General features: G+C 33.7%; 21 protein-coding genes across 23 annotated transcripts; 9 read left to right on the top strand and 12 right to left on the bottom strand.

Moving 5' to 3' along the window:
* The first annotated feature begins 8,970 nt into the window (after positions 1-8,970).
* On the top strand, positions 8,971-24,503 carry LOC130621926 (cleavage and polyadenylation specificity factor subunit 2-like). 2 transcript variants are annotated; one of them, XM_057437294.1, is made up of 22 exons: positions 8,971-9,050; positions 11,018-11,197; positions 11,349-11,508; positions 11,594-11,699; positions 12,022-12,151; positions 12,552-12,667; positions 12,876-12,964; positions 13,047-13,145; positions 13,772-13,839; positions 13,969-14,023; positions 14,265-14,432; positions 14,736-14,848; positions 15,674-15,779; positions 16,053-16,153; positions 16,657-16,751; positions 17,390-17,444; positions 17,539-17,626; positions 18,099-18,239; positions 18,536-18,718; positions 18,808-18,888; positions 19,612-19,665; positions 24,028-24,503. In XM_057437294.1, exons 2-22 carry the CDS (start codon positions 11,049-11,051, stop codon positions 24,118-24,120), a joined length of 2,250 nt encoding a protein of 749 aa, XP_057293277.1. In that variant the 5' UTR covers positions 8,971-9,050; positions 11,018-11,048; the 3' UTR covers positions 24,121-24,503. The 2 variants fall into 2 exon arrangements, with proteins under 2 accessions (XP_057293277.1, XP_057293278.1); XM_057437295.1 differs by having other exon boundaries at positions 9,000-9,140.
* A 1,605-nt stretch (positions 24,504-26,108) lies between these two features.
* LOC130621117 (zinc finger protein 91-like) lies at positions 26,109-33,950 on the top strand. Its single transcript, XM_057436422.1, has 5 exons — positions 26,109-26,316; positions 28,000-28,149; positions 28,299-28,434; positions 29,123-29,953; positions 30,087-33,950. The coding sequence occupies exons 1-5, from the start codon at positions 26,269-26,271 to the stop codon at positions 33,575-33,577; spliced, it is 4,656 nt and encodes a 1,551-aa protein (XP_057292405.1). The 5' UTR covers positions 26,109-26,268; the 3' UTR covers positions 33,578-33,950.
* Positions 33,951-34,819: 869 nt separating this feature from the next.
* On the bottom strand, positions 34,820-40,432 carry LOC130621118 (methylcrotonoyl-CoA carboxylase beta chain, mitochondrial-like). The gene is made up of 4 exons (XM_057436423.1): positions 40,115-40,432; positions 37,983-38,210; positions 36,658-36,857; positions 34,820-36,545 (listed from the first exon to the last, which is right to left on the bottom strand). The coding sequence occupies exons 1-4, from the start codon at positions 40,356-40,358 to the stop codon at positions 35,541-35,543; spliced, it is 1,677 nt and encodes a 558-aa protein (XP_057292406.1). The 5' UTR covers positions 40,359-40,432; the 3' UTR covers positions 34,820-35,540.
* A 680-nt stretch (positions 40,433-41,112) lies between these two features.
* LOC130621119 (ATP-dependent DNA helicase RecQ-like) lies at positions 41,113-46,752 on the bottom strand. The gene is made up of 2 exons (XM_057436424.1): positions 45,958-46,752; positions 41,113-45,606 (listed from the first exon to the last, which is right to left on the bottom strand). The coding sequence occupies exons 1-2, from the start codon at positions 46,497-46,499 to the stop codon at positions 44,538-44,540; spliced, it is 1,611 nt and encodes a 536-aa protein (XP_057292407.1). The 5' UTR covers positions 46,500-46,752; the 3' UTR covers positions 41,113-44,537.
* A 4,843-nt stretch (positions 46,753-51,595) lies between these two features.
* On the bottom strand, positions 51,596-54,138 carry LOC130621986 (uncharacterized). Its single transcript, XM_057437379.1, has 2 exons — positions 52,735-54,138; positions 51,596-52,242 (listed from the first exon to the last, which is right to left on the bottom strand). Exons 1-2 carry the CDS (start codon positions 52,783-52,785, stop codon positions 51,865-51,867), a joined length of 429 nt encoding a protein of 142 aa, XP_057293362.1. The 5' UTR covers positions 52,786-54,138; the 3' UTR covers positions 51,596-51,864.
* Positions 54,139-64,012: 9,874 nt separating this feature from the next.
* On the bottom strand, positions 64,013-90,209 carry LOC130622207 (uncharacterized). Its single transcript, XM_057437642.1, has 41 exons — positions 90,101-90,209; positions 86,295-86,871; positions 83,753-83,824; positions 83,338-83,409; positions 82,761-82,912; positions 81,723-81,941; positions 81,124-81,341; positions 77,885-77,993; positions 77,610-77,788; positions 77,310-77,438; positions 77,038-77,197; positions 76,791-76,952; positions 76,204-76,434; positions 75,043-75,333; positions 74,548-74,841; positions 74,120-74,413; positions 73,694-73,987; positions 73,259-73,549; positions 72,589-72,861; positions 72,329-72,499; positions 71,716-71,975; positions 71,275-71,463; positions 70,692-70,760; positions 70,488-70,608; positions 70,220-70,333; positions 70,059-70,134; positions 69,872-69,968; positions 69,740-69,786; positions 69,556-69,670; positions 69,176-69,288; positions 68,734-68,860; positions 68,233-68,386; positions 67,923-67,992; positions 67,717-67,786; positions 67,427-67,512; positions 67,124-67,253; positions 66,796-66,837; positions 66,464-66,532; positions 65,643-65,836; positions 65,216-65,483; positions 64,013-64,700 (listed from the first exon to the last, which is right to left on the bottom strand). The coding sequence occupies exons 2-41, from the start codon at positions 86,498-86,500 to the stop codon at positions 64,197-64,199; spliced, it is 6,732 nt and encodes a 2,243-aa protein (XP_057293625.1). The 5' UTR covers positions 86,501-86,871; positions 90,101-90,209; the 3' UTR covers positions 64,013-64,196.
* A 1,530-nt stretch (positions 90,210-91,739) lies between these two features.
* Positions 91,740-100,324, bottom strand: LOC130622211 (ORM1-like protein 1). The gene is made up of 3 exons (XM_057437645.1): positions 99,957-100,324; positions 93,847-93,998; positions 91,740-92,973 (listed from the first exon to the last, which is right to left on the bottom strand). Exons 1-3 carry the CDS (start codon positions 100,143-100,145, stop codon positions 92,838-92,840), a joined length of 477 nt encoding a protein of 158 aa, XP_057293628.1. The 5' UTR covers positions 100,146-100,324; the 3' UTR covers positions 91,740-92,837.
* A 4,840-nt stretch (positions 100,325-105,164) lies between these two features.
* LOC130621404 (uncharacterized) lies at positions 105,165-107,231 on the bottom strand. The gene is made up of 4 exons (XM_057436688.1): positions 107,088-107,231; positions 106,187-106,557; positions 105,588-106,086; positions 105,165-105,446 (listed from the first exon to the last, which is right to left on the bottom strand). The coding sequence occupies exons 1-4, from the start codon at positions 107,229-107,231 to the stop codon at positions 105,165-105,167; spliced, it is 1,296 nt and encodes a 431-aa protein (XP_057292671.1).
* LOC130622208 (protein argonaute-2-like) lies at positions 106,923-114,598 on the bottom strand. The gene is made up of 3 exons (XM_057437643.1): positions 114,468-114,598; positions 108,094-110,841; positions 106,923-107,783 (listed from the first exon to the last, which is right to left on the bottom strand). Exons 2-3 carry the CDS (start codon positions 110,833-110,835, stop codon positions 107,511-107,513), a joined length of 3,015 nt encoding a protein of 1,004 aa, XP_057293626.1. The 5' UTR covers positions 110,836-110,841; positions 114,468-114,598; the 3' UTR covers positions 106,923-107,510.
* A 1,271-nt stretch (positions 114,599-115,869) lies between these two features.
* On the bottom strand, positions 115,870-122,817 carry LOC130622209 (26S proteasome regulatory subunit 8). Its single transcript, XM_057437644.1, has 14 exons — positions 122,570-122,817; positions 122,182-122,253; positions 120,892-120,961; positions 120,698-120,795; positions 120,323-120,379; positions 120,178-120,246; positions 119,796-119,894; positions 118,869-118,931; positions 118,633-118,796; positions 118,477-118,559; positions 117,869-118,044; positions 117,181-117,291; positions 116,761-116,847; positions 115,870-116,295 (listed from the first exon to the last, which is right to left on the bottom strand). The coding sequence occupies exons 1-14, from the start codon at positions 122,666-122,668 to the stop codon at positions 116,242-116,244; spliced, it is 1,302 nt and encodes a 433-aa protein (XP_057293627.1). The 5' UTR covers positions 122,669-122,817; the 3' UTR covers positions 115,870-116,241.
* A 12,216-nt stretch (positions 122,818-135,033) lies between these two features.
* On the top strand, positions 135,034-154,247 carry LOC130621431 (uncharacterized). The gene is made up of 16 exons (XM_057436715.1): positions 135,034-135,194; positions 147,334-147,489; positions 147,724-147,856; positions 148,559-148,609; positions 148,911-149,023; positions 149,144-149,831; positions 150,129-150,261; positions 150,778-150,840; positions 151,133-151,245; positions 151,322-151,366; positions 151,598-151,708; positions 151,833-151,928; positions 152,009-152,191; positions 153,000-153,073; positions 153,311-153,400; positions 153,669-154,247. Exons 1-16 carry the CDS (start codon positions 135,165-135,167, stop codon positions 153,810-153,812), a joined length of 2,223 nt encoding a protein of 740 aa, XP_057292698.1. The 5' UTR covers positions 135,034-135,164; the 3' UTR covers positions 153,813-154,247.
* Positions 154,248-155,955: 1,708 nt separating this feature from the next.
* On the top strand, positions 155,956-161,758 carry LOC130621429 (solute carrier family 12 member 2-like). Its single transcript, XM_057436714.1, has 8 exons — positions 155,956-157,036; positions 157,917-158,181; positions 158,358-159,061; positions 159,237-159,541; positions 159,619-159,805; positions 160,029-160,323; positions 160,602-160,910; positions 161,003-161,758. Exons 1-8 carry the CDS (start codon positions 156,539-156,541, stop codon positions 161,596-161,598), a joined length of 3,159 nt encoding a protein of 1,052 aa, XP_057292697.1. The 5' UTR covers positions 155,956-156,538; the 3' UTR covers positions 161,599-161,758.
* A 1,663-nt stretch (positions 161,759-163,421) lies between these two features.
* LOC130621833 (coiled-coil domain-containing protein 93-like) lies at positions 163,422-177,589 on the bottom strand. The gene is made up of 18 exons (XM_057437185.1): positions 177,347-177,589; positions 176,793-176,906; positions 175,489-175,583; positions 175,157-175,268; positions 174,212-174,367; positions 173,335-173,598; positions 173,013-173,222; positions 172,667-172,729; positions 172,081-172,154; positions 171,817-171,898; positions 171,643-171,717; positions 171,476-171,547; positions 169,810-169,918; positions 168,843-168,925; positions 168,509-168,546; positions 168,098-168,185; positions 167,488-167,601; positions 163,422-164,368 (listed from the first exon to the last, which is right to left on the bottom strand). The coding sequence occupies exons 1-18, from the start codon at positions 177,374-177,376 to the stop codon at positions 164,309-164,311; spliced, it is 1,839 nt and encodes a 612-aa protein (XP_057293168.1). The 5' UTR covers positions 177,377-177,589; the 3' UTR covers positions 163,422-164,308.
* Positions 177,590-182,411: 4,822 nt separating this feature from the next.
* LOC130621832 (ADP-ribosyl cyclase/cyclic ADP-ribose hydrolase-like) lies at positions 182,412-187,030 on the top strand. The gene is made up of 9 exons (XM_057437184.1): positions 182,412-182,444; positions 182,999-183,087; positions 183,427-183,878; positions 184,494-184,588; positions 184,740-184,857; positions 185,336-185,433; positions 185,557-185,652; positions 186,283-186,369; positions 186,440-187,030. The coding sequence occupies exons 2-9, from the start codon at positions 183,036-183,038 to the stop codon at positions 186,501-186,503; spliced, it is 1,062 nt and encodes a 353-aa protein (XP_057293167.1). The 5' UTR covers positions 182,412-182,444; positions 182,999-183,035; the 3' UTR covers positions 186,504-187,030.
* Positions 187,031-201,485: 14,455 nt separating this feature from the next.
* Positions 201,486-206,286, top strand: LOC130621701 (uncharacterized). Its single transcript, XM_057437033.1, has 2 exons — positions 201,486-202,040; positions 202,262-206,286. The coding sequence occupies exon 2, from the start codon at positions 202,282-202,284 to the stop codon at positions 206,146-206,148; it is 3,867 nt and encodes a 1,288-aa protein (XP_057293016.1). The 5' UTR covers positions 201,486-202,040; positions 202,262-202,281; the 3' UTR covers positions 206,149-206,286.
* A 3,804-nt stretch (positions 206,287-210,090) lies between these two features.
* Positions 210,091-223,167, top strand: LOC130621800 (pyruvate dehydrogenase (acetyl-transferring) kinase, mitochondrial-like). The gene is made up of 12 exons (XM_057437151.1): positions 210,091-210,551; positions 214,059-214,197; positions 215,162-215,233; positions 216,230-216,293; positions 216,669-216,735; positions 216,912-216,962; positions 217,105-217,197; positions 219,927-220,004; positions 220,082-220,158; positions 220,508-220,714; positions 220,806-220,919; positions 222,253-223,167. The coding sequence occupies exons 1-12, from the start codon at positions 210,446-210,448 to the stop codon at positions 222,433-222,435; spliced, it is 1,251 nt and encodes a 416-aa protein (XP_057293134.1). The 5' UTR covers positions 210,091-210,445; the 3' UTR covers positions 222,436-223,167.
* A 587-nt stretch (positions 223,168-223,754) lies between these two features.
* On the bottom strand, positions 223,755-234,299 carry LOC130621799 (sperm-associated antigen 6). Its single transcript, XM_057437150.1, has 13 exons — positions 234,168-234,299; positions 232,578-232,673; positions 230,707-230,873; positions 229,700-229,768; positions 228,892-229,006; positions 228,491-228,618; positions 228,003-228,080; positions 227,372-227,545; positions 226,744-226,896; positions 226,083-226,136; positions 225,632-225,769; positions 224,877-225,139; positions 223,755-224,047 (listed from the first exon to the last, which is right to left on the bottom strand). The coding sequence occupies exons 1-13, from the start codon at positions 234,190-234,192 to the stop codon at positions 223,975-223,977; spliced, it is 1,533 nt and encodes a 510-aa protein (XP_057293133.1). The 5' UTR covers positions 234,193-234,299; the 3' UTR covers positions 223,755-223,974.
* Positions 234,300-234,464: 165 nt separating this feature from the next.
* Positions 234,465-242,084, top strand: LOC130621801 (peroxisomal trans-2-enoyl-CoA reductase-like). The gene is made up of 7 exons (XM_057437152.1): positions 234,465-234,772; positions 238,366-238,531; positions 239,433-239,514; positions 239,906-240,002; positions 240,333-240,440; positions 240,744-240,858; positions 241,263-242,084. The coding sequence occupies exons 1-7, from the start codon at positions 234,518-234,520 to the stop codon at positions 241,316-241,318; spliced, it is 879 nt and encodes a 292-aa protein (XP_057293135.1). The 5' UTR covers positions 234,465-234,517; the 3' UTR covers positions 241,319-242,084.
* A 1,715-nt stretch (positions 242,085-243,799) lies between these two features.
* On the bottom strand, positions 243,800-249,765 carry LOC130621803 (enkurin-like). The gene is made up of 5 exons (XM_057437153.1): positions 249,595-249,765; positions 246,123-246,192; positions 245,802-245,877; positions 244,465-244,825; positions 243,800-244,220 (listed from the first exon to the last, which is right to left on the bottom strand). Exons 1-5 carry the CDS (start codon positions 249,675-249,677, stop codon positions 244,028-244,030), a joined length of 783 nt encoding a protein of 260 aa, XP_057293136.1. The 5' UTR covers positions 249,678-249,765; the 3' UTR covers positions 243,800-244,027.
* A 140-nt stretch (positions 249,766-249,905) lies between these two features.
* LOC130621797 (unconventional myosin-Id-like) lies at positions 249,906-268,772 on the top strand. Of its 2 annotated transcripts, none has more exons than XM_057437147.1 (24): positions 249,906-250,401; positions 253,011-253,104; positions 258,316-258,481; positions 259,061-259,114; positions 259,209-259,304; positions 259,374-259,493; positions 260,038-260,241; positions 260,964-261,221; positions 261,736-261,846; positions 262,243-262,302; positions 262,527-262,597; positions 262,995-263,069; positions 263,164-263,218; positions 263,300-263,377; positions 263,470-263,550; positions 264,004-264,089; positions 264,425-264,629; positions 265,064-265,185; positions 265,352-265,462; positions 265,532-265,676; positions 265,865-265,963; positions 266,889-266,996; positions 267,067-267,212; positions 267,759-268,772. In XM_057437147.1, exons 1-24 carry the CDS (start codon positions 250,098-250,100, stop codon positions 267,925-267,927), a joined length of 3,018 nt encoding a protein of 1,005 aa, XP_057293130.1. In that variant the 5' UTR covers positions 249,906-250,097; the 3' UTR covers positions 267,928-268,772. The 2 variants fall into 2 exon arrangements, with proteins under 2 accessions (XP_057293130.1, XP_057293131.1); XM_057437148.1 differs by having other exon boundaries at positions 249,973-249,991.
* Positions 268,773-269,541: 769 nt separating this feature from the next.
* On the bottom strand, positions 269,542-276,491 carry LOC130621798 (ankyrin repeat and LEM domain-containing protein 2-like). The gene is made up of 8 exons (XM_057437149.1): positions 274,628-276,491; positions 274,369-274,491; positions 273,340-273,415; positions 273,127-273,266; positions 272,454-272,554; positions 271,255-272,070; positions 270,862-270,987; positions 269,542-270,325 (listed from the first exon to the last, which is right to left on the bottom strand). The coding sequence occupies exons 1-8, from the start codon at positions 275,513-275,515 to the stop codon at positions 270,265-270,267; spliced, it is 2,331 nt and encodes a 776-aa protein (XP_057293132.1). The 5' UTR covers positions 275,516-276,491; the 3' UTR covers positions 269,542-270,264.
* Between the last annotated feature and the right edge of the window lie 6,532 nt (positions 276,492-283,023).

The following is a 283,023-nucleotide window of genomic DNA, read 5'->3' as shown; positions in this document are numbered from 1 at the left end:
GACAGAAGTTAAAAAACTAGAGAAAACACGCTTTCGTCTCTAAAAAACTCTCATAAAAACACGATTTTTACCTGCTTTTTTCCGATATAGTAAAACAATGGAGAGCCGTAGCAACGCATGTACAATTAAGTTATCGTAAAGGTGTATTGAGCTAGCTAGCTACACATTGTGTAACCTTATAAAGAGAGGGTTGCATGAGTAGGTGTTGATACACTGTCTCCAATTATGGTTTTTATGGCTTGACCTATGACTTTGTCACTTCATGGCCTTATTTGAAAGTCTAGCTCATTCCCCAAGTTTTCTGGATAGCGGGGTTTAAATGCGTTTATCTAACAATGTGCCAAAGCTAGGCAACATATAGCTAGCTAGCTAGCTAGCTATTTTAGAAACAACTTTCTGGAAACAGGATGGGAAGTTTGATAATTTAAAATCAAACCAGCGTTCAAGCTAGTCAATTAGTGAGCTAAGAACATCGGTTGAAAGGTTTAGAGAGCTAGTGTGAAAGTCTTAGGATCGCTAGAATACAAATGTTAAAGAAGTACCGCAAAATATGACTCAGACTTTGAGAATTTAATGTCAGTCTGACTCTGAGACACAACTTGATGTAAGCCCTCATGGCAAAATATCGAGACGTACCGTAGCGACTAATCTTACGACGCCGGTAAGCTTTTACCCCGAGAGAGAATGTTTTGCAGACTCCGATTTTCTCAGACCCCGTTTATTTCAGTTTCTGTTTGCAATGGTTTTACACAGGACTCGAGTGAACTCAAATGCAGTTTGGGCAACTTCCGTCCACATAATAAATGAGTAGAATGAGTTAGGGTGACACCCGATGATTGTAATGCAAATCCAGTTTGGGCAACTTCCGTCCACATAATAAATGAGTAGAATGAGTTAGGGTGACACCCGATGAATGTAATGCAATTTTAAAGTCGCGAAGACAAAACATTTGACCCCTTGCGGGACAAATTTAATTTAATTCATGTGAACATAAAAATTTTACTGTAGTGTGGAACTTTGCTTCGGTTTCAATTAAACGCTGCCTTGAAAAGAGCGAAAAAAAGCTTGGAAACGCTAAAAAAGAACACAAGAAGCCGATGCAGTTTGGAAAAAATTCCGCCCGATGACGACCTTCATATCATTCTCGTCCCCAGTGCTCTTTATGATATCTTTATGATATCTTCAAATATTTATACTAGCGATAGATCAGGCCCGGCAGAGCAATTTTGAAAATGGAGGGGCTTAATTAGTTGAGCCGACGGGCTAAATTTTTTTTAACTTTCGAGCCTCTAGATTTCTTTCTGTTGTCGTCTGATTGAACAAATGCGTTGGCAATTTTGATCAGGTATTTAGAAACAACACTTTTGCCGTATAATTGCAGAATAGGTACAGAGTATAGCCTGTGTCGCACCTATGGAGCAGATGCAGATGCTGATGCAGAAGCAGATGCAGAAGCAAGTTAATGTGAGCATGACTGAAGCAAGTGAAGCAAGCATGAAGCATAAAGCAAACGTTGAAGCAAGAATATCAAAAAAATTTGATATTCTTGCTTCATTGTCGCATCTCCTTCACGCTTGCTTCATGATTTTTGTAGTGTGAGCAGGTAATGCAAGGTGTGCAAGTGAAGCAAATAGTAAAAAACAAAAAAGCAGAACTTTCATAACAACAAATATGGCAGATGAAAAACTTGCCGAAGTTGTCAGGAAATGTACAATTTTGTATGATAAATCTGATAAAGACCCCAAAGATAAAAACAAAAGATTCCGAGCTTGATAATGAATTGTTAAAGATAATTGTTCAGCAGGAGAAATAGCTTTTCTAAATCCAGTATCATTCTTTGCTATCGATGGACCAATAACATTTAAGAGGTACTGGAAAGACTCAGGCTTCAGTTATTACTCAGTTATTATATAAAACAAATTCTTTCCACAAACTTAAGCTAAAAAATTATATAAAATTCTAACTTGAAATAAGATTCTCTGTCCCCAAGGAGCACTTCTTGAACCAGCGTATGGTAAACACCACGTTGTTCACGATGCTTAAAAATTTTGCGAACCCATACTTTTCTTGAAATATTTAGAGTTTTTTCTCGTCGCTTGTGCCGTCGTTTTTTCAACAACAAATATCCCAAAATCATATCTAAATACTCCTCTTCATCCATGTTTAACAAAAGAATGCAAGTGTTCTTCTTGCGCTAGTGTGAGCTACTTGCTTCGCATCTTGCTTCACTTCTTGCTTCGCACTAACTGCACATGCTTACTTCACTTGCTTCTGCATCTGCTTCATAAGTGTGACACAGGCTTATATGTATATATTGATCAATAAATAAATGATTAATAATAAACACGATACTCTTAAAAACATTCTCCTTCTTGGCCAAAAAGTGGGGGGGGGGGCTATAGCCCCCTCCCCCCGGCTCAGCTGGACCTATAGATTTTAAAGCTTATATCCAGCAAGAACAAACATTACCTGAATGATATGATATTAGTGTTTCTTATTAATACTTTTAACCATTTTTAAATCGCTAGCTAAGAATGTTCTATTGCCCTAGTTACAAGTTTTTCTATTGTCATATAGCATCATCCCTGTTTGTTCCATTTCATTTTCAAATCGTTTTTTCGCAGAAAATACACCAAGCATTCGCGAGAAATATTTGACGTGGTAGGTAAACATTGAGAAAATGTGCTATATATGTTGGAGCGCATAGCAATAAAAATACATAATTTTTTCGCAGAAGCTGCCCTTGTTTACTGCAAGTAGCTACCATATGTGCGAAAGTTCAACAGAATAAAACCAAGTCTAATCTCTTCTCTAGTTAGCTAAATGTAGAGATAGATTACACAGACAGGTATTATAAATTAGAGATACGCAGTATCACACCAAACGCTCACATTTGTAGACAGGTATTATAAATTAGAGATACGCAGTATCACACCAAACGCTCACATTTGTAGGTCTTAAAACCTAAGCAGTTTTGCAAAATATTTAGTAAACCAGATAAGTCGCAATTTAGTGCTGAAATAGTAGTTAGTACCATCCGAGTCCATTAAAAGTTGATTACTTTAGTTGTTGTAATCTGATTGGTTGATTTCGATTCTCTGATTATCTTCTCAGCTAATAAATAGCTGAAAATGATTACAACATTGCCCTGTCGATGACAGCTGTAGCTGTCGAAACGTAGCCTTGAATAATCTACCTTGTTCATGACATCATAATATCTACATTATTTAATGACTGAACAGATAATTAGTAATATTTTTGAATAATATTGTAGATTAATATTTTATGTTCGTTTGTCTTGAATTATCACTGTTTTTTTAATTTGTTTGTTCATTTGATCCTTCTTGATGATAAAATTTAAGGAGCGTACGATAATAACGACATAACTCTGCACAATTTCGTTCCCAAGGCTAGAGCCTTTTTTAGTTGCGCACTTGGTTGGAGGTTGAACTTTCCCCAAACAGAATGTTAGGGATAACTTGAAACAATTTTTTTTTCTTTTAAGACTAGTAGATAAAAAAGTTGCGAAATCATTGCCATCTACCAAGTGTTGTAAGCACAAAATAGGTGTAGGTTTGAAGTTGAAGTCATCAAATAAATTTCTCTCTAAAGCAACTTGAAAACGTTGCAACACCACAAGTTGACTCATGACAGCTGTTTAGAAAAGCCTCAAATCACGAACTCATCTTCACAAACAATCAAATTAAAAATGGCGGTTACTTTGCAAGCAATGTACCTCGTAACCAATAGGCTTGCTATGACTTCTGTTTTAAGCGAAGCAGAATTTTCACTTTGAGTTATTCTGCCAAGAAAACCTATTTTCGCCTATTTTTTACCACAAAAGTAACTGTCACTTGCCAGGAAGAGGATTCCACCTCAAAAACACAGACGTGATCATTGAGAAACAAAAACACACGACAGCCGCTCTCGTTCTACAGCTTTTCTTACCAGTACAAACGTCCCAGGATCATGGTAAAGAACCATTTTAAATTTACGTAATTTTGCGTATCGTATATTTGGTGAAAATGTTAAAAAAAGACAACTGTTATCGATCTTATTGCTTGTTTTTTGGAAAAGACGGGGGAAAGTTAGACCTTGGGGAGGTTTACAATCTTAATTAAACAGATTCATCGATTTCATTGACCCAGATATTTTGCTGCTCTATCTTTTTCCTGCCTTAATTCATTGTTAGTCCTGGTTTCTCATAACCTCTGTAGAATTCCATCACTTTGCGTGCAACAAAGTTTTGTCTGATTTATACAATGTGGTGCGCAAACAACTCATTGGATTTTGTTTAGGAAGAAATTGTTTTAATTTTCTTCAGGGGAATTGACTTTAAAGAGAACTACGTAGAGTTTAGATGCTTTTAAATTTTTTTTGGCACCATCTAAAAAGTCTTTGAAACACGTTAAAACGTTTTTTTAAGGGCAGTTCAACTTCACTGTTCAACATAGAGGTTTTGATTTCATTTTCAATCGCAGAGGTGTTAGCAATACCCCTATCACACTCGAATATGTGTACGTCAACTAATGGTTCACGGAATCTAATCTTCTTAAATAAGGGTACTGGTTCGAAATCAAGGTAGATTGATTCAAGAGAGTCGTGTAACTGCTGAAGTGAATCGTAGATATCTAAATAATAAATGAAAAAAATGTAAAAAAAAAATAACATTAAAATATAACTCAACTTCGTGCGCCTTCACACCCTGTTTTAATTTGGCGTCTTTGTCTCTTTATTTAAAAAAATGGCACAAAGACGAGGTGAAAATGATGTTGGTAGTGACTAAAATCACAACCTGACAATAAAAAGAAAATTAAATTTTACACGCTAGTTTATTTAGACGTACCTTGGCTATCATGAATCAATTCCGCTTTTTCTTCATTGTACATGTTTACCACAGCGTCAATAATCTTTTCTTCATTAACTAAACTTTCTACACTTCCAAATTGGCTGCTTCCAATGCTTACAGAATCGATGTTATCATTATTTCGTCCTGGAAACAGCTCACCAACCAAATTGTTCGTACTGTTATCACACAAAGGTACATCAATGCTGCCGAAGCTGATCACAAAGGCAGTATCATCATCAGCATCGTTTACTTTGTCGCTTTTGCTGTCAAAAGACATCTGCACGCTGTGTACTATCAGCAACCGGTATTTATGTTCATAAGAACGTTTTCTAAACATCGCTTTAGCAATATCTAATTGCATTTTCGCTTCTTCTTTCAAACACCACAGATTAAAAAAATCCCAGTAGTTTTTAGCTACTTAGATATGTCTTCTCAGTGGCAAGGCTTACTTAAAACCAAAGAATTGTCAATCCGTCAACTCAATTTAACGTCATTTTAAATTAATTTAACGTCATATATCATGGCCAAATTGACGTTATGCTTTCCTTTCTACTGCGTTAATAGCCAAGAGCAGATGCGGTAAATTTATATGTAGACATGAGCAAAAAAAAGTTTTTTATACTGAGAAAAATAGTGGTAAGGAAAAAATAGCCCAGGGTGCGCTTACTGCTATTACTACTACTATTTTTTTTGTAAAGAAGGTTAAAATACAAAAGCGGCTAAAAACTGATGTGGACCTACAACAAAATATTAAAAATAAACTAAAAAGCGTAGATAATAAAAACGACTCATGAAGTATAGAAGGTTGTAGAGCCTAGTGTAGGAGACTAGCTAGAAATTGCAAAACGAGAGGACTAATTTAGAATTGTTGCATGCTAGAAAAATAATAATAAACAAATGTGATGAAATATATGAATATAAAAATATAGCTATGAAGGCAAAATATATGATACAATAAAAATTTTATATATATAAGTAAAAAAGTTAGAAGTATAAACAATCAAATAATGAAAAATTTTCCTCAAAATTATAAGTATTATATTCAAAAGAGTAGGTGTTTACTTTATTACTGTGCAATGCAAGATTTGATTTAAATTCAGGATACCTGTTAATGTCTTTTAGTTCATTGCATTCCAAATTTTTCGTCCTCCATAAGTAAATTTATGTTTATCCAACATGGTTTTTACAGGAGATATTTCGAAATGTTTCTGTCTCGATGTTTCACGTTGTGCTTTCTTCACATGGAATCTTGAGCGGATACTTTTATCAATGTTATTGTAATAGATACTGTGCATCAAACACAATAACCGACGTTTGTACAGGTATGAAATGGAGTGCCATCCAGCTGAATGAAGACAATCACTAGTCGGAAGATTATTTGGCAAGCGATAGATAACACGAGCAGCTTGAGCATGCACTTCATCAAGTATTTCTAGCATGTCTCTGATAAGGTCATGCCAATGTTCGGTTATATTTAACAGATGCAGTGCTGCAGAGCGACCTTTTCTAAAACCCAATTGATGTCTGCTTAGCAGTTTGTTACTATAAACATGCTCGTCAAGAATTGAGGTAATGATACCTTCCAAAATTTTTTTAGGTAAACAAAGAAGAGATATGGGTCAGTAGTTCACACACTTAGATTTACTTCCCTTTTTGTGGATACAACTGACTTTAGCAATTTTGTATCTAGAAGGATATTTATATGTATCAAATACCATTTTAAATACTTTTGCCAATTATGTGGAGATCCTTGGAGATGGTTGCATCATGGCCACCTGCTTTTCCTGGTTTGATAATTTACCAATACTATCAAAATAGCTGTTTAGAAGGTCAGCTTGCTCTTTACTGTTGGTAATAACATTTCCGTTTTGATCTGTCAATGGGTACATTTTGTTTGTTATGGAATTTCCACAAAATTCATGTTGTTACAGAATTCTTTACTTAAGGGCTTAAGACCATGCAATTTCTTTTACCTGTAATGTTATAGGTTTTTTTTCCGAAGCACACTAGTTCCAAATGCAAAGTACATGCATCGAAAGTGTTCGTCTTGCAATAGATTTAATTTTAGATGCCAGAATATAGCGTTCTAAAACAACAAAACCAGGGTAAATCAAATACGAAAAAGTCGTAGACTAAACGTGATTGGACCTGTTTAGTTAGTCAAAAAAATTAAATCTCGCCACCTCAACTGAAAGTCTCTGGATACACCTCTTCTCAATCTTTTCTTCCTCAGCAATAAGCTTTGAAACAAATTGACAACTTTGCTTCACTAACAAAGCCCACGTGATAGTTGACGTCAATCATGTTGAAAACACTGGTAAAAAATTGAGTATAATCTACAGGCAATGCCATTAAATTTCTCACCAGCCACAGCTTTGTTAGAAAAACGTAAATTTTGAGAATTTACGTTTTGTCAGAAAACATTTCTCTTAAGTCAAATTTCAACTTATGTCTTCTTTCGATACAACGTCAGCCGCGGTGGCGAAAACATGCTAGCATGCGAGTAAGATCTCCCTTCGATTTGTATACTTTGCGCCACTTGTCAACAAATTTAGGTCAACGAATTAACATTAAATGAAGTTAAATATATTATCAGACAAAGAATTTATCTGGCTTTTAGATAATATATACTAAAATCTCTGGATGATGGCCAATCTCTATCCCAGGGCCTGTAGCGTTTTTTAATATGAGGATGAAACGCGTACGCGTTTTATTCTTACAGCAAAAAACGATGATGGCTAAAAAAAGGATGATGGCTAAACAAATGCAACCTACGGAACATGTGCCTTAAGTGTGTATAATATCTTTTAATTCAATCATTTAGTACAGAAGATTACCGAACATCAATTTCCAGAATACCATTGTTTAATCAAATTTATATATTTTTTTAAGATCTGCTTTCCAGATCTTGAAATAATTACTTTCCATACATTTAAACTGCCTTAGTGAATAAAAATAAAACAAACCCTTTCTTCATATCCCTGCATGAATGACTTCTGCAGTACTTGTGCACCTAAAATTCCGATTTTTGGGATGTCTACAAATCTGACGACAAAAGCTGGCTTATTTTTAGAGAACGACATCGGGTCCGCTTTGTTTTCTTTGTTTTAAGAGGGTTGTTAGTGGGCGTTGCTTTACAGTCCTTTAGCAAAAACAACCTTGCCGTCCTGTTCTCCAAACTTTTGTGTTTGTTCTGGGAAGATCGTCCTAGGTCTAATAAAGAATAGATACCGCTCTTAAGGGATTCCTCTAATTAAAAAGGTATGAAAAGAAACTTGCCTTTTTGCTTCACTGATTATGGCCTTACGTAAGTTGATTAAGTTTTGCGAAGGTGAAAAAAATTCATTTTGTGAAAAACAATTTCGTGAATCAGCTATGTCAAGATGTTTTGCGACCATTTTTTTTTACGGATAAACGATTTTAAGGTCTTTTGCGAAGATTTATTTACACGGAATCTAGTGATTTGTATGTATGTATTTCGTCAAAATATCTTTTTTTTGTACATGTTTGTTCGCGTTTACAATCAAATAATGACTGGAGCAAGTAGAAGACAGCATTTTTTTTAATTTTAATTTATATTATGTCCTATTTATTGAGATAGATAGAGCCTTAATTGCATTTGGTCAAAGAGCAGAGACTGGTCATTATTTTTATAAAATACTACGGATAAAGAAAATTTAGAGAAACAGTAGAGAAGAAAAAACTAAAAATCATTTTTTTTAAAAAAAAAGTTAATTTTAGCGATAAAGTCATTTCTAGTATTTTTGCGAAAATTTATTGTCGGTTGGTCTTTGTTAAAAATTCTGTGCTTTTCATCAACGGCAAAATTCCGATGTTGAAATGAAGCACCCTCGTCCCAGGGGTTTTTGCTCTTTCGATATAAGAAATGACAGCGAAAAATATTTTTTGCTGTCAATTTCTTTTATTGAAAAGGCAAAAATCCCTGAGGACAAGGGCATCGATATGCGTGACTACGAGAAATGAGAAACTGTTACTAATATGAAGAGAATATTTTTCTTCCAAAGTAAAAAATCAGAGCAAACAAAGCTGTGCATGGCCGTCAACAAACTATCCAGCGGGAAAAATTGCCGAAATATTTTTGCCGTGATGATCCTCTCATTTGAGCTCAAAACTGTTCTGCCTCGTTGCCGGCTGTTAAAATACAACATGGCAGCTGAGAAACGTGATAACAACTAATGTGGTATGGTACAAATTTTAAACATTAACTTTATTTTTTTGGGACAATAAAATATAGCAATATGGTAAACTAGTGCTATATTATTATGATGAGGTAAGTGTATCAGTCACTGTTTTTCATAAGGGTAGTCAATACACATTATTTTTTTAAGTATTTCAAGATTTCAAGACTTCTTTGTGTAGTTGTTACAACTCTTGCACTTTGTGACCAGTTAGATTTCCTGGTAGCACTACTGGCATTGAATATTATCAAAGCCTTGGGTTACCTCCCCAGCCATGTAAGGAGAAATATAACAGATAACAGAGGACAGTGTGGGTGCCTATTGGATGTGCAGGGGACAGTTCGGGAGATGACACTAAAAGGGAAACAGTTTCCCATGTTTTATAGGGAAATTCCCATGTCATAACTATTTTTTTTGATTTTAATTTGGGTTTTCCTTTTGGGAAACCGTTACCCATTCTCAGAACCATTTTACGGAATTGCGGAAAGAGGCTATGATAATTTTTTTTCCTTCGGTGAAAATTTGTCTGTTTCTTTGCACAAAGGTATTATTACCACTTTATATAATATATGCATTTAAAATTCTTGCTGGTTCATGGTTGGGTACTTTCTTAATAGCCACATATATACAACTTTTTTGCAAAATTAATAAGATAATTAGATAATTTTATTATATACCATAATACCATAAGTATTATTTTCTTCATATTGGTGATAGAGCCATGCCAGAGTCATTGCAAGCAAACACATATGTACAGTAACACATTACACAAAGAAATTTGGTAACCAGCTATAAATTCATGAAACATGCCACGCATATTTAAAGACTTTATAATGTCTGAAAAGTTATCTTTTATTGTATCTTGTATTAATTAAATAGTCAGGAAAAAAAAACAAATTGATTTTTGCTAAGATTTTTTCAAAGGGAACTTGATCTACTTTTATTATTCATTAATTGTTTCGATTTTTTGAAGTGGTTCTTTCAAAAAAAAAGGGATAAGAAGGGATTTATTTTTCTCGTTGTTATACAAATTATTTCTAGAACTGTTTCTCAATCTTTAAAAGATAAAAAAAGACACCTTTTCAACTTCAGAGTTATATTTTTATCATTTTACTATTCTTTAACCCCAGAACACCCTGAAGCACCCGGTATACAAACAAGATTTACCCCTAAATATTTCAAGTTGAAAAGTTCAACCGTGTCAATTTTGTCAATGTTTTTATCATTCACAACATTTATAGTATGTTAATTTTTTATCATTTTTCTTTCCTGAACTAATTGTTACTAAGTTGCCTTAAACTAACAATATAAAAACTTTAAACATGTTTCAGTTTTATCTATCTACTTAACCATAATGCAAATTTGGTGCACGCAGTTAATATTCCAATCAAATTATTGTTAAACTATAAAAGTTTTGCAATATTTCCCTAAAAATGCACCAGTTTTCCATGAACATGTCTAAAAGCCCTGTATGTTTACTCACAAAATTTAAATGCAAAGGGACATTCAGGTCCCAAGTTATAGGAACGTCAGCAAAAAATTGGCAAAAAAATTATTGTTAATCAATTCGGCTATATAATATCTATGCATCGATAAGGTTTAAATGCACTCCTTAAACAGGTTCAAAATTACCAATGATAGAAAATGTCAAAATTTGCTCTGCTTAAATATGAAATTACAATTATGCAACATAATTAAATCTGAAATTCTTTGAATGTGAACATCTTGACGAACAGAGTTTTTTAAAGATTTAAAAAAACTTGTGAGTCAAATTTTTTAGCTCTATAATATAAGTCCAATATCATTTTATACCTCAGGCTCATTTTAAACTCAAGTTTGCCAAAGTCAGGGAAATTAGTATGTTTTGATACAGGGTGAATTAAATCAATTTGATGCTACTTTGTCAGGGCTAGATAGAGAACATTTTAATACCGTGAACCCTTAAACTACAACAACATTCTATTTTTAGCATGTAGCTGGTGTATATATATAGAACAAACATGACATCTATCATCCATTTTACAGCTCTTTCTGGAGCACAAAATGAAGGGCCTCTGTGTTATTTGTTACAAGTAGATGAATTCAAATTTCTTTTGGATTGTGGATGGGATGAGAATCTTGATCCTAACGTAGTGGACAATATTTGCAGGTTTGTTTTTAGATTTACAGAATTCCTATTAGGATTTAACTTTCCCAATATCCAGATATTTATGCCTTTTATGCAACAGTGTTTTGAGTGTAATAAATGCTAGCACACATTTTTAGTTTTTTTGGTTAATGTAAAAATGTATCTAATATAGGCATGCACATTCTATTGATGCAATTTTACTGACGCACCCTGACATCTACCATATTGGTGCACTACCATATCTAGTTGGAAAATGCAACCTTCACTGTCCGGTGTATGCAACTATTCCTGTATACAAGATGGGACAGATGTTTTTGTACGACTTTTATCAGGTGAGTATAGCCTGCCATTTTGTCATTTTGACACTAATTTTAATGTTCCAGTACTGTGGCTTTTTATGATTTTTTTGTTTTTTAGTCCCACCAAAATTATCAAGAGTTTCCACATTATACCCTAGATGATGTTGATTCTGCTTTTGACAAAATTATTCAGCTGAAATATTCTCAACATGTTAGTCTCAAAGGTAAATATGTAAGATCAGTATAGAGGCACACAATGGTTTACAGCCACACAAACATTTGTCCAGTCTTTCAATTTTTACTAAAAGCTGATTAATCGTTAACTTGTTCAAATCCACTGAAAGATGCTCTTGTAGATATCTTTTCCAGTATTGTACAAAGTGTAATACTAATGAAATTTTTTTATTGAATTAATTTTCTTGTAGGCTGTAGCATTTATATGTATTAACTATACCATTCATTCTATTTGTTTTCAATGTCACCGAATTATCCTAGTAAGAAAATTATGTTTCTCAACTAACTGGGATTTCACTTTTTAACTTGAAGGGCGTGGCCATGGTCTGAGCATTACACCATATGCTGCTGGTCACATGATAGGTGGTACAATGTGGAAGATAATGAAGGAAGGTGAAGAAGATATCATATATGCTGTTGACTATAACCATAAGAAAGAAATGTAAGATGTGATTCTTTATACCCAGAGCAGGGTGGGGGTTTGTTTGAATTTCTTTGTTCTTAATTGGACCTGAGAGATCGTACTATAAAGCACATTGTTATCTCATGTTATGTGCATTACTGTAATTTCACACGCACAATATTTTTAAAACATTATTTAAAATGTAATTTGTGGAAATAAATATACTCAAATTTGTCTCAAATTGTCTTAGAAAATATATTCTTACAACGCTCATAACATTATTAGTATGGAATAAAAAACTTTTCCCTTTTCATATAGTTTTTTGGTTTTTTGTTTTTTCTTTTCATTAGGAAATTGTGGTTTAGGGATAATGCATTCTTTCATACTTTCTTCAGTTTGACTTCTATTGTTACTAAATTTATTTGTATTAAATATATAGTCATTTAAATGGTGCAGTCTTGGAGACTCTAAGCAGACCATCACTTCTCATAACAGATGCATTAACGGTACTTAATGTACAAGCACGAAGACGAGAAAGGGATATACAGCTGATGAGTATGTTATAAATATGTGGACGTTTTACTACTAACATGGATTTATTTGGCAGAGGAAATTATTAAAATAGCAAGAGCTTCTCAAAACTCAAATGCCATTTACCTCCCTAGATTTTTCTAACATTTTTATCCGTTTATCTCAAGTTGGGAAGAAAGTTTTGGTTTTAAAATATTATGAATAATAATACACCCAATTTTCTTTCTTTTAGATACCATTTTATCAGCAGTACGTAAAGATGGGAATGTCTTGCTGGCTGTTGATACTGCTGGTCGCATCTTAGAATTGACACAGTTGCTTGTAAGTAAATCTATTTCAAAGTTTGTTAGCTACTTCTTTATTGGTAGCATTAAAATTCAAGTGATATTCTTCTTCATAATAGGACCAGTTGTGGCGATCAAAGGATTCTGGGTTATGTGCATACTCATTAGCTATTCTAAATAATGTCAGTTATAATGTAGTGGAATTTGCAAAAAGTCAAGTAAGTCATTTTTTTAATAGATTTAAATATATACCCACACAAGCTTATTGTTTGTTACGTAGAAAGGATTACATTGTTACAAGCATTTTGTAAAACCTTGACAAAGGAGCCATGAACGTGTTAATGCCAAACAAATTTAATTTTTCTTTATGTTTTCTATTTATGTGTATGATTTTCTATGATTAAGTGAGGCTAAAATAATGTATTAGGCCTACAAGGGATTGTGTGAAAATATTGCAGAATTAAGGAAAGGGATGTAAAAAGTCTATGTTGCAAATGGGTAGTAAACAAGTAATTCTATCAAAGGAGGTAATAAGGGCACAAACTATTTAACACAAATCTCCATAATAAACATTCTTTTTACAGACATAAAGATTGCAGGTACTGTTAGCTGCTAACATGTAAAATATCAGTAAAAATAATAAACGGACATAGCTCTCACTGAGAAACATTTTTTAAGTTATAAGAGGAATGTTCTATGGATTCAAAAAACACAACTATGTCTCTTATAAACAAAGGAAAGAGTAAAACTTGATCAGTCAAGACAACAAAAATGCCACTACTAATGCTGCACAAAAGATTTCGTTTGTTGCAGATAAAAGTATGTAAACTAATCAAATTTTTAGGTTGAATGGATGAGCGATCGTATGATGAAAACATTTGAAACTGCACGATCAAACCCATTTGCTTTTAAGTAAGCTTTTGTAATTTCTTATGTCTTTGTATTTGAAATAAACTAAGAAACACCAAATAATTGTAAATTTATTGTGCTAAGTGGAAAACCAACAAACACATTATAACGATATATGCTTTGTTTATTTAGAAATATTACCCAATGCCACACAATGAAAGATCTTGAACAGATTTCATCACCAAAGGTATCTAAATGTTCTTGACATTGAGTTTGAGAACTGCTAAATTCCCATACAATTTCAGTTTACAATGTTGTTACAATGATAAAACGACTTTTATGGATGTCAATCATCCTAAATGTTTTTTTCTCAAGTTACAAAATAGAAAAAAGTTTAGCTCTTCTTTGGTGTATTACCTAATATACTATACTTATATTGTATATATTCATAATGCAGATTTTTTAGCGTCTCAGTTACCTCCATGTAGGTTGTGCTAGCCAGTACCGCAGATTTAAACAGTGGTTTCTCACGAGAGTTGTTCATCGAATGGGCGTCCAATCCAAAAAATAGTGTCATCTTTACATATAAAACTGCTCCTGGATCCTTAGCCAGAACATTAATTGACAATCCTAACATAGGAGTTGTTGAATTAGACGTACGTATGTTGTTGGTATCTACTTAGCATAATTTACTAAATCTGATAGGCAAACAAGGTTTATTGGAACCTTTTTATTTAATAGGTAGGATTACAAGGGCAATTATTCCCCCTTAAAAGTTTTCAAAAATCTTAGTAACTCAAAATCTTCATCAAAATAATAAAAATTTAGCTTTTTAACCTTAAAAAAATGTTAAATTTCTTATTTTGTTTAACATATTTACTTTTGTGCTCTGTTTAAAGCATGGTCACCCTAGATAATTTCTCTTTGTATATATTTTCAACTGATCCATGTTACACTAGGTTGCACATAAAGTGAAATTGGAAGGAGCTGAATTAGCACAATATTTAGAAGTTGAAAAGGAAAAGGCAAGACAATTAAAATTGACTCGCAAATCCATAGAATCAGAAAGCAGGTTAGTCTAGTCGATGTTCGTTTTTTCATGGTATTTATTTTCTCCTTCTAAATTTTATACTTGTTATTTGTTAATTTTAAAAGATCCTTGTCATGTCGAAAATTGAATTTAGTGTTTAGCGAAGGTTCTCTGTAATTAAACTGATTTAGCAGGTTTTGAATTTTACTGTTGTTGTTGTTGTTGTTGTTGTTGTTGTTGTTGTTGTTGTTACTATCTCGCTTGCGAGGATAGTATTGCTTTTAAACTCCTAACTACGTCCGAAATGGGTGATTTCTACGTCATCAATGAGTTTTTTTGCGAAAATTTTCTTTTAAGAAAAACTGCCTTCCACGCTACGACGCCTTAGCCAACTATAACCTATTACGCCTTGAGCAAAAATGTTTAATTCAACGACTTTTATATTAATCATTTGTAAAATCGGTTCGACGGCTGGCGAATTATGCCGCTGAACGCACAATGATTTATAGACGCGAAATACAAAAGTTTTTTAGAATTTTTTTGCAAAATGATTTCTTTTAACAAAATAAAGTTGTGTTTTGGTGTTGAAGTTCTAAGAATAATCCTATTGAATTTTCCCATTATAAGGATTTCATAAGAATTTTTTAGTGCTGTTTCGGGAAATGGCCAATGGCTCTCAGAGATATGTGACCTAAAAACCTGTTATCTCAGTTTTGTCAACACATTTATGTGTAGCACCATAATCTTGCCTGCGTTTTAAGATTTCAGAAGTTATTGGTTGTTGTGCTTAAGCAATCACTCATATAACTTCCCTCAGTATTTTACAAATGTTCTTCTACTTTAACATGTCATTTACCTTTTTTATAGACACGAAAATGTTTTTAAAGAAGAAAGCGAGAGTGAAGATGAAAATGAAGATGCAACAATGAATGCAACTAAATCGAAATATGATCTCATGTTGACTGATGAAAAGGTAGGATAGTCTCTTTGGATATCAAATCTAGTGTAGTTATTCATCCAGGCTATGCACTAAATTTATGGATATAAAAGTGGGCTTTTAAAATGTAGTACACTATACAACATTTTTAGTGGTTGGTTGGTTAATGGTTGAAAACTCCAGACGATAATAGTGTCGTTTTAAAATATAGCGTGCTTGTGTTATGTTGTTAGAGAACTTTTGGAAATTGTTATTATAATTACTGTTTTTCCTATTACTTTTTTATTTTATGTTATACCTTTTTATTAGCTTCGTCACAAAAGCAGTTTTTTTAAGCAAGCGAAAATTTATCCAATGTTTCCCTACAAAGAAGAACGTTTGAAGTGGGATGATTATGGAGAAATTATCAAGTACGTCCACACAAATTTTTCAACTGCTACTAAAGAGTCAAAAACCAGTACAAACCTTACCTTCAGGGAACTAAGTTTCGCTGGAAAGTTTTTTTAAAATAAAACCTAATTTTCGAGAAGTTAGAAAGCCCTAATATTTCGCGAGTGTTAAATTCGCGAATTTCGCGAAAAAGAAGTTTAATTACATTTTTTTTTTAATTTATATCGTTATTCAAAAGGCTTTTGTGCAGGTTGTGTAGTTGTGGTTAGATCAGAGATATAATTAAGGTAAATGATTTTTCAAAAAGAAAAAAAAAATTTTTCGTGAATTTTGCGAATAACGAATTTCCTAGTAATTTTAGTGAGAACTAATTATCGCAAAATTGACAAAATCGCGCGAAATTCGTGAAATTTAATTCTGGTAAAAATTAATTTCCTTAAGATATTTGTTCTCGATGTTATAATATTTTTGTCTTTTTTGACTTTTAAAGGCAACTGAAATTGTTGTTGATTTTGTTTTGTAGACCAGAAGACTACATGATCACTGAACCTACAACATTAGAAGAAGAAGTACCAGAGAGTAAGTTTCAAGACATTAAAGAAGACATGGAAGTGTTAGGTAGGTACAGCAAACTGTCTGAAATGATGAAATTATGTTTTTCTGTAAGAAGTTGTTTAGAAAAAAGTTTACTGAATCGTGCCAAGTATAAATTCTAAAAAATTAAAAAGAATCATTATTTGGTTAAATCTAAATATTCGAAATATAGCGAGAAAATCGTATTTCGAATTAGTTAGTTTTCATGTGTGGCATTTATGTCCGGGCTTATTCTAAACATACTTAGTAAATTTTAGAAGTAGTTGGAAATATTTTAAATACAACCAGTTGCTACGTTTCCGAACACGTAGGTAACAAAGTTGTTGCTTTTTTTTTTGGAGAGGAAGGGGGGGGGGGGGGGGAGGTAGAGGGTGAGGATGATATAGTTTCTACCCATGAGGCTAACATAGTTGACTTTGAAAGTTGGAAAATTTCGCAAACTGAACTGTTTAGATCATCTAAAAACGATGTAGTTTGTGTTCTGTAATAAAATCCCATTGTTGGTTGTGGTAATTAAAGAAAAGAGATGATGTTTTCCCCCATTTTCATTTGTTTGGGGTGGGAGGACCATCCCTCCCTCTAACCCTAGTAGATACTGGCATGGTTTCTTTTACATTTTATTATCTATTTATTTACGTATTTATTAATTTCTCTTTTAACAGAAATGAAGGAGATTCCAACGAAAAGTGTAATGAAGAAAGTCACAGTTGATGTCAGGTAAGATTATGTTTACTTGACTGTAATATGCTTCACTAGCACTCCTTCGCAGAGCCTGCTTTGTTTGATTATATAATTGGTGACCAACTTTTAGATGTCAAATAACATATATTGATTTCGAAGGACGTTCTGATGGAGAGTCTGTTAAAAGAATTCTCACGTTGGTGAAACCAAGGCAACTTGTAAGTTATGACCCTGCTCACTTTCATCTCCTTGATGTCTTTGTTGTATGCGCAATGATATTTCCGCATTTCTCATATTCCTTTTTTAATTTATATCTCGTATGAGTATCCACTTTTTAATAGCATAATTTTTTATATATATTAAGAAAGACGCTGCTTCGGTATGCAGTTTTAATTACGCATGATATTAATTGGTTCGAGCACAATTTCCCGTTGGGTGCGCAAAAGAAGTTATGAATTTTTTGCCTCTAAGCAGACATTACAAAAGCGACCAAACACTGTTTAAATATGTTTTGAGAACAAAAAATATTATTATTATTATTGAAATTTTTTACCCAGGATAGCCTCTTCAGTTTCTATTGGTTCTGCTATCAACGAGGGTCCTGTCAAAGGGCTTTCCCTGAAAAGTCACTGGCATGCCAGATTAATCCTCGATTCTCAATACAAAATTTACAGGTGTCATTTTCTTTAGATAGTTGTGCATGGTACACGAAAAGCTACCAAAGCACTATCCGAATACTGTCGCTCCAGTAATACAATGAATGTTTCACGAATATTCACCCCGAAAGAAAATGAAATGGTGGACGCTACTAGGGAAAGTCATATATATCAAGTAAAAAAGTTTTCTGCCGTTCCTTATCTAAAATGACTGAATTAATACTGCTGTGTAAGGGACTAAATATTGTATATGAGTTTAGTAGGTTCATAATTGGGATTGGTCCTGAGTATTGTTTCTGACCATTGAACATTGGCAGGTCATAAATTAGACCTCGTTTATCAGAGCTTTCACTCCTCTTGATCTCACATTTGCTTTTTCTCTGGTAGCAATCTTCGTAGTTGTCGTATAAAAGTTGTTACACGTATGAAACAGCGAGAAATTCCTTGCTAATATCTATACTGTGTTTTCAGGTGAAATTAAAAGATTCGTTGGTCAGCTCTCTAAAATTTGCCACTGCTCAAGACACGGAGTTAGCATGGGTAGATGGCCAACTGGTGATGGAGGAGAGGGGAGAAAAGTTTGATAAAATGGAGACTGATGAATATAAAAGCAAAGATGTCGTACCAGTGTTGGAACAACTGCCCCCAGAACTGGTAGGACATATCATCATCTTTGTTCGTACATTTTTCGCTCTTCCTTCTGTCTGTTCGCTGGTTTGCTGATTCAATTTTTATTTATTTAGATACCCAGTCACACCACGGTTTTTATCGATGAACCAAGATTAAGTGATTTTAAACAAGTACTCACTAAATCTGGGATACAGGTATGTAGCCTTTCTTAATCATTTGCTGGAAAGAGAAAGGAAGCGTAACTTCACAACCAATGAAAAAAATTGACATAACAGATACGGCATATTGAAAAATGCTTCGTTAATGTAATGTAGTATTATGTAGTGACGATGTAGTGTTTTATGTGTCACTTAACATTGCTTCTTCAACGTCCCTTGAAACACAGGGTATGTTCACAATTTTCAGGTTGTTGTTATTCCGAATTAATTTTTGTTTCGGGTTGTTTCGTGTGCACGCTGCGTTTGGTACGACCCGGGAAATAAAACAGAATCAATCCGCTCCGGTGTCTTAAGTAGCATGTTTTTCGATCCGGAATGAGCATTTTAGGCAAAGTGTAAATAATTCATTACAGAAAAATTTAAAATGGCGGAAAAGCAATGTTAGCATAAACTGATTTTGTTATTTTCCTAACTGGCTATTTAACGCATTTTTTTTGTTCCTAGTGTGGAAACCCTGATTCGAAATACATTTGGCTCGGAACAAAAACCAATTCGAAAAATAAGACTTAAAATTTTTTATGATGGACGTTTGCAAGGGCAGCTCATTAACATCCTTATTAAAGAAACGGTCGTTTGTTAAAGAGGCGTTCGTTTATGTTGGCGTCCTTTATTTTCGTGGTCTGTTTATTAGTCATGCATGAAAACTTTTGTCTATCACAAAATTTATCTTGATTTTTAAATACTTTGTTCTTGATACAGGCTGAATTCGCTGGTGGTGTTCTTGTCTGTAATAATATCGTCGCCGTAAAAAGAGTAAGTGAATATTCAAATAGTTTTATCCCTTTCTTTCTGAATTCGTTTGTTTTCCTGTAAGTCCGATTCCCTCCCTAGCATATCTTGTAATTCTCCCCTGTGAGTTCTGTTTTCTTCCGTGTAAGTCCTGTATCTTTCCCCTGTAAGTTTCTGCTTGGATCTTTTGAGATAATCACGGTATTTTTCTTGCTGCAGTCACATATTAAGTTTTCAACTTTTAACCTTTTCAACTACAACTTGGCGGGAGATATTTTCCTTCAACACTTTGTGAGTCGTTAATTATTTAACATGCGTGCGGGACATGTAAGAAATAATATGAACTCTGCAAATTGCTTGAAAATGTGAGTGTTTAAATTATTGTTACGCGTTAATCCTGTTAACAAAGAGGGTAATGAAATAAGTATTTGAGAATCTGGTTACACGAAAATATCCTAATAAAAATTGCAGCACACAACATGAAATGATACAGCAGTGGTATCAACCTCGACTTCGCATGCATGCATTCATGCATGACATTTTATAAGCAACTTGTTTATAAGCAAGTGGTCTGAACAACTTTAGTACTGGGTTATTTTTTTTATTCTGTATTTATAAGCGCCTATTTAGTTTCGAAGTATATGGTACAGGTGTAGCTATATATATCTATATTATAATACCCGTATACGTCTGTCTGTCTGTCTGTCACGCAAAATGGTAGCTTAGCTGCGCGAGTAGCAAGACGCACGCAATGCGGTACAAAAACGACGGGCGAACCCGTGGATTTTCCACGGGCTAACGACTAGTCCTGTGTAAATATTTGGAATAATAATAATAGCTTTCCGATATATAAAAGATGACGGCGAAATATTCTGGAGATGAGTGTGAAAAAATGACATACCGGTTCCAGGCCATGAAAAAGATCAAGTGTTCTTAGTAATTAATAACTCTGCAAAAATCTTATGGGGAGTGGACCATATTCTTTAGGTAAAAATACATTGTGGTGTTTCGTGATCTTTTTCAACACACACTTTACCGAAATTTATACCGGACTGGTCATTATTGGTAAAATGAACACGTGTTCGCCATGTATACTTCTATACTAGACAAAAGCTGTAAAATTGCGGACCAGATTTTTAAATTTAGTTGTGAAAAAAGGTTTCGGACCACGTGCGGAGAAGTGTTAAGTGCAAAAAAAGTGTCAAAATGCAGAAGGGAAGTGTGAGAGTACAGAAGAGAACCATTACTTCATGTTCACTTCTTATTGATTTCTCGTGTATCCTTTATCTTCACTTTCGTTAGCTACTTACGCATAAGAGTTTGTGTACACCTTAGCGTAAAGCTTATTTCTCATTTCGAAACAAGTTAATTTTATATGAAGAGCTCTAAAAGTTACGTAGGAATTTGTATTTTTTTGAAAGATCTTGATCGATTCTTAAGACTTCAAAGTGCCACTAATTTTGCATGACATTATCAAGTAGCTCCGGATAAGGTCTTGTGTTTGACAGTTTTACTACGGCATATAGGGTTATAAATGTTATCAGTCATTCAGTTGGGCGTTTTAAATTATAATTATAATTATGGTTAATAACAGAAATTAGTAGATTTCGATGTCATAAATTTACATAAATAGCAAAACTTTAAAGCCCTATATCTCAAAAACCAATAAGGATTTTACAAAAAGGACATCTTTTCAAGCTTTTTCGTATGAATTCAACTTGTTTTTGAGTAGTAGGTAAACTTCAAATTAGGAAGGAGCTTGGGAAGCCTACGCAACAAATGTATTTGAAAAACAAAATCTGTCACGTCAAGAAACAACGGTAAAGTTGACGTTGTGTTTACGACACATGTCGGCGGCGTCAACAAAATTTTTTTTAGCCTTAAGTGACGTAGGTGTTATTCTTTACAAACCAAACAAGAAGAATTTTCTTTCATTCGCGCTAATGTTGACTTAATGGTTTCTCACTTCATCTTTCATGTGAAAAGTTATTCGAGAAGGTTTCCTTTCCGTATTTGTAAAGCATACTTTTATCGTCTGTCCCCCCTGATTGATTGAAAAGTTTACATGAAGAGTGTTTAGTTTTGTTCTTCTGTGGATGGAGAACGCAAACATATGAGAGACACGTGATTTCTTTGTTGTGTTTGTTTTTCACTGCTTTTCAAATTAAATCTTAAAAAAAACAAGACTTGTTTCGTCACTTTAGTACTCAGGCCCTTATTGTCATGATTTATTGTTTCTTCATAACAAAAGGTATTTTAAAAATTAATAAAATGATTTAAAAGAAAGAATGTTTGACAGCTATCTGCTGACATGTTTCGGCTTGACTTGTGACTTCGATCAGGATAACGTACTCAGTTTTTTTTTTCCAAAGTCACCCTAGCAAAAGGAATTATATTTTTACTGCAGAATTTATTTTTCAGAAGATTTCTTTTACTTCGTTGTCAGAGCGAATTAAACCAGAGAACAGTCCACAATACCACAGTTGGCCTATGAAAACTTCTTAACAATGCTATGTTGATTAACAAGAAGAATGTCATTTGTGAGGCTTCCAGCTATGTAGTTACAAAGAGGATTAGGGCGAAGTTCGTCAAGCATTTTCTTTGCTACAATACCTTTCCTTTGTTATTGTTTTGACACCAATTATTGCAAATTTCGAGAGCAGAACTGTGAATTCATGTTGGCTGGAATTATAGTAGCTTCTCTGCGTTAATGAAGACGAAATTTTGATGTAGTCGAGATCTTTCCTTCCGAGGAGAATTTCTTTTCGTAGCCACGTGATCTAATATATTTCATATTTGTTATTTTCATGCAAAGGTTGAATTTCTTATTTATCCACATCACTTGATGGTCCAGAATTGCTGTGTGATGTTTAGCATTGAGCAATACGCCAGAGACCTATCAAATTCTTTCTATAAAAGAAAAATACTTATTTTCATTAAATCTACCCCCGGTATCGCTGCTGGGTTTTGTTGTTTTTGAAAATGTCAATAAAGACCACACGAGTAAAGAATTTTTAAAAAAATAGGAAATCATCGAAATAATTAATATACCTACTATCGCTATGCTACCATTTTGGTGAACCGGTTTTCACTTATAAATTTGCTGCAATACTCACGTAAAACTGAATAAGCTTTGCTTCAACATATAGCATGTGGAAACCAGCCATGCGTTATTAATTAGTTTGTGGTATTAGGTCTTGTACATATTTCTGCAAACCTAATAACGTCCAGTTTATACGATCTTTTTTAAATTAAATTTAGTCAGTTTTATAAAATAGTTTAAATTTTAAAGTATAAAAGGTTCACGAGAGATGTCGTATGCTTTCAGTTTATTTAATAATAATGTTTTACCATGATTAGACATGCTGTTTTGTTCTGAAATCTTGTTATCTTGTTTTTTTCCTCCTCTATTGCTTTCATTGTTTTTCAGCTTAGCCGATTCTGACATGCTTTTATATGCAATATTTGTCAATAAGATATTTTAATTAGGCTTTCGCGTCTTGGCATGTTTCTCTGTTGCATGTGCTGGCCACCATTTAATTATAACTTCGTCACAACAGGAGTAACATTTGTTCACTGCGCCTCGCTGCTAACATGGTTAATAAAATTGTTTGGTTTGCTAAGAACTGCTTCGCGCGTATTTAATTTCCATTGCATCACGTGTGGGAACAAGTTCCTCTTGCAAATTCCGCGTAGTTAATTTGTTCCCAGGGAAAAAAAAAGAATTAGGTAATCCAATCTCTTCATTTTAAGACTGCAAGGCTTAAAAGTCATTGTTTTAAACTACCTATATTTTTTGTTATGCTAGCTAACGAGGTCTAATATGCGTCTTATGTGAAGTGATTAGCACCATTGCATATTTTCTTAATCTGGTTTTGTTTTTTAATTTTTCCTGTTGTATATATAAATATAAATAAAAATATACATGATTCTTCATATATAAATCCTCCCCTCCTGCGTTTAATAAGGCGCATGCGCATAATCAAGATCCAAAAACACTTTAACAATAACAATTTCCTAACTGCTTTGTTTTCTTTGATTAAAAAATTACGAAATGGCGGCATTTATCATTTAGTTAAAAAGCGACAAATTAAGTCTAAAGTACCTATTCTTAATAAGCGATTCTAATGACAGCTTTCCTTACCGCTGTTCACAAAGAACTTTAAAACTGTTCTTTATGTGTGCATCCATCTTTTTACCTTTTTGTTGTTTGTTCTCACTGTTATTACCACTATTTCCAGGGAAATTGTTATTGTAATAACAAGGTGACAGAAAATTAGAACATTCTGCTTGCCTTTAATCGTATTTAGCTTTCGTTCTTCACGTCATTTCAATTTTTGTGGTTTATCGAAATGAGATGACAAAAACTAAATCTTTCTTTTGCAGAATGAACAAGGTAAAATCACTGTGGAAGGAGGTTTATGTGAAGAATATTATCAAATCCGTGACTTGTTATACGAACAGTATGCCATAGTTTAAGTTGCTGTTCGCTGTTGACTGCTGTCAGAAAAATCACAGTTTGGTTAAAGTACTCGTCCCTACTTGAAAAAGTACGTTACCATGGAAACGTTAAATCGAATTGAGCGTACTGAGGGCAACGTGAAAGCATGCATACATGGCGCCTAAATACAAGCTGTATATACTTTTCGAAAGAATTTCTAAAACTATGAAAAAGTTATTCTAAAAAGACATTTTGTCATGATTTTCGTGTGACTGATATATGAACCGTCTTGTTTCGCACTGATCTGTTATTTCTTTTGAACATTCAAACATTTGTTAACTTATTCTTTAAATAGACGAGTGTAATCGGAAAACACAGTATAAAGGAGTGTTTTGTTTTAATATATTGAAAAAAATTTTCACTGTGTTTACCTCTTGCGATTTCTCCTCGGAGAGAAATCCGTGTCGGAAATGAAAAAAAAAAGATGTTTTGTGTTTTTCTTTCTGAAATAGTTTTTCCAGTTCATCTTTAAAAATTTCTGAAATTTTTTAGACATTGAAACGAATTCTGGAGTCTAATCGTTCGACTAACAAGATTATTATTTTCATGTCAATCTGGCGATTAAAAACGATCTGGCTTAGTCCTGAAGAAATTTAAATTTAAGGTTTTTTTTCAGGTTTTACGCTTGAGTAATTATGAAAATAAGTGTAGTCCTCCGAATTCAAAGCGGTTTTTATTAAGATTTGTCATCCACTATAATTAGTATCTTTTCCCAAAAGCAATTCACAAGTTTGTTGTTGCTTTTGGTCGATTTTAAGAGGAAACCGCTGCCTCTTTGTTTTCCCAATTTTCTAGTTTTCGTATGAGGAAAAGAATTTTCGTCAGAAATGCGGAAAAAATTTTAAGACCTACTTTTTAATTCGATAGGATTGTGCAACTAAAAGATATACGGTTTCATTTTGAAAATTTCATTTTTTTGTATTTTTTTCCTTACGCAACAAGTTTTTTATTTACATAAAACTTCATTAAAAGTGGAGAAAAGATCTCGCATCAACAACAAAAAAATTTTTTTTTCTTTTCCATCCCAATCTACATACCTCGAAGATTAAAAGAGTTTTTTGTCTTAAAATATATTTCAACAATTTCTCATAATTACATCTCGCATTCAAATTACTTTCAATAGAGTATAAAGATGACTTTGTCAGCGATTGCAATAGAAAAATAATGCTTTTTACTGTCACCAAAGGAATTCAATTCCTTTATCGTCTTTTTTTTTCAATTTAATCTTTAATCGGTAATGACTTTTAATAGACATGAGACGAAAAGTTATCACTTTTTCTTCTTTGTTTCCTATTAAATAGTCATCAGTTTTTATTTGTTATTGAAAACCACCCAACATAATAAAATCAAAAAAACAGACCGGAGTTGAATTCATTTTTGATGTCAAGTGCTTTTCTTTATATTTCATGCACTTTAGTCAGAACTAAAGTTTTTAAATTTTTTATTGTTAGTTAATTCTTTGGTTTACTTCGTGATTCATTATCTTTCAAACCCTGTAAAATATACCACCCAAAAGTTGACTAAATCGTTCTTCTTGTAGTCACGTGACTAATATAATTTTTTCGGTATACTATTTTTGTTAGTCCCAATGGTAGTCTAGTATATTAATTAACTGCTTGGAAAATGTTTTAGCAGAAGGCGCGAAATGCGGCATAAATATAGGTATTTTTTTTCCTAAAAGAAAGAAATTTTGTATAAATTTATTTTATCAGATTATTGTATTTGATCTATTTAATATCAACAACTTTTCAAAAATTATCTAAGCCCACGAAGTGTTTGAGTTTCAAAAAAGTTCTCACCGTGAAAAAACCACGTGATTAGAAAAATTACTTCACAAGATCATATTTTCATCCCGTTTATTCAAACGAAATGACATTAAAATAACAATATTGATGTTTTCATTTCAGAAGTCTAGATAAACTTTCTTTTTTGTTTTTTTAATCTGGTCTGTGAATTGATTGCGGATATCTGTGTTAAGTGAAGCGAGGAAAAGCCATTATTCTTCCTATTATATGAGTATCATAATAGTTTTCAGAAGAGACTTAAAAAAACAGATGAGAAAATGATTGTCAATGATAGAGGACGTTAAAGGATTTTAAGAAGACATTTTTTTCGTTTTACGGAAAATGTTTGGAAAAGAAATTGAAAAGATAATAAACATCAAACAGATTGAGGTATGGATTTTTTAAGATTAATTTTATTAATAATTCATGTTTTAATTTTTTCAGCGACATTATTTTTCATTTGCGTTTTGGAGAAATTAAGGCCTTGCAGCCTTTTTCTTGGGCATATTTTTTTCTGCAAAAAAAACTTTGATTTTTTTTTTTCCCGGATTTGTGTTGGATAAAGATTTTCTCGTCCACAGTTCATTTTTATCTTCATTAAAAAATTTCTGAACTGAAACGAAGGGTGTTCCGCTAAATATAGTTCTATTTTACATGATACTTAACTTTTGTTCTCCGCACAATAAAAGCCTTTTTATAATAGACTCTTTTTCTCAGTTCAATGACTGTAATAACATTATAAAGACTGTTGATCTCCTTCGCGGATACATAATTATGTTTGGTTATTTTAAAGCCTATTTCTTCTAATTATAAAACATCGGCGATGGAGTGTTTGTGATTCAAATTCATGCTTTGGAATGAATAACTAAGTGCAGTGAGGCGAGGAAATTAGATCAGGGAAGAGAAAACGGGGGTATTCGTTTGAAGTCTTTTTTCCATTTGTAAAAGATAAATTTTATAATGTTTTATACGTTGCATTGTCTTATAAAACAATACATTTTCTTCTTGCACTTTCATTCATTAAGGCGAGACCTTGAAAAAGAGAGAGAGAAAAAGAGAAAAAAAAGGAAACTTTATAAAAACATCAAAAACAGATCGGAATGTTTAGTGAAAACAACCACGGACCTTGTAGTTGTCTTACTTGCTTTTTGTTTGAGTATTTGTATTGTTTACTTTTGCGTGGTAAAAAAATGAGTTTTCTCTTAAAAAAAAATATTTTCTCAGCAAGTAATGTGAAAGTGATTTTTTTTCATCCCTTTACTGACACTTCATTTTGACTTTTTGTTTGTTCTTTGTTGAAAGAAAGTTTATCCGACTTTAGTGAATGTTTGCAAAATATTTTCTGTTTATACTAAAGAGTCATTTTTCACTCGCCACAAGTTCGGACTTGCAGTAGTTTTAGATTTCGGGGTTTGAATTTTTCCAGCTATACCATTTTTTTATCCTTATATTTAAATATTGATTTTATTTTTAATAACTTCTAAAATAATTTGTCAAAAATGATTTCTCCTTTAGGCGAAAAAAATGAACCTTGTGTATAAAAATTGACACTCAATCATAAGGCGTTCGTTGGAAAACAATGAAAATTCTTTCTTTTCTTGTGTTTTTATATAATAAGTGATTTGTCGTACCAAAGCCATTACGGAAAAACGATATTTTGTTTGAAGTGAAGCGACAATATATAATTTTTTAAAATATGAACACAATACAATCATCGCATACATTAACGTTCATGTCAACCAAACAGAGAAAATATCCACACTAATATTTTAGGATTTTTTGAAGTGGGTTTAATGAATATATGTTCCCCGGCGAATAAGTTTTATGGTTTTACAAGAAAATCTTTTAGTTATAACAGTGGTTTAAGTCTAAAATCTAGATATTTCTGTTTCTTTTTTTTGTCTCCCAGCATTCATTCCTACTTTCAAAATCAAGCAATGATAAAGTCACTTCGAGTATTACGTATAAGGCGACAATTTACGTCAAAGCATGAAATGACCTATATTTTGCTGAATACTGGTCAGTACATCTCGTTGCTGGTCAGCTAATTTTTCCCTCTATGTTTTATGTTAGAGTGGTGAAAGATTATTTGAAGTGCAATGGAAGAACACATGGGAGAGCGAAGAACATCTTCGAAGTATTGATGCACTCCTTATTGAAGATTTTTTGAAATCGCATGCAGAAAACATTAAAGTAGAGGCAAAGAAGATAGCAAAAGACGATGTATGTTCTTACAGATACTTCTTCATTATTATCTTCAACCTCGATCCCAGTTTCTTTATTAAAAAAGTGCTGAAAGGAGTTGGGAATGAGTTTGCTTTTTGTTTAATCATTGTCATTTTGTGAATTAGGTTTTGCTTTCTAATTTTCAGAATGAAGAAAAAGACGAAGTTGACGAACCTGAGTTTGAAGATTTATTTTCTTCGACAAATTCCTCCAAACAACGAAAATGTTTTAAAGGTGGTATCAACGCTGTTATCTCCAGACTGCAAAAGAACAGAAAAGATGGTAACTTATAATTTCTTCATTTTTTTATACACATTTTCTATAAGAATTTATTCATTTCAAATGTCTTTTAAAGCCTAAGTTCTAAGATGCTCTTTTCAAAACAAATTGTAATATTCTATCAAGTTGTGATACAGTTTTAAAGATGCTCTAAGTTAATCTGCTTTTTTTAAAGTGAGATTTGAAAAACTGATAACCGAAAAAAAAGCATTCACTCTATAGAAAACAACCCAGGGTTTACGTTTTTACGTGACTATTTTCTGTGGTTGTAGCGAATCCAACGTTCTTGCGTACACAATCCAAATATATGCATAGTTAAAATTTTTCAACGAGTACAGTCGCATGGTTTTTGTCAACAAGAATTTGTTTATGGATGTCTTATTGATCATACCAATATAATGTGTCAAATCTCAATGTGGAAAGAATGTTGTATGTGTCTAGAGGCTAAGAGAACTTGCTGTAAATTTTTGTAAACATGAATTACACTGGGCCTCTTTTTAATTTTAAGTAATTTTCGTAAAGCTCCAACATAATATTTTCAGCTTTAATATTTTTTTTCACTTTTAAAAATTTGTTATTAGCTATTTGTTTTTTCCTCACCAATAACGGAGAAGAACACGTCATGGGTTCATGAGATCTGTCCAATTAAAAAAAAATATCTTCATCCAACAATAGACTCTTTCTTTTACAGATTTCACCACCTTATCAACTGGCAAAACTGAACAAATAGTTCACCAGGAGAAAAACAGTCAAATTGAAACAGGAAGTGAAAAAGTTTCTGAGAAAGACGACGCTTTAACAAAACGAACGTCAAATGGTGAAAATATAACAGACACCAATCAGAACTTGTCAACATACATAGCGAAATATCCTTTGAGTCCACGAGAAGCTGTCGAAGCGAAAGATGGAATGCTACCATCTCAAGTCTCGGTGGTACCCCACCACGCCAGCATGCCCCACGTGTCGCCTAGATACGTTGCGACGGATTCTATGCAACGCCGCGCATCGTCTTCCTCACTGCAATCCCTAAAATCAAACGTGGATAACATAACGAAGTTATTCGTTGAAAATGCTGACCGGCGACCCTCCGACGGCTTCTTTATGGACACCAGTGAGCAAGAGTTGGAAAAGTTACAACCGTCAGTTGTACTGCGTTGCACGATTTGTTCTGAAGTGTTTTATGATGACACAAAATTCAAGCAGCACATGTTTATGCACGATCAAGTTAATCTACTTAAACAAGACCCGCCCAAATTATTGAAACCCGGCACCTTTAATTGCAAGTTTTGTCACCTTCTGTTTGATCATAAGGATAAGTTAAAACTACATTACAGCGAAGAACACGAGAAGGAGTTTGTTTATACGCAACCGTTCGATCAGCTGTACCAGTGCACGTTATGCGAGAAATCTTTTGTTGATTATAGTAAACTCGTTCACCACCATCAAACGCACCAACATTCGCGTAGAGAAGTGTTTATATTACCTAAAAGAACTACCAATGATGGTCCTGGTGGTGAGAAAGGTAGGAGAATAGATACAGAATAATAGAGTATAAACAAAATTAAGTTTTTTTCAAACTGTTTATTAAGTAGTCGTTAAACTTTTTCACGTCTTGTTAATCCTTTTGATTTTACAGATTTTTCTTTTTGGTTTAGCAACAACAAGCTCTTCAACTTCTTCGCACACTTCAAATGTGTCAGTGGAGAAAACACCGGGAGAGCTAATGTCTTTATCACTATTAACAATCAAACGAGAAGATGATAACGTTTTCGAGGATAAACAAGATAATCAAAATGAACCTTCGATGACGACGTTAGATTTCCAACCAGTCAACGACGCGTTATTAAAGACGGCGGCCGCAAATGAAACTAAACGCAGATATCGATGTAATTTATGTGATGAGCTCTTTGAAAGTGAGAATGACCGAGCAAAACACTCGCTCATTCATGTGAATCGGTCATCATCGCTGGATTGTCATATCTGCGGAAAGCAATTTCGTCACCGTACAAATTTGTCCACACATTTAATCGTTCACAGTGGCGTTAAACCACACCAATGTCATATTTGCTCACGTCGCTTCACACAGAAAGTAAATCTGCAACGTCATATGCATATTCATGACGGCAGTCGTCCGTTTACCTGTCGGATGTGCTGCAAATCCTTCACACAGAAAGCAAATTTACAACGCCATATTTTATCGCACACCGAGCATACGAAGGAAGAGTTATTGGCTGCATTAAATGAAATTCCGAATGAGTCCGAAGTAAACAATGCGATCAACGAGAGCTTATTGGAAGCGATGAATACCATGAGTGAACGCAAAGCTAGTGGTAGCACGTCGGAATTTCGCTGCGATATATGCGATAAAACCTTTGCACAAAAAGTGAACTTGCAGAAGCATCTAATGATACATACTGGCTCGAGGCCATTTCAGTGTTACGTCTGCGGAAAAGCGTTTCGACAAAAAGCTTCGTTACAAAAGCATTATTCAGTGCATACGAACGGTTCAACTAATTTCATTTGTCAAACGTGTAACCGGTTATTCGTCTCGAGGACCAATCTTCAAAGACACATGCTCGTTCATGCTGCACCGTCTTCTAACCAATGCTACTTGTGCGAACAAAAGTTCTCCACCACAGATAATCTTGAAAGACATTTCAGCGAACACATCGAAGAAGCCACACCCAATATTTCCCTACCGCAAAAGTATTTCGAGCAATCAACACCAGGCCAAACATTCCGCTGTGCGACATGTGACATTGTGTTCGACTCGCCCATCATATTTAGCCAACATTTGCAATGCCATCAAAGAGGTTTCTCGACAGATACAACACCAAGTGATCTTACCGACATCACTAAAGCTTACGAAGAAAATCAAGCATGTCCACTACAATGCAATGCTTGCGGAGTAATCTTCATGTCAGTGGCTAAACTTGAAAGTCACATGGCCACACATGCTGAGACTTCAACTGGCAGTCTTGCAAAGCATACGATTGGTGTAATGATTAATACTTCTCCTACTACACCACTTGTAACGTCTCGTTACTCAACCAATGCATCACCCAAAGCTACGACGCAAAGTGCATCTTCATTAGGTACTGCTGACCTTCCAGAAGCTAACGTTGAGAAGAAATCAGATTGTCCAGACACGAAAAGTCCTGTTACGCGCACATCACGTTGTCCAGTATGTAAGGGACTGTTTCCTTCGAAAGCCGCCATGAGAGAACACTACTCAGTTGCGCATTTGGAGCCTTTAAGACTTAGCTCAGAATCTTCTTCAACCAGAGAAAGCTACGACGGATTGAACAATGAAAGGATGCCGAAGCCTTCATTATCAAACGAGGATGTGCAAGAAGATGATGCGATGGGTGAGGACACACTATCTGAGAGTGAAGAGTTACTAATCAAAGAAAACGAAGAGTTCATTAAGGACAACATTTTAGGAGGTGCTGAAGAGTATGAGAGTAAAGGACGATACGAACGCGGTAATTATAGTTGTAAAATATGCAACCGTGTGCTGACTTACAAGTACAGCTTAGAAAAACATATGCTCTTACATACTGGAAGCTTCCCTTACAAATGCACTCTCTGCTCAAAACGATTTAACCACAAGGCTAACCTTGATAAGCATTTGGTCGTGCACAGTGGAGAGAAGCCGTATTCGTGCCACATCTGTCAACGCCCTTTTAGTCAAAAGTCTAATTTGCAAAGACATCAGCTCACCCATACACAAAATCGAGATTTTATATGTGACGTTTGTGGAAAGCGTTTTAACCACATGGCTTCCCTGAAGACGCATTCTTTGATACATACAGGTGCTAAGCCATTTTCTTGTTCCATCTGCTCAAAGCGTTTCAATCAAAAGGGAAATTTGAAGCGACATATACAGACACATCGAACTGGGAAACGTAATAAGGTGAATGGCTTAGAAGTGAAAGAAGAGGATATAGAAGACGCTGAACGGTTGATTAAAGAGGAAGAATATTACGAGGAGATGTGTGTCAATGAAGAGATAAAACAAGAACCTGAGCAAGTTGATGAAAGAACTTCTGTGGGGGAGAGTAGCCCTCCGGCAAGAAAGTCGCAACGAATGAGAATCAAGAAGAATATGGATGATTACGAGTTTTCAGAAGAAGATGAACCTCTCCCAACGATGATTGGTAGTGCAGAAGAATTTTCGCACAACACGTCAAATCACACCAGTTCATCCTTATATGAAGAAGATGACACTGGTGAGTCCATTTTAACTGTGGTGCCTTCCGACGCCTTGGTGAGCACTATAAATACCTTTGACGATGAAGGGAACAATGAAACAAAAGACAATGAGAAAGAAACTTTTCACTGCGAGTCTTGTTCGAAGCTCTTCATCTCTATGGCAAGCTTGGAAGCACACAAGCGCACAGCTCATAGTTTGATCGTGTGCGATATATGTGGAAAACAATTTTCACAGAAAGCTAACCTGCTTAAACACAAACTGATTCATTTAAACAAAAAACCTTTCCAATGTAGGGTGTGTCACAAAGCCTTTCGACAGAAAGCCAACCTGCAACGTCACGAGTTGATACATAACAAAGATCGGAAAACAGTCAACTGTGCACATTGCAACAAAACTTTTCGCTGCACATGGAGCCTAAAGCAACATATGAAAAGCCACACAACTTCGGCTGAGAATCCATTCGGCTGCTCCATCTGTGGAGAAACGTTTAAAGAAAAGGAAGAACTCTTGAAACATTTTGACGTTCATCGTAATCAAATCTTCGCTTGTACTATGTGTGACGAGAAATTTTATCAAAAAGAAGATTTACTGTTGCATAATATGGAAGTTCACGACGAGTTGCCGGCAGACGTAATAAAAGAAATACGAGAGAACTCGACAGGGGTTGAAAAAACTAAAACTAAAGCTTCAACAAATTTGAAAAGTTTGAAACCTGATGTAAATGAAGTTGTATTTCCGTGCAGGCTGTGTGACCAGACCTTTTCAGAGAAAGTCGAACTTTTGATGCATATGGATACGCATGGTAATATACCGAAGGGAATGATGCAAGCGATACATGACAGCCCTGGAGAAAAAATATCTTCGGATAAAAACAACAATAATAATAACAGTAATAATAATAACGAACTAATCGATGAAGTGAATAAATAAATTAGTTTATCTTAATTTTATAGCTACATTTTATAAAATTTATTCGTTTTGCACCAGTTTTATTTGAAAATTTTTTTAAATTTTTTTCTACGATTTATAAAATTGGAGTTGGCACAAGTTCACCCGATTTTCTACTACAAATTTTTAACTTTGCTCTCCATTTTAAGGTGAAGCGTTTTTTACATTTTTTTGCTAAGTGTGTTCTACAAATCTTTATAAGCGTTTAGGAAAAATTATGATTTTTTTTTTAAATTTGTGTTAATGTCTCGCATCATTAAATTATTTTACTAATTCACTAAAGTTATACAAACGTGACCAAGTTTTTTTAGTGTCCAGCCATTTTCGGAACGCATCCGGAACTTCTGTAAGCCAAACCTGTGTTATTAATTACAAACTAAGGACCGTAATCCCCGTCGCAGTAATTTTAGTCGTTAGCTCGTAAAAAATTCCACTGGTTACATATTCAGTCGTTACGTTTGACAGTTGTAGATAATTCGGCCGGCATCTTTGACATAAAGAATCAGTTCAGCTAAGCGGTTAAACGAGGTCCGGGTATTTATAAAAGAGACTAGTCGTTGCCCGCATAAAAATCCACGGGTTTACTGGTCCCCACATTTTTGTCTGTTTTGTCCATATATCCTGGGTATCGATTCTAAAGGGTTGCGCCGCAACACGCCGCCATCAACAAGGCAAAATGCCCTGGGAACGAGGTTGGCTGCAGCATTATTTCGGATCCCGGCAGAACCCATTTTTACCGGCTTTATTTTCTATCTAAAGGAGATTGAAATCTATCTAATATTTTTATAAGTGTCCACGTGTTTTCTTTTAAAAAGTTTGACAGCGGGTCAATGAGTCTAATGAAAAATTTTGTTTGAATGAATTACTTTTTTGAAAAAGTATGCATCCAATTTTTGTACTGCTTAATAATCTCTGACGTTAAAATATGTTGTGAGTTGCACTCTCAAAAGTTTTGCAATAACCCTTAGAATACGCACTAGTTTTTAAGAAGAGACTTTTTGGGCGAAGAATAATTAATTTTTAAAAATTTCAGTTGCAATTGGTAAAAACGTAAATGGTTCATGTTCAGTAACCTTGGCTAGCCCAATTCATAAAACATGGGAAGCACTTTTCATACTAATATAGTTCACGAGCGTTATGAGGGGCTGCTTTTGCCTGATTTTCGACCTAGATCTACGTGTTCTGCCGTCTAAGTGTTAATTTCGAAAAAAAAATCCAAATTGATCAGTTTAAAACAACTACCACTGATTAAATCTTAATATTCTCAAGATTCGTTAAAACAAACATATGACAATCTTTTCACTCTTTTGAAACGAAATTTATAAAAAAAAGTTACTTGTATTGGCGGTTTTACGGAGACTTGTTCCAGAATACTATATTTTACATAAAAAAATATGTATTTATATATCTTCAGTACCTTTTCTCTTGATGCTCTTTTCGAATATTTGAACAAAATTGGAGTCAAGAATGACCACCAACCAGATCCGCCTCCATGACATAACATATTTGACATTGATCGTGCACAAACTGTTCCCTGAATTTCCAGAAATTTCCAGACGTTTCTGAATTAGTTAACGGTATGTGAATGTCATAACTTTTTCCTGATACATCTGACCTGGTAGACACCATGCAGTACAATATATTACAAAAAATACACATGCCTATTATTACATTTCACGGATACTTAATTTCGCGAAAATGGCGAGAAGTCGCAATAATAAAATTGCAATATAGCAAAAAAATAATATTATATTTACACATCAGTTTAGTAAAAAAGGATAATAATAATGCAGAGTTATTTTTTAAAATCTCGAATAAAAAGTCTCCTATGTTTTTAGAACTGTTGTTAAAGCCATCATTTAACCAAAATAAAACAGACAGCCCATTTTTCCAGATTTAGATACGTTACGAACCCCGGCCCGAACGAACCCCGTTAACTCTAGCGTTACATGCGTAACACATTTCGTTGTGAAGATTTATCAACATTTTTGTACATTAGGCACGCGTTTAACGACAACGATAAGTATTCTCGAGTTTTTTCAGGAAGAATAACACCATCATCCCATATTCTACCTGATCCGTAATAACATGAAACGCTATTATCTATTTGATCCCGCTCGCCGTAAAATGTATTATTTTCTTTCATATTTTCTGTATGGTCTAAAGATATTTTGGCGGTTGGCCACAAATACAAAAACCTCGGGCCCATACTCCTTCCACACATGATGTAATTTCCCACGCCAAAACTGTCGCCCAATACGATAGTGATTTTTGGTACTTTTGACGTGGCGACAGCCGACATAAATTCGGACTGATATTTTATAAGGTCTGGATTTTTACCTTCATCATTATCTTTGGAAATGTCTTGTAAAAATACTATTGGAATTCCACGTTCGTTGCAAATTGATACAAAATTGGATCCTTTCAAACAAGCTTGTGGTGTAAACACACCATTATTTGCCACAACGCCAACTAAGATACCATTTACATGAGCAAAACCTGTTAAAAGTTCTACACCATACGTGGGTTTGTACTCATGAAATCTACTACCGTCAACAACACGTGATAATATCGATCGAATATACAACCGTTCATTCGAATCACGTGCGATGGAAAGTACATCAAGATCATGTTGGTCATAAAAAGGTTCCTCCACCGCAAACGTCTTTTCATTTAGATGCGTTTCGACATTCAACGTCGACATAACATCTTTTAACATTTCAAGAGCTTCAACTTCATCGCTAGCTTTATAGTCGGCGCATCCGCTGACGTCACAATGCACTGTAGCCCCACCAAGATCTTGATCTGATATTTGCTGACCTATAGCTGCGTACACCAACGGAGGGCCAGCTAGAAAGATGGTTCCAATTTTATCTACCATAACAACTTCGTTTGCCATTGTAGGAATATATGCCGCACCAGCAGTACATGATCCAGCGACGAGGCAAATCTGAAAAGGTGTGTAAAATTGCAAAAATATATAAAAATAAGGAAATTTGCTCTGAAGGTTTGGCTTTGACAATAAATAAAATAAAAAACAACTGAGAAGAAGTACAAATCACCTGTGGTATTCCTTCCGAGTTCATGATGGCTTCATTATAGAACACTCGTCCGCCGTGTTCTTTGCCAGGAAAAACTTCAGATTGTAAAGGAAGAAAGCCACCCCCTGAATCGATTAAATAAACGCATGGCAAGTTATTCTGCATGGCTATCTCTTGCATGCGAAGTTGTTTTTTTACACCAATAGGATAGATTGTACCCCCTGAAAAATAGAATGGAATTGTTGAAAAAGCTTACGCGAGATTAACAGTTAATTTTAAGAACTAAATGTGTTATTTTCGTAATGTGGTTTCAGGGTATGGTGAAAACCCATGCTTTCGTCACGAAACATTTTCACAAGAGGAAAGGGTAAAGAGTTCGCAAACAAAACAAAAATTTTATTTCTTGAAAATAAGAAGTCGCAAATGCTCAAGTGTTTTCAGTGTGAAATATATATTCTAGTATAAATCACACTACCGAACTGGCATTAATTACACCGTGTTGACCTATCACACTACCATACTACCAGAGTTGTTTTATCTATCTATTTCGCAGTCTGTAAAGAATAACCTAAATAATTCTTTATGTTAAATTCTATTTTGTATGAGTCAATCATTTTCTTCTACTCATGTCTTCACCGTGAAAAATATATCTAAATTTTAGATTCATGTCCTTGGAGATTAACAAAGTTATATCCACATAATACGTAAACAATTCCTATGGTCTCATTTAAATTTTATAGCAATTTTAGCCAATAAGTAAAAAAGCTATATGGTTAACCTTATCCTACAAAATATTAATGAAAGTACTTCCGTCTTATAAAGGCTGAAAAATGCACTCGGAACAGGAAAGATGTGTAGGAACTAGTAAAGCATTTTATGGCATGAAGAAAAAAATTCAAGAATTAAAGGGCTGTTCATATGGAGGCGGGCTGGCTCGGTTGACGCTGCTATTAAGAAACACATGAAAAAATAAAAATGTGTTCATATGATAACCGAGCCAGCCCGCCAAGGCGAGATGAAATTAACAATAGATTTTAAAAATTCTCATCAATTATTTAAAGTTCGAAATATATTCTTATGTCTTCATTGTTTATGAATCTTTTGTGAAATGTAAACAACTTTTCCATCCCGGCTGGCCGAGATGTAAAAAACTTTATATGAACACGAGATGAAAATCACCCCGGCTAGCCGAGCCAGCCCGCCTCCATATGAACAGCCCCTAAGTTTTAATATTCTATAAGCTGATTCAATACTTGCTCGTGATTGCGTCTTTTTGGAGCTATTTTGGTATATAAAAATTCCACAAAAAAAATTCTTTAAAAACTAAGTAATTAAAAACGTCAAACCTTTAACAGTTGCATCGTTGGCTCCTATAATACAAAGTTGTCCACTGATCTTTGCAATTGCGCAGATATTTCCTGCGGCACAGATATCACCATAATCCAAACCAATTCCAGCAAACGGACAAAGCTCAAGCATAGGATAGTCAGGATCTATCAGTCTCTGAATTCTATCTCGTGGGAGGAGTTTCTTGTTTCTCTTTGTGTGTCTTATGATTGCTGATTCTCCACCACCTATATTAAACAAAAGGTATCTTAAGAATTTTAAAAAAAAATGTGAGGTTTTACAACGTAAAATAAAAAAAAGCTGATGTAGTGTTTAAGCTGCAAACTTGCAAATTTTATAATTAGATACTCAAAAATCTCTGTGTTTAACATTACTTTGAGATAATACAAATACAATTGCATGGAATTCATTACAATACAATGGTGTAAGTCAAACCATTAGAATACAATGGTGTAAGCCTTTGATATATCCACACACACACATCAAGTTATTTCTTAAAAGTATTTTATTATGATTGGCATATGTGAGTGGCTTGTAAAGCGCTGACTGTGGCGTGACCATAGAATTGTTGAAAATGCATTTTCTGGTAGAAAAAAAAACATTAAACAATGTTATTCTCTGTCAGTGTCAGAATAAAAATGCTCTAATGTATTTATGAATACACATCCGTCAAAACTGCACAAAATTTCTAATAATAAGGAAGAACGGATCAGCAAACCACATTGTCGAAAGACCTTAAACCATACAGTTGTGTTGTGCTGTAAGTGGAGACAGAAATTAGAGATATCACTCAAAAGTTTATTTTTGTTTTGGCATTCGTTTCTCCTAATAAGGAAATTTTCAGGAGAAAATTTCCAGAGAGTGACATGAAACATAGGACATTCCCGGCAGCTCTTAAGCTGTACGTCTCATTTGTACACAAAGTACAGAATTCACATTTTTTTAAAAAAACAGAAGCATTTGGCTGATCTATTGTTCCTTAAAATTTTGATTTGATTCAAATTCAAATGTTTTTTAATTTTACTTATTTCAGCTTTGACACCGTTTATTAAACAATGTGGAAAATAATTTCACATTTTAGGAACTTCATTTTAAACCAATCAGGTTTTCCTTAAACTTTCTTCATTTATTATTTTTGACTTTTTCAACTTGAAATGTTTTGTTGGCAAAGAGCTGGGGTCAATAAAAATGAGTGAAACAAAAAATAAATAAAAACACTGACTATAAAAATGTTATCCTAATTTTTGTGGTTATATCAGTTGCAGATTGATAATTTTAAAAAAACGTAAAGCATTAATGTGTTTCTTATCACTGGAGTGGCCCCACCCCACTCCTACTACCTACTTTTACAAGAGATTGTAATAGTCTGATGGCGTTATAAAATGCAAAGTAGGTAGATATAATAACTCATTATCTAAGGGTGCTAATGATCTTAATACATGAAAAAATATTGCAACATTAAACATATAATTTATTTATTCTTTAAAACTTGAGTGACCCTGCCTATGTTCCTACTGCAAGCGGTTACACTGGAATTGTGTGATGGCGATACAGAACATGTATCTCCACTTGGCCAAGGTAGTATATATATAACTATTAGTCATTTTGTAACTCATTGTTTATTTAATCTCACATTTGAAAAAATACATCTGCTCAACCCTTGGCAAACGCCCGTTGTTCACTGGTATTTTTACAAAGTTGTTTTCAGGGATGGCCTATAGTCAAACCATGCAGAGTTGCCAGATTGTTCCTAGAGCTGTTTGATTATAGAATCACATTATTAGGACGGTATATATGTGCTACATGTGAGACAAGGGGGAAGTGTTGCAGCTGTGAATGATAAATTAGGCTTTGGAAATAATTCCAGTTGAGACGTAAATAACACAATTAGGACGTTTTAGCTTATTCATTTTTTGTGTGACATTGTGCAAACACCTGTCCTGTCCACCAGCATTTTTCAAAGTCTATATACATGGGCTATAAAGCCATAAAGTTATGTATATAGTGAGCAGAGTTGCCAGATCGTCACTATAGAGACGTTTGTTTAGATAATGATAGACTACAAAATTTTGGCTATTTGGGGGGCTGGCCATTTAAACAAAGGTCTTAATTATCAAATACATTGAATTACCTGCCAAAACAAAATCCAGCTTCTTCAAGTATTCTACTTGATTCTGTTGTGCTTTTTCTTTACAGGAGTTTCTTTCTTCATTGGAAAATCTTAAATTGCCATCAAGTACTTTAAATCTACGCACTGAATTTCTGGAGGCCAACGTACTTGCATGTGTAATTTTAATATTCAACACTCGTACATGCTGGTAACACCTAGATTTATCTTTCAATGATAATTCTAAAACTTTCCTCAGATACATCATTTTAGCAGATTTGGTTTATTGATGTTTTGAATTTGCATTGGCGACTTTGCTGAACTTTGGACTTACTCTCGCTTACTTTTTACGGCGCAATATAAATACGCCTTCCTCTTCTCAAATTAGCGCCGTTCTAGGGCGCTTGGCGTTGCATCCCGGAGAGAAAGGTCTCGTAAAGGAATTCAAAAATAACAGTGGATAAAAGGAATTGAATCTCGTGATATATATACATAAAAGCCGTTTTAAATTTGGTCGTTTTTTCGCGACTACTAGAAAGGCTCAAAATTTCCTTATAATTTGCAAGTTGTCTTACGGAGAAGCAACCTCGTTCCCAGGGCTTTTTGTCTCTCATCGGCGCTGCGCTTATTGATAGGTCTGACGAAAAAGGCCCTGGAGGAGGCTGGTTTTATTCCGAGCCGTGATTGGTCGAGAATTTCACCTAATTATGCGAAAGATAAAACGTCACTCGGTCCGTGAAATATTCACGCTGAAACTAACTGTAAACAATAAAGATGGCCGACACTGTGCATACATGTTTTGTATCAGAAAAAAATATTTGAAAAATACATTTTGGCAAGAAACTTTTATGGCTTCAATTAGTTTTAACTAGTTAACTCTCAGTCCAGATGTGCTTGTATGTAACTACATGCTACTTATGCTCAAATTAATATTAGCAACTGACCAAGAGATTGTCTAGAGCTAGCTAGTTATAAAACAAGAAGTGTAGACATATATATAGTTACAGATAGATAGCTACTAGTTATTTATTATTATTATTACTACTGAACATCAGAATACAAAGTAAGCGCAGTTAGCTACATCAACGCAAAAACAGATAAAGGATTGGATGTATTTTCCATGCTAATTACACAGATTTTACATATTGCAAGAATTCTGTTAACTCTTAAAATGGTAAGGGATTATATATAAGATAAAAACACAAAGCACATTTATATATATACATCTATATTGCTAAATATAAAAATTTTCTTTTTTTATTCAAGGTATAGAAGAATGGCTAAGCCAGCTACTCCTAAGAAGATTTACTTTCGTAACACTTCCAATGATGGAAATTTCTGCAGGTTATGTGCCAAATTAAAACAAAAATCTTTGTTTATAAAAATATTCAGCAATATTGGAAAAAACAAAAACATTGAGAACAAAATAAGTCTAACATGTGGGTTAAGAACAACAGAACTGGATGCTCTTCCAACTGTTATATGTCAGTCTTGTGTCACCTTTGTCGAGAAAATGTCAGACTTTCGGAAAAATGTTCAACTGAATCAAATTCAGTTACGACAAAACGTGTCTGTCAAACGTGGCATATTGTCTCCGCATAACGAGAAAAATCAAACTATTGAAAGTGAGAAAAAGAACGAAAAAGGAAAATCTAGAAAGCAACTTAACTTTGCTGAAAACAAGGAGTTAACTGAAGTTCCTACCACACAACTGCAACCACGCAATATTGTTTCTCCCGAAGACAATATACCAGCAATGCAAAAATTAAAACTGGAAACAGCGCTTAAATCCAATAATAATATGGTAGTAGCAAATACAATCATTAACCACTGTCCAACTATATCTACATATTTGAAAAATAATTATATTAATAATTTGAAAAGTTCCTGTAAAAAACTTGCCACAAGAAAAAAACCATCAATTTTACACAAAAAAGGGTATGAAGAGATGCAAAATTTTAATATTGAAAAACTGTGGGCTGAGATCAAAGAAAATCATCCATTACTTGTTGATGTTCTTAGTGCTGTGTGTGGGCAAAAGGATATTGTACTTGAAACTAAAAACAAATTTTGTTTCATATATTCCATACTGATGCAAATGCGGTGGCATGAACTTAGTTTATATCAGAGAGTCAACACTGTTTTGATCATTGAGGGTGGATGCAGCAAAAAGGTAATATATAAGTCAGTAGATGTAAGATGTAAATAATGGGAAATGCTCTTGAGATTTTAACTCCGACTAATAGAAAAAGTTTCTGTTCTTATTTTGCTTTTTATAGAAAGGTGAAAATTTATCCAAAAAATTCTAAATGTATATATATATATTAAAACTTTTCATTAAAACATGTTTTTGGATATAAGTAAACATAACGAACAACTAAATTAAGCTATGTTGGGTACTTATATTCTAGTTACAAGAAAGATTCAACAAACTAGGAGTATGCCTGTCACACAAGATGAAAGGAAATCTGTTAAACTTGATTGGAAGCCACTATATGGAAAAGGCGATTGATTTAGTGAAAAACAACACAACACTCAGAGGAAGCGGCGATAACTGGGATCTGAAAGTACTAGTGGAGACAAGAAAGGGTGTTGACAACAAAGATTACCATCTTTTTGCAACAAATCTAATCGCAAACAGAATTCGTTTTGACCATCTTCCAAACAACCAGCCAATTGGAGATATTCGATATATGGACAGGAAGAAATTTGCTGTCAATATGGCAGAATGGGAATGTTACAGACAGACAACAAAGGTTCTGATTGGAAGAATTCTGGTTGAGTTTTTCCCAAAATTTAAATTTTTAAAAAAAGTAATCCCAGATCATATTGACAACAGATTTAGTGACAAAATGTCCCAAAAGTCAACAATAATTTCAATGCCGATCATTGATGCAAATGAAGCAAGGTATGCAGATTGTGTCGAGATCCTGCGAACATATGAGAAATGGATTGCAGAGATATACCAAAAGGCTGGTAAACTGACTGACATGCCAATTATCGACAATACACCATTACCTGAAAACACAGCTGAGCCAGGTCAATCATATTCTCATACTGTGTTTACCAACGAAGATCCAATGAAGGACATGAAAATAATGTTTAGTGGTGATCAGCTGACACGAGTCCGTTTCGCTGGTGCGAAATCCCTATTAGCTGGGAATCACACACCAACAGACCGGTTGGAGCATTGTTCCCCTTTCAAAGCTGCAATGTGGCACTGTAAGGCATCTTTACTTCAATATTCATTTGCTCTGCTTTACTCAGCAAACTCTGTCAACCAGATAGGAACACTGAAGTATTTCAGGGAGAAAATGAATAGAAGGAATTCAACCCCAGGTAAAGTGTTAGACTCATACGAAGGTAGTGAAGATCTGTTTTTAAGTGTTGGTAGAGCATATGTTGTTGTAGCAGCAATGTCTTTTTTGGAGATGGATACATTGGAAGATGAACCAAAAAGACATCCCTTTCCTAAAAATTTGGTGCATGCTAGCAAAGAGGTAAAAAAAGAATATTTTAACACTTTACTGGATAATTTTGTCGATCAATTTGTTCTCCAAAAATCAATTGAAGATGGTGATCAAGTGAAAAATTACGGTCTGTGTATCATTTTCTTAACAGTCCTCATCCTTCAGATGAAAGATACAGCTAAAGAAGGAGATGGTGACAGAAACCTCATCAATCAAAAGCTTTTGTTGTCAATATTTCGATCACTTGGTGCATACAGTAAATATGCGATAGAGATGTTTGTAAGCATTGCACAAGTAGAATGCTTGTTGACACCTAGATTGTCTGAGGAGTTCAAATGGGGATACTTTTCAAATTGGAGAGGTGGAGCAGGGCAAAACATTGAAGATGATCTATCACAAGAAATCAGTAATCGTTTAGGAAAACACATCGTGCAAAGAATGGGAGCAAATAAAACAATAAAATCCATTAGCAAAGTGTGCAAGGCTGTGAGCGGTGTAAAAGAAATCAAAGAAAATTATGATCAAAACCTAAATATTCATGATACATCGGTCCAACACTCTAAACGAGAGTCCATATCTGATGAAAAGGAGATGACAAACGACCTGCTTAATCTTCGCCCATTTAGCCACATTGTTGGAAGAGCTCATCAAAGTTTTCCTGATATTAAACGTTCCCCACTACGTTACTTGAATATTGTAGAACATCAAAAATGGTTAGAAAAACATAAATTACAGCTATATGTTCCCTAGGATTTTATAAAGTAAGAATCTGTTATATCAAGGTGAGTTCCATAAACGTATATATATTATTTATGCTAACATTGACTGCTGATAATTCAAACCTCCAGAAAAAGTAGAACTTTTTTAAATTCTGTCTACTGAGTGCTTTTAATCTTACAAGTTTGTTTTATCAGAAGTGAATATTATATACTATATATTTTAAAGTTTGTTTATATATATTTATATATATACCTAAATTATTTATGCTTTGGGGCATACTTATTTATTTTATCGTATATGGTGGTAGCATATTGATCATCCCAAACATCATATTCAAATAACAGATCATTTTTAGATCTTATAAATGGAAGTTTACTCAATAGTGTTTGAACCAAATTTTTATTGATAGATGGAAGTTCATAAGTTTGATCAAGGGTAGTCAATAGCGAAAGTCTCCAAGTTTCAATAATTTCTTTCAGCTCAGTTTGTAAGCATTTAAAAGCATCTTCTGATACTAAATCACGGCAAGGTAATGTTGTTTCTTTTATCAGCAAATTAGACTTTGTACAATTTGAGCAACAATTATCTTGTTCATATTTTTTAAAACCAAAGAAATTTAGAATAAATTTCCTTAAGCACAGATCTGTTTTGCAGAAGCACTTCATGCTATCGTCAACATTATTTTTATTAACAGCAATATCTGCATTATTGTAATACAATGTTGCAGTTGAGTTTTGCCCACACCTTCCAGCTCTACCAATTTCTTGCATGTAAGATTCAATATTGGCTGGAGGCGTTATGTGGATAACTTCAGTAACCTTTGGTGCATTAACACCCATCCCGAGTGCTGTGGTTGCAAACACAACTCTAATAGACGAATCTTGTTTTGTAATTTCATCTAAGATTTCTTTCTTCATTCTAGATGTTTGAGGAGCATGAAATTGACAAAATAGTTTTGTGTTATTTGGAGTTACTGTTTGCTGAAATAACGAATAAGCATAGCCACAATATTTTAGCTTCATGTAAATGATTGTCATGGGATAATCATCCCGTAATTTATTTAACTCTTTAGCAATGGGAACTAAAATATCGTCATAGCTTCTTAAGCCAAAGTTGTTTCCGCGTCTTGGCAATTTCTTTAAAAATATATTTTTTCTATTTGGATTTGCAACAACAACCTTACAATAAGGACTGAAACATAGTTTCTCTTTTAAAATGTTTATTTTGCTTGGGGGTGCAGTTGCTGTCAAAGCAATCATGGGTGTGCTTGGAAAAAGAGCTTTCAGTGTGCATAATTTTCCAAAATCTTCACGAAATTCAGCACCCCTAAAACATATAAATGGAGTGTTTTTTTTTAAATTTTGTATAGCTAATATATTAGCAATTTATTATATTATGTACCAACAGATATATATTATCAACTTGTCAAAAGATATGTTAGTTTATATTAGTTTCATTATATATTTTCATATATATATTACATATAGCTATATATATATAACAGATTTTTATACTGTATATATTCAGTTTTGTTAAATATTTCATATGATATGTGCTATATACATACCTACAGTACTTCATTATTATTTTATAAAATGAATTTTAAAAACCACCAAAGTTTTTTTATAATTTTATAATCTATATTCTTGAATAGCCAGCTAGAGCTAGTTTACTTACCACATTTCAACACAATGCGCTTCATCAACCACGCAAGCTACCACATTTTGTTGATAAATTTTGCTCTTTAAAATTGAACGCCCTTGATCAGATAAAAAGGATTCTGGATGGGCAAATAAAATCTTAATATCTCCGTTTTTAATACCACAATCAATTGTAATATTTGTACCATCATGGTCGTCCTCCACTGCATCATTACTTCCAAACAAGCTCTCATCTGCCTCAAACTTCCTCTGTTCCAAGTTCAATACAGCAGCAGAAAAACCAATCCCATTCAAGTATTTCACCTGATCATTTATAATGGAAGTTAAAGGGCTGATGACCAAAACAATATTCTTTTCATTTTTAACTGGGAAGAGATCAGCAAGTAAATGAAAAATAATTGATTTTCCAAATCCAGTAGGCAGAACTGCCACCACATCATTCCCCTTTAACAAAGCTTCCAAACATATGACTTGCTTTGGTTTCAGGCAAAACTGAAAAATGTAATTATTTAATGCGAAAGATATTCGCTTTAAAATATCAATATACGTTAGAGCCATCACGACCTAAAGCCTTCAAGGTCCAGTCTTCACTAAAAAGTTCTATTTCCATTGATCACGATAAAATCCAGACCCTAATAATTAAATTGAAACTCGCTTACCAAAGACTAGGAAGTATAAAATTCCTGATAAACGAGACACGAGTGCATTAATTAAAAATCTGCGAAAATCAAAGATTTTTGACCAGCCTCCACCAGGGCCATGTTCGTCTCGCCGTCCGATATTCAAAAAGAGACAACTTGTCCTGGGATCGAGGTTGACGGAGAAGGAGAAATGTTAAATTAAAATATTTAGTCCAATTTTTAAATGCCCTTTTTTACTTGTGTCTTACTATGGAGCAAGTTGGGTGTTCTCTTTTACTATGTTTAATATATCATATTGGGGATTAAGTTGATCCTAAGTTTTTATTTTGTCAGTCTTGTTTTTTCCTGTAGCTACTCAACAGAGACATCCCCATGTTGGTTTATTAATTTGCAACCTACAAAAACAACTTTTAAAAAGAATAATATAAGAATGAATGAAAGAAAAATGGTGTTAGAATGTTTGGCTAATTTTGGATACTTTGGAAAATTAAGAAAATATAATAAAAAAATTGGTCAGTCTGTAAGTCCAAATGTTTCTTTTCGCAAAAAGTGGGTAAAAATATGTATGAGGTTCGATACAGGGTCTGTTTTTTGTCTTCTTGTGGCTTTTACTGTCGTTCTATGACTTGCATGGTGTTCAGTTAAGTAAAGCACCACAAGTTAATGGCACGAAAACATTGGAATACAAAATTAAATATGGCGTATTTATTTACACATCTGTTTACAACAACAAAATTTAGTACTTCTACTATTTTCTAACTTTGTTATTAATCGTGGATCGTTTTAAAAAGCCTTGGTAGTTTAACCACATAGCCAACGGACAGCTAGGGAAAGACTGTTCCGTAAATTCTCAACCTCGTCCCCAGGGTCTTGTGGCCCCTGAGCCGTTATTACGGAGTGGCCAACAATTTTCGCCGCTATCAACTTATCAACAAGGCAAAATGCCCTGGGAACGAGGTTGGTAAATTCTATGCACCTTCATCTTTAAATATATAACTTTAAAATTCGTGCAACTCTAACAAATGAGTTAAATATATAAGTTTACGAAACATCAGCCAATTTCTGCGTCAAAACGAAATTAGTTGTACGTGTGGAAGATAAATATTCAAATTCATTTTCAGCATCTTCTGTTAATGTATCATCACTACAGGAACTATTTCGCGATACAGCCTTCTTCATAAGTTTCATACACCTTCTTAACGCTGCAGGACTCGACTTTGCTGAGTGACTTCCTTCTAACGCTGGATGATCTTTCCTTTGTGGACAATCATGTGACAGTGTACGTCTTAACTTTGTAAAACCCATCACGCAGTTCTTCTCCTGCTCATTTATGATGTTACTGATTCTACTTATGCGCTACCATCCTTTTTTATAACTGTGTCATACGCTACGTAATAAAAAGCTTCCTTCCTTCACAATGCAAACATTCTTGATATTCCGTTGGCAAGTCCATCTGTGCGTGATGTCATTGATGAAATTAATCAATATTATGAAGATTTTGCAAAACATATCCTGTCGATTGTTGTTATGGATATTTCTTTTTATCTTTTCTATACAATATTTTGCTTTTACACAATAATCGTAGCTGTGGTTACGGATGACATTTGTTGTTCTTATCAAACCGTTAAATTTCAGACCATTTAACAGTGGTCTTCAATCTTAACTTTAAAATGGTCAAACCATAGTCACGAAAACGCAGTTCGTCTATTTAAAATATATATCAAGCATATACCATCATATTGTATTATATTATTAGGAGTGAATCTAGTAATACGCATGTCTGGTAATATGCATGTGTGGTAATGTGTATGGCTAACTAGCCTGAGTTGTATGTTATAGATTAAACTTGCATAGATACATGATGTTTTGTGTGTGAAGACTTGATAACGTACCCAGACAAACCTATGCTACATAGAGAAGACTCAAATGTTAAGGACGTCTTCTGATTATCCACTACTTATGAAGTTCACAGCTCCTCCCATGCCAGCCTACCTGGCCTGTATATTTTTATATATATATATATAGAGAGAGAGAAAATTTTGCGGTAATACCTATGAATTCTAACTTCCATCGGACATTAAATCTTTATTCATTAAATTTTAGTTAATGTCAACCAAATATAACCAAAATACTGTAAACTTATGCTTTTTAGCGTTGCGTATTCATTTTTTGCACGTATTGGTCTGGGCTCTAATAAGCGCTCTGTACTCAGGGCCTGCTCCAACGCTACCTTTGGTTCTTGTGACTATTGTCAAACATAGACATTCGTCTAAAGCTGACTTTTAGAGCGAAAAAGATATGTTGAATTTCATTTGTTTACACTAAGTACACATTCTTTTATTTACAAGCAACACAAAATTTTAGCTGAGTCTTAATGTTTCTTAATTTGTTTTTATTTTATAGACTCAACTATTGTTTTCTCGTTGCTTAGTGATTAGCTACTTGGGAATTCCAATTTTACGTGTTTGCTTGTTTGCTTGTTGTTGGTGCACCATTCAAAATTAAATTTCTCTTTTAATGGCGTTTTCCGTCGTATGAGTCGTTGTATGACTTTTAGAATACGGAAAGTCTTGTTTCAAGTTGAATGTTATTTAGAAGTGGTTTCGTTTTTTAAAGGATTTGAGATTTGTACTGCTTAAGATGTTGCTTATAAAAAAACGTATAATGTATTTAAACTTAATCACGATCCTATGGCTCCTTGTCTCTTTTTTGATTTTTTGATTCGATATAGAAAAAAGGTTTTCTTTTCCACTGTTTCCATATCAAAAAGGGAAGAAAAAACCCTGGAATCTAGGTTGATTTTATATTGGATACCGTAAATGACCAGGCTCACTTTCAATAGTACATGTTCGTATAAACGCCCATAATAGACGTTAGTTACACCCATACTTAAGTAATCGCTTCTGCTCAAACAAACACACAGGGTATACTGTCAAAAACAAGTAAACGCTGATGGGCGTATTCAAAAAGGGTTGAATTTAAAATTAGTTTCGTACAATAAAACTTGAGTTAGTAATTTTTTTTATTAAATCTTAAGGTATGAGTGTTTCACTATGTCGGTACATCATTATTTTCGTCTGTGGCTTAGTTGAAATGTTTTTTTAGTAATGTATTGATTTTTTAGGACTAAAGAAAATACTTAAAAGAAATATTAAAGCGAGCCACTAACATATACTTTTCAAATAAACGCCCCTTTCAAAAATATTATTTCAGAAACATGCATACAGTAACAGCTTGTGACGTATTTAGCTAAAAAATTGTGACGTAAAACCATCCTTTTAATGCAATGCAACATTTTCCCAAAAAAGTTGGCACCAGTTTCTACTCAACGATGCATGTAAAGATTTTAACAACGGATGCTCAGGAATGCATTTATACTCTTATCGGAAAGTAGTTGGACATTTTTTACAAGTTATAATTTTTGGCATGCCTATTGAAGAAGAAATATGATGCAAAGATTTTAGCTTTCGGGGACTAATGGCAAAATAATTTTTTTTTAAGAATGTTTCCTAGTCTAACGTCTTGTTATGTATGGAACTCAACCTCGTCCCCATGTGTTCTAGCCTATCAGGTGTTAGCTTACACGCACACTATTATAAGGAATCCTCTCAAAATTTTAACCTTAAAAATACATAGTATACCAAGACAACGCCTTACAAAGAACTGCCACGCCTCAACAGGTGTTTTGCTTAGAACTGCTTTAACGACACTGTCCTGGGGACGAGGTTGTGCATTCACGACAAATTATGGAGCACGTGTCCTTTTCCAATCAAGTAGTTTAAGTAGGAGGAGCTAGTGTACTTGTCCAATATTCGACAAATTTCATTTGCAAAGGAAAAGCTTATCATAATTACGTTGTTATTAGCCAATCTTCTAAAATTTTCGTTTTATTGCAAAATACATCTTGTTAGTTGTGAAATTGTGAAACTATTATTTAATCACAGGCTTTTCACTTTTGGATGTCAGCTTATGCCCATTGTTTTTAACAGTTAAACTCTGTTCTCTCACCACTTTTATTTCGTCCTTCTAATTCAAGTTTGTCGGGCCGTAGAATTCATATTAATATGGCGCGAAAATTATTAGAAACAAATTGGATTAATGGTAACACGCAAACATGTAATTCAAATATTATCAACAATTCTCTGAAGGTCTCATTGCGACATAAAAGTTTCGTTTATCAATTCACTCTATTTACCAATGTAGCCATCTAACGTTTCAATGAATTTCTCAGAGTAAAAACATTTTCAGCATTTAAAGTTAGGACCATAGAACCACAAATACAAAGGAATTAATTTAGGATCTGCTATAATGCGTTTGTGCGTTTTTTAATGATTCAGGAAATAAAATAGGAAATTTAGAATCATTTTGAATTCCGTCAATTTCATTACAATTCGGAACGTAAAAGTAGTACAAATGTAATTGTCGTCTGCAAGAAAAAGCCCACTACTGAAAAATTGCGTAAATGACTGAAAAAGCATTCTCCTAAAACACTTCCTAGAAGTGATGTTAACAAGAATCTAAGCTGAATAAACCTCCTTCAACCCAGGCCTATTTTATTCTAAACGTTGACGCGCTTTCGGATAATGCATCACCGCAGGGGTCGAGCTTTAGGGTCCCCTGTTCTCATAACAAACAAAAAGAGTAAACAAATAAAATCTTTCTTTCTCACATGCTGTATATCGTAAAAGGGTTTTTGGTGTCCCCAGTGTCCGACTAAATTATTAAGTTCCCTGCTGATTTAATGACTTTCTAAAATTCAAAAGTTCTAATAGATACAATTTGGACAAAACTTTGGAGAGCAACGCAGCTTATCCGTTATTTTTCAAACATAGAAAAAAGCGTGAAATGGCCAATAAATCGCTTCTTTTGCACACATGTAGATAAAGCATTTGAAATTCGCTTGTCCGTTTTCCAGAGCGCTCATAAAACAAAATAATTCTTGTTGCAGTCACGAAGAATGGCCATGCTGACATCGTCAACAATTAGGAAAATATACAAACCAATTGCTGTTAGCAGGTTTTTCTGATATAGGCGAACAGGTATCTTTTAAGTTAATATTTCTAAAAATTTACATATTTACAAAATTTCTTTACAAGCTGTAAGATAATAAGAATTTACATCCTCGCGAAAATCTCAGGTATAATCTGTACACTTCCTTTTAAATACAACTTTCAGCCTCGTCTTCATGGTTTTGATTTTCTTACGGGTGCTGCACTAATCGACAGGTAAGCACAGATCCTGTGAGAGAGAAAAGTCCTGGGGATGAAGTTGTTCTACTGTGTTCACACTTTCCAGCCTACAAAGTATTGCGTCAACACAAAATTCATTGTCCTGTTACATTCATGCGCATTGTCGAAGTTTTCACACGTATCCTGTTCCTTGCAGTCATTAGGTGGAAGAGAAATGATTCTAACAGCAGGACTCTTCTTTTTTGTTGACCACTGAGAAGGAAGTAACATCGGCATGCTAGCAGCTTTTCGTATTTTGTTACTTTTCAGCACATCTCTGCACTTTCTTTCGATTTTTTTCCAAACACTGTATTGATCTTTTGTTTCAGAAATAGTATTCAATGCGTGGGTGCTATAGAATTCTTCTTTAAGACTGCTGTCAAATCTTCGAGTTGGTATGACACAAGCAAGAGCTGCTGTTTCTATATGACTCTGAAAAATAATTTTTTTAGCATTTATACGTCACGTATTTATGTTATATTGTGAGGATTTTCATGAGACATAAAAATGGTGAACACCTTCCTAAAATCGACCATTATAATTCAACACGCATGGGTCTTATTTTAAAATTTAATTTTTGTAAATAATTATGAACTCACAGGCAAAATACCTTGCAGCATCAGGGTTCTGCATTTGAATGAGTGACCTGGCGCCATTTCGGATAAATTGGCGCCATTTCGGGTAAATCGGTATTCAACCGATAAACACGCAAAAAATTCTATGTCTGGTGGATCTTTCCTACTAGGGGATTTTTAAGGCTATCTTAATTGTATGATAGAAATTTTAGTCTCGTTAGACTCAAACATGAAGAAAAGAAAGAAAGAACAACATGGCAGGGTGTATAACATAATATTAATTTTTTACTATCATAATAAATAATGTGTTCTGACAACACAAATTTTGTTTATTATAAAAATGATGTACCTTCAAGATTGATAACTGCACACCATGCTTCTGCTGTTGCATCAAGCCCATATTTTGATAACGATAACAAACTGCTTACAATATGCAAATACCGAGATGAATTAAATCTTTCTCTTCTTTATATACAGGATGTTGAACGTATTAACCCTGACTGTTAGTTAAATACCAATTTAAAACGAATAAAAGAACTATTTACTTGTTATTAAAATTAAGACAGAATTACAAAAATGTATGTTTTTGTTCTCAAGTACAATTAAGAATGAGCCGCCATGATGTTTTCACGAAAGTCAGCGACCTCGACCTCAAATACACAGAAGTATATTTCACGCGCAAGACTTGTTTCATAATGGCGTCATTTAGAAACGTTTCCAACCACATGTTACGCGTCAAATGTGATATAATTGCCTTTTTCAATTAAGCCTGGTCAGTTTAATAAAAAGTCCGACAATAAGTTTCTCCATTAGCGTTTAAAACCTATTTTATTCCTCTGTATAACAAAGTATCTTTATGCATGAGATAAGAGCTAAAAAAAGCCATTGAAAATGTTCACTATTCTAATGCTTGAAATTTGATGCTAACGTAGTCGAGAGTGTTGATTTATCGTGTGAAAACATTGATTGATAGTAAACTGGCAAGCCAAATAAGTTGGATCAATATCCCGGCGAGTAAACACTCTAAAGTGCGGAATTTTACCCCATCCCCGCTTCCCCGATTGTTAATTTTTGGATATTTTTCCAAACCCCTTCCCTCATTTCATATTGCCTTACTGGGAGTAGCCAAGCATTTAACTCATTTGTCAGTTAAATTTGGTTTGATGTAAGTGGTCTGAAAACCATGCCTTTAATTAAATAAATAACCATAAATGCTTTTTACTGAAGTACCATGCTTTTTCCACCCCCTCCTCTCCTACCACCCTTCCCCCTCCAACCGCCCTCTCCCAATTGTCCAAATTTGTTCTTGTCACTGGATAGTACACATACATTCTATTGAGAGCCTGCTTTTAAGACAAAACAAGACGTATGATATACGCAAACAACCTCGCCAAAAAAGTTTATAAAAAGCTGAAGTTAGACACGACATATTTTGCTATTCGGATAGGCAATAATATTGATAGAAAATTTCTCGAAATTTCAATTTTCGTTAGGTCAGTCTGTAAACACGTCCTCGCGGGCGAGATAGTAAAAAGAAAAAAAAAGTAAAAATAGTTACCAAGATGAGATTCGAACACACGACTACTCCCGTGTCGGTGCTCAGAGAGGCAAAAATTTCCATTCTTGTAGGACACATTTGCGTTTTAATACAAGCTCACGAGCTTGTAATGAAATGCCACGTATTTAATTTATTACACTCTCTTAATAAGCGCATCCCACGTACAAAGCCACCCTTCCAGAATTCTCAGTATTGTGCGTCTGTCACTCAAAGGCACCCTTATGGTTTTCACACAAAAATATAATGGACAATTAATTATTCTCTTTGAATTTTGTTTCATAAGCGCATTAATTAAGCCCACCTTTTATCTAAGTTCAGCCATCAAAGCTTGAAAATTATTCGCGCGTGCGCTATTTCAGGGCATTTAGCAAAATTTAATGCAGTGCAATATATCTTCAACAAGTATATGCATCATTAAAATCTATGTTTTATTATTTACAAAACTATTGATAGTCGTAACAACACCCATAACGAATATAATCACCACACTAATAATCCATCAATACGTAATTCGTCCCAATATAGCTATCTTTTTCCGGTGCTAATAAGCTGACATTTTCGGAGGACTATTCAAAGGTTGTCAGGCCACAAGATCCAGTAGATTTCCAGAAATTTTAGTTAGGTAAAATGTTAAAAAAATTCACAGATTATATATGATATGGGGCTTAACCCTAAAATTTTCTGTCTTATGATGTTTTTTCAAAATAAATAAAAAAGTAAACTTTCTACAAGAAATCGTTCCATATAGTAAACACAGGCATACATTTTCTACTTTTTTCGTTATATTATAATAATGACGGTGTAACCCTGAGTATAATCTCGTTTCCAGGGTCTTTTTTCTCTCCTCGGCGCTTCGCTTCTTGATACCTTCCGATATGCAAAAAGAGACAACAGGTCCTGGGATCGGGCTTGCTCTGGGTAGTTAGTAAACATCACATGCTTGACACATTTCCAAACTTAAACAGGTTTTCACAATTCTGTAAATCCTCCAATAAAGTGGTCCTTAAGATACTAATACAAAAGAATGAGTTTTGTAATCCATAACATTTAAGACCAATATTATTAAACTCAAAACAATTACGGTTTTAAAAGGCGATTATCGTTCTCCATGGATAGTGGGAAAATTACTTTCGCTACTAATCCTTGTGGTCACGTGGTTGTTAATATTTTGTTGATTTTATACGGTAATTAGGTCCATTGTTTGAAGATGTTTATTTGTCCTATACATCTTAAAACAATAAAATTCTAACTACTGAAAAAGTAGAATAGAAGTGTGTTTTTTTTACTGGTTAGTTAATATTTGTGTATGTTGTACCACGACCACACCAATTTGCGTTACTAATTTAAAATCTATATACATTCGTGCTACGGCCACACAAAAACGCAAACGCGCTAAGCTAGGCGGAATAGAAATGATGGTGAACCCGTGGATTTTTTCACGGACTACCTAATTAAAATGGTTATCTTTGTTAGCGATATTAACTTATGCACGAAATGTTTTCATATAAAATGATGAAATTTAGATGATACTGTCATGGTAATTGATGGCCCATTGTCACAAATATAGACATTTTGGTTTGAATCGGGGTTTAAATGTCTATTTTTACTTTGAAAGCTATTCACAGCTTCTGCTAATAACCCAAACCCGCCGGTAAATAAATAAAAAAGAAGAAAGAGTCTACTTTGCTTACTTTGATAAATAGTCGTCCTAACGATATAGCTGTTGACGAAATAAAAACAAACAAAAAACAGATTTTTTTTAGGTTTAAAATTTTTTTCTTAGTAACCTATGAAAAAGGCGCATCTTTGTCTATATGGGAAGCAGGTAGCTTCCAGCAAGATTTAAATTAATTATGACTAATTTCCGCCATGTTATTTTGTTAATTTCATATTTTGTCACAGGGCATTTATAATCTTTTCTGACACAAATATGCTTTCGAAAAAAAGGGCTTAGGAACGAAGTTAAAATTTTTTAATTCATTCATGACCGTCAAAAATTGGACTTGTTGTGGCAGATCTAAAACATACGGTAACCGATTAACATTTCAACTGACGTTATTTGTCGTTAAGGTGACATTGAAAGTTCAGCTATCATTTCACCCTCTACGAAATGGTGCTTTTCTTACGAAAGCGTGTTTGCGGTTAAGACTGTGTTAATGAACACAGTGCCTCCGTCATTTGATGTTATGTAAGAAAATTCGCAAGTTTTGTCAATTAAAAATAATTGATAGAAAATAATAATAACCAGTTCCTTTCTTGTACGATACTAAGAACTTTATAGGCTGGTATGATCATGATTTTTTTAAATGCAACTTTATTTGCGTACAAACGTAACAAACAAATACAAACGTATTGTATCGCCGTCCCGGGGTCAGAAAAGAGACAAGATGCCCTGGGGACGAGGTTGGCGTGTGCACATAAGAAAAATAAGAAAAATAATATCAGTGTATTAAAGAAGTAATTTATATATACAAATAAATATACAATATTAACATAAAATTAACACTACATAATCTTTTTACAAAAACACTCCCTTTCGTTGGTGGAGCGATAATTAGCAAAGCTTGGATGAAAGTAAAGAAGGTACTGGTACGCGTGCCAAAATTGATGAAATCGAGAGAATATTTTTCTTTGCGATAAACTTCTTTTTTCAACACGCTCCACAACCATAGGTAGAAATAATTTTTTCATTTAACTATTTACCTATAAATACTCCATCATTTTAAAATTAAACTTTCCATCCTATAAATCGCTGAGTCAGCACAAAATTAGTTGTCCTGCTGTAATCGCAAACATATTCATCTTCACTTTCTGAATTGTAATCAGTTTCTTGTATCACTTCTTCTCTTGAAGATTGACGTGAGTTAGAACTTCTCATAGATTTTACATATTTCATAAAAGTATTGGGATACTTTAACAGTTTTCCAGAATATGTTCTAGTTAATGACACATGCTCATTGTTGCTTCTCTGATACTCGGCTGACAACGTCTTTCGTAGCTTGTTAAACCCCATACTGTTGCATACACACAAAAACGAACTCTGTTACAAAGTTTGTTGCAACCTCTTATATAGAAAGTTGTTTAATTAATGAAGCGTTATATTATTTTCTTTTTTATAAGCTTTTATGAAAGCCCATCCAGTTTTCTAGTTTCCCTTGGTTAACAGTTTCCTAACGGTAGTCGATAACATTCATCTTGCGCCATTAGTTAATTGAGTACTTCCTGAATTGATTATTTACACAAGGAAATCAGCTAGAACTAACGACATGGAATTTTATCATCTCTCATTACGATTATACACAATACTCTGTGTTCCGTTAGGCCTACTTACGCTTTAGAGTGGAGACTGACTTGTGGGAATAGCAATACATATATCAGAAAATGACAAAAACCCTGCGGATGAGACTGAATAATGCTTGTCTCGCTTCTCTCACTTATCCAGTCAGAGATGAACCGAGAAAGAATGGTTTTGGCTGCATGCCACATTCTATTCAAAAACAGTGTGCCGAAATCTTTCCACCGGTTCAATCGAATTTCGTGTAAGTCACTGACATTAAAAATTTACACAATCGTTTTGTAGCACCTTTAAATTTTGGGGGAGCCAAAAGGTCGTAAAACATTTGACGAAAAACAGTTGCTAGGCAACATCTTCTTGCACATGCAGAAAGCTAAACACATTAAAGCTGGACGTCACTGTAAAATGTCAAGAAATTTTTGACTCCAGACATATTTAATTAGGGAAGTCACAGCCTTCTTGACAAACAAAAAAGATGGAAGTCGCAGATTCCCACTGAAATCTGTCTTTTCACAGGTAATTAAAAAATGTTGCAAATCTGAAACGTGTGACGTGTCACTAACGTTTTTCCTGTCATTAGTTTAAAAGTGTCGGCAATTCTTACTAAACCTTACACTATTGCGAAAAAAAATTTACGGGTATATTTCCCTAATAACATCCCTTATTATGTAGACGCCGCACGATTTTGGTTTGTAACTGTTTGCATCAGCCACCATTAACTTTTTTTTTCTTCCTTATTGTTTTCTTATTCACTGAGGCTGGGTATATTAAAATATGCTTATTTTTTAATCAAATCTGGAAATGGGTTTCATAAACTTAAAACCCATCTAGGCAACAACATGTAGTGTCAGGTAAGTAAATGTTTGCCTTAATTGGGCACACAGTGAAACTTTTTTGTAACTGACACCCTTTATTGTGAATATCTCTCTACAGCAGACACTTTTTTTCAAAAAAAGGTAGTCAAATTCTCATAACAAAGCTTCTACGTAGCGGACAGTTTATTGCGGACATCGTTTTAGGGTTCCAATTTCCATTAACTTCTAAAATCGATCTCAATAATCAATAAGACCCCAAATTGGTCAAATAAAACAAATCTTGCAAGATGTTTGTCTGTATTCCACTTAGGCCAACATGTTATAGGTTTAAGATAATAAATTGTCCACGTCTCAATATTATTTTTTTTTTTTTTAAATTTTATTTCTGTTTTATCTTTTTGAATGAAAGGAAAAGTTTTATCTTTGGACTCCTTCCTTTTCCAAAATCAGCCTCTTGACGCACTATACAATCGATTTCAGCATATCCAAACACTCCAGGTCAGTTAAGTCAATTTATGGGATAATCTTTGTGTGCGAACAACTCGCTATACTGGAGACTTTTTTCGTCCAGGTGGTGTCCGCTTGAGAGGTTTAAAAATATTTCTATATTTTAGAAAAGAAAAGACTAAATGTAAAATAAGTCACTCAAAATTTAAACTTTTATTGTTCAATATAGTATTGAAAGCAGTTGTAGTTCGCGGTAAATTAAAGGATAATTGATAATTACAAATACTTCGCGTCAATGTTCAAAGCTGCTAAATTATCTCGAAATTGACAATTTGCAAACGCGCTATATTACAATAGTTACGGTAACAACGCAATCCACTTTTAACAATAGATAATCCACCGAAGCAAGAAGAAAATACGACCGATAATCTATTGAAATATCCACCGTATATCTTAAAAAAAGCAGCAACCAGGAATCGCAACACGAAATTTGTTGCGAGAAGGTCTGAGATAGTTTTAAAACGCAACAAAAAAAACTGAAAAAAGCTCAAATTACATAACAATGATTAAGCCATATAAAAAACGTTACCTGGCAAGTTGGTGAGAGGACAATAAATTTTTGAACCTAGACTCTTTGCAACTACTGTTTTTTTTAAAAGAACCACGTTAATACAACGTTATCCCAAGCAAAGGCTTTTTTACATTTAGCTGATGGTACGTTAAAAAAGTCTAGATTTTTTAGGAAATACTTTTTGCTAATAGTTAGCACCTGACTGAGAGTCATTTTAAGGAACTGTTCTAAACACTCTCGACCCATTTCTTTAATCATATCGGTTCACAATAAAAGTGTTTCTTATATAAAACAGCATTAGCGGAATCCGTCTAAGAAACAACAAAACATCTGAAGCTGTAACATGAGTTGTGCTAATGTCAACAAAGTTTCTACTCCAGACATATTTGACTAGGAAGTCACAACATTTCTGACAAACAAAAGATATGGAAGTCGGAGGTTTTCACTGAAATCTGTCTTTTCACAGGTAATTAAAAATGTTGCAAACCTGAAAAAGTGACGTGCCCCTAATGTTTTTCCTGCCATTAGTTCAAAATTTCTCCACTTTTTAAATCATATCGGTTCAAAATATAAGTTTTGTTTATAAATAAATAAATAAATAAATAAATAAATAAACACAGCACTAGCGGAATCCATCTAATAAACAAAATTTCTGAAGCTGTAACATGAATTGTGCTATTAGATGGATACAATCTCGTCCCCAGGGCTCTTTGGACAAGTATATGGGTAGTGAGTTTAAATGTGGAAAAATAGTGGAATCAATCAACGTGGATTGACAAAACGTTTGAAAATATTTGACGTTGACACCGATCAACTAAACTTGACATTATTAGAAACATTATTAGAAACTTGACATTATTAGAAACCTTTCTGTGCTATTTTTATTAAAAAACTTATTTTCTATTTTGTTCAGAAACTTATGAGGTCAATAGTTAATAGACCACTTTAGAGCGACGTATTGTTTTTATTTTGCGTTATGTTGGCGCTAGAAGCTGGCTCTCTATTTCTACCCTCCTAGTTTGGCGTTAATAATTTATAATAGCTACAATCTTGGACATAAATTAGTGGAAAAGTATTAAATTTTAACACCCCTCTTCTCCCCTCTCAGTGTTGCAGCCAAAACAGTGATTGGCCTTCAAAATTCAACTTTGAAGTTGGGGAGAAGGGGAAAATTAAAAAGTCCATACATATTTTGTCCAAGATTGTAGCTATTAAAAAATATTTTTAGTACCTATTGGATCTTGTCCTTCGAAAGAGTCAGTATGAATTTCCATAATAGTCATTTAGCCACACATTTTCCTGCTTTTATACCAACAAAAGTAGCTAGGTGCTCACATGTACAAGAATCCGCAAACTTTCCTAAACAATGGCAATTGATCTATACCCCTCCTATAAAAATGTTTGTTTTTTTGCTAAAGAATTTTTTTTCAACAAAAATTTTTAAAATGGGGTTTTAAACAAGTCAAGCGCGGGTCCATCTTTTTCCCCATATTTTATATTTCAAAAATAATAAACAAAACAATTGTTTATTATTTTTGTCTTTCCCACGAACTTAAACTGTGAAAGTTAACCTTTAAAACTCCCCCGTTCTCTATACAGCTTCACATTACAATTTTTTCAAGACAAATTAAAAATTCTTTTTACAAAAAGTTTTAATTATTTAACTCTTGATTTTTAACTTATTATTTTCGTGATTTTTTTCGAGATAGCTCGGCATTTTTAACCGTTATTGTTAATAGACGGTTATAATGAGAATTTAATGAATGATGAAGTTATCACTTAGTTATGGCATACATCTTCTATTAAACAGTTAAGGACGGATGTGGCTTCCAATATGGGAAGCCTAAGTGGGAAGAAATTGAAAAGTATAACTTTCCTTGAAGCCAACACCTTTAAATTTGCTGCAGGAATTTACTTTGATTTTAAATTTCACATTATATCATTTCCCTGTAAGCTTGTTTCCAAGGCCTAAAGCATTGTCTGATGTCTGATGTTAGATAAAATACTAGTTTCCTCACTCCGGAGAAAAATGAAAAAAAAATAGATTTTTTACGTTTGTCATTATGACAAGGGGCATAGGAAGAGCGGGCGTTGGGTGTGTGGTGTAGAAACAGCCCGCATTAGGTGTTTCACCGTCAAAAAGTAACGTCAAAAGGGCAGATGGAGTAGCTAACTAAATTTCTGTTTTGTGATAAAGGATATGTGCGTAACATATGTACACAAAATTATATATTATACAAGTAAAAAAAGTAGGACCAAAAATTATTAGTCATATGTTCTACAAAACAATTTAAAATTGCACTAAGAAATCAGCAGTACGAAGTAATAACGAACAAGTCTTCTTCTGAAACAACACTGCGTGTGATAATTAAACGCTTTCTTTTATTTAACATAACATTTAATATTTATTAAGTTCTTAATTATCAATTTTTATTTGACGCTCTTTTTAATTACGGCTATGTAAGGTGTGAGATGTTAAGACTGCATAGTTTTCTACTTACTCCTGCCATTTTATTCTACGTACGTGATACAGTTATGTATATATATATATCCCAATGTAGAAATTTATGCTTGTACTTATGTGTATGTAGAACTTGTATCTGTAATTTTGAAATAGTTGTATGTAAATTTCTTTTGGCAAAAAAAAAAAATAAAATAAAAAAAAAAAATAATTTTCTTGTTGGGTGTAGATCTTCTCCTGTAGTAAAGAAACTCAAAACGAGCGTGCTGTATTTTGTTTTAAAAACGACACAAAAATTTACACAAAATCGTCCTTTATTCTTGAAGAAAAGAGAAATTTTGCTATGTCGAGAGTTAAGCCACGCAGCCATAACTATGAAAGATTAATTTCGAAGTCGTAAATCATTTCCAACTGCTTTTGCGGGGAGGAAAACCAATACAAAAAAACTCATTAACAATTAAAAATCTCAAATTTCAATTCCCTCGTGATTTTTTCAACGTGAGTCTGTGACAGGAAATATGTGATCGGAGTATTGCGAAATTCCCAACGTTTTACAATGAAGAGGGAATGCTATCAATCTAATTAAAAGGGAAACATGCAATATTAATTGACGGATATAAAAGGAAAACTTACTGTTCATGACAGCAGTTAACATACAAACGTCCACTAACAAACTGTAAAAGAGAACGGAATATTCGCGTTTGAGCTATTGAAAATGGGATTCAATAAAATACGAAGAAACGAGGCAGGCAATCGAGATAATAATTCCATTAAAAGGGAAGGCTCTGGTAAGAAGTTGACGTATCCAGCCAGTTTAGCAAAATGTATGAAACTGATCAAGAGGACATACAGTAGGCAAAACTCTGACGACGATATGCCGTCCGACGTGACGTCTGATGTCACGGCCACAATAAAAAACGACAGTGATGACGAAAATGTCTGTGATTATACAAGACTGACAACTTTTGTGCTGACTCAGCGATTTATTGGATGGAAAGTTTAAAATTTTGGCTTAGTTTAATTTGGTTAAGCAGAGATATGAATACACGCTACATGTATGACTAGAATATTTACGATTTGATATTTTGTCAACACATATTTCAAGTTAAATTTACCAAATTTACGACAGCATCGGTTATTACGACTAAAGCTACGACACTTATGGAGATTAACGAGTCAAAGCTTTGACAGTTACGATGGTTTAACAGCAAATGTTGCGACAATAACGATGATTGCAAGGCGAAAGAACGACAATTAAAGACAAGAATTACGACAAATGCGAGGACAACGCCACGACAATTACTTTGATTACGAGGCAAAAAAATCGACAAAATTACGATGATTTAATGATTACGAGTTAATAGTTACAGAGAATTTTATAATTTACTTCTACTAGAACTTTTATGAAAGCTAGAACTAACAAAAAAATTAATAGAACCATAGACATTTTAGTTAAACGAACAAGAAATTGACATGATCTGATGTGAACCAACTCTTTCGTAATGTGGATGACGTCACAACAAGTCGTTTCGGAAACACGAGTTTAATTACAAGCCATGGTTTAATTTATCGAATTTGCAATTTCTCTCCAATCAAACTTTTTTATTAATTGTAAGAAGAAAAAAGATATATTGTACATTTTCTTATTTTTATTTAAGAAGCTTTGATTGACTCCAGGATTAAAACATTTTTAATTTTAGCATCCAGGCTTGATTTTGAACACTTTTTTCCCGTAAGATTTCTTATGAAGCATTGGTGTAAAAAACCAGAACTTCTTTATAAAAGCTGTATACACGAAAACACAAAGAATACCGCTGCGTGACCATGACAAGTGTTTAACCAAACATTTAACAGTTTGGAACATGACTTATTAAATCAACCGCGACTAATTATATCGGCTTTCACAAATTTTTCATCATTAACTGATTTACAACATGTTGCGTAGGCTAAGGGTGTGTTATGCATGTCAAGGGCGTATTATGTAAAGGTACGTTGCGTAGGTTAGCGGCGTTTGGCGTAGGTTGCGGTTGCTGCATCATTTAAACTGAACCCTGTGTTGTTAATAAAAGTTATTTTCGTCCCTAGAGCTCTTTGAGGTTTATCTTAAAAAAGTTTTGAGGTTAAGAATGAACAAGTAAAATTTATTTTACTGTCATTATCGTTCTAACACCGTCCTTTTTAGTGGAGTGCAGCATTTCTCACATAATTTGTGATCAACTTCTCACAAACGTTCGCTGTTATGTGTCGCACTCGAAATTAAGAGAAAGAGCGTTTCAAAAATCAGTTTCTTTTTCTTTACTTCTCATAATCTACTAAAAGTATATATAAAAATAAATATTTTTGCGAATATACAAATTCAAAAAAAAAACTATTTATTAAAAGAAACGCGATGTCTAAAAAAGAGAAGTAAAAAAATGCATACGTAAGCAAGAAATGATATCTACAATTATTTAATGTATTTGTAAGTCGAGTGATAGCGGTGAATGAAGAAATCTTTTTATAGATAAAATATTTAATACAATCATTCTTACAGCCTTGGGTCTAACATTCAAAGAATAAAAAAAACGCATAAAAGTCAAGTTTTATGTCAACTTGTAAACTTAGATGTAAAATATCCACCAGAATGTCCTATAAACGGCAATATGTAGTATTAACCATGTTTTCTTATAAACTAGAATATATAGAATCTGAGTTACTGTGTAAACCGTCAGAAGGGTCTGCTTCAGCGCGAGACCTCCCTCGAAGAATCCTGACACGATTGTGATCAATATGTGGTGGTTTTTCTAAATCGAAATGCACTTCAGTTTTGGCGTACCCACGTTGAGGCTTGAACGTGGATGACCGACTGAGATCAGTTGCACCAAGTTGGCGACGGTGCGGTAATGTTTTCGAGTCTGACTCGCTGTAAATTGCTCCGTGTAATTCTCGAGGGTGTTTTTCCGTATCAAAAGCTTGTAGCTCGAATAGAATATTTGATAGTTCGGACGATAAATTCGACACGCGATCAGGATCGATACCAAAGCTCGTACGAGCTGAGTTGGTTCCGCTTCCAAGGTAGGAATCAATGTTTTTCATTTCTGATTGATTTTGTTGCAACGACATCTCGTAGTGAGGAGGTGCAGCGGGGAAATACACAGGGAGTCCTTTCTGGTCTGTTGAACTGATATGCTAAAAAAATTAAGAAAGGTAATGACAATGAAAGAATCTGAACGTCCTGAAATAAAGTAATAAATGTATTCACAAGAAACTTAAGTTGCACAACAAAAATAAAAAGTAAAAAAAAGAACTGAAAAGTTAACAAACTTTCTAACCAAAATTAAAAACCGAAACAGAAGCTATTCTCGTATTTTTTAGGGTAGCCATTATGATTTGAGGAAAAACACACCGTTCGCGCAGTAAGCTCTTCAATAAATAGGGACTGACTTTTTTGTAGAATCTTTGTTTTTTTAACTTTAAACCTGACATATTGTGTAGTTTTAGGTGAATTTTTTACAGTTTAGCTATAGTTGAATTAAGACACATGTAGTTTTTGTTAATTGAAGTTTCTTCTGTGAGAGTTTAACCGTAAAACGTCTATGTTTTCCCTCAACTGACAGTTGTACCACGTGACATTCCGACCGTGAGAATTATTATTAAAGTGTTTGCTACATAACCCCTTAAAAAATAAGAACAACTCGACTCACCGTTTCAATGCTTACAATGCTACTAGCTTTACTGTTCGATCGTTTCAAAGCTTTATGACTTCCATCAATGGAAGCTTCGTCCCAAATTTGGTGCTTCTTTCTCGGTAAGGAATTGTGTCGGCTGCTGGGTACAGAGTTTGTTCGACTTGTTGTAACATGGCCGAATGTAGGCAGGGAAGCTCCATCGACTTGGTCATCTTCTTCGTAAATTATCTCCGGTGGATCGCCATTTGCTTGTTTTGAAAGCAACGGTTTTGTTTCTGGTGAGCTATAACACGTAGAAAATTGTTTCAAATTTTAATACTTTATATGGTATATGAAACACAAGGCAAGCTGCTATTTACATTCACCTTATGGACAAACAATAAACTATCCCTTGTTGTAATTCTGGTGTAGGAAAATAAATTCTAGCGTTTAAAATATTTACCTTCCACCACCAGGACTGCCATACATCCCAGGATAAGGAGCATCCAAATCTCCTGCGTCTGAGGAAGTCTGCGTTCTGAGTTGAGGAGGAGAAGGTTTGGATGGATCACCAGAATATCGCTTTGAAGATCTTTTCACCAAATATTTTTGATCGTTTGTATCTGTACCCATCTCGTTTGTGTTGCTTGGGGAATACTATGTGAAACAAAGATATTTTTTCAAGATAAGCAGAAGGACTCTCCACCACAAACACTCCACCACGGACATCTTTTTGGTATGGTTAGAAAAAGGACGAACAAAGTCGTACCAATCGTTGGCATGAACTGTTTATAATAAATCGTAGGAAATTAACTTAAAAATCTCAAATTTCGCTGGATCTAACTTTGCAATTTGCAACTTTCTAAATTTTTCGCAGGTTTTTAATTACGCGAATTACCTGAAGTTAAAATACGCAAAAAATTGAATTATTTTATCAGCATGTTGTTTTATAAATAAAAATTATTAACCAGGACATCCTCTTAAGTTCCCGATATTATTACACCCTCTTCTAACCTAGTGTGTGTATTTAAAGCTTCTAATTAAACTACAGAAAACACAGCAACTTAGATATCAATGATATTCTTATGCTTAACACAAAACATAAGGATACCATTTGTAACGAAGTGAGATGGTCTTGATTTGAATTCATACTAAAAGCGGACACTCTACCACTGTCTTCTTTACAACTTCAAAAGGGAAACAATGGTCCAAACAAAACAGCAATTGATAAACCTTTTAGAGTTTTTTCTGACAGGTCAATATAGAAGTACACACTGTACTCACTGTAACAATTTCTTGAGTACTGTATGAAATTCTCTTCTTAGAATTTTGTCGTGAGTTGAAGTTTCCATCCTGTACAAAAATATAATTATAATTGTGATTCGTGTTCTACCTAGAATTTAAATGTCAAATGGCAACATGTCGTCAAACTTCTGTTCTAATGACAAAAATGAACTCCATTGTTTTTCTTGTACGACAAACTACTTTATAAATCTCGTGTATTTCGATTTTCAGGAAATATACAAACAGTTGTCCATCATTATTTTACTTTGCCGACGATGAAAGGAGGACCTCCATGACCTACGAAACTGCATGTTTAAGAATGATAGTCTTACCGTTCGATCTAAGAAGCAATGATAGAGTACCAAATATATTCCCTGTAACAAAGAAAATAAGATGAAATCAGAATCTTTTTCCTTTTTCTGGTAACTTATTTTCTTAAGGACAACAATGCTGAAAACGTAAATTCTCAACTAATTGTAAAAGTGAATTTCCCTAGATAAGCTGATCTAAGGATGATTTTCCTTAGAAAATTTTATCGCCCAAGTACGAAATGCTTTAACAATCAGTATAAAACAGTGTGGGTACAACAAGAAGATACGATAAGTTCTGGCACAAAATTTATCCATGTGCATTTATTCCTACACTAAACGAAAAAATCACCTCAAACGCGATGACGCCGCCAAGAATATGATGAAATAATGGATCGGTGTTGAAATGTAAAAATGCTGATGCAGCTGCCAACACTAACACGTGGATAATGATCAAGCCACCAGAACATACCAAGGCTCGTCTATAAAAAAAGACGCGTTATCGGCAAAGCAAAAAAAGCCCGGTATGTTACCGACAATACAAAACAAACTTGACATGCTACCGACAACACAAAACAAACTCAACACGCTACCGACAACTCAAAACACACTCGATGTTACCGACTGTGCATTAGGAGGTGTTGTTCGTACTAACCTTGTATGACTGATAACATTACTACTCAACAAGTCTTTATTTCGATGCATCGTGCAAGAGATAACATAATAGAGGATTACCGTGACCTTGAAATAAATAAATAAAAAGTTTTAACTGAAGCAAGAAGTTCTTATTAATTTGTTCTGATACAGGTGTTTTAAACTATGGTCTTTAGAGAAAGAGGCATCAAGAGATAATCAGAATTTTTAATACAAACAAAGAGATCTATTATCATCAGGGGTGTCTGACAAACGGAAAAATCTTCTTTTTACAGAGAACAAAAAACTTACAATGATATATAATAGACATGGTGCACCGATCAGAACGCCAACCAAATAAAACGACACGTGTAACAAACATCTAAACAAAAAATCAACAAAATTAACAAAACTAAGAAAATCAACAAAACCAGCAGTCCCATGAAAAAAGCATGGTTATATGGCTTGTCATTTTGAATTCTTAGATTCGTTTCGTAAACCGTAAAATTAAAAGCTACCTCGATTGTAGTCGAAACTTGTCTAAGTATACAAGTACGCCTGTTGCAGCTAGAATTCCGATGGGTATGCCTAAAACGATTATTGAAAGATTATGCAAGTTCTACAGTCATCTTAAAAGACGACATTAAATATCAGTTGATGTACATTGTATGTTGTTTGTATATATTTATAAACAAGACTAATAAAAAAACATGTCGTTGGGACTGTTTTACCAAAATACTTCTCCTTGTTTCCTGACGTAGCTGACACAAGAAAATTTAACGATGCATACAAAGTGGATACGAATATAATTTGCAAATAACAACTCACCCCATCCAATGAAGTAGAATAAAGTGAGATGGCCCTGCTTCTTGTCAATCACCGTTCTTGTTATCAAATACAAATGTATCGCTTCTGCAAATAGCCATCCAAAAAACGCTACACCGAACAGTTGTAGAACTCCAATCAGTGAGAAACAAAAATACTAAACAAAAAATTAACATCTAATGAAGAACAAAAATCACATAAATGAGTGAGTAGTTTAACGCCCAATTCCAATTAAGCGCCCACCTTACGCTCACCAAATTAAATAAGCGACAGGTTGCGATATTTTGAACATTTATTACGCAGTTCTTCACTTAATAATCATAACAAACAAATTCTTAAAGCAATGTGGAGAAGAGCGAACAATGAAAAGCATAGGTGTAAATTTTTTGTCGATCATAGTTCGTGTGAGACCTTGGTCAAAATCTCAACCTTTGTGCTCGCCTCCTTCTCCCTTTTCAAAAAAATTCAATGTCTTCTACGAGATAGTACACATGAGATACTTACGGAACTTAACGATAATGGAACCCACTTCATCGCAGAGATGAAGACTCCACCAGCGAAGATAACCACTCCGATCACGATAATTAACGTAAGGTTACATAAGATGCATCGCCGATCAGATCGAGAATAACTGAACAAAAAAATTGTGCCAGATAACTTTAAGTTGTAAAAGACTCATTGATAGAAGTTTTAAAGAAGAAACGAACTTCCAGAGAACATTTTTTATAATAATAGCGGATATGTGTAAAATTATGAAATTCTTGCGGACGGGTCACATTTAAATGTACTTTCCAACATTTTGTAATATGGTATTCAACAAAAAAGCTATTTTTACACAATGGAGCTTGTATAAGCAGTCCTAACAAGTAAAATACACAAAAAAGATCATAGCGATATTATCCTACGCCACCAGATTAAAAAACAAGAAAAAATGCTGCATTCTCACCTTGGACAGCAAATATGCGACATGCACACAATAAACGCTAGAAATACACACACAGCTGCACCGATTGCCGCTGACAACGAGAACGTCAGATACACAACTTTGACGACTGTTTTCTATATATGGAGAAAATAAAACATGTTAATACGTTGTACGTTCTTGCTCAGTTGTCATACATGTCCTGGCTGAGAAAGTGGCTGGAATTCTGGTTAATTTTGATTTGAGGTAAGACTTTATTTGTAGGATTTTTTGTCGTCGATCAAAAATGACGAAATTTGGACGGTTAACTTTACGTGGATAAAAAGTTTGTTTGACATAAATTTGTTCTAGAAAAGTTCTTTTCTAAAAAGTATTTCCTTTGATACGACTCAAAAAAAATTTACCTGTGGAACAATCACAGCAAAGTTGGTTAGATGGTTACATTCGCATGTTATTTGAGACGACGTCGTGGAGTTCAATGCCTGACATCCCTTGGTTGACCACTCTCCACCGTTTGGTCTGTAAATAATTATATTTGTGAGCAAATGAAGTCAGATGTAGCTGAAGAAAAAGGTAAAAACAGCTTACTTTGTGAAATCCCAATAAGAGCACAATCTCTGTTCCGGCAAAATCATCTACGAAAGAGATATGGAAAGAAAAGTTTATAAATAGTGAAACTGAAGTACAAAAATAGTAAAAAAAAACAAATACAATAACTACCTCAGGTAAAGTGAATTTTAGTTGGACAGGTTTGACCAAGGAAGTTGAGTCGCCAGATGAAAAAGAGAGTGAAGTCACTTTTGTGAGAATCTTTGGACTAAAAAAAAGTATAAATATTTAGATATTCACATCGTGGAGATTTCCGACATTTATTTCGTACAAAAACAAACAAACAAGCACTACTCACTCGTCGACGTCTTTCATTTGTGGCTGAGGAAGCAGTTTATGTAAAGTTTTGTATACAATCACCACACCAACCGAACCTGCAACACAAGGGTAGTAGAGTAGAAACAGAAGCATTTGCATGCGACGTATTTATGATACATCATTGCGAGTATATCGTCCTACCTTTAAATAGTGGATAATTTTCACTGGGTACATGAATAGAGTAGCCATTTTTGCTGTCAGAAATTTCCATTGGCTCATTTTTCATCATACTTCTAACTGGCTCAATTCTGATGTCTACGTAGGGAATGACACAAGGATACACAAAACAGTAACCAAACATTCAAAATGCAAAAGTTCATCTCTGTTTAGTCTTGATATCATAACTTTAGGCAGAGTTGCGTATCAACTTAGTTTTTATATATAAAAACAAGATCATATATCAACTCACCGACGTTGTTGTAGGAGATAACAAGTTTTTCTTGTCTATAATTTACTTCAGTTAAAACTTTTGCATTTTTTACGATGTATTCCTCCAAATATTTCATTACTAAGATAGTACCGTTCATATCCTGAGATAAAACAAGAACAAATAAGAAAAAACAAATGATAATATGATCTAGTACTGATAGATTTAAAATAAAGGTCTTAATACCTCATCAACTAAATTCCATACGTCCATCATATCTTCATTCAATATATCATCAACTATTGATACAAAAATCTGTAAAAGAAGGAAGTAATTTTAACACTATCCCTTTTAAAGTTGTACAACATATTATTGACAAATTATAAGTCAAGACTTCAGAAATGTAGAACTAAAAATGATGAGAAGCTAACGCTAAACTCGCATTCAACTGTGGAAGAAGAGATTTTCACTTTTTTCCTCTCCACGTTAGCTTGTACATTTATTGCTTAAAAGGCAATGTCAAAATTCCTAGGCTTGTTTGTATCCGACTTTTTCATTAAACCGTTCGCTCGCAAAGGCTTACAGGATTTCCGAAGACAAAACCACTATACTAAGTTACCATATGTAGATAAAGGTTTACTATATCACATAAGTGTGTACTTGCATCATTTCTGATGCAGATTTCCGCCTGATTTCAAAAACACTTTCTCAGAATATAAATACAATCCAAAATTTAGGTATTCTATGAATCTTAAAAATTAAAAGACCACAAAAGCATACAGATATAGTATGTAAGATAAAAAAAAACAGAAAAAAAATTCTGCATCACCTTTGTGCTGTTAATTTTAACTTGTCCTAATCCTGTCACATCTATAGCCACATTTAACGCCAGTATCACGTTTTTAATAGCATTCACCTTCCAACTTTGAAATGTTAACGAGGAAATATTTTTGGAAAAGTCTTTTATACGTAGCAAGTATGTTTCTTCATCCACAAGAGATTGGTTATATTCTTGCATCTAAAATAAATTAAAAAAATGAGGCTTAAATATGTATTTCACCAAAGAAAAATGAAAACTTACTACGTAAAGGGGTAACATCATAATCACTGAATTTCTCTCTAGTATATTTTCAGCTCCCTACTACACAAGCCTATTCTTAATCAGTTGGACGCCAATGTATGGGCTAATGACACTAAGTATGTCGGAGTTGGGAGTTGAAACTGTAGGCTTATGATTATAAAACCAATAATCACCACTGTGCATACTTACCAATATTTTCAGCCATATGTAGTTCAATGGAGGTGGTGTGGTTGAAACTGTTGTTTTTAGTGTTGGTGCTTCAGTTCTACCTCCAGGAGGACTAAACTCACATTTTGACTTTATCATCACATAACCTTCATCACATACACATTTGTATGAACCAATCGTATTAACACATTGCGCATTATAATCGCAAACATCAGGTTCATTATCAGTTGGTTCACCACTGCTTGCTTCGCTATCGTTACTTGTATTGCACTCATCAATATCTATTATATTGAAAGATTCATACATAGTATAATAAGGGAAGTCGAAGAAATCAACACAATTACTATTCAATGGTTTATTATCACCATGTTAAACACTCTGGTATCTGATAATCCACACAACTTTGTTTAATCTTTCTTAATGGAAAAAAATATTTCCTGACTTTTCTGTCTTAACAATTTTCCCTAGCTTATTTTGGTTTTAAGCAATTTAATGAATACAAAATTTGCAAGGAAACGGAATGATAAAGAATTGAAAATGTGGGATTCATAGATATCATTCGAACGGAACAGAAATGTGCTACGTTTTTTTTTATGCAAACTTTTTAACTATAATAAATTTAAAACCTAGTCACCTCTGCAATGTGGTACTACTCCAATCCAACTACCATTGCTAGAACATTGGAGCATACTTGATCCATTTATAAGAAAACCAGGAAGACATTGTATCTTCGCAAACTCGTCCTCAATATAAATATACTTTTCTTGGGCAACACTGTGTCCAACAACATTCAATTCACAAGTTGCTAAAAAAGAAACACAGCTTATAATTACTTTATTGCTCGTCTTTGGCATTCGCCACTAAAGTAAAAGTCTAAACTTTCTATTTAAATACCTTTCACAGATAAGGTGTACACTTCTCTCGCTTTTCCAGCTGCATTTGTAGCTTCACATGCATATCTGCCTTGATCTTGCTTTCGAATCTTACTAAAAGCTAGTCGACCAGACACACTAACAGAAATTTCATGGTCTAACTCAAAAGTATCTTTTTTTAACTTGTACCATTTAGTATCTGGTGTAGGGTCACCAGCTGTAGTGCAAATAACTTCACAAGATTGACCAACTAACATGTCGTTTTTTGATTGTGATAATGTGAGCTGTGGCATAACTAAAATTTCAAAATAATTACAGATATTATGGAATCGTGTTTGTTTCAGTAATGCTTATATGAACTTGCTGATAAAATTCAAAATAAAGAATGGCTTAATGTTTAAACAGATTAATTAAAATGTTTTCCGAAAGTGTTTTTTTACATTTCCTTTTGACTTTCTTTTTGGGAATCTTCATTAGTTCATCAAAACATCAGACCTTTAGATTTGTCATGGTTATATCAAGTAAAACTTCCCTGTAAAAATTTTGTTTTAGGCATACTAGGATTGAAACATAAGTTACCTTTCTTAAAATTATAAATGTTAAAAGACAAAAAATTCCCAACTTTTCAAAAGGTTTTTATCCTTCGATATGTATGAGCTTATCAAATTCGTTTTAGGTTGTCTAACACTTACTATGCACAATTAGATTAGCAGATGCATCTACAATCTTTCCAGGACTTTCCGATATACACGCATACTTTCCCTCGTCTTTGTTCTGAACGTTCTCAATTATCAATGAGTTTGATTCAAATTTGTAACGAGCATCTGCCAACATCTCCTTGTAACTTTTTGCAGCGGATTGTAGACCTTTAAACATCCAATACACCCTGGGTTTTGGCACACCGTCAGATATGCATTGAAATGTCGCAGTTTCACCTCGTAAAAGCGTCTGTGATTTAGGCTTCTTTGAAAATGATTGTGTTACTAGATTAAATCAAACAGAATTAAATTACCTTCATGTATAGATCGTGGTTAACAACTTAAAAACAAGTACTGATAAGAATAAAATTACAGATGCAAATGTTTAACAAAAATACATTTTTACTTCAAAAACTTATACTAACTAACCATATACATCAATATTGGCAGATCTGTTACGTTTTAGCCCTGGACTGTTCGACACACATGTATAAACACCAGATTCAGTCAGTGTAACACCAGTTATTTGAAGGCTTCCATCTTGCAAAATAGAGTATTTCTTGCTATTCATTGCATCAACTGGCTGAAATATACTTCTTGATGCACTCTTAAACTCCCAAGATATCATTGGTTCGGGTACGCCAACAGAAACACATTTTAAGGTATGATTTAAACCATATATTAACCTTTGATCTTTTGGCATCAAAACAAATTCTTGTGTAACTAAAAATGTGTTTAATAGAAGTTAAGTATAGTGAGCAAAATTAAAATGTTTGCATTACCATTGTATGTACTGCGAAATTAAAACAAGAAAAAATGCCTATTTGTGCATTTAACAGCTTGAAATGTCCATACCATAAACAGTTAATGGCGCTTTCACATTTCTGATGAGTCCTGGACTGTATGAATAACAAAGCACATCTCCCTTATCATCAATTGTGACATTTTTAACCAACAAACTTCCGTTATTCATGATCTCATATTTATATTGCATTGATTCATCAATGGAGAGTATATCATTGTATTTATTGAGCCTTACTGACCATCCAACCCGTGGTTTCGGATCACCTTCTAATATGCAACTGAAGATAGCATTGTTTCCATACAAAACATGAGCAGCTGTTGGGACAGTTGTAAAGTTTTGTGTCACTGAAATAAACATTGTATTATGGTAAAGAATTTGTTCCTTCGTTAAACAAATTAAAGCAAAAGAAAAAGAAAATCACATATTTTACATGTTTTTTTAACAGGGTCAGACTAACAAAAACTTGACAGGAACTTACCATAAACAGTTAACATAGCAGAGACATTCCTCTTCAAGCCAGGACTTGTTGAATAACATACATAAGTAGTTTGGTCGTTATAGTCAACATTGTAAATAACTAAGGTACCGTTAGGAAAAATCTTATACTTCTTTTCATCAGAATATGATATAGGCTTGTATTCCAATGTTAAGTTATCATGCAGATGCCATGTTATCTTTGGTTTAGGTATTCCTTTTGAAACGCAAGAGAATGTTGCCTTTTTTCCATAAACAACACTTTGGTCAGACGGTTTTGTGTGAAACCATTGGATTGCTAAAATGAAATTAAAAAAGTTTTTTTAGAGTTACATAATTATATATAAATACTAGAAAACACAATTTGAGCCTTGGCATAAACAGTGCAATAAAGTAAAAGTTTAGTTAAAGCTTAACGTTTCAAATGCTAGTCATAGATTGGAAAACTCAGTATTTCATTAAAAATGTTCTTACAAAAATGAGAGTCAAAGACACTTACGGTTAACAACAACTTCATATTCTTTTGCAGCTGATCCTTCTGAGTTCCATGCATTGCAAGTATAAATACCACGATCACTCCAAGTAATATTTGGAAATGATAAAATGCTATGGTCATTCTTGGTAGCCAATCCAAAAGTGATTGTTTGTTCTGAATTTCCTATTTTTTTTGTCCATCTGTATACAGCATATGGGTCTGCGTGAGCTTTACAGGCTGCACTCACCGGTTTAAATAAGTCTGTTTGAATAAATGACTTCTTTTTTTCAAAGTACGGGGGAAAGGCGGAAACTCCTATAAGATTCAAGATACAGCCAAAAATCAAAAACGTATCCATAATTGTGCTTATATACACATAACTTTTTCCTTTGTTTGTGTTATGTACTTCTAAACATCTCCCTTGTTTTGAGTTAACTTGTTAATATAAGGAATAAAAGTTTACATGTTTTTAAAGACACATGTTATTTGTTTTGTAAACATGTGGAAGCCATCTATTATGTGAAATTGCTTTTATATACAGAAAAACAGGACTAAGCTCTTAAGATTTATTTTGATAAGTAAAAGAACTAAAAATTGTTATTATTGTTTTAAATCATGTACAAAACCTGGTTATAACTTCATTAAAACATAATCAAGAAAGTTGTTGTTGTTGTAAATAAAATTCTAATATTTGATTGTCAAAAAAGGGGGTAGAGATAATCCCATTAGCAGGAGTTTATTTACAGTGTAGGGGTAAGATCAAGTTTTGCTTATCCTAATTCCCTTAAAAGAAAAGTTTCATAAAAAAAAGAAAAAAAAACCTTTCCTACCACAACACAAAACGAACATTGTTGTTAGGCACCACATTTTTATTCAAACAATAAGAAAAACAGCAGGAAGAAACATTATATTTCAACATAATGAGGCTAATTGAAGAGGTAGTAATGTAAATACATTGAAAATTAGTTCGCTTTAATTAGAACAACAACAAAAGAGGATAAAGCTGCTATCCATTTATGTATTAAATATTCATTACATAAGAAAAAAACCCAGCACGATAAAACTTAAAATCAGATTTAAATTAAAATGTATTAAATGTCAAAATCATTGATTAAAAAAACAAATATTAACACCAAAGTTCAAAAAAAGACATGTAAATGAAAAAATTAATCAACACTGACTAACCATCTCTAGACATCTGCAATATTGTAAAGCCTCCTTTTAAGCAGAACTTCCATTTTGTATATAATTGTCCTGTACTTTCATCCTCGGTTAGGCTTGCACAATATCCGTTCAAATCTTTGATTAAAAATGATTCACCTGCTGGATGTCGGACTTTTTGAAACATTAAATTTGGCGATGTACAAGTCTTATTTAAAACAAAAGCGGATTGGCTATTCACATTTAAGCACAACCCTAAAACAAAAACAATAAAATATATGTAAAGTCTGGATTCATGTAGGAATAGTACAAATGTGGTTTCCACTTATGACTATTTCATTATTTTTTCAAGCTCTGACATACAAGGTCTTTATTCTTCTTGGTTTATGAATAGTGTTTATCAGTCAGAGCAGTTCAATTTTTAAGCTTGCAAACTAACAGTTGACTAACCGATATTTTATTAAAAGAAAAAAAAGATGCAATTAAAAAACAGTTTATGCTTATGGGGCTTAATTGTTATTTCTAATTTTATTTTTCAATTCCAGGACTTTATAGCAAAGTCCTAGCTTTGAAGCTTTTATACAGTATATAATACACATACAAAACTGTACCTGTTTTGGTGTGTATCAATCTTCTGTGATAGTATATAAACATAAAATCAGATCCAGTACAAGTTGATTTTTTCATGAGATGGTATTCTTCCTTTTTAGTTGCGAAATCAGCTGTTAAACATTTGTTTTCAGGGGATTTCTTGATTATATGTGATGTAATGTCTAAAGGAAAAAACAGTAAAACAGATTATTCATTCAGGAGTTCAAAAATTTTTTAAATATGAAATTTGTTACAACGTATATATACCATTATCACAGCCATATAATTCTATCCTCATGCAGATCTTGTGTTCCAAAATACTATCGTCGTTCCATGAAAGAGGATGTACTTTAACATAGCGAGCTCGGAAACGTGGTTGAAACCAATGTGTTACTACTGTGTTTGAATCCTGGTTACCAGCTAGTGTCTAAAATATCAAAAAATAATTGAGTTAACAAATAATCAAGACAGCAAATTTGCAATTTTTAAATTAACATACATGTTTTTAATTTTGCTTTCTCAAAAAAAAAAATATTTACCTTTTTCTTTCCTAATTCATGATATCCATGGTAAGATACACCAGTAATTGAGTATTTTATTTTGTAGGAAACTACCCAATCCTTGTTCTCCTTGTGACCTTGTGTTGAAATTCCACTTAGAGTCATTGTCTAAAAAACAATGTACTCCATACATTAGCCCTATATAGCCTGAGGGTTGTTAAACCTGTTGCCAATATGACTTTGAATTTGCTATTTTCCAGTATATTTTATATATATAAAACAAATATACAAAAAACAACTGTTTTAATACAAACACTATAATAAAAAAAGACCACATACCTTTCCTAAATCTACCCGCAAGTATTGTGATAAGTCTTGTGTAGATGCACACCATCCTGAATACGAAAGACTGTTCAATCGTGCATGGCTTGGAATGAAATATTTACCAGCATGAGAGGAAGCTGAAATGCTTGAATTTGGTACATGGTTGCTTTGCATACCAAGAGGTAATGTGCAGGCTAAACAAAAAAGAAATTTAAAATTAGGAATAAATCAATATTTTTATATATACAAAATATACCTTAGTTAATGGAATTTACAAAGTTTATACACACCTGGAAATGGTTGCTTCGACTTATCAATCAAATCTAATTCAAGAGTCTGGTGGGTCTTACACAAGCTGCAGGTTAAGCACATATCTTCTTTAATTATTTGCTTACTTGCCTAAAAAAATATTTCATAAAGTCAGTAAGAAAAGTTTTAAAAACACATGTTAAAATTTTATTTTTAATTTATAAAGTAGCACGAAGCTTTTTGTAACTGAGTTACATTTTCAAGTGATAAAAATATCCTAAGCTAAAAACCTTTATACAAAATATCTACAATAAAATAATGTTCTACCCAAGGAAATACAAGTAAAAATCATGGACAAGCGAAACAAAAGAAAGAAAATGTGTAAAAATAAAATAAAAGAAACAAAAACTAATTGCCCACGGAAATAGAGAATAAAAACAGGCGATTGTGTAGATAAAAAGCTATGTAAATCCATTCCTAAATTACAAAAGTGATTTGGTCTCTTTTTGATCATTCAAGAGGGCCTTATGGGAACAAATGAAAAATGCCTCCAAATTCTTTCTTTTTCTAGTGTCTCTTGGCGCCTTAGACAAAATGGACCAATTAAAGGCGTGATCGGGATTTCTGACTAAGTGCTTAGAAGGTTCGGATTTCTCACTGTTGGAGTTATGTTCTTTCCATCTCACAATAGCATTTCTCATTGTTTCTCCTATGTAGATAGTGTTACACGTCACGCATTCTCCGTTGTAAATGACTTTGCTATGGTGGTTAACTTTATCCTTTAATGGGAAAAGAGACCTGACTTTAGTAGTTTTCCACGTATAAAGTTCCCATTATTAATCTGTCATCAACCAAAAACTTGAATGTTGATTGTTTGAAGTATGGTCTCCACCACAGTTACATTAATAAGAACAAGTAAGTGAAGAAAGATATAGCAGTCGAATTTAAGTCCCTCGCAGAAAAAGTAGATGTTTATGTCGAACAAGAAAGGAATTATTCCATGAATACTTGAGAAAGACGACTAATGAATTTGCCAGAAAAGTCCAATTTGCAAAAGATGACACATTCAATTCTTGTAAGAATTTACGGAGCAATTCAAACATTACCATACTATCTGGAGACAAAGATACAAGTGTCATTATTATGGACAAGACAGCATACCAACAGAAGGTTCAAACTATGATCGATGAAGGCATACAACAAGAAAAATATGTACAATCAGAAGATACTATCATCAAAGACCTTGAAAGTTTTCAAAGTTTTTTGTATCACAACTTCAAAGATCACCCTGACTACAAAACCATGAGACTTTCCAGTAATCAACCAGCACGCTTCTTCACCACTGCAAAGACACATATATTCGATAATTTCAATGACATTAACTTGACTGATTTAAAATTGCGTCCCATTATCGACCAAACAGGATATTGTTACTACGCAGCAAGTAAAGGTATTGCATCATATCTATCGCCACTTGCAGATAACGAGTTTTTCATCAAGGACACACAAAAGTTTCCTCAATAGTTAGATAGCCTTCCTCCTTTACAACCAGACGAGGAAGACGTGAGTTATGATGTTGAGTCATTATTTACAAGTGTACCTGTGGGAGAAACCATTGATTACATTTGCCAGAAGATATACGACGACAAACAACTACAACCTATTGCGTCTCGATCAATTTTCAAGAAACTGTTGTATAAACTCACTACAGCGTGCATATTTACAGCAAACGGCAATTTGTACAAACAAATCGATGGTGTCACCATGGGTGGCCCATTATCGGTTGTATTCACAGGTTGTTTCATGAACAAAATTGAAAGAGAAATAGTAGTTCGAAGAAATCCTAAATATTATAAAACGATATGTTGATGACACCTATCACCGCCGTAAGAAAGGAGTACCAGACGAACTCTTTGAAGCTCTTAACACTTACCATCCCAATATCAAGCTGACCATAGAAGAGAATCCGTCTAAGTTCCTCGATACCCAGATTTCAAGAAATGAGAACGGCACTTATACATATAGTGTGTATAACAAAGAGTCAAAGTTACCCTTCCATTGGTCATCTAAAGTTCCCACACAATACAAACGTAGTATAATCAAAGGTGAACTCCACAGAGCCGAAAGAATCGGAAGTTCTTTCAATCTTGAGCTCCAAAGAATCCGCAAAAAGTTCAAAGCTGTAGGTTATCCGGTTCGTTTTATTGAAGCTCAAATAAACGCTTTCAAGCCTAATCTGTCTGACGAAATGATAATCCCAGACTGGTTGTTCAAAGAAGATAAAAAGAAAGTTTTTATCCAAATACCATTCTGTCCCAAGAATAAGGCGTCAATTAGAAAAGTTGCCAAAAACATAGAATCGTTTACGAATGGGGAAGTCAGAGTTGTTTATACGTGGAAAACTACTAAAGTCAGGTCTCTTTTCCCATTAAAGGATAAATTAACCACCATAGCAAAGTCATTTACAAGGGAGAATGCGCGACGTGTAACACTATCTACATAGGAGAAACAATGAGAAATGCTATTGTGAGATGGAAAGAACATAACTCCAACAGTGAGAAATCCGAACCTTCTAAGCACTTAGTCGGAAATCCCGATCACGCCTTTAATTGGTCCATTTTGTCTAAGGCGCCAAGAGACACTAGAAAAAGAAAGATTTTGGAGGCATTTTTCATTTGTTCCAATAAGGCCCTTTTGAATGAATAAAAAGAGACCAAATCACTTTTGTAATTTAGGAATGGAGTTACATAGCTTTTTATCTACACAATCGCCTGTTTTTATTCTCTGTTCCCTTGGGCAATTAGTTTTTGTTTCTTTTATTTTATTTTTACACATGGTGATTTTGCACATTTTCTTTCTTTTGTTTCGATTGTCCATGATTTTTACTTGTATTCCCTTGGGTAGAACATTTTAATTAAATCAATTAATTATTTTATTGTATATATTTTGTATAAAGGTTTTTAGCTTAGGATATTTTTATCACTTGAAAATGTAACTCAGTTACGAAAAGCTTCGTGCTACTTTATAAATTAAAAATAAAATTTTAACATGTGTTTTTAAAACTTTTCTTATTTATTTGTTGGCTGATTTATCATAATAAAGTCAGTACTTTCGTCAAACTAGAGGATTAATGAAGGTTGTGTTTAATTCATTTAATATAATAATATGATTACAAAAAAATTCTTGTTACAAGAAGTTCACTCCACCCCTTTAGTGCAGGCTAGTTTACATAGGAGTGCACAAGTATTACCTATCACGAAACTTAATATGTATTGCTAACCTTTAACTGAAAATGTGTTCCACGTAGGTCAACTCTGGACATACCACCAATGCAATTACTAGTCCCGCATATTGAAGGTTGACCATAACTTACGTACTTATGTGATGCAAATGTAGTATCTGTAGCAATAACTTTTAATGAATTTAGTTCAACACGCACTCTATGAAAGTATGATGTTGTGTTTTCCTTGGGAAAATTTGCAAGTGTCTTCTTCAAAGCTAAAGGAAAAAAACATTCATAAAAAGTAATAATAAAGCACAAAAAAAACTAGAACAGGCAGAATTTTTCGCGTTTTTTAAAGCATGCTATCAATAACGAAAATAAGCATTGCAGAATACTATTGGATGCAATATTTTGTAAATGAATGTGTATTTATGCAAATTCAAAATTAGTGTTCACATTCTAGTACTGTGCACCAAACACCTTCATCTACTCCACAATATGATTATTGCTCATATGGAAGAAATACCTAATAGGATGCTGAAAACACCTAAAGTGCTTTTTGTACCCAGTTGACCTTATTTAATAAGGTTATTGTTATAAAAAAAATTAGAAATTAGTATTATATATATATTATATATAATCATGTTACGACATACCTGCATCAGAGTGGTAGTTACATTTGTCATCCATTATGATTGTCACAAAATTATTATGCATACCAGATGGTAAAGTTAAATACTCTTTTGGTTTTTCTGATTCCATTTCATAGCAAAATATTGAAGTATCAGTTTCTGAATTATCGCGTCCATAAACACGAACAGTGTATTCTCCATCTGTGACTGTATTGGTAAGCTTTTTTATACTGAGACAATCAACTACAAAGTAGATTGAGTTTATATTGAAGTTGTGTATAGATAAATTTCCAATGCTTACAAAAGTGATTTTTTAGACACAAAATATGTACTAAGTAGCTACTGGAATTATATAATTATTATATTTTTTTACACAAACTATAGTATTCTTGCTGTCTGACCGAGAAAGACTTGGCAGGAGGTTATAAGGACAGACTTGATACAGAGGAAGTTGAGTTTAGATCTAACATAGTCTAGATCAGATTGGAAGAGGGTCATTAATATACCCCGTCCAACCCATGCTAGCATGGAAAACGGACGTTAAGCCGAGAATGATGATGATGATGATTTATCTTGCACTACTATAGTCTGTTGTCTTTATATCAAGCTACCAACAGAAATGTATGCACAAGTTCATTGTTCTTAATGACAAATTAATACATTATGATGCACAAAAAGTTATCTATATATATAGCTAGCTAGATACATAGCTAACTATTTGTTTGTTTGGAGCTGTTTCCATACTCTACTTGCCACAGAATTGTCCAACTTCATATGGATGTCAAATTTTCCACAGAAGGTTTGTAAAGCTACCGTGACATCAGCATAGCTTAGCTATCTACCTAGCTAGTAGTTACAGGTATAAAGGATTGGAATGCAAGTGCAAGTACATTGAATAACATTTGATCCAGCTAGCTACTATAAAGCTAGATAGCTAGCTTTATGATTTGAAGTTTCCAGGCTAGCTGGCTGGGTTAAAAATATACATTTCTATTAGGTTCTTTTTACGACAAATTAAGTACGTATGTTACTTTGTTGTGTATTAATATTCAGTTATTTTACCTGATAAATCTTCCAAAGTAAGATCAGATATCAGCTTTCCACGCAAAGGTCTTGGAGAAAAACATTTTCCATCGAAACTACTAAGTCTTTTAGTATATTTAACCAACCACCACAGTGTCCAATCACAAAACAGCTTATTACGACTTAGATCTCTGCAAAATCAAGAAAAAAGATAGGATTTTTTTTCAGAAAAAAAAAAACATTTCCTTTTAGAAAAATTAGATTTCACTTTCGATTTCCAACAACAACACGACAAGGATTTTAACAAAATGCGGACTTCGGACACCGCACCCTACGGGGGTCCTCTCTTTCAAGAACCCTAGGACCACTTGTAAAAAACTTTACATTTTACCACAATAGAATTCTGATTCAACTTTTCCTTTTATTAAAATTTTAATAATATCAAGATGGTAACAAGATGATAACATTTTAACACTTTCTGGAAACTTTAAACGGGTCTTATCTGAAAAATGTGTTTGCTAAAAAAGAAGGTTTATTTTGAACACTCGAGCCGTTAATTTTAGGGGTGTTACATGAAAAAGAAAAATACAAAAAATGTTACTACACATTTACTTACAGCTTTTTCAAAGTTTTTATCTTTTCAAATACTGATTCTGAAATTCCTGCTATATCATTACCACTTAAATCTCTGTAATATAAAAAAGGTAAAATTTATTAAAACTTTTTATAAAAACTTCGTTTTTTATTTATTTTGGATCAAAACTAACACCAGACACACATGCCTTGATCATTTTATTTAAAGCTGGATTTACATATACTTCAAGTATCTCGCGATATGCTTGATCGCAGATTACATCGCAGATTTAGAACTCTCCTCTTCTCTTTAGCATTTAAAAAGCTGTGCACCAACTTTGTCCAAAGGCTCTTCTACGCCTTGATTGTCAGAAAAGCCGTGGAGACAAGGTTGTTCTTACACGCGTGTCACACAGGAAAGAAATTAAAAAAATTGAAATAAAATACACACTCCTTACAAAGTTTGCAGCGAGTCCAATCCAGTGAAAGCTTCGTCGTTAATTGAAGAAATGCTGTTACCATTAAGCAGTCTAAAAATAAGCGGGCACCTCATGCAGCGGACACATTTAATGATGTGGCGATTTAAATTATTAAAGACGTACGTGATCAGGCAGTTAAAATAAATCTATGCATTAATTATGCTTGAATGTTCTGAAATTGTGAGAAAGTTTGTAGCCACTCCCGTGGATAAGAACTGTTGGAAAAGGTTATAAGGTTAGAATGTTCAAAATAATGTTCAAAAGAAAGATTTCAAAAAATTACAAAAACATCGAGAAATAACACTTGGAAAAAATCTGTTCAAATTAATTAGGCGGACGTTTTCAAGACTTTTCATTGAATTGAATTGGCCACTAAAGGTCGAATCCTTTGTGTTCGCGACTTTCAGTATACGCTCTGATCAAAAACCTTAGTTCACTCTGACGTGAAGTGTTTACATGAATATCTAGCACCGATTATAAAGTTGATAGACGTGAAATGCATTCCGAAGTGAGTTTCACTTCGCCCGAAACAGTAGCAACCTATGTGAAATGTTCCGTGATGTACATCGCGGACCAAAGTAATCTCTGAATTTGTTTTACTTTTGTAAACTGTTGTATATTTAAGCCGCCTTTATTCAAGACTAGTCGTTAGCTTGTGAAAAACCAACGAAGATCCGCCCGTTGCATAGTTTTAAGATTTCGTATCGTACGTCGTTTAGCGTGACCCAATTTTAGCAGACAGATTTCATGTTTTCCTTGCGCTGCTCTTAAACCTGTCTGTGTCGAGGGCCACCGTAAAAAAGGCCGATGAATTATGTTGATATTTAAAACCAGTGTTCTATGTTTAGCTTTGGCTATGTCATCAAACACTTGACAAAAATGTCATTACATCAAGTTACGAGACAAATCGGATACAATCTTCATGTGACATGTCACAGATATGCACACCTGATCTCTTTGACGTCACATCATTATAAAAAAATATCAGAAATACTATATAGAGTCCTAGCACGCATCATAATGAAGCGGCTTTTATTTCAGAAAATTTATTATTTCTGTATTTTGACTTTGTTTCAATTTCCCTTCTTTTACTTGAGACATTCATGTGAGTGAAATTCAAGCCTTATATTTCCACTGGAAGCAATAATCAATGATACTGTATCGCTAAAAGTTGCCAATCGAAATTCTCAAAATCAGTCCCACTCGAAATATTCTGCCTAGTGGAAACAAGCCATTAGTTTGTAGTTAAAAGTACTATTTTAAGTAGTTATTTCTACTTCTCAAGGTTTTAATTTGACATACGTTGCCAGTGTCCTTCATAAACGAATTTGCACATTTAATTGTGTAGTGTTACTTTAGTAAAAAAAAAATTTCTGAGTCTGCCTAACATCTCTACTTGTTAAATATTTGTTTCTAGCAGTAGTGACGTTTTTTGTAACGAAAGCTATCCCTAGAAATCTCGTATGTCGTCACAGAAAAATTTTTTAAAGCAAATAACATAAAAACCGCAATCTTTCGTGTATTATTTTCGGAACAACATCGTCTGAATCATAGATTAAAAACTCTTAGCTTTTAACCCGCATAAATAAATACAATCAAATTGAAAAAAAAATGTGTTTACGTCCGCACAAATTAATTCTGAAAAAATTTGTTACTTATGTTGATAGTTTAGCTGCCGCCATTATAAAAAGCCTGTCATGCGCATTGTACCGTAATTATTCGATTTTAGCGCACGATTATCCTTAGTTAGTAAGTCCGTGAAAAATTCACGTCACAACAAATTAGATTAAAAGATTGCTATTTCGTGTATCCGTAGAATAACATATTTCCCGCGCGCACAAAACACAGAATACGGTTGTCAATATAAGAGACGACTATACTTATTTCGGGAGTGTGTTTAGGACAGAGCTCACAAGCAATGAATGGAGCTTGTGATAATAACTAGGAGGGTGACGTTCCATGATCAATATTTTTGTTTACTGCTGCATTTTTAATGTGACGAATATCACTCGCTATCTTTCGTTCATTTTCATAGCCAGTATGTTCTCGGGAATTTTTTTTTCTTTTTTGAAAGCCGAGACGACGCAAAGAACAGGACAGAAATTGTCCTGGGAACGATGTTGTCGTTATTGGTAAAATGCCTTTATTATATGTTTTAAAATCAAAACGGTGCACTGTTTTTGTATACCTAATGACAGGAGAAGGGGGGGGGGGGGGGGGGGGGGAGAGAGAGGTTTGTAAATCGAAGGGTTACAGTAGTTAAAATCCAAATGCCATGCCTATATGTACAATTTAAAAAAAGTTTTTTCTACTAAATCTAACAAAGGAAGGAAGCGCTTACGTGAATTGTCAAAAAAAAAATGTATTTATAAAAACATTATGTTCAATCTGACCACAATTATGCTTATTAAGATATAATAGCGAGGATGATTAAAGTAATTCTTTTGTTTATATGTGGTTTGGAGAACAATAAGCTTGCTAGCTCTCTGTGCTTGAACATAATAACTAATTTTGTACTTACAATTCTGATGTTAAAATCGGTAAATTCTTCGGTATCGTAGTAAATCCCAAATTTGAACAATCAACTCGGTACACGTATCCGCCGCCGTTCTTCAGTTGTAACCATTCGCTCTGACAGTCGCTTATATCCAGACCAGCAGAGTATGGTTGAAAAAATAGCAGCGCAGTGGCAAATAGTAACATATGTCTGTTTCTTGCTCCACCCATAATGAATAAACAATAACTATAAGCTAACTCAATATATATGCTCTTGATATAACTTTATATACGCATTTCTTCTTGGCTTTGTTGAATTGTGTTTTTATTAACAAATTTTATTTCCTTCTTTCGATACTTTTTTTCCTTGTAAGACTTAACTGTCATGTCTCCCCTTGCGTTGAAACTTTTCGGCTGTCTCGGCGATCTTCTACAACTTTTATGTATAATTTTCTGAAACAACTTCTCTACCTTTAGCCACAGTTTAACGACGTGATAAAAACGAGTGAATATTTAACAGATGATACAAAGTAACTCGACACTGTTTGGTTGTTTATATATGTATTGATAACCAATCTTTCCTGTAGTAATATTTAGTACATCTAAATGAAAATATTGTATAAAAATTATGCACAATACCTTTTTTCTAAGATGTCCGTTGAAAAGTATACTTTCAAAAAAAAAAGATAAATTTTAAATTAAATCTCAACTTTTTAATCTATGGCTTAAAATAACATTGTGGAAATGCTTTGAAGTAATTGAAGTTTATCGGCTCTTCCCCGTAGAGAGGATTTCCTTGGTTTGTTATTGTGTGGTTAAGACGAAAGCAAACACACGATTGTTATATTTACACAGCGAGTCTTCTTGCTAAAAACACTTTCTTATTTTTGTATCTGGAATAAATAGTGTTAGTTGAGAAACCAAGTTCCAGGCCTTAAAGTGATCTTTCTCTTGTAAGGTAACCTTTCCATGCACAAATTTCCATCGTAATAAAACCTGTGAACGGATGTTCTCATTGTTATACCCATTCACCGATTTCTGGAATAACATAAAAATTTCAACAGCTGGTATAATCAATTTTCTTTTTCTTCTTCCTTTCATACCATGTTCCCTAAAGAAATTTTAGTATATATATTATCTGCGGTGGAGTTTTTGTGTACTATCGCTTATAATACATCTTTTATTTGCTGCCCTAGTGATGTTACCGGAATTTAACGATTTTACTCTCCACCGCAGAGATTACTTTAACATAATTTGCTCTACCGTGGAATTCCTTATCCTGTTATCACATTTCAAATATAAATAAATAAATTTCATTGCAACTCACTAGTTTCCAAACCATTCTCGTTCCCAGAGCTCTAGGTGTATATCAAAGAGGTCTGGCATCGAGAGGGTATTCAGACCTAATCAGTTTAGTTTTAAGTTCCTATAAACTTCGTCTCCAAGTCAGATTTCCCGTTAATTGCAAGAAATGCGAGGTCAGATTAGAGGTGTCTGTGAAATATTAAAGAAAGTCAAAAGGTAAATTTGGTCGAATTGACTAAGAAAACATTTTTAGGGTATAAAACAGAGGCAAAACTTTTTAGTGTAATATGCGTAAAGTAATTACTTCCGAACTATTTATCCTTAGGTCTATGTTTGTTTTTGTACGTGCGTCCACCGTCATAGGAGTGGAGTTGGATCTACCTTAAAAATGTAAACAAAAAGCATCTGCAACACTTAATAGGTTTCATATTGGTTTTGGATAGTGTTTCTACAATTTCTTGAGTATTGTTTTACGTCATTCTAAGAGTTCAAAGGGGGTAAAAGCGGATACTTAGAACGAAAGCGTTTTTACTTTTTTTTTCTAGGAATATGTCAACATTTTTTCTTCTAAAAAAAGTGCAATGTATAAAAAAATGTACAAAAAGTATAACATGCGAAGTTGAGATGTATTTTGTTAAAAAATAAAGTTGTGTTTGTCCATGGATTATCATTGTATCTACTTTATTTTCCCCTCGTCAGCATATAAGTATAAAAACAACAAAAAGCTATCCAAAAACAGTAGTATATCAACAACCAACTTTGTACAACATAACTGAAATTAATATATCAAAGATCCGAGAAGTGTTTATACCTGTTAAAAAGGGTAAACTTTCAGTATGACGAAACGTCCTTGTAGCTAACAGATAGGATAAAAATCTTTTACCCCTTAAAGAGTTGAATGACTAATTTAACTGTCAGATGGCGGACAGAAAAGGAAAAACTTTATTCAATAAAAACATTGAAGATAAAATGTTTTATTCAGCGCCATATTTATATTTTAAAGGTTTCTAACGTACTGTAATTGTGGTTATCGATAGGTTGTAAATTATTCAACCCCTACTATTTCTCGTGTTATGCTGTCCAAATGGAAGTTTCGTTTTAAAACGGTATGTGAAAATCTACTCCCACCGAAAACGTTGTTCTGCCTGTAATAATCAACCTCGTCTCCAGGGCTCTTCTACGCCTATGATATTCTGACGAAACTATAGAGCGTTGTGTAATAATATTAGTTTTGAAAAATTAAAATAAACTAAATGCTAACTGTGAAAAATATTTGCAGTTTCATTCCGTTTGTATAATGGTTCATGTTATTTACGAAATACGATCTCTAACCGCGAAACAATTTTTTAACAACAACAAGCTGCTTGTTGTTAAGACATTACGTCACTACCAATGTGAATATAAAGGCCGGGAAATAAGGTTTAGACAAGCACGTCACATTTTGTAATTTCTTATACTACACCCTCGCCTGCAGGGATTTCTTGATTTTTATGATGTCTTCTCTCATTTTAAAAAAGCAAAAATCCTTGGGGACGAGGTTGCATCAATTTAAGTCTATTGTTAATCAGAACTCACTTTCTCTTGTCCCGTGTCCATTCTCTTCTCCAGGGTTCTTCTACGCCTAAGATGATCCTGCATCCGGAATAAAGTAATTTGTGAAATCACTGATGACGCTGGCCAGGAAGTCTTTTTCCTAGTTGTTTTGTTGGGTTCTTTCGCATATTATATTTTTAGATCAAAGGAAATTTATCTTTGGAAGTCCTTTTAGACCACATAATAAGCGGTAGATTTTATGAAACTTGCTTAAAAAAAAAAATAAAGAAACAGCTATTCTTATATTCAAATTATTTATTGTCCTATTAATTTTTATTTACTTTCCTTACAAAAAAATTTTAGTCTAACCTGTCCAACCATTTTTGCAATTTCTTCTCAAAATCTTTTTTTTAACTGCGCGAGTGACAAGTTTAAATTTTTTTATTTTATTTATTTTTCATTAAACATTAATTGTTCTTTTAATTTGTTATACAGTGTTAAAAATCAGAATGGTTAAATTCAATAATTTGCGTGATGTCATTGGTTTATTAATACGTTTTCACATCACTATTGAGGTTTTCAAATCTTCAGTATAGGTCAGTGATGAAATAGTTTGAATATTATGCAAGAGTCATTGTCCCCAGAGCATATTATTTTATTTTAGATGAAAAATTAACATCCCTGAAAAAAAGAGATTGGGGTAGTTTTGGGTGAGGGAGGGGGACAATATTTTTTAATAAGAGCAACTTTTCATAAATACACAAATATACTGCATAAGGGTTTTCTTCAGTTTATCCCTCGTTTTTTTATACATAGACAAACACGAACAAAAAAACAAACAACAAAAAACAACAACAAAAACAAACAAACAAAAACCCAACTCCATTTCCACCATTTTAACTCAAAAAAACGAGAAAGAAAGACTAAAATAGCAATAAAAAGTAAAATGACTGTTGTATTTATAATGTGCACAACTAAAGAATAAAAAATTACCTTACTATCTTAATCTATCGAAGAGCAAAGATAACCAGTTAAAAGAACAAATTATAAACATGCAAACCAACACTTGAAAGGGCGTCTACGCAGATACCTTAAACGTTGTTTTCAGTTTTTTCTTCTATCTTTTTATCTCTCTTCAAAATATCCAAACATTGTTTTAGGAAACACATGTGTTTTTATTTTATTGTTTTTGAAGAACTTCATCTTAAATGCTTTCTTTTGTTAATTTAGTTTCTTTTTTTTATATATATATACTAAGTTTAGTAAATTATTTAAATGTTTATTTTTCCAATATTTTTTATTCTTTATGTAAACTAAAAACATGCGGGCTCAAATTTTTTTCTTCACACACTTACCTAATTTTTTTCAATTTTTTATGTGTATTTAAACCAGTCAGTCTAACCTATATAAAAAATGGGTAAGTCGCGAAGCATATGAATATGAGAATTTCAACGTCGTATTTTTAACGTCGTAGTTGTACAACGTCGCTCCCACAACCAGATATTAAGAAGATAAAAGATGCCATGGAGACGAGCTTGGGTAGTTTTAATTTCGAAAAGTCCATTTTTAATAACAAAACTATTGTTCGACATGTCTTAGTTTTATCTCGATGCTGAAATCTTTAACCATATTGCTTCTTCCCGATTACAAGCCCTTGTTAGAATTTTTTGAAAAATACACCTCCCTTTTTTATTATAATAAACTACAACTACTAACATAAATTTGTTGAGACAAATTAGAAAATTTCAAAGTTCGTCCTGACAAATAGTTATATGATCATTTCCATATCAGATTTACGCAATTTGAACTTATCAATGGTGACAGCGAACTGACGATATTTGATGATTCGGTAAGATCCCAAATCTTAAAATGTGGTAATTGTGGCTGACGTCAGCGTCGTATTTTTTCTTAAATGTCGGGGACTGGCGCAATTTAAACGTTGCCTATCTAACCTACTCATCTAAAAAAGTAGCACTACTGCAGTCTACTGGTTACGGAGAATTTGCAAGTTGACGGTGTGTCCAAACTGTGTAAAATGGTTGAAAAAGTGACATTGTATCATTATTTTAGCAGACATGCAGGCATGATTGGCCTAAACATATATGACATTTTGTTACATGGCTATAAATTTCGATTAGTACCTGTATGTTTCTCATACAATTGTAGTAATTTGTAATTAAGTTTATAATAACGTATTTTTAAACCAGTTGGACGAATATCAAGAATGAATGGCACACTTTTCTGTTACATATTAAACCTTTGGTGGACGATATTTTGACCAAAGTTTAAGAATATGTCATATATCACGGCAGCGCTGTGTTGACGTGATAAAAATCTCGATTCAAGACTAAACAGGTAAACAAGAAAGCTTGCCAGCTTCAACACTCATATTGTTTCTAAAACTCACCCAACATACTAGTCATTCCTTAACGACAGCTAAGTGGGATGTATGACATAGTGACTGACATCAGCCTTCTACTTACCTCTGCTATTTTAATGTATGTACGGAATATTTACTTTTGCTAACTGTAAAAAAATCTATGTTTGCACTTTTGTGTCTAGAACTTTTTATCTGTAATTTTAATCTAGTTGTATGTAATTTTTTTTGGTGGAAAGAACAAAAACTAAATGATACGATGATATTGAATATATATTTATTGCTTTATAACGAAATATATCATCAGAAACACACATGCAAATAATAGAAGTTATTTTTTTATTTGCAAAACAAAATATAAGAAGAAATTATGATCTCAACGCCTCCTTGACGTTTTAGGTAATCATACAAGAATGACAAAAACGAATTTCCAAAATATACTACTATGTTTGACTTACAGACGTTCGTATTTGCAGCTCTACTGTTTTCAAGAAAGTTTAGTATAGTATCGACCAGCGAAAAGCAGGATCGGCCAGCGAAATCCAATGCAAAATTTTCTTGGGAATAAGTTTTGTTCACACGTGCGTGGAAGCGAGGGCGGATAAAGCAACAAAGTTTCGACAATTTATGAATTCTTAAGAAAAAGTTAGTTCTAAAAAGACGTTTTACCACACTTTCAATCAGTTTGGGTTTTAATTCAAACACAAATGTATGTCAAAAATATTTAAAAAGACAATAGAAAATTTAGATTAGGAAAAAACTTTCACACATCAAACTTGTTAGATCAAATATCTCCTCACCTCTCTGTAATTTGCTTGCTTGCAAGGACTTTTTTAGTAGATAATCTTCATAAAAATAAGTCGGTTCATAATAATGCTCAAGTGAGTGTATAATTTACTTTTTTAATAAAATAGATATTTTACACTACTTCTTAAAAGTTCATATAGGTCATATTTTTATTTTATTTTACAGGTGACAAATAAGTAGAAAGGTGGGTGCTTAATATAAAATTAATTTTTGGGCATTTGGGGAAAAATAGGGTGGGGCAGTGTTGGTTGTTAGTATTTATAAACTGCCAAAAATGCCTTCCCATACACAGATCAAGGGTAGCGTTTACTTTACTTACAGAATAGGGTGTAAAGGACGGGGGTCGCGGAGTTGGGTTTAAGCATCAATTTGACGCACACCTTTCAACTTGTCAGTTGCTCCTGAACGCGTCAACACATGATATTATACTACTTTCTAAAGCATCATACAATAATATCTTATACCATTTGTTTATAAACAATGAAGCAAACGCGACGCGGTTGGCGTGAACGTGTTATATAAAATCGTTTTTCTTTCAAAATCTCTTCAGTATTTATTGATCCCAAACACGCGTACTTTATAAAACTGTGGAAACTTTGGAATTAAAGCTAGCGCCAAAGCGAGGATGTTGATGACAAAGTGCGAGTAAGTGTAACCAGTGTAATGACTTGCCAGGATAAATCTAAAAATAAATACATTACGTAAGCAACAGGATTGTAAAATATCGACATTGTTCAAAACACAAAGGGTCATAGCTGGATGTCCCGTGCTACAAAATACAATTCTTCAAAAAATATTTCGTATTATAAAGGAGCAGATTTTACTGCACTAACTTGCAATACACTTACAAAAGAGAAAACGTGGAAAAATTTAGCGAGTTTTGCGAGTTTTGTCAATACGCCTAATCAAATCTAGGCAAAAGTTAAAGAAAACTGCCAATTTTTTTTAGGAACTTTTATAGCTAATTTTTAATTAGCAAAAGAAAAGCATGATAGATGTACTGTACACAAAAGCGTGACATCTTTTTGCTGAAAAGCATATATAGGCTTACTCATTAAAATAGCACCCTTTAAGATTTTGAACCTAGCCAAATAACCTAACCTGGTGAATATTAACAAGCGAACTTTCACTTTTGTTGCTTAGATAGAAATAACGTTCATAATTGCTGGTCGCTGCAATCTTTGATATTTCACGTTAAAGTTTGCAAACACTCAGGCTTATACCAAAAAAACTCAGACCTAACCCAAAAAGTGTGCTTCTTTCGTTATAAATTACGACAGTAAAATAATCTACAGGGATTTCCACTGTCCGCCCTTATTTTGAATTTCGTGACACACTTTATTTTTGTTTTTATATCCACATAAGTAAGAGCAAATAATGACCTTACGGGTTGGAAAAAACATATTTCTTACTTTCTACCACAATTCCAAGACGTCCTAAAATTCTTGTTAAATTGCAGGATTTTGCAAGACAAATGTCTTTTTCCTAGAATTTCTAGGACCACGCTAAACTACCAAGGAAAAAGTAGAAAAAAAAAATAAAGAATTCTACTTACAATATTATAGGAGCAAATGTCAGAAATTTTCTTGTGCCAGTAAGCATTTCACCGGCATCTATCTGCTCCCAATGAGTAAGCCTTCGGGATTGTCCTTGATCATATGTTTCAAACGGTGCACCCTTTACATGGTGTAACAACAGATAGTTGCCCTAGAGAAAGTGATTTTGAAATATTAAATAATAAAAAAATACAATCGTATTCAGCAATAGCCATGCGATCCTAATTTGATTTTTTGGAATTTCAAGATTACATTAGCAATTTATCGACGTTTTTCAGCTTTTTCTCAGAATGCAAAGGCACGCTCAATTCTGAGAAAAAAGAAGCTAGCTGAGCCATTAATTGTTTTCCCAATTCCAAGTAATGTTTTTTTTGCTAAGCAATATCAATTCATCTCACATGGAAATCAATGTTATCTTTCTTATTATTTGTAGTAAAAAAGAACCAAAATATATAAAAAAAGATAAAATAAAATAGATAAAAAAGACTTTGTGAAAATATGTATTATTCAGATTACTCGCCCAGTTTAAATTTTTGTAACCTTGGGGGAGCGATTTATTGCTTGGGCGTTATTTTCTTATTGATAGGCCTGAAATAGGCAAACAGTATCACTTGGCCAGTGCTCTGCAGCTGGTAGGCTGCAAAAGGTCCAATTCGGCAGCGGTGTAGGCAGAGTAAGCAATGGAAAAACAATTACACAGTGTCCAAATGGAAAAACCTACTCCATTACATGGCAAGGTCCGAAATACGGTGAAATTGGGACATGCTTAAAGGCCATTACCGTAATGATCGGATTAAGCACCCAGCATTTTTTAAGCGCCCCCTTGAATAAGCGCCTAGGTAATTTCCTTAAAGTTCTTAGGCGTCCCCCTCTTGAATAAGCTCCCACCTAATAAAAGTGGGCTTAATCGAAAACTACATTGAGAAACTGGACGCTTATTGAAAAATTTTACTTACTTATATTAATATTATATATATTTTACTTTCTTATATTGATAACCCTAGAAAAAATAAACTTCATTTTGTTACATTCTTTGTTCAGTTTTATTTTTCAGGGAATTCAATGTTTGACTTATGCAAAGAAAGCCTGTAGCTGAATTTGAACCTTTTTAGGCATAGGTGTGTAATTAAACAAAATAATTATATATTAAATAAAATATTAGCAAAAAAAATTGTCAATTTTTTGTGTGAAGAGAGCAGGGTTAGAATTAAAATATTTATTGGTCCACAATCATGGTATGTATTTCCAATGAAGAGTTACTTGTTTCAAAAAATAAGCTAGCAATAAATTAATTTGTTGGAAAGAATTAGTACTACTACAGCAAAAAGGTAACAAAATATAATCAACAGATTAACAATAACTATTGTAATCAAAGAAATCTATTGAAAAAAGGAACTTTTGCTAAGCTTATTTGATAAAACTTTTTAGAAAAAGAGTAGATTGTAAATGACTGATTAACGACTATGACTAGGGCAACTTTAGACCTCCCCTATAGTCATTTTAAACACTGTACTAAGCACAAGACATATTGATTGAGTGCAGCAAAGAATAATTGCTAGCACCATTTGCATATATAATTAATAAACCAATAAAAAGTACATAGGTGAATATTTATCATAGCACATCCGTATTTGAACAAAGTAGTTCTCTTTCAGTACTATAAAAAGTACTTTTATAAATTAGCCAATCAGTGATTTGTAGTTGTAAGATTTTGACAATGTGAAAATGATGCAAACACATTGAACAAAGCAAGCATATCAAAAAACCAGAAGATCAAGAATTAGTTTAATTTACAAAAGATTTTGATGCCAGTAAGAAAAACGGTGTAGCTAGGGGTATATAAAGGACTTTAAACAAAAAGCCAGTAAAGGGATTAACCATTTTGCCAATGGTCTATCAAGGAAATTCTAGAAATATCCTATAACCTTTTGTGTTGCCTTCAAAGCATGATATTACATATTTCTTTGTTTTTTATAGATTTCCCAATTTAGAGAAAAAGTGTTGTGTGTTTAATGCAAATTATTTCTTTTATTCCCTATCATGCCTATCCCAAATTTCCACTAAGTAACATTAAATGTGCAGGATTTCACAGGGTCATTTTTGTACTTGAAAAGTTTTGTTATTAAGAGCCTCTCAATACTTAAAATCCTGTTTTATCAGCAAAAAATGTCTTTATTCTGATGCGCATTCATTATATGGAAAAGCGTTTTAAAAGTGTGCACCGCTACAAAAAACTGTTCATGCTTAAAACGGTGCGCATTTTTTCAGAGCCGGTGCGCATTTTTCGCAGTTTCAGCAGTTAAAATCTGTGACACTAAGCAAAGGATTGTGGGACATTACAACAATAATGATGTAATCTGTCAGCAGGAATTAATAAATGGCAGCCTTAGCTGTGTTTTAAAGAAGAAATGGCTGAGTGTGGACGTTTTGTTTGGAAATGGTGGAAAAATTTCTATAAGTGCCCATTTATTACCCAACCTATCTATATATAATTAAGTTGTGGTGACAAACTTCGAAATGGTCTAGCCAGCTGTTAGCCAGAAGACCCAGCATAATTTTTCCTACTACTAGGAAAAAAATTAAGTTAAGGTTGGAAAATTTACACTGGGTCTCAAACAATTTTTCTGGGTCAGAATACTGATCGCATTTTTTGATTGGTTAGTTTTTTTTGTTCTTTTTGCTTATGTGGCCAATATCAAAAAATCTTATGTTTTAAGTGCAAATGGCCTCTCTCACCAGAAGAAACATAACTTACTTTTTGTATTATTCAGTGATTCGGTTTGACGACATAAAATTTTTTTTGCAGGTACAAACTTTTTAGACATGGTGTACCACAAGGATCTGTTTTAGGTCCTCTTCGGTTTCTTATTTATATAAATGATGTAAATTGTACCATAAAATTTTCCATGGTTCATCACTTTGCTGATTATACTAACCTAATGTGTTTTGATAAGTCTTTCTCTTTCTAAAAGAACTAACATGGATCTGAAATTTCTTTTTCAATGGCTCAACGCCAACAAAATCTCTCTAAATACAAGTAAAACTGAATATATCCTGTTTAAGTACAAGCTTAAACCAACAAACTATAACTTCAAATTATTCATCAACGGCAAGAAACTCTTCCCCAGTAACTGCATTAAGAATCTTGGTATTCTCTTAGATTCTGGCCTCAACTGGAAATCTGAGATCAATGCGATCGCGGTCAAACTCAAGAGGGCTAATGGAGCTAATAGCTAAACTCTGACATCTTGTTTCACAAAGTGTTCTGAAAACTGTGTACCATGCCATCTTTGGTAGCCATCTTCGTTACTGCAATGAAATTTGGGGCCAACCTGGTCATCACTTTATTGATCGTATTTACTGTTTACAACATTGTGCAGTCAGACTAATTTCTTTTGCACAATGCAGAATGACTTCTACCCCTCTTTTCTCTAGTCCTAATATTCTAAAACTTGCTGATTTGGTTCACATGAAAAATGCAATTTTTCTGTACAATTTATATCACGGAAAGTTGATTTTTCCCACTCTTACTGACTCGTGGATCTATTCTTGGTTTGATAAATCCCCCCACTGTGTCAACTAAATCTTTCGGCTCGAACTCTATTCGATGTCAGTGCATTTATTCATGGAATTTTGTACAAAATCCTTTCCTTTAACTTGACTAGTCTCTCTCACCTCTCCTAGACTAACTTTTTCTCTGATCCAGTTCTCTTTCTCATTGTACAGCTGAGTTTGTCATCGTTTGTTTTTCTTTTAATATGTTACTGCCTTTTGCATATGTTTTTGTTTGTTGTTTTGTTTTTGTATATTTAGGGTGGCCAGCATCTTCTCATAGCTGTAGGCTAATAATGCTGGTCTCCTTACAGTAATAGCCTAATTTTTTTGGTAAATTGATATTTATTTGACCTCTACCTTTGTATGCTATTACTGTAGAATAAAAACTTCTTCTCCAATCATCACTACGGCAACAAAGCTGAACCAAATCGCCGAATACACCATTTCGGAGATTATGCGCCATTATGGATTTGCAGAACTCGGTGGTGAAAAGTTGAAGTTTTATTCAGTCTGTTGCCTAACAGACATGCTGGGGGCAGGACAGTTTTGCTTCTGTTTTTATTTTTGTGATATTAATTATGATATATATTTTGAAAAATACTTTTATTATGCACTTATTTGTACTTTTAATTTCTTTTTGTACAATAAATGCAACTTAATATATCTTTAAACTAGCTGGCTAGCTAGAGGTCTCCCAAAATTGCTTTTAGGACACTGTACTGTAGCTAGCTATAAGGCTGTAATTAGTAATTAATGTTTGGTTAAAGGTAATTTCATTTTATAATTAGATATTTAAAATTGTGTAGCTGCTTTGTGCATTATAAATATATTGGCATTGGATTTTAAACTTGGATTATACTTACTTTAGAGAGAAATTTTTGATTTTGGAAATACCTTACCGGATTTGGATTTGGACTTGAACTTTGTTTTTGGATTTGTAAAGAAATGTTTAGGTTGTGATATTTGTGAAGATCTAGAGAGTTATAATCCATTGTCAAAATACTTGTCAAAACTCTACAATGTTATCTATTCCTAAAGTGAAACTTAAGCTTGCGAAATAATCTGGCTTCTTCTCTATAATGGGTGTAAAAATTTTCCACAGAGATACGGTGAACAGGTTCAGTCACAGATTTTAGGAATAGAGTCATTAGTCATTTTAATTGCAAATAATTTTTATTATTTTGATATTTTTATAATTTTGTTTTTTGGTGATAATTACACTAATCTGTATGTTTGTCCCTTGATTCGTCTACTTAAACACTCCTATCTTTGAGTCTTTCAAGAGTGGTATTAGAAAGAATACCTGTCTTTCTTCCCTGCTTTCGCTATTGCCCTATAATTTTTTTGTATGCTTCCCTTATTGAAAAATATCAAAAAAGGAAAAATGATGAGTTTAGTTTGCTAGACTAAAGTGGTAATCGATTTTTTGTTTTTCTATGTTATTTGTTTCAATCACAATGTATTTTTTACATGATGCTTTGTTATATATACGTATGTCTTTATCGGTTTCTTTATCAGGACACGTAATTTATTACTAAAGTGTAAATCTTTATGATAAATAAATAAATTACTCTGTGAAGCTTGTTTGAATTATTGGCATAAGTTCCATTGCAGAAAAAGCTCTGGCGATTAACTGAACTATTACTCAGTCCCAAGAAGTCAGTCAGCTGCCTCACGCTAAGTTCTAAAAAATCCTCATACGTTGTAAGAGCTGACAAGAAGTCAGTCAGCTGCCCCACACTAACTTCCAAAAAATTCTCATACGTTTTAAGAGAAGAAGTCAGTCAGCTGCCTCACACTAAGTTCTAAAAAATCCTCCTACGTTGTAAGAGGCATAATTCGATCGTAAAAATATGTTTAAAGTTGATTAAATATCCACTTTAGCATTATATAATAATAAAACACTCAGTATCCCTACGTCCTACACGTGTATTTAACTGCTAATTCTAATTCATTAATAGATCAAAGCTAAATAAATGTTGTCTGGTGTTATCCTCTGTTACTTAGATAAAAAACATTACGAAGACCTAAACACGCTAAGAGTGTATACAAAACTTGTTTCTTTTTTGTGTTTTAGGAGTTTTCTACTACTGCATATAGAGTTCAAAGTTCAACTTGCACCACCGGGCCTCGAAAATCTATAATGGCGCATAATCTCTGAAATGGTCTATTCAAGAGTACAAGATGTGACCACGCCAAATTTGTGCTTATTGGTTGATTGTAATTTGGGGTTTACCACGAGGTGAATTTGAATTTTTGGGATTTAATCTGATATTTGTTTGCGTCTATTTTTGCGTGAATTTAATATCCCTGAAAAAAGCTTAGTTAACTAGGCCAGCTAGCTAGGCTGGCAGCAGTCTTGTCTAAAAATATTTCAAACAAAATTGTAGATCCCAGCTCTTGCTTTTTTAAAAAAGGATAAATTTTCTGAGGCTGACTAATGGATTTAATTTCAGACCATGGAAAATGACATGAGCCAAAGATATTTCCAGGAATGAAAAAAGATCTACTAAACAAAAGTGCATGAAATAAAGTATATTTATCAATAGCTTACCACATCATGTATAAGATTTGTTAACGTCCAAGCAGTCGCAGTTTCAAAGAATGGCATGCTTAGTAACATAAGATGTAGAAAGGTGACAAGAAGAGAATAAGTTAACCACGCTCCTTTGCTATCCAACCAAATTTCATTTGGATTGTCAATAGAACTGTGTGCCCGCGGTTTATCTTCAGACAACTTCATATTTTAGCCAAAAAGCTATACAATCTATTACTTTGATGAACACAGTGAAATCTCTCGTTAGGAGCGATTATTCGTGTATGAATAATTACAGTTTTCTTAACCTTTTCACCCTATTCACACGTCAAGCTGTCAAGTTCAAATCAACCATGTTAGTTGTTTTTCTTGGATGATCAAAACGAGGTTGAAAGAATATGGTACACTGATTACGCATGTGCCAGTTTCGCTGACTACGCATGTGCCAGAGTTTCGAAGCGGAACATCTATATTGCGTGGACTCTGATCTACAGAAAAGAATATGGATTTATTCTAGGTCAATATCTTTTAGGTCAGTCCTCTAAGGATTTATCTAAAAAACAAAAAGAATAGTGAACGGAATAGCGAATCAAATTAAAATATTATATTTGTCACATTTCATTCTGTTCTCGTCTGTTCCGTTCTTTCAGGAGTGCAAATTCGAAAATAAACCGAACAGATAATAGCCAAGTCAAATATCCAACATCAATAAACGCATTTATATGTTAAAATAAACTATAATGTTCAATTATGTTTACGTTTTTGTCGAAAGAATTAAAATTAGCGTTACAGCAGAAGTTTTGATAACTAAATCGAATTTGTTGCTACTTATAAAATTTCCCGCCTCTAGTAATTCCGCCTTGGTATTGATGTACGTATAATATCTATTGAGTTTGTACGATTTTTACACTAAAAATTACCTTCGCATTCATAGCAGAAAAAAATTCTGTGTAACAGTGTCTTGAGTGCAACGCTGCAGCCAAGTTGGATCAAATCCAAACTTGCCGCAGCGTTTAGTGGAGCCCACATGCTGTTATGAGCATGTTTTATTGTTATTATGAAAATCATGTGTTTTTTCTATTGTATAAAACCAACTATTTTAAAATTTAATGTGACCAAAAAAGGTCATTCGCCGAGGAGCGCCGCGCCGTGTTTTCTATATGCTGACCCAGTACAAATTTTCTTACCACTACAAAATCAGAATAGTTAAGGTGGAAAAAATTGCATTTAAGAGAAACTGAATTTCATATCTCAGTTAACGAGCCTATGTGGATTCAGGCTTACAAGGGCATGTTTGAATCCATGCTGTAATTGTCAACTTGCCCTGCTAAAAGAATGCTTTTAAATTAATAAATTATTAACATTGCTTAGTAGGGAAATCAAACAATTTAAAAAAAAATATAAAAAAACCCTGTTTAAAAATTACTCCTTTTTATCCGCAAAGCTGTTCTAGTACCCGGGTATATGGATTATCTTAGGAAAGGCAAAAATGCTACTTCATCCCAAGACCAATTAAGGTGCGACATGGCTTGAAATGGCTTAAAATGTTTAGAACTGTTGACGAATGAAAACGTGTAAAAGTTTTTCATCACGCTTTGTCCTATAGTTTTTATGTTTATACATGGCGCGTAATTCCAAGACCTTGTTGTTGTTGTTAAAATAATACTAGTTCGGTTTTAACCATATTTAGAGGGCGGAGATATAATGTCCTTACTGCAAATATGTTTAAAGATATATCTTGCTTGCAATCAGATGACAATTAATCGAGCTATTAGGGTCTCTGGGATTTGAACCAAAATATTCTTTTTTCGTTACTACGTTCTAGCTTACCTTGTTTACCTTTTTCTAATAGGAGCATATATCATACGATGTATTAGATTAATATTTTTTTATTCTATATTGCAATGTCAGCTTCTTACTGTTTTATAATGTTTCCACGTTCAGTGTCTCCTGTATTATATGTGAAATGGGTTAAGGGCAGAAACTTTCGCGGGCAAAAATTTTCGCTATGTATTTAAAAAAGTTTAAGTTTTAAACATTTTAAAGGAAGATTTGTGAATTTTTTTGCTACTACTTAACAAGAGAGCAGAGACTCTTACCACCAATCGAAATAGTTAAGGTGGCAGATATCATTTATAGGCTGCTAATTGGGCTTTTGCGTAAAAATTGATTTGCAAATATTTAACATTCACCTTTGGATATTAACAGTTGCAAAGAATTCAGCTGGAAAAAAAAAAGATCTTGTTATTCAGTTTTGCTTTTTGTTTAAGTTCCGGTTGACGATAACAATATGTTAAATATATTAATTCGGGCATATGACTTCATAATAAAATTAGTACGAGAAGTTTGATTGATCATGACATTGTTTTTATTTTATTTTAACGGATATTTCGTCTTGTTACTACAAGACATTATCAACGCAAATTGTTACAATTATCTTACAAGTTTTTTAAATATAATTTTCAACAACTACATAATACACAGAGGACGTATAAAACAATACAGTAGACATCCGTTAATTCGAATGCCGCTTAATTCGAACTTTCCGTTATTTCGAACAAATCACCAAGTCCCTTGAGTTTGGTTTAATAAAGTCTTATATTTTGAGCTGCTTAATTCGAACTCCGCTAATTCGAACATTTCGCTAATTCGAACATTTTTTAGTCCCAAAGATCCATTATGCTCATTAATTCGAAATTTTGTGTATCGATAAGTAAAATCTTAAGGGAAAATAAAAGAAACGTTTTCATTTTTATTCATTTTTATTGCATCAATGGTGGCAAAATTTCTTTTAATTTATCAATTAAATGAAGTTTACAAGGAATTTGGAGGCCTTGCCCATCACCAAGCAAACAACGTCAAAATATTTTTATAAAAAGTTGTAGTAAAGTTATAATAAAGTTATACTAGCATAACACCTTTAAACGTTTATTAAAATTCTTGTTTTTTCTGAACTTCCGATAAACATTCGTTAATTCGAACAAATAATTTAGTGCCTTGCGTGTTCGAATTAACGGACGTCTACTGTACTTAACAAAACATATAACACATAACGGCAAACCCAAGGGTATTTAAATTATATACCGTTGGTAAGGGTAACGTCCACCGCGCGGAGCACAAATGCACTCCTCCCCTTGTTGACTGTAAATAATTGAATTTCCGCGCCCGAAGGCGTAGGAAATTCTTTAAAACCGTCGTTTTTTTCTTTCGGAGCATTTTTTGAGAAAAAATCGACCCTGGGATTTCACGTCGTCACAGATGTAAACTTCGTACCCAAGCTTCTTAACTACTGGGAAGTCTAGTATTGACGCTTCAGGCCAAAATTTGTATTTGATTTCGACAAAATTTGGCACAGTTAACAAAAAAAGTATGCTGGACATAATGGTGACATAATAATTTTGATTTTTGTCACCTAAATGTCATTTTAGGCCAAAATTGGTCCAAAAATTAGAACTACTTTATTTCCAACAAAATTTGGAACAGTTAACAAATAAAGTATGCTGAACATGATGGTGACATCAAAATTTTAATTTCTTCTTACCTAAATGTCATTTCAGGCCAAAATTGGTCCAAAAATTAAAACTACTTTATTTTTAACAAAATTTGGCACAGTAAACAATTAAAGTATGCTGAACATGATGGTGACATCCTTGTTACCTAAATGTCATTTTAGGCCAAAGTTGGTCCAAAAATTAAAACTACTTTATTTTTGACAAATTTTGGCACAATTAACAAAAAAAGTATGGTGAACATGATGGTGACATCAAAATTTTGGTTTTTTTCCACCTTAAATGTCATTTTAGGCCAAAATTGGTCCAAAAATTAAAACTACTTCATTTTCAACAAAAATTGGCAAACTTAACAAAAAAAGTATGCTGAACATAATGGTGACATCAAAATTTTGATTTTTGTTACCTAAATGCCATTTTAGGCCAAAATTAGTACAAAAATTAAAATTACTTCATTTTCGGCTAAATCTGGCACAGTTAACAAATAAAGTATGCTGAAAATGATGATGGTACAAAAGTTTGATTTTTTGTAACCTAAATGTCATTTCAGGCCAAAATTTATCCAAAAATTAAAACTGCTTTATTTTCGACAAAAATTGACACAGTTAATAACAAAAGTATGCTGAAAATGATGATCACATCAAAATTTTGATTTTTTGTCAACTAATGCCGTTTTAGACCATAAACGTTTCAATCGCAAGACTTTCAACCATGAATGATAGGCTGTATTTTTTGTTAGCAATTTCTTTTAAAATGTGAGTTTATTATGACACGTTTCGTTTTGTTTGCGTTTGTTGTAAGATATGTCACTGGTGTGCTTTATCTTCAGAGGTTCATGCACCAAACCCCTTCGAATGTTTGGCACAATAACACAACGAATTAGCAGGTTTTTATCAAATATTTTGGTAGCGCGCGGAAATTCTTAGAGCCCCCAGGGCTTCTTGTATTTATTTAAAACAATTTTAATGGAACAGACAATTCCTGTGCATTAAACGTGGGATTGTTATCACGAATATACATGGCCTCAGCTATTTTTCTCTTTTTAAAGTGGTGAACATTATCTATTAAAATACTGAAGTTCTTTTATTCAGCAAGTGGGTGATTCTCAGTGACTGAATGTTTTAGGATGCGAGAGTTCTTATCGCGCTTTTGGTGATCTATCATTCTTTCATTTAGCCTTCTCGCTGTTTCACCAATGTATGTGGCATCGCACGATTCCACCAGACAAGAATATTTGTACACAGCACCATGTTTGTGTTCATCCTTGGTTCTGTCTTTCACAGAAAATAGCGAAGATAACTTTCGACATTGATAAGCAATGCGTGGCTTGACATTGGCAGGTAGAAACTGTTTAAAAGTGTTATTTAGACGCTTTACTAAGCACTTACCAGGATCTCCTTTGTATGGTAGAACCATGAAAGGTGTTATTGGAGGTTCATTGGTGTCTTCATTAGACACAGTGTCGGCATTTTGAATGTTGAAATTTCATCGTGTGTTTTTAGTTACATTGGATACAACTGCTTCTGGATAATCATTGATATTTATAAACACATTTTTTAATTGATTTAGTTCGTACTTCAGATCTTGTGATTAAGAGCATATATTAAACGCTCTCAACACCAACAATTTATCCGTTCCAACTTTCCATGGGCGTGGTGCAAATGAATTCCAGTGCATGTATATGGCAGTGTTAGTGTCTTTCCGATAAATGGATGTTTTAAATGAATTTCACTTTCACATCATGAAAGGCTATGTAATTGTCGTTTTCAACTTCATATGTGCACTGGATATTCGAATGGTAACTATTAAGTGTGACCAGCACATTGTTTATCTGTTTTTCATTAACAAAACATATAGTGTCATCTACATAATGCTTCCAAAATTTTACTGAATTTTCTAGTTTTGGGACTATTTCATTCTCCAACTCAAACATGAAGATATTTGCTAGGACTGTTCCTAGAGGCGAGCCCATTGCTACACCATCAGCTTGAATATACAGCTGGTTGTTAAAACTGAAATGTACATGTTTTGTACATAAGATTAATAGATGTTTCATTTCCTCTCGCTTAATTTTTGTTTCTATAACTTTTTCAGCATATATCTTTTTTAATATTATGTCTATCGTTTGTTCCAAAGGGACGTTGGTGATTAAACTAGTGACGTCAAAAGATAGTAGTTTGTAGTTATGAGGTATCTTCTCTCCTTTCAATGATGATATGAAATCTAAAGAGCTTTCAGTAGTATATGTTGACTGTGTCAGTGGTGTTAACAATTTCGCAAGGTACTTTGATGTGTTATAAGTAGCAGATCCGATATTCGATATGATGGGTTGTAATGGTAAATCGTCAGCTACTGTAGGATTAGGTGGTATTTTGCGAACCTTGGCGGTACCATAAAACTGAGCCGGGCTGGAACCTTGTGGACACAACTTTTTGTATTCGCTTACTGTGAGACAAGGTTTAATTTTTCTAAGTGCTCTCTGAACTTGACCTTCCAGTTTTGACGTAACATCTGATCGTAACATTTTAAACTTTTCAGGTATCAGAAGTTTTTCACATTTCTCAATATAATTCGTTCGGTCTATAATAACTACACCTCTTTCTTTATCTTGCTTCAGTACACATATATTACGATTGTTACTAAGATGTTTTATAATATTAAAGTCTTTGTATCTCTAACTGGTTTTGTCATGCTGACTGAAAATTGTTAGCGTTTTTGTTTTCAGAGCAATCTTGTCACTTTCGGTGAGCTGGATGGTATTTTTCAAATTCAGTTTCTAATTTTCGTGTATGATGCTTTGATGGTATTGCATAATCTAAGTTGTAGGATAAAGCTTCTTTTTCACAAGGACTCAAAACATACGAAGAAAAGTTATGTATAAAATTAGGTGAAAATCTTTTCACAACATGTTTGTTATCCGCAGTATACAAGATCTTAAGTTTTCTTTCATGAGTTGACGACCATTTCTCCGACTTATTTGCGATGACATTTCGTAACCGAAATCTTAGCGACTCAAAAATTATATTGGAAGGCAAACTTCTTCTTAACGTTCCGATTGATTTACGTAACAATATGTTAGGTATAGCTAAACTTGCGCTAATCCAAGATATCTAGCCAGAACGGATTGCGAATACTATCGAAGAAGAAAACTAAAATTCTTCAAATCAAAAATCAAATATTGCTCGATAGTGCTACTTATAAATTTCTCAAGCTATGTATTTCTAGCTATGCAATTTGTTTCGTCCGTCCAGATTTGAAGTTTTTCCCAACATTTTTCATTAACTGCAAAAATTTTTCCACGAAATTTGCAAAAATGAAACTTAGTCTCTCGCGAAAGTTTTACGACTTAAGTTTTCTTTTTTTCCCTCGCGAATCTTTTTTCCCGCGAAATTTTCTGCACTTTGTATTCTTTTTTTTTTGTGGGAATATCCATTAACGAAATGTGTTCAATTTAGAGAGATTAGAAGAAAAAAAATGCTGTTTTCAGGAGATATATCTTTTATGAAAAAAAAATAAGTTTTGATGTATTTCTAGAGATTTCGGTTAGATAAAATGTTTAAAAGAAGCATTATCTTGTGAACATAAAGGCTAAATTCGAGAGAATACTGATAAGTGCACAACCGTAAATACTTGGCCAAACCCCCTGGAACGTATTTGTAAGAAATGCCGTAGCCTTATTGAATTCAAAAATACTTAAAATCTCTCTGACAAATACACCTGGTAACCTACTTATAGAATTTTTGGGGTAGGGGCAATACAAAATTCGAAAAATCTTACCATCCATTTTAATTTACTGCCACCTCCCTGTGACGAATACAGAAAATCCAACTACCCTGTTCTTAGAAAGAAAATGATATCTGAAACAAGAGTTTTCAAAGACGTCATAAAGAACACAAGTAAATATGTTACACAACCCTGCATTGCAACAAAAATTAAAAAAACTCTTCAATAAGTCCCCTGCTACAATAAGGTTACCAAGAGTAGTTCCTTAGGGTTTAATTATTTATTTACAGTCCATAGAATGTTTTATTCCCCAAAACAAGTAAACAAACATTATACGTTTTCATATAAAATAATTAACAATATCCAGATTTTCAATTTTCTCGATATCCGATTTAGCAATCTCTTTGCCACCAGCTTTATCTAATAAGGCATTGTGATGTTCCCGTGCACGGAACGCCGCTAAGTGGGCGTAATATGTGGGCGCTGGATAGCTCACACTTCTCTCACAACGCGAGTATAAGTGACACAGGTGATACGTGAGGGTTTGCAGTTCATCAGGAGGCATGTTACTGTCGTCCCATAGTAAGTGATAATGTGTTGGTTTAGTGGTTCCCTAATGTTACAATTATAGATATTAGAAAAAAATACCAGAAGCAGGGTAGGTAAAATTCAAAGACGAACGCACGGAATATGGGTTTAGATTTTTTTAGTGTCAAGCAGAAAGATTGGGACTTCTTCTCAGGTAAATTGACACAGATTAACACGAATTTTCTTTCAAAGCTTTAACTTTTTTGCATAACTTTTTTTCTGTGAATTAGGCAAAAAAAAAACGATAATCAGACACACTTACATACTGTGTCACATGTCAAAAACATAAAGTTAACATGGAGACAATAAAAATTACAAGACTTGTACAAACTTACTTGAATTCCTTCATGCGAAGCCAAAAAAAAGTCGTACTCCGTAGGATGTGTGATGACAGTATCGACGACTGTACCAGGTGGGACATTTTTCATCTTTCCCACGCCGTCTCTCTCGTTAACTGGAAAAAGTCGTGTTTTGTGTCTCTTTTGAGCAACCAGAAATGTGATCTGTGGCTTGTAGTTCTTGTTTAATGAAGTGCAAGCTCTTCGTATGGCTGACATTTCGCAGTTTAGAACTTCTAGAAATTGTCCTTCACTCACACCATCTCTGTAGAACAAAATACGTTCTGGTTGATATTTAGTTCTTTCATTAAATTTCTTCAATAATTTCACCGTTATCTCTTCCATTTGTTTGATCACTTCCACGACCTGTCCATCATACTGCAAACGAACTTCAGTGTTATATTGAGACGCGTTCGGATCACATGATGCTACAACTGCAGCTATGGAAGGCTTCTTTTTCAAATCCCCTGGAGACGGGTGTGTTACATCAGCTCCCATTATCATAATAGGTCTATTCATGATTTTGGGGCGTGAGAATAAAGTTTGGTTTACGCCCTGCAGTTTTGAATTCAGCTTCAGGCATATATTATGAAGCGTTTGTGAGCTTGGTTTACCATCTCTGCCAAACATCGTTTTCTTCATTATAAATTGTGTTGGTATTTTTAGACACACATCACCAAGGTGCTTTATCCAAGAATACACTTGACTTTTGCGAAACACAAGAATCATAATAAGATCTGGTTTTCCTGTAGACTTTAAATCTTCGTACAACCTTTTGAATTCTTTTTCAACCTCTGGAAGGCTGCGATCATCGGCTCGACCATATTTCGGAAAATCGATTTCTAAACCACGGTTATGCCCTTCTGCGTATAATGCATCCACGAATCGGCTTTTCTCTTCATCCTTCACATTAGCTAGATCAAGCAAGCCCCACCTATTTATTTGCATGCCTTTTACAAACATAAACTTTTCTCTGTCTTTCTCCAAACCCATGTGCCATTTTCCGTCTTTTACACCCTGAAATTTCGTGTCTTGCATTGATTGCTGATTTTTGTATTTCAAAGATGGTGGTTGAAGAACTCTTGCTTGAATTTCCGCCATGTTGTTCGATACAGAAATACCAAAAGCTTTAGCGTAGGGATCCTCCTTAAATCCATCGTTGAGATTAGAAAGATTGCTAATTATTTTTTTCTTTCGTTCCGCAGGGGGCATAGCGGTCTTTCTAATTATATTAGCCAGCTCATCATCACTTAACATTTTTGAGCGTGGAGCAACTTGTTTCTTGAGTTCACATAACTCCATTGGTAAATAGATGGTCTTTTTAGGATCTCCAACATGCAAACACGGCAGATTTGGATACTTGAGCGTGAAATTATATTGTTGTTGAAAGTATTGCTGAATGGTTAACACTTTTCCATCGTCCTGTTTCATCTTCAAAATTGAAGCACGCTCCATCAACTTGTTAATACGATACTCACGCTTTTGTCCATCGGGTCTCAAAAATTTTATCTTCAACTGCTTTAACTCATCCTCAACCTTTCGGAAACCTTTTTTATCGGGTATTTCTTTCAGTTCGTTTGGCGGTCTTGCAGAAGGATGATGCCTCGGTCCACGTACAGGTGGCGCCAAAAGTGTGTTCACGAAGGTAGTAATTGGTGACTGTTCGTATGCTGGTTTATTTGCCATATCAACGTTCAGCATTGGTTTCCAACCCAAACGAACAGATTGAAACGTACCCACCCACAGAGATTTACCGCCACCAAGATCAATGACACCATTGGCTTCTTTCACAGGATTGAAATAACTCCTTCCTAAAGTCTCAAATTTTAACTGTGGAGTCATACCCAAAATGATGTTTAGGGCTTGGATGGAATCATTAGGACGAGTAGCGGTTGTACCTCTTCGCATATATTCCTCCACAGCGTGTTGAGTGTCCACAGAACCAACAAATTTTACTTTCACTGTCATTTCAATTTCTTTTACCGATTCTGCGTCTTGTTTTTCCGAAACAGTCCCAATAAATTCACCAGATGGGAAGTTCATCTTTTGGCATGTGTATATATTCTTTAAACCATCAAAAACAATGGAAGATGGACTCCCCATGACATCCTTTCCATATTTCCTCTTTAACGCTTCAATCACTTTAATAAGAAAAGGTCTGTCAGCTTTTCGTACTTCTCGTTTCCAAGGAAAATGAAATTGAACATCATAGTGATATATCATGCGATTTGGGATGTTGATTTTCATTTCGAAATGATTTGCGTGCACTGCTATCTTGCGACCATCTGTTCCGTAATTCTTTTTTCCAGGTTCTACATGTGGCGGTTGCATTTGGTTACTAGTGGCACCAACAGATCCTCCAGCTCCTTGGACAATCATAGTTTTTTGACTTTTTCTTTTAGCTTGCTCTGGAACTAAAGATGGCGGAGGAACGTGCTTAACTTTCTGCTCTTGCAAAGGAATAGTAACCACGCTGATCGAAGATGAAGCGCCTTCCTTTTTTGCGATAGCATCAGGTTCAGATTGTATTTTATTTATTTCATTAGATTGTATGCTAATTTCTTTAATTTTTGGAGATATGTCTTCCACGTTCACTGTTTGTTTTGATGACGCTGAAGCAGAAATTGTCTCACTTTTTGTCGGTTCAGATGAAGACGATGCAGATGCTTGAGGTGCATTAGTAGAAGAAGGTTTACTTTCATGTTGAGTTTGTCTTCCTCGCTTTTTTTTCTTAGGCATTTTGCACTATAAAATGTTTATTCAAAAATTCAAATAAACTGATTGCAAGTCTAATATTTATAAGGCTGCAATTTTGTAGTGTTTATACGCAGCCTGAAGTACCCTGAATGAGAATAAAAACAAGTCATTTTTTGAAAAAAAAATTCCTTAGATTTTAGGATTTGTAGTAATCTTTTTCTGGTTTTTTTAGCAAGTTCATAAACAAGTTATTGGCAGTATATTAAAGAATGAAAATAGAAAACTTATGGCATCAAATTTAGCACTTTATTTTGTGTCTGTTGACAACAATTTTTGGTGTTTAAGTATTATGATAACCCAGAGAGAAAATAAGATATAAAGCTTGACAATAGATTTCACAAAGAGCAGCAAAAAGTTCTTTAAAATTTAGGAACAATTTCCCATCCAATATTGAACGTTCAGTACTACACATTAACTGCAAGACGACTGAGGCTGAGATGGCGATTTCACTTGTATATAAATTTAATATAAATTGATAATTTAATATAAATTGATAATATAATATAAATTGATTGGGCGCTTGGTGAAATTAGAAGTAAGTCCAGGCTTCCACACAACTTTACACTCATAATATCAAGGATAAAATAGTCAAATGATCCGTTTACAAATGGTCTATTTAGCAGTGAACATCCTTTTTAACTGATCAGATTTTTTAGGCAGAATAACATCAAGAGTTTTAATTCACAGGAAATATTTTGCAGTGTAATTTTGATGGCAATCAAATACTTTCATTTTTGAGTTATGATCCTATACCTCAAACCATTTTGTTTTAGAAACAGCACGCATCTTAGTAACTACATTTATGTTAGTTCATTTTTTACACAAAAATGCGTCAAATCTACCTTTCCTTTTAGAAGTAGACACACACAGAGAGTTAAGGCCTAGTTTCCATTTGACTGCATTCTGATAGAATGCAAAGATCTCTGACTTTAAGACTTTCGTGTATTAGGGTTTTTAGTGTATTATTTTATACTAGCTGTAAGCACTTGACTAAATAGACAAAATTTAGATCATTTTAAAATGGAAGATCTTGCTCTTAAATTAGGCTTCAAGTGTTAAACAAAAGCAAAACAGGGTTATATATAGATGCCAACCAGTGTGGCCATTAGGGGACGGCTAAACTTTCTGTAACACTATTGCCAAAAATATAGCAAAACATTTTTTAAAACCGCCTTTTTAATTTTTGTTTGTGGGTTAACCTAAATCCTCTTAAATATGCAAGAAGTGTCCAGAGTTACAAAACACTTATGCTAGCATTGTTCTGGGGCTTGAAGCACATATTCCAGTAGTACACTTGTTAATCCAGGTTAGTCATGAATAATAAAACAATGATAACATAGAATTTTGAACCAGTAAAAAGAATTGCCAGATTCAAAGGATTATTATTTAAAAAGTGTCTGGAGTTAAATGACAGATACATAACACGATTTGTCATACAACTTGATGTATATACTAACTTTCTGAATACGATTTACAAATGTTATTTCCTGTATACACGTTACAACAAGTTGTGCACTTTCTTTTCTGTGTTTTTATAAAAAATTGCAGATGCAGAGGATGTATTAGTGATAATAATTGTTGTGATAGTTGAAAGAATAAAAGGAAATTTAAAAACACAAGAAAAGAGGGGAATGGACAAAACAGTAGCTACTAAGACGTCAAATTTAACTAAAGGTCTTTACAATTCGGAAATCTTCTTCTCATTCCCAATTGTATGCTTATAAAATCTAAAGAGCTTCTTCTTTTTAAAACTCAAAATTAAATTTTATTTGTCTCCTTTTTTGTAGATACTAAAAGTAGTAACCAACAGTAACCAGCAGTATTTCAAAGTGATCACCAGAGAATTACCAGTATTATGAAGTAACCACCAGAGAACTAGCCGTTGTTTTAAGTAACCCCAAGAGAACCAGCAGTTATAATTAATTTACTCCAGTCCAGGTGTTGTGATTGTTATGCACAACACTTCATGATCTTAAACTACCAAATATGAAAAATAAAAGGGCACCTATTTCCCAGGGGTTTTTTCTGATACTTTATGCTCTTGCTAACCAGATACTTTTAAGTTGTTTTCAAGAGATTCAAGAAATGGATTCCGTGAAGATTAATTTTCGAAAACATGAATAAAATTCGCGGAATTCTCAATAATTAACCAACTTAAGTTATTTATTTATTTATTTTGCCTAAAGGCAATAATGGAAACAAGAAGAACAGAACGAAAATACTATTTTCAAGAATAAAGTTCATTCTTTTAAAAAAAAATGTAACACGTTTCAAGGAAAAAACGTTCATATCAAAAGCATAATTTTTTTACTTGAACAGAAACCATGTGAGAAAAACAAACTGATATTTTCTGCCGGATGCCGTGATGTTTCTCCACAACATTTACTAATTCATTCATCAACATTTACTAATACCTTGTCTACCAAAGGAAAAAATGTCTCATATTTGGTTTACAACTCAGATATTAGTTCGTCATTTTAAAATATTAATTTTGTTTTTGTAAAAGGGGCTACGAAACAGTTAAAATGCTCACATTCGTTTTGCACAATGAACAGACAAGCGCACTTTGCTCGCTGGTTCAATATTTTTTTTCGAAAAGTATATTATAAGGACATGTTTCAACAAGACTCATTCTGGATGAAAACATGACCAGAGCTAGAGAAGATAAAAATTCTAGATATATCTATATGTTTGAGTCTGCAAATTACATACATGCCGAAAAAAAAAGCCAGTTTGTTTTTTGCAGCCATCAGCTAGACTTTCGTGTAAGTCACTAAAGTCGAAAACCAACAGCCGTTTCGTAGCAAGTTAAATTCTTGTGTGTGGTTTTAAAAGCCTTTTGTGTCTCAACTGTTGCATAAAGCCCGCGTCACACCGGTAATAAACATTAGGGAAAGTCATGAACTGTTGTGTAGATCATAAAATGTTCCACATTCGAAGCGGTAGTTGTGCTTATTTCGTTTTATCTATTTAACTGGTCGTTCTTTTGTGGTCACTTAAAAAAATGCTGGTTCTCCGTTGGTTACTTCAAAATACAGGTGGTTGTCTGGTGGTTACTTCAAAATACTGCTAGCTACTGCTGGTTCCTATTTTTAGTAAAACGCTCCTTTTTATCCATATCAAATTTTATGTGGGTAAAAAAAACTTGAAAAAGCTTTTTTTGTCTTCTAACTTACTGCAGATAATTTCTGAGTGCTGATTGGTTAGAAGTTCGTACAACTTGTCATAGAATTAGAGCATGCTGCTATAAACTTTTTTGTTGCATTTGACTTGTAGTAACTGGTACGTTTTGCAAAATTTTAAATATGATTTGTCTCGTCAAATCGTACCGTATCTGATGTGTATTTTCAAATATATTGGCAAAAATAGCAACCTAGCTTTCAACTAAAATTGAAATATTGAAAACAAATATCTAATAAAAAAATCAGAACATGTAGCTATATGTATATGTAATTCAATCAATGCTTAAAAATGAAGTTTTTTGACTTTTGTGACTGCAATTATTTTTAGATGATTGTTTTTAGCTCTAGATAGCTAGCTAGCTACCTTAACAACGTTCTCTAGAAGAAGCAAATTTTTTTTTCTATTTGCTTTAAAACCCAAAGAATGCTTACCTGCTGTATGTAGCAAGTTCGTTTGATAATTCTGGGGAATCCCAATCATTCGTCATCGCCTTTCTTATTTGTTTTTGTTGACAAAACTTTTTATTTGTATTCTAGTTCCGAGAAAACGATAGTGAAAGTACCACCATCCGTCGTATTGACAAACCTTTTACCTCAATATCGGTGTGTTGAACCAAGACATTAAGTTTTGTTTAGTTATATGGACGGGGGGGGGGGGGAGAGAAAAGGGCAAAGAACCTTCATTCCATCTTTTTCAACATACAGAGACATAACTTTTATTTTAGTTCTAACATCGTAGTTAACCGTTTTTAGATTTAAATAACGTTTAATCCGAAGATGCTGAATTTAAAGGCACAATCGATTGAGCCTCGTTAGTCGCTTGGTTGTCTTTTTTGAAAACAAATTCGTCGACCCTAGATTCTGGATGTTTTGACGGGTATGATAACCCTTTGTTCTGACTCGCTGATCAAGTCACCAATCAAACCAAAAATTAAGAAACTTTTCATGCTAAACTCTGCGTCTATTTCTGAAATTAGAAACTTGTTTGTTACAATCATCACTGGAGAGTAAGTAGTTTTATTACGTTGTTGTTGAGAATTTTTAGAAGAGACTTTGAAACGAAAAATGCTATGTTTTTATTTTAAAATCAACCAGTCCAAAAATTAAAGAAACTTTTAGAACTAGGTATTTATTTGATATAAGAAACCCTTTTTTAACTAGGAAAATTAAGAAACTAAATAAGAAACGTTTGGAACTACAAACATGGAATTTAAGGTTACAAATAAGAATCTTTTAGAACTAGGCCGTTCGTCAGGTTTCTTATATAAAAAAAACCAAAAAAAAAACGTGTAGAACAATTATACTGCGAAATTATATTTCAAACTATTTATTACTCTTACTCTCTAAGATATTGCTTTTTCTATATCCCCCGTATCACAAAAAATCGAAACAAGATCCTGATGTTGAGGTTGGTGTGTACAGTACACTTTAGATCTTATTTTTCTCTCTCCCGACTGCATCCTTGTACAAATCCTGACGAAAGCTGATGCAAAAAAAGAAAAGAAAATAGGCGTGGATTTTTTTCTGCGAATTGTCTTGCGGAGTTAATTCGCGACATTTGCCTTGCAAAGAAATTAATCGCTCGTTTCATGTATATAATTATTCTTAATTTCTGTAGTATCCGACTTATTATAATATTCCAATAAAAATCGCAAATATATATTCGTACGAAGGCACAGGACCAAAAAAGTGCAGTTAAAAATGGAGGGGGCACTGAAAATAGCGATTAAGAAAAAAGAAATTTTTAGAAATTATTTTTTAATTTATGACACCTAGATTGGGGATAAAAATTCAATTTCAAAGTTTTACCGTGTTATGAAGAAAAAAAATTCAATTAGACAATTTGCATATATTTAACATTTGGACGCTGAATATACAAGCGAGGATACCACATGACTTAAACGCCTTATACAATGTCGGCGTGCATGCACCTAAGCAATGATGTCTATCTTTATTGTGATGCATCTTTTTGTCATAAATTTTACATTTTCGTCACCAATAGATCACCTCCTTTCGCGGACAGGAAAACTCTCTCCCGAGAAGAATGACAAATTGGCCACATGAAAATGGCAACAAAGGGAAAGACTCCTAAAAAAGCTTGCAAGCCAGCCTTTGTAAAAAATCCTTTTTAAATAAAAAGTGAATGTACATGTTCACGCCGAAATTTTACAAAGTTAGAAGAACACAAAAACTTAACGAAAATTATCTATTTCCACAGTTTCTTAATCGACATATTCTTTTCGGAATCTTTCTGCATCACCTATAAAAGACAAGTCGATCGTAAAAAAACTGTTATTCCCTTTCTTACTGAAGAATAATATACAATTAGCAAATAAAAATATTGACGACAAAATCAAACAAATTTTCCGAAACTACTCCTGACCATTTTACACAAGCCTACGGTGGACTTTGGTGGGACGTTTATGTAGTTAGGGGAATATTTATGGAAAGACATTACCTATTTAAATAGGGATTTTTGGTTTATTTTATTCTACTAAAGACAGTTTTATTACAAATACCCTGCTTTTTTAAAAATAACTAAGTAAGAAATTGTCCGGGCCCTCCCGGCTTTAGCCATCCATTTTCCAAGATTCCCGATCTAACGTATCACGTTAACTTAGAGACATTTTATCATTTTGAATCTACTTTAAGTTAGCAATAATCTAGTAGCTATTTCAAAAAAACTTGAATACTATTAGAATTAAATGATAACATAAAAAAATACCTTTGCCACTGCCATTTCAAAATCTTCTTGTGTCACGTGCACACGACGTTCACGGAGAGCATACATACCAGCTTCTGTACAAACACCCTAAAAAATAAATGGATTACATCTCACATGCGTGCTCACATGCAACGGACACCCAACTGCCCATAATTCAAACATTTCCATAACTGGAACGTTCTTCTGCCACGTGAAGTTACGTTTAATAACCTCGCATAAGTGACTTCCCATAATTCGAATATTTATAATTCGAACATCTCCATATTTGGAGCATTGGAGTATTTTTTAGATACTAGAACCACTGGACTGACAAACTTTGTATAATTGATACTCTATAATTCGAACGAAATCTTCGTTTCCTGTGCGTTCAAATTATAGATCCTGCTGTACATTGTAACATAATGAACTTTATTTACTAACCTTAATTTCCGCACCACTTGCACCAGGCATGGCTTCAGCAATTTTTTTCAAGTTGATACCACGTGTTAAGTTCATTTTACGAGAATGAATCCTCAAAATATCGGCACGGGCCTAAAGAATGTGAAAACATTGAAAAAGGCGATGAAGTTGTATGAAAAAAAAGTGGGATCTTAATTAAACCTTAAATATTCTTAGGATATAATATCGCATAAACGCAAAAGATTGTCAAAATCTTTAGGTTTTTCTGGACTCAATGGAAACGACAAATTATGTTTTTTAAGCAAGCGAAAATTTGAAATCAAGCTAGGATATGCCTAGAAAAAAAACACAGTTAGGCTTGGAGCACATTATAAATTAGTTGTTCTTAGCTGAAGTCCTTTTGCGTGCTAAAAAGAATTAAAAGGAAGAAAAAAACACGTATCAAAAGGATTCCTTGGAGTGCGTTTAAAAAATTCCCCTATCTGAGCCAGAATATGTCTTCATCATTACTGAAAAATTGAAAAAAAGCATGCGAGAGAAAATTTTCCTTTAAAGAAGAAACAAGATTGTTAAAAGCAAATTTCTGCTTTTTATCATTAACCAACATTATTCTGGTATAGCAAATTAAATTGCCAATCGTCTAAATATAAAAAGCCTAACAAGTCCTGGGGACGAGGTTTTCATTTCACAAGAAAACAAATCACATTACATCTTCATTAGGAGCAGGGAATTCAATTTTTCGATCTATACGTCCAGGTCTTAGCAACGCGCTATCTAATATATCTATCCGATTGGTGGCCATGATGACTTTAATGTTTTGAGTGGGTTCGAAACCGTCCAATTGATTCAGCAGCTCCAGCATGGTTCTTTGAACTTCACTGTCTCCTGAATAATGACAAATTAAGCACGGTGAGTTACAGAAAGAAGTAAACCTGTAATATCTCACCTGACAAAAATGTCAGAGAAAGCTATTTATATTATATTAACTATTCGTATATAATAAAATTTTGTCGCTTTCTTCCATTTAAAAAAAAATCGTTCTTTTCCTGTCAACCTTCCATGTAGACAGTAAGAAAAATAGATAGTACTAGTATATTAGATACTTTTAAATAGTTTTTAGTGAGTATTCTAAAATGTAATTCGCCGGACAAAATTTTTTGGCATATTTTGTCACTTTTGTCTGATATATAGTTATTTTGGTATAAATTAAATTTCATCCAACATTACGATTTGTTTTACAAATTAAACTTTCTTAAAAAGGGTGCATCGGAGGAAGAAATCACCAATCAAAAGTCACCACCAAGAAAATACTCTTACCTCCACCAGATCCACCAGAATCAATACGAGATGAACCAATTGAATCGATCTCATCCATGAAAATTATAGACGGCGCATGCTCGCTAGTAATAATAAAAAACATATGTTTTTATCATCACAAAGTAACAACGCCATTGACCGATTGTTCACACTTACCGTGCCAAAACAAAAAGCTCACGAACCATTCTTGAGCCTTCACCAATAAATTTCTGCACCAGTTCTGACCCCGAAACTCTTATAAAAGTACACTCCGTATGATGTGCAACTGCACGAGCCAACAGGGTTTTTCCAGTACCAGGAGGACCATATAAAAGTACACCCTATAGGAAAATAATTGCTATAAAATGGGTGCTATTGGGTGTGACGAAAAAATAAGACATGTCTAATAATACCTTAGGCTGGGCTATTCCAAGAGCTTCAAATAATTCCGGGTGTTTCACAGGAAGCTCAATAACCTATTATGAAAACGTGTGATAAATAAAACAAAAAAAATTGCTGAGAATAAAGAATATATGCCAGCTTTGACGTCCAAAAAGTAGCTTTACCAGATGATGATGTATTCACATAAAATAAAATTTAGCAGAGGTTTGTTGAGAGCTGAGTTTTGCTGAGAGCAGAGTTTTGTTGAGAGCTGAGTTTTGCTGAGAGAGGTTTGCTGAGAGCAGAGGTTTGTTGAGAGCTGAGGTTTGTTGAGATCAGAGGTTTGTTGAGAGCTGAGTTTTGTTGAGAGCAGAATTTTGTTGAGAGCTAAGTTTTGTTGAGAGCTAAGTTTTGTTGAGAGCGGAGTTTTGCTGAGAGCAGAGTTTTGTTGAGAGCTGAGTTTTGCTGAGAGCAGAGGTTTGCTGAGAGCAGAGGTTTGTTGAGAGCTGAGGTTTGTTGAGATCAGAGGTTTGTTGAGAGCTGAGTTTTGTTGAGAGCTGAATTTTGTTGAGAGCTAAGTTTTGTTGAGAGCTGAGTTTTGCTGAGAGCAGAGGTTTGTTGAGAGCTGAGTTTTGTTGAGAGCTGATTTTGCTGAGAGCAGAGGTTTGTTGAGAGCAGAGGTTTGTTGAGAGCAGATGTTTGTTGAGAGCTGATTTTGTTGAGAGCTAAGTTTTGTTGAGAGCAGAGGTTTGTTGAGAGCAGAGGTTTGTTGAGAGCTAAGTTTTGTTGAGAGCAGAGGTTTGTTGAGAGCAGAGGTTTGTTGAGAGCTAAGTTTTGTTGAGGGCTGAGGTTTATTAAGAACTGAGGTTTGTGGTAAGCTTAGGGTGTTCTTACACTAGCATGTCCTAATCCAAATAGTAGAAACACTCTATCTCAGGGATAAATGTAACGTTTCTTACTTCTTTAATTTCTTTTATTTGTTTATCTAAACCACCAATCATTTCGTATGTTGAATCAGGAACTTTTTCAACCATCATCAAACTAACAAGTGGGTCAACCTGAATTTAAAATATGCAAATCATAGAATCAAATTTCTTCATATTGTATGCAACACAACTGGTGTATCGTTATTACTTGGATCGCCTTATATTTTTTATTTATAAAAAGGCGCTTCTTCGATAAATTCCCCATATTAAATGAGCGCCCTTGGGAACTCGTTCAAGTTAATAGGGTAAGTAATAAAACAACCCACATTTATGCAATACAATTAACATGTATAAAAACTGTAGTAGAATGTTGTGCAAGGCCTTATAACCAACGAATAAAAATTAGTTTTTATACCTTATTTGGCAAGATTTTATGAAGTGTATAGCTATCATTTCTCAAAGCCACTCTAAGATTAGCTGTAATCTATAATAAAATTTGAAAATAAATAAAAATGTTCTTATAAATATAAACTATTTATAAGACACAAAAAATTCTTTACTTCGCTCATTTCGATTCCTTTGTCTAAATCTACAACATATTTGCCTTCGGGATGGACCTAGAAATAAATTTATACTGTTAATGGTTTATTAGGAGAGTATAGGACAAGAGTAAGTGTTTAAATAATAACCTGTTAGAAAAATATCCCTAAGGGTACAAATAAACAATTCACAATATGCAAACAGAATTATATACTCAAAAAAATTATCTGATTTCTGATTTTTTGATTAAAATTTAATTAAATAATTGATCTGCTACTAAGTCCTACTTTGAACAAAAAAACTCAGATTGGAACTAGTATTTTAGTAATAAGGGGACAAGTTAACACTTTTCTATTATGAGCTTCCTGGGCTGCAACAAAATGATTTAACTATACCTTAACTAAAACCTTCTTTTTGTCCATTGGTTTCACAACTTCTCCAACATACGAACCTTGCTCCTGCAGAAGCTGCAACTCTTCACGCAGTAGACGGACTAAAAACAAACAGTGTCCAAATAAAATTTCTGCAGTCCTTTATCAGCTACATAACCATAAAAAACATTGAGTATAATCTGTACAAAATATAACACCTTTTGCATTTAATTCATTACGCTGTGCTTCCAATCGCCTTAAATCTTTTACCTTTTCTGCAACTTCCATCTACGTAAAAATACATTGACTATAAATTTTAAAAAAAACACTCTGGGTCTAAATTAGCAGGTCGCTATTCGCAATTTACAATTTGAAATGTTGTCTTTGCGAATCATTCTACAAAATATTGCGAATCCCATTTTGTCATCATTCGTTTGTATGAGCTATTAATTTTCAATTCGCAATGTTGTCTTTGCGAATCATTCTACAAAATAAAAATGTTCAAATTGCGAATACCATTTTGTCATCATTCGTTTGTATGAGCTATTTCTATATTGGTTGCTGCAACAAAATAACCATTAACAAGGGATTAATGCCAAGTGGTCTACAGTCCTTCTCAACCCAGCTGCAAAGTTTTCTCTACACTCAGCACATTTTTATATTTTTCAATTATAACCCTGACACTATCAAATTTTATTTTTTATTTTTAGAATACGGACATAGAATTTATAGACAAAGAGAAACCTTCACTTCTAAAATTTGGCACGAACAAAAAGACAAAAGACCAATTTCGAAACAGCTAATAAAGCCTTTTGTAATGTTTAGCAAATCAGAAAAATAACTGTATTTTGGTGTTTCTGATGTTTATATCTAAACAGTATGATTGCCAACACTAACTTTATGTTGTTATGGACACACAAAATAGAGAGATATATATTTCTAACTTCAGTGGACTTATCCACAGGTTAACGACAAATCTGTTACATTAAAACTGGTATTTCGTTTGTCACACTGGCTAACATTGTGTTAAGCACATAAAAGATATTTTTTGGCAAAATAGCCAATGTAGTATATAATGATTTTCATGGATTTTCTACAAACTAACAGTCTTTATGTCAAAATGGTTGCATCATAGCTTTATTCCTCGTCCCTGTTACAGAGTAAATAATTTAAATACTTAATGCCAACTGGCGACTAGTTCTACAATACCAATTGCCTGTAAAAAAAAGACAGTAGCTGCAAATGGCCATAAGTAAATTTTTGTTGGTGTTTTCAATTAGGTTTTCTATGAATTTTTCGAAAGGCTAACAATTAGTTCTTAAATGTACTCAATTACATTGGTTTAGAAAACAAAATAAAAAAATGGTGATAAATTTGGGTTCTACAAAGTGTAAATGCAAAGAGATGTATCTACCCTTGGAAAGGAATAAAGCCATGTTAGCCTTCTACAGTACCGTTTTCATAATTTTTAAGCTAAATATGGCACTGAATTAACCGTTCCAACTGACCTGTGCTTCTTCTATTTTTGTGATATAATATTGCTGTAGACCTTCATGTGTTTTGTCATCCTCAACTTCCATCTAAGAAACAAACAAACACAACAGTTGAATATAGTTGCAAAACATTTTTGTGACTATAAAGAATGACAGAGCCAAATATTAGAGAAGTAAAGAAATAAAAAAAAAGAAGCAAAAGAAAAAAGAAATAAGATATTGATGCATCCGTCTGGAAAAGATCCCTTACCATATAAATATTAGGTATAACTCTCACTTAAAAAATGAAAATTTTGCATGACTTTCTACAGGCTGTAAATCCTGCACATGTTAAATTTATACTCCAATAATGGCATCATACAGTGTTTTTAAAGCAGTAAAATTAATTTCAAAAAAGGTTTACCTGTACAGACTGCACAGCTACTTTACCAGCCTTTTTGTCTGGCATAAGTTTTGTCCTTTCTGAAGGATAAGACGCCATGATTTTCATTCCAGCAGCCATGTTTGAGGATTTAATGTCTATTTATATACTGGTCAACTTAGTCCCTTAGCAGCAGCCTTTGTATTGGTTCAATGAAAAAAGTTTATATGTGTTATTGTTGTTACATAAACATAGTATTTACTTTGTCTAGAAAAAAAAAGACAACATTGTGAACATCTCAGTCTATCATAAATGTTACATTGCGATCTTAATGACATTACTATAGTGACCTTCGCAATCTTTGTGCCTTTTTAATAAATAAATAAAAATATAAAACGTTAGCAAAATAGATAAAGAAATAAATATAAAATTGTAAAGTATAAATCAATCAAATTGTATCAATAGAGCCTTTTTGAAACTCTACACTAACAAACTTTTTTGACACAGTTTGCTCGAGATACCATCATAGTATATGTGCCTTATGTTTCTTAAGGCTCAATGTCCAGTGTTAATAAACTGTAAATGACCACTCCAATCTTGTTTTGATAGACTAAGTAATGGTGATATAAGATTTGTGTTTTTCTAACATTAGGTTTCTGTGGGATTCAAAGAATAAAAAATTGATGCTTTACTACTACAATCAAAAAGTATGTTTATTTTTAAAATTTTCAAAATGGGTGCTTTTTGTGCCAAAATTTGGAGGTTTTTTTTAAATGCTGAACTCGTCCAAACTTTTTGCTGTTTCATGTCTAGCCGGCAACCTTGTCATAAAATGTCAAATGTTTGGCTAAGAGGCAGTTGTACTCAGCGTATAAACCTAAAAATTTGCATGTTTCTATAAATTTTGATCTGAGTTCAAATATGTTGGTCATTTTTGTTGAAAAAGATCAGAATATTTCAAACATGATGTTAACTACAGATCCAAGAATTAGTGTGACGGTCTGTTGTTTATTTATGGATTCCACCGTGATGTTATATTTGTATATATATTTTTTAATGGTAAGGTCTTTGGCTCTGGCAGTTATGTAGCAGGAATAAAGATTCAAAAGGATCCTTCCATACAAAAACAAATCTCCAAATCTCTTATGACAGGATGGTATTCAACTTTGTTCCCAGGTCACTTCGCCTTTTTTATAATATGGTGATAGAAAATTGTAACTCTAGACTAAGGAAGAATATCAAATCCTGTAACCACAAGCATTTAAGTACGCCGTTTCTATGTACATATTTTTACAGGGGACTCAGGACTTAAGTAATTTGGTTAGATTAAAAAACTTACACTGTACACTTTTCTGACTCAATTCCAATTTTTTTGGACATTTCCAGGTCATGGAGCATTGAGGGAAGTGCAAGTTAGGGCATTTTTGACTTTGGTTACTCGGCCTACACCAGCTGCAGAGTACTGGCCAAATAATGCTATTTGGTCATTTCGTGAAACAACCATAAAACTTCCTCTTGCAAAAATATTATGCCAGGTAATCATGCCAGGTGATCATATTTTTCACGCACTCCAATACTCTATTTTCCAGAGTTTTCCTCCTCAATTGCTAACTCATATGAGGTGCAGGCCTCATCAGGAAGAAAAATGCTGGCGTGCGAGCTTCTCACGTCATGATACTCTTTAATCATTTTGAGGCGTGCGATGTTCGCACAGCATAATATTAAATGGCGTGCAATAGCGTGTGCTCATATCTGTTTCATTTTTTTCTCGAGTAATCATAGAACTCGCATACAGCAACACTAATTTTGCCATGTTTTGCAAGAAGGGATATAATTTGTTGGGACGAAACTAAAATGTGCAATGCATTCATTATTCATTATTTTTGAAAAAAAAAATTATACGATGTAGCAACAGAATGAAGAAAAATTATAAAACGTGCATGTTACAGTCATAAAACTCTTTAGTTAATAACTTTTTTGTAAATATTTTTTTAGATGTAAATATTATTTTATTTTTAGATTTTTCAAAAGAAATATATCATTAAACATTAAACTGTTTTCTTTTTATAAAAAAATCCTCTCACATTATTGTTGCTTCGATCTTAAAACATCCCCCCAAAAACAAAAAGAAAACAAGCTTTGTGACGTCCTGTTTCTATGGCAATATTTTAAAATTATACAGATTGTTGTCTGAGTTATAAAGCAATGTTTGTTGAAAAATATTCAGAAAGCAAAGTCTGCGTGTGACAATTGATTACCATAACTATAATTAGATATCATGCTGACTCTGTGCTTGGGAAAGAATATGCTGGAAGTGATTTCATGTAAGTAGCTAAAGCATTTAAAGAAGTAAGAGAGAAAAGTTGAACTTTAAAATTTATTTATTTATTTTTTTTTAATTTAAAAAGAGCAACTAAACTAAAAAAAAAAATTTAATGGTGAATTAAAATTATTGTCTTATGTTTTTCTTTAATATAACTCGCAAGTAACATGATTTTTAAGATTTGCTTGCGAGCAGTTTATTTATTGCGTACTATATAATATTGCGTACTATATAATTTTTGCGTACTATATAATATTTTTACTCAGACAGCTTCAGGAAAAGTATTTAGGAAAGAGAAAGAATCTCTATTTTGCCTTTGTGGATTTAGAGAAAGCTTTTGATAGAGTGCAACATAAAGTTATTTGGTGGGCTATGAGAAAATTAGGTGTGGATGAGTGGCTAGTTACGATGGTACAGTCTATGTACAGCAATGCTAGAAGTCGTGTCAGGATTAAGGATTCACTTAGTGATGAATTTAGTGTAAATGTTGGTGTACATCAGGGTTCTGTACTTAGTCCTTTGTTGTTTGTTCTAGTCTTAGAAGCGCTGTCGATGGAGTTCAGAACAGGTTGTCCATGGAATAGTGGAGTTATTGTATGCAGATGATTTGGTTCTCATAGCAGAGTCGATGGAAGAATTAGTTGAAAAGTTTGAGAAGTGGAAGAAAGGACCAGAAGAGAAAGGGCTAAGGGTGAACACAGCAAAGTCTAAAGTCATGATTAGTAGCATTGCAGCCAAGTGTGACCTTGTAGTTGGAAAGTGGCCTTGTGGAGTTTGCAGGAAAGGGGTTGGTAGTAACTCAATATTTTGTCAGACTTGCAAGCATTGGGTACATAAGAAGTGCAGTAGTATTGGTGGAAAGTTAAGAGCTGACATCCAGTTTGTATGCAAGCGTTGCAAAGGTGAGATTATAGAGAATGAAGTATTTCTAGCTTCAATGATGTACAACAGTGGCTCGTTAGAGATAGTTGAGAACTTCTGTTACTTAGGTGATATGTTGGGCAGTGAAGGGGGTGTTGGAAGAAGGGTTACTTGCAGGATAGGTTCTGCTTGGAAAACGTTCAGAGAGTTACTTCCTTGGTTGACTAGCAGAGTCTTGTCAATTGAGTTAAAAGGTAGGTTATATGAGGCCTGTGTAAGAATGACATGGGCAGTGAATCAGGAAGATCTTGACCATTTAGAAAGGAATGAAATAAAAATGTTTAGGTGTAATGCTGGTCTGAGAGACAGAAAAAGTTCAGGTGAGCTAAGAAGCAGGCTAAGTATCCGTAGAGTTAAAGATGTTATCCAGATAAGAAGATTGAATTGGCTGGGGCACTTGGAAAGAATGGAGGAGGAGAATTGAGTAAGAAAGTGTAGGGACTTGATAGTTCCTGTGGCAAAGCCCAGAGGCAGACCGAGAAAGACTTGGCAGGAGGTTATAAGGACAGACTTGAAACAGAGGAAGTTAAGTTTAGATCTAACACAGTTTAGATCAGATTGGAAGAGGGTCATTAATATACCCCGTCCAACCCATGCTAGCATGGAAAATGGACGTTAAGTCAAGAGTGATGATGATGATACTCGCATTAAAAAGATTACTCTTATTTACTTTACTCGCACTCGCATTGCACTCTCACTCTGAATTATTTTAATTGCATTTATTTGTACCAGTACTCTCAAAGATGTGTTGCTTTACTCGCAATTGGCACTGTATATTATTCCCATACGCCTTCATTGAACTGGAAGACAATGGAAAAATAGGTTGTTTCAGATGTTTTGCTGACGTCATCAGTGCAGATTAAAAAAAAAATGGCGAAATTTAGTATATTTTTTGCCTGTAATGTGTAGAGGTTGAAACGCTGATAAAAATAATGTATAGGATCATACTTTCAACAAATGCCTAAGGAGATGAGTATAAAAATTTTGCTGATGTCAGCAAAGACCTGCCAAAATAATTATTTTTTTTTAGAAATTTGTATATATAACTTTTGTCTTCATTGTATAGATCTTAAAACGCTGATCAAGAAAATGTATAGCATACAACAACAAATATATACCTACAACGACTTATACAACGACCTACCACAATCTACAACGACCTAAAAATCATCTACAACGATCTACAATGACCTAAAAACTATCTAGAACAACCTAAAACCATTTACAACGATCTAGAACCAACACATTATATACATTTGTTGGGGACTTGTGATTTGTTTTTCATCATTGTGTTGTTGTGACCCAACTACAGACAAAGTCCCAGTTTTCCATGCAGGACTCTTTAGACAGGATGGCCTGCCACAAGACGGGTCGGTGCGTTCCCAGTTGGGATGGCCATCTATTGACGGGCCCAGCCCAACTTTGGACAAATGCATGCAAATTTGTCTTAAGTTGGTCCAGGCCCACCTATTGATGAAGGAATCTCCCGCTTTTGAAAACATTAATATTTGTATAAGAAACTAAGACTCTCAGATTTAATAGGATACTTTATATTTATCATTAACAAGAAGAACACCATATTGTATTACAGAGTCCAACACATATATATTTTCGTGTAACAAGTGCATGAAATATAATGAGACTATGGCACAAAAACGAGGCTAACACATGGAACCATAGCTATGGTTGAGGATACTACAGAAGTCTTCTTTGCTGGGTCTGTAAAATTCCTTTCATGCTCGAATTCAGAATCTAGCACTAATTTTTCAAATACTTTTTAGAAAAACCTTTATTAGCTTCTCTATTATTTTTGCTCATGTTATATTATATTTAACAAGAGAATAACGCAGATACAATACTCAAATCTGGTCTGTAAAGATTCTAGTTGCAGGGTGGCCACTCAAAATTAAAAAAAAATCCAAGAACTAATCAAGAACAATTCAAGAACAAAATATTGGTTTTCAAGGACAAAAATAATTTTTAACAACTTCAACAAAAGCTAATATCTTGATCAATTTATACATCAATATAGCATAATCTGTGATAATTTGAACAAAATAAAAGAGTGTAGACATGTAGAAACCTTGATAATAAAGTTGATATCGTTCCAGAAATCATTCTTTTAGGAGTACATAGCTACTTTGTGTACAAGTTTATAAATACTTATCAGAAAGCTAGAATTATATAGTAACAAAAGTGTAAAACTAAAAATAACAGAATATAAAAGTCACAAAATAACAAAGTTCAATAAATAGTGTTCTTCTCTTCTTGTTTCTAAAATCTATTTATCCAGTATTATGGAAACGGTCCAAAGGATTCTATTTCTTGTGTTTTATAAAACTTTAATTCTCAATTAAAAATAGAACATATATTGTATTGTATAAGAAGATCTTCAAATTAGAAAATGAACCAGACAAAATGACGCTAATATGAAGCTAATAAATAATCCATATATCTTGAAATAAACTAATGTCAACAAACTACGAGTATTATAGAGGTTATTAGTTTTTGAGATCTTCCTGCAGTTTTTTAATAGCCTCATCTAAATCCACCATTGTCACTTTTTTCTCTGTAATGGCTTTTCTGAATGCATTTGCTTTCAGAAACATAGCAATGTCATGGCTAACCTCGCCCTCATCAAGACAGTTGTTCATATCTTTGTTCAATGATCGAATACATGTATCTACCTCCATTCGTTTGCGTTTCACACTATCAATCTCATATCTATTATCTTTCTCTTGTTATTCGCTGCTTCATTTTCTTTTGATTTTTTTACTTCTTCAAGGGCAAATACATACCTAGAACGGGCTGTTTTACATGATGTAACCATTTTGGCAGTGATTTCAATATCATGCACATCTTTCTTGCAACACTTTAAGGCATCATATACCAACCGCTGAGCACATAGTGACTTGTTTTTAAGATTTTCGATAGTGACTTCTTTGTTGATGCTGAATCCTCTCTCGATCTGGCTTTGTCCATGTGAAATAGTGAAGACCATCACCATGACTTTCCATAAATCTTTGTATTTATCAGAACCGTTTAAATACTCGCGGTAAAAATGATCCAAACGATTATCAGAAAGGCTAAAGCCAAGAAACTTATCTTTATGAGTCTTAGCTGTGCGTGAGATGAACTCCTCCAACTGCAACTTGGCATTATCTGCTTCTTTTGAATTGATGTGATTTGTTGTGTAAAACTTGTCCACGACCTTTTCAAACTTAAGTAGACAGTTTTTACTTTCAATCATATTCTTTGGAACAAGACTAGACAAAGATCGAACAAAAAGGTGTTTCAATGGCGATCGTTCTTGTAGCTTTTCAATAATACCTTTAATAAGTGCAGCACATTCTCCTTTAAACTTCAACTTCTTTGTCAAACTGGCTTGAAGGGACGAAAGCAAGGTTTTGGTGGCAGTTGGTAACTTGACTAATTCCGGTGGTAAATGATTCTCTCGTTTCTGCAAATCAATTTTAATTAAAGAATAAGCTGAATCAGCTTCATCAATAACGGTTTTCCGAATGAAAATCTTTATTAACCGACGGATAATATTTTCTAATATTTCTGAAACAAATGGCATCATTGGATTATCCGTCTGGAATTGCTTCAGATACGAAGACATCATGCTGGCTACATCAACAAAGAATTGTAACTTTACTTGCATAAACATGTCAGTGTGGTGGGTGACCAAGGTGTCATACGAACTGTTTTTGCTTGGTTGTTTTGATTTGCATAAGGTTTGATAATGCTTTATGACATTCACAACATTTTCCCAAACTTCCTTTGCTCGGATGGCAACAGGTTCATCCTCAACCCAGCGTGTCTGGCAAAACATTATTGGAAAAACATCTGATTTGCTTAACTGAATATATAGATCTCTTCGAGCTGGGGAATCATTGAACAGCTTCCACATGGCCTTTAAAACCTTTTTCAATTTCCAGCCAGTTGCTTTTACGCCAGTCTGAAAGGCTCCGTGCACCACGTGTAATCCACACGAACCAACATCAATAATTTGGGGATATTCTTTCTCAGTACGATGCGATTTTAAATTTTCATAAACTTTCCAATTAGTGTTTGGTCCGTCCATGGAAAGCATGACCATTGATTTCTGGGGTAACGCATCAGTTGCTTGAAGAATCTCGTGCAAGATGTTATCTGCATTTGGGCGCCTGAAAAACCTTGAGGTTAGGTAACGTGTCTGGACTTCATAGAGATTTTCATTCCAGAAACGAATCTGAACGTCCATTTGTTCTTCCTGTTTATAATGATTCAAACTTTCGTCAAAAAGTGTGGAATAGGTTGGCGAATTTTTAATTTCTTGGAGCAAGATTTCCATGAAATATGGGGCTAATCCATGTACGATGTAGTACGCACATTTCGTTTTTGATAACTGGAATGACTTTGCTATGTCACTGTCAGGGAACATCACACAAAATAGCTGGTTCAAATTCAAGCAAGAACGAAATGAATGATGTGATGTTAGTACTTTCAGAGCCCAACGAATTTCAGCATGGGAAACTGCTAATGTACTCATCATTAAATCAATCTTGTTAGTGGCGGGGGAGGCGTCTTTGCTTGATGATGGCTTTGGAGGGTTACTTTTGAAGAACAGACCAGAAACTGGACTATAGTTTTTCACATTCACTTGATGCTTGTTGCCCTTAGAATGCGATGCTAAAGCACTTTTTCCCATTATAGTTATGTCTATCACTGTGTTACAAAGTCTACACAATGCTTTGTGTTTATCTGGTCCCCTTTTCAACCATATTTTAAACTGTTCATCGCTCAACCAACTTTCATTAAAAATACTTTTTCCATGCATTCTGGTACTTTTTTTACTAGACATTTTTTTACTATTCTAAAAAGATTTTTCATAGAATTGTAAAAACTCAAGAACATTCAAGAACCAAGGGTGGAAAACATACTATTTCAAGAACAATTCAAGACCAAATAAAATTCAAGAACATTCAAGAACATTCAAGGTTTTCAAGGACGAGTGGCCACCCTGAGTTGTGACGTATAGCTATGGCAAGCGCAATTGATTTTTTAGGTTGGCGAGGAAGGAGCCCTGGAAGAGACGAAGAGGCTGTAAGATAAAAGGCTTTTCAAAATACTTCAGTACATTGCAAATTTGAAAAAAAATTGTTACTTTGTTGTATATGTTCTGCCCAATCTTAGGACACTGCCCAATCTTTGGACATAAAAATGTCTTAAGACCGGGCAAGGCGTCACAAGATTGGGAAGGAGACCATGTAAGGCCCATCTTTAGACACCTTTTAAATTTTAAAAAAGGGATTGGCAACACATGCTCTGTTGTTTGCAAAACCCAACAACCATTTTCAGGCACATTAAAACATCATATTTCGGGTATATATATAATAAATAAAAAACGAACAACAAAAACTGTTGAGTAGACCAGGCCAGTTTTTGGGTATAGTAAAAATCGTAGCTAGCACGTATTATACATTTGGCTTTTACATACAGCTCGTAGTGACCAAATTTTTTTAAAAAAAGGTTTATATATAAAGAATCAGATAAATCGTTAGCTGTTAACTTCATTTTGAATGAGAAGTTTAGCTAGCTATAGCGATAGTCAGCCATATATGGTTAAATAGTTTCAATTTTTTTATACACATATTTATATAAATGGTATAAATTTTTCGCCTTTTGATTTGCCAAGAAAAGTTTCAATTTAACGTTCTTTTTAAGAGATACAGTCTAAAATTGTCACTGTTCTCTTTGTTTTCCACAATTGTTCTAAGATTGGACATGTATGTCTATAGATTGGGCAGTCCAGTCTTAAGACTGGCTACCCATTTGTCACTGTCAGAAGATTGGCCAGGCCAGTCTTAAGACAGGGCACGTTCCAAGATTTGGCAGAACATATATATATATATATATATATAGGAAGTTAAATGTTTCACACATTAAGCATATGTCACAAATATTTGGTGTTAGAGTCACCAGACTGACCCTATTTTTTGATCAAATTTTCGATATACTGAGTCGGAAAAGCTAGAATAACAAAAAAAATATTATGCTTGTTGTCTCCCCACAGCCATTACCCACCATTATGATTGTGCTTCGCTTTAAAATTTGAAAAGGGTTCTCAGAAACACGCAGAAACTCCATTTAAACGAGGTGACCAAGTTATCCTTAAATATCGGCGGTTTAATGGAGCGCATTGATAGCTGGATGGTTGGATACAATTTTTCAGATTTTTGAGTCATCATTCGCCCGACTGACTGACTCTATTTTTGGTGCTCAAATGGCTCTGACAACAGATATTTGTGATGTCTGCCTTATTAGTTTTGTATAAAATGATCCCTTTAAAGCCCTAACAATGCCCTGGTGTGATAAAATTGACTGAAAACAAAATTTTCTTCACCTGGAGACTTTCCCCCCATACCAAAGCAAAAAAAATTCACCAGCGTATAATCCGGCAACTCCGTGAAAAATACATTTAACCTCCTTAATCCATATCGTCAACATATCAGTTACTTTAAACTTTTATTATCTGTCGTTGACCATTCCGTTAGCCAGTCAGGGTAAACACTTAGCTAATTAGGCAATGGTAGGCTAATTAGGGCATACCACCTATTTGTGTGACTCATTGTAGCCTAGTAGGCCATATGTAACCTAGTTAAGACATTATATACAATATTTAATGGCTTTTCACACATTCCTAAGAAAAAATCTTTGTTCAGAATTGATAGTCTACGCGACCATGATTCCAAAATTGTCACTTGTGCCTCAATATGTTTGCGCGCGAGTAAAAATTATGTTAAAATGAAATATATAACCTAATTAGGTTAAGTGTCGCCTATTTAGGTGAACACTGCCACGTTTTCGTCCGCCATATTTATTTTTCCCTGCGGCGTGAATGGCTGAAATCCATTATTTAAAACAACAAATAGTGCCACACAAGGTTTGGGCCATAAGTTACCAATGCGTGATGCAAATAAGAAGATAATTGGTCAAAATTATCAGCAAAGTGGACAGATTTGATTCACATAAATTTTGTATTGCAAAACGCAATGATTTCGACATATTTACAACAGAAAGTTTATGTTCGCCTAGTTAGACTACGGGTAGCCTAACTAAACGACTCGCCTAATTAGGTCATGCCGCCTAAATTAGGTGTTTACCCTGACTGTTTAGCTAGCTAGCTAGCTAGCTAGCTAGCCAAATCTCTATGACCCAGAAAAAATTCCCTGACTTCTCTCAGGCTGAACCAACCGTCTATAATAGTCCATAGAAAAATAAAAATAGAGATATTATAATATTTTAATGCAAAAAATAAAATAAATGCACCATCACTCAGCGCACCATGCACAACTAATCCGCCATCTTTTACAAGAAAACACAACAGGTCAACCAACATCCTTTGCGAATAAAAATGGTGGGAAATATCGCGCACACAAGAAAATTGGATAATTTTTTCAAATCATCACCGCGGCGATTTTCCAAATTTTAAAAGTGCAGGCTCATCTTCAAACTGAGTGGAAATTCCTAGCTGAATTATTTGAAGCATATTTTGATTGAGTGACAGAAATTTTATAATTTTTAATCTACAAGAAAAATATTCACTTTACCTCTCTCGCGTGCGACATTTTACGATAATTGAAATTTTTTTGATCTTTTCCATTCTGTTCTGAGTAAAAGTTGATTGAGAATTCAAATTGTTACGATGCTTTTTGAAAGAAACAAAGAATCTGAAAAAAGTAACCAATCAAGATCGTTGAATATTACATTTTCGTTCTGTTCAAATCCAATCCGTCTTGATTCACAATAGTGGAAATTAAAATTATTAGATCTCCGTTCCGTTCTGATCCGTCCCAATGTAAAAAAAATATAATTATTGTGCTACGCACAATAATTATATTTTTATAATTATATTATTATATTATTAATATATATATATATATATTATATATATATTATATTATATATAAATATATAATATATATATATATTTATTAATTAAATTTTATTTGGGCTAGTATTGAGTGGACATAGGTCACGAGGAACAAGATTGTAAATTTAGGGGCTATTTTTGTAGTACGGTGGTTAAGAAAGCTCTACATATTTTGAAATTTAATCTCCTAGAATTGGGTAAAAGCGCAGTTTTTCCATAGTTACCATGACCGTTCAGTATTTTACCCGAAGTAACTGAAAGCACCAGGTGCCCTTGACATTAGCCAAGTTAAGTCGAACACATATTTTGAGATGAACTGTCGACTAAAGACAGCAGACAGCAGACACATATGCCAAATACAGTATTCTCTCCAATTAACGGACACTCTAAAAGGCGAACACCTCTGATTAGTGGACACTTTGTCCATGCACCGGCCGTTTTCTGGTCAAAGTCTCATAAAACTTTTTAATTAGCGGACACTCTGATTAGCGGGAAAATTTATTTGCAGGAAATGGCAACTATAGGCTTTTTTTCTATCCAATTAGCGGACAGTCCAAAAAATTAGGGAGCAGCATACAAAAATAATAAAATAGAATAATTTTAAAATATTTATTTTAAACACTTTAAAACTTTACAAGAAATGTCGGCTTTTACCGTCTCAACTTTCTTCGCAAACCAGTCAATCCACTTTTGTTGTCCATAAAACTTATATAAACCCGGTATGTCCAGATCATATCCACCTCTACGATTAACCCTCTTTCCACAAAACGCTGCTGTAAACGACTGTGTTCGGGACTTTCAAGAAAATGAAACATATTTTTGATATGTTTTGTGGCATGTGTCCAACAATGCTTTCGTTTTGTAAAGAATCAGTTCTTATTATTGCTATTGCATTTCCTTTCCTTAGTAATCATATTTGTGTTACCGAATAAAATTTTTTTATGGACAATGAATAGTAAGACACTCTCATCACTTGGATATTGGAAGTTTAACGAATAATAGTAGGGGTCTTTTAGGAAATGTGAATTTTAAGCATTTAAAGCAGCGCAGGCACGCGTAACTAGTGCCTGCTCTGACGGTATAAACTAGATAATTGCTTGGGAGATTTCGTGAAAAATCCGTACTAGAGACCCCATGCAAGAGTTGATAGCTCGTGTAAACCATATAACAACCTCGTCGCTGGGCATGGCACACGGCGTCAACTGTCTGAATCACCCTTGTATTCAGGGTTTTTTTGTCTTTAATAATAAACAGGCAAAAATCCCTGGGAATGAGGGTGCGTCCAAATCGTATATCTAAAACCAGGGAGGGGGAGTGCATATATTGAAAAAAGTATTCTCCTCCTCTACTATCGTAAAATGTGGGAAACCAAGACAAAATCAAAATGGTAAACAAACCGCTAAGCATGCGAAGATAAAATAAGCTGATTCATTTTATTCAGGGAGAGCTGACTCGCAAATATAACCAGAACTAATATGTCAGTTGGAGCACAATCTACATTTCAGGTATATTATATATCATAGTTTTTTTGTGTCTGGCATATTTTGATTTAGTTTTATTTTTGTATTCAGAAAAAATAGGTAGCTAGGCTAGTAGTCGGGGCGCTGAGTTAATTTATTTTGGGAAATTTAGGAGAACTTCTGATATTCACACAGCACAATCGTATATATAAAAGCATTTAAAAAACATTTACTGGCCTTCTTGAATTTTCTTGCTTGTCCTATTTTTAGAAATGACGTCACAGCATAAAAAAGCTAACAGCCACAACTATAAAACCCCACAGAAAACATATTGCCGTGAGCATTTTTTGTCGAAATGTAAAACAAAATGGGACTCAATAACGCGGAAGTTACTTTCGGCTCCGTAATTATGATATTAATGCGCATAAATCTTGTCACCAAACCTCTGTATGAGAAAATATCGAATATTTGACAGGAAATACACTAACTAATTTATTATCTAACATATACTTAAAAACCAAGAATATTAATGTTAATCTGAAAATAAAGTTTCTTCATCTTCTGTGTCATCCTCACTTTCGTCATCAGAACTATCGACTTTAACATCATTTTCGAGAATTATCTCGTCGTTGTCTGATCCTTGATCAACACAGTTACAGGAGCATAAATCTGTGCAAGGCAAATCATACGAGCTACAAACACAAGTTTCTTTGGCGCAAGATGATGACTTACGGCAAGAGCAAGAAACCATTTCCAATAGAGCATCTGGTGCAGGTCGTCTTAATAGCCAAATGATCTCTAGTTTCTCACCGTTGACATTCCATCCATGTCCATTTGGGCTTGGTAGGTTTGGATTTGCAACCAAAGAATTTCGAACTATCGCTGTGATATATGAAACTCTTTTACAATGATTTAATAGTGCATCTCGAGTTGGAGGAAGCTGTTGCGGCTCAGGTGTAGGTTTACACGAACAGAACTTTTTGTAGCGTGCGTCATCTGTGTTAGTTGCACTGACTCCATATAATTTGCAAACAAATTGCTCAATGTGTGGAAAGAGGTCAACATCAAATGTCGCAGATTTACCTAGCTTGGCAAACACATTTTGAAATATTTCGTTAGCTTTCAAAAAGTTGTATGGCTTCACTTTCCCTATGCCGTGAAATGCACTTGTGAAGTCATTACCTGTAAAAGCATGGAAAGCTGGAAGAGCCTCTGCAATTGCGGGACCAACAGCATCTCGAATTTTGGTCACACTTAAGATTCGTTTCCGTCCACCCGAACCGATCTGTAGATAAATGTTGATTCCAATTTTATTTTCAAAATGTACAGCATATATGACAATGTCACTGTCCACGGTTACGATGCATGCATTATCAACGCCAGTCACGCTTGCTTGGTTGCAACAGAGAAATACCTTGGTGTCTGCCTCTTCTTGGTGGTTTTCTAAGGACGATTCTTCTTCACAACATACACGACCGTTGACGACATATATTTTGAAAAATTTTGACAAACAATTGAAGTAAATTTCACGACGATCTAGTAGACCTACAAATCGACTTTCATTGGACCAGTCGTTTAATAAAAACTGAGTGATTTCTTTTTTGTTTTCGTCGTTGCGCATGTACTTCTTCAACTGAGATGGCTTCTTTTGATCTCTTCGTTCGATGCGTACTCCGAGTGTTCCATCTGCGGTACGTCTGCTTCTCTCATAGCCTTTCACAGAATTCTGGAAGTACTGGTCAGTAACGAAGTAGATGATTTGAGACTTACACCGCAAGATTCTCTTTAAAAGAAACTCTGATATATCCCCGAATGTGAGGAGTGGAATACCATCCAATTGCTGCAGCAAAACCATTCCATCAAAAATCGTACAACAATTCGTGGGTAAGGATTCTTCTGGGTCAATACCCTCTTCTATTTTCGCCAACACCTTAGACTTGACTGTTTTCACAAGCCCCCCATCTGGAAGAGCAAGAGCCCAAGGAATTGGACTCAAAGGTTAACTCAAGACTTCCTTCATCGAAATATTATTGCGGTTTTGTGCAATGATTAACAACTTTGCAAACACACTTCGTTCTGCAGCGATCGTAATGTTCTTCTCTTTTACCTTACACACCTTCTTCACTGCGACATCCTTAAACGTTTTGAGACGGGTTTTTTTAATTCGATCATAGAAGGAAATTTCATTTGACTTGATTCTTTTTTCAACAAATTCTTCCATCTCTTTTTTTCCAACAGAATGGGCTTCCAGTAAGTTTTTCTCGACGACTGTGGTAGCTTCCACACCAGAACAAATTTGAACAAGGCTGTCTCGGCTGTTAAATGGGCTTCCCCAAGAGACCAAAGTGTCGTAGCATCTCTGAACAGAAGCTTCGTCGAATTCCATTCTGGATTTACCTAATTCTTTGGGATGTGACATTTTTTGTTTGATTGTCAGCATGTCTTCGAGGATACTTATACATTTTGCAATAGTGTGGCTAGTAAATACCCATCTTTGTATAGTCCCAGGAGAAGTGCTGTATCCAGTTATTCCACCATGACATTTTTGTTCTCTGTTAATGGTTTGCTCTATGCATTGGTCACTGGGAACTTTATTGAATTTTCCAGGAGATCTTCTAACCGCAAAATTTCCGTTACTAAAGAGTTTTAATAAATTTTCTCAAAAAGCTACATGTTTAAACCACAAGTCGCCAACGCATTACGAAATATCAGACTTACGTGAATTCCTCACATATTCCGGGATGTGTTTCTGGCAAGTGCAGCATCTCCATGACATAGAATGTACAATAGCGGGAATAATTGGGACGGTCGTATGCAAAAAACCATGGCAGCATTTGGCGTGTTGCGTCTAGGTGCAATTCCCAGTTACCAATTTTTAAACCTCGTATAAATCCAAACAACACGTCCATCATCTCCATGAAAGACAACCAATACAATGCTGTTTTACCTGCTTGTTTAATATCACGTTCGTACTCTTCCATCAGTTCAAACAGACCTTCAAGGCCAGTCTCTTTCTCTGTGACATTCGGATAGTTGAAGTTGGTTGTTGTTCTTCTATGTCGTTAACATCTCCCGTTTCATCGTCGCTTGCTTCAGCTTTTTCTTTTTTCTTTTGTATGGTAGCTAATGTTTTTGGGTGGACATACGCATCTAAACATTTCTGATGAAATTTCAAATCGGAAAGATCGCCGCTCACTAAATCAGTGACATTTTCATCATTTCGAATTTCACTATAAAAAACGGAAGTATAGCGCTGTTACAATAAAGTCATGAAAACCACAAATTAAAAAATAAAACAATATAATCAAACTTGCAACATACCTTGCTATTTTCACTTTTTCGGCTGATTTTTCTGTGAATGCTCTTAACTTTGTTTCTTTCTTGTAATTGTTGTTGTGTATAATACATTTCACTTCTTGCTTACTTTTTTTAGCTGGAGATAGAACGAGTTTCATCGGTTTCTTTGAGCTCATTTTCGATAAATTTTCTTTCGCACATTCATTGCAACCTGTTTTTTATCCCTCCTCCAGCTGTAGAAACTCCCGCGTTACCACATTTAGCTCACGAATAAGAACACGGGGGTTTGTGTTGTTTGTTCAAATGTAACATATTTAGTTTCGAAAGAACAAAAATCTAAACTATCTGCTTTTACAAAAGCATTATATATTTAAAAAAAAGAATGAAATATTGAAAATTGATCGTTCATACATGTTTATATTTTTTGTTTTTGGAATATATGCAAGTAGAATTAAGAAGGCCAGTAAGTAAAATCGTTTATACTAAGTATTTATGTATCATCTGGTGAAGTTTTTGTAAGTTCCCCCGAATTTGCACGAACTCGTTTATTTTTCAGAACTCAGCGCCCTGACTATAGCTATAGCTAGCTATATACCTTTTTTTTAGAAAAATTGACAGCCACCCATGAACCTTTTGTTTGGTTTGGGAGCAAGGCTATAACTAGCTAGCTAGCTATAGACCTTTTTGAATGTTAACATTTTTGCAGTAAGCCCTTTTGGCTTTAACAATTGCGTGGCAGGCAAAAAGATGGTAGGCACAAGGTGAACAGAGGTCTCTGTTCTGTATGGATTACGAACGCTGCCCGGATTACAAACGTTGCCCGGATTATGTATGGCAGCTTAGCCCGTTTATAAACAGGACTATGTACTATGCCGGCTATGTACGACAGTTATAAAATATTATTTGGCACTCATAAAACGAACATAATCAGAGCAGGCCGGATTTATGTTTGATACTTTTTATTTTCGTTGGCACTTATGTATAACGGTTAAAAATATTAATTGGCACTTATAGAACGAACATAATCAGGACAGGCTGGTTTATGTACGGCAGTATACAGGGGCGGATCCAGAGTTGTTCAAGACTTACTCGAAGCATTGCTGAGCAGCAGAAATGTTTGGACTAAGGCTTGACTTTACCGGCTGGGGGTCTTGGGGGCGATAAAAGCCCCACAAGTGGGGTCTGGGCCCCAGAAACGTTCGCTAATTTGAGCTTTGAGGTACAAAAATCGCAGGAAATTGTCTTCCGATTCATCGAATTATCATTAAAACTTAATTAAAAGAAACACTAAGCTAAGAAAATCTCCTAAGAACATTTTTTATAAGAAACATCTCTCTGTTTTATATGTCATATTTTGGATAGATAAAACACTAATTTCACAAAAAAACTGTGCTAACATGTATAACTTAAACTTTTTATCAATCAAAAACAACAACAGAGATTAACAAGAATTAACTACAATAAAGTGAGACAATTGTGTGATATATTTCAATATTTATAAATTCTTGCTGTTTCTGCCAATATCAGGCTTCGTCAGCATGACTAGGTGAATCAAATTATCACACCAGCCATGGACAGCAAAATAAAACACAAACATAGCATAAACAATAAGAATATGGAAAGATCAGGATAATGAAGATGAAATGTACATACATGTGATATGAAACATACACACCTAAACCAATGTATTTATTTAGATGCACAGGAACTTTAGCTAGATAAATTGCTAAAAACAACAACAACAAGTTACTAGTTAAAAACTAATCTAAGGAGATGGCCACCATAAATAAATATAAATTCTTTGTTTATTTTCTTTAAGAAAATTAACTATATACTGTAACTGGGTTATTTATCCGTTTGCAAAAAGTAAAAAAGGGACTAAGCTTGTTAGGAATATTTATTGAGGAGGGAATTTTTGCAGAGTGATTTGATTCTATATATTGATAGTGAAGAAAGGTCTTGCCTAGGGAAAACAGATTGAAAAAGTCCCAGGCTAGTATACATTGATATAAAATAGAATTGGTACCAAAAGAAAAAGTTCTAACAAGGGGTTTGTCTAAAAGTTTAATAGAAGATCCTCTACTATTGTAAGTATCCGGGCAAAACGCTAGACTAAAAAGCCTATTAATATCAGGTGGAGAGGTTTTGTTTAGGATTTGGTGAACTAGAGGTACATTACAGATTTTGGTGGTATCAAAAATATCAAGAAGGTTAAGTTGCTTTAGTAGAGGTTTAGAGGGTTGGTTAAAGTCAGCGAAGGTGATGAGTCTTACTGCTATTTTTTGAAGTTTAAAGATTCGATCAGTATGGATGTTATGGGTTAGACACCAAACTTGGGAGAAATAAGAAGTGTGAGAAAGAAATAAAGAGTAGTATACATACAGAAGTATCTTTAAGGGAACATAGTGACAGAGTTTTGAAATTGCTCTATTACTTCTGGAAAGTTTGGTAGAGTTCACTTGCAGGCCGAAATAGGAAAGTTGTTTAGGAGGGTGGCAACCTGGAACAAGGGCAATGTAATGATTTGGTTTGGAGTCTACAGCAGACTTAACAATACTTTTATAGCAAAATAAATTTTTTAACTGATTCCCATCAGGTAAAATAGATAGGCGTAGCAATATATACTGCGTAAAGAAAGTTCAAAACTGTAACAAGCTGAACTTCTTTTTATTACTGTTGACAAGGCAAGTATTAACAGAAAAATCGACCATGTCTTAGGGGTACATGTGTTGATATTGCTTCTGCTTTCACTGCTTCCTCAGGAGAAAGAATCATGTCACAAACAATATGGGACAGGAAAAATCTGAATAAACGTTTTTCAGATATAAAAATATTTTCCTTCTTTTTAAAAAGCATATTGAAAACAAGGAGGCTTGGAATAAAAGGAAGGATGCAAGAAAAGTTCTATGGATGTCAAAATTCTTAAAACATCAACAAAAGAATTATCACCTACCAATACCAACGATGCTAATCTGTATAAACAGTCTCCTGATGGATTGGATCTTAAAATAATATATTTTACCATGACCTTCAATTAACAAACTTTGTTTCCTCATAACCATTTGAAGAGTTGTTTATTGACAAAACATCTGTTCAATGAGCTCATATTAGAAAAACAATTAGCCAGCTAGCTAGCTAATAGCTAGCTAAATAAATCTTTTTGTATTCATTTTTAATAGTCTGTTGTGAAAAGCTCTTCTCAACTAGCTTTTTGTAGCTAGTACTGAAAACCTTTAAAAAAATGTGAGGTGTGCTGGAGAGTAAAATAATAATTCCTTTATCTTCACACCTCCCTCAGATGGAATGTATATATCTGCACCTGAATTTGGACGCAGACTTTACCAAGGGATAAATATATCCAGAAAACAGAAATGTCAGAAAATGAACACTTTCTAAAAATTCTTTTTGCATTTCATGAAGAGATTCAACATTAGCACACATTAAATCATCAAGAACCCACACCAACATGTCTGCAGTAGCCATGATGGTAGGAAAGAATTCAAGCGTGAGTCTTTAACTGATCTTGACAGAGTGAGCATTCTCTTTGAGAATGAAATACGGATGTGCTATGATAAATATTCACCTATAAGTCTAATATTATCTGAGACTTATAGAACGAACATAATCAGGGCGGGCTGTCTTTATGTGCAACACTTTTATGTTATTTCTCCACTTGTAGAACGAACATAATCGAGGCTGACTGGGTTTCATGACAAGCAAATAGCCCAGGTGGCAAAGTTATTGTTGTTCTCAAATAAAACGAAATTTCATGAAAACTCAATTTTGCAATTTGACTTTTACGTGGAGACTTTTCTTTGCTATGCCAAGTTTTCAATGGTGTTTTATCTTGCAGAGAAAAATTACATTGAGACTTTTTTCTTTCTCTATGCCTAGTTTTAAATGGTGTTCTATCTTGCAGAGAAATCCATCATTCTGTGACAGTAATTTGTCAATGTTTCATTCACAAAAGTTTGAAGAAAAAGCGAATCACAGCCTGCCTGGCCAGCCATTATATCAGCATTCATAATCCAGTCACAACATAATTAGGGCAAAAAAAACATAATTGGGCCATGTGTACATAATCCAGGCGTCCTTTTTTTCACAATCTGTGCAGAACAGGTCCTTCTCAGTCTGTTTCTTCAAACAGAAGGTATAGACCTTTTTGAATGTTTACATTTTCCATGGTAAGCCCTTCTGGATCTAACAACTATCTCTATCTGGCATACAGAAAAATGCGGAAGCTTACTGAAGAAAGATCTTTTTCAGCCCATTTCTTTCTACGAAAACATTGTTGAGGCTTTAAACTATTATCAAGTGTAGATGGATAACATCTGGTTGACATTATTCATATAAAGTTGTAATGATAGACCTTTTTTATTGTATATAGCCAGCTAGCTAATTAAAAATTCTGCGGGAAATTACATGACAGTTGTGATGGCCCCTATATGGCTCCCTTCTCTTCTTAAAGGCGCTTAATCACCCTTTTCGAAAAAAATTAATATATACATTTTTTTTATTAATTTTAAAGTTCAGACAGAGCTATGCTTTTCCTGAAAATTTGAGGATATAAAACTTACCAGAAATGGAAATAATGATACTTTAATATCTTAAATTTATTGTTGTTGTTTTCTAGCCACGATGTTTAACGATCTTGTTGATCTCCTATTCCCGTCTAATAAGTGGGCCATCACAAAATGTTTGTGTGAAACTGTAGGTAAACAAACGACCTTAAGTTTAAATGAGCACTGGAGATTTCGATAATATCTCCATTATGGTAGGCTCCGTTGGAAAGACACAAGAAAAAAATAATTCCCTCTTATTCTATTCACCATTGTTTTTGGAGACCACAGTCAAACGAAACAGAAAGAAGAAATCGCAATATTGTCTCGTGGTTAATAATTATGATAATTAATCTTTATCACGCTCTGTCTTTTTTTATTGGCTTGACCAAGATTATTGCATATAATAAGCAAAAAAAAACCAACGAGGGAGAATGCATATTGTGAGAGTTGAAGATAGTTAAAGCATTATGGAGATAATTAAATTTAGGGCATAAAAGGGGAAATTCTAAAAATTTAGGTATTCTAATTGTCTAGATGTGATAATGTCTCCGTAAGGAAACGACAAGCTGTTTCAACAAAGGAAATTAATTAGAAAGTAAGACAGCTAGTGTGGCAAAGCTATCTTCAGAAACAACAACAAGAAGAGGTTGATGTTGCAAAGAAATCTGATTTCAGTAAATTAAAGCATTTAAGTAATAAAATATAACACAGAAACTTCAATTGATTTATCTGATTTTTCATGTTCGGAACTTTGTTGATAAATTTATAAAAGCATTACGATGGAAACACAGCTACAGATGCTCTCCCTCATTAATTATTTTTTTGTAATGGCATGAATCCAGCAACCATGTGATCAATTTTGCTCTGCGTTTAATATCGCATGATTCGTGCAATGAAATGTAATGGCGGTTCTGTAGGCTAGGAGAAATTGGGGTAAGTTTGCTATTTCTATGAAATTTGAACATGTTCTGGTCGTCAGTTTTAATAAAATTTTCAGGATTATATTTTTTCATGTATATCTTTCAATTTTTACTATAAAATAGGTACCTCAAAAAAAGTTGCCTACAGGGTGATTACGCGCCTTTAGGCTTCAGTAGGGCACTTTAGTCCAATCGGATAAGTATTATATATACCCGATCAAGGTAAAATTACCCAGTCAAGTGAGTCTGCAATGTCATTGAGTAAGACATGCCTCAATCGGGTGAATGTTTTATCTACTTCGATTGTAGGAAAACTGTTGGCATTCTGATTATTGTTTACATGGAAGTGCTATTAATTTTGCTCTGATTTATCAATCAAAAAAAATTCACTGTGCCATTCCAAAACGGAATGGATGGTTACTTGATTTAAATTGCCATCATCGTATGCACTTTTCTTGCTTGCGCTTTCTCAACAGTAGCTAAAGTGACGATAAACTTTAATATTAGAATTGATAATGTTTATAATCTTCATGATCTTTCTTTATCTTCATTAATCTTTCTTTTTCACACAACTCTCCTGTCGCAAACATACAAAACTCGGTCCCTGTTCTCGCATATGAAGTGAACTAGATGATGTCCTTTATATTGTTTACTACATTATAAATGACATGATCTAGTTCACTTCATGTGCAAGAACAGTGACCAAGAAGAAAGAACTGTGGTACAATTCGCCTTGACATTGAAGTGTCGTACTGCTTAACTTCTCAATTTCAAAGTATTGTACCTACTAATTACAAAACAATTTGCTTTTTTACTTGTTGTGATTTGTTTGCAAGATATTCGTTGTTAAAATTGCAAAATATTAGCTAGGGGAAGAAGCTTCTTGCCAATCATCATTTTGTAAATATATTCCTTTGGGAGTGGAGGGCTCATGACGTCAACTCCTGGATGGTAAATTTGGTGACTTAGCTGTGGTCCAGGATTTTTTATATACAAAGCAGTTTTCTATATATAACTAAGCGGTTGTTAATCCTTTGTTTTGTGTTTTAACATTTATAAAAGGTAATGAAGATGAGCTTGTAATGGTACTGAAGATAAGTAACAACTTTTTTGCTACTTCATCGTGAAAAAGTTGTGAGCTTTCAATATTGTTAAAAAAGCACCTTTGATATGAGGATAATACGTATGTGAAAAGAAAACAAATAAGCATAAAGTAATATAAAAAGAAACAAACAAACAACAACAAGAACGCATTTTATCTTCAAAATCAAAAATACGCTACAATTCTGTGTTCAAGTTGAACATTATGCAAGAGGTTCAGGTGGACCATACAGCAAGCAAAAAAATAAAAGCTAGCAAATTTCTCCATTGTACCAATATACATGCTTTTTCTTTTATAAACATATCAGGCTGGGATTTAAAGTTAAAAACAATAGGTCTATTGTTTAGAACAATAGAGAAAAACAAATAATAAATAAGAATAATGACCAGCCTGGGTATAAATTTATTTGCACAGCGCACGGAGATTAAGAATTGCCACAGGTTTTCTGCCAGCATTATGCCAGTAATTTGGTAAAAAGTGTTCATCTTTTATTAAAACTAGTTTTAAAAGAGTCTAAGCAGCTTTTCGATGAGGAAGCATGTTGTAAACGCAAGAAAATGTGGCTTTATTATTTCCTGTATGCAATAAATCACTCACATCACACAATAGATAATAGTTATAATATCCATGCGCGCAAAATGTGTTTGAACTTTCGTGTTAATGTTTGTTTCATAGAAACCATTCCTGATCTTCATACTTCTTTTGAATGTATGTACCGCTGCTCTATTTTTAGATTGAGCGTAGCAAAAGATGAAAATCGATTTTGTAAAGTTAGGTGCAATTTACACTTGATAGTGTCATATTATAAAGAATGAATGCGCTTTTTAAAATTAAAATGCTAAAGAAAGCTAGTTATATGGAAAATGGATATGGTGTTCCTCCACACTGGCTAAAGTAACTTTGACAATTGCCGTCAAGAATATGATTGCCATCGTAAATTATAAATACGAGGGCTTTTTTTTGCTACCATGTTTTATTCCTAATTCAGAGGGCTGGGATACAGTTTATCTAGCTGCTATCTCTAAATAGTTATGGGGTCAAGTCAAAATATAATTGATATGAATATAATTAATATTCACATTGGAAAAATTTCAACCTACCTTCCTACCCTCTTTACAGATATCTATGGCATCACTTTTTTACAATTTTACAATATATTGGTGACTATAAACTCATGTTTTTGAGGTCGATCTAATATCAGGCATAGGAGAAATACATTTAGACAGTTTCTTGTTCTACACTTACCAGGAGGCCCAGCATAATTTTTCTTACCACCTGGAAATCGGAATAGATAGGGTTGAAAAGATTTTCTTGAGTCGCAAACAAATTTTTTGCAATCAGAAAATTAGGAAATCCCAATAACAAATGGCCTCACTGAACTGTAGGGATTTGCTCTGACACATTTGTTTGCTACTAGGCTTTCATATAAGAGAAACGGAATTTTGATATCCTGGAAGAAAGCTTAGTTAACTAGGGTATTCCTACCCATTATAGAAAAGACAATTGAAAATACATTTTATTAATCAGTATTTAATTAGTAGTAATTTAGGTGCAGTTATTTCATGTAGCGAAGTAACAAAAGAAGCCCAGTCAGGAGTCAGTTAGCCATTCTGTCTACACACCCACACACATGCAAACTTTACATATGCGATGTGCTTCCCACAACATCAGACTGATTTATCAATTCAAGACATTGACAACATCTGTAACACAATTTTACCATGCTTCGACAACAATAGCCCTGAGAAATAGAATCAATAGTATAGATTCAGATTATTTTCTGAAAGATTTAAGGGACATTATCAAAAGTAAATTTTAATTAAAAATAGATTCTCGCCTCATTGGAACTTGGAAGTTAATAGCTGGTAGCACAATTTCTGTTGCACAGAAACACACAGTCTTTCATGTTTGTTCTTTTTCAAACTAAGGGGTAGGTTGTAAAGCAGGAATTGGTCTCAATTTTGTTCCTAAAATATGCCTGGTTTACCATGTTTTAGAAAATGTCGTCCTTTTTTTGTTGTCAAGTTGTTTAGTCCCAAATTGCAATGCACAGTGAATTGTATGCTAACGCTTGATTGGTCAGGTTATTTATATTCTTGCCATGTTTTTGTAAGATAAGTTGCACCTTAGATGGTTGAAAAAACAGCTGAAAATTTTCGCAATAAAAGACAAAATCAAAATGAACCTAGTTAAGTTTTAAAATTTAAGCATAGTCTCTAAAAATGAAACAATTATCAATCTAATTTTATATGAGGTACATAAAAGCTTCTCCAAACTGACATTTGTTTATATTATTTTTATAGTTAGCAAGCATCGTCAATGAAGCATCGATTTCTCTAGGACAACTACAGTCCTGCTTCTGCTCCCGTGGCACTAACTATGCAAAAACAAAAATCAAAAGACAACAACACAAGGGTGCTTCCTCTCAATTAAAACAATCCATCAGTGAAAATCGTGTTGTAAGTTTTATTGGTTACATGTCAACAAATGACCAAAATAATATAAATAAACCAATTATATATATTTTTTTCTAATCATCCAGGGAGGCTTTGTTTATATATTTTACTTTAGAAACTTTTTTCATATATATGTTTTACACAAGCATGCTTAACACAGTGGGAGAAGGCTGGGTTTTTTTTGTTCTTTTGGCAACATCACTCGCAGTAGTGATTGTTATTATTTTTATATTTTAGAATTGTGTAGCGTTTTCGGAGCTCGATTTCAAAACCTTTCATCCTAGCTGGTCAGCATGTACACCCAATACGAAATGGATTGCTTCAACACCATGTTCATATATTTCCACAAACTCTTTTATGAAAAATAAATGTAAGAATTACCAGAAAGTAAGAACTGCCATCAGAGATTGATGGAAGTTTTGTGTTTATATAAACTTATACATGTTTACTTTCTTCCATGAAATCACACAGAGAGACATAATAAATACCACTTTAATTTCCATGTTGATATTTGGATATTCGACATACTTCAATATTTCGCAATCAGTGTTAAGTATTATCTACTGTTTTTGAGGAATAATTAAATAATACAATCAAACCTGTCTTAGACGACCACGTTTGGTTCTCTGATATGTTTTATGGTCGTATGCTACTTTATAAGAAATCCACCTGCCTAATGCAATCAACAGCCACTATTTTTTTATCCCCAAGACAAGATAATACCTGTGTAAGATGATCATTGTGTTTTGTTTTTAATATTTCGACTGTCTCTTACTTTTCTACAGCAAAACAGGTGTGGTAATGCATTTACATTTATATTAAGCTTGTATAACTTGGAGAACGCTGGCATAATTTTAAACGGTTTCTTGCATTCCACAAGTTTGGTGAAGGCTATAAGTCTAAGGCAACCACACCAGTGACGGGCACTATTACAAAAGTTTTTGTAAGACAACCAACTACCCAACTATTATGACTATTTTAGTCCTCAAAGTGACCGTCTTATACAGCTTTGACTGTTGTTTAATGAAATAAAATATCTTTTCTAAGTTGTTTTAAACTTACCCGTTTTTAGATCTTTATCCAACATACCTGCATCCGAAGACTTCGTTTAGACAATTACATAGTAGGCCGACTTTGTTATTCGTTTTTTAGTTTGTCCTTTTGTTGTTGTTGTCTACTGTTACAGAATTTTCATTTTAACATTTACATGACCTCCACACAGTAAAATTTTTATTTTCACATCCATTTCATCTTTATCTTAATGGTTTAAATGGAAGGAGTTTTTTTGACTTTTGGATTTAGTGAAGAAAATATCCAACCATTTTAGTATTTACATAAATAAAGAAAGGTTTGCTGAGATAAAAGAGTGTCTCCCTGGTGTACCCTATTAATGTAATATAAGAATGTTAACATTTTTTTTACAGATCTTCAAGCACGATTTAACAGCACATATCTCTCTCGTAATCGTGTAATCTTTCTGGAAGATATTGCCAATCAACAGACAAATAATGTACTTGCTCAAGCTGAATACTTAAAAGTAAGTTGAAGCATTTTATTACATATTTTTGGTTTTACCGATCAGTTTTTCTGTTTTCTGTAAAAACAAAATTTGCAATCACAACCAAGCAATCACAATTTTATTATTTCTGATACTCAGGCGGTGATTACGGAAGACCCTGAGTATGTGGTTCGAAGGTATGAAAGTGGGCGTTATGCTAGCAACGAGGAGGTGAAAGATTTGTACATGAAAGCATTGTTACTCACCAACCAACTTTCACCGGCAGAAGCACAAAAAAGGTTTGCAACTGCAAAGAGTAATGGACAATTCACATTAGGAAACTTGTCTAAATTTATGTCTAATACTACTAATAACAATGATGGGCCTGTAGGAACTGAAGATCAGCCTGTCCATGTAGTAATGAATTCGAGAAAGGGCTCCTTTTTTAAAGAGCAATTCTGGAATACTGTTCGATTTGGTTTATTAGTTGGTGTTTTGCTTTACGGATTTACGTATATGCAAACGAAGATGCTGAATGTGAACCAGAAAGAAATTTTGCCTGACCAATCAGAGAAAAAGTTCAAGTTTAGTGACGTTCAAGGCTGCGATGAAGCTAAACAAGAACTGGAAGAAGTGGTTGAGTTTTTAAGATGTCCAGAAAAATTTGAAAGACTGGGAGCACGTCTTCCAGGTGGAGTATTACTCATTGGTCCACCCGGAACGGGTAAGACATTGCTCGCGCGTGCCATTGCAGGTGAAGCAGACGTCCCGTTCTTTTTTGCATCCGGTTCAGAATTTGACGAAATGTTTGTGGGAGTTGGTGCAGCAAGAGTGAGAAAATTATTTGGTAAGTATTATTGTCCAATTGACCATCATGGAAAAAAAGCAAACAAGAATATTGTATGTGACAGTTTGTCATAGCACATATTGTGTCCTTTCCCTACTTCTCTATCGGACTTCCAATCAGCGTAGCTCCTGGAATCGCGGATCGAATCCTGCCGGCATGGGATATGTTAGCGATGCACAAAGCAACTCTGCCTTAAACGAAGAAAAATCTTTACAACATGGGAAACAAGTGCAACTTCCTACTTTGGAAAGTCTGTGTATATTTTTTAGATTTAACGAGTATAATTCTATTTTTTAGCTGCAGCTAAAGAGCATGCACCATGTATTATCTTCATTGATGAATTAGATGCAATAGGTGGAACTCGAATTTCCAACGATCATCAGCCTTACTCAAGGATGACATTGAATCAACTTTTAGTAGAGTTAGACGGGTAAGAAGGCGAAACTTTGTTTTTCTGTGCTGCGAACCAGTGTATAATGAATATTGATTGGAGAAAAAGGTGTGCACTTTAGAGGTGTCTTTTAAATAGAAGTTTGGGTGTTTTAAAGGTGTAAATTAGAGATTCGTACATCCTAGTTAATGGGTGTCCTTGACATTTATGACACAGTTAGGTATATATAAAATAAGTAACTAAATTTATAATAAAAAAGTGTTTAGCGTTCAGGTTTTTTTTATAATCTGCTATGATTGTCCTGATATCTGCACCAGACGAAGACTCGTACCGAAATGAGGAGAATGGTTCATTCTTTTGAAATGAATATTTGACTGCCTGTTGTTAGTATGGCTCTTGTAAAGGAAACTGTCATTCAGAGTGGAAGAAACTGTATATATAGTTTATAAAGTAACTTCTAAACAGAGGTTTTCTTAGTGAGTTTGTCCAAGGATACATCTAGACCTCTAAGAAAGTATGATCACGATAGTCATAATGTTATTTGTTATATTTTAGATTTGATCAAACTGAAGGTATCATTGTGATTGGAGCAACCAACTTCCCAGAAATTCTCGACAAGTATGCTACATATTATGAATATATATTATAAATTTATTTTAATCTTTTTTGAATTGTAGTGAGAAATGTCGAGGCTACAATTATCTTTGAAAGTCCGAAAATGTTATCTGATTTAAAAAGAAATCGTAAAAAGTTCCTAAAGCTTGAACTAAGTTGGTTTTCATTGTTTGTGTCACAGGGATGACTACAGGAGTGTTTATTTTTCCAGTATGTCAGCACTAAGTTTATATATACATCAGCTGGCTGGTAGTCTCTTGTACATGTGAGTTACATACTGTGTTCTTTGTGTTAGAGCTCTGACGAGACCAGGACGGTTTGACAGTAAAGTTCATGTCACCATGCCGGATGTGCGAGGAAGAAAAAGCATATTACAACTGTATCTAAAAAAGAGTTTGTGCGGAAAGGGTAAGATGTTATATATTTCTCTCTTGGCTGTTCATTATGTCGATCGTAGTAGGTTCACAATGTTATTATTTGCTAGATGTTGACGCTGAAATCATTGCGCGTGGAACTCCAGGATTTTCAGGTAAGATGAAGTTATAGAAAAAACTTTATTAGAAAAACCTTTTACGCAATATCTGGTAATCACAACAGTTAGTTGTGACAGTTTTGTACTATTCTAACCCTTTAATAAGAAACATTTAAGAGGGATGGAGGGATCCTTCTGCCAACACTGTTCTGTTAAAATAAAGTTAGTTTCGATATCAATAGCTTTTTTCTTTCGCGAAATATTTGCTTGAAATAATTCGGTCTTCAGGTGCTGATTTGTGCAACCTGGTAAATCAAGCTGCATTGCGAGCGGCTTCAACTGATTCAAAGCTCATCAATATGGAGCACTTCGAATGGGCCAAAGATAAAATAATTATGGGTAGGTTGCAGCTCAGTTAGTTGTGTGTCCAGGAGACACTGGTTTGAAAAAAATTACGCTCATTTTTTCAATAAAACAGCTCTATAGAAATGCATCATATGTAGATAAATAACGTATACTTTAGGTCCTGAACGAAAAAGCGCTGTGATTGAGGAAAAGAATCGAACTCTAGTTGCTTATCATGAAAGTGGTCATGCTATTGTGGCCTTGTTTACACCAGGTGGATTTTTGATCTTCTATTTACGCAATAGATCTTGTATGTTGAATTCGTAATGTTCATACTTAAGTATTTTCTTTTAGATGCACAACCAGTACATAAAGCCACAGTGATTCCTCGTGGTTCAGCTTTAGGTTACGTTATGCAGCTCCCTGAAAAGGATGAACTAAGCTGGTCAAAGAAACAGCTTCTTGCAAAGATGGACGTATGTATGGGTGGTAGAGTTGCTGAGGAAATGATTTTTGGCGAGGACTCTATCACAACAGGTACATTGGTAGTATTGCATATTTCTTAGTACCTTCCATGTTTTCTTACGCCTTCCATGTTTTTTCTAAAGGATTCACGCCAAGCGTTTATATAAGGGCGTTCTTTTACCCTTGATATTTTTTCGAAAAAGTCGTTAGTGGCTAACGACCAATCACGCCAATGTAGGAAAAGAATAGAACAGACGCTCTTTGAGAGTAGGTTTTTAAATACGTCAAGGTAATTCTGCGAATCTTTTACTTTCGTTATATTTGCACAGGTTCGTAAAATTTTTAAATCTAATGCACTAATTCTGTAGAAAATGAAAAAAAAACTTTTTTTATCACGTTAATTGCCTTTTTTTAAATTTTGAAGTCCTTGAAAAAGTCGTAAAAGTTTATTCCCGTAAAAAGTAAGGTCAGTCGTGAACCGCAAAGGTTTTTCCCCGCGAAAAATGCCAATAGTAAACTTCTATTTGGAGGTAAAGTTGTTCTTTTAGGTGGTTTTTTTTCCAGCAAAATGTTGCAATTAATTGGTCTCTAAGAATGTGTAAAAACTCTAGTCAGAAATAAACAAAAAAACTTGTCGAACCACAAATATTTTTTCTGCGAAAAATTCCAATTCCGTAAAACTGCGGAAGTTTTTCCTCGCAAAATGTAAATATTTCGCGGTAAAGATGAAGCGCAAAGTTACTTCTGCAAACACTTTTTTTCCTTAAAGTAGCAGAAGTCTATTGATGGCTGAAAAAATTTCAGTACCTTAGAAAACTGTATCCCTCTCACCTCCAACGTTTTGAATATTTTTTTATCTGTTCATATGTTATCTGTTTAGGTGCTTCAAGTGACATGCAGCAAGCAACAAAGATAGCTCGTGCCATGGTCACACAGTATGGTATGAGTGATAAGGTAAAGTTAAAGGGTGGATGCATGAAGCTGGATTTTCACACAACAAAATCCGGATCTGGCCGGGTTTAAGGGCTGTTCTGTTGATTATTCTTTTGTTTTTTGGTAAAATTTTTAAATCGAATGGAAAATGTTCTTTAACCAATCAAATTCCATAAATCACGATTTTTTAATCCAATCCGTCCCGTTTCGTTCTCCAGCCCAACAATAACATGTAGGATTCAACATATTTTTGTATAGGTCGGTACAGTATTGATCGATGAATCACAAGAGAAATTAAGTCCGGAGTTGCAGTCGGTTATTGAGGGTGAAGTAAAAAGGCTAATACAGGTAATACAGTTGTGTTTAAAAGTTTTTTGTTTTGATTTGATGTTAGTAGAGATTTTTCAGAAGTACGAACAGAATAATTTTTATCCATTGTTTAATCGTTTTGTATGGTCTTCGAATTATTTTGAAACATTCGTTGATAACATGTTGAAGCTTTAACAATCAAAATAACTTTCTACAAGAGATACCCTCTAATTTACATCCTTTATACTCACATCTATTAGTCCATTTTGTCGATGCCTTGAGTTTTCACACTATTAATTTTTTTTAGGAAGCCTACTTGCGAGCGAAGAACATTTTACACAAACGATCCAAGGAGCACAAGAGGCTTGCCGAAGCCCTGTTAAAATACGAATCCCTAGACGCTAACGAGCTTCAAAAAGTCATAAGTGGACAACCACTTGAAAGCAAATGAGACATGTTTCATAGATGTTCACAAATGCTGGAGGGAGTGCTTGACTTTTCTTTTTGTTTTTCGTTTTCTCCTTCGTTTTTTAGCAATCAAAATATCAAAAATGCGTGGCAAAATCAATATGTTTATGTTGTCGTGTAACAGTGCATGAAATGCTAGCGTCGTGCTACGGAACACACCAATCGGTATTGTACATCGTGGCGAACACGATTAGAATTCTTTTCGTGGTTTGAAAAAGGTTTGATATGCAGCCATTAGGAAGCTGTTAATAAGACTTTGGTTCTTTCTAATCAGAACAATCAAAATATCTCACATTCCTTATTAATAATCCTGCGCCTAATGGAAAATTAAAGTTTATATATCAGGAAATTTAACGTCTTTATCTAGATGAGGCGGTTGTAATGGATATTAAGCTTCAAATATTCTCTAACGCTGTAATTATCGTGTGTTCTCCTACAACGTGTTTAAAATGTCTTTTTTTTTAAAAAAGTAGACCAACCTCGTCTCCAGGGTTTCTTAAGTTTAGAGTTTGTGGTAGATAAACTAAAAAGTCCTGTATATAAAATTTTGCATTATAGGTTGTTTTTTTTTTGATTTTCGATCGAACAATAAAATAAAATACAAGTTAAAAGGAGGCGGACGAGCAATATGTCGTTTCCGCCAATATTTCGTTTCCGTCAGAATTACATAATGTCCGTCAATAGATAAACATCAATCATATATTCATATGCCGACATTAATGTGTTGTCGAAACGTCCATTCAAACTTAAATGTCGCTATTTTAGTCAAAAACGAAATTAGCAAACGTTCGTTAACCTTAGTAATTCATTTCATTGTTTGCAGTCGAAACTGTTTTTGTAAAATAAAAATTGTTTACATCCGTGTGTTAAACCTTAGTTCTTACGACAATAAAAGTTTACTTCCGTATATAAACTACAAATTGCTTAACCTAGTTGACTTGTTAAACTGCATGTCACCCTTCTATTCCAGTCACGTGGTGCGAAACATAACTAATTTTCGTATCCAGTCCTTTTTCTTGTTCAAAACTATTACGTGATCCAAAATAAACTACGGAACCAGTATTGAGCTTGCGTTTTTAAAATCATCCTTTTCTTCCGTAGCTCTTTGAGACCCTAAAAAACCCTCAACAACCTCCGAAATCCTCCGTTTTGCTTCAAAGAGCTCTGGAAAGAGCTATACGGATGATTGATGCCATTTGGTTTTATCGACCGAAACGAATTCCAGGCATGCGATTTTGTTCTAACTAAAGAAACTAACGATGTCGTTATACCGTCTACATTAAACAAAGTTTTTAAATCTTTGTGGCTTTAGATTGTAGATTGTGGTTATATGACGTCACTAATATTTCATAAATCTCCACCTATCGCTTAACAGCTTACGTTACCATACTAGAAAAATTCAGTTATTTTTACTTGTTAATAGTTCTTGAAAAACCACGCGCTATCTTGTTGCGATATGTGGATAAACGTAACTTTTCACTGGAAACTTATTGTGACTGCCTTCTCATTACGTGGGTGTAACTCCAAATTCATTGCTAGGGGTGTTTATGTGAATGCGAGGCTAGCCGTGACGCGACAAACCCTTCGAAAAACTGTTAGTAACGTTTTAACACACCTTAATCTTCCTTCGCTTTTCACACACAAAAAAATACTTTACTTTGTGTGTTAGTGTAAAAATATTAGCCCTACGAGGGAGAGTGTCGACAAGGATTAAATGTGAATACATCAACAAAGCGTGTTTATAAATGTCTGTCCTATCTAAAAGAACTTAACAAGGTTAAAGTCGAGAATAAAACCTTTCTGTCATAACATCTGTTTTTTTGATCTATTTATTCCGGGGGCAAGGTTCTGCTTTGTTGACGGTAAACTTGAAAAAAACTCAAAGATGGAGATCCTTTCTGTTGCCACTACGAAGCAAGCGACTCTCCGACTTGTTTGTTTTACTGCATGTTGTAGTGGTGGCATTTTCAAGTCTCGTCTTCAGGCCACAGTTTTTTATTGTCACACATGCCCCGAGCCTATGTCTTTTTATCTTTTCTTAAAAGAAGAGAAACGCACCTAAGTCCGCGTAATAAGTAAAGTTAATGCATCTGCATGGGTAAACGTACTACCACCAGACAAGAAAAACTAGATGGCCGTTGTTCAATTGATATTTTTCTCGTATGTCAAAAAGCATTACAATGACGTTTTATGAACATCCTCTCGAGTCAAAACAAAAATACTCAGCAGCTTGTTTGTTCTGCTACACTGTTCTCATTCCAACACGCTTTCAAACATATTGACCACATTGTTGAAATACTTGGCATTGTAAAAAACAGTTTATAATAAACAGCTATGGATATCTGGTCTGAAATTCGACGATGCATTACTGATATTTATTACCCCCGTCTTTTGTTTCCAGCCCTTATAATTTTACTGATTATGCATTCAAAAATGTCGCAACGCATACTCTATAACGAAATTAATTTGACGCAGTGAACGTGTTAGTTCTATATAATATTGTCATTCACATCTGCAAGTTTAAACAAGATCCGCAAAGAACACATCATTTCTTAAAATCGACGGCAACGAAACGTAGAAGTTCAATGACTGTTATTAACGACGGAGGTAATTAACAAATAATCTCATGAATAATGATTTAATGGTACATTAACCAAAGCTTATTTAAATGAAAAACGCGATTGTTGAACTTTTATTACATGTAATAAGATGTCGGACGACGAGCAAACTTCGAATGGTGGAATTGTTAACGTGGCAATAGACAACGATGAAATTGGCGCGAAATCTGATGAGACGCCGAAAAGTGAAAATTTACCACGATTTCGAATTAGTATACCGACAGACCATGAAATGAAAAACGGAGTAAACCCGGTATTAAACAATATTGAGAATGGAGATGAAGAAAAAAGTGATGAAGCGGACACTGGCCAAGCAAAAGAAACAGAAAGCGAAAAACAGGACGTCGCCCTTCCAAAGCACGTCCAAATTTCCATCCCAGCCGATCACAATTACAACGACACGACGCACTTGCGAACACACACCCACAATACGCAAACACTAGGCTATATGACGCATGACGCTGTGCCACTGTCAGTATTTTATCGCAATCAAGCATCGATTGAGAATGTGGCAGGAAAAGACAAGAGACCAACCCTCGAACTACTTCACAAAGGCGACGGACATGAGAACGCTAAGAAGAGACACTGGGTAAGAATTTATTTTTTGTTATGTAATAGCATTTTATGAAAGCTTTCTCATTATTTAGCTTAGTTAATCACCCTAAATGTCTTAGTGTTTTGAGTTAATTAATTAAGCAGATCTATTAACTAACGAAGGAAAAATTATCGGACTAAATCCTTTTTTTTATTATAAGTGGACTAAAAAGGATTGACTTTACGAGAAAGATAAACAACGGAGATAGAATTGTAGAAGAAAATTATATTACCAACGTAACCATCTTTTCTTATCATCGCAATGCACCTATTTAATTAGTGCTATATACAGGAAGCTTTGATGAATGCTCTGCTAATGCCTTTGTTATGTATCGGTCACTTGTTGCCTGAAGAAATAATTTGCCAAATAAAATAAAAGATTTCAAGTAGATACTTCTGAAAAAGAAGTACCTTTTAATGTACTGAATGAACTTTTTTTCGATAATGCGAACTGCTTAAAACAACTGTGTGGTTTTTTTTATCTGAACATCGAACTGAAAAACGTTTTATTAGGAATTTCTAAATGAGTAGTTGGGCTTTTATTGAGGTCGTGCCGAACCTATAAATAAATCATACTTCTAGGAAAAATACCAAAAGTAAAATTTCTAGCTCATTGAAATCTTTATACATTTTTTTTTCTTTATCGTTACGAAATATTTTATAGTATGCTTTGTTTCCGAATTTATCACACGCCAATATTGACGCTCACTAGACTGTCATATCCCTATGTTAATTACACATCTGACATGTGCCTTGACGATATTTTTATCGGAATGCATATACTTCCGCCCATAAATTCTATTATAAACAACATGTTATGCTGGTCATGACGAGTGACACTTCTCAAGTATATTTTTTGCGTTCTCAAATTACAGGATGCATCGAAGGAAGAAAAAGATTTAGAGGAATCCAATGAAGAAAAACAAGCTAAACCGGTCACGAAGCTTGGCTGGATTAAAGGGGTTCTCTTCCCTACCTTGCTAAATATATGGGGTGTTATTTTATTCTTGCGGATGCCATGGATTGTCGGACAAGCAGGAATCGGTTATTCAAGTGTAATTATTTTGTTAGCATCCTGTGTGACCACGGTTACTGCGCTTTCCATGTCAGCGGTTTGCACTAATGGAGAAGTTAAAGGAGGTAAAATAATCTAGTTTGTTTTGTGTGTATTACAACCTTGTCCCCAATGCATTTAAGTTTTTTTCATTTGAAAAGGGGGTTCTCTAGGCGACTTCATTGCGTGTTATTAGAACATATCTTAATAGAAACTATTGAAATGGAGACAATATTTTTTAAAATGACTACGTCTGTTTCAGGTGGCGCCTACTACCTTATATCAAGAAGTCTTGGTCCCGAATTCGGAGGAAGTATAGGTGTAATCTTTTCCATCGCAAATGCTGTTGCAGTGGCGTTGTATCTAGTCGGTTTTGGAGAAACAGTACAAGCGGTGATGGAAAGGTCTGGTGTCGAAATGGTTAGCAAAACAGATGACGTCAGAATAATTGGTCTAATTGCTTTGGTGTTTATATTTATAATTACCTTGATCGGTTTAGACTGGGTTATACACACACAATCAGTTCTTTTACTCTTATTGGTAGCCGCCATTTTGGCTGTCTCTGTGGGAACGATTATTCCGTCACCAAATGAAAATCGAGAAAAAATCGAATCATACGGGTTGCCAGGCTATTCAATGGATAATTTTAAAACAAATTTCGTTCCTGATTATCGCGATGGAAATGGCTTTTTTGATGTGTTTGCAATTTTCTTCCCAGCTGCTACTGGCATCATGGCAGGCGCAAACCTTTCAGGGGATTTAAAAAACCCGTCAAAAGCTGTACCGCTGGGAACGTTACTTGCTATTGGTATGACGTCGGTGTCGTACGTCGCGTTAGCATGGTTGCTCGGATTCTCGACGGAACGAGACGCAAGTGGTATAATACCATTCCGAAACAGCACGTTTGTCTTAAACAGTACTTGTCAAATTGGTTCTTGCGAGTATGGATCCATTAATGATTTACAGGTATGCGTAATAAAGTTTACCTTTTTTTGCCTAACATTCCCGTGCATTATTTGAAGTTAATTTGTTCTCAGAGTCACACTTTCTCCATGTCATTTTCAGTAGCAGTTCTGAGAGGCTAGACCAATGCCATTAAGACTGTAAAATTTTGACTGTTTTAAACTATTATTCTGTATAGATTATGGAAAAGATATCCTTATGGGGACCATTAGTTTTAATTGGAATTTTTGCTGCGACTCTTTCTTCGGCTTTGGCGTCGTTAGTGAGCGCACCAAAGGTCTTTCAAGCTGTATGCAAAGACAAAATCTTCCCTCATATTGATATTTTTGGAAAGGAGTATGGACGTAATGGCGAACCGAGGAATGGTTATCTTCTAACATTAGTTATTGCTGCTGGTTTTACCGCCATTGGTGAACTAAATGTCATTGCACCCATCATTTCTAATTTCTTTCTAATGGCGTACGCTCTAGTAAATTATTCAGTGTAAGTGCCAACTTGGTATTATTTTTGTTGTATGTTCTGACGATGCGATTTCTACTTTTTTTCGTTGTTTATTTCAGCTTTGCTTCGTCCCTTTCTAAATCACCTGGGTGGAGACCATCTTTCAAGTACTACAACATGTGGATCTCCTTCATTGGGTTTTTACTGTGTATAGCTATAATGTTTCTTATTAATTGGTGGGCAGCGCTGATTACCATCATGTGTGTCGCCGCGTTGTATAAATATGTGGACATTAGAAAACCAAATGTAAGTTGTTACCGTAAATGCACCAATTTTCGCGTGTTTCTTGAACTTTAGACGAAATCGCAAAATTAATACACTCAAAAGACTTTCTTTAATTTATATTAAAATAATATGCGCGAGAAAGATATGCTTTTTTAATACGCGAACATTTTTAGCTATCTTCATTTTGTAGATCGTGGAGCCCCGATTCGTGTTGTTAATTAATAGCTTCATTTTTTATTTCAAGATTAATTGGGGTTCCTCTGGTCAAGCGCACACATACTTAAAAGCTTTAAGATTCACACGGCGTCTGGAAGATATTGATGACCACGTGAAGAATTTCCGCGTCCAGTGTCTCTGTCTGACTGGTCAGCCATCTTTAAGACCCAATCTTGTCCACTTTGCTTCACATATTACAAAACATTTTGGTTTACTTATCTGTGGAGAGGTTGTCGTTACCGACCAGTTGTCTCCATCAAGTGGACATGAAGGGAAATGGCTAAAGAAACATAAAATTAAAGCATTTCATCAAATCGTTCAAAGTAAGCGCAGATTATTCTTTACCCCGAATATCCACTTTAGTTTTATCGGTACGGTTATTAACAAGATTTCCAGCACTTATTAAGAAATCCTTTAAAAGAGGTCCGGGCGAATTTAGGGTTTAATTCAGGCTACGGAATCCATACCTATATCAACTTTGAAGCTCAACGTTCCGCACTCTACCACAAGGCTGTCAGAGGGACACACGAATGAATTATAACCCTGAACTTTATATTTCTTTAGGCGATGTGAAAGTAAATAAATAAAATTATTTTTTTAGGCCAGAGCATCCGCCAGGGAGTGAACTGCATGCTGCAATCCAGTGGACTTGGTAAATTAAAACCAAACACACTAATAATTGGCTACATGAGTAAATGGCAGAAAGCTTCATTGAACAAAGTGGACGAATACTTCCACACCATTCACGACGCGTTTAGCTTGCGTTACGGCGTCGGCATTTTGCGTCTACAAGATGGCTTTGACATTACAGACGAAGTTGTTGATGACCAAATTGAAGACGGCGTTGTCGACAATCACGAGCCCGATTGGTACACCGAAGACTGGGACGAGAATCAAAGAGATAACCACGGTAAGGCTGTTATAGAGTTAATGAATGTCTTCATATGAACTGCGACTCTTTTCTTGATTTACCTGGTTGTTTTGTTGTTGTTCTTTTGGCAGGGAGTGACGGTAGTGATCAAGCCAAGGATGATCACCAACCCAATCTGCAACCACCCGATATCGTCATGGAATTTCATAAAAAAAGGAAAGGGTATATTGATGTATGGTGGTTGTATGACGACGGCGGTCTAACAATACTGGTTCCGCATATCTTGGCACTGAGTTCACATTGGCGCGGTTGCAAACTCCGAATCTTTACACCGGCATCCGATAAAAAAATTAAAGCTAATCAAATTCGAATGGCTAACCTTTTGAAAAAATTCCGAATCGATTTTTCAAGCGTTGTGGAATTTCGAGGCATCAATAAGCATCCCAAAGAGGATAGTATAAAAGATTTTAAAAAATTACGGGGAGGCGAACATTTGGCGTCTGACGGCGTTTTAGACAAGAAAACTTTACGTCAAATTCGTTTGGGTGAACTTCTTCATGAGCATTCATCGGAAGCGAAATTGATCGTTTTGACGTTACCAATACCTAAGCAAAGTTTCGTCACGTCGTTAATGTACATGAGTTGGCTGGAAGTATTGTCGGCTGACTTACCCCCTGTTTTAATGATTCGTGGAAATCAAACCAGTGTGTTGACGTTTTACTCGTAAATCTTGTGAGTTCAGACAGGGGTGAAGATGTTGACAAACAAATTATTTAATTTTATAAACAATTCAACTTAAAATGTAATCTTAATGTTCTTAATACAAACAAAAAAATGTAAATAAATCTTAAATTCAAACATAGCTAGGAATTTTACAGGGCACATAAAATGAGTTATTTTTACCCCCGTCACAGCTTTGTCTTCAAGGCTTGTTATGTTATAAAATATATAAATGCTAGACCCTGGGGACGAGGTTGTAGGCTAGCAGGATAGTTACCAAACATCATTGGGACATCCAGAAGGTGTCCACTGCAGAGGGTTGTCCCCCACGTAGAGGTACGCAAAGTAGTTTGATTTGATGGAAACAAATTAGTTTAAAAACAATTTTAATTGAATGCAAAATATAGCAGTTTCTACATGTTGGGTCTACATAAAGATCACTTCATTGGGTAATTTAAATTGAGATCTCGAAATGACTTTGCTATGAGATGTCGTAGAAAGTGTCCGTTCCATCTAGAGGGATAGAAGAAGAGAGGTTACAGAGAGATTTTGTTATGAGATAATTTAAAAGTCGTTTCTTCCACTCCTGAGAAAAGTGTAGAGAGCTGTGCGTTATAAATAATGTCCGCTACAAGGTTTCACTTTTTTTGCTTTTACCTCTTATAAAACAGAAAAAAACCAAGAACACCATTGCACAGCTGTGCAATGTTATATCAAAACCTTCTCGAAATATTCACATATTCTATTTTACCCCCACCCCGATTGGCCAAAAATGCCCTACCCCTATATTTTCTGATCTACTTGCCATGTTATGTTATGTTACTGACATAAAATAATTAAAATGGCGGAAAATTTTTGGTCACGTGATAAATTGCAGCCGTCGCCGAAATTTTAAAAATGCTGGTTTTTAATTTTTTGGAGTATATATTATGCAAATGTGCTCTAAAAGATGGAATTGCACTTTGTTTATCTTTTTACCCTAGAATGACTATATTTATTATCTTATGTTGACTATGGAAATTTAAAACAGTTTCTATATGATACTTAGCACATTTGTGTTTCAATATTATTTAGACCAACACTTGTGTAATAGCGTGCCTATTGTAGGGTGCCTATGTAATAGTGTGCCTATTGTGCTAAAACTGTTAAGCCAAAAATAGGGTGCCAAACAGATAAAAAGTGATTTAGTGATGTCAGGGCGTAATAAAGGCGTATGCACCACACATCACAATCGTAAAAATGCGCTTGATATTATTATAAAAAAATTCTTCATATTTAATTTTTGCAGGGACCTTAGAAATATGGGCGTAGCTGGCCGCCTGTTAAGGGCGCATTTTTAATTTTTTTGCTAAATCAACTTTATATAAATAAAAACTCAGCTACTAAAAATTTTAGGTAAACAAAAGTTACAAGTAAAAAACAGAAGGGTAGGGTAGGGCATCCCTCCTAACCTGAATTAGGGTTAACACTACACACAACATTAATTTTACACCCCAAAATATAATACAAAAAACTGAAATTTTAATAGGCGATAGTAAAAAAGAAATCGTAACAAGGGGAAAAAGCAAATTTCATTAGCATTAAGATTGGGTCAAGCCTACGCTAAGAATAAATTTATAATATGCAATTTCATATTTCGGCCAATTTGGACCTCTGCACTGGATTACTTTAAATTCTACCTAGTTCCCAGGGCACGTCTCGTATGATTAACTTAATAGTGCCCTTTTCAAAAAGAACCCCTGGTGACAAGGATGCTTTATATTATAAAACAAATATTTTTTATAGGATGGAAGGATTTGAATTCTTTTGGTAAGTCATATTATACTTAATTAAAAATATTACAATTTGTCTCAGCTTTTACAAATTTCGGGATGATGGTTGTGTACATGCAAGTTTGAAGACAGTCTCAACAAAATGTTGACTTTTACAGCATTTAACTGGCAGTTTTATAAAATCGTAGTTTACAGTTAACGGTAAATTTTTCGTTTGTAACAAAACTTTCTGTAAATCCAACACAAATTTTTCCAAAAAGCAGACAGTTTTAAATTGGACCCGAATCAGATCCTTATGTTATGTTTCGTATTCATAAGATGAAAACTCTTCATGAGAAAGGAGTGATCCAACACAACTAGATTACCGGATTACAACCAGATTACCGGATTACAACAAGCTTACACATACTTTCTCAGGATTAAACTTCGTGACACATGTCGGCACGAATCGCCCAAGGATTGTCTTGGACAAATAAACGTGATAATGAGTTTACTTCTGCTTTTTAACGTCAACATTGTCAGCTTAAAGGAGTCAAGTTTGTCTTCATACGAGAAGGCTTAGCCAAGTGACGTCAGCCATGCGCATGCGCGGCTAGTAAGTAACACACAAGTTTGATATGTCTTAAAGAAATCTATTCAAAATTTATGTAACACGGATTCTATTTACGTATATAAAATAACTATAAAATATTTTCGTTAATTTAGTTTTCGTGTGCTCTTTACATGTAGTAATCATTTCTAGTCATCCTAATAAAAACGATGTTTCTTTTTAACAAAAAGTAGGAATTACTTCTAAGTTTCGCGTGATAGAGGGGGTTGTTAAAAACCTGAACTTTTCCAGCGAAGTAACACAATACAAAAAAGTAGTGAAAAAATAATCATAGATTTACATAAGGGAATTTCCACAAAAATTAAGAGTTGCTTGATCCCAACCACCTGAGTATTTTAGGATTGAATACCTACAGCGTGGAGTTTGGATTGTATAATTTCACTCTTCTTGCATTCCTATAAAAATCAAGAAAGGGGTAAGTCAATTAAAAACGAATCAAATATGATTCCCTTTCTCCGCCATATCTTAAGAACCAAAAGCTCAATTATTTTAGAAATATTGGGGTCATTGTAGCAGGATTATTTGTCAGCTAAAACGTATGAGTTAAATCTAACGCTTTACTCAGTGTAAAAATAACCCCAAAAGTATACCAAAGCGCAGAATAAAAATTTGCACCGACCTGTTTGGTCGTGACTCCGAAGTGGAAAGGATTAAAGTGAAATAAATTGTCTCCTATTGACCCACGTGGGTAAGTAACGGAAGGGCAGGGGGTTGCTTGTTCCAGCTTATCTATTTTGGTTAAAAACCCTATTTTTGAGTTTTTCGACATAAATCATTATTGACATCACACCAGTAGTCATTTTTCTCCCCATTTTGTTTGCATCATTTCAAAGTGTTGTGTCCAAATCATTTTGTTTTATAGCTTCAAAGTGAGATAAATAAAGATATTTATCGATTGTGTTTTCCCATAAAAAGTACCATATCAACTATAATTTATTTTTACTTTGTGTGTTAGCTTTTATCTCTTTCTAACAGCCACAATAATAATTTCAAAAAAGCCTCTATTTTTACAGATCGATATATTATCATACCTTGAAAAAATTCTAACCTAAGCATGTTTATTTCGAGAAAAAAAACACACTAAAAGCCTCACTTCACAGCCAACTTTTATGGCTCTCTGACCATACTTTTTCATCAACAAATTAAGAAATCGTAAAAATTAGAAGTTTAAAACGGTTTTATTGTATCTTTTAAATTGCTCACCATTAACCTCTCCTGACCTCGGACGGACTGCAGAGAAATAATTCTAATTTTTAAAAAAAGATTAGAAAATATTGGCAAGGTTGCCAATATTTAAAAAAAAACAAAAAAAGATTCGACTGATTGGTCATTTAAATTATTCTGACATTTTGCTGACCTATTAAGGAAGTTGGTTGACATTAGTGTATTGTGACATTTTGACAGAAATTCCTGACAAAGTGAACATCTTGTTGCAGAACGCTTTTGTGAATTATGCATCAAAGGCAGATTGTCAGTTTAAAGCGAGAAGAAAACGTAATTTTTATACATGTTTCCTGTTACTTTTGGAAAGAAAGAATAAGTTTTTGAACTTTAAACACACCTTGAAATATAAATTACTCGTGGTTATCTAAAAATTAGTGTTTCCTCAATTAATTTTTTTAGCAAGAGTAACTAATTACAACAAGACGAATTGTCATTTTCCATTTCTGACGGAACCTAAGGAAATTGCGGGATCTAAGGAAAACACCCCTTGTCAGTTGTTACGCCAAACCTCAACTTTATATGCCTTTCCGTTCATAACGATATCATTAGAGCACAGTAATAAAGATACATCTTTAATTGTATGGAAATTGATGTGACGTAATCACGGACACTAAATTCCTTGTTACGTGGCACGCTTTAGTTGTCATAATTACGCAAGTTAACCTAAAATATACTGGACTCTCTGGGGTGGCGGGGAAGGGGTGGATTCTGTCCCCCACTCTCTAACTTCTCATAGGCTTTTCTAAATAAAATGAAACTTGGCAAAGCTGTATACTACAGCTTTGCCAAGTTTCATTTTATAATAAAGGATAATAAGGATAATTTATAATAAAGGAACAAAATGGTGGCAATAATTTTTTGCTTGTGTCAGCACTTTTTTGTGACGTCATAAGAAACTCTTTTTCTAAAATACCATTGTCTGCCTAAAATCCAATTACATTAGTTCATATTTTACCATTCTGTTTGAAGCTCCAGGGAGCTGAATAAAACTTATTTTTCATATTTTCCGGTTTTCACATATGTCAGATGTAACATCCGAAAAAATCGGGAGATCGGGATAATCACGTGTCACAAAACCTTTAAAATATGATTCCTTTTGTTGAAATAAAGCGATGTTGTGAGTTTCAAATTCTAAGCACTATCCCACCAAATGTTATTAGAATTGACCGAGAACAGATTTTATTGAAATTTAAGGGGTGGTTACGAGTAATAGCCAATATTTGAGGTATTGGCAGGTATGGGACCTTCAAGAAAGATGGATAGATAGAAAAAGATAGTTATGAAAAGTCAGTAAGTATCAAAGCTATGTCACATAGCGAAAAAGAGTTATTACAAAAACTGGCAGTCAATATTTTAACGTAAAGGATGATCTCTGAATAATAATTCTCTACTTTGTATGTAGTCAAAAAAATACACAGCAGCATTACAATAGCATGATAGAAAGTGTTTGGAGATCTTATTGAAATTGACACACATTGACTAGGCTTTATATTATTACAATCATGGCTGATAAGGAATTCATGACATGTGAGGAGATTTAGAAGGGTTAGGAAATTTCGTTTTCTTCACGAATATTTTGGGGCTAGAAACTGACGTAAAAATGGCGACTTTTTAGCTCCAATGTCGTTGTTAGTTTACATGAATTTTCTAACACTTAGTAAAAAAAAATTTGCGTTTTTTTTTTACTTTATTTTTGCGCGACATATTTTTCACATTTTTCCAAATTCTTTCCTGACTATTTTAGCGAACTGCTTTTTTCACTTATTTACGCAATAGATAAAAAAGTCGAACTACTTTTAATGCTAGCTTATCCCTTTTCCTTGTGTGTTTCTAGATAAAAGAACACATATCTCTGATGTGGTGCATGGTTGACACTTAGGGAAAACGTTTCTACATTTAATTCCATTTTCGCGCACCTAAATTGTGCAAATAATGGGTACTTTGCACAGGATGGAGCATTCACACACCACAAAAGACAAAAAATGGTGAAACGTTATGTATTAAATGCGCTATGAAACAGCAATTATCGATTATTTCCACAAGAATTAACAGTTAGGTAGTAAAAACGATAAGAAAGGTCAAAATTTAAAATCTAGTATTGCATTTAAAACTAACATTGGCTGAACAGTAGGAATGCTGGCAAATCAGAATACTTAAATTTAAAGCCCTAATGACAGACACAATCAGCTTTATCAAAACGAACAAATTTCAAAGGTACCAATTTATAAGCAACTGGTATCACTTAAAATACAAAGATGCACACAGCAGCAAGAACTATCAAAAAAATTACCTCTTGAAAATCGCGAACAGTCTTGAAGTATAATCTTTGTTTTTCAACTAACTCCATATATTTATCGTTGAGCGAATCTCTTTTTTCTTTCTCCTTTGCCTTCCTCTTCTCAACCTGGTGCAAATACATATGAAATAATTGGAGAGAGTATAGTGGATCAGCCAATAAACGAGCTAATCTTGATAGGCCATCAAAGCGTTTTTTGCCTGCATTTTGGCAGCTTTGGAAGTAAGGACGAGTCAACTTCAAGTGTTTTCAGACAGATAACGTTTTAAACAACCAATAGAAATTCAGAAAACGCTGCCAGTTATGAACGCTTTTACGGAAAGCAATTTTTTAGATAAAGTGAAAAAAAAATCTGGAGTTATATATGAAGTTTTGTATAAACTAATTCCTTAAAATCTTAAAATTTCATTTTCCAGAAATTTCGTTTCAAAACTCCAAGATGCTTACAGCAATTTCGGCCATTTTTGTGACAGATTAAAACATATTTCAACTCCGCATCATTTCAATACAGTAAATATATTTATATAAATATATATGAAATGTTTGATTTAAGCAGTCGTTCAGCACGCCAGTGTTTAAAATGACAAAATGTAGCGAAGGTTACCTTATCCTTCATTTGTTTGACACCATGAACTATTTTTTCAAGTTGCTGTAAAAATTCCGTCTTCGATTGCGCAGATTGCACGGAAGCCCTGTAATGAGAATTATTTATTAAAATAACGAATTGTTGAACGACAACGACAACAAACAGTAACAACGACAACAAACGACAACAACAAACAAGAACGACAACAAGAACGACAACAAGAACGACAACAACCGACAACAAACAACAACATCGAACAACAACGACAACAACAACCGAAAACAAACAACAACATCGAACAACAACGACAACAACAACCGACAACAAACAACAACATCGAACAACAACGACAACAACGACAACAACGACAAAAAAATAACAACAAAAACATTTACAACAACAAAACAACGACGATAATATTCAACATACTGTTCAAAACCGTCATGAATCGAATTTAGATATCCAACCTAAAAAATAAGGATTGTAAAAAATTGTCTTACGAAATTCTCCTAAATTGTTCAAAATAACTTTAATTATCTTTGTTCATTTCTACATATTTATCCTGACGAAAAAAAATCCCAAATACCCGTAATTCATAAAAATGTCATTTTGTTTTTTTTATTATTTTTTGTTTTAATTCCACCTATAAAATTTATTGTACAGTATTGTTATAAACAGAAACTTATAAAAAATACTTGGGAAATCTCTTTTATACCATATAAAGATAACCCAGCCTTCAAAACAACAAAAAGGTCTATTATACCTCTTTGTCGAGATAAATTTTCGTATCATCCAACGTATTGTATAAAGTGTAAAACTGTTTCGTTTCTTTGTGTGTCGACGCCACTAAAATATAAAATAAAAAAATGCAGACAACCTAAACTTAACTCTATTAATAAGAGGACAAACTTTTCATATCAAGTTTGTACAAAGGAAAATTTTCCAAATTTGTTCATACGCAATTGCCGTGGTATAGCACCACCATACACAAATCTGATAAAATTTTAGTGTAAAAGCTAGTTCTTATAGTACAATTGTGTGTTCCAAACATTATCTCGGAGCTCCTTACGGTCCTAGTCCCTTTTACGAAATCAGACATGAATAATCAGGCCGCAATTTTAATTTCTGTTACTAAACGGGTTCGAGGTTCTGTATATTGTTTAATCCTTGTCTTATTCAAAGCTTTTGTATTCTTGAAGGGGTATCAGATTCCCTACACCAAAAATAGTAACCTGACAACTTTGATTTAGTTTAATGTGTGCGGCGAACTTAAAAAATGTAGTGCTGAAACAAAAGAAAGATGTAGAGAGTTAAGAGCTGTAATTTGGAACATATAATCAATCAATAGACACTTGAAACTAATTTAGGTTAGGGTATGTGACTGTAAAACCCCCATGTGTTTTCCAAAAAGTTTAGTGTAGGGGCATTGGGCAATATCTGAAATTAACCATACTAACTAGTAATAATTGCTCCAGGGTGATAAACTTTCAGATCAGATAATAGACTGACATTAGAGAAAAAAAACATTTAGCGGCCATAGTATGTATTTTACAGACCTGTGTTTATATCCTACTTGCACTAGTTTTAACATAAGACACGATTATTGACATAATTGCCGAGGTTGGGTGCCCAAAAAAAAGCATTGTAATTTTTCATTCTGCAAAATTAAAAGAGTAATCATGTTAATAATGTCAGCATTTATGTTTTTACCTTAGAATTACTAATATTACCTTGGTTATAAAGTTCTATAAAACGACCTTGGTATTGAGACAATTCTGCACGGGATGGAACATCGTCAATTTTCCATTGATATGAAGCGATTTCACGATTTTTCTTTGCCTAAATGACAGAATTTTAGAATTTGGCATATTTGAAATCTTTATACTAAAAAAGTAAAAAGAAGACCAAAAAGCTTGATTCCTTGATGAAAAAATAACTATCGGAGATATCAGGACTACCTGTGATAGAATAACTCTTAATATTATAATCTCTGATTAACTTTAATAGAAACAAGAAAACCTGTGCTGTTCGAACACTCACACCACACAGGAGACAACCTCCATCCTGGGAGAGAAGAGGCAAAGGGTAGTGGCAAAAAGGTTATACATGAGTTAAAATTGCATTAAAAACCGTCCCTATTTGGCACAAAACCTTACTTAGTCTTAGGGTGCCCAAAAGATGTTGCTTTGGTTGAACTAGTTTTTACTGCAACATTACAAGGGGGAAAAGGAGAATAACAGTGTGATATTTAGCAATTTTTGGTGAAATAAAATCTTTTCGCAGGTATTTATTTTCACGCTTTTTGCAGATTTTGGCTAAATTTGCGAAATTATGTGCCTGATAAATATCATTCATGTTTCCATTCACAGAAATTAATACCTGCTAAAAAACCAAGAAACACCTATAATTTGTGAGCTTTTATCATTGACTACAATGAAGAAAATGGAACGCTGACTACCACATCAAAATCAAACAAAGTTTCATGTGTACTTGTGTATTTGTATGAATGTTTGAAACATTATTCTGAAAACATTTACTAGCCGAGACCCAGCGTTGCAAGCCAAATGTAGCACTATTGAATAAATGCTTTCCACCGTTTTGGTTATATTTTCTTTGCTATGAAATAATTTAAGTGAACATTGTATATAAAAGACAAACAAAAAATTTCGTCAGCTAAACCGTAGTGGTCATATTGTCATAATTAAGTATCTCAGGTCAATATTTGGTAAATATTAAAAAATGCAATGACTTCAGTACAAAGAAAATTATTGATTTGAAAGTTGATTTTGGGTGCTCTTAGACCAATGTATAGAAATTAGCCTAAAAAATGGTTTTCTATTACATATACTTCCTGAGTTTTCGAAGAAAAAAATTGATTTTGACCGATTGCCAAAGAAATAGGTAGAATTTATTTAGCAATGTAATCTCTTTAAAGCATGCGTTTATGCTAATAACATCAGACCAAACGAACTCGCCATCTTCTTCTTAGACCAAATTGGTTTAAGCTAACACATTTTCATATTCCACAACATGATTGAGTAGGGTTAAGGCCTGGAATTATATATTAATTCTTTTAATTCTTTCAATTTATTGTGATTTTTAAAGAATGTTATGTTTTATCCCCAAATACTTACACAAATAGCTATGTTAGCTAGGTTTGAAACGTTATGAACCTGCAAGAATAATTCTAGAAAGCAAAAGGTCCCTATAAAAATACATTTTAGATCATAACGTTGTTTCTGTAACTAGGTGGTTCCTGATTCTCTGTACCGAATTAGAAAACCAAGCCTGTTTTGAAGACAAAGATAAGGCCGAAATTTACACCAAAACAAAAACAATAAACAAAAATTATAAAATATTATGAAAATGTTTTAAAGACATTTGAATCAACCATACCAAAAGAAGTCGAATTTTTCTCAATTTTTCAGCATCATTATCATACTGTTCATTTATCAAATTCATTCTCTCCTATAAAATAAATATTAAATAAATGAATAAATAAAAAAAAATGAAAGAATAACAACAGCATAATCAAAATTTTAAAGAAACTAAAACAAACGAACCACTTCAGCATTATTTTCTGCTGAATTATCCAGCTGTACAGCATTTATTTTTTCCTCGATTTCCTGCAGCTCCACCTAAGTAAATAAAATTACTTAGAAAGGCTTGAGAAGAAAACATTTGGGGGATTAAAGATGGCGGTTAACACGTCAAATTAGTTCAAAGAACCTTCTTACCTTGCAATGAGCTTTAAATTCTTGTTCCTGTTTTTTTAAACTTTCGTTCAGTGCAACTAAGGAGCGAAGACTTGATAGAATGCTATGAAAAAAAAGAACAACGCACTATGAAAACAACTATCTCACTCAAGTTTTTGCAACAATGAGAGCCCTAACTTCACAAAAAAAAAAACACTTTTCTGCATCTCATAAAAAGCTAGTTAAATTGAAAATACCAGTCTCGTTTTGTGTCATAGACACATACAGGTTTTAAAATATAGATACCTCTTTGACTCTTCTGTTTCCATAGCAACTAATTTTTCACTCTCTATACTTAATTTCTCTTTAAATTCTGTTTTCTAAAAAAACGGTATGGTTTTTACCTTGCAACTCACACGCAAAATAATTTTTATGTATTTTAATTAAACCTGCATATAACTGAAGCTGGTGAGACCAATAAAACATCATTTCAGAAAATACCCATAAAATTTGTTTCAATGGTAGCCAATAATAGCCAACAAAAGAAAAGAAGAAATGTTTTGGTTTCTTTTGTTATTTGCAGTCAGGCTATTTCTCAACTCAGAAATTTATGCTCTGTACAGATTTTTAAGGTATAATTTTTTAAAACAAATTGACTTTTGCGAAAATAAAATGTGGAAGGATATTACTACAGTTGTATTTTTCCAATTGACGATAAATTCTTAACATCTCAACTGAGATAAGTTTACAAGAAATTCATAGTTTAGAAATATAGAAATTCCTGTTTGTGCCAAAAATCAAAGTCAAGGCAGACTGAGAAAAATATGCATTCATGAAAATAGATCTGTCTATGAGTTGCTTGCAAAAAGTGTTGGGTCATAAGTGCACTTACCTCACTAAGATTATCTTTAGATCTCTGATAAGATTCAACAATTTCATCAAGTCCTTTCTTCTCCTAAACGACATATGAGAAATCATAAACCTGGCCAGTAAATTACTCAAATAGTTGTGTAACATTGTGGAGAAACAAGTGTGTCCTCAATCCAAAATGTTATTCTAGAAATCTTTAAAAAAGGTTAAAATTGTACATCACAGTCACTCTCAAATGTTAAAATGCAAAAACACGGAAACAATGTACTTCTTGCAAATAAAACAAAAAAAAGCAGCATAAGGGTGACGTTTATAAAAACAAAAAAATCAATTAAGATCTGTTTCATAACGAAATATACAGCATATACCTCTTCCAGTTTTGCTTTTTCTTCTTCAATGGCTTTCTCCATAATGGCAACCTGTCGTTTATGGTTTTGTGTTCCACCAGTTTTTCCAGCCTTCAATTCACTTGTTTCTTGTTGTAAAGCCTCCTGTCGTTTTGCATATTCCATTGCTATTTCAGATATTGCATCAGATTGAAGGCCAACTATAGATCCCACAGTTCTCGATGACAACATCTAATATTTAAATCAATATGGTTGTAAAAATGCTTCCTATTACCTAAACTTTCATTTTTGTTTGTTTACGTGTTCATCCTAACAAGCTTGTTTCAAATGAGAGCAAAATAACCTGTTGTATATCTGCCTCTGACATGCCTTCCATTAATGCTTTTATTCTTTTTTCCTCACTTTCATTATCCACTGTTTCTTCAACTTTAATCAAACCAGCAGATACAGCTTTTTGTTGGGCACTTGAATCTTTGTCAGACTTTGTCGCTTTACTGGCACCATAACGCCGCCCATATTCAAGCAAAGTACTGTGTACCTGAGTCTCTTCGTCAGTATCGACAAATGATGCTGGCTTTTTATACATACGTTTAGGCTTATACGATTCCTGAAGATATAACACAAACATTTTACAAATTATTTGTTAGCTCATGAAAAAATCCACAGAAACTAGCCCATTGCATCAAAGCTGACAAAAATATATTGCATTTGATATTTTGTGTGTTCAAGGCACAACTTTTTTCTCATAGACGACATACAGAATACAGTTATTATTATATAGAAAACCAATATACATAACATACAGTCTTATAATGCTGTTAGTATGTGGAAATTCTACAGAAATTCACCCATCCTAAGTCACATTTGCATGACATGACTTTGACTTTTCTTTCTTACGTACAGACAGACGATGGCTATTAATATACAAACTAGGGCCTGTGGACAAATTCACTGGTGTGCCAGTCCTTTATATATTCATTTTGTGTGTCTTGCTACTTGTGATATCATTTTGCGCAGGGACAGACAGACAACAGCTATTATTATAGAGACTAGTTGGTAGCTCGTGGATAAAATCCATGGGTTCTTCCGTCCTTTTTATTATGCATTTTGCGTGTCTCGCTACTGCGGTTACTATTTTGCGCAGAGACAGACAGACGACAGCTATCATTAAAGAGAGAGAGTCAGTTTTTAGGTTATTAAAAAACTAATAATGTTTTTACCTTTAATGTGTTTACAGCCTGAATGCACTTGTGCTGTTTTGCATCATGTTCATCATCCTCAGGCAGAGAATAATGCTTTTTAAATTGTGACACTGAATAAGCTCGAATTTGATCTCCAAGTTCTTCTCTAGTCTCTATAGCTCTCTTAACCAACCACTGAAAAAAAAACACATCAATTTTACAGTAATTCTCATAACACAAATTCGCATAAAATTTAAAAAACTTTGTGCAAATGGACAAAAAAAAACACAGCAAAATATATTTTAAAATGCAAAAGGAATATGCACAAAAATTTTATCCTACTTGCATTTGTTTGAAATAGAGAAAAAAAAAATATAAAGACCTTGCACTAAAGTTTATACTTTAAGTCTGTTACATGCAAATTGCATGGAATTAGTACAAATAAGGTATGGAAAAAATAAATAAACTTCAAAATCTAATTAATTAACCCTGGGGATTGCATTATAAGAGGAATTAAGGAGAGGTATGGTTTCCCATACCTCTCCTCCTATCCTGCAAATAAGACAAATTTATTTGACTTCGATTGGTACTTTAATCTTCACATTAATATCAAATGTTATTTCCCCCTTATAACACTTAACATTCATTTCGGTAAGATCCCCTACCAAATATTTTTTTCCAATCAATCAAAAATATCCTCCAAACAAAAAAGGTCACAAAAATAAATTATGTTAATTTTTCAGTTCTAATCATTAAGTTTCTTTTTTTAACATTTTTTTTTGTCATTTTACCTTTGGAATATATCCAAGTGACAATGGTAAATATAGTCATGCAAGACAAAATTCATAAAATCTAATGCTTGTTTTGTTAAGTTAGAAAGGGCAAAATTGACAATTATTTTATAATGTGAATATAAAATTGTGTAACATGACCGCAGTTACTTTGTCTTGGATAAACATATAAATGATGTGTACAAAATCTTACTTGTATGACAGGAAAAATGTGAATAAAATCAAGTCCTTGAATTTGATGGGGTTCAATGCGGTGTGGGCATTTCATTTTTGGCAAAACAGCCACAATCTTTTCTGTTAAAGCACTAAAATAACAAAAAATACAAAGCAGTATTAAACATCTATGTGAAACAGATCTAATTTTGGAACATATCTAATTGGTTGGTAACTATACTCTATCTTACAAAACTATTTGACTCAAACATCTGAAATTTGAAATATCTCTGTGTGCAAACTCCTTAACACTTTAATTTAAAAATAGGCTCCAATTTTACGAAGCATAAAAAATTATTAAGTTACGGTTACATTTTTTGACCAATCGTTGAATTTTCTTGAAATAAAAGGTCAACATCAACATCAAAGTCACAAGTTGATATGCACCAAACCATACCACCAACTACCTAAAGAAAGATCATCAATACATAAACGAAAAAAGTTTTACTTCTCAAATGTAAAGAAAAATACAATAAGATTATTTTGACATGTCAACAAAACCAGCATTTAAATCTCAACAGGCCTAAAAAACATTGCACTTTTTTAATACTGAAGACTAGGGGCATTTTAACCTGTGGACCTCAAACAGGAGCACCCAACATCTAAACTAGCATCTTTATCCATCTGAGTTCCCTTGTGTCCTATAAACTATTTCTGCTAATAAAAAAGTAGGATTTGTGTCACGCTAAGATTTTTTGAAATTCTTTAAAAAAAATGACATTCTTTTTTATTATAACTAGTCAAAAGCACATGGGGGAAATCCACAGTAATTATCTGTTCCTCGGTAATCTTGAAATTTGTTATAAGAAAGAAATTTCCATTTACCTAATTTTAGGGAAAGACGTGTATTTCGTGTCTCAATGTATGTTAAAAACATATGTATAATTATATCAGAATGAATGTTTTACTATAAAAATATATGCTTTGCAACAAAAATCTAGCTTTTAAGGCATTGCAATGATCACACACTTGGAAGGTATTTTAGAAATTAGTTAATAAATCAAGTATATTTCCGTTAAACTTTTCTGGTTGTGGTTCCAAAAATTTAATTCATTGTTAACATATGAAATTAGTTTTTACCTTTTTATTAATACTAAACGCTTAGCAACACAAGTATCACATCTGCCAAATTGATATTATTTATGAATCTCTGGGACTGTGTAATTAAAGGACCACAGAAATACTATAGTTGGCAGAGAGGTCAGAACCCCCTATTTTTAAAACACCACCCTATTATAAAGAAAGCTAATCCTGTAACAGATATGCGATGTTAAATAGTTAAAACAAATTAAAAGTTCTAGCAAATTAAATTGTGCTTTTGCTAATTCCACTTGTCTATTTTGACCCTTTTCACTGGGCAATTTTCAACTCCCACTTTAGCAAAATTTTGGAAAAAACGAGGATTTTAAAGATTACAAACAAACATATGGCATCATATTTCCTCCCAGTAAGGCCTGTGATAAGAAAATAAGTGTTTACAACAGAAAACAGAAATCAATAATCCTACAAACAATAAAAAAAAACTTTCTTGTGGCATTAACTGTAATTCTGACGTGCCTTCAATTTTTGAAGGTTTACTGTACATGTAAATAACACACATTGTTATAAATGCATACCTTATCAAAAGGAGACAATCCTTTGATTCTTGCTCGAAAGTACCCAGCAGCTAATAACAACTCTATAGTTTCAAACAATTTTTTTCCTTGTTCTTCGTCTTCTCTAGTTTCTACCTAAAATTTTATGTCAAAAACTAATATATTTAAACTTGGTGTTAAATTTTTATCAAATATGATAATAAAATAAATTTGATGAAACTTAATATTTCTACAAAATATGTCAAATTTGTGCATAATGTGTTTTTAACAATATGGTTAAGTCTACGCTTTTGAAATTATTTTTATTGTCTATTGTTTAGTAAATTTTCAATGTAACTGTCTGTAAAAGCGATTATTTCAACTAAAAATTTTTAGTGTCATCATGTCAACTAATTACTGTAACATGGATAGTGGTTTTTTTATCCCATTTATGATGCACAGTTTGATTAAATTTTAATTTTAATTTTGCTCCTTTTAAATAGTTTTTCTGGACTTAATTCTTTCAATTCTGTCAAAACTATAATATTTCTGCAAAATGTTAAATTTCTGTAAAACATGATGCTACATTTTCGTACCTTAGGTGCTACATTTTCTTGTGGTTCCATATTTTCAATCTGTAGATGTACTTTAACTAAAAACAAATTCCACTTTACAGATATATTTAAAAAAGCACAACAATAAATACGCTAAATTACTTCTAGTTTGTTCATTGTCTTATCAGACAATATTCACATAAAAACAAGCAAATCTAAACATCATCTGCAGTATTTTGTTACAATTGCCTAGTCAAATTTGCAAAATTATAATTCCTAAGAATTTGAATTTGTTACATATCTGTCTATCCATCAATGAGCCAAAAATGGTAGCTGCATTTTTTCATTTTCACTAGTAATTTCACACACACAAATGGAGTATTTTAAAATGCATTCCGAATTAATTGCAAATTAAAAGGAAGTAATCTGATGGCTGTGACAGATAATAGGTTATATACTATAGCATTTTAAAAAAAAATTCTGTTAAGATTGCATTCAGATCTTTGATGACATTTCTGGAATATTTTAGATTTTTTCTGGGTTTTCCCAACCTACCGACTCAGGTTTATAATGTATGCCACAAGTGGGCACTCAAAAATCGATTTAAGATTGTAAGACATCAAAAAGCTTAGGATTGGGTGGGTTTTGCTGATTTTTATTAAAATCCTGTTATATCGATTATGAAAGCTTGAAAGCATACATTCTTTGAAAAAATGAGTATAGGCTTCATATAAATGAGCTTGAAAAGTTGTCTATGAATATTTGAAGAGACAAAAAATTCATTTTGCATGGAATTTTGTTTATCTACATAAAAATTTGTTAAGTTTGGTGTATATGGTGTATATATATATGCTACGGAACAATGAGAAATGAAACGTGTGAAACGAGACATGTTGTAAAATACAGAACAATTTTTTAATTAGAATGGTACCATGCATGCTGCAAAAATGAAGCAATACTTTCTGTACGGATTTGGTGAAAATTTAGTGTTTTTTTAAAAATATTATAGGAATTTTCTGGAAGTACTGGGTGATACTGAGGTTAAGACGAGTGTAAAGGAAAGTGCGCATGATTTTTATATCCAAATATCAGCTCTAAATAACATTTTTATAACCTGATATGTAGATATTTTGGAAGCTATTATTTGTCTCAATTAAGTGATATAAATTTTTTGGCAAAATATTAAAGTCGTTTGAGGTTTAGGTGTATACAAAATTTACCTCAGTCTCTCCTAACTGATGTTTCTCTTACAAAACGGCAATTTTTTTTAAAATTTTTTTGACTTTATTCTTCCAAATGCTACTTTTGCACATAAATAGCTGTGAAAAAATTTAAACTTGTTTTCACAAAAAAATAAGAAAACCTTTTTAGATATATATATATTATTTAGCTTTATTTTAAAACAGCTTTCCTATACAGATGTTATTTAGTTTTGTAAGAGAAAGTTCAAATGTAGATATCATTTTATCAAAAAAAACACTGAGAAAAAGAGTTTTGAAGTTTTTACCCACATGCGGCTACTTGCGGCTTTAAAAATACACTTGACAAGGTTTCCATTTTTAAAAGCGTAATATTTTTTATCTTTGGAAGGTGAGAAAAATATCAGCTTTTCAAAATTAGTTTTTGTTTAAAGGAAATATGCGCTTGTGAGCACATAAATGAAAAAAGTGGGAGTTGTTGGCTTTGGAATTCAAAACTAACATGGTGACTGGCTAGTACAATTAGTTTATTGATGTTGAAATAATTCACATTTTTTTGGTATTGAAACAGCTTTCTTCATTTTGACAAGCAAAATTAAAGCATTGTATGGAGAACTTTGCTCCCAGACCTGCTCTATAATTTTTGAGTTCGACTATGTTGATATTGCTGTGACATTTCTTGTATAATACAATAAAATTAGTTACACAATTTATGAACGAGTTCATTTTCAAAATCCAACATGTGGGGGATGCATGTTCTGTTTCTTTTTCACTGTCACCGTCGCTATCAATGAAACATCAGGTATCTTATAATGACTAGAACATAACGGAACAGGAAATGAATAAGTAGGATTAGTTTTTTGTTTTATGTGTCTCTTTGCTGGTGCATCCATGGTTCTTTTTCTGCGTTTTCTTTTTTTTCGAATTCAAATAAGGATTGTGACAATAGGTTGACATTTTGTAAATGAGATGACTTTTCTTGGTTATAAAGATGTTTTATTGTGACAATTCTCAGAGGAAAAAAAATAAAGACAAAAATAATTGATACTTTATTGCTCTTTTTTTTAAGTTCCATTCATTTGCAAGATAACACCTCTTCAGTATGATACAGAAAGTGTTACAAAGATCGTCACAACGTTATTAGTGGGTAAACATAAACAAACAAAATAAACAGAGATCCAGATGGATATTTTGAAAAAAAAATCATAATTAAAAAGTTTAGAACATTTTGCCCTAATTTCACACAAAAAAATATATAAATGAAAAAAATTCATTTTTTTCCTTTACACTTGCCTTAAAGATAAAAATACTGCAAAAAATGCTATATTATACACTTTACTATAATGTAACATAAACCAATTATATACAGGTCCAGATAAATGAATTCCTTTGTTTACATTTTTCGCTAAAAACTTTTTTGGCTGTGGCATCTGCATGGCAGGAAAAAAGGGCACTAGGTTAAGTGAAGTTATTTTCACTACATTTTACCACACAAAAGCAAGATTTTAAATGAATTCTGTTTATTGCTAAAAATTAAACGAATAATGTCTCGACAGAATTTATATATCTACTTTTTATCTGTTCACAAATTCAGCTCTTCAGAGGGGTTAATTGCTCTAATTTTTTAGAAACCTGTGTAGTCTTTTGAAAGTTTGCTAAGTTAGCTTTACTTTATTACAGATACTTGTAGCTAGTTCTTGCTTATTAAAAGCAAGACAAAACATGATATGGTAGCTAATTAAGTATGTACCAACTATCAACTCCCTTAGATTTGAAAACTGATGCTAAAAGATGAATGTCTGGTGTGGTTTTAGTACTATTGAGAAAAATGATTAATTTCCCTCTGTGAAAGTTCATTATTGTGACAACAGTTTTAGAAACACAAGAACTATACAAATCAATCAGAGTGCTACTCTTCTAGCTAGCCAGAGCTACGCGAGATTCAGGTTATCTTGGATTGGATTGGAAATCAAGTCACTTTTGTTTTTCTTTTTCTGCAAGTTATCAGCCATTATGGATTTCTGACGGGGAAGTTCAGACTGGGACATTGAATCCGAGATACAAACATTTGTCCACAGGAGCCACAACGCAACCACGATCCCAGGGCTTTTTTCTCTCGCCGAGTCGCAAGTCTCGCAGTCCTGGTATAAAAAGAGAAAAGAGACAAGGACAAAAAATAAGTCTAGGCCAAGACCCTATATTGCTGCAGTCAGACCTGCTATAACAACGATCACCTGTCTTTAGGGGTACTTTCCACTGCTACAATACATTGTACGCAATATTGTACAATTTATTGTAGTAACGAGTGTACAATTTTGTACAATTATACAAAAAGGATGAATAGTTCATAATTTAGTTTTGATAATGCTTAAATGCGCAAAAAAAAGGACATATTCAATTCTTTTGAAATTGATTCGAAATTGATGCTACTAGTTTCTTAAAATCATATTTATTTGATTTAAAAAAACAAACTCTGTGTTAGTCACTTGTCCACGCCACTCTGATCGCTAGAGCCCGAGCGACCAAAATTCGCTTATTTCGCTTAATGGTAAAAATATAGTCGCGGTCGCTAATTGCCCTTAATTAGCGCGATTAGCGACCGCGATCATATTTTTTCTTTTTAAAAACAGAAAGCAGCCACACTTTTAAATCACCAAATGAATGCATAGTAAAGCATTTACATGTACATTACAGTTTGTAAAAAATTGGAGATCACAGCGCTTATATAATTTCAAATAGTTTCTTGCATTTACAAGTTGTGGCGAAGACTAAAACTTGCGGAATGACTAAAATGAAAAAAGCTGTCTGGAGCGACCACGTTAGAGGCTGGCAGTTTTGCAAACACAATCACTTTTTTAAAGTCCCCAGTTCAGCCGTCTTATACAAGTTGATATGTTAACATATAAAGGGAAGATTTAGACTCCACTTTAAAAACCATGTCGTAGAGCCTGATGTTGTAACAGTATAAAATAATTCGAACTTTGAAATGAACAAGAAGAGATAACACAGTTTACAGTATCGAAATAAACGAGACAATTCTATTGAACGAAAGAACGATGTATTTATTAGTTACTGCTGATGTAATTTTTATTCTCAGTATTGTCAACACTTCCTTTTTATCCTTTATTTTTATGAAATACCTTATAAACAGTTACGTTTTAAGAAACACCAATTTCATGTAGGGTATGTAGGGTAACACTTATGAAAAACCGACGTCATATTCGCTCCTACTAATATCTCAAAGACGTATCAAATGCCAGCCCAGAACCCCAGGGAGTGACCTGTTTTTCGTTATAAGAATGAAATCTCGCGCGCTTTCAGAGTTATGAAAACCTGGACAGCGAGAGAGTCCATGACAACCACCCTTTTCCACCAACCTCGATCACAGGTAATGCTGTCCCTTTTTTGTATATCTACCACAAGCAAACACACACTTTGTGTTTGAAAAGGAATTTGAAATATTTGCCGTGTAACGCGATAACAGCGGTAACACCGATCAACATTCATGGTTGGTCCAGGTTGGCTACCCAACTTTTAAAGGAATAAGGGGTTAAGCTTTTCCTATTACTAAACGTTCAAGGTTGTAGATAAACTGATTTAAAGTAAAACAAACGCAACCTCATCCCCAGGATTTGTTAGGCTTTTTTATATTTTGACGGCCTGGGACTAGGTTGAAACAAACACTAAATTTGAAAACAGCTACGCATATAATCTCCGCTACTTCATTCATTACGCATTCATTAAAAGCGCTTGAGAAAACTGAAGAAATCACTTGACAGAATGGTACAAACTTTAGGTATTGCATGCATCAAGTCATTCATAATCACAATGAGTATAAATATTCAAAGAGATCAAAAGGAACTCGCTTTCTGTATGATTAATGCGCATTATGAGTCGTCGCGCGCCTCATTCGACGTAAAAACAGAAACATGGAACGCGTGGTAAGTCAATGTCTTACTTTAGAAAATATAAACTCTTGCGAAAAAGAATGGATAGCCCCTAAATCCCTTTACTTAGATGCCTCTTCAATTTTCGTCCCATTTTAATTACGTATTCTTTAATTTCCGCGCAGATACCTTTGGGAATTTTTTTTGTCTTCGTTGAAAACGTAAATGTTGGTGGTAGAACTCAAAAGCATTTACATTTCTTAATTAGAGTGCAACTTATTGGGAACAGTATTAGCAAACAAGGGTAAATAATCTGCCCAAAGAGTCAGTATAGCTCTAACTTACTGCGGCACTTTGATAACTCGCCAAAATGCCTGCAGTAAACGTCCGGCAAAAAAATATTGAAAAGGGAACGTTCAATGAAAATATTACTTTAAAAAGTTACGAATTGGAAATCATATGCCAGCTATGCGAATTAGTTAGAGCTATAATAAAAACATGTTTTTAACTTACATCACTTATCGCTGTTTAGTTTTTTTTCCAGGTGATGCCTTCGCATTATGCGAGACCTTAATTTTCGCGCATTTAAATTTCACATGTTTTTTTAGAAGTAAGGGTATATTTCAAATCAAGAACAGACTTTCAATGGATTTGGGTGTCCTGCTTGTCATATTCACTTACTCATCAAGTTTAAGAGGTTTGTCTCGTTGTCCCAAACTATTTCATGTCCTTCTTACATTGTAACTTTGTTAGTTGGATATTTTCCTTTATGATTAACGCGAATGGCGGCCATTGATAACCCCAGTAGGTAAAAAGGCCGCGCTAACGAGGGCGTTTCGTTTGTTCTTTGGTTTTTTCGTAAAGATGTGAAAAGAAAAGCAAGTAACTTTCTCATTAAAATTGTTTTTCGACTCTCCCCCAACCTCGTTCCCAGGGCAAATTTTCGCTTTTTTGATATTCGGATCCTGGTTTTGAGATTAGGCTTTGATTCCATTTTATTGGTAATGTCCTGTGTAGTAAATATTTTTCAATACAGTCAAACACGCAGCTGCATCTTTCGGAAGCAAGCTTGCAAGTCCGCATACGCTAAGAAGAAAAACAAGAGATGTCCCACTTGCTTCGATTCTTGGAAGCCTTGACCCGGATGCTGACAATCTAAATACAGAAATCGATAACACGTACTTCCACGCTCCTATGTCTGTAACATCTGCTTCAGTTGAGAATAAATCCACCAAAACAATTTCAGCTCTAATAATAAAAAGTGGCAATCCTAATTCAAAGTATAAAACAACCCCTCATATCAAGGAACTATTTATAGGGAGATGCTATGAGTATCAGTTTCGACGGAATGTATCTCAACATTATAACTGTGATAGCTTATGGAATGCATTCTTTAACTCGTTTGCGTACAAAGACCCTTGTGATGTGCAGTCTTATCACTACAAAAAATTCTTAGATATGATAGAAGAAGACATTCCAAAGGACAAGGTATATATTACTTTTCTACTCCATCAATTTACTTCTATATTATAATACCTGTATACGTCTGTTTGTCACGCAAAATGGTAACCGCAGTAGCGAGGCACACGAAATGTGGTAAATAAAGGGCGGGCCAGTGACTAGTATGCAATAAGCGCAGCAAAAAAAGTCAATGCTAATTTTTTGCGCACAGCAGATTTTAAAAATGTTTTTAATGTTTAATCTGCAATTTTGGGGAAAATGGAGAGAGAGAGATAGATTTCAAAGTTTGTCCCTGTTTCACAAGTAGTTATGAGCGTACTATAGATGTTGAAAATGTCGATATTGACAACGGGACATTTCACAGGCCTGTAAGTCTTAAAGACTTTACGTAACAAGGATTGTTTCATTAGGTGCGCGTGTTGAAGGCCAGTTTACCAGACGAGGCCTGTTCATTTTAAACGCTGTTTATCTCTTCTGCTTATCTGTAAAAGCTCGCTAATATAACCAAATAATGCCACATTCAAAACATTGTAGCATTGCCATGATTTTTAAGAGTAATTTTAATACTCAAAAATAGCGTAGAAAAGAGTAATAGGGTTTGAAAAAAGCCTCAGTAAAGAATGAATCGCTGTTATTTTATAGGCTTTATTGTGGTCTGGATCGAGAGAATTAGCCCATAAATTTTCAGATTTTCTGTTTACAAAACGTTTCACAACGCTAGAGGACACAATGGCAGGGTAAGAAATCCTTCTCAAGCTAATTTTGTTCATTGTTTGATCATTGGGGCTTTGTTGGAGGTAGATTTTTGAAAAATCATTTCTCGTGATATGTTCATATACTCATCGCACTTAACAAGTTTTTACCTAACTTTTATGGTGTTTTGTGTAGATATCTAGTCAATGATATGAAATGGTGTGGAAAGCGAGACTCTCCTGGGATTAATTTTAAAGAGTGTCCATGGGAATGTTCGATACAAACACCCTATTGGTCATCTGCCAATCAACGGGTATGTTTTTTGTATGCATCAAGTTCACACTACTTATACTTCTTCCTACTTCTTATTATTCTGAAGACAGCTGTTTACGTCAGCTCTTGTTCTGCAAGAGAAGTTGATAGAACGCCCTAAAAAAAAAATTGAAAAAATACAATTATTTCTACTTTTTCATCTAATAACACTTTTCTTGTTTTTTTTGACACAATTGGCAAAACTATTCACTAAACTATATTTTTGTTTTCGTTCTTGATTTCGTTGAAATAGGAATTCTTAACAGTTGCAGTTTATTAAAACTTTCTTCGTAATGTTTTACCGTGTTTTATCGTAATGTTCATGTTTTCTTTGTGGCTATGCTCGAAAATGTTTAAGCGTTAATTTTGACACAATAAAACGCTTTTATTAATTTAAAAATACCTACTTTCTTACAAAACGTGGCTTTTTGTATACTCTCTTGCCGTGGTCATATTAAGCATATTTTCTTTCATTTTAGTTTGCAAAAAAGATACGAGGTGTTGTCCAAATCATTTTAAATGGTACTAGACAACATTTGAACGATGGGCGAGTATATCCGTCATATATGAAGAACAGGTAGACGTTTTGTCGTCATTCATTACTGATGCAATATGCGAATGATTTAAGGGCCCAACAAGTGGGGATCAATCTTAATCCATTTTTTTCAGCCTAAATAATATGTAATGGTTACCATTTTAGGTATTATCTTGGCCCCTACATTATTCCTGAGTTTAAAAAAGAAAATATAAGACACGTGAAGATCATCGTCGCACATACTTTACATTTGAAACCTTTGTAAGTGATTGTTTTGTTCTTGTTGAAACCTTACCTGAGAAAAAATGTGGAAAAAGATTTTCATCGCATATAAAGTAATTTTTCTTGGACAAAATATTTTTTTCCATCATAGAAATCCTGGTTAACGTCACTATTCTATGTAAAAAGTAAAAAACACTTAAGATAACTTTAGATTATAATTTTATTGCGTATTCTTCTAAGTAACATAGTTTTTTGGACAAACACACCTTTCCCGAATTTCATAAATTATAATAATTATGATGTCAACCAAAATTTGATAATGATTCTGTGCTCTTCAAATTAGGATATTCAGATAGAATATTAAATTATCATGAAAAAAATGTAGTTTATAGAGCAATACAATATTCTGGTTGGATTTTATTTAGATTTGAAGAAAATAATTATTTTGAAAACGAGGCTATTCTTGGAAAGCTCGGCTATATAAAGGGTTTGACCGTAACTTTTAGCTCGGAATTGAGGCACTTAACGAACTGAAATATTTACGAAATTAGGTAATTTGTTCTACCTTTTGCTAAGGAACTTAGGGATAAAAACCATTTTTAGTATCGACCGCTTTAATTGGGTTTGACATATATAAGAAATTCGGGAAAGGTCTATTTAAATGTTTAGAGAGTCATGCAATGAGAAAACTGTCAAGCTGCTTGTAGAAGACATCAAGAAAAAAAACATTCCAGTGAACTGTGTTGACGATGCTGAGTAAGTATCAGTGATCTAAAAAGTTTGATCCCGAGGTAGATAGAATTGTAATTGTACAACTTATTTTTAGTACGGTGAAACATATTCTGTGTGTAGATGATCCCCTGTCAAATTCATGTTTGATTCCAAAATAATGAAAATGCCAAAGAAAACAAGGAGAGCTTAGAGGCATTTGAAAAGTCAATTGGACAAACAGCAACACTTGAATCGACTCCATCGTAGCTGTTTCAAACAATAATAGCTAAAATTAGCATGATTGGTATTAATGTTTTCTCATAATGGATTTGAAATTGTATTGGTAGTTGTAATCGGCCTGCGTGCAACTTTGTAATCTAAATGTTTATAAAGAAACAGATGTGATTGATGTACTCTTCACAGCAATTGTGAGCGCAACGAAAACTAGAATAAAACTGAACAATTCTTCATTGGATATAAAAAGACGAAAAACAAGGAAATAAATAAACTTGTGCATTAGAAGAAAATAATAAAGACAAAGAAGATAAATGAGAACACCATTTGGCATGTGCCATCCTAGGTTTTACATGATACGGTGTGTTTTCCGTTGTTAATAACAATCACAAATAGAAGATTCATGGTGGTCGACAATGTCCCTATAAAGCTGAAAGCGTATTTTCTTAAGTCTGCTGAATAGAGTACCCTGGGGGGGGGGGGGGGGGGGAGATGGCATACCAACGTATAATAGGTTATACACGTCTAGATAGACATTGATGGGGTGAAAAAGATATAAAGGTTTAATTCGAGAGTTGTTTGTGTGAAAAAGAAAAAACTTTCTAACTGCAACAAATTTTTGGAATAGGTCAAAACTACGAAAGTTTATCTGCACGAAGAAAAAACCATGTGGAGTTATTATTTCGTGATAAAACTGTAAGCAGTAATAAAATTAGCTTATAATGTTGTAAGATAAAGGAAAGTTATATATTTCCTATTTGTTAAAACCAACAAATAAACGAAAGGAAAAAGTTAGCAGTTAAACATGATTATCCAGATAAATTTTTTCTCCTAATCTCAGTATTAAGACCAGGTAATTTCTTTATTACAGACGCATTGTTCACAAGTAAAAGTGAATAATGCCACCCAAAGAGACTGATCTACAAGACGAGAAAATGATTTAAAAATTCAACAACTATTTGAGACACTAGATCTTTCCTCCATTTATTATAGTGACGACAGACAAATAAACAATTTTTAAATTTTTTGTATATTTTTTTTGTAAACTGCAGCTTCCAAGAATGTAACGTCTATATTAAGTACAAGATCAGGTAGGTCACACTGCCTTGTCGGGTTTGTTTGATAAAGTATTCAGAAAATTAAATTAAAGTAATTCATGTTAGCTATAACACCTACAACAAAATTGAGACAATGGCATTTTCTGGCCATTATTACAAAGTTGGAGAAAAGCATCGACTCGCGAATTTTCCGAATTTCTTTAGATGCATATTCTATAGGTAACGTAAGTTTCAGTATTCGCACTTTCTAACACGTCCGCTTTGCGGAATAATCTACGTCCAATCCACAAGGCCGCCGAAATTAAGAAAAATCGTCACGCTGGTGCGAGCAAGAATTAGCACATTGTGAGAGTTGAGATCTAGCCAAATAACATACGATTCTAACTCCAAAATACACTGTAAACATCGACTCCGCTGTAAACATTGGCAAGTAAACTTTGACAAGTTCAAATTGCGTTAACTTAGTGTAGAAATGACATACATAATTACTATTAGGGACGATCTTAGAAATTTTGTCGCCTTGTCTCAATATACTTTGTGATTTTTTGTATCAACCCAACTCGCAATGATATTTTACACAAAATATTACTTCCAATATTGTGTTTGTTTATATTAGAATGTACATAAGGTAGTCAAGTCATGGTTTAGAAACTTTTCAATGACGCCACTGCTTAAAAATGTTCTGGATGGCACCAAAAACGTCCTGTTGGAGACTTTATTTAACGGAGCCTTTACTGAGTGAGGACGGAAGGGCTTAAACGTTGAACTCAAAGCCCAGTGCAGTAGGCCTAAACTACTAAAAAAAAATGATTTTCTATTCCGTGATAGCGAGATTGGAGAAGCTGAAGCAAAGGTGAAGATACTACAGGCGAACAAAGCACCGCCTGAGGTATAAAGAAGGACAGCAGGAGGTATGGAATAGGGACCTAACACCGAGGTCAAGAATGATCTTAAATGTTAAACGATAAACGCGAGGTCGAACGTAAAGCTCATTGATTGCTGTCGACCCAGATTCAGAGCCAGGTTATACCGAAAGAGACGCTGATGAAGGTGGTCAAGAGGGATAAGCCACCCGTAGAAAATCTGAAAATCCTGCTTAAAAAACAAGGTATTACCATAAGTGCTATAGTCACGCAATAGAGATGATTATCTTCACTATCGTGCTGGCAGTTACAAGTGGCAGTGCTGCCGCTGCAGCAGCTGGTGCTGGAGACGGCAGTAAAAGCTTCGTTCGCAAGCAGCTGGAGAGACTTAGTCATGGTTCAAAATACCTGACAGGTAAAGCAGGTGCTGCTCTCCCCGAATTTATAGAAACAGTAGTATCTTTCTTTCTCAGATGTGCTGCAAAGGTTGTAGATTTTGTAGCGCTGCATCTGTATCTGGCACTTGACGGCATTGTGGCTCGTTTCAGGGTACGCAAGTAAGAAGAAAGATCGTACAGATCTAGCATACTGATAAAGACATTAATATAGCGGTTACCTACCATATATTTTCGCTTGCCCATATGAGTTGAGTATTGAGATAATGCAGCCTCCTAGCTCTAAGTAATGAGAATTTTCATCATTCTTTCGATATATTTTGGGTACTTTGTGATCAATATGCCACGTCTACCGTAGTTTTTTCATGATATGCCTTAAATTGTCCCCTCTGCTTTCAAAGCGTGCGATATTGTATCCGAGGTAATCCTTGGAACATAGTTTCTTTTGGCCCCGGAGAGTACAGCAAGTTCCAGACCTGGCGAAGCTTGCAAGGTTTCCAGCCTGGTCGCATATGAGACATTGTTTTTTTTGCTTATTATGTTTGCAGTAGAGCCACATCCACACTCCTTGCATATGGATTTTCTCGTGCCGTGGTCGCATATAGAGCCTCCTCCACATACTACGGAAAAGCGAAGAAATATAACAGTACATCCGCAGGAAGATAAAAGAGCGTGATGGAGAAAAAGTTCAAGATGTATTGCGCATGTGTCAAGGGAAGTGACCATGTTCTACTAGGTGTAACCATCATCATCAGTGGATGCGAAATTACTGCACTATTAACATATCTATGGACACCACTGTATAGAGCTATGGAAGGCATTTCACTAACTGTTAGTCTAGGCCAAGAAGGCTTTTAAAGGCGCACAACCATGAGGGTATAACGCTACTCACAGATTCTAAGCTTAACTCCATCATAGATTTTATCTCTAAAGTGATACAGAAAGGTGTTGTAAGTGACTACGAAGCTATAGCGCTATATGTTGCTGTTATAGCGAATACACACTTTAATGGAGTACACGCTATACGATGGAGAACATGTCGAAAACAAGTACGAAAGAAGAACTGTAAATATGATTATTTTTGAGAATAGATTATGTTGAACACACGTGTCCTCAGTTTTTAACATTGGCGACGAGAAATTATATTTTTAACGAAAGATCCTAAACAACAGCAGAAATTTACTTCATTATCAGAAGAAATTAATCTTGGTGTAATTCGTGTGTATTACAAACTATGGCTATTTCAACTTTAAACCTTCCAACTTTTCCAAAGTTTGATACGGATGATTTTACTACAATCTCAACTCGATGGGAAAAATATAAGAAACGTTTTTTAAACTTGTGCGTCGCTCTGAACGTCGAAGAAGACAAGCAGAAATTAGCCTTATTGCTTAATTACATTGGTGAAGAGGCGTATGACATATACGACAATCTTTTAGTACCAGGTACAGATGAAACGTTTGCAAACGCCATTACAATATTTGATGGATATTTTTCACCTAAGAAAAACATCGATTATGAAGTGTATGCATTTAGAAAACTAAAACAACACCCCGACGAAAACATTCATCAGTTTTACATACGGTTGAAACAGCAGGCGAATAAATGTGACTTTGGAACAAATTTGGACAAAGAGCTTAAACAACAAATTGTGTTATCTACTCATAACAGCAAAATTCGTAAACACGCATTTAAGAATACAGCAATTAGTTTAGCAGACTTATTGATTTATGGAAAACATTTGGAGGATGCAGATCAACAAGCCGATGATGTAGAGCGTTCGATGAATCCACAGGAAGAAATTAACCGACTTACAAAGAAACTGGAAACACTCAGAGGTAAGAACTTGTCGAGCAGAGGGAATAGCAGTAGCCGAAAAGATAACTATAAAACATGTTATAGATGTGGGAACGACTACCCACATTCTCAGGCATGTCCGGCCGAAGGGAAAGAATGTAATAAATGCCACAAGATCGGTCATTTTGCCCGTTGCTGCAAAAGTAGTGCTAGGGGTCCGATATCTCGAGGAAGGCGCTTAGTGAACAATAATACGGCTACTTCTGATTCCTCTGACTCTGGTGCCGAAAATGTGAATAGTTTACATCTATTTATGTTATCTACCGCGGGGAATGCTAACAACAACAACAATAACTGTATTGCTAGTGTCCGTTCTAATTCAAATACACACTATGAGTCAAAAGTTTCGGTTTGCGTTGAGAATAGTGAGATCAAAGATTATGCGTCAGTAAATTCTATAGAAAGATTTTATACAAAAGTGAAGGTAGAAGGGGTCACACCCACACGATTCTTAATAGATACCGGTTCTGCTTTGAATATTTTGAACACAAAAACATTTCACAAAGTGAACGAAAATTGTGGCGGGACACTTCGCTTACAAAAGACAGCCACCAAGGTGATCACATACGGCTCGAACGAACCCAAATTAAAAGTCCTCGGAAAAATTAACCTCGTTATCGAAAATAAGCACCGCCTTACAACAAAAGATTTTTATGTAATTAACACTGACCACAAAAATCTTTTAAACGGCAAAACTGCCCTCGAATTAAAATTAATAATTATGCCGAAGGATGACGTGATTCCTCAAAAGAAACCAGATAAATCTAGAAACACAAACAATGCAGCATATAAGATTAACGTTGAAACAAAAAACAGCACGAGGGAGAGCAAAACAAAACATGCCCAAAAAGTTCAACCACCTACTAGATTACGTGCGTTGATTGAAGTTTACAAAGAGAAGCTTTTTAGCAATAAGATCGGCAAATTTACGGATTATAAGGTCAAACTACATATCGACGAGAAAGTGACACCGGTCACACAGGCGGAACGACGTATCCCATTTGCACTAAGACAGAAAGTGAAAGCAGAGATAGAAAAATTACAGCAACAAGATATTATAGAGGAAGTTAAGGGACAACCGACGCCGTGGGTCAACCCAATTGTTGTCGTACCCAAGGGCAATAACGGTATTCGCATATGTCTCGACATGAGATGCGCAAACAGAGCGATAGTAAGAACACGTTATCCCACGCCTACTGTTGACGACCTACTTGTAAAACTTAAGGACAGCAAACACTTTACTAAACTAGACCTTAACGCAGCATTCCACCAGTTAGAACTAGACGAGTCTTGCAGATATATAACAGCGTTCCGCACACAAGACAAAATCATGCAGTACAAACGATTAATATTTGGTGCAAATAGTGCTTCAGAGGAACTACAACATACGATCCAATCAATACTTTCACACATAAACGGTGCAGACAATATTGCCGATGACATACTAGTTTACGCAAAAACGACAGAAGAACATGACAGAATCTTGACACAAGTGTTTAAGACACTATCGGATAAGGGAATAACATTAAACCTACACAAATGCTTGTTTGACCAACATAACCTTGAGTATTTCGGCTATGTGTTTTCAGCAGAGGGGATGAGACCAAGTCCGACAAAAATTAACGGTCTTTTAAACGTCAACCGACCTACAGACGTCAAATCATTAAGAAGCTTTTTGGGGATGATTAATTATTTGAAAAGATTCATTCCGAACTACAGTACCATTACTTATCCTCTCCGACGTTTAACGCGAAAAGATGTAAAATTTGAGTGGAATACAGAATGCCAAGAAGCGTTTGTAACTTTGACAACCACATTATCCGAAAAGTCGTGTCTGTCATACTTTGACGAAAACAAAGAAACACTCTTGTTCTGCGATGCAAGCCCAGTGGGAATTTCAGCGATCCTACTTCAAAAAAATTGTAAGAAAAATGACATAGATGTGATATCTTACTCTTCAAGATCACTTACGCAACCGGAAATGAATTACTCCCAGATAGAACGGGAATGTTTAGCAGCGACTTATGCATGTGAAAAAAACAATTTGTACCTCTACGGAAAGCACTTCACACTTTTTAGCGACAACAAAGCATTAATAAATATACTGAACAATCCCAAATCAACACCGCCCCCGCGAATTGAACGAATGATGTTGCGACTACAGAGGTACAACTTTAAAACAGATTACGTCAGTTCTGCAAATAACATATGTGACTACCTAAGCCGAAATCCAACGTCTATTGGCACAGATACAAAATACATCGAAAAACACGTTAATTTTCTCACGTCGTACGCAACACCAAACGCTTTAGACATTAATGATATAAAAACCGCCACACTAGCTGACCCAGCATTAAAACAATTGATATTAATCATTAGCACAAACAAATGGCGACATCTGGAAGAAGCTGCAGAATCAGACGAAAAAAAGTTATTAAAACACTTCCACGAAATAAAAGATTCCTTAACCTTGAATTCAGAACAGAATCTAATACTGAAGGACAAACGAATTGTATTACCAAGAATATACCACCGTACAGTAGTTAAACTTGCCCACGTTGGTCATCAGGGATTATCAAAAACAAAAGCCCTTCTGCGAAGTAAAGTTTGGTTCACCGGCATGGACAAACTAGTAACCGATGAAGTAAACAACTGCATTCCATGTCAATCTGTCAGCAAGAAATCTACGCTACCACCCATCCAGCCAACAGAATTACCGGCTCGTATATGGCAAACAGTCAACGCAGATTACTTGGGACCGCTCCCTGACAATAAGTATGCCTTAGTAATGATAGATCAGCGGAGTAGATATCCTGTCGTGGCATTCACAAACAATACCACAGCGAAGAACTTCACCAACATTTGTAACGATACCTTTGCACACTTTGGAAATCCGGAAACACTTGTTTCTGATAACGGACCGCCGTTTCGTTCCAGTGAAGTGAAAAGATATATGGAAAAGAGGAGAATATATCATAGGAGGGTTACGCCCCTATGGCCACAAGCGAATGGCGAGGTCGAGAGATTCATGTTACCATTGACGAAAATAATCTGTACAGCACACATTGAAAACAAGTCGTACGTCGAAGAAGTGCAGAACTTCTTGATGGCGTACCGTATAACACCTCATTCTACAACAAATATTCCTCCAGCCGACCTTATGTATAATCGCAAAATACGATGTGCTATTCCCGACTTTTTCAGCAATGTTGACGACTCCATCGAACTACAGTTAAACAAAAATGACCAAGACAGTAAACAAAAAGCAAAAGAATATGCCGATAACAACAGATACACACAAGAACAAGAACTAAACATCGGTGACCGCGTTCTGGTGAAACAGAAAAAGATAAACAAAGTGACACCTCCTTTCAATCCGAATCCATACCACGTTACTGATATCAAAGGAACGATGATCACTGCGATGAATAAGGAAACAGAACACCAGATCACCCGCAACATATCTCATTTCAAACCAATTCCAGATACTGCCAAACATGTGCCAATAAAAATAGACACTGAGGATGAGGATGATGAGGAACACCATGTTACCGTTCACAGACCTGAACTTGAGAATAGCGGCCCCAAATCTACTTCTAAAACAACCATGACAAACAACTCTGCGTCACAGCGAACGTCGAAAGAACCGCAGTCGAGAAAGACATATCCAAAACGATATAGAAGACCAATACAAGAATGGAAAACACACTAACCAATGAACTTTCAAGACATCTGTAGATAGCAATTCGACAGACGTTTAGACAGACACGTAGTTATGTTAGAAATTTATGTTATGTATAGGACAAGTTGCTTCTCTTTTGTTTTGCTGTTTCAGGGGAAGATGTTATAGCGAATACACACTTTAATGGAGTACACGCTATACGATGGAGAACATGTCGAAAACAAGTACGAAAGAAGAACTGTAAATATTATTATTTTTGAGAATAGATTATGTTGAACACACGTGTCCTCAGTTTTTAACAGTTGGTAAAGAAACAGATTCGTCGGATAGTGAAGGGTATCTTGAACAACATCGATAAAAAAGGAATGTGTAAAACTAGTGGCGAAAGATAAGGATAAGGGTGCTTGAAAAGTTCAGTCTGTGCAGAGTATGTAAGCAATATGTAGATGGTTCGCTTAAGTGTAGCCCCTTATCTCGCAGTACAAAACTTAGGGTTTGTGACCAGGTAACGAAAAATGACGAGGACTGGTATTAAAGGACCGTTGTGAACATCAATATATATACACCATGTGAACAACTATACACAAGTAGTCTCAGATAGGAGCGTTTTTGAATGTGGGATTCGTAGATGTGGATAAGTGTGCATGAAAAGGTTGAAAGGGTTTAATAGAGTATAAAAAAAGTGTAAAGATTACCGCAGGACTTTTCAGCCGGGTTAAAAATCACACTAATTAATTTTTGTTTAAATGCCGCAAAACGGCGATTCGCACTACTAAGAAAAAAGAGGTTTTTAGAAAAAAGAAGTTTTTAGCGCAATATAAATAGTAAGAAAAATGTTTTCAAACCGTTTACTGCTATCAAAATCTGCCGATATTTTTCAGATTTTATGCTTTGCTTAATTACTTGGTGGCGCCGTAGATTAGTGGTTATAGCTTTCGTACTCTGTGCGGGAGACCGGGGTTCGATTCCTCTTGACGGCGATTCAACATGGGCGAGTAAATGTTACCATAGCCCCGGGTTAACCCAAGCCATGTGAGGGAAATTGGGGAGATGGCACACTGTGTGGGCTGTTGGATGTTGCCGGGAGTTGTCTAGTAGAGCGTGGGCCCTACTAATTGGGTTTGCGTAGCTCAAAATGAGCATTAAATACTCTAGGACTCTCCATCTAAGCCATGGCCCCTCCTGGAAATAATAGACAGGGTATATCCCTCGATATTTGTGAGGCTAGCCATGGAAAATATGCACATCTATCTATATCTATTACTCCAGGGGTAAAGAAACCCTCTAGGAAAATCTCTTTTCAGAAAAGAAAGCGAAAGCAAATTTGTAACCGGGGGGATTTAGCCAACAAACGTATTTTTCACTTTTTAGAACGCGAAGGTAAAGAACAAAAAAACACTGTAAGAAGTATTTAAATTTTATTTATTAAGTTTTTTAAAATTTATTTTTGTATTGATGTAATTTAATTACTCCTTCAAAAGTTTGTTTGTGGAGATTTAACACCCTAAAACTTGATTATTTAAAGGTTCTGTTTTTAAAAAGGACACAATAAAATGAAGATGGCGCTTATGTAGTGGCTGTGATTCGCTTCCAAAATACTGTGTGTGTAATTGTGTAATTCTGAAATACTTTATAAGCGTTTTATTTATAATCAACTTGTTTTAAAGGACCAAGGATATGCGAAAAATGTTTCTGAATGTATTCAATTTTTCCTGCCAACTCTTTCTGTTTCAATTGTGTTGGTGTCATTATCAGAGTTTTTTTAGGTTTTTTTCTTAGGAGAGGGAAAAGTTACCTCCTGAGCGAAATCAAGTCAAGCTCTGAAGGTTGAGAATATATCAAACTCAAGAAAACACCTTTTTTTGCTTCAAAATAAAGAGAACACTTGTCGAAAGAGCTTATATATATAGCTATATAGCTATTCTTGCGGTCGGATTCGCGTCATAACACTGGTTGAACCAATCACGGGCCAATTCAGGTTAAGCAGCCATTATGAAATGCTGTACAAATGCTGTAATCATAATGTTTTTGTGGTGAAACCTTCATAACTACAAAACTGGATTTTTCAAGGAATACACCTCTTCACAGTGTCGATATTCCACGCTATTCTGTTCTGTAAATATCAATCATCGCTCAATATATCATGTGATCAAATAAGTTTGGTAGGTAAACTTTTGGTTTCAAAGGGTGGTAGCAGTCAGTAGCTTTTGAAAGAACAAAATATTTGTAATTATTTTTTAAGGAGTTTACAGACCACAAACGGAAATGATCAGAGCTAATATCTTCATTCATATTTTTTAAAAAACACGTGCTCAGCAAATGTTACCATGCAGAGTGTTTTGCTTTCACTTTTGCGCCCGCTTTTTTCGAGTAGAAAACATCTGATTGGTAGATTCAATAAACCTAGTACTTACTTCCTAGGTAATTTTATTTTGTAGAACATGCACTGAGAACTAGTTATTGCCTGCAATACGAGCCAATACAGAGAATCGGTAAATTAAATGCTGAAAACCAATTAATTCTCAAGCAGATAATAAGCATCGCCAACATTGCGCATTAAGGTGTATAATAAAAACAAACTTTGACATAAATGGTAAAACAGGAGCGTAATGAAAAGCGATTAATTGACATGGTATTTACAAGTAAAATCGCATCAAATCTACTAACTTATTCAGTACTTTAGACTGTGGCTAGATTTGTTTACCTACCATAGGTAGCCATATTTAATTTGGATACTATAGCAACGTGAGTTTACGCATGACCAAATGACATTGTGAAGAGGTATATTCTTTTTTTTTAGTCAAATCTTTAAAATGTTTTAGATACTGCCTGATTTTTGCCATTTTGCGACATTTTAACACTGTTTTGGTTGTAAATTCTGTTTAATTAAGGTTGCTACTGTGAAGGTTTGACTGTGAAAAGTCCACTTTGTACCCCATTGGAGAGCAGCGAAGGAGAACATTCTGACTGCAAGAATGAGGAGGGTGAGCTCTGGCAATTTCCTGACCTCGCCCAGATTATTACTGAAATGCAAATTTCAGTTATATTGACTCAGTCACTAAAAAGGAAATCTAGAAGTATAACTGAATTGTATGACATTATATAGATGAATTCTGTTGATTGTATTTCTAGCGATGAGCTCCTTCCAGGCAGATATCTGCGGTGCAGAAAAAAAGATGGGGTGCTAGGCTAACTTATTTTCAGTCTATTTCATCACATAAAGGCATTTGTTAGGACTTTAAATGAATTCAAATAAAACAGAAGGCATCAATCTACACTCGATAATAGTTTAAACCTCAAACGATGTTTCCGTGAGAAAAAGCTGACAGAAAAAACCTCTGTTTCAAATCCTACCATCTTTTTTCCTGCTACGCAAATCCCAGAGCCAAAGAGCGTGCAGCTGAAAAGTAAACAAATAACTTTACGCTGGGATTTATCTATTAACTATATATATTTTTTTGTTTGAAAATTCTACCCAACTAACTTTCTCCCATCGAAAGGTTTCCTTTAATGTAGGCTCAGTCCTCAGTCACATTACTAAATACTGTGTTTGCGGGAACATGTGTAAACAATGTTTGGACCATGTCCGGGATTTTTTAACAGTTTTACAGAGTTGCCTATTTTATTTTGTAATTTCCGGGCACCTAAACGCGTTTAATTATATGGAAATTCTGGACAGAATTAAAGACGGGTACCTCGGCTTTCTTTTGATGTATGATAGAAGGTGAGCAAGACAAAAGTCAAGTAGATGTACATAAACTAAGTTTTGCATGCCATAGTTTGGTAAGTAAAACCAAAGGTTTTAACTTCTATCACTTAATTCTAGATTCTTTAAATATTATCCTACTACTAGTTAAAGCTAGCTAGAGTATTTCATAATTTTGTTTGCTAGTTAGCTAGCACAATAGCTAGCTGCAATAGTTCAACACTTTTATAGCTAATTATAACACCTAATTTTATCTAGTAGTTAGATTAGTCTAATCAATCTATATATTATTACGTATAGCTAGCTCTCTATCATAACTAGAGTACAGTACAGTATTTTAAGTCAAGTTTTTAGTATATAATTTGTATAGTATATAATTTGAGACTGGATAATAAAGTATGTAAACTTTATTTTAGATTTGAATCAGTTGAGTTAGTTTACCACATTAAAAATGGAGAATAAAGACATTTATAATTGGTATTCTCAACTGCAAGATAAACGTATGCCTTCCATGTGCGCTAGTTTCATGGCTACATTTGACTGTGTGATGATGTGTTCACAGCTAAATTTGTATACAAAGGTCAATAGAACTTGCCAGAAGATGCAAGAATTGATTGGAAATAAATCAAAGAAACTTGAACCTTTTAAAAAAAATGAAGTTTATCTTGCCAGTGCAAGGGTCTGCTCATGAGAGATCAATAGCTAAATCAATAATCAATAGAGAAAAATTGCTAAAAATAGATTTGAGGAAAACTAAACTAGAAAATGCGTCATTAAAAAGAAGAAAGGAAAGTTATGATTATCTTAAGTTTGAATATTTATAATATTTAGAAGAAGTGAAGAATGTAAGTATGGGATTGAGCAAATTTATGAAAACAAACAAACACTTAAAAAAAGATATTGATGTGTTAAGAAGAATGTTTGACTTGAAAAAATTACAATTAGATGATGTTGAAGGTAAATTGAAATTGTTAAGATCGAAAAGTGATGAAAAAGTGAGAAACTTTGCAAAAAAAGTTAAGTACAGGGATCATCAAATTGCTCTCAAACAGAATGAAATAACTAAACAGTAGAAACAAAATTTACAAAATCAGTCTGATTTGTTCACCTTGTGTGATGAAATACAATCACTCAATGAGAGGTTGTATGCTTGTCAGATTAAAATTAATGACATTGATGGTGAAAAAACTAAGTTGTTAGTAACCTTAAAAAGAAAGCAGAACAAGCCAAATGTGATGACATAAGCTTTATTAAAAAAGATTATGAACAGTTGGTAGTCAGTGCTTAAAGTTTAGGAAAGGAAAATAAGGAACTTGATATGTTAGTGGCACTTTTAGGTTATGAAGAAATAGTAACTTTTGAAGGAGGAGATATGGCGCTGAAATACTTGAGGTAGTTATGGAGTTGTTGTCATTGAACGTTAGTATGAAAAAAATAAATGACGTCTTTAAGGTGGTTATGGAACACTTGCCAAAAAAAATTTTGGTCGTTTGCCGTCAACTGGGGTAAAATCTCGTATAATGCAAGAAGCCTTAATTTTATCTCAGTTTCAAGTAGCAGAAGCAATGCTTGAAAATGATGGAAAAACAATGGGTAATTGTCTTCATGGTGATGGTACTAGTAAATATTTTCAGATAACTAGTGAAGGCAAAACTTTATCTTTGGGATTTTCTAAGGTAGCTAGTGGAGATGCAACTAGTGTGCTAAAAATCTTTACAGAAACAATAGATGATATCTGTGATGTGTTGGATGAGAAAAATAAAGATTTTAATTTTGCTAAATTAATATCAACAATAAAAAGCACAATGTCTGACCTTGGTCCAATAAATCCAATGTTTAGTGCTCAATTGAAAAAAGTAAGAGAGGAGTTGCTACCAAAGTTATTTGAAAATTGGGAAATGTTGCCTATAAAACAAAGAAATGACATTGCTGATATGGATAATTTCTTTTGTAAGCTGCACCTTCTTGCAAATTTTGCGTCAGAAACAGACAAAGTATTGAATTCCTTTGAGAAAGTTAATTATGTGTGACACATATGAAACGGTATTTGCATGTAATACAAAAGAAGCCGCTGTAGTGAGATTAATACAGACAGCTTGTAAAGCTTTTTATGTTTGGGGTACTGATGACCCTGTGAATAATTTTGTTTCCTTGTGTTTGCAAGCCTGGATTACCATTGAGCAAGCTGAATCATCAATTTCCAATGTTCCGGAGACTGCTAGATGTGAGACAATTTTGGCGCAATTGGAATTTTACAGACATGTCATGTCAGTTAAGTGTAATATGAAACTGTACAAAAAAACGAAAGTGGTTGGTGGCCGTAAACAGAATTTAGAATGGGGCAAACTCTTTGAAAACTTAAAGTTGATTATGAAAATAAGTTCTTTGCCTGCTGGACATCAATTAAAATCTACAAACACGAAATCTAAAGATTAAAATGGTAAACTAGTTGAGAAACAAAAGAAAGAAATGATGTCAAGAATCAAGGATGCAAGAATTAGAAAGTTGACAGCACAGCAAAAATCGGAAAAATTTACATGTTTGCAGAGGTGCCTGAGAAGTTAATTGGAGTATTCAAGATAGAGTTAAGAAAGAAGATGAAGAAGAAGTGTTTGGTGCAGGGGAAAGGTTTTATCCATTGACAAACATAACAAGAAAACCGAAAACGTTGTATAATTTTAGTTTTGATAATGAAGAAGAGAAAGTGTGGTCTTTTCCGTTATTGCTAGATTTTGAAAAAGGAGACGTCATATTGTTATAGGTTAGCATTAGTTTACTCCTTTAGTTAGTATGTGCAGGAGTAGCTAATTAAAGAAATGTGTAAATTTCTACACTTTTAGATTTATGTTTAGATTTGTATTCACTTTTTTATGATGCCCTATTTTTCAGTAAGGCCTTGGAACTTAAATTCAATTTTCTTGTTTAAATTACTGGTATATTACAAACATAAAAATGTTTCACGTTTTTGTGTTTTTTACTTTTAGAGGCGTTCTTCAATACTTGTGGCTAGTTGCCAAATGTCATTTTGTATGGCTTGTTTATAGATAGTTTAAGTGCAACACACAAAAAGTTGTGAACTGTTCTATCAGTTGTTTAAGGATGATGCCATACGATATATATACTTATATATTCTATATTTCTGTTTTTAAATATTTTCACAATTTTTGGTTGGTGAATGTAGGTCATGTGATAAAATAGAAGTATTGCTTTTTTCAACTTTAATTTATATAGTGTTTTACTGGTTTTTCTCAATCTGTAACTGTTTTTTTTCCATATTTGGTCATTAAAAATGGCGCATGATGCACAGTTAATTTTAACAATTAGTTATCTCTCACTTAAAATAAAGGTCACACGTGTTTGAAAGTGAACTCCAAATAGCGTTTTTCTGACTAATTTTATCCTCTGTTTTTGTGCCAAATTATTTTGCACGCTTTACCAAGAATTTAGCATTCTTGCGACCAAAATTGACTCCAATTAGTTCAACTTATTTGTTCATAACTTTTGAACGAGTGATCGTTGGAAGTTGTGTGAACCTCGTTAAAACCGTATTTTCATGCACTATGCGATAGTCGTAACAACGCTCCCTAGATCTTAAGTAAAAAAATGGCCTATTTAATGTGGGAGAAATGTGTGGTGATTTATTAGCATGTTTTCCAATTAACTTGTTCAAAAAAAGAAAAAGATGCTTATGTTTTAAGTGTTTGAAAATCGAAGACGACATACATTTTACTGTTATTAAATAGTTCAACAAAAATACAATTTTCTTGTAATGTTGATTTAGGACACTGGAATTCATTTTAACATTGTTTATTTAGAGAATCTACACATAAAATTTTTCGTCTCCCGCTTATTGCCAGGAACATTATGCTTATGAATTTATGCTTGTACATCTCACTCTAATCAAGATCACAAATTGGACAGGTCTGTATTGGTTCATTTTAGCAAATTAATGATTGCAACTTCTCCTAGTGCACCAATGCGCCCCATTACTCTGAACATTAGACATTCACATAGTCAGCGCATCGAAATTCTCTAAGATTAGTGCATCGGATTGGCTTTTAAAAGGAGCAACATTTGTTTTTAATATTATTGGTGGTGGTATTTTTGCGGCTTTAATATTCTTTCTTGTTTTTTATACGCAGGCAATGTTCTCGAATTATAAATGGCGAGTGTAGAGCAAACAGCGGAATATGATCCTAAAAAGACTGAAAATCATTTAAAGTTAAAACGCATGTTAGAATTGTCTACACTATTGCTTCGAAATGAATTCCACAAAACGTTTAGTAATTCACCAAGCACATTGTTCAATCAGTTAAAGAAAAAAAAAGGCCATCTAAGCGAGTTGAGAAGACAGAAGAAAATAAACACCTTGCAGTGGAAACTTTTATACCCGTCAAATCACCTCGTGGACTCCTCAAAGTTTGACGTTTCTCTTTTGTTTATTTTACTGAAGAAGTTTTGTTTGGGTACGGAAATACCAGTAAACGGATGGGTAGGAAGCCCTGATGATGGCGACAACAGCCGTGCTGCTAGCATTCTTCGCATATACCATGCAAGAAACAACGTGCAACATCTTAATCTAGAAGTTTCCGATCCTGATTTTGAACAACACTGGATCATGTTTGAACGCGCTGCAATATCATTAGGTGGTGATGTAAATTTGATGCAGGATATCAAGAATACTCCTGTTCTTCCAAAATCTGTCCGCGGTAAGAAATGGGAAGTTTTTGACCCGGTGACGACGTTTTTTGGACGGGATAAGGAATTACAAGATCTTCACGTTATCCTGATGGAAGAATCTACCCTGGGTGCTGCCGTATGCGCTTTTGCTGGTGTTGGTAAAACTGAATTGTGCAAAGCGTATTGTCAAGAACAGAGCGCCAATTACGATGGAAATCTTTTGTGGCTGAATGCAGAATCTAGAAACACAATCGAGGAAAGCTTCCGTGATATTGCGCAGTATTTGAAACAGAAGCTAACAGATGAAGAAGGACAGCAGTTGAGCATGAAAGTTTTAGTGAAAAAAATCTTTCAGTACTTTACCAATCAAAAAGCACTGTTTATCTTCGACAACGTGAGACATTTTACTGACATTAAAATGTTCCTGCCTGATGATAGTCTTGAGTTTCCGCCCAAAATCTTAATCACATCTCAGAATAAAGACTGGGGTGGGCGCATTGCAAAGTTTGAACTCGACATTTTTTCCGAAGAAGAGGCTGTTACATTCCTGACTGAAAATTTAGAAGACACCAAATTTGATGACATGTTCTCTAAAAAAAGTCTAGCGGAGACCTTGGAGTATCACCCGCTTGCTCTGCAGATTACAGCTTCTTTCATGAAACGTCGCAATATTTCCTGCCAAAAATTTTTGGAAATCTTTAAACAAAATGCAAGAAAAATATTAGAGAGATCCGTCACTGCGAATACAGGTTACGCAAAGACAGTTTTAGCTGCTTTCAACACCTCTCTACTGACTGTTAGTAACCATAACGAAGCTGCGATGAGCATGCTCCTTTTAAATGCCATGAGCCGCATAGATGGGAAGCGACTGGAAGAAGATATATTAGTAAAGTTATGTGAAAGCGCAGGATTCGACATGTTTGATGTTATTGATGTATTGGAGGATAATTCGTTTGTTCAAATGAAGGCGACGAAGGATGGAAAGGTGTTTTACACAATGCACTCATTGATACAATTGGTGGTGCAATTGAGTGAAGAAATTGCCTTGACAGATTGCACGAATGGAGAGAAATTTCTATTTTTTGCCGAAGAATTGCTAGTGGGTGGTAGCAACGTTGTGAATATATCACTAAAAGAAGACCAGAATTGTTTTTATGTGAAAAAGCTACTTAATACCATCCTGTCTTTGTATGGCCAAGGTAACACACACGACTCCATTCAGCGACAACTTGTTGGTGATACATTGATTTACACGGATGGAGACTGGCTTCATCATATACTTTACCTGATTAAAGGCAATACACAGTCGGAGAAGGTTATGATTGAACTTGAGCGATTGAAAAGCTCTGTCTTTCATGTGTTGGTTAACAGAGGAACTTACAGTACCTTGATGGACATTCTAAAAGAATATTTCACCCATGAGAAGAAGTTTAATAACAAAGCAGAATTGATTAATACCAAACGTTACATTGCGAAATGTTTTCGTTTGCAAGGTAAGTATGAAAAAGCCTTGGGGCTGTTGGATGAAATCAGTGCTGAGGAAAATTCGGAAACGAAACATTTAATAGCCATGTGCGTTCTAGATCAAGGACGCTATGCTATAGCTTTGTCAAAGTTCGAGGAAAATTGTAAATCTGATGAGAGGAAATATGGAAAAAATGATTTGCGCACTTTGAGAAGTAAATACATGACGGCTATGTGTTTGAGAAATCAAGGTCATTATTTAAAATCACTAGAACTGTTTCAAGATATTCACAGAGTCGAGAAAATAATATTACCTGAAAAAGATACAAACCCGCTTCTAACAAATCACATGATAGGAGTTTGTTTACAAGATTTAGGCCATTACTTGAAAGCACACGATATTTTCAAGGAAAACTGTGAACTCCAAACTTCGATACTGGGAAGAAGCCATCCAAGTACCTTGCTCTCAAAACATATGGTAGCAATATATTTACTAAGAAAGGGTAGAGGGTGGGACGCGTTTGAAATATTTAAAGAGAATTATGAGATACAGAAGGAGATTCATGGTGCGCATAACCCAGCCACGATAAGAAGTCGGCATAACATGGCGAGATGTGTCAACGCCGAAGGCAAATACGAGGACGCTTTGGCAATTCTGACGGAAAACTATGATATTCAAAAGGCTCTAATCACAGACGACCATCCCAAAACACTAAGAACGAAACATGTCATGGCGATGTGTTTACAATTTCAAGGAAAATTTGCTAATGCGTATGAACAGTTCTACAACTTGTATCTACAGAAAGTTAAAGTATATACCGAGAAGAATCCGTCAACGTTGATAACACAGTTTCGAGTTTGTTGGTGTTTGTTGGAGCAAGGCTTGTACGAAAGAGCATTGGCCATGTTTCGGGAAATCCGTAAAAAAGAAATACAGCTGATTAAAGATAGTCCGAATACTCTGGCTACATGTGGTATGATTGCGTGGTGCTTGTTATTCTGTGGTAAATACATGGAAGCTTCCCAGATGTTTCAAGATAATTACGCAAAGGAGAAAGAGAAACTTGGTGAATTGAGCCCTAGAAGTATAAGAAGTCGCAATATGGTAGCTTTGTGTATGAAACTGCAAGGAAAACGAAGCGAAGAACTTGAAGACTGCAATCGTAACCAGGATGAGGAACTACTCGAAAAAATTGATCTCGATGAATACTTATGTCGGCACACTATCGGTTTGTTTTTGATATGTAGAGAGGAGTACAGTCGGGCTTTGTCAGTTTTTCTCCAAAACTTAGATGTACAACAAGGCTTTCAGAAAACAAATCCTATAATTTTAAGAACGAAATATTTAATCGGGTTTTGTCATTTGCAACTAAACAAAACATCTGAAGCATTGGAAATATTACAAGCGAACATGGAAGAAGTCTGTGATAGTTACGAGCTCGTAAGATTGAAGCATTTGATAGCTGTGTGTTACTGGAGAAAAGGAAGCACCACACAGGCTGTGAAACTGTTCGAAGAGAATCTCAAAATGATTACGTCATCGTTTAAAAATAATCACCGAATATTGCTGACCACGCAACATGTGCTTGCTGTGTGTCAGGACGAATTGAAAAATCACAAGAACAGCAGGCAGTTGCTGGAAGACGTATACGAAAGAAAAAAGGCAATGTTGGGAGAAGCGAGTCCATCCACAGTCAGAACGTCTAGAGTAATCGAGTTTCTTTTTAGGCACGACATACTTAAGACAAATCTTACAAGTGGAATGCGAGAGCACAAGGAAGATTATTCGGACGAGTGTTTGATATTTGACGAATATTTTTTAAAACCGCAGGAATTAATTGGCGAAATGAACACAATATATGCACAGTATATGAGCAATGTTTGATACTTAACAATGAATTTATTTTTAACCAACTAACATAAGATTATGTTTAATATACTAAGTTTTTATCACGTTTATATAATATATATTATCGTTGTTTTAAGGGTATCCACTAGATCTTATCATCTGGAGTATTTTTCATTTTCTGGAGAAAAAAAACATAATTATTTCCGTCTAGTTATAATATATTGTCTCGTTTTGTAACTCATTGAGCATTAGGGTATGTTAAATTTATTTGTATATCTAATTTTTATCTGTATTTATTTTGTCTATATATTTTTATTTAATGATTTTACCAATAGTTATTTAAACTAGCTACATATATAGTATGGTAAAAGACTGTTTGATTTATGCCTCCCAATGATTTTGTTATAATATATTGTCTAATTTATAGTAACTCATTGAGCATTAGGGTATGTTAAATGAAGGAGGTTTAAAAACCTCCTTGGTTAACTTTATCTGTATATCTAATTTTTATCTATGCTTACTTAATCTATATATATTTATTTAATGTATTTTACCAAAATTATTTTAACTAGCTACATATTTAGTATCGTAAAAGACATTTGAGATATAAACCGTTTAATTTTTTTTACAAATGCTTACCTTATTTCATGAAATTAACGAGTCATGAATTTAACGCGGTTTTTTAAAAATTTGCGTTAATTTAATGAATGTTAATTAAAATAGTGTTAATTTAGTGACTTTTTTATAATATATAAAAAACCTAAAAAACATAAAAATTCAATATTTTTACAAATTTTCTACTATTTCATTCTCATCGGACGATAGCTCAACAGTGTTTTCTTTTTTAGCGATCTGTTTTAAAATTCTTCTTATAATCCTTCTTATAATCTTTATACTCTAATCTAAGTGGAAAATTAACTGAAAGCACTCTTTTTTTCAAATTTTTTGAATTTTTAACATTATCTTTCGTAGCAACAAAAACTTTTATTTCGATTTCCAAACCGCCCCGTAATAGATGAGATCGCTTCATTACCGTGAATTCGACTGTTGCCGTAATTTTTGCTTCGTGTGAAATCGCATATTCTCAAATTCGCGTTAATTAAATGCATTTTTAAAAATAATTTTATTGAACTGCGTTAATTTCATGACCGTTAATTTAATTTGCGTTAATATCTTGACCCGTTATTTTCATGGAATAAGGTATATTTGCGAATCTGCTAGCATTTTTCTGCAATTTTATTTTTGGGACCAATTCATTGAGAAAAGGTAATCTTTATTTGAACTTGCTCATATCACAGATATCGATGATTATTTTTATAAACTACGAACAAAAATTCCGAGAAAAACACAAGAAGAAAAAATAAAAATTATTTTTGGTTATCCAAAAATTCCATAATTTTAGCGAAAAGTCATTTTCGAAACTTTTATTTCGCGCATTGAACTGTCCTGTAATTTTCACGCAGACAACAAAAATAATTTAGGTTGCCATAAATATGAAATTTAGCGCTCTTTCTGTTTCAGCTGTCCCTTTTAACGCACCACTCTCGATAAAATGTTCCTGGGCGTCAAAAAAACTCGCTAGAAGACGCCTATTTTTTGTCTCAAAGAAAAAGGGAGTATACGAATTCATTCAAATACACATGAAGGAAAATTTTATAAACAAAATAAAGTTTAAATCAGTCACAACAAATATTCTCGACCCCAGAGCTCTTTGAGATAAACTCGAAACTTTCGAGGTTTTATTCTCAAAGAGCTCTGGGGACGAGAATGCTGTTTCCCAAAATTCTGCGTTTTAGAAGAGATGATCAAGGCTCAATTTCCGAAATTTTAAAAATATATTAAGAGTCATGCTGGGGCCCGAACACCAGACATCAAAAATGTTTTTTCGAGAAAGTTGAATACTCTAAAATATTCACTTCATTGTTTACAAATGTTTTTTTGTATTCAAGAAATCTGCACTGCATCCTTCACTTTCTTGTTGTTGTTCACTTTCTCCCATGTTATAACAGCTTCAACAGTTTTCTCCTCGATAATTTAGCTGTACTTTGCCTGTCTGACTGCCATGCTCAAATAACAAAAACGATATATTTGTATCAAGTTTGCCACAACGCGCGAATGTACGATTCTTGTATGTATGAATGTACGAGAACGTGCGTATGGTGTCCATTATAAAAAAAGGTTTGAGGTGGACAGAATTTCTGAAATTAAATTTAATATTAATGATTTTTGTTTGACAAAACATGCTGCAAGAATAATCACTTTTAAATATAGGCTGACTCATTCCAGACCATTACTTCAGTCCATGAAAGCCTTGAATGTATCTCAACTAAATATCTTTCAAACGCTTTGTTTCATGTACAAAGCAAAAAATAATGATACACCTAAATTATTTTCTAACACCTTTCACATTTCTCATAAGAAATACACGACAAGTTCTGCAGGTCAATACTATCCACCATTTAGGAAAACTAAAAACAGTCAATTAAGAAGTCAATTTTTGTATCTACTTCGGAGAACATATTTCGATGTAAATTGAAAAATCTACTTTTATTTGAATTTGATAGCGAAACGTCTTTCTTCTAATTTGAATTCTTTCTCTTTAATTTTAATTTCATTCTCATTTTTTTAATTTCATTATACTTTTGTTATTTATACATAGCTATATTGATTAGGATATATTTGATGTTAATAAACTTGTTTGTAACGTTAAATAGTAAATAGCTACCTTCCCACAAACAGGCACCGCGGAACTACGCTTTGCGTAGAAACAGGTTCTCGATGATAAGACCACCTGGCTTAGTAAGGAAAGTTGCAATTAATCCGTAGTATTGTATGTATATGTTACGTATATAATATATGTATATATGTATTGTAATGTTACGTATATTATATAAGTCTATGGAAACTTTTGTAACTATGCCTTTTTTATGCTAAATATACCTACATACAAATTTTTTTATTTTCAAAAAATTCACCCCACGCGAATTAAAATATCGTGCTACACGTAAAAAACAAGCAAAATTTGAATCGTAATTTTTGTTCCTAATTTTTATTATAATGTCTTACAACGGAATAATATTTTTAATATTTTTAATATTTTTATTTCATACAAAGGGGGTGGCGATAACATCTGTAAATGCATGTTAACAAACATGTTTCTAACACGCAATCGCTTATAATAAACTGGTGTCGTGTAAAGTTGGCTATTTAAACAGGTGGCTGCATGTCTTGAAACAAGTTTATTAGCAATTTTCTGACGCAGCAACTGACAAAACCTGCACGCTGTATGCGTGTTTCAGCTTAGAGCAGGACTTAAGCTAATTAAGACATTTCTGTCTGGCCTGATTTTCGAGTAGAATAATCTGAGCGTAAAATATAATATATATTTTACGCTCAGATTATTCTATATATTATATATTTTTTTGTTCATGTGCATAAATTAGTATGTAAAAGGTACTGCATTATCAGACAGTAATTTCAATATCGGTTCTTTGAATCAATAAACCGCGCGTGAAATGAAAGCCGGAAGTTAAAGTTCAAACTTTCGCTTTTATATATACCTCGTTCAACCATAAAATTGTTTTTTTCAGCTGTCTATACAAATTGAGGATGAACTTATTAATAGGCGCTTTTGAATACAATTGTAGTGGTTTTTGTCCTATCTTTTGGATGTCCTGAGTGTGACGTTATTCTCATTAAGAGTTCTATGGTTGGTGTGCATCGTCATTCTGACACATTTTTATGACGTCAAAAGTGGAGGAGCCATAGAGGAGGAAAAAGAGGTGTGTACGATTATCGTTGTAACAGGGCTCACAAATCAAACGTTTACATTATATTATTCCTATTTATTGAAGAAAATTTATTAATTTTTAACAATAAATTTTTCGTTTATTATACTTTTTGTAAACCTTTTACGTGCAATTTAACACGCAAAAATGTTTACGTATTATTGACAACTTGGTGCACCAAAACAAATGCATAGGCAAGCAGGTCTCAAAGTTCATAAGGATTGTCACATTTACTTTTGGGCTAAAAATCTTATATGCTTTAAAATCTTGTCTTTGATCTGACGAGATGTTTCAAGAAAGAAATATTGTTTATTAATATTTTTAAATAGTAGTCTCTTCCTTTTATATATGGACTCTAGTTAAATATTTATACTTATTGCCACACAACTCTAAACAAAACATTGAGAGTCGATATTACTGCATTGATAAAAGAGAGTAAAAATGTTCTGAAACTTCAAGAGCATAACATTTTAACGAGGATTTTTAAGTGTAGCTAGCTAGCTAGCTACAAAACACATATACATTAAAATACTACTGTGGTCAAAATGACAAGAGCTGCAGGAACAATTATCCGTGACATTCAGCACTATGTTAGTCGCTACAGTCGTTATCATCAGTCAATCCTTACTATTGAACAATTCACACATTTTGGTAAGTATTTAGTAATCAGTCAAAGTAAACATCTAGCTCATTTATTTTGCGTGGCTATGTGGCTTCAAAACCGCATGACTGCGTAAATTTAGGTGTGTGTGTGGATGCGCACGGCTACGTGGGCTTCAAAGCTACATGATGGCTACATATGGAGTTATTGCAATGATTATTTAAGATGCAATGCTTATTTAAGATGCAATGCTTTGATGTTGGATAACCCTGTAGCCACACCAAGAAGGGTTTTGTAATTTGTGTACATGTGCATGGAATAGTATTATGTTGGCAGTTATAGATTATTGTACCTGCGCAGCCATGCAGCCAGCTCATTTTGATTTTTTATTATGAAAGAGTCAATTCTAGAGTTTACCCTTACTTATTAATTTTTGTCACTCTCTAAAATATGTCTGGTCACTGTCATTTTTAATTATATACAAAAGTGAGTCGTTTGGTTGACTCACTTTCTTCCGAAACAACCAAATTTTGTAAGTCTAAGCCATATCTTTTTCTTTCTCTTTAATATGAGCCCACTTTCCTTTCTGCCTCCATTTAATTTCCATTTTTGTTGATCATTGTCGTTCCCTTGGTTTTCACTTGTTTTGCATAAAAGAAAACAAGAAAATAGCATACTGAGTAGCATATGAATTGAAACCTTCCCCACACCTCTAAAAATGTATGATTAAAATAACATTCATTCATACTAATTGTAATCCTCTGCCTACCTTACCAAGCAAGCAGCACTTTTATTTAAAAGAGCAGCCAATAATAAATGCACGCTTGAATAATATTTGTGCTCCCCACCGATACTCGCGATATATTGTCACATGTCTTTGTTGTTTTAAATAATGGTAGTTAGCCTGAAGTATGGTGGACAATACATAATATTTCAACTAAATAGTCTATATACTTTGATTTTATATACCGTAATCGGCTGCAAAGGGTTAAGGACAAGTTCATAAATATCAGACACTAATTTGGACATTGACAAAATGCAAAAAAACAAAATTTCCTCATAACTTGTTTATAAATCCGCATAGTTTGCTAAAATTTTAAGGGATGCTGCGTATGCTTGCTCTTCAAAAGCTGAGTTGGTCAAAATACCAAAAAAACCTGTTGTGGTACATGATTTTGATAAAAAAGTAATATTGTTAGTAATTTATCATTTTTTCTACCTTTATGCTGTTTATGTTTTATTTTTAAGCTTATAACAGGACAAACACTGATATCAGTTTCTTTATAAAATATTTTGTAAATGTGTATTTAGAAACTGAAGTTTTTTATCCTGTATAAATATTCGCGAATAAATAAATAAATAAATAAAGCACTCTTTATATACCATATATACCATATATTTACTAAAAAAATTTAGGACACAAATTTATCAGAGTATTTAAACAATATACTGATGATTTTTTAATAAACGAAAATTTTTAAAATGTCAGAATGATACTCATTTTTAATTGGATATAAATGTCCTGTATTTTGTAAAGAGCATTAAAATCATATAAAGTCTTTATTCAATAATGCCTAAAAACAATTTTAGGGGTAATAAAATGATAAAACCTTAATAATTGTAACCAAAATCTACTTTATTATTATCCTTCTAAGTTTTTTTAGACTGTTATGTTAGACACATTAAGTGCATAAATGGTTACTGCAACACATATGGTTGACAATGTTTACTCTGTATGTTTACCATACTATTTTTACTATGTATGAATGAATTGGATAGGATTTGATAACAAAATAACTAGAAGTTGAGTGTATGCAAATAATAATATCCCGATTCAGATTTGTTAAGAAATTATCACATTTTTGCTCTACATGGGATATATATTCAGTACTGTTCCAGTTAACTGTATTTTCATGTAAAATAATTACAAAAAAATAGTTATGTCTCTTTTTCTTTTAGGGTCACAAGCTGATAAAACCTAACAATTTTGTAGCTTTAAAGTGTTATATTTTTATCAATTTTGTGTCTTGGAAATAAAAAAATATGCAAAATTGCTCAGAAAGTTCCTAAAAACATCATATTTAAAGCAAAATACTTAACTCATAAAAATAAGGAGTTTAGAGCATTTTTTATCAATTTCAAAATTCTGGACTTGTTAATTTTTTATCAGTTTATTGTTCCTTAAACAAACGATAACAACTATGTTAATATTTGCTGTTATGAAACAGGGATTTCATATTCAGGAACTTCTGACTATAATGCTAAGTCTAAAATCAAATTGGTTTTTTAACTTAATCTTCATAAACATTTTCTGATAACTTAAAGCAACTGATACCAATGTCCAAAAATCAGCAAAAAATGGTCTGATATTAATGAACTTGTCTTTAAGACATTTTAAAATTATAATCACATAGACTGTCTTATCTTACAAATTATAAGCAAAATAAACAGTAGAACAGTGAATCACGATCTTCAGAGTACCAACACTTGATCAGCCTTTAAAAATAGAATTTTTTTACTTTGGCAATAAAACTGCCGACATGAAATACGTTTCAACTGATTTGCATCGGCAATATTTTTTTGTAATGAAATTTTTAACCTGGCAAAAACTTTTTGTTACTCACCTTTTATTGGGGCTAGACCTCTCATTGATTCGTTGTATTGATCTACTAAGACAATGAAAAAAGGAAATGGAGTACAAGACCAATTGACATACCTTCCTGATGGTGAACTTCATTAAGTTAATAGTTTACTTCCAAGTGGTTTTTCATGTTGTCGAGATGAACTCATAGCTGACTTTATTGCCTGATTTGTTGTGTGGGAAAGAAAACTTCTGGACTTCTTTTTAATATGATATACAATTTTTTTATTATTATTACGAATCGAATGGCACCACGGTATTTCTGTAGCATGAGTGATTTTAGTTGGTGATCATGGCCTAACTTACTGAAAATCAATATAATTATTCTTCGGTCACAACGAGTGATTAATTCAAACAATACCAAAATTGTTGTTATTAAAAAATTTCACAACAAAATTATGTCAGCAATTTTTTGCCAACACAACTATGGTATTTTCGTATTTTACTTCGGTGTCGATGATAATTTTAAGGGCTGTTGATGGTAAAACAATTTAGAATTTACAAAACTCCTTTATTGTATTAGATATTTAATTTAAAGGCAGTTAGATTTTCCCAAATTGGTAGAAACAATTGTGTGTTTTTAGTGTTTTGTAAAAATTCTCTCTTTCTTAGTTTCAAAGGCCTTTTGAAGTGTCTTTTTTGCAAAAGGTTTCATCAGAGCAGACCCAAATAATCTCTTATCAATAGAAATTCCTAATTAAGTATGTACTCTGAATTAATGTTCAACACACTGCTGATGCATTTATTTTTTGATGGTCACAAAATGTAGTCATATTTATAAATATTTTTCACAGATCTTTGGATAGGCATAGCAGAAGATTTTTCCTTGCAATTATAGCTAACAGTTAAGGCGTAATAAATCATGGCATTTATTTAGTATTCTATATGTCTATATATATACCTCATAACTATTTAGGGGAGACAGCATCACGCAATGAGTCATATCATTTTCTGAGACATGAAGTGCCAATTAGATTGGCTCATATCATGCAAGAAATAAACCACCTTCCTAAAAATCTTCTTGAAATGCCATCAATACGATTAGTAAACAGTTGGTAAGTTTATGTTGTTATTACTCCTAATTGTAAGAGTTTAGATAGGATCTCCTAAAAACTGTTAACCTGTCAAGATTAATGTCACTCAGCTCAGCTGTAGGTATGCTATAACCAAAATAAATTGTGTGAAATCTATATGTTTATACCAAGATGCCTGGGACAAGCAAACAAGAGCCATCTTAGTGTATCTTGTATGCTAATCAGTTCACCTCTATAATCTATACATTGGCACCCTATTATAGCTAGTAGCAAGCCTGATTTCCCAAACCAGGGTCAACCAACCTGTTTTGGAACAGATGGATTAATGACATCATCAAAATATATTAAATTTGAAAAATTTTTTAAATTGGTGTGTCTTTTCTGATGTCAGCAAAATTTTTAAACTCCTATATCTCCTTAACTCTTCATAAAAAGCACATGAACCTATATATTATTTTGATCAGAATTTTATGCTCCGTACAATAGAAGTAATAGTAAAACATATTTCTAAAAATTTATTTTTAGCTATCACAGGGTCCAAAATTCAAATGGCTTATCTTTTTTATTGTTATTTTGCCTAAGTGCATTTTTCTATGGGCTTTGCTTTATCAACTAGTCATAGTAAGGTATATTTTGGTACAAATATGAGCAAAACATGAGATATTTTAATGCATGAACATGCAATATTCTGATGCATGTATGTATTTGTGTTCATTTGTTCAGTTCCAACCATCATTTTATATATTTTTAACAATCATTTACATTTAACGATTTAATAACTAACAAGAAAACAATACACTGGAAAGATTCGAAACGATTGAAGTCGAGCTGTTACATGAAACTGATTTCAAATAAAAGCAAAAAATCTTAACCAAGCATAAAGTTTGTTTTGATAAGTAATGGGGGTGAAATATCATAGTTTATTTGATAGATGTTATTGCCTCTATATGTATATAAGAATTCATTGACCCTATACTTTATGTAGGTATGTCCAGAGCTTTGTTGACCTGCTAAAATTTGAGCAGGAGGATGATACAAGCGATGAGACATTAGAAAGGTGAATTGTTGAATAATATAAATATTATTATGCCATTAACAAGTAAGTTTATTTCAGGTTATGTTGCAACAGCCACAGCTAGCACCAAATTAGTTATATTACGCACTTTTAGTTGTGCCTCGATTACCTCTGCTCAAGCTGGTCTTGTACCTTGTCTTTGTATTGTTGAGAGACAAAACCAAAAATGATCAACGTTTTATTCTTTTTTTTTATTACGGATACTATGAATGACCCGATTTCGTGTGACAGTATTGACAGTCAGAAGTTTACGTTTTATGTATTATTCACTATTATCTTACTAGTTGAATCTTCTTGTGTTAACGGTTTACGGATTCGTTAAGTCCTTAGTTACGATACAAAAGAATTTTTTAAATATTAGAAATTATTAAAATTTGCTAATAGTTGTTGACACGTATTTGCACTTAAACGAAGAAGGTGGAGAACACCAATCTTTTTATTAAGTCGAAGTTTTCTTTCAAACAAGATGAAAAACTACGAAGTTTTATTTTTTGTACTCCCGCGACTTTAAAGTGCAAGCCTGTTTTTACAGTGATATTAACTAGCCACAGCTAGCACCAAATGAGTTTTTTTACTGTTTCTGACTCATTTTCTGCTTCTTTTTCTTTTGCACAATGTGTTTTCTGTTAAATTATGCAGGGTTGCCATGGCTCCTCAAAACTCCTTAACTCTCCTCAATTTTAATTTTCACATGTTTTATTTTAAATTCCGCATGGATATAGCAATAATTTATCCATCACAAGGCACTTCACTCAAATATTCTTATTTTTTTAAATTTGGAATCTAATTTTCTCAAAAAGCACTGAAAATCTTCATTAAAATTCCTTAAATCTCCTAAAATTTGACTCTTTAAAAAGCAAAAAATATAAATTCAACTAAGTAAACAATGAAGTCAACTAATGTCCATTTATCTTATTGTAAAAGGGTATTATTCTCATAATAATGTTTTGATATTTTTTAATGTTGTTTCGAGTTTAGATTTACCAACACTATACATCAAATCAAACGTCGACATGATACAACCGTTGAGACAATGGCTACTGTATGTTGTTTCATCCTGTTAATATTTTATTGAATATTTTCTGATAGGCAGCAGTTGGTGTGTAGAGGTGTTCTTTATGGCCAGAGATTTTGACAGATCGTAATAATAATGATTGAAATTAGACTGTTTTAAAATTTAAAAATGCTAGGTTGAAATAGAAGTTATTTTCTACGACGTATTAGATTATATTAACAGACAAATATGATTTTAGCTTCATCCTGAAATTTTAAGACCAATAAATCTCTAGGAATATAATAGGTCTACCTTGCAATTTTAATAGGTCTATTTTTTTTTAAAAAAAAAAGGTAATTTAGTGAAATAGTACAATATCTACGTGCCTATGCTTTTATAAATAAATTATTAATTGTTTTATAGGGAATAATCGAGTTAAAAGAAGCAGAAGGAGAAGGAGCCATTATTCCAGCAGTTCAATATTTCTTAGGTACAGTATTTTTTAGGTACAATATTTTTTAAGTACAATATTTTTTAGTTACAATATTTTTAGTAAAAATTTAGGAACATAAAGTGTATTTGATGTTTTAAAATCGTTACGTTATGTGGTTGTTGTAACCACAAAGTTTTGTTTATATTTTAGGATGATAATATTTTTTTTTACAGATCGCTTTTACATGAACAGAATTGGAATAAGATTGCTGATGACAAATCATTGTAAGTTTAAAAAATAATGATGATGGTTTTTTTTTGTAAAGTTATAAGAATCTGTTTGCTGGTAAAAAAAGTGTAACACAAACAAATAGTGCTTCGTTTTGATACAAAGGAGATTTTTATATATATTGACTTTTGTTTTTAGTGGCATTGTTTGAAGAAGATTTGACGAAAAGTTCCCGAAGTAGATTTATCGGTGTGTTCGAACCGGATTGTCATGCAAAGACTGTGATACAAGGTAAATTGACGCTCTCATAGTTTATTTTCTTTGATATGTTGCAGCTTTCCTGAAAAAAATTGACAACACGAATAAGATTTGAAATCATCTGATATAGTCTAAATTTTAAAAAGTCTAATATCTTTCTACAAAAAAGTGAAAAGACAAAAGTCAAGTATTTGACTGTGACAATAATGTCACAATAAAGGATTTCCTGAAGCTCGAATTAGTTAATTTGGCTATACTAATACTAAAGTTTTTACAATATGATGTTCAGGACTATCGCTTTGACATTTTTACCTCACTCGTTTCTCATGCTATACCTGTTCATTATTGTCACTATCTTCACATTGGCATACCGTCATTCTTCTAATTTAATCCTCCGGTAAAAATAATTATTTTGAAGGAGTCGTACTAATAATAAGAGGAAATAAAATACCTTGGAAATTGAAGTTGATTGTCGTACTAATAATTAGAGTAAAATAGGAATCAAATCGTATTAAATTAGGGGTTGAAAAATTGAAAACACACTTTTTGGTACTTTTTATTTTTTTTTTCTTTCTTTTTTAAACTCTTATTTATACCAACTTTTCTTCTCCCTTCAAAGTTTTCCAGTTCCTTGAGAACTTTCTCTTTCATTTGATTGTGAAGTTTTGCATCGACTGTTTTGAAGACAAAATCAGCTGGTATCTTACCTCCTTGTGGAAGATCGAATGAGAACCTTCGCTCTCCTGTTACCTTTATTGATAACGTGCCTTCGTATTTAAGAAAAAAGAATATCAGTTGCGAGAGAAATTTAGGCACATGTCCAATTGTTTGTCCATTATCTAATACAGCAATGGAATATTTATCTTCAACCAAAGCACCCGGTCTCACTTCTGGTTCGCTCGTTAAAATTGATCCTATTTCAGCTTTCCATTGCTTCCATCTGTAAATATGATAACCTCTGATGCAACAAGGAACAGTAAATTCTTTTTCCAATGGTATTGGTATCTCTAAATCAAGAAGTAGTAATGAAGTAATATCGTCGGTCATTTTTCTACAACTTTTCTGAGTACGTCGATGTAGAAGCTAGCATCAGGCAAATACTGACGTCTTTGCATTTCGAATCCAATGTTTTTGTTCGGAGGAAAATCCAAATGATATTGCGAGCTCATTGCATTGCAAATCGAATGTTTCTTTTCATAGAGGAAAACCCAAATGATTTTACAAATTCAAAACAATCGATTTGGAGCACTCTTTTCTTTTGTCAGTGCTGTTAGTCTGTCGCGCGTGGTATCATCATGTCAACCCAAACCAAACTGTTTGGCTATTTTCAAAGCAACGTTAAAAACCAACGAAAGCGTCAATCAACAATATCCTCTTATTTTGCTCCTGGAACTGGAAAAGCTGGTCGACCAATAACATATCCGTTGGAAGTCGAGAATGATTTGATTCGATGGATTCTTGAACTTAGAGATTTGCATGTCCCAGTGTCTGTTCTTGCGTTACAAGAGAAAGCAAAAGGTGTCGTCCAACCTCACAATCCTGATTTTAATGCTAGCCGAGGCTGGGTCGCGAAGTTCTTTCAACGACATCGTTTGTCACTGCACAGCAGGACATCAGTGAGCCAAAAGCTTCCACGTCAATTGGAAGAATCGATTTCGAAGTTTTATGCAAATGCCGGTCGTTTCATGAGAATTGGGAAATATCCCAGATCATTGGTGGGAAATATGGATAACACTCCAGCTTTTTTCGATATGGTCCTAACAAAGAGCATCTGTAAGATCGGTAGCAGAGAATGTGTTGTTCGAACGTCAGGGAATGACAAGAAACATATCACCATCGTTCATTCAGCTGCTGCTGACGGTACTTTGCTACCGCCGATGCTGATTTTTAAAGGGAAGACTGAAAGAACTATCGGAAAATTGCGTGTTCCTGAAGGGTTTGTCGTAAAAACTCAAGAGAAAGCATGGATGGATGAAGATCTCATGATTGTTTGGCTGGATGAGATATGGGTCAAATATGTGAAGAAAATCAACAAAGAGTTCGGATTGGAAAACTCCCTGTTAACCTATGATGCCTTTTCTGCTCACAAGACAGACACTGTGGCGAGTAAGCTGAACGAAAACAAATCAGATGCCTTAATGATCCCAGCCGGCTGTAAGTGTCAGCCAATGGATGTATGTATTAACAAACCATTTAAAGCAATTCTACGAAAATGTTGGGTCGAGCATGTCAACAAAGCAGTCGAGAAGATGCCCACACCTACACCTAGCGATTATAAGCTACCTCCGCCAACCAGACAGGACATGGTGGATTGGGTTGAAAAGGCATTCCAAATTATTTCAGATGACAAGGATATGATAATGAAATCCTTTGATGTATGCGGAATAACTACCACAGATCCTTCGAAAGTCCGAAGTGGCGAATTTTATTCAAAATGCATGGAAAAAGCTAAAACCATCCTAGACAGTGACGATACTGAAGACGATCCATTTACTTTGTAAATTAGATTAAAATTTTTCATGTTTTTTTAAAAAAAGAAAGTTTGAAACAAAAAAAAATTACGTGTTTTTTACTATTCGTACTATAATTAGAAGAAAATTTGACCTTTATCGTACTAAATTAGAGGAAAATCTGAAATTAGTAATTATGGACTCGTACTAATAATTAGAGTTAAATAAATTATTTCATTTTGCCAAAATAATTAATTCGTACTAATTAGAGGACGGATTAAATTAGAAGAATGACGGTACTTTTTTTTATAGACGCTGCTGAAAACGCTGCTTTATTATGCGATCAGTTTTATTTTAATTCTCCTGGTGTTACTATTCGTGAGCATAACAGTAAGTAAAATGTTCTTATCTGTTTTAATAAAAAGGTAACTGCTACTTTGTATATATATATAAATTTTTCGTATTAGCAATCAACACTGGCGAAGACATCATCATCGCATATGTCCCATCGCATTTTTACTTCATGTTATTTGAATTAATGAAGGTACGTGCAGCCATAATCTTCTCTATATAACCGTTGTCGGTCTCTGCTTAAAATGAATGCGCCGCAGCGTTATTTTAGACCCCCGCAGATTAATTTATTACTTCAAAATGCATCGTTGTTTTTAAAAGCGTTATTATGATAAAAAAGAAACAAACAAACAAATAACTTGTAACTTCTAAGGTTCAATTTAGACTTTGCTCATCTACATGGTCATTCTCAACTGAGAATGGTTCAACCCTGTCGAAACTCCGTAGTAGCGCCGTTTTAATTTTATCATTTGAAACTGAAGGCAGTTGCAAACTTTTTGCGTCAAATGATATTATTATTAATAAGTTTTTATATGTTTCAGAACGCCATGCGAGCGACTGTTGAAACGCATCACAATGAAGACGACTTACCGAACATAGAGATTGACATTGTGAAGGGGCTTGAAGACATGACCATAAGAATCTCTGATTGTGGAGGCGGCATACCACGGTCACAGATGGAGAAATTATTCTCTTACCATTACAGTACAGCTCCACAGCCTGATCAAGGAATTGCAATTGCACCACTTGTGAGTAATCGTGACTTTTCAAAACTTTTGTGACGTGCAACATACGAATTGTACACAACTTTGATTGTCATGTTCTCTTGCCATGTTTTAGGCTGGATATGGTTATGGCTTGCCCTTGTCCAGGCTATACGCCAAATATTTCGGTGGCGATATTCAAATTAATTCGATGGAAGGTTATGGTACATCCGCTCATGTATACTTGAAGGTAAGAATATCTATGTTTTCTCTATGTAAGTCTTTCAAAAGGCCTCTTGTTTCTTTCATTAATATGTGGGTAATTTCTTAATTGTAATTTGTAATCTTTTTGTATCCATACAAATTGAATTTCAAAACGTATTGAAAACCATTGTTTTTTGCAATAAGAACTCCATACGGTATGGGAATTTTACGCATCTAGTGAAAAAGCTATAAGGTTTTGTGGGGGCGCAAGATCAATCAAATTAGCTGCTGTGTCATTTAACATTCTTAGACAGTATTCTCTTCAATAAACGGACAGTCTGAAGGCAGACAACTCTGATTAGCGGACACTTTGGTTATACACCGGCCGTTTTATAGTCAAAGTGTCATATTTTCTATACCAAAGAGCAAATATGGCTTTTTTTTTCTGTCCGATTAGCGGACAGTCCAAAAAAATCAAAAGCGAACAAATAAAAAAAAATAAAAAAATAAATAGCTTTCTAACATTCATTTCAAACATTTTACAACTTTTGTGTCCAGCTTGCTTTTAATCTTATCAATTTTCTTTATGAACCACTTTATCAGCTTTTCATGGTTTATAAAACTAAACTATCTCAATAAAGAGGAAAAAGCATCTCTGGTCTCCTCCATTAAGGGGAGACTAAAGATGGTCAAAATAATTAGCAGAAAACAACAATTAATTAAAGGAATCTTTATTCATTTATTCATCATTTCTTAAAATTTGTTTGAAAGACTTTAAAGATCTGTGAAAATTGAAAGTTTCGTTCGTTATCATTATGTTAATATTATATTATCATTTGTTATTTTTCTTTTGTGATACAAAAGTCGGCTTTTTTTTCTAATTTGCGGCTTAAAATGTAAAACTTTCCAAAAGACGGACACTTCCAATTAGCGGACACTGTGGTCATACCCCGATGGTGTCCGCTAATTGAAGAGTATACTGTATTTTAACGTTTACTTACCTTAGGGTGCTTGTATTTAAAGTGTTATTTTCTTGATTATTTGATTTCCATATTCAACTGACTTAGCTTATAACTCCTCTTTTTTAACGAAAGCACCTCCCTTGTAAAATAGGTTCCTCTAATTTTCTGTGTGGAACATATTTGGGAATTACAAAAAATTATAGAATTTCATGTCGGCGTTGTGACGAGTTGAAAGCGGTCAATAAAAGTCGGTAGAGATAAACATCCGGCTTTTATTTAGTTACAGTAATCTCTACGTGCAACGTGCAGTTCTTTCTATGAAATGGAGAGTCACATAAAGTTTGATAGAAATCTGTTGTTCTTTTCTTTATATCTCAATTTTCAACGTATATATTTTTTTATACATTGTCCTTATAGGCGTTGTCAAAAGAAGCTCACGAAGTAATTCCCTTGTACAATAGTTTCGTAGCAAAGAGTTATCGCGAAGAACAGAACAGCACGTCTGCTGTTCGAGATTGGAGTTCTGATTCGTTTTACGATGGTCATGTTCATGCATATGCAAAACCTGTGCATATCAAAAGACAGAGAGGGAAGAAATGAACACCCGAGTGATCACGTGTGTTGTATGCAACGTCATGGGTTACTATATCGTCACGTTGCCTGTAGCATGCTACGCAATGGGTTGACATTCCATTTCGTATAGGAATTATTCTTTATATTACGCGCTTTTAGTTGTGCCTCGATTACCACTGCTCAAGCTGGTATTGGACCTTGTCTTTGTATTGTTGAGAGACAAAACCAAAAATGATCAACGTTTTATTCTTTTTTTTATTACGGATACTATGAATGACCCGATTTCATGTGACAGTATTGACAGTCAGAAGTTTACGTTTTATGTATTATTCACTATGATCTTACTAGTTGAATCTTCTTGTGTTAACGGTTTAACGGATTCGTTAGGTCTTTAGTTACGATACGAAAGAATTTTTTAAATATTAGAAATTATTAAAATTTGCTAATAGTTGTTGACACGTATTTGCACTTAAACGAAGAAGGTGGAGAACACCAATCTTTTTATTAAGTCGAAGTTTTCTTTCAAACAAGATGAAAAACTACGAAGTTTTATTTTTTGTACTTCCACGACTTTAAAGTGCGAGCCTGTTTTTACAGTGATATTAACGTGTGAATCATTTTTTTAATGCAAATTGCATGTAGCGCCGGCTAAAGTGTGATACCATATTTAGGGTATACTTTTTTGTATATATTTCTTCATATTGTATATAAATAGCTGGTGTATTTGAACGAAGATATGATCGGTTGTCGTTCGCAAAAGCCCTAAATTTCTCAGGAACTAATATTCGCTGCTTTAGCGACTTCGCGAAATGGTAAAATTTAATCAGAAATTTAATTCTTTTAAATATTTTTGGTGTTTCTTCCTTTTCTTATGACAGGTGGACGTGAAGTAATCAGAGGTGGTATTTTGACGTAAGTATTTCCTGTGTGCGATATCAAATTTTTTAGGAATGAAAAAGAACAAAAAAACAACACATTTACAGTTTAAGATTTTTAAGCACAAAGTCAAATTCAAAATGATTTTATATTTTAAGAAAAGAACGTTTGTTTTCGTAGGACGCCATAAATACCGAACAGCATATAGATACATTGGTTTTAAGCAAAGACAACGTGGGAACTCAGTCTCTTCGATAACAGATTCTAACAAAACATAATTTCGTATTACACATTTTCTTATTCAAGTCTCTCCTGGGCATTTTTTTGACAAAATGTTCTAAAGAAAAAGTTGCAATTATGCTGTTTACAATTTATTCATCTTCAGTATTTCTTATCAAGCTTGATAAGCGCCAGTGTCCTCCTCTGGGCGCTCATATAAGTTTCTTATATCACAAAGAAAACAAAAAAACTTACTAATTTGATATATTATCGCTTTCAGGTATTTACACGTTAAAAGGTAAAATAAAACTAACCACGATTTACACTGTTGAGAAGCATATAAGCATTTATTAGGTGAACGAAAAAAAAAAATCGAGAAAGTTTTACATGCGCCTGAAATCGAAATAAAAAAAATATATCTTAATTTCAAAATAATAAGAATATATACATGTTTTTCTTTCAAAGCGAAATTTACTGCACCAAAGGTGGTTGGTATTGTTCGATTCGATCCAGTAGTTTTTCAGAGTAGCCGGGCGAGTAGTATCTATAAAAAAATGACAATAAAAACATGCAAATTTACGAGAAGAACACCCACTTTCATAGCTTTGTCATAACTGGCAAAAACGAACCACTGAATCAAATTGGGAATTTTTATGATTTTATGCTATTGTTTCAAATTTTATGCAAAATTAATGCCACGCTGAAATTATAAATACCCCTCACCTGTAACTTCTGAACTACTGTCTTTTAAATGCCGCAGCAATGATTAATCAGATATTATGACTTTTACATTTTTTAAGCTTCTTGTAGCTTTAATGGGGTGCCAAAATGACTTTATTTTCATGTAATTATTATAGTTACTTAACATCAAAATGAAAATATCAAAGCAAGTTTTTTTTACATATATGTGCTTACACACCCTTAAACATCGAAATAAACACCTTGTCTTTGAAAACCAGTAAGAAGGCAAAAATGCAAAAAAAAAATCTTTACGCCTTCATTGGCGTGAAAAGGCACATAACGGGCGCAAACTAAAAGGAATACCATAGAAAGGCTACATTACAAGTTTTTTTTATTTTTGCCATTTACAACAACTGGTGGCGAATTTTGACTATTTATTAATCAACGCCATTGCAAACGCAGACAATCAGAAGTAGTTTTAGACAACCCCCAGGGTAGGGCATTTCTCATCCTCCAAACATGAATAGGATTAACGTTACGAATAACACCCTCAATGGGTTCCTAGGTACGGACGATCAAAAATTCAACTTTTTTCTGGTTAAAAACAGTGTATAAAACAGAAAAGCAAATGCTCAATGCAGATACGCTTACTTTGAAATTAGCCATAAACTAAAATTTCAGATTACGCTTACCTGACGATTTCTTCAGGATAACAATTATTAATGGTGTTAATGTACTCGTGAAGAGCAGTTCCTGGTTCCACTTTGATTTCCTGGATTTTCTTTAACCCTCCACTTGTGACAAAAAGTTTTCGTGATTTAGAATCGTGAGGCAACACTTTGGAGAACTGACTAACCACGTGTTTTAGGATGTTAGGCGGTGCATTGTGCAGAAGAGGTTCTAACGCTGGCAGATGAATGCATCGTTGAAGGATGTTCTTTAATGCTTTTTTAGACTGAAATATGGAATGTAAAATAAAAGAATTTTAGATTAAAATCTTGTCACAAAACATGGCGCTATCGTAGTAACTCGTGCAGCATCACTTTCCGAGTTTGTACAAACGCTAAGATTACCGCCGTTTTGCAGACAAAAGAATAAACTAAAATTTGAAAAACGTGTTTCAAACGAGTACTAAAATTTTCTACTCCAATTTTAGTAATTCATCTTCCGCCATCTTTATTAAACAATCCTTATGCTTAACAACTAGTCCAACATTGAACTTTAAACATTTCCTTCATACTTTCTTGGACACTTTTTTTTTCTTAATTTTAGATTTAAAGTAAATGTTCTCCAGTAAAGCGTTCAAGCAGACGTAGTTAAAAATAGAAACGTTTGTTTTTTATTGTAATATTTCCTCAATTGATGTTTCCAAAGTTTAATATATAATAGGAATATATAATAGAAGAAAATATCATTTCGATGACTATAACTTCACACAACTTCATACCTTGGTCTGAAGATCTTCTGACGATTCAGCTGATAAATAACAGAATAGTAACTTCGGTAAAACGTTAGCAATAGCAACAGCTTTCGCATGTTCTGGTGTGTGACGACCAATCTGTCCCAACGCCCATGCTGAAGCGGCCTATTAAAGTAAAAAGAAAACGTATGTGTTCTTATAAATTGAAGTTATACATCCAAACAGGAGGCAGATCAAATTTTTTTTTCCGAGATACACTTTCATTGTCTTTATTTAGAGTTTATTATAAAACCACACATGTTCATAAGTGTACGCTTGTAGCCTACAAAAAAAGGGAGGGAATTGATTTTTTAGTAAGAGGGTTAAATTAGAATGTAAGAATATCCGAAAATTATCATTTAGTAAATTGAACGTTTCTCGAAAATTTCGTGAAGAGCTCGCAACAGTTTTTTATCTTAGGAAATCCTGAATAAGATACCTTGATATGATCTTCCACTTCTTCGGACAACACGATTGCCAATTGCACGACACCCTATATTCGAAAAAAACATATTAACGTCGAAGGCTACCTTACCGGAAGAATCTTTTTCGCTTGTGAGGTTTAAGTTTTTCTATGCAAAATGCGAAAGTTATTTTGCGATCGGAAGCTTTACGTAAAAAAATGTTGAATTAATGTTTAGAGAAACACTTGTTTCTTATAAACATGTCAAATTTGCATTTTGCAACGTAAACTTCTGAAAATACTTTATTAACATCTGACAACTAGCTCATCCAGTTTTTTACACAATTGCCATGAAATATTTGTTTTTTGCGCGAGAGTAAGCCGCGAAAAGTGATGTATGAAAGCATCTATGTAAGCTATAAAAAAGACTATAGTTTGTAAAGCTCTAACAAGCACATGCAACTGATAGGAAAGCGACATTTGTGTTTTTATGGGCTCGCAAAATGTTGCGAGCCTTGGCTCCACAGAAGCATAGCTGCAGAGGTATCTTGATTAAATACAATACAGAAAAAAATGCAAGAATTATCTAAAAAGCGGACATAGTTTTTAATTCTATCACGCACATGAAGTGAGGTATCGAGGTGCTAACGTATGAGCATATACTCTGAACATACGAACAAGAAACAGAGCAGCATACCTTTGAAACGATGACAGCCATAGCAAGGTTTTCCGAGTGAGCACCGACATAACCCAGCATCATAATACCTGGCAGTCTTATATTACCCCGTGTTTCGCCTATGTAGTCAATAACAGCTGCCACACCACCGGCGTTGACTATCAATTGCGCCAACTATAAGAAATCATGTATATAGAATGTGCTAATAGCGTACAAACAAGCTCAATTTACAGTTTCATGTCTTTTTTTACTGATACGTAAATGCTCGAATAAACGCCCACTCTCGAATAAGTGTTCTGTCGAATAAGCGCCCACCCTTTCTCATATTTTTTTTATAAGCGCCTAGTTTAAATATTTATATATATCAATAGAGCCAAAGAGGGTGTTTGTTCAAACATGTTAGAAATTAGAAAAAATGACCCTTTACTCAAAAACACCATTATTCTTAAAATCATCTACGCTTACAGATATATTATTTATAAATGTTACATTATTTCTTCTGTTTTTATATTTTACGACCATTTATAGTTTCCTAAAAAGAAAACTTTTAAATAAAAAAAAAAATGAAACTTTTTGTATTATATTAATAAACTAAGTATAGCAATGACCATTTTCAAGCGAAAATAAAAACGTAAAACCAAAGTCTAACCTCTGGTGTATGTTTTGCTACTTCTCTGATCAAAATGGCCACGTTCTTCTTCACGTACTCATCTGAATCTTTAAGACACGTCAATACTGCTGGAAAGACTTCTGCCTCCACAACCATTTCTGCAAGATCAACTGAATGTTTAGCTATTTGACTTAACGCGGAAAACACTTGCCTCTAGAAAGAACAGATAAGAAAATTTGACAAATGATTAGCCCAACTCAAAACAAAAAATTTAAACACAACAGTCAATTTTGCCAACACAGTTACCAAATTTCTATTTTAATGGTTCTTTTACTACAGGGTGGCCAATCAATTTTTATTTTCAGTTTTCCTGACTTGTTCATGGATGAAAAACATGGCTTGCGTATGTAAAATTGCTTTTTAAAAATTAAAAAATGTTTAATTTGCTCTCGAATACTTTGTAGCAGAATTTTTTAAAAAATTAAACTTTGTGACTTTATTTTGAATTCCATGACTTTCCCTGGTTTATTTTCATGGTTTTCCTGATTGCTGACCACCCTCCCTCCTCAATAACCCGAGATGTGACTGGGAAAAATGCATGTCCCATAGCTTTTTGAGAAATCTATAACTTCACATTAGCATTAGCTATGTAAAAGAAAACCAAAAATACCTTAAGCTTCGCATCCGGATTCAAAATCATCTGCGCTAAGTGTGCAATCGCACCTGCGTCAACTACAGTTTGTGCAAGCTAAAAAATATTTCAAAATAAAAAAAATGAGTTTGCAACAATGTAGTAAATAATGTGCAGTAGGATATCCACGAAATTCCAAACAAAAATACACAAATTCCAGCTGGAGAATGTTCAGGGTTCTATTTAAAGTAAACATAATTTTCTCTTATTGAGGAAGAACTACTTTGTTTATCACTAACATACTGCCCAGCAGTGAGCGGATTCGATCCGCGGTCCCCAGAACTGGGAGCCGCAGACGAACCCACTACACTACGTGCGGCAATATGTTAGTGATGATCTTAGATAGTTTATCCGGATGGTGTGTATACATATAGGTGAATATTTATCATATATAATTTTCTCTGTAATTTAGGATTTGCAGAAAGTTGCTCAGTTCCTTTCACAAAAAATTAAGCTGATAAACTTACTTCTGGTGAATGTTTACATATATCACTTAATGCTGATGCAGAGATTCGTTTTAATGGTAGTTCTGGTTCTTGTATACAAAGAACAAGCAATGGGACAGCTCCAGCATCAACTACAGACTGTGACAGTTCTAAACATAATTATATACACATTTTTCACTTTACTCTATGGACTAAGGCATCTCTTTTACTCTATGGACGTCAGGATTACGCTACCTGCGTAACTACAGAATTAAGACAAGATCAAAAAAGAATGAAACTTTCCCTGCTTTATGTACAAAATTTCTTAATTCAGCCAATTCCTTGGCAACTAAACGAATTTATATGAAAAATGCTTTGGGTGTACAACTTTTGCATTGAAGCTAACTGAGCTACTTTTAAAGTAAATGTTTGAATTATGTTACCTGCATTATGTCTAGCAATGTAGCCCAAGGCCCAGGCTGCTGCTTCCTTTACCCCTGGATCAAACTCTTCTAAACAAATAACCAATGCTTCTAATGCTCCACAGTCAACTACTGCCTGAAATAATAGAATAGAATACACATAATTTCTTAAAAATGCAAATAATTAGAAAGAAATGGTATATTGAATATTATAAGGATCACACCTCATGAAATGTAAGTTTCGTATAAAATATGCATTCACAAGGAGTGGTCTGTGAAAGTTAGAATGTGTAAATTTACTTTTCTAAAGTAATTTTTTGAAAATTTAAATCACTAGCTAGAAAAGTGGGTGCGGTAAAAGTGGGTCAAGTGGTCTAGAAAGGACTATAAAACCAATTCAGTTGTTTTAGGATTATAATGAAATAGCTCAAACCGAATTAAAGTGAGTCCAACCAAACCAAAGTCAATATTGGTCGCTGGGTTTAGCCTTTATTTCTCGTTTTTAATTCCAACAAGGACAATCCTTTGAGTCACGTAAGGATAATAAATGGACACAATTGATGCAATGCTTGAGTCAAAATTTTTTAATATTCATTTATTTTATTTCATTTTTTATTTTTTTAAAATAATGTTTTTACAGGATGGCCTATTTAGTATAATATATAAGAATACATTCTGTACTGCTATCAATTAGGGTGCTGTTTGAAAAAATAAAAATATATATGATTATAAATAAATATCAACACAAATGTCACGCTAAAAACTAACTGACAGAAGGGAAAGAGAGAAAGTATGCACAGCATAGAAGTCGTTAAATGAAAAGACTTACTTGTGCTAACTGTGGAGAATGTTTAGCAACAGCACGGAGGACAAAAGCAGCTGTTTTTTTGTAAAATCTCTGGAAAATAAAAGATTTAAAAATCTCAATACAAATACAACATTTGTAATAATTTCAAAAATTTATTTATGAACAATTGATGTCTATATGTTGTTTATGCTCTGAAATGAAGACAAAAGTATAACACAAAAATAGAAACAAGAGTAAAAAAACCTGGAATACAACCATTATACATAAACTTGTCTGGTAACCCTTGGATTATGTGCTAGAATTTATTTGCACTCTGATAGAATCCCCCACTATATAGGTGTCCAGGTTGCTACTTATACATTTTGCAGGTTGTCACATATTATATCGGGTCTACTGATGTCGTGCTTTTCAGTGTTAAAATTTGTTTTGTGCAATAAAAAAATGCACAACAATAATAACTATTAAAATTTTTTAATAGTCAATCAAATAAAAATAACTTTCCAGGAGTTATTATGAATGTTTATACACAGGTTTTCCACTGTTTCTATATAGTCAAGGCTTTTAATAAGAATTTTCAACCGTTTTAAGAAGATGGTGGTATAAGCATAGAGGAAATTTTTATATTTTTCTAATGTCATGAGTAAAATTATTGCTACTACCCATGTGGCAATTTTCTGCATTATAAAATCCACTTTTAGATGATGCTATACAAAATTGAGAAGAAGAAGAATTGAGAAATAATATAAAATTTTTATGTCATGAAAAAGCGAGTTCATTTCAGGAATGATCCAATTCATTTTTGACTATTTATCAGTTAAAGAAATAAGCAGAGGATTGAAATTAACCAACCATATCATAGCAAAGTAATTAACTTATCTATGAACATGGATGGAAACAATAACTTGATTAAAATATTTTTTATTTTTCTAAAAGTTCTAAAAGTTTGTCTCTAACTATTTTGTATTTTTTATAAATATTCTATTTCTCCAGGTGACTGTATTCCTGGAAGTTGATGATAAACTTCTTACATTCTGTTCTGCTAATGAATATACTAATTGTGGAAGAATGTCTCCTCTGACAACAGCTTCAGCCAGGTCATCATTATAGTTTGCTAATCTTCCAAGAGCTAATGCAGCAGTTTGTTGAACAGTTGGTACAACATCAAGTAGTAATGGTCTAAGTAAAGCCATGACTCCTAAAGAAGAAAACAATGTCACATTAATGGTAAAGCTTTTGATGGCACACACTGCATGTAGATAGTAGTTCTGTTTAGAAGTTCAGCATTTTAGGGTATTACCTTATTTGAGAAAACTTTATAAAAAAAAATAAAATTGCAATTGACAAAAAATTATGTTGAACTAAAATAATAATAAGAAAATCCGTTTTACTAAAAAACATGGTGAATAATTTATTTAATATTATAACCTGACTTTAATATTACTCCCCTATAGAATCTATATATCTTAACAGGTAAATAAATAGCAATGTTTCAATACAAAGTCAGTCAGAGTTATTTAGTGAATCAAACTATACTGTTTAGAGAATGAAATACTCTAACCTCTTTAAGTAAAGACAAACTAATGAAAAAAAAAGGCATTATTAACACGGAAAAGTTAGTTAAGTCAAAATCGAATAAATTAAAGCTTGAGGGCAAAGTTTAAAATGTTTTATACTGTGTGTGGTGGCGATTCTTAGCACATAATTTTTGTTAAGGAAAACTACTAGCTAATAGTCAAGAATATTTTTTTAAAACTTTCAAACTTTCTTGTTTCTTGAAAAAAAACACAGAAACAAATAAACCAATACACTTCTGTGTATTACTGTGTGCTACTTAACTCTCAAATAATAAGTGCATAAGGCGATTCCAATTTAATTAGTTGTTCTACGGGCGAACTCGATAGTAACTTACGGTCAGTCGGTCAGCAAAATAAAAATAATTTTATCGAGAATGTATGTTCGGAACAACAACAAAACATAATAAAAAATAACAACAGAGGAGGGTATTACGACAAATGTATTTTCGCATAATATTTTCGCATGTATTTTCGAATAATAATTTGTCTCACTAAAAAATATGTAATTAGTTTTCAAGGTGAAAAGATAAAAATACTTGCATGATCAAAAACTTGTTTTTAAATGTTCTGCAGCAAGAATTTTTCTTGTGTTGTTTTAAAAGTTATACAGCAAGAATTATTCTTGTGCTGTTTTAAAAGTTGTACAGAATATACTTGTATTGTTTTGAAATATATACAGCAAATTATACTTGCATTGTTTCAAAACTTATACATTTTTTTAAATTCATGATGGAGGAGGGTGTTACGACAAGCGTATTCTATCTTGTTCTAATTATTTTTCCTAAATGGTATCGACCAAACTCTCGCTGTATTACAGTTTAGCTAGCGTAATTTTAAACATATATATTAATCAGAACGATGGAGGGTGTTACAACAATAACCTGTCTTGTTTTTCAATTGTATTATAACTATTTTAGCGAAAGTAGCTAATTTTTGTTATAAATCATATACCACGTAACTATTTTTGTGATTACAAAATTAGCGCACCGTGCATTTTAAGTTTTATCGCAACAAATTACTATGAACAAAGAATCAACTTCCAGTGGCCTTACTAATGGTGGTCCTAAAGTAACGTTATTGATTCACCTTGTTTAGTATAATTGTAAATGGACATTCAACTAACAAAAAATAACATCATTGATATCTTCTATGCTCATTATATTTTCACGAGATGGGATGAGAAAATTTTTGGTTTTTTTTTCATGTTTTTTTCTTTAAAACTTTTTTCCTTGATATTATTTTTTTGTTTTCATGAAAATTAGGGTTGGTCGGGCCTGTAGAACAACTAATTAAATTGGAGTCGCCTAAGGACAAATAAAACATACCTGCATTTTGTAATGTCTCTATATTTTGTGGCCGAGATGCTAGTTCTGATACAGTCTGCACAAATGTTGTCCTTGCTTTTTGGTACTGCTCAAATACTAAAAAGAATACACATCAATCAATATATGTAAGGGATGTAAATTTTGTGGGAAGATTTTTCTTGACTTATTAGGGATGTTTTATAATGTGTCCACACACACCCAAACGTCTAAGGCGTGTGATTGTATAAAATTGTATAAAATGTATAGCATAATTTCTTTATGGACCTTGTATTTATTTTTAACTTAATTTTAAGCCCATTACGATGAGAAAATTTACATATGAAAATTTATTAAAAACAGGGTAGCTAGTCAATTAGCAGAGTAGCTAGTCAATTCTAACAATTATATTTCTTAAGGTGCTCACTATTTTCTCTTATTTCTCTCACTATTTTATGTTTTCCCCTGATTGGTAAGATAGAGAGCGCTATTCTTCGTTATTTTCAGAACAAAATTTTTTCCTAAAGATAATAATCAAAGATAATAATGTGCACGTATTTGTTAGATGGCAGCAAAAACGCGTACAATTCTAAAAATAGGATAATAGCTGAGCCATTAACTGCTCCCACAGTTCCACAAGAAGTTTGGCTAGCTGACTGATTTTGATTTTCAAACTAGGTACTCTGAATTTGTTTTCTTAATAATTAGATTAACATGAAATATAATTTAGTTTCAAATTAATAATGCCAATGATATATTGTCTGTTCTGCGGCGCCGTAGATTAGTGGTTATAGCTTTCGTACTCTGTGCGGGAGACCGGGGTTCGATTCCTCTTGACGGCGATTCAACATGGGCGAGTGAATGTTACCATAGCCCCGGGTTAACCCAAGCCATGTGAGGGAAATTGGGGAGATGGCACACTGTGTGGGCTGTTGGATGTTGCCGGGAGTTGTCTAGTAGAGCGTGGGACCTACTAATTGGGTCTGCGTAGCTCAAAATGAGCATTAAATACTCTAGGACTCTCCATCTAAGCCATGGCCCCTCCTGGAAATAATAAACAGGGTATATCCCTCGATATTTGTGAGGCTAGCCATGTAAAATATGCACATCTATCTATCTATCTCTGCTTATAAGTGCAATTATGCAGACTTGTTTCATTCGTACCTATATATATTTTAAGTTTTAATTTATATTTTATGTGATCAGTCTCACCAATTTTCAGCCATACACCCTTTATATTACGTTGTCAGGAGGGACCACAAAGGCAGTTCTAGAATGTTTAAAACTCCTATTTGAGCTGCAAAAACCTTTTTTAAAAAAATGCCCACCAGACAGCCAAAAAGAGCTCTGAAAAGTAAACAATCTGTAATCCATCTATAGGTAGCCTTACAAATATCAACGGGTATACCTATTATTTCCAGAAGGCATGGCTTAGATAGAGAGTCTAAGGGCATTTAGTGCCCATTTTGAGTACGCAGACCCAATATAAGGTAGGGTCGGCACTTTAGCTAACCAGATAACTCCGTGCAACTTTGCAATTTTTCTGATTCGCAAATTTTTTTCCCACAAAATGTTCTTCCTTTAAAGTAGCTAAATGTTACAAAAAAGTGTTACCTTGCAATACTTGTCGAGTACTCATTTTCACAATTTTTGCTAGAGATTTTCCGAAAGCTCCTTTTATGTCGGCTGCCTATTTTTGTTCTTTCTCCGTTGACAGGTAAAGCATGTACATAACAACCACAGATAAATATTGTAAGGACCAGATATAGCAACAAATCTATGAAAGAATTGTTACTGTTACTCCGGTCTATAAATTACATACATATGTATCTAGTTTGCGAGCAAAAATTCCGAAAAATACTTTTTGGCTCTGGCCACACACGTGACTACTTTATGCAAAAACTATTTTAAAATAGTTATCGTTAGTAAGTGTGCTCATAACGACACTTTAAATTCTTCACAAAATGGCAGCAATATCAGCAAAAAACTTTGGAAGCATTTTTCGTTCTGGACTTTTTGATGGCAAAGTCGCCATTGTTACTGGAGGAGGAACAGGTATTGGTAAAGCTATTACAAAGGAATTAGCTGTCCTGGGATGTAAAGTAATTATTGCATCAAGAAAATATGAAGTTCTTCAGAGTTCTTCTTCAGAAATCAACCAGCAATTGAAAAATGATTTGGTTTATCCAATACCGTGCAATATTAGAAAAGAGGATGAAGTAAGTAGCTATACATAAAGAATAATTTACATATTGGTATAAAAAGGTGGATAGATAGTATGGTGATGTTTAGCCATATCAAGACGGCCGAATCAGCAGGTTTTTTTCGTTTTAGTGGCAGTGTCCATGTTCTGACCCAACTACGGACACCAGTCAATTTTGGACGGAACAGACAGAACTTTAGATAGAACTGCCCATCAAAAGACGAGTCGATGCGTTTGCAGTTGAGATTGCCCGTCTGTTGTCAGGGCCAGCCCAACTTTGGACTAATGTATGCCAATTTGTCTTAGTTGGTACAGGCCCAACTATTGACAAAGGAATCTCCCGCTTTTGAAAACCGTGTCATCAAATGGGACAAACTCAACTGTACACAAAGAACTCTTGCAATTTTAGAAAATGTTTCATAGAATGGGACAGGCCTGACTATTGACAAACAATACCCATGCTTTTAAACGACTGTGTCATAAGATGGAATAGACTATTGGCAAAGGACACTTTTTAGAGACAGCCACATAAGTTAGTCTAAAGGCTCTCAGACTAAAGTTAAACCTTGTAACATGGGCAACACAATTAAGGGCAGGCCTGGCCAAACTGTGTCTATAGGAGAGGACAAAGAAGAACAAAAAATTAGATTAAATCATGAATTAATGAGAATAAATCATAAAAATATAATCTATTACATATATAGCTATAGTAGTGAGCAATACAATTACACAACAATCCAGGTAAAAACATCTCCTATCATGCAACAAGCAAGTCTCTAACTAACTACTTCAAAAGAGTTGCCAAGACACTCTAGTTGCCATGATAAAGGCCACCCTTCTTGGTTAGCGTCATTTCTAATTGCAAAAGTGAGTCAATCTGTCAGGTGAAAATTTTCACAAAAAAATTAAAAAATCCTATAAGTCCCAGCTATATCTTGTTCTTTGTTTTTAATGTAAGATACCTAGCTTCCATTTAAAGTTTAATAATAAACGAGGTGGGCATGTTTTGATTTTTGTTAACGAAAACATGGTTAGTTTCTTTTTAAAACACCTGTATACTCCAAAAATGTTGAAAAACATGTGGGTGTTTTATGGGAGTACTCATTTTAAACAATAATTTGATGAATTCCCAATAGAATTATCTTTTTATTTTTAGATTTTAACTGTAACATGCTTTTAAAATATGCTTTTTTCTCCAAAATAAAGGAATTATGCTTCACTATTTTCAACACGTGTTACAGAAAATAGTAGCACTCACTGACTGATTCTTTCTAATAGTTCATGTATTTCTAAGTTCATATGGAGGCAAGATCTCACTATGTTTCAGAAATCCTTATAAAATACGCAATTGTTTATATGAGAAGCAAGCCAGCCTGGCTTGCAGAGATCTTAGTTGTTTCTACCGAAATGAAGTCAAGATGGAATTAACACACCAGCCTAGCTGGGTTGACTCTTAATTTTGTGCATGATTAAATTAATAGTTATATGTTTTTTCTGTACGGAAAGGCAAAAAATATTGAAGGTTTAACTTTTTGTCAATTTATATAACCTTATGAAGTATTGGTAAAAGTAATCTATATTATAATACCTGCATACGTCTGTCTGTCACGCAAAATTGTAGCTTAGCTGTGAATCGCTCCTTCCCTCTTATCATGCCTCAATAATGCTGAAACAACCATAGCATTTGTTTTTTTATAAGCTTTTCATTGTCCTACCAACCTTTCTATACATCTTTTTAAAGTCACGTCCCTTTTTACCATGATCTTCACCACTTCAAAAAATCCACCTAGCCACCCCGATCATTACTCCGCAACATTAATCCGGACTATTAATCCGGAGTATAAGGCATGTCAACCTTTTTGTGCTGGACTTTAACTTCATTAACCAATCCGAAAACCTTATTCGTTTCATGTGTTAGTGCAACCTGGCGTTTAATTTTAGGCCAGGGCTATACAAGTTCATCAGAGTATCACAACCATGAGGCCACAGGTTGGTTTTACATTGCTTTTACACACTTTATCTTTTCCCAATCACCTAAATGGTTCACCCCTTATATTTCTCACGTTCTCTGCCATGTATAAAGTTTTTCTTCAGTTTGGTATATCACTTTTTTATGTTGAGATTTGTTATCTACCTAATTTTTTAGCTACCTCTGGCTAAAAAGTGAGTGGCCAAATGCAGTTTTTGGCTTGATTCAACAAATTTCTTATTCCAAAAATAATAGGATGCTAACTGTAGTTAGGTAACTACACATTTTATTACTGTCATAAAAACTTCTTCTGGAAACTAAATTTTGTTAGTTGGACAGGGTAACAATGGACTGTTTCGTGTGTTTTTATTTAAACCATTGTGATAGTTTTTTTGAAAAATGGTATTATGCTCAACCTGGTGTTAACAACAAGCTGTTTTGTGTCTTTTTATTTAAATTAAAGTTGTGATAAGTTGTTTTTGAAAAAGGCTATTACACCTATATGCATGTGTGACACAGTTCACCTGTACAAGTGCTTGGTCGTGTTTAATTTGTTAATATTTGCTGAAACTTATTCTGCAAAATAATATTTACTAAATTTTTTGCTATAACAATGGGTTGTAAACTTTTCTAAAAGGTTATTAATCATAAATGCATGTGTAACAAATTTACCTGTACTAAGCGCTCAGTCAAGTGTTAACAACGGCTGTTTCCTGTGTTTCTGTTTAACCGAAGTTGCGATAAAGTTTTTTTGGAAAATGTATTGTACCTACATTAATGTCTGACATTGTTTATCTGTACTAAGCATGCTGCCCAGGGTAACATTCATTTTTGAACTTTCACGGACATACCTGAACATGTGGCACAGTTTACAGTTCATAATAATTGCTCCACAGGGTTTTAATGCTGGGCAACACTTTTACTTGTAGCTTACTTCTCCGCAAGAAAAAATAAAAAACAAGAGATTATAAAAGAAAAACGATAATTATAAAAGATAAAAATAACTATAGTAAAACTTTGGCAATTTCTAAATAAATATGAAGACCCATTTCAGTTTTTACTCTTATGCAACGATTGTGGGTTTCAGTTTTCACTCTGCATTTTAATTTTTTGACCAATTGGCTGCCCAACTAATAAACTTAAAAATATTATATTAAACCGGGTGTACTTCAGGGTTTTTCTGGCTATCAGCTTGTTTTTTGAATTTACAAGCATTGTGAATGCATGTATAGCACACATTGTTCATGGTAGGTAATTTGACCCCCCACTCCTTAAAACATTTTCTTAGTAACAGCTGAGTGTAATTTACATGTTAGTGTTGAAGATGTATTGAAACAAATTTTGAAAATAGCTGCTAAAAATTGACACTTCCCGGGCCGGTTTTCATGCTTAGTTCGCACCAGTGGCTGAATCCTCAACACATCTACCCAAACTCCCCTTTGGTAAGCTAATCTGAACACTTGTTGCACCAAGAAGTTGATGTTCACACTAGTAATGGACATAAAATTGGATTAAAATAAGTAGATAGGTAAAAAAGCGATGTGTACAATTTTTAAAAGTTCAGAACTTCATAGTTTAAACTGCAGAATTTTTTTTGGTGTTAGTTAATGCAGCAGTTACTTATGCCCATACATTTTTAGGTGAAATCTTTAATGGATAAAACAGTCTCCCAATTTGGTAGAATCGATTGTTTGGTCAACAATGGCGGGGGACAGTTTATTTCACCATTTGCAAGCATGAAGACAAAGGGTTGGAATGCAGTTGTAGATACGAATCTAAATGGAACATACTACTGTCTAAAAGAAGGTAGGGAAGAAGTATTGATGGAGACACTATTCAATAAAGACTTTTAACAAATTTGGGGTGCTTCCAATTTTATTTTTCAGGCATATGCAAGGTTACTTACCAGAGTTTTTCAAAAAGTTTAATAGAGACCTTAAAATTGATGAAGTGAGAACTAATTTATGCAGAAGCGAATTTTTTGCCTAAAAGTCTCAAATACCTTATATTTAAAAATGTAAAACTTTTTTAATTGGCCCCTGAAAAATAAAATTCGACTTGATTTGTCTCTAAGCTAAGCAACAATAATATCAGGCAGAATTTTCCACATGACGTTTGATAATAACATGTCAAAGACTCAAAAGTCCAAAATTTATCTAAGAAATTCAACATTTTTATTTATTTTGGTTTAAAACACATATCTTTGTTAATCCAAATCTATTATTGAAACAAAAGTACCTATAGTTGAAATCGTAGCAAGTGCTAGGAAATTCATATTTTCGTTTTTAATGCTATCTTTCTACTAACTTTTATAAACAGGGCTTAACCCTGGGGATGCTGATTCAGCGTTCTATTGAAGAGGGAGTCTTTTCTTCCATTTTTTCTTTTCCTTTTTCCAAAACTTTTCATTGTGTTTATAGTTACACGTTGTATCTTTTACAAATCACAAATTGATGTCAATTTTTCGCATTTCTTTTCCTTTCATTTCATGACATAATGGTTAAAATGCTAACTTCAGCAATTTTAACCTCAATTGTTACTTCAGGCCTGGCCTAATTTTGTTAAGTTTCACGTCCGAACAACAACTAGAAATTACAGAAATTACCTTGAGGAGCACACAAATAACTTAACAGCAATAGACGTATATACCCCAGGATATTCTGAATTTAAAATGGGCTAATGTTTAATGTGAAATTTTTATTTTTAGCTTATCATGCCTGGATGAAAGAGAATGGAGGAAGCATTGTTAATATAGTGGTCAATAATTTTAATGGAATGCCATACATGGCGTAAGTCTCATCTTTTGTTGACAGGGAAGATTGGTTCTTCCACAACAATGACAAGCTGTACATTACAGGCTTTTTAAATAATATCTGGACACAAAGGTGTGGCAAAAATGAACTAGTTAGTGTTCTGTCTCGGTCAACATCTCATAATGTTTGGCATTTTTTATGTGCTATAAGGCCTTACCTGGATTAATGCTGGACTTAGTGTGCAATTGAGAATAAAATAGAAATGTATATTACCATTGTACATTGTCTATATATCACTGTATTTCGTTATCTTATCATGACATTTAATTAGTAGTCTGATTTAAAAACCTATCGTATGGATAAACTCGCAGGAGTTTACTTTTTCTAAAATTATGACGCCTATTGATATTTTCTTTTTATGGTTCAGACATAGTGGAGCGGCACGTGCTGGAGTACAAAACCTGACGAAAACACTCGCGTTAGAATGGGCACCTAATGGTATCCGAATAAATTCAGTTGCTCCTGTAAATAACTTTTTTAAATTTTTTAATTTCACGAATTAATAAAGTGGACATTCTTTAGAAGGTCTTATAAGTTTTTAAAGACTAAATTGCAGAAAATTTATTTTATTTTTACTGTCTGTTTTAACACCAAACTGATGTTTTCTGTCGGTAGGGCACTGTACGGCTCTTTCCTACAGTGTTCCTTTAAAAATAAGTTACAAGGGTGGAAAGCGCTTTCGCAAATTAATATAGGGATAAGAAAAAATCATTTTTTTATTCAAATGACACACAAAAAACCTTTATCAGTTTAAAAGGACTGGAACTACCCTACTTATTTTTTGGTACTTCTAGGGAGTGATCTATTCAGAGACAGCGGCAGCTAACTATAAAGACCATCCAGATTTATTTGACTCGGTTACAAAATTACTTCCAACTAAAAGAACTGGCTCCGTCGAAGAGGTATATTTCATGCATGCTATCCAGAGTATCCCGTTAGTCCATTAAAATTACCAACTGAGGAAAGGTTAAGATTTGAACTGATCAGGAAATTAGGATGCGTCTTAGCGATCGGTTGTATTTTGTTAAATGTTTGCAATAGTTATATGAGGCCGTAGCAACCTGGGTGGAAATTAAGGTAGTTGTCGCCCCCTTTCCGTCCTCTCTCTATCCTGGAGTAGCCTGAAATACCAGTGGCAACCCTCTTAAGTAGTTACAAAATGAGTTACATTGACAAACAGATAAAGAAATTCTTCGTTTTTTTAGATTTCTGGACTTGTCTGTTTCTTGCTGTCACCGGCTGCATCGTTTATAACTGGTGATATCATAAAAGTGGACGGTGGACAGAGTTTATATTCGCATTCAGCATATACGATACCTGGTAAGTGCAGCGGAAAGGGAACTTTTCTTTTTTTAAAAGTACTGAGAAAGGCATAAGAAAGCAAAAAACTTTTTTTACTCCTGCAACTTTAGGACTGGACCCTAATGTAAAAATGACATCAAATAACGATTTTCAATTATGATTTTTTTTACTGAAGTTTCCCTTTTAAAAAACGTTTGATTTTGTAGAATTTAACCGGAGATCTAAAAATTAGTTAAAAGTGGGTTGTAAATTGCTGTTTTCTTTTTTGTTCGTTTCAAATCATAGCAAGATTTCTTGCTACTAGGATTCTAGAAGTAGAGCAAGAGATAATTATAATTTATAGTTATCGCGAACCCCGTACGTAGTTTGAAAATACACCTCAAAGTCTATACTGTCTTTCTTACTGTCTTTTTTTTTTCTAGAGCATAACCGTAGTAAAGTTTTTAAATGGCAAGACGAATTTACATCGAAGCTATAATACGATCTTTCATTGGTTTGTTGATCAATGATACGCTCATTATAACGAAAAACGACATTATATTAGCTATCAAATCTACTCAAACATCTTTCTAATTCAAACAGATATTCCCATAACGATTGTTTTTTTTCTACACTTTTATTTTCTAAGGAACACGACGCTCAAACAAATCAACTGTTTTAAGGAGTAAGAGTGGCATATACTTCTGAAAACATCTTGAAAAGTAACTTTTTTGAATTTTTATTATCCATTATTTTAGTCGTCGGAACCATTTTTATCCAGATTGCTTCTTGAACGAAATCAGAAAACTCAAAGAAATGTCCTAGAATTTAATTTGAGAATGAGTGGTTACACTGAACAAGCAAGCAAAACCAGCCCCGCCTGAAATGGGTAGATACAGGGTAAAAATGATAGGAATTGTAAAAGCAACAATGTTATTCTGAAAGTTCGACAAACGTGATGAAAGTTTGATTTCGATAAGCGCACTTGCTTGACTGAACTAGCTAATATTTGAATTTTGTCTTCAGCAAAAAAATTTCTTTTTTTTCTAGCGGGAATATTTTATATATTATTAACTATGTATTTTATATTAGTAAACCCAAGTATTTTGTATGTTAGCCTAGTTCCATTTGTGAAATTTTTAAAACTACCAAATCACCCACAATTTATCTTGTAAAGGGCGTAGTCAATTCCTGAGTACTAAAAAATGTAAATATATAGCCATTAAAAAAATTTTTGTACTGCAATAATATTGTATACTAAATTATCTTTCTGCTTTCTTTCTTTTCTCTCCCATTTCTTCCATTCGAACGTTGCATGCGAAGGTTCACAATCAGCATTTTTTCTATGATTTTTTTTATATAATATCATTTGTTTTTGAGCTATTTAAATTTTTAAAACGTTGCGTAATCTACAAATGCATAAAGATGGAAGTTCAGTGACTTCCAGGGATCGCACGTCAACACAGTGGTGTCTTGAGATTACGGTCGTGATTGTCTTCTTTGTCGTGCTATATACCTGTTTAAAGCTTATATCGGACCTGGCTTACTGTTAATTTTATAAGGAAAAATCCTTAATTAGTTGCATAACACACGGAAAATCCACTTGTTTAGGGGTAATGTTTTAATGCCGTTGCTAATAACTCGTCCATATTAATTTTTTTCCAGAAAATTGTTAACCTGTTTCTCATGCTATGGATGAAGTATCGAACCATTAGGCTAAGGAGACATTTGGGTTTAAAGGATGTGCATTAAACCAACTTTGGAGAATTGGTCTCTCGTTACTGATGCTGCAGACAACGCTAGTTAATTCTACCCCAGACTAGTTACAGGGTCCGTGGAAAAGTTTGCTTAGACGAAAGATCAATAGAGAAAACAAGAAGCCCTGCGGCTTAAAGATTTCCGCCATTAGCAATAATCTGAAAAAAAATATAAAATCGTGACATATTTGTCACGATTTTATAGCTATAATACATTATCTTTCACCAAAAATATCCAACCTCAACAATTCCTCTTTAAATTAAAATTCATTGATAACTAATTAGTTCTGCTGAATATAGCTTTAGTCTACGTGCTTACAAAATTGTAGTACAGAAGGAAATGACGTAATTATATAACATCAAAGGTGGCGCATTGTAAGACGATCTTCATTATGCTACACTGCACGAGCTTTAACTTTCGATTATAAACTTTAAAATAAAGTAATGTTCATTGGATAATAAAACAATTTGTTGCACTGTTAGGATTCTTATTGGCTTAAAACTCATTTTAGCCTCGTTCTCAGCAAAAAATCTGTCAAAACGAGGATTTAAGCTTTAGCCTGGATAAGTTTTAGGCGTCCAGGCTCTATCTCTATCTTCCCAGGCGATATTAAAGATTCCGCCTTCGCCGGCGGAAATCAATAAAGAATTTGATGGGTCATCAATGACCCGACAATGTACAAAAAATATTTCTCCAGAAATGTTCTGTTGCCTCTATTAGTTTTTCATTTACTTTTGACAAACGGTTACAAAGATGCTAGGTTTTGCAACACAGACGCAGCAGGTAGGCAAGCTGTATCTACTTTTTCAATGACATTAGGTCTTTAAATCTTCAAAAATCAGTAATTTTTAATTTTAAAATTCGTAGAAAAAGTTTAAACTTCGTTTTCGGCTTTCTCGCCAACGGCTCACGCAAAAATTAATTAACCCTAATTAAATGATTACACTCCTATTTTGCAAAATTTAACACATATTGTTGACATCAATATAAATGTCAAATTTAGATAGTTACTTCTGGTCTGTAAAATACACGCCCGCAGAAAAATTTAAATAGCATTTCTTTTCCTGAAACTTTTCCCTCATTTGTTGAAGTTAGTCCCTCCCTACTCTGAGACTGTCATAGTTGACCTTTCCTTTGCAATTGAAAATTGCCCTAACTAAAATATTTCTCTAAGAGGAAATTAAACAGACTGTACTCTCTAATCAAAGAAAAAACGGTTACGTAATTTGTTAGTAGCTAAAATCTCTTTCATTCGATCAAGTATATACATATTAAAGTCAAAAAAAATGTTTGACGGAAAAAAATATATAGTCCTCCAAAACCTGCGATATACTTAGGACAAGAGTAATTGCAAATGATTTTTTTTAAAAACAAAGAAATACCAGCTTAAAATAATATCAAGAAATATTTATATATAGAAAAATAAATTTAAAAATTAGAAAATTTAGGTTTAAGATGCGTTCGCAATATATATTTTTGTATGTTTTTCCAAAAGTTCGATATCCTTCTCCAGTTGGTCCATTTCTGCTTCCATCCGTTCTTTTCGATTCTTCTTCGGTGCGGTATCAGTAACGACAGATAATCCTTGGTATTGATGGTGAATTTCCTCCCAGTTCGATTTTAAACCAGATATTATGTTCTGTCTAAAATAGGAAAACATCTTCTCATACTTAATTATCTAAAACTTCGACAGAGAAAAGTTTTCACGTTCCAAAGTTGTCGTAGTTTGGCCAGGCATTGGAATTAACAAAGAAGCTTCCAGGCTTTCTCACATTTTGAGTGTAGGATCCCGAATTCCCCGAATTTATAGTCAGATTTCACGATCAACATTTGGGTAGAAAACTATAAAAAGAATACAACCAATCAGCTTCGACATTAAATGCTCACCTTTCAGCCTCCAATAAACATTTCATTGCGCCTTTACGTAACGAGTCTTGTACGTACTCATTGTACGCTTGCTGCATTTCATCGATTTCTTCTTTTCGTTTGACCAAATAATTAGGCGTCTGACCATAATCCTTTTTTTTCATGTATTTCGGAGTCAATCCTGACGGTTCCAAAGGATGTGTCGAGCCTCGTCTGGTATCTGCAAAATTTGCAGCCGGTTTCTTTGGTACTGATAGTATATTCTCTACAGCATTCGTTGTGATGAAGTTTTTGTTGGTCGTCACTCCCATTAAAGGCTTCTCAGTATGTCTAGGGACAGCCGGTCTTCTTTGCTCTTCATCGGGATATTTGAATTTCTGTTCTGAAAGCACAGTAATAGAACATAGTTTTCATGTCCTCGTATATTTCGATGAAGGATTATTTTTAACGTACACAGTAAGCCTATGATACCTGACAAAGCAAATGTAAATGTCTTGCAAACTAAAGTAAAACCTAAAGGACTGATATAGGTTCTTACTGGGCATACAATCTGAGCAATCGAACTAAACGAGAAAATAACATAAATGGAAGCCAACAGCTTTCTTTTTCCTTAATTATTTTTACCTAGTGTGTTCCCTAAATATTTATAGAATATATACAACGGCTGTAAGCCAATCATAATAAAGTTTGCTGGCAAAGGAAATTTAGCGCAAAATTATGCACAAAACATTTAGCGCAAAAGCTTTTTTTTATGAAACCGAACAGGTATCAATCTATGACTGTGTCTAACAGCCAGAGTTTTACTATATTTTTCTTGTTATTCGTTGGGAAACTTTCGCAAAAATTAACAAGCATGAATTACTTTTACATTGCTATTTTGCTATGATATGCGCAAATAGATTTTTCGCTGCACAAAAATTGGTACGAATATATATTTCCTCATTACGAAATTTTAGCCTTTGTATATATTTACATATATATTAGCTTTTTAAATATCGTATGTACTCTGTAAAACTCGTATAAACTATTTGTTATTTCTTGTTTAATCTGTTCTTATAAGTGCTGCTTCTCAAGATGTAGCGCTTAATAGAGGGCGACGTTTATTAAAGGGAGACGTTTATTAGAGGAATTATATGTGCTGATTTTTTTTTTGTTGTATATGATCTATAAGATTCCTTGGAAGCTATCTGTATTAGTTTACAGATTTTCTCCAACTTTAAGATGTTCAATTTGTATTTCAATAACTAAAACCTTCCAATACATAATGTTCCCAAATATTGACAGATTGCGATATGCAAATACAAAGACATTTAGACATAAAACTTGGTCGGACAGTGCCAAATTAGTAAACGACTCACTTTCTGTAAGATTAGGTAGTTTCGATCTCTTTTTGAGGAAGTTCTCTGGATCATTTAATGGAACTTTAGCAGGACCCTAAACATAAACAATAAACATTTAGAATATGTGCAATAGCACAGGCATAAACATACATACATGCAAGATAATGATTAATACCACCTGCAACATTAATGATTTATGATTTATTACTTGGCCCACATATCATGCCTAAAGGCATGCCTAAAATACCTGGTGTATATTTTTTATTATACATGTCCTAAAGCTTTGCTAAAAAAAACAACTTCTAAATGACATTTTCTTTCTGCAAATTATATACATACCATTGTTTTGTTCTCCTTTTTATTAAATTTTTGTTCATCTTTAACTGTTGTTTGAAATTTTGATTTGTGTCTAAAAAAATGTGTTTATATTTTATATACGTTAATCCCAAGTATGTACCTCATTAAACATTGAATTATCCAATTAGGAAGATTAAAAAAGGGAAAGGTAATGGATTTTCTTAAATACAATTCAAATACTTCCAATTAATGTTTTTGTGATGAAATTATCAACCCTCACAGGTTTTGAACCTAATTGGTATGATTTGAAAAATTCGACCAGTTTTGGTCAAGACATGCTACTTATGCAGGAAATTGGGTTGTCAAGTCAATGCAATACTTAATAAAAAATGTATTTCTATAAGTGCGCAATCAAATGCAATGATTTATGATATAAATCGCCTTTAAATTTAAAATAGCTTAGAACCCAAACGTTATTTTCCAAGAGAATAATAGCGCACAATAATTTTTTGTCGAAAATAGCATTTCAGGGTGCATTTGTAAAAAATTGTTGCACACCTTGCAAGAGTTTATGACCAGCCACGCTGTGCACAATATAATATGGCAAACAATCTTTTTTCTTTTATGGTTTTTATAGTTTTCTGTTGCATGGAGAAGGGTTATTAAAGTCACCATGTCATAGTATTCGCCTAAATCTGGAATTGCTTTCTTTGGAAGACCAGTATTTGACACCAGTATTTGACACATTTAACTAACAGATATCATATTTAATTCATAGGTACAGTCGAAAGAAGAAATATAGCAGACAACGTCTTTTAAAATAATAAAGAATATACAGTAACAAAGACAATAAAAATGATGCAAAAACCATACACTGTTGATACTTGTTCTCGGTTGGGCTTCATTTGCCTTGAAAGGTTGGGACAGGATCAAAACAACTGGGTAAATTATAAAGTAATATCTCAAATTGGTTATTTAAAACCTTTTTATTACTAACTTAACAAAATGAACTTTGTAAAGCAATAACCCAAAAGTATTTATGCGTTCGTTTAACATTTTCTCCTATAGACGATTACAAGGTGTTTTTAATGCGTCTTTTCACTTCCATGTAGATTGATTAGAGGATCAAGCACATTTCCAGCAGCATTGCAGACAGCCAATGTGCTGATATACTAGTTGGTTAATTAGCCTAATAACTTTCGGGTCAGTGTGAAAGCCTTTTCCATATATTTTTAGCTTTTATTTCTGGATTATCTGTTAGAATTTTTTTCAATTTATCTCAAATAAATATATCTCAATTAAAATTTAAAATAAAATTGGAGTAAATCCATTTTCACACAAGGCAGTTTTGCAATTTTTTAATCATGCCTCTTCTTCAACCGTAAATATACATTTCCTAATTTTCCCAAAGCTGATCCAATACTGTCATTTTTCAAATGAAAGCATAGGGAAGATTCAGACACATTGTACTATAAGAGGTAGTGTGTAAGTGTATAGTAATGTTAAAGGAACATGAAAATCCCTTTCGTAAAGTGCTAACTAGTTGAGTAGGTCATGGAAACAGATCATAAGTTTTATGTGATCCTATGTGCTGATGAAGTTGTTGATTTAGACATCAACACTGCCCTTTGCACATATTCCTTGGTCCATGAAGTAATAATTTTACATTTTACTTTATTTGAAGGCATAGTTTCACACAAGACAACTTTACTACACCTCCTATATCTTTAAAGACTTTTAAAGTGAATAGATTGCATTGAAATCGTATAAAACAATTTAAATTTGGCACAAAGGCAATTTTGTGCAATAAATTGTGACTTGAAATATTGCACACCTAAATTTAAATAAAACTGCAGGTTAACTTTAAATTTATTATTTGTTCTCGTAATATTGGCAATTTAGCACTTTGTAATTCCTGGAAATAAATAAATATGGCGACCAAATCACAATGAAAGCAAAATTAAAAAGAGCGATCACAAACTACTATGTTTTCTATTGCGTATAGTCGATGTGTTATATCATTGTTTACTTTTTTTAAAGCCTTGATTGAAAGTATTTTGCAGGTAATGTCTTTTGTTATGGAGCAAAGAAAACATATCTTCTTTAAGATAATAAGAGCTTTTTTGTTTCTTTCCGCATGCACAATGATATGTGATGCGCAATGATTGAGAGCACTGACTTTGCATTGTCATGTATTTTCTAATCTTTGACACATTAAAATAGTACATTAAATCTATTGGTTCTGGTTAATAAGTATTCAAATGGGTTTATAGTCTATTTTTGCCAGAACAAAGTTTCACAAAATAAGAAGAAAAAAATATATTTTTTGAAATTCTGTGGCATGTAGAAAAAGTCTCTTAACAATTTTAAACCAAAATATGGTGTTTAGGTACTATAACCAACTAATCCTTAATTGACAATAATCTTGTCTCCTAAACTCCAAAAAATGTGGTTCTTAAAATAACAAGTGTATATGGCCTAAACAGCAAAGATGATAAGATCATAGAAAACAAGACTATACAATGTTCTGTTTGTTCTTGTTAGATATCAAAAGGAATATTTCTCACTGTTGTTTCCTGCAACCTTAATCAACGGCTCTCAGCAAAAATAAGACTGTGCAGTCAAAAATGGCTAAACTTTAGAATACATACAGAAAAATTTAAAACTGCAATGCACATATACACTCAAACACCACATATGCATTGCAGCTTTGTGGCGCCGTAGATTAGTGGTTATAGCTTTCGTACTCTGTGCGGGAGACCGGGGTTCGATTCCTCTTGACGGCGATTCAACATGGGCGAGTGAATGTTACCATAGCCCCGGGTTAACCCAAGCCATGTGAGGGAAATTGGGGAGATGGCACACTGTGTGGGCCGTTGGATGTTGCCGGGAGTTGTCTAGTAGAGCGTGGGCCCTACTTATTGGGTCTGCGTAGCTCAAAATGAGTGTTAAATACTCTAGGACTCTCGATCTAAGCCATGGCCCCTCCTGGAAATAATAGACAGGGTATATCCCTCGATATTTGTGAGGCTAGCCATGTAAAATATGCACATCTATCTATCTATCTATCTATCTATCTATCTATCTATCTATCTATCTATCTATCTATCTATCTATCTTTGTTATGATGCTCAGAGATTGTCTTTCTTTGAAAGTGCATCTGTGTTACAGCTTTATATGACGCTTGAAAATTCTTGATTTTAAAAGTCCATAGCTGTATTGCAGCCTTTATATCGTTCTCGAAAATTCTTGTTCTTTAAAACTGCGTATCTGCGTTTATTTAAATTATAAATTTTCTGTTAGATACATATTTTACATTTACTTAGCTACCTATTAGCTAATGTTAGCTACCTAAAATGAGGAAAAATATATCGTAATTAAGTGATCCCTTAACTGTGTATAACAGCACGCTATCTAAATTGAGATAGTCAGCTGAAAAAAATAGATTTAAATTATACCCCACAAAATAAAGACGCAGTAGCAATAGCTATGTAAATATGGTACAAATGGTTACCTTTCCGCCTTGGGTGGCTTCTCTGGGGTCTTAGGTATTAAGTTATATATGCTTTCTTCATAATCGGGACATCTGCGATGCATATTTGAATGTAAGGTCAGCCAAACAGCTAAAATATAATAACAGCACCAAATGTAATGTTTTGATTTTTTGGTTGTTTTAAAAAGAACGGGCGATGAGTTATTTTACCATGACAACCAATAAAAACACTTCCCGATACGCTGACATTAGCAAAAGCAAATAAGTTCTTTTTGTTTTATTTTTTTAGTAATGACCTATTAAGGATATCGTATTTGCTAGAAATATTGTTGCGTCCCTATCTTTAAAGGGTAAACATAAATAAAGATGGCGGATGGGTAGGTGTGTGAAAACATTCGATTTTAACAAGATGAACTAGGTATACTTTTCTCTTTTGAGTCTACTAAGCTCATGCTTTAATAAAAAAGGGCTTCATGCCATCACTTAGAATTAAAATTTACAATTCTCAGCTGTAATTTTCCAAAATGTCGATTTTCGAGGGTGCAGAGTATGGGAAGGGAGATTTCGTACTCCTGAACCAAGTTACGATGGAAGAATTCATGAGTAATTTAAAACTCAGATTCGAAAAAGAAAGAATTTACACCTATATCGGCGAGGTTGTGGTATCTGTAAATCCATATAAAACTCTCAACATATATGGAAAAGACCAAGTTGCAGAATACAAAGGAAGAGAAATCTATGAAAGACCTCCGCATATCTTTGCATTAGCTGATGCTGCTTATAAAACAATGAAACGCAAGTTTCAAGATACTTGTATAGTTATATCAGGTATGTTAGTAGCTGCTGTGGTAGCAGCTACAGTGAATTTTTGTTTTAACGGGTTTTAGGGGCTGCTTCCATACTCAAGCAGTTATCATAAAAATGTCACAGACTTTTTTGCAAGAGTAAGAAATTTTTTAAATTTTATAAGAGTTGGACCATAATATTTAATTGCAGTAAAATATTTTCACTACAGTTAATATGAGTGGTCAAGTCTCAAATGTTTGGGTACTAATAGGCAGTTGTGTACTTAGTGTATAATGAGAAAATTTGCATATTCCATAAATTTTAATGCTGAATTCAAATATGCTAGATGTAAATTTATATTTCTGACCAATTAGAACCAATTAGAAAAACCATTTAAAGTTAAGAATTGTGAAGAGATTTAATAAACTCAGTAAACTAAGCTTGTGGGAATTTTTAAAAAATTGGTAATGTTACAAAATTAGGGATATGCATTGGAGATCTTTCTGAAAGTTCCAAAAATACCATGTATTTTTAGTCATATTTAGTCGCTATGAATGGTAAACAAAGTAGCCGAATGGAATTAGCAAGAGCTCAATTTAATTTGCAAGAAATTTTTCTCACTTTCAATTTGTTAGAATTATTTAACATTGTTTTTTGGTAGGCTTCATATATTTTTTAAACATCAACAAATAAAAAGTGCTGTCTAATGTGTTTGAATATAAGTTCAAACTAATAACAATGCTATTATTTTGAGGTCAAGCTTGACCTCGAAATAATAATGGGTTATTCTTAAAATAAGAAGGTTGGGATTCCTAATAGTAGGATTTTTTTATAAAAAAGGGGAAGGATTCTGACCCCTCTGACATATGTTTATTTAAAAAATTAACTATTGTATTTTTTTTTTGTATTTGGCTATAAAGAAGAACAGTGCTTAATAAAATTAGACATGTTATTTCAAAGGTTATAAAAAATTACTATATTAAACAAAAACCTAGGTAATGTCATGGATAGTGAAACTGTTATAAATAGTGAATGTGAAACAAATTTGCTATCATGGCAACCTCTAATGTTAGTTGTGATAATAAAAGTTGAATGTGAAAGTATAACCTTATAGGGTATGCATGAGACATGCTATTTATAGAATTTTATTAACTTTTATGAAAAGTATTAAAAATATTTTACTTCGAATTTCAAGAGCTTTAATTAGTAATTTTATATATAATTATGAAATAACATATCAAAGATAATTAGAAAAACTAAAAGACTTAAAAACAGCAATAAAGTGTCCATATAAGGTCATAAATTAAGGATATTAATCAATGGAAGTTAAATCACGCAATTAACATACCATGGATTTGTCTTTCAAAAGTAGATTATATTTGCATGTTAAGTATCATGCGACAGTGAGTCATATACAATATCACTAGCTATAACTCTTAGCCTTGTAATTCTTAAAAAAAATATTCTAAACATAGAAAAATATCAATAAAAACAAAATTGCCATTTTGTTGTTTTACATAACTGATGTAGACAAAAATTTAAATTTAAATGAAATCCTTTACCAATCAGAAATGTTTAATTTGAACCCATATTATTTGAACCCATATTATTCAAAGATATCAGACAGCACGTTTTTGTTGTTGTTAAAAAAATACATGAAACTAACAAAAGGTAGTGTTAATAGTTACAACAAATTCTTATAAGAGCGCATGAAATTAACTATAAGAATGTTTTTTGCTGTATGCTGTTAACTTAAAAACAATCATTCAAAGGATTTGTAGATAAAATAGTCTGGTTAATACTGTGGTGTCTAAAATCTTAAATTTCTTTTTGGATTTTTTTTTTAAGTTATGGAATATAATTTGTTGAAGTTCTCAAAACCCAAGTTTACTTAAACAACAAATTTCGGCTAACAGAATTATTATTGTTATGACAAACAGGGAGTTCTCAATGCTTAAAAAATTGTACAAAAAGTTTGTCTTGATTATGTTATTATTTTTTAAACTTGGTAGGGTATGTTGACTGAACCTATTCTTGTTCAATAGATTGCCTTATGCAGAAAATTATAGCATTACTGAACCAAGATAACATTAGAAGATCATTTTTGAGACTATTGCACAGCCTCACAATATATAAGATGTATAAGAACAAATTCTTATTCATATCAATTTTTTAGTTAAACGATACTTTCCATAGAATGACATTGCTAGTATATAATTGCAACAAGTGCTACCCTTATGCATGTATGAAGCCCATACAGCCACATGTATATAATGTAGGTATTACCACTGATGTATAGCTATTGTAATGTATTAATACATGGCTCTTGTTTCAAATATGCCTAAGGCAGTCAGAAATGTACACAGCGTTTGCAATTTAAATTTTTTTGGTATCAAGCTTATTTCTTGGTAATAGTTATATAAATGAGCAACAATAAACACATACATTCAAGACTTTAGGCCTACTCCATTTGAAATGTACAAAAATAACTTCGTTGGGGTATTTTTGCTACATTCTGCTGCACAAAGCAATCACTGGTATTCTACGGTACCGTATAGTATCGCATAATACTTAGTAGAAATATTATGAATATAATATGATAGTTTGTAACAAATAGTCTTTTTGACTAATATTATAAATTTTTTTGTCAGGTGAAAGTGGCTCTGGTAAAACTGAAGCATCAAAAATTATCATGAGGTATATTGCTGCAGTGACAAACCCGGAAATGGTTTCCGACATCGAAACGTAAGTAACATTTAATAATTCATGTTTATGAACTTTGCAAAGGTGAATTAGCCCATCCTAAAAAAAGTTAGAATTACATGTAAATACTTTGCAATTAATAAACTTGGATGTTACTAAAAATTAAAAGAACATCCAGCATGTTCCTCTAAAATTCTATTTGATGTTATTTTTTTGAATTTGAAAGATCTAAAACAATATTAATTTTCCACTTCTGCTGGATTATGCTACTAAATACTATATTTGTAACATTTGCTTGTAACATCAATATTTTATATCAACAAAGGTTCCTCCTTTCATATCATAAAGTTCAAATAAAAAAAGCATATGCAGTAGTCACTCTATTCAAGAGGGTTTTTTCAAATATATCAAGTGCATAGTTAGGCCATTTCGTAAGATTTTAGGTAGGCGTACAATGAATTGCACGCCTTAATAATTGTGCGATAAGCGTGGGATCTTAAAAAAAATTTTTTTTAACAACATACCCACAGAATTCCTTACCCCTTACACTGCCCAGATGCTTTGTTCTGGCATGGGGAACATCATCATCATCATTCTCGGCTTAACGTCCGTTTTCCATGCTAGCATGGGTTGGACGGGGTATATTAATGACCCTCTTTCAATCTGATCTAGACTGTGTTAGATCTAAACTCAACTTCCTCTGTATCAAGTCTGTCCTTATAACCTCCTGCCAAGTCTTTCTCGGTCTGCCTCTGGGCTTTGCCCCAGGAACTATCAGGTCTCTACACTTTCTTACCCAATTATCCTCCTCCATTCTCCAAGTGCCCCAGCCAATTCAATCTTCTTATTTGGATAACATCTTTACTTCTACGGAGACTTAGCCTGCTTCTTAGCTCATCTGAACTCTTTTTGTCTCTCAGACTGGCGTTACACATCCACCTAACCATTCTCATATCATTCCTTTCTAAGTGGTCAAGATCTTCCTGCTTCACTGCCCATGTCTCACTACCGTACAACATAACACTTCTTACGCAGGCCTCATACAACCTACCTTTTACCTCAATTGACAGGGCTCTGCTAGTCAACAAAGGAAGTAACTCTCTGAACTTTTTCCAAGCAGAACCTATCCTGCAAGTAACACTTCTTCCAACACCCCTTTCACTGCCCAACATATCACCTAAGTAACAGAAGTTCTCAACGATCTCTAACGAGCCACTGTTGTACATTATTGAAGCTGGAAGTATTCTATATTCTTTATAATCCCACCTTTGCAACGCTTGCATACAAACTGAATGTCAACTCTTAGCCTTCCACTAATACTACTGCACTTCTTATGTACCCAATGCTTGCAGGTCTGACAAAAAATTGAGTTACTACCAACCCCTTTCCTGCAAACTTCACAAGGTCACTTTCCGACTACAAGGTCACACTTGGCTGCAATGCTACTAATCATGACTTTGGACTTTGCTGTGTTTACCTTTAGCCCTTTCTCTTCTAGTCCTTTTTTCCACTTCTCAAACTTTTCAACTAATTCTTCCATCGACTCTGCTATGAGAACCAAATCTTCTGCATACAATAACTCCCATGGACAACCTGTTCTGAACTCCATCGACAGCGCTTCTAAGACTAGAATAAACAACAAAAGACTAAGTACAGAACCCTGATGTACACCAACATTTACACTAAATTCATCACTAAGGAAATCGTTAATCCAGACACGACTTCTAGCATTGTTGTACATAGACTGTACCATCGTAACTAGCCACTCATCCACACCTAACTTTCTCATAGCCCACCAAATAACTTTATGTGGCACTCTATCAAAAGCTTTCTCTAAATCTACAAAGGCAAAATAGAGATTCTTTCTCTTTTCTAAATACTTTTCCTGAGTAAAAATATTGCATCTTTAGTGCCACGCACTGGAACAAAACCAAATTGCATCTTATCTATATCAATTCTTTCTCTAAGTAACTTATCAATCACTCTTTCAATAACTTTCATTACTTGATCAACCAACTTCAAACCTCTATAGTTACCCCTTTCTAATCCATCACCCTTGCCCTTGAAACAATTCACTATTACACTCGACTGCCACTCACTCGGAATAGCACCATCCTTTATAATCTGGTTAGCAAAACTTGTGATAAGCTCAACTCCAATATATCCAGATGCTTTTACCATCTCTGCAACAATACCTGATACTCCTGCAGCCTTGCCAATCTTCAATTTCCCAATAGCCTCCACTACCCATTCTTTCTTGATCTGCATAGCTGGCCCTTCTACAACATCATCATCAGACAAATTATCCTCGTCCCAATCAAACTCGGTGTAAAGAAATAATGATTCTCCCAAGCTACCCTTTTCTCCTCCTCTGTGCTAGCCAAAACACCTTCATCATTACGTATACACTTCTCACCTACAACATCTTGATTAGTCTTCTTCATTTGCTTTGCTATCTTGAATACCTCATTGCGCTGGTCTTCCCTTCTTAACACATCTGCAAATCTGTTTCTCTCTGCTTCTGATTTTGCCTTATACACTGCTGTACGAGCGCGACGCTTAGCTTCTAAGTAAATATTTTTACTACCACCTGACTTCCACTCTTTTCAAAGTTTCCTCTTTTCCTTTATACACTGGTCAACCTCATTATTCCACCATCAGGTCTGTCTATGTCTAGCTGGTCCTTTCGTCCACCCACAGGTACCATCAGAAGCTTCTAGAAGACAATTCTTCAAAGTAGTCCAAGTACTTTCAACATTGTCACTATCACATTGACCATTGTGGGCTAACTGCTAAACTTTTGCACTAAATTGTCTTGCTACAATCTCTTCCTTCAGCTTATAGTTTTTTTGACGCGGCCTGTACTTTCCCTTGGCTTTTTTAACACTCTTCAAGATAATATCACAAACTAGCAACCTATGCTGGGAAACACACTCTTCCCCCGATATAACTTTCACGTCCTTCACCACTTTCTTGTCTGACTTTCTAATCAGGAAGTAATCTATCTGTGTCTTACAACCACCTGACTCATATGTTATCAGCCTACTCTGTCTCTTACTGAATGATGTGTTGCAAACCACCATGTCCGTTGCCATTCCAAACTCAAGCAATCTCTCCCCTTCTCTATTTCTGCTCCCAAATCCATAGCCTCCATGCACACCTCTATAACCTTCAGATGACTTCCCAACATGACCATTAAAGTCGCCGCCCACCATGACAAGTTCAGTGTCTCCAAACTTTGATGTGACTGCTATTAACTCATCATAAACTTATCTTTATCTTCCTCACTGAGTCCACACTGTGGAGCATAAACTGACAGAAAAGTGACAATCCTATACCTATCTCCACCTGACTTCCTGAACACAACACATATCAACAGATCTACATTCTAACATTTCAACTACTTCACCTGTTCTACCTCTCAGAGTACCAACATTTCCACTAGCCATCCTCAACCTAGTGTTATCTACCTTGTGATGTGATAGCTGGGTAACGGTCTGACGATGCTCACACCTGACATCTGTCCTACCGTGCGTGACACCTTCACTCCTTAGAGTTCCAGCCCCGTTTACGCAGTTTGTCTGATCAACTATTCTTGCGGCCATTAATAAAGAGTTTTCGAACGAAAGACGGAAGACCATTTGGAACCATGCCACAAGTCATTCCGACCTTCATCGTCACAGAGAATACTGCAAGAAAAGTGCGCACCCATGCAAGTTAAATATAACCAGAACATGGGAGAGGTTAGGTGCCCTGTACTTTAATACAGCTTTCAGACGAATGTTCTCGTGATATAATACCAAAGAAAAAACATGTTGAGTAAAGTTTTAAAAATATAGCAAATCTGCCAACACATCATCGCGTTCTATTCGATTCGTAATAATAATAATAAAAATTGAATATTGTATTAAAAGGAAGTGCAGAAGTTCTCTCTCCCACACGACACAGCAGGCAATAAGTCAGCCCTGCCCTCAGTTTTATGAGGAAAGATGTTCTGCAAAAACTCTAACAATTGAGTCTCCTGTACAGTTTTTCTTCATGTTAAACTGTGCTCGTGACAAGCATTTTCGAAACATGTCACCTGCGACTTCTGCGATATACAACCTAATGATGCCCTAACCTAATAAGTTCATCTAGAAACATAAAAAGCCAGTTGGCAGTGAACTATTAACCTAACAAGTTCACCATCCAGAAGGTATGTCAATAAGACTTACACTCCATTTTCATTTGTCATCGTCTTAGGAGATCAGTGCATCAAATTTATGAGAGGTCTAGCCCTGATAAAAGGTGAATGACGAAAGATATTGCCAGCTGAACAAATTCACTACAAAAAAATATTGCTGACACAATGCCGACGCAAATCAGTTGTAAAAAATTTCTAATTTTAAGGGCTCGATAGAGCATTTTTGTAGATATTTTTGATCAGCAACGACTGGATTATTTTTAGTTTTATTTTACAGATCAAGCATGTGCATGTCGTAACTTTGTTTCATTGACCACTCACGCAAACTAATTTGCACGAGCTTTTGTGATCGCACGTGGATCGCTTACGCAGATTAATTTATGTGAGCGATTTAGCGCTCACGGGGGTACATTTTCCGGATCAGGCCTGCAGTTTTTTTTGACATACAAAAAATTTAATTTAACCATAAGGTTTGTAAAGCCTTCTTAAATCATTCTCTGACTTCGTATTTCGTTTTTCTGATAATTTCAGAAAGCTATCACACTCATAAAGAAAACAAAATTTGTACGTGCTATTAATTACACGTCTAATGAAATCTGGGCGTGTCTGTATAGTACGTTGAAGATTAGTCTTCATTTGGATAATAACAAATGAAAAACTTAATTCTTCTTAAACCAAAACACTACAGCTTTCTTATTTAATTACACATGCACAGAATCTAAGTGTTGCACTCATTAATTAATGAATTATTAATTTGTGCTCTGGTGATTTTTCTATAACATTTCATTATTTCTGACCCACTTCCATCTTGGTTGATTAAGTTTGCTTTTGACTTGACCTCACTGGATTTCTAGTATGCCAATGTCAAAACTATTAAGACAAAAACACCATTTATGAAAAGTTTGGTTTATGTTCATTATTTTTTTGTTGTCTTTTTAACACTCTTTAGGTCTCCTTAAAAGGTGTTTATTCTCTATTACTTTTGTTTCTTTTTCACATTCAGCAGTCTTTTGATGATTTTTTGTATGTAAAGCTTATGTGTGGGTGTAGAAACACATTTTCTATTCTAGAGTCAAGAATATACTCATTCAATCAAATGTTATCCTGGAAGCTTTTGGAAATGCTAAAACAAATCGTAATGACAATTCTAGTAGATTTGGCAAGTACATGGACATTGATTTTGATTTTAAAGGAGATCCCATTGGTGGTCACATAAATAACTACTTGTTGGAAAAAGTAAGTTTGTTCTCTTGGATCATGGATAAGAAAGTGTATCCTTCAAAAATGATTGTATTCTTTTTTTTTTAATTCAAACAATCTAGTTATAAGAAATAGTCAATTTGAGTAGAAAAAAGCTGGAGAAAGAAAAAAGTTTAAAAAAAATAGGTGAAGTGGGGGTTAAAAAATGTGAAGTATTGATAAAAGGGAATATTATGCCCAAGAAGTAGGCATATGTCTATGAGACACCAAAGCAGATGGTGGTACCAAAAATAATCAATCTACAGCTGTTTTAACGAGTTAGTTTTTTGCCTTGCAATGTGCATAAAATAAGTCACAGGTTTTAGGTTACCTATGGAGTGAGAGAAAAAAATGATCACCAAAAGACAGAAAATAAAAAATAAAAATGTCTTAATAGATAAAAATATTTGATAAAAACAGTTACAGCAGCTTAATCATATTTCTTATGTTAGTTATAACAGACTTCTTTTATTCAAAAGTTATCTTACAAATATGGCCTTGGAACTTATTCTGATTTGAAGGTGTTTCATTGGTTATAGATTTATTTTGATTTTAAATATTCTCATGTTTTTATAGGCTCGTGTAGTGCACCAACAAGTTGGCGAAAGAAACTTCCATGCTTTTTATCAGGTATATTGTTGCAATACCGTAGCTTTGTTACTAAGTGTTATATACTGTGATGTTGATAGTGTGATTTTTCTACAATTTATAATCATTTTTATAGTTTCTAAAAGGTGCACCAGAGCATGTATTAAAGGCTGCAAAGTTAATTAATAGACCAAATGACTACAAATATCTTCAGCAAGGAAGAAGTCCAGACGTAAGTATATTTTATATTTTGTGTCGTGTGTTTCCACAACTATGTGTAGTAACCTTAATTTGTCATTAGGTTGAATCAATAAACGACAAGAAGGACTACGAAGCTGTGAATAACGCTTTAAAAGCTTCAAAATTTTCTCCATTGGAAATTGAAAACATTTGGAAGCTCATTGCAGCAATCATAGTTTTGGTATGGGATATTTTTAAGAACATCCAATAGCATTTTTCTTTCTTTCTTTTGCTTTTTGCTAACAAAAATTTAGAGTGTCATTGTTTGGTGCTGTATATAAATAAAAAATGTCATTAACCTTCCTTTTTTACCAAACATCAAGGTAGTCATAGACTTTTTTAATTTTTCCTAGTTTATACACTTTTATTTTCGTTTCAAAGCCTGTGTTCTTTTTTGTCAATATGTAAAGTCTATAATGTTCTACATTTATACTGCCTATGTTATTAAAAAAGACAAGGAGAAATATCTTATATCTTAAAACATTTGCGGAATAATTGAGCAGTTTCTCAAAATGAATTAAAGGTTATGCAGTAGAGCCTGATTTTGAATATGGTTTTACTGATAAATTATTTAAAATTTGGTGCATTTTGTTTTGTCAAATCGTAAAAAACAACTGCGAATTTTATTAAATCTTCTCAATGTCTATGTTTTTCTGATTATTATGGCGCATTCTTATTTCTTAGTCCTAAAGAGTATTTATATAAATAATTTTTACCATTATTAGGGAAATGTTACTTTTAATCATGAGAACGACCAAGCTTATGTAAATGATCACGAGTCATTGGTAAGTTTAGCATCATTGCTTGGTGTTAGTAAAGAACAAGCCGCAAAAGCTCTTTGTTATCGAATTGTTGCTGCAAGAGGCGAGGCTATTGAGAAAGGGCACAATATTGAGGATGCAATTTATGGGAAAAATGCTTTTGCAAAGGTAATAATAATTTTTTTTAAAGTAAATGGCAATATAAGTTATTTGTGCAGCAAAGTTTTATTGCAAATGTACCTAAATATCATTGCAATGCACATAAGTGTTATTGCAATGCACATGAATGTTATTGCAATGGACCTAAATGTTATTGCAATGCACCTAAATGTTATTGTAGTGAACCTAAATGTTATTGCAATGCACCTAAATGTTATTGTAGTGCACCTAAATGTTATTGCAATGCACCCAAATGTTATTGCAATGCACCTAAATGTTATTGCAATGCATCTAAATGTTATTGCAATGGACCTAAATGTTACTGCAATGCTCCTAAATGTTATTGCAATGCATCTAAATGTCATTACAATGCACATAAATGTTATTGCAATGCACCGAAACTTTAATGCAATGCATCTAAACTTAATTGCAATGCTCCTAAATGTTGTTGCAATGCACCTAAGTGTAATTGCAATGCATCTAAATCTTATTGCAATGCACCTAAATTTAATTGTAATGCACCTTATTTTTCTTACATTTGAACACTCTTTACTATATTATTTTCCTTTATAAAGGACAACTACTAAAAGTGTTTCTCTTAAAGGTCTTAATCGAAACATATTTTTATTTTATTTTTTTCTGTTTTATGATATACCGAGATATCTGATTTTCGATGCCCTAGATTTTGTATCTCTTGGTAGTTTGTAAAATATACAATATTTATTTTACAGGCCATCTATGATCGACTATTTTCATGGATTGTTGGTAAAATTAATGCAGCTATTGATCCTGCCAATGGTGCAACAAAGCATGCTGGAAATAAAGTTATCGGTGTACTTGATATTTATGGATTTGAAATATTTGACGAAAACAGTTTTGAGCAACTGTGCATTAATTACTGCAACGAGAAACTACAGCAGCTCTTCATTGAACTTGTGTTGAAACAGGAGCAGGAAGAGTATCGAAGTGAAAACATTGGATGGACACAGGTTTGTGATAACATGTTTATGATTTCATTATTAACACTAGATACTACGGCCTGGTAAAGTTGTATATTAAAAAAATAAAAATACAATATGATAATGGTGAATTGAATACGGTTCTTACACAGTAAAAACGTTTTTAACATACTAATTTTTTAATGTATTTTTTTAATGAAGTATAGATTATAAACAAATCTCGAGTATAGAGGCTACATAATAAAATCTGACTTAGAAAACTGCGTAGAACATAACAAGTTACGTTTTGAAAAAGAATTAAAATAAATCATTTTTACTGGTTAAAGTACCTTGAAGAACACTCCTGTACAAATTTTAAGCGTAACTTATTTTAATATTTAATACACTCAGCTAAAGCATGCCTCTCGCGTTAAAATCACTTAAAAAATCACCTAAAAAAATGGATGCATAGAGAAAAAAATTGAAATGTGGCCACTAGGATTTATGTTAATTTTTTTAGTGATTTATTATGTGTTGGCAATAAAATTTGTTTTGTGAGATTTAGGTTGACTACTTCAACAATAAAGTAATCTGCGATCTGATAGATCAACCCCATCGTGGAATTATCGCAACACTAGACGAAGCTTGTCTTAATGTGGGCAAAGTCACTGACCAAGTGAGTAGTGTTTGATATAACAATTTTGGGTGTGGATTAAGGGGGGTCTTAACGTGGGAAATATTTTTATATGTTAGGTTGAAAAAGTACTAATCAAGTATTTTTAAATTTTTTTTAAAATCTTATTTTGTTCCTAGAATATTTAGCTTTAAAGATTTCTATCTGACGTTATGACATCACCATAATGTAATAAATTAGTCGGCATGAATATATTTTTTCATCTTAAACATTTGTACAAAGTCGTCTTACATGTGGACTTATAGTCCTGGTAATACCTTGACAGAAGCAAAGTTTATAATTTCATAATGATCTTTTTTTATCCTGTAATCATTTCTCGTGTTCATATTCATTTGAATTTGATTTGACACATATTACACTGTGCTATTTTGATATTAGATGTTCTTACATGCAATGGATCAGAAGTTAGGAAAGCACAATCACTATAAAAGCAGACAGGTATTCGTAAAATAGTTTTTTATAGTCTTATATAGTGTATAGCACGGTATCGTGCGTAAAAGACTTCGAATAACAAGGTTAAATGCATGTCATTGACAAAAGGTTAGCAAACGGTTTATTTTTTTATTTTCGTGTATGAAAGATTAAATCAAATTTTATTTCTACGGATGTTTCGCAGAAATTGACTTTTGGGATTGCACTCATAATTCTAATGTTTTTTTTAGACTGACACGTCTGATAAAACGTTAGAACACAATCAAGATTTTCAAATAAGACATTATGCAGGAGATGTGAGGTAATACTTCCTATCTGACTGTTTCGTTCAGTATGCACATTATTATAACATGGTGTTTGCTGGAATCTTCTGGAAAATAATGGTAAAAAGATTTGTCCTGAAAATCTTGTAAATTCCTGGAATTTTAACCAAAGTCTAAAGGTGTGTGGAATTTTTGCCAATAAAAATACTTAAATCCTTTTGAAAAACTACTTGAAAGGTACTAAAAACCAAATCATATTTCTTGAACTCTGGAATTCCGAGAAGTTGGCATGATTTTATGTTTTTGTCAATAATTTATCCTGAAATCTTAATTAATTTTGTCCTGAATATAAATGTTTTGGAATGTCCTGAAATCAGATTTCAAATTTTTGTGGTCAACAAGTTATTTGTAGTTGTTATATCTCATTTTATCCAGGTACTCTGTGCTCAACTTTTTGGACAAAAATAAAGATGCCTTGTTTCAAGACTACAAGCGTCTTCTTTACTTTAGGTAGATATGTTTTTTAAAACCGTTAAGGCAGATTATTAGTTAGTTGTTGTTAACATTCTGGGCTTACATCCATTGCTTGTGTTTTATGTTATAGTAACATGGATATGTTGAAAGCCATGTGGCCTGAAGGAAAACAGGATGTTACTAAGGTTAGTAATAAACTTAGTTAATGACTACTATTTCTTATGCCACTACCTACACAAACTAAATTTAATTTCTTGCTTGCATAGGTAACGAAAAGACCTCAGACCACTGGCACTATTTTTAAGAATTCAATGGTTTCTCTTGTTGAGAATCTGATGTCCAAGGTATATTGTTTTATTCAGTAATGTTTAGTCGAAATATTTCTTTCTTTTTATTAAATTTTTCCATCAATAATTTTATATCCTAACTTGTTTAGGAGCCTTATTACGTCCGTTGTATCAAACCAAATGCAGTTAAGTCACCAAGCAAATTTGACGATGACCTAGTTGTCCATCAGGTATTGTTAGTATATTTTAACATCTAATTCATTCAAACAATATTTATATCATGTATTTAGACAACATCAAAGGAGCATTGTACCTAGGGAAATCTGTACATTATTTGGTTATGGATTGCAATCTTTTGCATTGTTCCATGTTCTGAGTTTTTATTGCGAACTGATTTTACCTGTATCAGCTAATTTCCAAACTTCTTAGTTGATTAGGATGTTAATGAGAGTTGATAGTTTAAATTTGGCCAAGTGAAACGATTTATATTTTATTGGTTGAGGAGTTTCATTCTGCTAACAAAATGTGAAAACTAATTCGTGTTTTTGAAAGATGATATTTTCTTCCTGTGGATGCTTTGGGAATAGTTGGTACACATAGGTATTTGGTCGGTTATGTCCTAACATTAGTGTTGATGTGTTTGCCAATCATAAGATCGACATCATTTTTTTCTGTTTTTCTAGGTTCGATACCTTGGTCTTTTGGAGAATGTTCGAGTTAGAAGAGCTGGCTTTGCTAACAGACAGCTGTTCACGAGATTTTTACAAAGGTATGTTAACTTTGTTTGAAAAATCAGTCTTCAATTCAACTTTTGCATTTCTATGGAGAGATCCTCTTTCCGTTATCTTCTTGTGACCCATTAATTGTATTAATATGTATTGCGGCTATACGCAGTGACCAAGGGAGACTGGTTCAGGGAATGCTTTAACACTCGACTTTTCGCCCGAGTAAATTCTATAGCTCAGTCTTAGTTAATCTGCGCCTTAGTAGGAAAAATTGTGGTTTATAAGGTAATGTATTAAGGTAATGTATTATGGCTCACAACACAAGACTGTTTCTCATCCTTCCCATTTTTATTACTTTGACGCTATTTGTCACTTCTAGATACAAAGTTACCTGTCCTGCAACTTGGCCAACATGGAGTAGCGATCCGAGATTAGGTTGTGACGAAATAATGAGACATTTCAATTCACATGACGATGTGAAATATGGAAGAACAAAGATATTTATTCGAAGTCCGCAAACTTTATTTTCTATGGAAGAAGAAAGAAATAAACGACTACCCGATGTTGTGTTAACTATGCAGAAGGTTTGTAGCGTCTAAATAAGCGCCCCGCCTGAGAAAGCACCTTCCCTAAAAATTGAAGACTTGTGAACATTAAGGGCGCTTAATCGGTCTTTCACGGATTTCGCGGAGTTTTTTTCGCGGTTTAAGTAATTTCGTAAATTTTTATTTTTCTGAATCTTTTTCGGGATTTCAATTTGGCGAGTCGCCCTGACAATTAAAATCATGAAACTGATCTATTTTTTCCGACATAAAGCCCTTTTGTTATAAAAATCAATGATATTTAAAAAAAATCCTTAATTTATTGCCTTTTGAAGGTTACCGCAGGTTTTCATTTCGCAAACATTTACAAGTTTAAAGTAACTTCACAATAACGTTTAGTGGGCGTCAAAATAAAAAAATAGAAGTTCCGTTCCATCAGTCAAGAAGTGGAATCTATGATAACTTGTTTTTTATAGTATTGGCGCGGATACAAATCAAGGCTTTACGTGAGGAGATTAAGAGCAGCTCTCCTTGTTATGAGAAATTGGAGAAGACATCGCTTAAGAGAACACGTGAAAGAGCTCATTAAACTCTACGGGTGAGAACAACTTTTACAGACTACATCGATGTTTATATAATCCCACGGGCCGTATAATTCAATGGTCTTTATAATTTCATGGTCCGTATTATCCCATGACCCATATTATGTCATGGTACAAGGCGTGTTTTATCAATCTGGTATTGTGTTTCTTTATATTTTCCAGAAATGCGAAGAAAGAACCTCATTATGGACGAGATATTCAATGGCCAGTCATCCACAAATGGCCACTTGCAATCTCGAAACTGGATCCTCTACTCAAATCGTTCTTTGATAGGTTAGCTATTGAGTCTTAATTTTAATTTAGTTGCCAACCTGGAGGAAAAGGGACATATTTTGTTTATAGATGGCGTGGGGTTATGATGCTCCAGTCTGTGCCAAGAGAACAATGGGGGGAAGTCAAAATAAAAAGTGCAGCAATTGAAGCACTTGACAGAAGAAAGAAAGAATTTGGACTGAAAAGACGTTGGCATGGCAACTACTTGGTGCAGGTTAGATGATTTAAATGCTTTGTTTTTTTTTGATCTGATAATCTGATATTGTTTAAAAGTCCATTTTTAACCGTATTTAGACTCGTCTCTTTTGAGGCTCTTGGAAACTAAATTTTTAATTTGCTTTTTGTAAACGCCTCTTGCGTGTTTTAAAGCTGTTTTGTCTAAAATGTTTTATTTAACACTAGGAACCTGAAAATCGCAACTTTCAACTCTTCGACAAGTTATTATCAGCTATTATGGACAGAAGAGGTGGCAAAATATTATTTTCGTCCTTCATCAGAAAGGTGAGTGTGACCGCGCAAAATATTTGTGTGACCGCGGTTGACTAAAAAAAGTATTATGAAGAACGTGAAGAAGGTTGCCTTACTAAAAGCAATGATCTTTACACTTAATTTTTTTTATTTCAAAAGTTAAAATCTTGTGCAAACTGTTTACAGAAAAAGGTTGAATATCAACGATCGTGCTCATCATACGCTTTTTTTTAAAAACACTGACGCACTTTGAACTTCGCTTTTTCGCGTTTACACGTGAACTTCGCTTTTTCGCGTTTACACGTGAACTTCGCTTTTTCGCGTTTACACGTGAACTTCGACTTTTGAGCTTCGATGCTGAATGTACCGCTATGCGGAAATATCTTATGGTACTAAGTTTCGCGCCTAATAAAATTCCCGCAGTCGCAATATCAGCGTATTTCGTGCGTGTTAATCTTCGTGCAGTATCAATATCTACGTATTCAGTGCGTAATAATATTCGCGCAAGTTCAAATTCTCCCGCTATATTTTTTCGGCAATCAGTTATGTTAACCGAACGAAGATATGTTTTCGCGAATATCAATTTTGGAGAATTACATTTTGCGCATAATTTCTGTATTAAATTTCGCGCACTTACGAACCTTTTTTTTTTGCGAATGTGCGAAATTTAGTACGCACTAAAATTAGCACAAATATGTATTGAAGGTTCGATAAACAAAAGCGACCTCTTCCTTTGGGCTGTTAAATTTTTTGTTCAATCTATCTATCGCCTAGCATTCTTCAGTTGAAGATGTTCGTCAAAGTAAAGAAACGATTAAAATGAGGTTATTTTCAATAGGATTGTATAACATGTAGTTGACTTTCCTCGGAACTAACTCATTTGACGAATAGTCCAACCACACACCTGTTCTTTTCGTACTTTCCATGTTCAAGACTGCTGGATCATTTTTTTTTTCAGGCGAATAAACACGGCAAAATGGAAGATCGCGTCATTGTAGTCACGACTAGTGGTATTCTTAAGATGACCAATCGGTATAAAGAGATGAAATTTATTCCATTCAACAAGGTAAAATATCAACAATATATTTTTTTTCTTATTTTTTAGTTTTAGTTTAATTTTATGCAATGTGTTATAGATTACTGGTTTGGCTGTAACAACGGGTGCCGATAATTTTGTTTCTATTCGATCTCCTGGTAATGATTTGGTGATTTGCTTATACAACAATAAAAAGGAATGCCGCTCTGGCGAGTTGGTTGGTGTGTTATATAGTCAGTACAGAAGGTAAAATTAATAATATTTACCTTAGACGTTTAAAGTCAGTGACTAAAATATTAAAAATTCCAACAAATCTGTCCTGATCCTGAAATATTGACCAAAAATTGTAAGTTGTCCTGGAATTATCCGGGAAGTAATCATTTTAGGTTAAATTTAAATGCAAATCGAGGTATTCAAATTTCCTCAAATGTCACAAGATTTTATCCTCGTAGGAATATATGCTTATTCTGTCGGACTAGAAATGATACTCATGAAACCTACTAAGACTGAAATTTCGGCGGAGGATAGGAAAATCTGATTCCGTTTTTCTGACCTTATTTTACAAAAAAGGATAAATGTTATCAAATTCGCTAACCTTGATAATCATCCTAGGCCCGAATTCCCCTGTTGTGACATCCAACTAGATTGTCCTTTAATTTAAATTTCCTTAAGCATTGTTTCATTGTTTGCATTTCGAGAAGATGACACCATTTTATTCCCTTTTGTTTGCATTCTCTGTTTCATTTCCACATGCCAACTTGTTTTTATAACATTAATCTTTCGTTTTTGCAGTGTCACAGGGGGTTCCACACTCCCTCAAGGTGTTGACGTACGCGATGCTCTTCAAGTAACACTTGGAGGTAAATCTAAAACAGTAACTACACAACCTAAAGATGATGGAGTTCCGGAATTTCATTGGTCAACTAAATCTACCATTGTGTGCCGATGCATTACACGATAAGAATACAGAATTTGGATTGGTAAGCGGAAATAAAAATGACGGAAAGTGTGCCATGGAAATCGGGCTTGATTAGGTGCCAGTGAATCGTAAAAATCAGAATAAAAGTTAAATTTTTACCTACTAAATTAATCATATATCCCTGGATCCTTTGCGAAATATACCCATTAATTTTATATACACATTTATAGTATTTTGTATTATTGAAAATATTTCTATTTGTGCTTTTTATTACTCGTGTTTCTTTTTTAAATAAGGGTTATGGCGATTTTTTTTGTCAATTTTACAAATGTATACTGTTTTTCATAGCCTTTTTTTGGCGGATACATTATAGAGTATTAGCCCATCGCTACTCGCAGCTGCCATCTTTGTCTACCATCTTGTTTACCATCTTTGTCTACAGGCAGACATTAAGTATTTCTTAATATGGAGATTTTTAAAGGTGATTTTTAGGCGTGTTTTGCCACAAATATTTCCTAAACTAAATATTTATATCGGTGATTTTTTTAGAAGTTTTGAAGTTATTGTTAATTTTTTTCCTTTTGTTTTTAAACTTATTTATGACAGATTTCAATTTTTTAGTTATTTTCATTTTTAAACTTTGAAACTATAGTCAATAAACAGGTTAACAAAAAACTTTTGATGCCGACTTGTTTTATAGCAACTTATTAAACAGTTCGTACGAGGTGACACAAGTTTGGTTTTCAATATGTTTTTCTTCCGTTTAAAGTCAGTGTTTTATTGATCAGATTAGCTTTAGTTAGTTATATCAAATTTGTAAAAATTCATGCACATTTATAAATAAAAACTTTTTTATATATAAAAAATGCATTAAATAATAAAATTGATTTTATCATATGTGAAAAATCACTTTTTATTATAATAGACAAAAACGTTCGCCATTAATTTTCAGGGAATACTTTTTCAGCAACCGTGTCAAACGATCTTAATCTTCAAGGTAAGTCAAGATAAGATCTCTAAGGGAAGGGAGGACAAGAATTAGAGAATAGACAACTAGTTCGGTGGATTGGGTTCACGTCACAAGTAGGTATCTAAGATAGGGGAAACGAAGGTTTCAACGGCTGGTATTACATTAAGATTGCATGAAGTCAAGCTACTTCACTGCTCGAAAAATATGTTTTATTTGATAACACAACTCTATTGATGCAGAATCTTTTGAGCGATTTCTGATTGCTTGTTGGTATGTGTTTTGGTACCAACTTAAAACATAGAAACAAGAATTCGAAATTGCATACTGGCTTTTTCCGAAAAGTATATTCTAAAACCATAATATTTGTGATCAAAAGTTTTGAAAGATTACTAATAAATTCAATATAATTCCACGCTGGTAATGTCCTGTTCTTCGTGTCGAGGATTATTTTGTTGGGCATGGAAATTTTTTAACTTTAGAAGGTTTGATACTAAAACCCTTTGTTTTGAGACTTTTCTAACTAAATAAAGTCTTACTAAAACATTTGTCCGAAAAACACTTCCACCAACACAACGTACTCCACCAAGGACATACACAAACTGCACAGCAGAAAGACCCACAAAATGTAATATAAAAAACTACATAATAGAACTTCACAATACATAATACATATAACACCAAGGGAATACTATCAATACATATAATAGAACAATAGAAATACACACTTAACATACTGAAACAGATTAACTAACAATAAATCCCTAAAGTAATTAAATAGGTTACATAACATAACAGCATCAACTATATAACAATAAGTAAATAAACTGTGCTGTCATGTGTAACATAAATTAGAAATAATACTTTACCAGAATATAAAATGGTAGCCTCAGGTCCCTGTGTAGGATATGAGGCCTGCTCATATTCATGCAGGAACAACTACTATCATGTTTTTTTGGATAAGTTCCAATCGCAATAAAGCATTTAATAGATAAAACAAAAGTTCAAAATTACTGGACTAACGCTTTGCAATCTTTATATTTTTTTCGATCTTTGTGTTACCAACAACTTATTGAACTTGTGTAACCGCTAAGTTTTAATGAAATATAATTTGAAAGTTTCTCAACAACATACACTCGTATTGTACAAAAAAGAAGCAGGTTAATAAATTTATTATTTTTCCACAACATATATAAATAATTGCGCATTATATACAAATCTCTAAAATCTTACTTTAAATAACATGACTGTGCTTTAAAATTACAAAAGATAAATAAATCTTCTTTTTTTCTTTTAAAACACCCAAGAAGTAGTGTTGTTGTATCTTCTTTTAAAACGGTGTATTAAGCAAAATTTACGGTGGTATTCTAAGCTGTCCATAGCAAATGTCTACGATGTGAAAACGTGGTATTCTAAGCTGTCCATAACAGGTGTCTACGATGTGAATAACGTGGTGAACCAGGACTGGGCCAACTAAAAAATTAAGTGATAAAAACATCAACTTTATTATACTGCTAAAGTTACACTTGCTGTACCAGTCTTTACAGATCAAAGTTGACAAGCAAAAAATATTAGGGACCAGTTACACGTTGCAAAATTTAAAACATCAAATAACCCGAAACTTCTTACGCAAGCTTTTTGCAGGCTATTTGTCATTGAAAACTTTGCTATGTGAACACGCCTTAACGTCGTGTGATATTTCTGTCCGTCCATTAACAAATTATCTCGCTTACAGACAGGATTTTAGTAGAATGAAATGATTGACTCGCAACATACATTACCGCGTTTCCAAAAAACTTGGCGGCCGGTGCCATACAGAGCGCGGAAAACGCAGAAAGGCAATTTTCGGTTTCCTTCAATTAAATTGTGTTATCCTTATCATAATCTACACATGTGTGTTTTGCTGTCCCCAATCAATACTGCACTGCATAATTATTTTAAGTTCTTCACATGAGCTTCCTTCGTTATTTGCGAAATAACTTTCCAACAAAACATTTCTAAAATCTTACCTTTGTCTTATTTGGTCGGGAAAGTCTTCTATATACTTCTTCCAGTGTTGTATATATGGATAAGAATTAAGATTGACGTCAGGTAGGGCCCTGAAAACGTCGACGTCGTATTTAGACGGCACGTCGCTGAAATTGAAATTTAATAAAGTAGAAATGTTTGCAAACAACGTTTACGAGTCACTGGTAAAGCACGACATACATTACGGCGGCAATACTGAATTATCTGACACAAAACACTCGCTTGATGCGTAAATTACACTTTAAAAAAAAAGCAAGAAAACTTGCAGAAAGTCGCCCCTAGGACTCAAAATTTTCTGACTTCTTATATTTTTTTTCTGAAGGCAAAACCTCGATAAGTCTATTTTCTTGTTTGTAGTAGGAGTGCTAACTTACCCGTCAATAAAGACATGAGGTTTAAAATCGTCGTCATCTTTAACGTCACTATCGTTGTTAACGTCCTTGTCGCCGTCGCTAGCATCGAAATTTTTTTGGCCTTCATCTCCATAAGCATCAACCACTATTTTTTCTGTAGCCACTTCGTTTCCATTCCCGTTTTCAAATTTACCGTTAACTTTTTCGAAAGAATTTTGGAGTGTTTTCTCGCTAGGTGATTTTTCCCGAAGCGAACACGTTTTAAAAGAAACAGATAACATATCCACGTCGATTTCCACTGTGCATTTTTCACAATATTCCAACAACTGTCCACACCTACAAAAACATTCGTCTGAGGAATTCTTATTTTCAGAAGAGTCCGACTGTCTTAAATGATTTATATTCAAACTGTTTTGATTTTCTCCAAGTGTATTACAACCCAAATTTCCAACATGCGTCTCTAAAACCCGATGTGAATTATTTCCAATGCCCAAGGGGCTCTTGTTTTTTTGGTGATGAATTGAAATGTCTGTAAAAACGTTTGAAGTATCTGATTGGTTACTCGATATTTCGTTATTGTTTTCCGACAAATCAAAATCAAGTTTACGTTTAACTAAGTCATCGGGAGAGGAGCTGAGTCTGCTTTTTGTTGCCTTCTTAGCAGAAGTGAACGCCATCCTGGAATGCCGACCCTCATTTTCCTTCAGAGAAAGTTCGCTTTTGTTTTTTAGATAATTTTCCAACCTTTCGAGACCTTCTGTGGATGAGAGTTGAATAAAAGAAGAAAGGAAATGCCAATATTCGATAAAAGGAACTTTCTCCTTGGCAGCGATTGTCCTAAGAAAGAAATAATTTTATCAAAGCGCAGTCCATATTACAAACACCAACCATTTATTGCAACAAGTTTAACTCGTGTGAGTCAAGCTTTATCTTAGATCTATGTGCATCTAACCTAAAGCTTAGTTCACACGACTTGAACCTGTTGCAATAAACGATAGCCCTTTGCAATAAAGTACAGTGGAGTCCGTTCTTAACAAAAGTATAAACTAATGTTGTAAGATAATCCCTGTTCTTTGGCCTTGTTTTTTTTTTTTACTTACTTTAGTGTCGTGTTGGTGATAAAAAAGGGTGTAACACAACACAAATGGGACAGTTATCACTAGCCACCAATCTTGTAAAACAAACAAACCAACAAAAAGAAAACGGAAAGAAAATCACACCTTCCAATTCGTTCCATTCCTTTCTCATAATCACTACGTGCAATACGACCATACAATCGATCACGAGGAGATTTCTTCCACTGAAGAAATAAAGTAGAAGCCTAAAAATAGATAAATATAACACATAGATTAGAAAAGAAACTGTTAGGGGACAGTTTCTTTTCTAACAGTTTCTTCTCTAACCTGGCTATCTAGCAAATTTTGACAAACAAATCCCCTGATTACTCCTGATATTTGACACTATTTTTAGCTAGAAGTACTGTATTTTCTTCAATAAACCCTCCGGACGTTTAAAATCTTTAGATTATAGGGGGCGTCAAATAGAGAGAGGCGTTTAAACGAGGAAGGCGTTTAAATATTTTTACTTTTGGAGGGGCGTCTATTAGGGAGGGGCGTTTAAAAGAGAGGGGCGTTTATTGAAAAAAATACAGTATGTGAAAAAGGCATTATTAATTTCCCTGAGAGACATGTAAAAATGTATAGCATAATCTGATTCTGCAGACAGTTAGCTATCTTTCCCAGATCTCGTACTTTTTCCCTGATTTTCCCTGATACCCAACAACTTTCATGTTATTGTCTAATTTGCTAAAGACCTTGACAATGCAGACATGAAGAAACAAGAAGAAATGAGGTCAAATGCTATTTTATTTTGTCAATAATACACAACACAAACCTTATCAGGAGACATTGGGCCAGCATAAGCTTTTATGTTTTGTTTGTAAAGTTGACTTTCGTCCGGTGACAGTGTTACAATAGGCTCACCCACTTTTGGCAAGCTCTCCTCACCAACATACAATGGTACATAAGCTTTCACTGAAATTTTAACAAAGTGTTGAAGACAGAATATATATTGAGCGTGAACAAATGCAATCTTATAATACTTTACCTTGAAAAAGTTCACTAATATTTTTGAGTATCATGTTTCGTTTCTCACCACGTGCGCTTACTCTGGTACCCATCACCTAGAAGAGGAGGATATTTAAGAATAAGATTTTACATATAAACAGATACCTCGTCCAGCTTCTGAAAGACAAAACAGTGTTAGGGCGAATTTTTATTTAAATGTTGTTACGATGACAGTTCTAATAAATTTAGAAATAGTAAACAAATGCAAGTCAATTACATGTGTTACTTATGACAAAAACACACATAAAAACACGTTTGCATTGTTATACCTTGATTTTAGAAAGTTTTAGTACACTCCTGGGTGACCCTTTCATCATATTCCTGCTGTTACACAATGAACAGTCTAAGCAAAAGGGTATTAAGGAGAATCAACAAGAAATTTTCCCAATGTTTAAGGGAAAACCTCTTGATCAAAAGAATTATATCAAAAATGTAAAATGATAAAGTATTTTAAATATACAATATTTTGACAACAAACTTATGACTAGGATTTGAAGTGTAACAGGAAGTATGCCAAGTAAGGTAATTTATACATTTTTTTACCCAAAATTGAATGATAGAGAAGTAAAGAATACAAGGAGAACTTATAAGGAGTGGTCACACTGTGTGAAGTGATAATACAAACACCAATTCTGATATAAACGCTTTTCCCAAACACCACTCTCAAATAAACACCTTCCACGGAAAGCTGTAAATACGACTCCACAGGCATTTTATCAAAGCATTCGCCAGCATCAAAAATTCTGAAAGATCTTTGCTAAATAGAAGATTATACCAAAACTCAGTACGACCACTTTTCTCAGCAAAACAATAAAATGCTCATTCTTCATAACCAAACTGACATGAAATGAAATAGGAAATGTATTTGGTCTATTATAGCACTACACACTTTTAACGCTTAACACAAATAAATACTGCAAACAGGGTTACACAACACAAATTCAGTATCAATTATAAAGGGTTAATTTAATACAACGCAAATAAAACATGAGCAAAAACATAAACAAACCTGTTGACAGGTCTTCCCGTCTTTGTTTTTTGCATGTCTGTTTAGTTGGTCACAACTTAGTAGAAATGCAACAATGTCAACAAAACCAAATTTACATGCCATATGTAGAGGTGTATCGCAAAGCTAAACAACAACAGATTCTCTATATATAGAAAAGATGTCAAAAACGGAAAAGAAAAGTATTAAATGGATTTAATTTATGTTCATTTATTTTACTGGTAAACCAAAATTATTTTTTTGCAAATTTACGCAAACTTACAATTTTTTCAGGTGTATTGAGATACAAGTCTATTAAATGTTTCTTTCTAAATGCTATGTTGTCCTCAGTTGCTCCAGGATACATTAGTTGCAGAAAAGAATCAGATTGTAGGGTGTTAAGTACAAGTTTACACATGTTAAGCTTATTGTATTTTACTGCTACATGAAGTGCATGCAGCCTGGTACCTTCTTGCAACATGACTGGCATATCACCTGAACTGATTAAATATTTAGGATTGAATAAACACTGCTGAACAAATTGGATGTCGTTTTCTTCTATGGCACGTCGAAATTTCATTAGTTCTTGAAAAGTTGGAGGTTTTATGGTTTTTGCGACTTCACTAGTCACAGCTGAAGAAATTGTTTCACATATCTTATCAACACGGGTTGGGTCTGGATGAGATAGTGCAAAATCAGTAGCATCGCTTTTACATCGAAACGATTTAAATCTAGAACCTTTATATTCTTTTGCTTTTTTTAGAGCTTCCTGCTGGGAACGAAATACATTTGGTTTATCTTTATCAAGAAATCTTGTGGGTGAAACAGGTATCCATACTCCAAAATAAAAACCATCATAATCCGGAGGGGATTCTTCATCTATGTTGGATCTTTCAGAAACCTTTAGTTCACTATTAGGTGTTCTGTTGAGCATTAAGGCTTCTTGTTGTAGAGCTGTTTTGCTACAATTCGAGTTATTTATACCTTCACCCTCTTCATCTTTGTTGTCTGACTTATTGACAGACTGTTCTAAATGTGACCTCAGTCGATTCTCATATATTCTTCGAGTAGTACTTGTAATAGGTCCGATATTTAAATTCAACTCTTTCATTGCGTTAGCAAGTTCCTTATGAGTTAAATCAGACAAAGGTGTATTCTTATACATCTTCATTTAATCGGGATATTATTTTACCTTTGCAATAACTTGTATTAAATGATCTATAGCTATAACAAAAAGAAGAATGTTACTCTGGTTAGCAACAATGCACAAGGCTTTTGCTGCTGCCCACAAATTAGAAGTATGACAGCATCTTAAAAAAGAAAAAACTAAGATTTATAAATTCATTATTGGGTTTTTTCTCATTAAAAGCATAAATTTTCACAGAACCAATTGTTGAGATTGTGGAAACTTGTATATACTTGGACAATTGGATTACCATTATGCACAATGTATGTGCAAAAAAATCCACTTAGGCAGGATAGCAGTAAAAGACCCATTATTTAAATTTTGATGACGTCGGCAAGGAATCGTGAAAAGACAAAATATTTTTTCTTGGAAATTTGTTTACTTGTTGCCTCTATTGTGCAGAGCTTGAATAGCTGATTAAAATAATGTATAGGATCATCATATTTCGGACAAACACCTAAGGAGATAAAGAGTTTAAACATTTTGCTGATGTCAGCAAAGACGAACAAATATACAAAATTTTTTTTTTAGAAATTAATATAGCCGTTACCTTTATCATATAAATCTTGAAATGCTGATGAAGAAAATGTATACGATCATTGATCTTTTACAAACGGTTGTAGAGATATTACAGTTTGAAGGTTTTTTGATGATATCATTAACCTGATTTGGGGACCCAGGTTTGGGAAAATTACCCAAATTGGTCCTAGGTGGGCCCTAGTTATCCATGCGGTAAAAAATCATTGATGTCACCACCTTGTTTCCAAGTTATTTGGCCTCAAAGTTTTAAGTGCACTGTAATGGCTTCATTAATTTAACAGAAGATATTGACGTTAAAGTAGTGTTATTGACCTTGTGCCGTAACGAAAATTTAACATATTAGACATGCATTTTTCGGCAACATTAAAGGAAAACGAACATATCCACTTTGCCTGTTACAGAGACACAGAACTGGCGTATTATTATATTGATAAAAAAGACAACTTAAGTTAATAAAGTTATTTTTAACCATTGCGATGGAGACTATGGTTGAAAATAACTAAGGAGATGGCCACCATTATTTTTAAAATTGTTGTCTGTTTTTTTAAAAAAACTACACAACACACTGCAATTGGTCTTTTTGTTTAGAGTATTATTCCAAATTTAAAAAAGAACATAGTCAGCTAGGAATATTGATTGATGAATTTTAGATATTAATAGTAAAGAAAAGTCTTGTCTAGAAACTGATATCACGAGTAGTTTTGGTATCAAAAGAAGAAGTTTAGACAAGGGGTTGTCTTACAGTTTAATAGAAGATAGAAGAACCTCTGGCATTGTTTTTTGGATGAAACGCTATAATAAAAAGACTATGTATGTCAATTGTGGAAGTTTTGTTGAGGAAATGGTGACCTAGAGTTATATCACAGATTTTGATGATATCAAAGATACCAAGAACATTAAGTTGCTTAGGGTTACTGTAAAGGAAACAATTTTTTTTTTCAGGTTTTTTGCAAAAAATTCATGACATATAGAAAAAATTTCTCTTTCGAATGACATATTTTATATTCCATGAAAATATTTGGAACATCCCTTTTTTCTGGAAAAAGCCTTTTCCGAAGTGTTATATCCTTCACACCTTCGAGAAAATATGTGCAAAATAAGTTGAGCATATTTTTGTAAACATTATGCATGAAATGAAACTACCGCATAAATATATGCATAATAATATTTTTTAGATAGTTTACTTTCACCATCGATGTATATATATATAAATGTTGTCGTGTAAAAAATCATTAAAAAATCAAAGTTAAGGAGTATGGATATAAGCTTTCTTTTGTAACCCTGACTTCTGTCTGTTAATAATTCTGAACGCGTGCACGCATATTCAGCATAAGAAAAAAGTTCACACTATCATCTTTATGCATACTCAGTTCACACATTTTCATAACACCTACGAAAATCCTTAAAAAACAAATATCTCCTTAGTAAATTTTTGCATACATGCCTTTACGTTTGTGGTCTCTTTTTCCGAAAGCTTCCTATTGAAATTTTCGGTAATGGAAAGCTGAATAAATTATGCACAAAAGGTACCCGGATTTTTTTGTATAAATTACTGATTAGCGAATTATGACGACAGAAAGAAAAAAATTTACATTATTTTGAATGATTATATATAATTACAAATAATTTCATAATGACGCTGTTACAAAAAAAAAAACGAGAACCTTTTTGAATTTAATTTATGCTGAATGTAATAGTGCAAAAACGAGAAGTCTGCGACCACGCGTTCGGAAAAAGAAGCCATTTTGAAACGTACAGTGAAAAAAAAAATGGTGTGTGTTTAATTCATTATATTTTCTTTTTGGAAAATTAACATGTCACTAAAATAACACCATCAAAAAAGTCTTTCATCAAACATTCAGAAACAAAAAAAAAATAAGAAAAATATAAAAGTATTGATAAATTATAAGGGTTTTTCTGAGACTACTCATCAAGTGAGTTTTTTCCTTTACAGTAACCTTAAGTTACTCAAGTTTAAGGATTCAATCAGTCATGTAGACGTTATGAGTTGAACACTGAACTTTGGAGAAATACTAAGAAGTGTGTGAAAAAAGAGTAGTATTCAGACAAGAAGGATCTTTTAGGGAAACATAATGACAAATTGCTTGATTACCTCTAGAAAGTTTAGTAGTTGTTTTTTATATGAAATAACTAATTTAAATGAGAATCGATAATAAACCTCAAGATACTTTAACACAAGCGACAAAAGAAAAAAACTTTTTCCATTCTTTGCCATTTAGTTTAAGTCTAATGTCATAGTCAATTGATTTAATGGAATGCCTAAAAAGAATAACCTTGGTTTTGACAACATTAAGTGCAATTTTATTTACTTTTAACTAGTGACAGAGGAGTTTAAGATAAATAGTTATCTTTTTTATTGGTTTTCAAACTGGGAATAAATCATATTAGACTGAAATAAAAAACATTGTAATAAAAAATTCCATTTTGGACAGCATTTATATAAATCAAAAAGAGTAGTAATCCATGGACCAACACCTGGGCACTCCTTGAAATTTTTTTTAATTAACTGACTACTGGCTAGACTATTTTTGAGGTAGTTAGGAAGTGCCTATTTGTAGGGAGTATTTGATTTTATCATCAATATTGGTAAAATGTTTTTAAAAATATTAAAAATAAAAAGGGGGTCATAATTTCTGGATTGTTACTTTCAAAAGATACCTTGTTGTTATTTTTGATGTCTATTTATTTAAAATATTAATGACCCCTTGTTAAATATTTTTTGTAATATATTCAAATTTGTTTAAAAGTATTTCTTGTAAAATTGTTTTCATTTTTATAAATTAAATTGACTGTTTGTGCACTGCTGGTATTGATTATGGATGTTAGTTTTCTACATAGAGCTTTTGGTTTAATAAAACTTTTTATTAGATTATTTCACTTCATATAGTAGTTTCACTTCATTCTTGCAATAATCCATGGTTTATATAAATTGTTTTTTAATCAATAATTTATGAGGTGCAAAAATGTTTAAATAATAATCACAAAATGTCTTAAAAGAATTAAAAGAGCTATTTACATCATAAAATCCAAGAATTTTTCTAGTCCAGATTTTCTTGTCTATATAGTTTTGTAGTTTTTCTTCATTTTCTGGTCTGATAATTAAAATATTAATGGTAGAAATTGTGGTAGATAATGAAAGAAACATTTTTAGTTAATCGATGTTGCTCCAAACAGCCACATATAATGGGCGAGTTCCAGCGACTTTTAGAATTAAATTGCTGTTGTCCCCGGAAACTGTCCACACTTTCCCGAACTCGCCCAGAGCATTCCCTTATAACATACCATGCTGACGACAGGGAACAAGGCACTTTCTTCAGGCATTGTTCGTGGCATGCAGGTTTTTCTAGGTGAATATAACTTGAATTTTTTTAAAACGCCCGACTCGGTCGAAAACACCTGCACTTTTTACGCTGTATGAGGCTTATCAGCACCCTTATACGTTAAGAAGTGGTTTTAAATTTAAAGATAAGTAAGCCATTTGGGGCTTTCATATTTTTAAGGGTGGCCTAATTTCCTATTTTTTCCCACTATTCTATTTCTCTGAAAGTGAACACTGTGATGTTATGACATGAACCACACTATGCCTCAAACCTAGAATAATCATTTTAAAATATGCAGACTTAAAATAATAGGCCACCCACATAATCAGTTCTGTTTTTTTCTTTGAGGAGCTCTCTAGCTAGCTAGCTAGTAAGTTGCCAGGAAAAAATTAAAACAAATCGCACTAGTTTCAAAGAAAAGTAGCTAAATAAAAATTCTTAAAATGCTGCAAAAGAAGGTACTTTCTATGCAAAATTTGTATGTCACAGGACAGAAAGGCACGGTGTAAACATCCAGCTAGATTTGATTCGCTGCAAACTGCTACCATGTTGGTACAGATTCCTTGCGCCAACTTCCGGTAAGTCGTCCACGTATTACTTCCTGAATATAAGGAGATATAGTATTCAACATGCGTTAGACCTATGTACGTTCCCAAGCCTTGTGGAGATAATGATGTGCTATTCTCCATAAAGCACATTGTAGTGAGGCTCATCAATGTCTGTTGTCGAGTGTAGCAAGCCCTTTCTTTCCTTGTAGTACAACGTAGTAAAGCGTAATTTTTCGTAGCGATGTGTAACAGTACGTTATTTTCTGTAGCAGGCCGTAGTAGAACATATTTCTTTGTAGTAGAGTGTAGTAGCGTGTAGTGGAGCGTAGTAGAATGTATCTCTCTGTAGTAAAGCGTATTTCTCTGTAGTAGAGTGTGGTAGCCTGTAGTAGAGCGTAGTAGCTTGTAGTAGAGTGTAGTAGCTTGTAGTTGAGTGTAGTAGCTTGTAGTAGAGTGTAGTAGCTTGTAGTTGAGTGTAGTAGAGCGCATTTCTCTGTAGTAGAGCGTTTTTCTCTGTAGTATAGCGTATTTCTCCGTAGTAGAGTGTAGTAGCGTGTAGTAGAGCGTAGTAGAATGTATTTCTCTGTAGTAAAGTGTATTTCTCTGTAGTAGAGTGTAGTAGCTTGTAGTAGAGTGTAGTAGAATGTATTTCTCTGTAGTAAAGCGTATTTCTCTGTAGTAGAGTGTAGTAGCTTGTAGTAGAGTGTAACAGCGTGTAGTGGAGCGTAGTAGAATGTATTTCTCTGTAGTAAAGCGTATTTTTCTGTAGTAGAGTGTAGTAGCCTGTAGTAGAGCGTATTTCTCTGTAGTAAAGAGGCGTTCAAAGGACTACCATCGCCATAATGGTCTCGCACTATATACAAACGAAAAATTATCGTGACATCTTCGCACAAAGAGATTCTTATCAGTACATCACTTGTAGTTGGTAGATAAGCAAGGGATGATGGCCGATTCGCCAGTGCTCGTCATAATATCAGAGACAAAGAAACAAATTTAGCAGACACGCTTAAATATTCATTTTCAATTTCACATCCTGTGTTTTACTGCGCTTACCCAACGAGACATGATCCGTTTGTTTGAGCCTTAGAGAATACATTACAAGCAATGTATGTCCTAAGTACCATGAGTGTTCACTATTATGCTTTGTATTCATATATCAATCGTCAATTCCTCACAAGTTACTTTGGGGATATTAATTTTGCTCTTGATTGTCGAATGTCTAGTTGTGCTTTTTAGGGAAGAACAGTTGAAGTTTCAGTACTTTTAAGCTGGATCTCGAACAATCGGTTTGTAATGTCATCCACACTTCATACTTTTCAGATGCAGAATTCACTACTTTAAAAATTGCCCTACAGTGTTTAGCATTTGCAAAAACACTACAACAGACTTCATGGAAAAAGTAAATGAAGCCTTTTCAATGTCGTGTTTATGTCCAAACGCAATACATGATGGCTGAACACTGTGTGAAACGAAACTAAATTTGGATATGTTTACATCCAACAAAGAGCTTTTGATCAGTAAATCAAGTGTAGTTAGTAGGCAAACAAGGCATATAGGTCGAATCGCTAGTGCTGAACATAATATCGGATACAAATTAGCAAATTTAGCAGACTCGCCCAAATATTCCTTTTCAATTTCACATCTTAGGTTCTATTGCGCTCACCCAACAAGTTTGAAGTACTTATAATGCACACCATGGCCCTCCAATAAAGCGAAAAGTGTTTATCCATACTTGATCAGCTTGTTTGAACCTTACAGAATACATCACAAGCAATGTATATCCCAATGACCATGAGTGAAGCCAAGTGGTCGCTATTACGCTTGCATGTATACACCGATCGTCAATTGACACAAGTTACTCTACGCAAATTAAGTTTGCTCTTGATTGTTGAATGTCTAGTTGCGGTTTTATGAAAGAATAGTCGAAATTTCTATCTTTGAGCTGAAACGTGAACAACCAGTGTGTAATGTCATCCATACTTCATAATTTTCAAGTGCAGAAATTGTTACTTTAAAATTGCTCTACCGTGTTTGGTATTTGCGAAAACACTACAAAAGTCTTCATCGAAAAAATAAATGAAGCCTTTTCAATGTAGTTTATATGTTCAAACGCAATTCATGATAGCTGTTCACTGTGTGAAGCAAAACTAAATTTGGATATGTTTACATCCTACAAAGAGCTTTTTCTCAGTAAATCAAGTGTAGTTGGCAGATAAACAAGGCATAAACGTTGATTTGCCAGTGTTCATCATAATATCACATACAAAGAAGCAAATTTAGGAGACCCGCCTAAATATTCCTTTTTAATTTCACATCTTGTGTTCTTCTGCGCTCACCCAACGAGTTCGAAATACCCTGTCAGGCTGGTCTTGCAATGCTCAATGAACAAATACAACTGGTAAACGAGACGGAAGACAACCCATTTATCCCAGATGCCGAGGAAATGATTGATGCGGCTCCCTTAGAGACGATCGTAGACGAGGACGAAGAAGGCAATAGTGATATTGAGATCGATTAGTGTTTGTTTTTATTATATTTTTAGAAATATATGTTGCGTTTATTAAAATTGTTGTTTTTATTTTTTAGCACACTAAGACTTTTGCATAATTTTATAAGTCCCCTCCCATTTAACCCCCCGCCACGCCCCTACCGAATAAGCCCCGTCCCCCAAAACCCATTTTGACAAATAAACCCCCGGGGGCCTAATCGATCATTAACGGTAGACGTAAAAGATCTTTCACGGTTGAGCAAAGCATTCTGGGTAATCACTATGACAGAATCTACACCGCTGCTCGCAGCGATGCGAAGTTTATGTGGTGGTGTGGTTTTCCTGTTTATACAAGTTAATTTTTAATCAATTCTTATATATTTATAAAAAAAAGATAATTAAAAAAGCTAAAAAGTTAAATCAAGTGAGCTTGATGGCTTCGGCTGAAGATATTAATTGTTTGCAGAATTTTTTAGAACTTTCTATGGCTGAACTTTAATTTTTCCTTTCCCAGCGTGGGCTTCCAACATCTGGATCACATGGAACGTTGGCTGTAAGGGCTCTGATTGCTCATGA

This window comes from Hydractinia symbiolongicarpus, chromosome 12 (assembly GCF_029227915.1).
Source record: "Hydractinia symbiolongicarpus strain clone_291-10 chromosome 12, HSymV2.1, whole genome shotgun sequence".
In the NCBI taxonomy this organism is placed as follows: domain Eukaryota; kingdom Metazoa; phylum Cnidaria; class Hydrozoa; order Anthoathecata; family Hydractiniidae; genus Hydractinia; species Hydractinia symbiolongicarpus.
The sequence above is the reverse complement of the archived record's forward strand: the minus strand, read 5'-3'. Positions and strand labels throughout refer to the sequence as shown.

Coding starts and splice junctions, on each gene's coding strand:
- LOC130621833 (XM_057437185.1), bottom strand. CDS start 177,376: ATGGAACCACAAGAAAATGTAGCACCTAAG. Junction 176,907..177,346: donor AAGAAAATGTAGCACCTAAG/GTACGAAAATGT, acceptor ATAAAATTTTAG/GTAGAAACTAGAGAAGACGA. Junction 171,718..171,816: donor AATTTAAAGCTCATTGCAAG/GTAAGAAGGTTC, acceptor TTATTTACTTAG/GTGGAGCTGCAGGAAATCGA.
- LOC130621429 (XM_057436714.1), top strand. CDS start 156,539: ATGTCGGACGACGAGCAAACTTCGAATGGTGGAATTGTTAACGTGGCA. Junction 157,037..157,916: donor ACGCTAAGAAGAGACACTGG/GTAAGAATTTAT, acceptor CTCAAATTACAG/GATGCATCGAAGGAAGAAAA. Junction 160,911..161,002: donor GAATCAAAGAGATAACCACG/GTAAGGCTGTTA, acceptor TTCTTTTGGCAG/GGAGTGACGGTAGTGATCAA.
- LOC130621118 (XM_057436423.1), bottom strand. CDS start 40,358: ATGATGTATCTGAGGAAAGTTTTAGAATTATCATTGAAAGATAAATCT. Junction 38,211..40,114: donor GCTGGATTTTGTTTTGGCAG/GTAATTCAATGT, acceptor TGTTTAATATAG/GTGGTGGAGAATCAGCAATC. Junction 36,546..36,657: donor ACTCGGAAGGAATACCACAG/GTGATTTGTACT, acceptor ACACCTTTTCAG/ATTTGCCTCGTCGCTGGATC.
- LOC130622211 (XM_057437645.1), bottom strand. CDS start 100,145: ATGAAGTTGTCTGAAGATAAACCGCGGGCACACAGTTCTATTGACAAT. Junction 93,999..99,956: donor CAAATCTTATACATGATGTG/GTAAGCTATTGA, acceptor CACTTTCTCTAG/GGCAACTATCTGTTGTTACA. Junction 92,974..93,846: donor ACATTTGCTCCTATAATATT/GTAAGTAGAATT, acceptor ATTTATTTTTAG/ATTTATCCTGGCAAGTCATT.
- LOC130621404 (XM_057436688.1), bottom strand. CDS start 107,231: ATGGATGGTAAGATTTTTCGAATTTTGTATTGCCCCTACCCCAAAAAT. Junction 106,558..107,087: donor TTACAAATACGTTCCAGGGG/GTTTGGCCAAGT, acceptor CGTTCTGGCTAG/ATATCTTGGATTAGCGCAAG. Junction 105,447..105,587: donor TCACTAGTTTAATCACCAAC/GTCCCTTTGGAA, acceptor TTTAACAACCAG/CTGTATATTCAAGCTGATGG.
- LOC130621119 (XM_057436424.1), bottom strand. CDS start 46,499: ATGGCTCTAACGTATATTGATATTTTAAAGCGAATATCTTTCGCATTA. Junction 45,607..45,957: donor GCGCATTGTGTTGAAATGTG/GTAAGTAAACTA, acceptor TATATGTTTTAG/GGGTGCTGAATTTCGTGAAG.
- LOC130621832 (XM_057437184.1), top strand. CDS start 183,036: ATGGATTTGGGTGTCCTGCTTGTCATATTCACTTACTCATCAAGTTTA. Junction 184,589..184,739: donor CTAGAGGACACAATGGCAGG/GTAAGAAATCCT, acceptor TGTTTTGTGTAG/ATATCTAGTCAATGATATGA. Junction 184,858..185,335: donor GGTCATCTGCCAATCAACGG/GTATGTTTTTTG, acceptor CTTTCATTTTAG/TTTGCAAAAAAGATACGAGG.
- LOC130621800 (XM_057437151.1), top strand. CDS start 210,446: ATGACAAGAGCTGCAGGAACAATTATCCGTGACATTCAGCACTATGTT. Junction 210,552..214,058: donor TGAACAATTCACACATTTTG/GTAAGTATTTAG, acceptor ATAACTATTTAG/GGGAGACAGCATCACGCAAT. Junction 215,234..216,229: donor AGCGATGAGACATTAGAAAG/GTGAATTGTTGA, acceptor TTTCGAGTTTAG/ATTTACCAACACTATACATC.
- LOC130621117 (XM_057436422.1), top strand. CDS start 26,269: ATGTTTGGAAAAGAAATTGAAAAGATAATAAACATCAAACAGATTGAG. Junction 28,150..28,298: donor AGAAGATAGCAAAAGACGAT/GTATGTTCTTAC, acceptor TCTAATTTTCAG/AATGAAGAAAAAGACGAAGT. Junction 29,954..30,086: donor TGGTCCTGGTGGTGAGAAAG/GTAGGAGAATAG, acceptor TTTTTGGTTTAG/CAACAACAAGCTCTTCAACT.
- LOC130621799 (XM_057437150.1), bottom strand. CDS start 234,192: ATGAGTACTCGACAAGTATTGCAAG. Junction 228,619..228,891: donor CATTGCTAGACATAATGCAG/GTAACATAATTC, acceptor AATTATGTTTAG/AACTGTCACAGTCTGTAGTT. Junction 225,770..226,082: donor AAGTGGAAGATCATATCAAG/GTATCTTATTCA, acceptor TTACTTTAATAG/GCCGCTTCAGCATGGGCGTT.
- LOC130621801 (XM_057437152.1), top strand. CDS start 234,518: ATGGCAGCAATATCAGCAAAAAACTTTGGAAGCATTTTTCGTTCTGGA. Junction 234,773..238,365: donor ATATTAGAAAAGAGGATGAA/GTAAGTAGCTAT, acceptor ATACATTTTTAG/GTGAAATCTTTAATGGATAA. Junction 240,859..241,262: donor TTCAGCATATACGATACCTG/GTAAGTGCAGCG, acceptor TTTTTTTTCTAG/AGCATAACCGTAGTAAAGTT.
- LOC130622209 (XM_057437644.1), bottom strand. CDS start 122,668: ATGGCTGCTGGAATGAAAATCATGGCGTCTTATCCTTCAGAAAGGACA. Junction 120,962..122,181: donor CAAAAATAGAAGAAGCACAG/GTCAGTTGGAAC, acceptor ATTTTTACGTAG/ATGGAAGTTGCAGAAAAGGT. Junction 116,848..117,180: donor CAAGTGGTGCGGAAATTAAG/GTTAGTAAATAA, acceptor TTTATTTTTTAG/GGTGTTTGTACAGAAGCTGG.
- LOC130621803 (XM_057437153.1), bottom strand. CDS start 249,677: ATGCATCGCAGATGTCCCGATTATGAAGAAAGCATATATAACTTAATA. Junction 246,193..249,594: donor AAGCCACCCAAGGCGGAAAG/GTAACCATTTGT, acceptor ACATTTTTTTAG/ACACAAATCAAAATTTCAAA. Junction 244,826..245,801: donor ACTACCTAATCTTACAGAAA/GTGAGTCGTTTA, acceptor CTGTGCTTTCAG/AACAGAAATTCAAATATCCC.
- LOC130621797 (XM_057437147.1), top strand. CDS start 250,098: ATGTCGATTTTCGAGGGTGCAGAGTATGGGAAGGGAGATTTCGTACTC. Junction 259,305..259,373: donor AGCAAGGAAGAAGTCCAGAC/GTAAGTATATTT, acceptor ATTTGTCATTAG/GTTGAATCAATAAACGACAA. Junction 265,677..265,864: donor ATGGCAACTACTTGGTGCAG/GTTAGATGATTT, acceptor ATTTAACACTAG/GAACCTGAAAATCGCAACTT.
- LOC130622208 (XM_057437643.1), bottom strand. CDS start 110,835: ATGCCTAAGAAAAAAAAGCGAGGAAGACAAACTCAACATGAAAGTAAA. Junction 107,784..108,093: donor CTTCGCATGAAGGAATTCAA/GTAAGTTTGTAC, acceptor TTGTAACATTAG/GGAACCACTAAACCAACACA.
- LOC130621926 (XM_057437294.1), top strand. CDS start 11,049: ATGACATCTATCATCCATTTTACAGCTCTTTCTGGAGCACAAAATGAA. Junction 12,965..13,046: donor TAGAATTGACACAGTTGCTT/GTAAGTAAATCT, acceptor TCTTCATAATAG/GACCAGTTGTGGCGATCAAA. Junction 14,024..14,264: donor AACAGATTTCATCACCAAAG/GTATCTAAATGT, acceptor ACCTCCATGTAG/GTTGTGCTAGCCAGTACCGC.
- LOC130621986 (XM_057437379.1), bottom strand. CDS start 52,785: ATGGGCTTGATGCAACAGCAGAAGCATGGTGTGCAGTTATCAATCTTG. Junction 52,243..52,734: donor TGCAGTTATCAATCTTGAAG/GTACATCATTTT, acceptor ATTATTTTTCAG/AGTCATATAGAAACAGCAGC.
- LOC130621431 (XM_057436715.1), top strand. CDS start 135,165: ATGTCAGTTGGAGCACAATCTACATTTCAG. Junction 150,262..150,777: donor CTTTTAGTAGAGTTAGACGG/GTAAGAAGGCGA, acceptor GTTATATTTTAG/ATTTGATCAAACTGAAGGTA. Junction 150,841..151,132: donor TTCCCAGAAATTCTCGACAA/GTATGCTACATA, acceptor TCTTTGTGTTAG/AGCTCTGACGAGACCAGGAC.
- LOC130621701 (XM_057437033.1), top strand. CDS start 202,282: ATGGCGAGTGTAGAGCAAACAGCGGAATATGATCCTAAAAAGACTGAA.
- LOC130622207 (XM_057437642.1), bottom strand. CDS start 86,500: ATGGGTGGAGCAAGAAACAGACATATGTTACTATTTGCCACTGCGCTG. Junction 83,410..83,752: donor TTGGACTCGCTGCAAACTTT/GTAAGGAGTGTG, acceptor TTTATATTACAG/AGATTTAAGTGGTAATGATA. Junction 72,500..72,588: donor GTACACCTTATCTGTGAAAG/GTATTTAAATAG, acceptor TTTCTTTTTTAG/CAACTTGTGAATTGAATGTT.
- LOC130621798 (XM_057437149.1), bottom strand. CDS start 275,515: ATGAAGATGTATAAGAATACACCTTTGTCTGATTTAACTCATAAGGAA. Junction 274,492..274,627: donor TCAATACACCTGAAAAAATT/GTAAGTTTGCGT, acceptor GTTGTTGTTTAG/CTTTGCGATACACCTCTACA. Junction 270,988..271,254: donor CCTCATGTCTTTATTGACGG/GTAAGTTAGCAC, acceptor TTTCAATTTCAG/CGACGTGCCGTCTAAATACG.